Below are 257,931 nucleotides of genomic sequence, written 5' to 3'. Positions count from 1 at the left end.
TTCATTTATTGGAGCAAGAATGGATGCCTGGCCCCTTCAGAAGCCCAAAGCAGTTAAACAGTCCATTATGTGCAGTTGTACAGGTTGTTCATTGTTCAAGACACCCTGCCAAGAGGGAAATGGTGGCTGAAAAATTCATTTCTTGTTTTGCTCTCCAAGCTATGTGCATTGCCACAGGGCTGTGTCCTTTGCCGGGGGGTGGTGGGGGGCGAAAAGGGCTCCTCTTTTCAATTTTTCCAAAGATACCATCCCCTCTGCAGCAGCCTCACTATGAGCATGCTGGGCAATGCCTGCACAGGGGCATCTTTTCCTAATTCTCACAACATGTGCAGGCACCACAGGTTCTGAGTGAGTCAGGAAAGCTAGAGATGCACTTTCTTTTCAACAGTTCTAAGAAATGAGAAGGTTAGATATCAAGGCATCTCAGCACCTCCTCCAAGAGGGAGGTGTGAGCATAAGCTACAGGCTTTTTGTAGAAAGAAAGCTCTTTGATACCCAGCATGAGGGTCAAAGAAATATGAGCCAGAGAAATATTGCAGTTTAGAGTCCCTCACTGTGAAAACTGAGAGGGAACTCCGGGCCATCTTATTTCATCCCCTCTCTTTTAGATGAGACAGCAGAGGACCAGAGAAGTCACATGGCTTCCCTGAATCACACTGCAGTGTTCAGGACAGTGGCAGGGCTCTCTCTCCGCTGCTGCCTCTGCCAGGCCCATCCCAGGAAGTCCTCATGTGAGCCCCTGAGAGCAGGAGTCAAGCAAGCCTGTCCCTTTCAGGACTCCCAACACACACACACACACACACACACACACACACACCCGCAATTCTGGTGCCCTGGTGGCTGCCTTCAGCGCGGACAAGGGCCAGGCTCTATGTTCACCAGACTGTAAAACTTGGAGCCGCTGAGCAGGCTCCGGAATCTTTCCACACCACCCCTCCCAAGGGATTTCCCAAGGGATTTCAATTTCACTTTGCTTTTATCTAAATATATCCCTGCGCCTTATCTCACAGGAAACAGAGTAGCACCTCTCCCAGGAGACTGAGCAGCCCAGGGGCCATGCAGAGCTTCCCAGGCCAATACTGCTGGGCAGTGGTGGTCTCAGGGGATGGGAAAGACAGAGGAGACAGCCTCAGGCTTCTCACAGGCACCCAGCTACCCCCATCACCACCACCACCTTTCCCCAACATGGACCCAGACCCATTCTCATCCAGGGAAGGACTAATTAGGAAGGGACGCACCAGCTTAACTGGAGACCTGTAAATTTCACAGATGGGTTTTTTGTTATTGTTATTATTACTGTTGCTGATGTTTTTAAGCAATGAGTTTGTTTATTTTTTTCCATCATAGGGATGTTTCTCCATTTTCTTTATCTCTTTGTCTCTGTGTTTCAGAGTGTCTTGGAAACTGGAAGAAAGAGACCACTGCCAGTCAGGGTCACCCAACTCTGAGCAGACAAGGGCTGCCAATATACAGGTGCTTGGGGGGTAAGACCAGAATGCCATATTTGTGACTTAGTCTTTTTAACCTTTTATTGTAAAATAACAGAAAACCATACAAAGCAAACATATCATTTAATGAATCACTCTAAGGTGAATACCTTTGTAACCATTCCCAAGGTAAGAAATAAAGCTGTGTCCGTCACCATAGAAGCCCCTCCAGGTGCCTCCTCTCTCTTCTCCAAAAGTAACCACAAATTCTAACTTTTTTTTTTTTTTTAAACGGAGTCTCACTCTGTCACCCAGGCTGGAGTGCAGTGGCATATTCTCTGCTCACTGCAAGCTCCGCCTCCTGAGTTCACGCCATTCTCCTGCCTCAGCCTCCCAAGCAGCTGGGACTACAGGTGCCCACCACCACGGCTGGCCAATTTTTTAGTAGAGACAGGGTTTCACCGTGTTAGCCAGGCTGGTCTTGATCTCCTGACCTTGTGATCCACCCGCCTCGGCCGCCCAAAGTGCTGGGATTACAGGTATGAACCACCGTGCCAATTCTAACTTTTGTAATTACTATTTTCTTGCTTTTCCTTATAATTTGATCACCTAAATGTACATCCCTAGACACTATCATTCAGTCATGTTCATTTCCTATATTTGATGTCTTTTAGGTCTCTTGTAATCCCCAGCCTTCCACTGCCATCCCTTGCTCTACCTGACAGTTTATCCATGGAAGTACCCTGGCTCTTTGACCTAAAGAGTTTCCAGGCCGGGTGCGGTGGCTCACACCTGTAATCCCAGTACTTTGGGTGGCTGAGGCGGGGGGATCACGAGGTCAGGAGATCGAGACCATCCTAGCTAACACGGTGAAACCCCGTCTCTACTAAAAATACAAAAAATTAGCCGGGCGTGGTGGTGGGCGCCTGTAGTCCCAGCTACTCGGGAGGCTGAGGCAGGAGAATGGCGTGAACCCGGGAGGCGGAGCTTGCAGAGAGCCGAGATCGCGCCACTGCACTCCAGCCTGGGTGACAGAGTGAGACTCTGTCTCAAAAAAAAAAAAAAAAAAAAAAAAAGAGTTTCCATAGTCTGGATTTTGCTGCTAGCCGATTCATGATGCCATTCACCATGTGCTTCTGTCCTGTTTTTCCTTCAAATTGGCAGCTGGATCCAGAGAGTAGATCACACTTAGGCTCAAACCCCTTTGGCAAGATGATCGGTGGAGTTGTGCGCTTTCATCGGGAACACACAAGGTCTGGCTGTGTCTCTTTCTGAGATTGTTGGCAGCCATTGATGTTCAGTGTCTAGCTCCATTAATTCTGTGGGTATTGCAAAGTAGTGGGTGATACCAAATTCTGTCTTTTTTTTTTTTCATTCATTAGTTGGAACACTTTTACTATGACCTGTTCTTGATGTCTTAATTTCCATCATTCAAGGCCATGGATTTGGATCGTGGGAGGAGGAGGATGTCTCAGAGTTGGAAGAGGGGCAATGGCAATGCTGCGACATGTTTAATCTCTGAAATCTCTTAGCAGCTTGGAACATGAGTCCTGGAAGTACCTCAAAGTGAAGTCCACTCCAGTTACCCGCCTAGAACAAGAAGCCACTCTGCAGGCTCTCTAATAATTATCTGTTCAGCCCCTGCTTGCATACTTCACAGATCAGGGAGCTCACTACTTTCAAAGTCAACCCATCTCATCTTTGGGAATATCTGATTATGAGAGGACCTTTTTATAGGCTTTAGAGCCTCCTCCTTGTCCCCTCCTTCAGGGACCCTGCAGAACAGATCTGTTTGCTCTGCCAGGGAACAGCCCTTCAAAGACTCCTCTCCCAGGGAGACTTCCAGCTGCCCCTCTCCCTCTTCCTCCTCTTCTGGCTGTAATTTCACATAAAATCCATAGCTGTGGAGCTGTGGCTGATGTTTGCTCAAAATTCCAAAGCAGGCTTCTCTATAATTTTCAAAAGGCAGACAATCATTTGGAGGCAATAAAGTCCAAGTGTCAAACTCTAATGCCTCATTTCCCATCCCAGTCTCACCACAGCTCATGCCAGCCACGGCAAAGGAAAGCCTATGGGCGGGTCTTCCATTGTGCAAACCCCTTTCACGTTCGAACCAAGAAGCCACATTTCACAGACACCAAGATGTAAGACAGCAGAGATGGATGAGGTGCCCAAAACACCCTCTTCTCCAGGCGCCTGGCAGAAGCAGACAATGTGAATCAAAAATAAAATCAACACAACACAAAAAACATGGGTCAAATTGTAATTGAAAGTTGCTTTTGAAAGAGAGGTCTTGAAGCCATTGTCTTTCCTTTTTTCGAAGCCCCCGATGTCTCCCTTGGTTAATGACATCACTTCCACCCAGACTGTCCAACACACAACCTCAGTCATCCCCAAGGCTTCCCTCACCCTCAGCCCCTACATTCAATTACTCACCAAATCCAGCCATTTGGCCTCAGGAGCATCTCTGCAAACACAGCCTGTACTTTTCCACTTGCTGTGTACTAGCTGTCCCATCAGCCTACAATGATCCACCAGTCACCCATCACTATCTCTGTTAACACAGGCATCCCCAGCCTTCAAAGTTCACCCCACGAGCGTCTATCCCAAGCACCTGTCCTGGATCCTGACCCCCTTCAAAAACAACTGTCTATCCAGCAGACTCTCAGAACTGTATTTCTTGAATAAAATAAACAGATTCATTAATTCCATAAACACTTATCAATCCCCTTATGTGCCAGACACTATTCTAGGCACTGAGGACCTAGTCATAAAAGCAATAGACCCAATCTCTGCTTATTATAATCAGCAGAGTCAGACAATGAAAAAGCAAATAAGTAAATTAGATAGTATATTAGGAAAATGCATGGAGAAAATTAAAACAGGTAAAGGGCTTTTCCTGTGGTGGGGGATAGAACAGAGGGCCTCACTATGAATGTGACATTTGAGAAAAAGTCTTAAAAGAGGTGAGGAAGTAGACCTATGTAGGTATCGGAGTAAATGAATGAATGAGAAAATGAATGAGCGAACAAGCAAAAATAATTGAATATAGTGATGAATGAATGAGAGAATCACTGAATGAATAAGTTAAAGAGTGGATGAGAAGATAGGAATTATTTCTAGTATGCTATAGTGAATTGAATTGGTCAAACTACACTGACTGGAAATAAATCACCAGCTATTTCTGTAACTTCTTGGAGCCTGTTTGGGCCTTGAAAATGTGCCTAATAAACTTGCAAAGTGGTTCCAAGGACCTTTCTTCTCTTGACACGTGCCAGCCTCCAAGGGTTCTGCATGCCACACCCAACTTGCTCACAGCCACAGGGGCTTGTGCCAGGTTGGCAGTGTGAGAACAGCCAGTGCCTCCTTGGAGGGCAAGGCTGCAAAACATGGTCCAGTCTGGCTCCAGCTGGGCTCTTTGCCCATCTGTACAATATACCCTGCCTACTCCTCCTTGAAGGGTTGGTGGGCTCCACATGCCTGGTGACCCTGCTCTGGGATGCAGCAAGTGCCAGGAAAGGGAAGGTGCTATGGTGATTGCCTCTTCAGTCCACAGAGGAAGTGCCAGGGGTCCAAAGACAAATGCCTGTAAGTGATGCTCCCAACCCACTGCACAATCTTGAAGCATTATTATTTAGGCTGCGCAGGGGTTAGAATGGAATACTAAGGACTCTGCTTCTGCTCATCCTTGACTGGTCAGAAATCTGTGAGCAAAAACAGAGAGGCAGGCTGGAAACACTGGGGGAAGCACTGCCCTCAGGAAGGACAGTCATCAGGAGGCAGGATAGCACAGAGCTCGAAATCAGGGTCTTTGAAGGCAAACACAGGTGCAAATCCAAGCTTGGTGGCCTTGAGTCAGCTACTTCACTGCTCTGAGACTCACTTTTCTCTAAAATGGATACAAAAATAAATCCCTTTAAAAAAACCAAATGAGACAATATTTATAAAGCACTGTGCATAATGCTGGCACAGAGTAAACACTCAGTAGATGATCATCATCAGCATTAATAGAGCCTAATATATCATTAATAATAATATTGATGATATCGATATAGCATAATAAAATGATACATTGCATATATTGTTAATGAGTACCATAAGCTTAATCTGAGCGAGCAGTGTGTTGGGGCTAATGAAAAATAGCAACAGCAACACACTGCTTGCTCAGACTACAGGCCAAAAGGAGGGGGAAAACACGACCTGCTTTTCTCTGAGCTGGTTGGTTACATGCCATTTGGTGGACTGTGTCAGGTCCTGGGCCTGCCCTTTGGCAGAACAGGGGTGGCTGAGATGGATGCACAGGGGGCAGTCAGGGTATGAGGGGCTGACAATCCCACCCTGTGAGAAGTGGGTGCTGCTCAGCCTGCAGGAGAGGAAGCCACAGCCAGCCACCCTCATTGTCACACAATCGTCAGAGCTGGCCCACAGTAAAGGAAGTTGAAGCACTGGCGGGGGGCCCCAGAGGGCAGAGCCAGGGCTGGGGGAAGGGGCGAAGACACGAAGGAGGCAGGTTTCAGCTCTGTGTGAGAATAAACTTTCCTACGGGTCAACAAGATGCCTCCCCAGTGACTAGCTCTGTGGAGAGGGAGCTCCTAACCACCAAAGGTAAAGTAAAAGAGTCTGGACAAGCTCTGCCATACCAAGAGGGGGTTCTCCCTAGTAAGGAGGTTGATATTCATCAATACCTACCTATTTTCTGTCGGGACAGAGTCTCTGACTCATAGCACATTTGCCCTCATGACTCATCCATCCATCCATCCATCCGTCCATCCATTCACTCATTCTTGTGTTGCTGCTGTGGTTTTCTAGGACATAGAAAACACAAATTCAGCCTTCCTGGGGTTAATGATCTAATGTAGTGAGTCTCAAACTGTACATGCACCACCTATGGAGGGACAACTGGATAGCCATATGCGAAAAAATGAAGTTGAACCCTTACTTCACATTATATACAAAAATTAACTAAAAATGGATGTAAGACCTACATGTAGGAGCCAAAACTATAAAACTCTCCAAAGAAAACATGGATAAGTCTCTGAGACCTTGAATATGGCAATGAGCCCTCAGACATGACCCCAAAAGCACAAACAACAAAAGAAAACAATACATAAATTGGACTTTATCAAAATTTTAAACTTTTGTGCTTCCGAGGATACTATCAAGAAAGAGGAAGGAGAATGCACAGAATGAGAGGAAATATTTGTAAATCATATGTCTGACAAGGGACTTGTACCTAGGACATATAAACAACCCTTGAAACTCAATAATTTTAAAAAGCTAATTTTAAAATGGATGAAGGATCTGAAAAGACATTTCTCTAAATAAGATAGAAAAATGGCTAATAGGCACATAAAAAGATGCTCAATGTTATTAATTATCAGGGAAATACAAATCAAAGCCATAATAAGATATCACTTCACAGTCAGGAGGATGGTTATGATCAAAAAGTCGGAGAAAACAAAGACGTGGAGAAATCAGAACCCTCATACACTGCTGGTGGGAATATAAAATGGTGTAACCACTTTGGGAAAAAGTCTGGCAGTTTCTCAAAAAGTTGAACATAGAGTTACCATTTGACCCAATAATTCCTCTCCTGGTTACATATCCAAGAGAAAAGAAAACATATGTTCACACAGAAACTTGCATACGAATGTTCACAGCAGCATTATTTATAATAGTCAAAGGTGGAAACAACCGAAATCTCCACTACCAGATAAATGGATACAGCAAATTAGGTTTTTCAGCCATAGAAAGAATAAAGTACTGATACATGCAACAACGGGGATGAACCTTCAACTTTGAAAACGTTATGCTAAGTGGAAAATGCCAGTCACAAAAGACCATACATACTGTATGATTCCATTTATATGAAATGTCCAGAATAAGAAACCTGTAGAGACAGAAGGCAGATGAGTGGTCGCTTAGGGTTGGGGAGGTGGAGGAGTAAGTTAGTGAAAGCAAAAGAATATGGTGCTTCTTTTTAAGGTGATGAAATGTTCTTAAATTGATGGTGGTGATGCTTACACAACTCTGAAATACTAAAAGCCATTAAGTTATACACTTTAAAAAGGTGAATTGTATGGTAAGTGAATTATGTCTCAATAAAGCTTTCATTTAAAAAAGATTAAAAAGAAGAAAAGAATCACCCAAGGAGTGCTTTGAAACATCACTGCCAGGGCTGCAGGCCCACAGCTGCAGATTTCATGCTGCCAGGGAGTGGGGTCTGGGGATCATAGATTTTAGAGCTCCTCAGGTGGCTCCAATGTGTAGCCAAGGTGGAGAACCTCCAGTCTGGGGGAACAAATACTTCCCATTTTCTGAAAATCTGCAAGCTGCCTTATGCTCACTCTCTGTTGCTGTCTTCACCACAAGCCCATGGCATAGACTACAGATCCCTAGTCTGTTATCAATTCCAAAATCCAAGAAGATCAGAAAAAGTAGAGCTTTTCCATAAATTTGCAGCAAATTGTTTTCATGTCAAAAATCCCAGCCTGAACCTACATGAAGCTATTTATGATCTTTACTAATTCTACTTAATGTGCGTATTCATCCAATTCACTGCAGAAGTCAGCAAGCGCTTGTTTACAGGCTGCTCCCCTTACCCGGCTGTGGCTGTTTTATAAAGTATGGTATATACAACATTACACCCTAAAAATCTGAAAAGTTCTGACTTCCAAATACATCTGGCTTCAAGCATGTCAGATAAGGGACTGTGGACCCACATTTGTTCCCATTTTACAGATAGAGGAAGCTGCATCTGGAAGAGGAGAAGCAACCTGCCTGAAGTCTTCCAGAGCCTGGATTCAAACCTTGGCCCTTCTCTGCAGACAGGAAGACACTCTCTGCCTTGCTTGCGTACTTCCCTGCTCTTTGCTAACCCAGGGTAACTCAGGGGCTCCTATATGTCCTGGTGGGTGGACGCCTGCTGCTCCAGACCCATTTGGGGCCAGCTCCTTGGCAGTGCCTCGCCCACCACATGAGGGGCCTGCCCTGCCAGAGTGGGAGCTAGAGCCAGAGGCTTCTTTGTAATTTGCTCTGCCAGCCCGACCTCCTTGTCTCTCTCCCAGCTGCAATGGAAAATCTGAGAAGGTGGTCTGCTTTTCTGGCAGACGTCGGCCCCAGCAGGCTGGGATGGTGCAGCTCAGCAGGGACAGGCCCGCTGCAGCCTGGCAAAGGGACCGCTGCTAGGTCGGAAACATATATGGGGGAATTAGCAGGGAGGAAGACTGTTAATTCTGTAACAGCAAGAGTCGTACTAAATATCTTGTCTGCAACAAACAACAAAGATGCTTCTCACCTGCCGGTGACATTTGTTAATATATTTAATAACAATAACAGAAGCTACTATTGAAGGAGACCCTGCTCTGGGCCAAGAGCTGAACTCAGCACTTTTTAGACATTGACATCCCCCAGGGTGTGAAGTATTATTGTCCCATTTTTCAGAACCAAAACTGAAGCTCCAAGAGATGGTGTGAATTGTGTGAGGTCACACAGCAAGAACACAGCTGAGCAGGACTGGATGCAACTCCTCCTGATTCTGAAGATCAGCTCTTTCCTCCCCCCGACACACGGGGTCATTTTAGCCAAATGCCCAGCCTGTGAAGAAGCTGAACCATCCCTCTCTTCAAGTCAGAGTTACTCAAGGGCAAAGAGTAGAACAGTTTTAATTCACTTTGCTTCCTTCCCTCTCCTTTTGAATTGGAAATGTCCCCAAAACCATGTAGCCCTCTGCAACTTTCCTCTCAAGAAGCTCTGGATATGTTACTAGCCCATTTCACAGATGAGGAGACTGAGGCCTGCAGAAAGAAAGTAGCTGCACAACTGCCACGCTCAGTAAGACTCCTCCCCTGTGTGGCTCTCAGATGGATGCCTGTTTCCTGCAGCTCCACAATAGGGTGAACCTGTGCTGAGAGAACCACGAAGCTTTTGCTTTTGTGCTTTATATAGCCTAACACTATAGGAGTCACAGCAGCACACTGCTGTGTATGGGTCTGCCGTTCACTCATTCACTCATTCAAAAACCCTCCATGCAAACCATCTGTGAGCTCTGGCTGGGCACTAGAGACTTCACAAGGGATCAGACACACCTTGACTACCAGGAGCTCAGAATCTACGTGATCAACGTGCACATCCCCAGATCCGACTCGAACATGGAGTGTGAGGAAAGACAGTTCCATCAGATCCAGAGGACACACAGAAGGAGACCCCAGGCTGCCAGGAGTCAGGGAAGGAAACATTTGAGCTGAGAGCTGAAGGAGGAGCTGATTTTGCTCAGGTGGACAAGCTGGGAAAGACACCCCAGGCCAAGAGCACAGTATCTGCCACACCCAGAGGCAGGAAAGACAATAGGGACCCCTAAGCCAATTGGGGTGGCCAAAGCACAGAGCAGCATCCTGGACCCAATACCCCACCAGCATCTTAGGACCATCTCCTCACCTAAGTGGGTCATGACCAGAAGAACCCTACACAGGGGGTGGACTTGAGGATGGCTGTTACTTTTAGGGAAACAACTTCCTAAATAAAGTTCTTACCAAGGAGAAGACCCTACCCTAAGCCCTGAAGTCCAGGCAGCCTCTACGGCTTTGGACCAGCCGGTGACGACTTCTCTTGGTCATTAATCACAGCATGTGCTAATGTTTGATAAATTGCCCAACAGTTGCATTAGCTAATAACTCCCCGAACAAAACCAGAGAGTTCATCTGTTTTTATAAGACGCCCAAGAGCATCCTGGGAACAGGCACGGTGGTCGTGAATAAAAGAGAAACATTCATTTATGGTAATTGGTTTCAGCTCCTCACTTGGCTGCTTGTCCTGACCTAAATGTATCCAGTTGTTCCCTCTGCCTGGCTCTGGTTTGGGGGTCACTCCTAATGGTTTAATTCAACAAAAAATGTCTGCCATTTCCTGTAACCTCTGTCTTTTTTCACCCTCCTCCCAAACGGTTTTCTTGCAAGCAGCATCTCTGCAAGTCGCTCCCAGAGCTGTTTCCTTCTCGGGGAACAAAGTCAAGATTGTTGACAGAGAAAAAAGGTCTTAACCCCAGGCCAAGAAAAAAAGGTGGGGGGAGGGGATAAATGAAGGTAATAATCATTTGTTTGTCTTCCACCCGGACTTCACAAAGCAAGTTTTGTCCAAGACTGGTGGTCAGGGACTCTGACACAGAACATGGCCCTGGTGACCAAGGGCAATTTATGGGGAGGGAAGGAACACAAATCCTCATTCATGGAGCCGGCTGCAGAGGAAGTGACTGGGAGGAACATTTGTGCCCCGCCAGCCGGGCCCTCCCTCTGTCCCTCCCACGGGTCTGAGGCTGTGGAGGGCTAGGGGAGAGGCTCGCTGGGTGCTGTGAGCTTTGGCCACACTTCAAAACCCGAGTGCGGCCCTGCCCCTCCTCGGGCCGGCTTTTTTTCCCCCAGTCATGAGCATAAATGATGCCCCTGCAGGGCAGTGCCTGAGAGGGTCAGAGAAGGGCCGGTCCCTCAGGCCAGCTGGGCTCTCCTATCCCTCAGGTGGATTTATGAGCCTCTGCTGGCATTTAGGCCCAAGAGGGAGTGGGGGCCGCAGGGCGAGGGTGGGGCAGGGGCTGGAGAGGATCTGGAATACATTGCGCCGTCAGCAGGGACAGCTTGTAAACTTTGTTGGGATGCATCTGGTAGAAAGGCGTTGTATAAATATTAGATCATTATCGGCGTATTGTGTTTCCCTCTCAGGCAGAGGAGGGGTTGGCAGGCCCCAGATGCCTTTCGTCAAGAAGACAAGGATGGCTTTGAAGGCTCCTTGGAAGGTTGCCGCTTGCCCACGGACAATCCCGGGAGCTAGGGTGGGTGAAGGGAGTGGGTCAGAAGCTGGGGAGGGCAGTGGGGACCGCCAGCCTAGCCTACCAGCTCTCCTGTGTGAGGATGCTGTCCACCAGGTTGTCAGGGGAGTGGCAGCAGCGGCCTAACCAGATGGATGGGACGGAAAAGGCCAGCAGGAGCAGGCCGGTGGGGATGACTGTGTGACCCTGTCCCTCTCTGAAGGTCCCCCTCACTTCACAGTACTGATGCCACCTTGTGCTAGGTCCAGGGGACATAGTGGTGGATACAGCCCCACGGGGGGAACTCAGCAGCCTCAGGGCCCTCCTGGATGGGCATTCTTGTTGCAGAGCTCTTTCCTATTTACCAAGAGCACTGAGTGCCTCCATTTCCTACTGCCTGTGCACCTCCAACCTATGGGAGCATTTGCGAGCCAACTGCAAGCAGCACTCTTCAGGAAGCGGGGCCTAGACAGTGCTGCCAGCAACAAGTCATTTTCACATCATCATCATCATCATCATCATCATCATCATCATCATCGTCATCAAAACACAGCCCTCCTGTAGGGTCCTTCTGGCTGTGACTCTCCACGGCCACTTGGGTGAGGAGATGGTCCTAAGACCCTAGTGGGGTCTTGGGTGCAGGATGCTACTCTATGCTCCAACCACCCCAATCTGCTTAGGGGTCCCCATTATTTTTCCTGCCTCTGGGTGTGGAAGATGCTGTGCTCTTCGCCTGGGGTGTCTTTCCTAGCTTGTCCACCTGAGCGAAGTCAGCTTCTCCTTCAACTCTCGGCTTAAGTGTTTCCTTCTCTGTGAAGCCTTCCCTGACTGCTGGCAGCCTGGGGTCTCCTGTGTGTCCTCTGGACCTGATAGGATTATCTCCCTTACCCCCCAACCCCAGGAACTTGCACTATATTTGAGTTGGAATTGTGGGTTTGCACACTGATCACTTAGATTCTGAGCTCCTGAGAGTCAGGGAGTGTTTGACCCCTGTGGTGTCTCTAGCGTCCATCAAGAACTCAGAGAATGAATGCATTGTGGGGTTTTTGAATGAATGAGTGAGTGAATAACCGGATGTCATCATTGTCATCACAACAATGGCTCCATTTGTTTATACACATTCTCAATATTAAGCTACTTCATTTTCACAGCATAGTCATGTGGTTGACACTATTAGTGCCCATTTTACAACTGAGAAAACTAAGCCTTCATGAGTGACTCCCCCAAGGTCAAACAGTTAGTAAGGCTTTCAAACCCAAGTTTGTTCATCTCCCCTATGGTGTTGAAAAGCTTTTCTGTCAGCAGGTATCACAAAATTCAAGGAAGCCCGGGAGGAGAAGCCAGCTCTGCTAGTGGCTCAGGAAGGACTGCAGGATGAGTCAGACCTTAACAAGGAGATCCTCTGAAGACAAGACTCCTTCCCTACCCCTTGGGGGTCACCCCTAATGGTTTAATTCAACAAAAAATGTCTGCCATTTCCTGTAACCTCTGTCTTCCCTACCCCAACTCCTTCAAGATGCTCTGCTGCTATCTAGTCCCCTCTACCTTCTTGTCTCTTAGCTCAGGGGCATTTCCAAACTGCCAGCCCCATGCTGCTTCCACAGCCTGATTTCTTAGAGCCTGGCCTCCTCCCACATGCTGTCTCATCCAATCCGCTCTGCAGCTCCCTAAGGGGACATTATAGTGCCCAGATAGGAAAACCAAAGCACAAAGAAGTGACATGACTTGCCCCAACCACACAGCCAGTGACTAGCAAGACTCAAACTGGGGTTCGTCATGATGTGAGACCCCTCAGTACATGAGTGTGCTCCAAGTACAGGACTGTAGACTGAGAAACCAGGATTTAAGGGCTGGGTCGGCCGGTGTTTCATATACGACCTTAAGCAGAACCTTGCTCCCCAGACCTCAGCCTATCCTCCAGAGCAAAGTCAGTGAAGGGGAATTTGGTGGTTTCTGAGGTGCCTGCGAGATGATGTCATCTTGTCCCTACGCAGTTCTGCGAAGCTGGAATGCCTGGCGTTAACATCTCCATTCTGCAGGGGAAACTGATGTCCTGGGGGTTACATAACAAAAGCATTGGAGTATGTCCAGAAGAGGAGGCTCAGGTGTGGTGAAGACTGGACCCATGAACACTGATGGGCAGTGAGGGTGCTGAAGTCCTTTAGTCTCCATCAGTGCAGGGGGCCCTAGGGTAGTGGGTCTGCCCCAGATCTGAGCAGGACACTCCCAAGTCAGATATAATAGGTAGAGTGTAGCCCCCATGGACAGAAGATCAGGTTCTGAGGGTCAGAGGAAGTTCATCAGCATCTAGTCTAAACCATAAATGATATCCCTGCCAGGTATTGTCTGCCTATGTCTTGAATGCCTCCAGTGACAGAAAGTTTGGTACCTGTCAGCACAGCCAGTTCCACGGGGGTGCCATTCTGATTTTAGCTCCAGCAAAGGAAGCGTTTTCTATGAAGAAGCAACAGGAAACATCTAAGAGAATAGGCTGGGAGTGACGGGAAGGCATTGGAAGCTATACCTGGACACTGTAATAAAATCTTCCCTCCCAGGGTGCCTTCCCTTTTTCCGGTGACCACAAATGTATATGCAACACTTCACAGTTTACATTTATCCAAATGCATCTCTCTAACCACCTTGCCAGAAGACCAGGGCAGAAATTATCAAGCAGCTGGGGCAAGGCGAATGGCAGACATCCAGAGAAGGTATGGGCCTTCTCTGCCCAGGTCACTCAGCCAGGGAGAGGCTGTGCCAGGACCAGAGCCCAGACCTTCCCTGTCCCAGTGCGGCTGCCATAATAGTGCTTGCCCAAGTCGTCAAAAAGCCACCCACGTAGGGTGCCCGATACAGAGAACATTACAGGCCACTTCCAAATTTGGAATGGGGCACCCCCAGAATTCCAGGCTCTGCTATTTTTAGGCTGATCAGCTGTTCCACCCCCCACCTCAGACCCCCCACACGGATTTCCCAATCAAATCCATGTGTTGCCAGTTCCAGCCCTGGCGGTCGGCGAGGTGAGCGCTGGATGCTCATAGAGCCACCAAAGGACGCACGGCCCCCCAGACTGGGACAGTCTTGCCTCTTCCCGATGGTCCGGACTCCAGAATCTCCAGCCACATTTCATCTTGGAGCAGACTCTCGACACCTCAAGCCCACCCATATCTCCCAGGAAACTCCAGAGGCCGGGGGAAGAAGGAAGCTACCCCATTTGATGGAGAAGCAGACTGAGAACCAGAGAAAGGTCCAGGGGTGCCCTGATCCCCTGGCCCAAGTTCCTTCCAGGCCTCACAAAGCCCATCTAATTGCTTCCGGTCTAAGCTGGGCTGGGAAGGGCTGGTGGCGGCTCCTGCTCCTGCTGCCTCCTCAGGAAGTGGCCCTGTGTTGAGAGAGTAGCACGGTCCCACACAGACCTGGGGTCAAATAAAATCCCTGCCCTGCTACTTAGCACCATAAGACTTGGAGCCAGAAGCTCTGCCCCAGAGTCTGTTCTCTCATTTCTAAAATGTGAATAATAATAGGACCTCATCCACAGTGTAGTTGTGAGGTTTCAATCACAGCATGCGTCTAAAAGGCTTCATGCAGCACACAGCAAGTAGCAAGCACCCTGTACATCTTTAGCTACTATGACTTCTTAATGATATAAAGAGAGGAGTGGAGGCCTTGTTGAATTATCACAAAAATGGGAGGGAGGCAGCAGGGGTAGGAACATCTATATAACCCCCTTCCCTTTCAGCACCGTCCCTGGGGTTCTCAGCTGGCGCCCCCTCCAGCCCCCTGGCAGTGTCAGTCAGGGGTGCTGGCTGTGCCCACTCCAGTAGCCCTGGCCATCTTGACCACTCCTATAGACACAGGAGACCCCAACCTTGGTGACACTGTCTGTGCCCTTGGACCTGGGCTCCCTGTTCAATGAGGGCAGGAGCCACAGCCCCCACCTAGTCCACAGCGTCACGGGGTTGGGTATACAGCAGGCATTCGAGACCTATAAAACATCAGATTTCAGGAAGGACACAGAGAAGTTAAAAAGCATGGACTTTGTAATATGACAAACTGGTTTCCATCCCAGCTCTGCCATTTTCTGGCCATGTGACTCTGGCCATGTGCCTTGCCCTCTCTGAGACTCCATCTTCCTATCTGTAAGTGGGTCTGAGAGTACCAACTCTGCAGGATTGTTGTGGAGGGTAAAGAGAGTAGATGTGAGCACTTCCTAAACAATGTAGATCCGCATCCCAGATTGTCAGCTCAACAGCTCTTAGCGACCATAGAAGCCCCACAAAGAGATGGAAAGGAAAGGGCTCCCGCAAGGCCACACATCAGCAGATCTTGCTGACCCAGGACCCAAGAGCCAGGCCCCAGGCTGGATCTTTTCCACACAAGATGAGCAGAATCTATAACGAATGCAAACAGAAAAATACTGGAGGCATCTCCCTGGTCCAGAAAGGTCCTGAGGCCAGTTGGGGAGAAAGGCTTTCTGGGAAGGCCCTGCCTACCAAGCCCCCCAGGACGGCGTCCACACAGCCAGGGCCCTCTTCCTGCGGCCAGCACACACACGCAGTGCCAATGTGTTAGGACTTATGCACGCTCCCCACCATGAGAACCAGCCACCTCCCTGGACCAGCCGCCCCCTAATTCTTCCAATGTGGCTGAGAGCTCTGAGACTCTGAGGGAGGGAGGGCAGGAGGGAGGAGAGGGAGGGGCGAGACCACCTCTGCTGACAGCTCGTTTACAGCCCGCCCATCAAGTGCACGTTCCCTAAGGAGACTGGCCTCTGGGAGCAGAGAAGCTGGGGGGCCAGCTCACAGCTACCAATGACACATCACAGGCACCGGGGGAGGCCTGACCCCTGTCACTCAGCGTGGTCCTGGGGACTGCCACAGCTGGACAGAACCAGGAAAGTCTGGGTTGTCCTCACCAGGCAGCAGAGGCCTGGCAGCTCTGGAGCAGGCCTGAGCCCGAAAATAACAAACCCTTAGCCTTCCAATCCCGATCCAGCCCCACGTCTTGCCAGGGCAGCCAGCAGGTCTTGGTACCACAGGGCTGCTTGGGCTGACGGGGCAGGTCCAGGGCCAGCAAGATGGAGAGGAAGATTAGGGATTCAGAGCTGCCTCCCACTCCTGGCAGCTCATGTGGCAGGTCTCCATGGGCAGCATCTGAATGAGTGAGGCTGTGGGGATTGCTCATTAGCATGAGAAGACCGGGCTTCAATTCCAAGTCTCTCACTGGCTTGCTGTGTAAGCCTGACTTGGACTCAGCCTCTCTGGATCTCTGAAGAAAGAGGGTAAGAATGTTTCTCTAAAAACAGTAAGACTAAGGTTCCCAAGAGAAAAGGACATCGAGGCAACTGTTTGCCATCTGACTCCAGGTCCCTCACTCTAATTCACACTATCGTCGAAAGCTGAGCATGAATTAGGATGGGGGCGGTGGGAGGGGCTCAACAGACATGAACTCAGAGAACAGTCATTGATGCTTATATAGGGTGAGGGCTGGACAAGACTGGGGACAGTGAGCTGAATCAACCTCAGTCCTTGCCCTTCAGGACCTCCCAGTCTGTTTAAGGACTGATTGTGACAAAAGGTATCTGGTGAGTGTGACACTGGAGGCACAGACATTTCTTCCAAGAAAAAAGTAGGAATGGGCCTTCAGATTCCACAAGAGAAGCTAGGAAATCACCTTGGGGAGATGGCAGTTACAGCCCTTCTCTTATGGTGCATGGTACAGAGCAGGGACCCAGGGGATGGATGGATGATGGACGCGTGGGTGGATGGATGAGTGGTAGATAGGTGAAAGGGATGGTAAATGAGGCAGTGGGTGGATGATAAGTAGATAGATGATGACATAGATGGGTGGATGGATAAATGAGTGGGTGGGCAGATGAATGGTTGGATAAGTGAGTAGATGGATGAGCAGATGGATGAATGGATGGATGGATGGATGGATGGGTGGATGGATGGATGGATGGACAGATGGATGGATAGATGGCCAGATGTAAGAACAAATATTATTGAACTGATTCTTACAACAATTCTGTCAAATAAAAGAATGAATGTGACAGCCCCCTACCCCAAGTTATCAAGATGAAAAAAGTGACTTGTTAAGGTCATATGGTAAATTAATGGCAAATCCAGGACCAAAAATCAAGGCTTCTGACTCCTGTCCAGTACTCTTCCCACTCTATAACCCCTACGTATTTCATTCTCTTATTCCCCTCCTCCTCCACATAAATAGTTATGGCAAGAGAAAAGGAAAGGAAAATGAGAGGAAAAGAAGAGAAGGAGGGAGAGATGGAGGGAGGGAGGGAAGAAGGAGAGAAGGAGGGAGGGAGGGAGGAAACCCATCATGACTTTGTGGTAAGGGTCCTGGGATCATTTGATTTGTCTTGGCCTCTTTCTCTATTAGTAAAAATAGGCTTAGATCACAGACAGGAAAAGTGCTTTGAAAGGCATGAAAAGCCCCTGCAAATGGGAGGAAGAAGAGAGTCATTTCTGTCATAGCTCCTCACCAACTGAGTGATGCCCCTTGGCTTCCAGGCAGAAATGAATCCGAGGGCCCAGGGCCCAGTCAGGAGAACAACCCCACTGACTCTTCATCCAGGACCCCACTCCAGCATGGAGGCTGGGAGGCAGGGGCAGGGGAGAGGGTGTGGGAACGACAAGCATGGCCCTGGTGCTGCGCTCTAGGTTCCACCCCCGCTGCTCTTCCCCTTCCTTAGTAGGTAAGTGGCTAGAGCATGGATGCTGGAGCCAAGAGCCTGGGTTAGAATTTAGGCTTTGCCCCTTCTTATCTGCGTGGCCTTAAGCAGGTCCCCTAATCTCCCTGTGCCTCAATTTCCTGATGTGTAATGAGGTGCACTTGCCTCACAGAGTTGTCACAAAGATTAAATGATTTAACATACACAAAGGGCTTAGAGCAGCACCCCACACATAAGAAGCACAATTACGTGTTAGCCGTTAATACCATCTGAGGCTTCTCCTTGGTGTTGAGTCCTCCAGGAAGCTTTCCTGACCCCACAGGCTGGGTTACACTCCACTTTGCTCCCACAGGCTACTGTGCTTCCCTCTAGCAATCCCCTTATCTTCCTGTAGTTAAGTCCTATTCTTGAGCCCACTTCACAGAAAAGGAAACTGAAACTCATAGAAATTAGATGACTTGTCTCTTTGCCCTGATCATCCATCCTTGGCTCAAACATCTCCAATTAGAGGAAAATCCCCCCCTTCCAACCACCGCATGTATCCTGGGCAGGCGGTACCATCTGAGCTGAGTTTTGCAGGGTAAGAGTTAACCAGGAGAAAGTGGGGCCTGAGATAGGAGGTATTTCCAGCAGACGCCAAGCAGGATAAAGCAGCCAAGGTGAGAAACTCCCAGTGTGTGAGGTACCTCTAGCAGTTAGGTGGTGCTGGAGCACAAAGTGAGGTAGGGTGCCAGGAGGGGACAAAGATGGAGAGGTGGGCTCTACCACATCACCACGGCCTGGGATGCCAGGCCAGGAGGCTCAGACATGAAGCTGCAGCCACAGGGAGGCCAGCAGACCGTTTTCAGCATCACATGGAAATGGCCAGATTTCCCTTGAGGGCCCTCAGTGAGCAATAAGCACTGTGCAAAGCTTACTATTATGGCTAATAATGGTTTATCACTCTGCACCATAATTGCCATTTACATGTCCATCTTCCACTAATTCATAAAGCCCACTAGGGCAGGTTGTGTGGGTCTCGCTCATCCCTGTGTCCATATGCTTGACACAGAGCAGACACTCAAAAGATGTTCTGTCAAATTATTAATAATTACTTAACAAGAAAAGGTAGCACATGATGCCAACTGTTGTGAGTTGTTTTGCAGAGAAAAAACTCTGGAGTCAGGCAGCCCTCAGTCCAAACACTGAAGCCCCAGTCTCACCGCGGAACGACCTTGGCAAGTCGCATTCCATCTCTGAGTCTCAGCTTCCTCCTCCTCCAAGTGAGTTTAATAATTCCTTCCTCTTGGGGTCAGGGTGGAGCTCCCAGCACAGTGCTTGACACACAAGTAGGTGACTAATACCAACTCAACAAATAGCAACTAAAAGAATGATATGAAGATATCTGGGCCGGGCATGATGGCTCATGCCTGTAATCCCAGCACTTTCGGAGGCTGAAGCAGGCAGATAGCTTGAGCTCGGGAGTTTAAGACCAGCCTGGGCAACATGGCAAAACCCCGTCTATTAAACAAACAAAAAAAAAGTAGCCAGGTGTGGTGGCTTATGCTTGTAGTCCCAGCTACTTGAGAGGCTGAAGTGGGGGGATCACATGAGACTGGGAGGTGGAGGTTACAGTGAGCAGAGATTGCACCACTGCACTCAAGCCTGGGCGACAGAGGGAGACCCTGTCTCAAAAAAAAAAAAAAAATCTCTCTGCACAAAGTTGCAAAACCACTGCCTATTTCAGACATTGGCAAACAGGAGAGAGAGTGTAAAGGGGCAGAATTTTGAATCTGAGAAATATAGATTTGAATCCTGGTGCTGTTCTTTCCTAGCTATGCAACCTTAGCGAAGTAAATGAACCTCTCTGGTTTCCTAATGTGTTCATTCCGGGCATTATCAATAATACCAATCTCAAAGAGTTACTGCATGGACTAAAGGAGATAACGGATGTGAAAGTGCTTTGTATACAAATGTGGGCGATTATTATTATCATGACAGTTCATAAAACCCGGGTGGAGATTTTTGTTACAAACAAGTTCTCTCCCATCCCACCAGCAGTCCAGGGGCTGGCCCAGTGCTTTGTTCCCAGGAAGGGCATAGCTGGAGGGGCCGGCTGGGTTGGGGCAGAGGCCAGGGCGGGCTCCTCACTCCCACCATCTGCACTGCGGGGTCAGCCCATCTGTCCAGCAGTGGGCACACATGTGGCCTCATCTGAGGGTATGAGGTCGTCGGGGTCAAGCAGGAGAAAATTGGGGGCAGATGAGGGGAAGGTTCCAGCTTATTTTTAGAAAAGGGGGAAAGAGAGGAAGACAGGAAGGGCCTTGTTCGTCAGTATTTCCACCATGTGGATGGCAGGCGGGAGGGTGGGCAGGCAGCCAGGCCAAGGCTAGAGACAAAGATGTGTCCACTTCTGCAGCTGCTGCCACAACCACCACAGGATGGCCATCCCCGCCCACCCCACCAGCCTAGGACTGGTCCCAAGCCTGCACCCTGCCCCTTGGGGGACCCCTCTCCTCCCAGAACAAATTGAATTAGAATGGTAAATCAGATTGAATTTTTAAATTAATTGATTTATTTTTAAATTAATTTTAAAGCATCATAAAGAACCAAGATTACAAATTCCATCCTTCAAACATGCATTAAGCACCTATTCCGTGCTATTTCTGTGTCAGGCACTGGGAATGAAATTAATAAATTTAAGAAGGTCCAGTTGGTGGAAGAGCCCCTAATTCCAGTAGCAAAGAAGGATTGGAAGTTCCGTGAAAGTACAGACTATGTCTGTCTTGCTCACAGCTGTATTTCCAGCGCCTAGCACATAGGCAGCACTCAATAAGCACCTACAGAATCAGTTGCAACTATCCAACCCAAGGCAGGCTGAGGGGTTATATAAAGACACAGACACAGAGCAAAAGGGACCTGCAGAGACTGCCAATACCAGCTGTGTGATCTAGGAAGGCTCCCAGAAGAGTTGGCAATTGTGAGCTTTGAAGGCTGGAGGAGGTAATGGAGAGTGTACAGTATAAGCATAATGTAGGAGGTGGGGAAGTTTAAACCATGCATGAGACATGCAAGTGGGAGAAGAAGACCCAGGGCAGGAAAGAATGGGTTTGGGAACTGTGTCCCCCTTTGTACATTCAACCTCAGGTGACTGCACAGCCCAGCCCTGTCAGTGCAGCATTCTCACTTCTAGCCCTAGCTATATCCAGTGGGAACTCTTGTAATACGGACCCTAAAGGAAACTGCATCAGTCCAGAGGTGTTGAGCTAGCAGGACCATATCTGGGCTAGAAGAGGGATCCACTTGTTGCAGTGTAAAGAGCCTGAGGGGTGGAATCTGATGGCGGCAAGGCCAATGGGCCCTCCCAGGACAGGGCATGCACAAAGTAGGGCATGGCACACTTTGTGCCCATAAGATGTACAAATCTCCTCCTCCCAGTCCTCCCTGGGGTCTTGAAGTCCTGGAACCTCTTGGAGTTAACCTGACCTGTGTCCTAACAGGTGGCACTACAGAGTGATTAAGATGGTGACTGTTACCACCCATTAAGAGGGTGAGCTAGATTGCTAAGACGTGAATCCTGGCTATTCTATTTCCTGTGGTTCAGGATCAGTTGCTTTCCCTCTCTGTGCCTCTGTTTCTTTGTCCGCAGGATGGATGTAGCTATAGTCTGTAACACACAGGTTTTTTGTTTTTGTTTTTTGTTTTTGTTTTTGTTTTTGAGACAGAGTCTCGCTCTGTCGCCCAGGCTAGAGTGCAGTGGCGCAGATCGATCTCTGCTCACTGCAACCTCCACCTCCTGGGTTCAAGTGATTATCCTGCCTCAGCCTCCCGAGTAGCTGGGATTACAGGTGCCCGCCACCATGCCCAGCTAATTTTTTGTATTTTTAGTAGAGACAGGATTTCGCCATGTTGGGCAGGCTGGTCTCAGACTCCTAACCTTGTGATCCACCTGCCTCGGCCTCCCAAAGTGCTGGGATTACAGGTGTGAGCCACCGTGCCCGGCCTTGTAACACACAGGTTTGTTGTGACAATGAGCCAATCTATATAAAGCACTCTAAATGGTGCCTGGCTCTCAGCGTTAGCTGCATCATATCAACCTACAGCAGGTTGTGTGCAGCCGGGCAGCCTGGTCTGGGGAAGAGTGGGTTGAGTGTGCACAGCCCTCTCCAGCAGGACTCTCAGTGGAGGGTGGAGCAACCAGAGGGTGGTGGGCTTGGTGTCAATGAAGAGACTAGGCTGGGCCTGAGGAAGCTGGAGGCCTGCTCCTCAGCAGTGAGACCAGCCCAAGGCTGGACATCGGCAGGCCCGGTGCCATGAGCATCTTTATGGCTCCCGTGAGCATCTCTGGGAAGAGCTCAAAATGACAAGAATTTTCTAAATTGCTTGCTTTGCTATCCCATTTGCCGAATGCTTTGCCATTCTCAGCCCCCTCCCTCAGCCCCTGTCCTCAAACTTTTCAGTAGAACTTTGAAATATATCAGGAACAAAAAGGTGAAAGTCTAGAGACCCCAGAGAGAACTGTTAATCTCAAGTCCAAGTGGCAGCACACCTGCCAGAGCTGCCAGTGGAAAAGTGTGAGAGAGTGTGGGGTGTGTGTGTGCATACATGTGCACAAGTGAGCATGTATGTGTCCCTGACAAGAGCATACACGGACAGACACAGTTGCTGATGTGCATGTTAACAAGGGGCTGTACTAATAGTGGTCGTGGCCATGCATCTCTGTGATTGTGTGCACATGTCAGTGTGCATGTGCCTGCATTTACCATGAGTGTGTTCCCACGTGAATAGCAGCCTGGCCACAAAAGGCACAAGAGATGGCTGGCCTATATTATGCATTTAACAGCCTGGTGCTTAGTGGGTGTTCATCAACTGTGATCTCTATGTCCATTCATCTAAGTGTTCACACTTGACATTGTGTGTGGTTTGGCTGTGAGTGACTCCCGCACCAGTGCTCCTTGACGGGTCCAAAGGAATCCCCTACCAGGGGCAGCTGAAGGTTGAGAGGCAAGTTCCCAGCTGCCATCCAAGGATCTTCTTCAGATCTTCCAGAGCCCTGTTGTGGGAGGCCAGAGACCAAGCTTCTAGCTCTAGTCTTGCAGCAATTAACAAGTGTCTGCTCCTTTCTGGGCCTCAGTTTCTTCACCTTTGTCAGAAGAGGCAGCCTAGATCTCTGAGGGGCTTCCCACTCCGAAGACCCCTGGCTCTACAGAGGATGGTAATTGGGAGCAGCTGCCACTCAAGCAAGCATGGAGACATTGGGGAGGGGGGTCGCTGGGCTTCCCCAGCCTCTGGACACTGCCCTGTGGCTTATGTCAAATTGTCAGACCCAATCCTGCTTTCCTCCTGGGCAGAGCTGCCTTCAATGGACGTCAGAGAGGTGGCCTGTCCAGCCACTGTGTTTACAGAGCTCAGACGCCACCGGGAACCTGATCCAGGCATTCCAGGGTGGGCAGCCCCACTGGGCCTGCGCTGTGTCCACACTCATTTCCCGGAGACTGAACACGGCTGGCCCCCCCAGCTTGCTGGGTCCAGCTGCCCAGCTATCCTCCCACCGAAGGCCCAGCTCTTACAGGCAGGCACCTTGGATAGCCACAGATGGCATAAGGGCCCAGGGAGCCAATAGCAGGGCTGGGTGGGGGTGCAGGGTGCAGAGGGAAAAAGGAGGGGGTGTCCTCGCTCCAGACAGGTTCTCACTATTCCTTCAGGTGAGGGTGCTCTCCTGCCCCCTCTGCCAGGCACTAGTGCCCTGCTGCCTTGTTGACCGATGCGCACATTTGCTCACTCACACAGTCCTCTCCATCAGGGTTTCAGCAAACCGTATGGCCCCTGGGCCAGATCTGGCCACTGCCTGTGAGCTAAGACTGCTCTTTACATTTGTAAATGTTTGGGGGGGAAATTAAAAAAAGAAGATTTTGAGACATATGAAAATTATATGAAATTCAAATTTCAGTGTCCATAAACAAAGTTTCACTGGAACACAGCCACACTCATTCATATTTCCGTATTGTCTGTGGCTGCTTTTGCACTACAATGGCAGAGTTGAATAATTGTGACAGAGACCATATGGCCTGCAGAGCTGAGAATATTTACTATATGCCCCTTCACAGAAAATGTTTGCCAACCTCTGATCTAAATTATTCATGAGTGGCAGTATAAATCCCAGGTCTCAATCATGGGAACCCGCATAGGAGCAAGATAGAAACATCACTTTCTTTGTTTCCTGTAACTTAATTTCTTACCCCAAGTTTCTGGGGTCATTCCACATTTCTGGAATCTTACATGATGTTAAGATGTGGGGCCCAGGCAGGGAAGGACACTTAGTCCCTGAGAGTTGACTCACGTTGCTTATACCTGGGAGCCCCCACTTGATCCTGCATATCTGGCTGCCTCTGCCACCAAAATGCAACATCTCCTGGATGCACCCACAGCCCTTCCCCCCAGGGCTCTTGTTACCTCCCCAGCAAAGCTGCCTGGGACACAGAGACCTGGTCCTGTCTCTCTCCTCCTCCCCTTTATGTTTCTGAGAAGTACTCTCATTTATCCTCCTTCTCCCCTTTACTTCCTCTGTAAACACTCTCAATTTTAAAAGCTCAGAGATTTGCAGAACAAAGGCCAGAAAGGCTTGCAGGCTTTCTGTGTCCTGCCTATCACATAACTACCCTAAGGCAATGAGCTCAGAGCCAGGGGCCTGGGAGAAGGAGGAGGGCCTGGGAGGAAGGACAGACAGACCCAATGGAAACTCAAAATCCAGCCAGACATGGATTCATTCACTTTCTACTCCATTATCTCCAAAACTTCATTCCCTCATCCCCCCACTCACTCATTCAGTCATTCCTTGTGGAACACCCAAGACCCCCATCAGACTCAACAGGAAGACAGAGATGAGCAAGGCACAGTCCAGCCCTCATGTTGTCCACAGTCCAAGGCAATGGCTGACAATAATTGTTTAACAACTGGCACTTCCGGAGGAAAATGTTCTTTATCTGTAGGATTTGCTGATTTCCGTGATGTAAATATCCCACCATGGTCAATTTCAAGCTACCTACACATGACCACTGAACAGAAAGAGTTGGGAAAAGATGTGTACCATCAACTCTTACAGCTGGTAGGAGCCAACTCCAGCACACCATTGCTCCCAGGGGATTCAGACACAAAAACAGACATCGCATACACTTGAGTAGCTGTGAAATGAGAAAAGCAAAGGGGCAGTGGGAGCACAGAGGAAGAGCACCAACCCTGGCTTGGAGGGTCCATCCCCAAGGGCTTCTTAGAGGAGGTGGCATTAGAATTGGACCCCAGAGGAAGAGTAGGAGTTTGCTGGGCAAAGATGGGAGGAAAGGTCTTCACAACCAGCTCACTCCACCTGTCTCTGCTTTCTCTGTACTCCTGTGTAACCCCCACAGGCTGAGCAACACTTTTATATACAATTTGGGCATCATTTTTCTCCAGAGGTTCTTAAAGCCAGGAAGCACCTGCCTGGGCCACATGAGGTTGGTGGAGGGAGCTGGCTGGAGCCCACATGATGGTTACTGCCTGTGATTGATGTGCTATTGCTCCTGATTATCCATACCCCAGCTCCCTGCCCCTGTAGGAGGATTTACATTGCCAAGTAGCTTGCAGGGTCTCCTGTGGGCAGAGTTTACATGGGACCCCACCACACCTCTTGCTTTGGCCAGCGAAATGAGTGGAAGGGACATTAAGAGCTATTGTGTGGTTCACCCATTTTGCCTTTTGCTCTCTGCCCTGAGTATGTCATGTCCCAAATAGGGACAGCTGCTTCCTGGAATAAAGAAGACCCATGGAGCAGAGCCACAGTCAACCCACAGCCACCGCAAGCAGAATATCATGTGGGCAGGAAGTAAACTTTTGTTATTGTAAAGCCCCCATTTGGAGCATGCCATGGTGTGTCTATTACCACAGCATAATCTAGAAAAAAACTGACTAATACTCAACCCATCCCCATCCAGAACTGGCACGTGCTCCAGCATCCCCTTGGTGAGCCCACAGAGACACACTGAGTTTCCATGTCTCCTCCAGTCTTGAGCAATGGTTTATGCAACACAGGCTAATGAGGCAAATCTGGAGTCCCTGAAATGTCCACAATTCTCTACAGTTCTAGGATCACCCTATGGTCCTGGGGAAAGCGAAAGGATCCACTTATTAGTGACTTCTCCAGTTCAATTCTCCCCATCTAACAGTAGTGATTTGTACATGTCTCTCTTGGCATCAAAAAAATGCTCTCAGTCTCAGCCCAAAATCATTGCAGATATTGAAAACTCTTCTTTGAGAAACAGACCAAATGCAAAAAACAGGAAGTGGACTCTGTGCTGGGCAATGCCTGGGGCAAAACAGAGTCAGACCCAGCCATCCCTCAGGGAGCTCCCAGGCTGGTGGAGCCAACAGACACAAGTACAAAAAATAAATATATGCAATTGACTGGGGTGCTCATTTGTTTTTCAAAGTGCTGTGAGATCACAGGGGAGGCAGCAAAGAACTCTACCTAGACAGCCAGAAATCCTTATGGGTAAGGCATAAAGAGATGGATGGTGGGTGATGATAGATGGATAAGGGAGGGAAGAAGAAAATAAAATCTACCTGGAAGGGTCAGAGGACCTTTCACAAAGGACATCTGCACCAGACCTGGAAAATGAGAATATCATCAGGTAAAGAATATGCATAAAAGAGATGGTGCTCCAGACAGAAAGAAAAGCCCATGTAAAGACAGGAAGGAAGGAAGGTTCACCGATCTAGGAAAGGAGAAAGGCAAGAAACACAATGGGCCACCATGGCACACTGGAAAGAGAAGTGACTGGGAGTCAGACAGGCTGAGTTCTGACCTCAGCATCAACATTTTCTGGCTGTGTCACTTTGGGCAAGTTACTTAACCTCTCTGTGTTTATACTAGTACTATCAAAACCAAATGCAACATGGGAGTAATAACCCTTTCTTGCAAAGTTATTGAGGCATTTTAGTGAGATAATATAAGCAAAGCATATAGCACACTATTGTGCAATTAATGATGGCTCCCTCTTGCTTCTCCCGGGTTCAGTTCTCCCAGGGTCTGGGCCCTGTGGTTGTAGGGCTCTGCCTCCTGGCTGAGACCACCACTTCCTCCCTGTTCTGGGACTTTGCTTCACAAAACTCTTTCCCCAAGGGCCCTCTCTGTCCTCCTGCTCCTTCAACCACTCCACTCCAGTCTCTGCACTCAATTGCCCCACATGCACCAGCCAGCCCAGGATGCTCCCCAGGCTGTAGAGTGAGGCTGCTGGATCTCATGCCCCAAGGAAGACATGGGCAGCCAAGAAGATAGTGCAAAGGCCAGGTGGAAACACCATAAGGGGCCAGGCCATGCCCTTGGCTGCCACCCTTGCTATCTCTCCTCTCCTGGACTATGATGTCCCTGCTGCTATTCCTGGTCTTGAGGCCAGTTTCCTGGCCCACTCCCTCTAGTAGAGCTATTCCCATGAGATGGGAAAAGCCAAACAGCAATTAACTAAATTTAGAAACAAATCCTCATTACAAATGTTACAGACACTTAGGCCAGGGCCCAGGAAGGGAGATGATTCAGGATTTGGGAATGTCATTCAAGGTCTTTCACAATTAGCATGCACTCAATAAATATTTTTTAGCAAAGGTATACCTGTCCCTGCTCACCTCCCCTGTTGCTCACACAGTCCTGTCCTCCAGTCCACCAAGCTACCTGTGACTCACTCCGCCTCCAACAATTGGGCGTTTGCTTCTGCTGTTCCCTCTGCCTGCAGCATGGACCCTACCCCCTGCTCTTCTTTGCTGAACTCTGCCTCATCCTTCAGAGTCTAGCTCAGACACCACTTTTCCCCGGAAGACTCCCCTGCATTCCCACGGCTTCCCCGCTATCCCAGTCACAGGTCTTACCTACTGTGCAGACTGCATTTGGGTGGTCTCCATGCATTTCTGCCCCCCTCATTGGACTGTGAGCTCCTCCAAGGACAAAGATGGGGTCCCAAGCACCCAGCAAGAGTTCTGGCCTAGAGGAAGGATTCTGAGTATTTGGTGAGTGAATGCATGTGTTTTCGGGTCAGGTCATCCCCAGGAGCTGGGCTCTCCAGGGGGAAAGGGAAGTAAGTCAGGAGCAGCAGTAGCCCCCCAGGCCACCAGGGGTGTCAGACAGAAGTTAGGCAGAAATCCTGCTGAATGCCTCCTTCTCCCACTGGTGGTCCAAGAAAATTGCTGTAGTTTCCCATGGACTCACTCCAAGGAGAAGCTGAGTGTTGGGACAGTCTGGGCTGAATTCTGAGACCACAGAATCCTGGAATATTAGAGCCAGAAGGAATTTTACATCTCAGAGAGCTTGAGCACCATGCCTGTCCCCATTTAACAGATGAACAAATTGAGGTCCAGAGAGAGGACATAGACTACCAAAGGAAAATCCAGCTGGAGCTAGAACCCAGATCTACTGAGAAATATGGAAAAGAGTTTGAGGACAGGACTGCCCAAAGTGATGGGACTTCCAGCCTGCAGTGCCGTGTGATTGGTCCCCAGGTTCTATTTTCTCTCTTCCTCCAGGCTCCAGGCAGCCAGAGCTGGCCACAGGCTATCACTTGTCAGATACTTGGTAATTAATTTGTCCTAAATCTTCTCTTTTAACGCCATTGTATGCTCTGGGAGGTGGGTTTGGGATCCGACTCTGTCTGTGACTGGTAGTGTGACTTCAAACAAGCTGCCTCCCCATCTCTGCTATTGGTTTTCTCAGTTACAACTAGGGGGTGGGCAAGGCCAATAGTAGCAAATAAGTTTCCTTTCAGTGCCAACTTTGATTAGTAGTGGCTACTTCAGAAGATCTGTCGGGCAGGGGCTCTGTGAATGATTAGCCAATGCCTGTCATGGGACCGGGAGCAGCTCTGCACTCTTCAGAGTCACCTAGATTTATAAACGCCAAACACTGACCCGGGTTCCTGAGGCCCTGAGCCCTTTCTAGCTCTCACCATCTAGATTTCTTCTTTCTCCTGTCTCCACGCAACCATCAAAAGTGATATCAACATCCAAGTTGGATACAAAGTTTTCAGAGATAATCTCACAAGATCCCTGTCCTTGACAAGCTCACAGTTTGGTAAAAGATATTTGCCCAAGTTCACACACAAACAAGTGCTGTTTTCTGTCTGAGCAACAGTCTTAGGGAGAAAGGGGCTTTAAAGGTCAGGACTCCGATGCCTCAGCAATTGCAAGAACCCTCTTGACCAGCCATTCATCATCCCTCACTCCCCACCCACTCACAGGCATTTGCTGTGGTGGTGCAGATTTCAGCCTTGGAGCTTTGGTTTATGCACAGGCTCTGCCAGTTCTCAATAATGTGATCTCAGACAAGTTATTTGCCCTCTCTGTCTCTCCATTTCCTTATCTGTAACATGGTCTGGTGGAATTGCCGTGAGGAGTAAGTACAGGTAAATCGCCTGGCATGGAGTAGTCTTCACCAAAGATGAGCTGGCTGGATGGGTGTGGTGGCTCACGCCTGTAATCCCAGCACTTTGGGAGAACCAGGTAGGCAAGTCACTTGAGGCCAGGAGTTCAAAACCAGCCTGGCCAACATGGTGAAACCCCATCTGTACTAAAAATACAACAATTAGCTGGTGTGGTAGCGCATACCTGTAATCCTAGCTGAGGCACACGAATCACCTGAACCTGGGAGGTGGAGGCTGCAATGAGCCAAGATCATGCCACTGCACTCTAGCCTGGGCAACAGAACAAGACTCTGTCTCAAAAAAAAAAAAAAAAAAAAAAAAACAAAAAACAAACAAACAAAAAAAAACCATGAGCTAGCAATATGAGTCTCATTTAAAGTCTCCTCCTTATCATTCCCCTGGCCCTGCACACTAGGGAGACAGATATCTGCCCCCACTGCCCAAGGGCAGCTCTCTAGGGAAGTAGGCCACCAACATAGCCCCACTCAGACTTCTGGGACTGACATGGGGCACCTCCACCTGCTGCTCCTGTGAACATGGACTGGCCATGGTGCCCTGACTCCAAAGCCCATGCCCCAGACCAGCTTTTCCAAGGGAAGGTCCAAATACCTGGAGAAAAGAAAACGAGACTGTTGTGGGGGTGCTCCCTGCCTCCCCAGCCTGGTTGCGTACCCATACTCAGAGGGGCCCAGCCTGGGAGCTGTCCTTTCCCTCCTGGAAGAGCCTACCTCTGTGCAACCAACCTCAACTCTCCCCCGCGTCGGTCTGAATGTTTGCTCTTCCACCTCTCCCGGAATCATTAAACATTCTGCAGTGGAAACACGGCTGGTCACGTGGCAAGCACAGCTCGCCAACCTTGGCACTTCTCCTCTGATCCCGTTTGTTTTTCTAATATAAAACTAATATGACATAATGTATAATCTAATTTGGAAATTACCATTTGCTTGGCTGGCCCACACTGCCAGCCAATACCAACAGCAAGAGAAATTATTTAAGAATGTTTCTTTTCCTTCGGAACACGGCTGATAATTTATTTTTCCGTCAGAAGATTACTTTTCTCTTTACGACATTTCCTGCCCGTGTGATTTGCGTTAACGTTCAATAAAATGGTCTGTGCCTAACGTAAGGAGGTGAGTCAACATGACTTTCTTCCCTTGAATGAAGGGAGGGTGTCAATTGTGGTCAATAATGGGTTCAGATCTGCTGCCCAGGTACAGGTGCCAAGAGGGATTTCAGTGGCAAGGATTGAGCAGATCTCAGGAAGTCACCTGCCCCCTGTCCAGTAAGCCAGCCCTGAAGGTTGCCTATAGGTCCAGGGTACCCCAGGACCCACTGGCCTCTGGGGTAATGAGTAATGCCCATTTGGCATTCCTGGGCAAGAGGGCTTAGCACCAGGGTGGACTGTAAGCTGAGATTGTGCGTTACTGAAATTCAGGCTTCCAACCTGTCTACACCTGTGTCTCCACTGGGATGAAGTACCTCTTCTTTTGCAGCTGCCACACATTCAGACACACACAGGTTCATTATGCAGCATCTCACCTACACCTTCAGTATGATGCAGTTCAGGCCAACTCCTTCCTTCATCCTTTTTTTCAATAAGGATTTCATAGGTACAGCTGGCTCCTTAAGTTAGAGCTGGTTTCAAATCCTGGCTCTGATACTTAACAACTCCATAACCTAAAACAACTTTCTTCATCTTTGTGAGCCTCCATGAATCTCACCTGGAAAATGGGGGAATAACATTGCCAATCTCATTGGGTTTTGTAAAGATAAAATGTGATGTGTGTTAAAGGCTTCTTAGGTCAGTGCCTAGCACACAGTGAGAGCTCACTATGTTACTGTCACTATTAACCTCTGAACAGTCTTGCTCTGCTGGGGACCAGAGCTCCTGGACTTGATGAAGGGAGTTCCTGTCCCAGTGAAAGACTTGGATTTTGGAAGCCAGACTTGTGCTGTGGGATTAGTGCCTTTAGCTCTGAGAAACTAACTCGACACATGGGTCATAGCTCACCACTAACTTGCTGCAGGTTCTGAGCAGCTCACCCCTCAAAGGTCTGGTCATTGGAAGAAAGCATCTCCATCCCAAATATTTTGCAACCAGGGATACCAGAGGAGACTTTTTTCTTCCCCAGTACAGTCTGGGGAGAAGGGATAGAACTAGCTCTTTCAAACCTTCTCCCTGTCTGCCAATGACCATTCTCCCCTGACCTGAGAAACTCAATCTCCAAGTTAGAGTTTATTTACCCAGAGAAGCGAGAGGTCTGATTTCTTCCTGGATGTTGCAAGACTGAACTGATGGATGTTTTGGTGAAAGATAAAGACGTTAACCGCTCACTTTGCTGCATAGACCACCTCTTTTGGTGATGCTCTCCTGAGAATGCCAGACAGAGCAGAGGGCGCATCTCCAAGAACTTAGCCTCATCATTAATTTAACCAAGTTAAGTGGTTGTTTTGGTTTCATAGTATCGAGGCAACTGGCTCTTCATGGAATTGACTGAATGTTTAGACACAGCCTCTCCTGCTTGAGTGGTTGTTTGACAGAACGGAGTGGGTGTTTTGTTACTGCTTGGTGACCAGTTTGACCTGTTGCTTTTGCATAGTTTGATTGGGTTGACTGCTTGTTTAGCTGTGGTGATTGGTGGTTTCACCAAGTAGACCAGTTATTTTGTCACGGTTGGACCCATTTGACTGGCTGTTTAAGTTGGGTAGGTGTTTTGGCATTCATTAACTGTGTTGACTGGGTTTGATGGAAATGACTGGATGTTTGAGTGAATTAATCCAAATATTTTGACATTGTATGAGGCCATCAGTTGGCTGTTTACAACAGCCGGGTGTGTTTCTATCATTTGACCCAGCTGACCCATTGTTCTGGTATGGTTTGACCTAATGGCTAGTTGTTGAGTTGGTTTGGTGTTTTGGCTTTGTTTAATTCTAAAGACAGGTTGTTTGAGAGTTGTTTGATCAAGCTGATTGGTTGTTTGACTAAGTTGAACAATTGCTTTGGTATGACTTGACCACGTTGACTTGTTATTCAAACTAAGTGGAAGTTTTGTTATAGTTTGACCCAATTGTTTTGAAGGTACCCTTTACTTAGGCTAACTTGATAGGTTGTTTTGGCACTGTTCAGACCAGCTGACAGATGTTTGACCAAGTTGACCAGTAGTTTAGGCTGTGCTTGCCCATTTCAGCTGTTGTTTGGCCAACTTGATTTAGTGTCTGACCGAATTAGCCAGGCATTTATATAGGGTTTCCAATGCTGACCAGGTTTTGATCAATTGCCCGGCTGTTTGGTCTCAAACCAACAGGAGCCAGGGTGGCCAGCTCAGACCCACACTTGCCGAGAAGCCACACTGGGAGGCTCCCTCGCGTGGGAGTGAGAAAGAAGGGGGAAGTGAGGGGGGAGTGGATCCCAAGTCTTGCAGGCAGGTGAGAACAGAAAGGCTGGCGGTAAAGCAGCTGCTGCGTGCAAGAGCTCAGGAGCTGTGGTCTCAGAGCCGGGAGACGAATGTATTTGGCAGAACACTTCAAGAATGCAACCTCTGGGTTAAGTGGTTGAAATTAGGCCCAACGGGGCTGTTTTACTGAGAATTTACAGTCACTCGTAGAACTCAGCCCTGATCAAGTAAGAGTCCCTCCTGCCAAAATGGAGATTTGCTCCCCAGCCAAGGGGATTCACTGACAAAAACACACCTCTCCCTGCCTTTGATTAGCCCTCATCTGTGCACCTCCAAGTGGTGACCACACGGATGCTAATGTTTGTTCTCCCGGTGGGTGGGTGCCTCTCCCTGAAATCCACGGCTGGTCGGGGGAGGACTTTTCTCCCCGTCGGCTTCCTGGCGGAGGCTTCAGCAGAGTCAGGGCGGCCTACGCCGCCGTGTGTGATGTGAGTGGCGCCACCAAAACCTCGGTCCCACTGCCGGGTCATGAGAGCGGAAATGCCCACATTATGCACTCAGCACACCAGATATCAGGGCTGGAGAGGGCTTTAGAGAGGAGCCAGACTGGCCCCCTCACTTTACACATGGGGAAACTGAGTCCCAGAGCCAGAAAGAGACTTTCTGAACTGGGCTTTAGGGCACTCCAAGTTATTAACCCTTTGCAGTGTAGATAGGTTGAAATTGGAAAGCCCTAATCAGGGAGCCAAGGGAAAGGGTCATTTCTGGAGGAAGAAGAGAGGAAAGGCTGTAGCCAGGATGGGGCTGAAAGAGGAGCACAGCTCTCTAATTCAGTGTGTGTCTTAATGCAAGTCCCTTCAGGCAAGGACCAATGAGCCATTGCTGAAGCAACATCCAAGGTTAAAAGTTCTGGTCAATGAGGCTTAGAAGTTCATAGTACCTGGGCCTCCCACCTCTGTTTGCACAATAGGAGTGGCATCTCAGGGCAAGGGAGGTGACGGTCTCAGCAGGCTCCACAAGGAGTTCAAGATAAGGGTTAGTGGACGAATAATAAAGTGAGTCACAACCAAGAAGGAAAGGTTCTCCAAGCCATGTCCTGGGAAAAACAGATGAAGGAGGAATGGCTGTCTTTGCTAGAGAAGACAAGGCATGAAAGATGGGGTCACTGTCTAGAAATCACAGACTTTCAGTGGACAGGTGGGGCAGATAAGCTTAATGAGTATCACAGAACGCAGAGAAAAACAGTATGGCATCCAGTATGTACTTGAAAACCTTGCTGAATAAAATTACAAGGAAGCAGAATACAAAGAAGAACTTTCTGACAGAGCTACTTCAAGCAAGCAAAAGAGAACTGTTGGTCACTGGAGGCTTGCAGCCAGAATTCTATGTTGGGTAAAGAGCTCATCAGATGAGTCAGAGACAACAGACTTGCTACCTCCTTGCAAAGCATCATTAAGTCAGCCTCAATTGTGCTTCCTTACTCTGGCATTGTCATCTTGCACTGAGCTTGGGTGCCACTATGACTTCCAGATTTTTTCATGCAAAAACTGTGAAACAGGCCTCACCACCCTATACTCAGGTTGTCATTTTTAAGATCCATGTTTTCAAACACTGAATCTTTGTACCTCCCATTCAGCCAAGCAGCATCTCTACTCTCCCTTCCAGCTCCGTGAAACTGACAACTGGACGTACCGCAGTAGCCCTGTGAGGACAGAGACTTGCAGCATCTCACTGTAGACCTCCCTTGGATACACTGTTTCAGACACTGAAAGGCAAGGGAGTCAGAGGGCCACTCAGCAACAACCTGACAACTGCAAACTGTTAGTTTTTAAATGCTGCCATCCATTTGGTGTGGACCAGCCTGAGTCCCTAGGCTAGTTCTAAGAAGGCCCTGGAATCAGGCAGGAAGGGAAGTCAGCAGGCCAGCCAGAGCATCGAGCCTTCCGCCAGGGACTCCAAGAAAATACTGGGGAGAATGGATATGTGATCAGCCTCCATGATCCCCAGAAGCCCTGGCCAGACAAAGACATATTGTGCCACTGCACAGTGGGTCCCAGGCCTCTGCCTTCTATCCAGGCAGCCTAGGGAGGCAGTGCAAGAACTCGCAGGACACCAGCAGGGCCCTCCTCATACTCCCTCCTGCAGGAAGCCACCTTTCCAAATAGCCAGGGCCTTATCAGACCCACACAGCACCAAGGCCACCCAGGGGCTGAGAACAGAGGATCAGAGAAGGTCAGGCTTGCTGTAGACTCTGCTGGGAGGCATCTCGGGCAAAGGAGCAATCATCATGCAATTGGCGAGACGCTGTTCCTGGGACCACTTCCGATTAACCCTCTGGGTGACCTGGATTGTGCCACCTGACCTTGCTTGGCCTCCTCTTCACAGCTCCTCAAATAGGAAAAGTCAGGGCTGGGAAGGACCCTAGAAATCTTGCAGTCCCACCCCCTCAGTTCACAGGCAGGAAGACTAGCCCAGCAAGTCAGTGGCAGAGCTGGGACTGTCCCCAGCTGCCAGCCCACTCTCTTGCGACCACACTGTGCTGCCTCTCCAAAGCCTGTACATGGTAGGTCATCACCTCTAAAGCTCTAGAAGCCTAAAGCCTAGACATACTTTATTCATTTGCTCGGGCTGCCATAAGAAGTAATACAGACTGGGTGGCTTCACAAACAGAAACAGATTGTCCCACAGTTTTGGAGGCTAGAAGCCCACAATCCAGGTATGGGTATGGTGGGTTCCTTCTGAGGGCTGTGAGGAAGAATCTGTTCCATGCCTCTCCCCTAGCTTCTGGGGACTTGCCGGCAATCTTCTGAGTCCTGGGCTTGTAGAGGCATCACCCCAATCCCTGCCTTCGCCTTCACATGGCATTCTCCCCAGGTGCATGTCTGTGTCAATGTGTTCATTCATTTGTCACACATTTGCCCAATTCATTCATCCATTAATTCAGATGAGTTACTTGCCAATATATACATTCATTCATTCATTTATGCTACTCCCTGGTTTGCATATTGAATCTGTCTCATTTACAAATTCAATAAACATTTATAGTAAGTGCCTACTGTGTGCTAGACAGTGTCCTAGGCTTGGGGGATACAGAAGTAAACAAGACAGATAAAAACCCCGGCTCTTACGGAGCTTGCATTCCAGAGGAGAAAGCCAGACAAACATTGCAAACACTGACAGATACAAGGAAGAAACTAATCTAGGGCTATGGGATTGAGAACAACCAGGGTGAGGGGGACACCTTTGGCTAGAGGTGACCCCTCTCTCTGGGAAAGTCTTTCTGAGAAAACATTAGTCAGGCTGAGACCTTAAAGCTGAAAAGTAGTTGCCCATGTAAAGACCTGAGGGAAGAGCACACCGGGCACTGGGAACAGCAAGTATGGAGGCCCTGAGATGAGGCGTGCAGGTCGGCATCCCAACAGGAAACAGGAGCACACTCCAGATAGGAGAATTCAGGCCAGGCGCGGTGGCTCACGCTTGTAATCCCAGCACTTTGGGAGGCCGAGGCAAGCAAATTGCCTGAGATCAAAAGTTCAAGACCAGCCTAGTCAACGTGGTGAAACCCCGTCTCAACAAAAAATATTAGCCAGGTGTGGTGGTGTGTGCCTGTAATCCCAGCTACTTAGGAGGCTGAGGAGTGAGAATCACTTGAACCCGGGAGGCAGAGGTGACAGTGAGATCATGCCACTGCATTCCATCCTGGGTGATAGAGTGAGACTCTGTCTCAAAAAAAAAGAAAAAAAGAAAAAGAAGAAAGGAAAGAAAGGAAGGAAGGAAGGAAGGAGAATTCAAGGAGAGATTCTTTACAATGAGGCTATTGTGAAAGGAACACAAGGAATAGGGCAGTAGCCTTGGACCAGTAGCAGCAAAACTGTTATCACCCTGAAGGGAAGAGGGGAAGGAGTGATTGCTGGAACTTAGAGTCGGCTTCTTTGGGAGGAGTGATGGCCTCTGATCGAGGAACCAGTCCAAGACATCTATAAGGAGAGAACCGTGGGAATAAAGACCCTGACCCATACTGCTTCTCTCTCTGTGGGTACCTCACAGTGACCAAACCCAGCTGGAGGCCTGACTCCACAGAGCCCACTGATAGGACACACGGGTCAGCCTCAGGCACAGGGCAGGTTGGAGGAAGGTGAGTGTGCCCCTGGAGGGGCCACAGAAGACCTCAGCCCAGGCAGGAACACTTGAGCAGGCCCTTGTGGCTGGAGCACAGTGGGAGATGGGACAGGAGGAGGGATGCAATCATGAGGGCAGAGGTGGAATTGGGATTTTATGCTGCCAGGGCATGGTGGGTGGTGGGGAGAGGCAGACTTCAGCAGCAGAGAGTGCTGTGGACATCCCAGTCACTGCTCAACAAGTTCATTTGTCACCCACTCACTCTTATCTTCCTCGCATTCACCTCTCAGCCCTTCTGAGGTTTGAGCAAGCCTCTCCCTGCTCAGTCTTCCGTGCTGTGCCCATACCAGGCCCCAGTCCATGTACTGAGCTAGATATTTACTGCAGGTACATGTACTCCATGTACTGCAGGTACATTCAACCTGCAGAAGCTCACCCCTGGACCAGGAACCACCAGGTCCCTGGTGAATTCTGACACAAGGTGGAGATTGGTAAGGGCCTTAGGGGAGGGCCAGGCCAGTGGGGGATGCTCAGAGTGGGGTGACCGGGCTGTTTCTAGCTGAAGAAGCACAGGCTCTAGGCCAGGACACATGGTCTCTGACACCAACTCACTATGTGACCTTGGTGGGTGGTGAGGAGAGGCAAGGTGGACAGCCTCTCTGAGCCTTGTTTCTGCATCTGCATCTGCAACATGGGGGTGCTAATTCTGCTGCCCATCCCTCGGGCCTGGTGGAGGTAAAGGAAAAGGCTTTTAAGGCTGCAGCAGGAACAAACTAGCTGTTCACCAAACATATTTGTACTTTATCCTGGGTGCACAGCTACAGTGTATTCCCCAGCCTTCCTTGCAGTTAGGTGTGGCCGTATGACTAGGTTCTATGAAGGGCCACCCTCAATTCCAGGCCAGAAAACCCCCCTTGTGGTCTTCTGTGCTTCTGCTCCCTATGCCTCTGCTCCCTATGCCTCTGTTTCCCATGTCTCTGCTCCCTGCCATCACCTGAGCCAGCTGAGCACAGAGGATCAGCACCCCAGCAGATGGCAGAGCCACCAAATGCAAGGCTTCTGGGTCCCTGAATCACCACACGGAGGAGGAACACTTGCATTTGTTTTATTTTGGAAGCAGAAAAATATTTTATTCCAAGAGATGGAAGAGGTAAGAAGTTCACCTTGAAAAAATAGTTTGGTGTAATTCTGTTGTGACAAAGCTTCTCTCTGAATGCGCCCTCCTACTGACTGCCCCACTGGAATCTTGTTTATCTTGCAGCAGTTTTTAAACGCTTCGCTGATTCCCATGTTAGGAGAAGACAAGAGCCATCTTCAAATCCACAGATTCCAAGGAGAGAATAAAATATTCTCAGAAGAGCATCTTCTCTCAGGAGAGTGCATAAACGCTTTGTGGAGTCAGCACAGTTAGGTTAGGTAGGCACATAGTAAGTCAAAGTGTAAAAAAAGTGAAGGAAGAAATACTGCATTGTAGAATAAGATATTCAGATATGGTGTGAATGTTTAAGGCAGCTGATGTCCGAAACAGGCAAGTCAAGAAAGAAGGTCTCAGTTTGGAGGAGATTTTGCATCTAGAAGGAATTCTCTTCTCATAACGTCAATGACTAGCACTATAGAGCATGTCTTCTTCCTCAAGGCCAATGATGCCTGAGATACCAGCTGGTTTCATTTTTCAACTGTGGTCCAAAGAGAGGACAGAAATGAAAAAGAATTGCAACTAGCCAAAAGAGATAGCAGTAGCTGGGTGCAGTGGCTCATGCCTGTAATCTCAGCACTTTGTGAGGCAGAAGTGGGAGGACTGCTTGAGCCCAGGAGTTCAAGACCAGCCTGGACAACATGGTGAAACACCATCTCTACATAAAATACCAAAAAATTAGCCAGGCATGGTGGCATGCACCTGTCATCCCAGCTACCCAGGAAGCTGAGGAGGGAGAAGGATCCTGGGCCTGGGAGGTTGAGGCTGCAGTGAGCCAAGATCGTGCCACTACACTGCAGCCTGGGCAACAGAGTGAGATCTTGTCTCAAAAAAAAAAAAAAAAAAAAAAAGAGCAGCAAACTGAACAGGTCACCAATATGGTGATGATAACTACTCTGCTAAGACTCTTAGGGATGAACCAGGGAACCAAGAAGCTGAGGAAGCCCCAGAACATGCTTATCACAATGAGAAGCACCATGAGGCTGTGATATGCCCATGATTGCCACTGGAGCAGCCCACTGGACTCTTAATGTGAGCAAGAAACCAACTATCGGGCTAAGCCACAGAAATCTGGGAGTGGTATCAGTTGCAGCAGCTTGGGTCGCCTTCACTAATACGGAAGCTATAAAGGCTGTCTTGATGTGAGGGGATGCTGAGTACCCTGGAGGAGTAGGAGGAAATAAGGTCAGAGGGGAAGCAGGAGCCCAGTCATGTAGGGGCGTGGCAACGAATCTGGAGTGTAGTATAATTAGTGGGGTTTAAAGCAAGAGAATATTGTGTCCCAATCCCTAATCTACTCTACCACCTAGCCTGGCCCACCCACAGCAGCCTAAGAAGTTGATTCAGGTGCTAAATCTTGAGGCTCCATCCCTGCTTGAGGAATGCAGGTTCCATGTGAGCCTCAGTCTCTCTGGGAAGGGAGTTTGGGGGAGAGGCCCAATCCAGGGACAGGTTCTAAGGGTAACCAGCAGGAGGAGCCTCTGCCCAAGGGGCAAAGGTGAGGAGTTATTTAGGGTAAAACAAGAGGTAGTCCCTGTGCATCCCAAATGCCTACCTGAGCCCACTGCAAAGGCGGACTCAGCTACTCAGGCAACCACAGACTATCCACGTAAAGGGACTCTCAGGAACACATGGCCTTCACTGTACACATGAGAAAATCAAGAGTCAGGACCATAGAAATGCTCAGGATCATACAGTGAGACAGGAGTGGGGCTGCCAGGGGCTAGCCTGGGAGTGCAAGAACCTGGTGCCAAAACCAGCTCTTCCACATTCTGCCTGTGACCTTGAGAATAAGAAGAACCACCCTGAATGGAGGTTGTGAGGACCAACTGAGTTAACATAGGATGTACCCAATAAATGTCTGGCATGTAGAAGGCACTCATTACGAGATGCTCAATACGGCACTGCACTTCAGTGGGGATAACCTTGAACCCACCACTGCCCACTGCTATGGTGGGGAAAAACACTTGCCCAGGCCGCCTGAAGTTCATGCTGGGGCCTGGTTATCTCCCTACGCAAAGCACCCTAATAGTTACCCGGGGTTCAACTTGAACAGGAACACTTCTTTCCGTGTTCCAAGGACTACTTTACTAAACTCTATGAAAAGAAGAAAAAGGATGAGGAAGAGGAGGAGGAGGAGGAGGAGGAGGAGGGAAAGTAGAGAAGGTGGAGCAAGAGAATAAAGAGAAGAAAGGGGAGGCAGAGGAAGAAGCAGCCAGCTTATGTTGCTGCTGACAGGCAGCTGTTGGGGACACTGTGTGCCCCTTTCTGAGAAATCACAGGAGACTTTTTTCTCTGGCCTCCAACCAAGGGCACTTCTTCCAAGCAAAGGTCCTGTGTTTATCTTGTGGGCACAATAAATCACATACCTGCTTGGGTCCCCTCCACTGGAAGCCTGGAGTGACACACATGACCTGCCTCCACAGCGTGCAGGGCCTACCTTAGGGCAGGATCCCTGCTTAGAAGCCTCACTCCAGAATCCACCCTACCCTCCTAAACTTTTTAATCTTTGCCTTGAATGCTTACTTCTAACTTTATTTTCCCACGTTTTAGTATATATTTCCATGTAGATTGCTTTCAGTCATTTCTGGGGAAAGCTGTGAAGGAAGGAGAAAGGGGCTTCATTCTCCACTCTGCTTAGACCAGCAGGACTCTCCTCCCTCAACGAGTCGTCTTCCTCCATGAATGCAGCCACTGAGCTGGCCAGCTTCCTGGCATGCGCATCCAGCTGTCGGCTTGCTCTGAACTGAGATCCCCAAAAGATCCCCAGACCATCAGTTGAGCTCACAGAAGATCACCCTCCAGGGGGCCTTTGAGCAAACCTCTGGGGGCAGGGGAAAGGAGAGGGACGTGACTCAGCCAGGAAACTGGAAACCCCCCATATCCCCAACCACCTCCACAACCTCCAAAGCCAGCCCTGTGCTCTCAGCTGATGCCAAGAACTGCCCACTACCAATACCTCCCACCCCCGTTCTGGGCCAAGGACATGGGATCTGGCTGGGCTCCTCTACCCCTCCTTCTTGGGTGGAGAGTTGACATGTTATAGGAAACACTCTCTCTGACCCTTCTCCAAGAGGCCTGAGTAGCCCCCTAGCCAATCCCTTCCCTACTCTGGGATAAAACTCCCATCTTTAACATGCGGGGTGGGTGGGGGATAAGCTCCAAGGGTCACACTAGCTCGGCTCCTCCCCATCCAGCATCCACGAATCATTTCCTGAGTACCAGCTCTGTGCCTGACCCAGGTCTGGGGATCTTTTGGGGACCTCAGTTCAGAGCAAGCTGACAGCTGGACATGCATGCCAGGAAGCTGGCCAGCTCAGCGGCTGCATTCATGGAGGCAGACGACTCACTGAGGGAGGAGAGTCCTGCTGGTCTAAGCAGCACAGAGAATGAAGCCACTTTCTCCTTCCTGTAGAGCTTTCCCCACTGAACAGAAGGAAGAGCCTGTTCACACAGAGAGATGTGGTGATACCATGAGCTGGCGGGGCAATAAGGGACACAAGGATTTTGCACTGTTAGAGCAAAGATGACAGACTGACCAGCTGGTTAGCGGGTCAGAGAAGGCTTCCCAGAGGAGGGGACAGTTGGTCAGGGCCTCAAAGGTTAAGTAAGAATTGGCCAGAATCATAGAAAAAAATAAGAATGTTTCTGTAGCACTTTATTTGTTCACTTCCAGAATCTCTTTTTATCTTTCAGACTCATGACTTAGCAAGCTGGGATTTAGAATATGTAAGCGTTCAGCTCTGGGAGTCTCTTTAGACATTATTCCCATTTTCTGACTGAGATTATTAAGGCTCGGAGAGAGGAAGGGACTACCCCAAGGTCACACAGCAGGAGATTAGTGAGTAGATCCTGAAATCTGAATCACTGGACTTCCAGCCTAATATCCCCACCACAATAACTCATTGACCCCCTTTTCCTTTTCCAACCACCATCTGGCCTGACCAACTGCCCTATCCCTCCCAGCCAGACTCAGGACAAGTTTTATAGGGAGGTAACTGATTGGGGTGGGGGTTAGGGAGTAGAAGGGAGAGTTTAACCCCACAATGTTTTCATACTTGGGATCTGAAAACACGATTTCCCCAGCAAAGAAGCTTAGCGTTAAGCGGAAAATCGGCTTGGAAGGATGTGATATCATTTATAACAGTACATTAAATGCAAGCTGAGAACCTGATATATTTTAGGAACATTCAGCACACTCTAGACTAATAAACATTTTACAGTATTATTGCACATGTTCATTTCACTTTGTGCAAATAATCATTCCCTTCACATCTAATAAGTCTGTTTGACACATAAGTGGTCTTGGGCAAACACCTCAGAGGGCCTTGTTTTTCTGTGCATTGATCATTTATTTGTGTAGCCTGCTGGGACAGTGACTAATGATTTTGAGGGTTTAAACGTCCTCAAACATCGTCTTTGTCTCCCTGCCTGTTATCGTATAAATGTAAAATAATTTCATCTTGGCCCTAGAATGTATTGTTTTTCATGTATGAAAAATGCCTGTCCCTTCCCTGCCTGGCATGGCATCAATCAGTTTAAAACAATATTTAGAGGAGCCCTGGTCTGCAGGTCTTCCAGCAAGCTCTCGAGGTCCCTGGGAGACAGGCCCAGAACACCACTTACTGGGGAATTTCCACACAAACCTGCCATCACCACTGCATCAACTCGGAAGCCTCGTCTCCCTACAAGATAGGCATGAGTCCTGCCCTTCCAAGGCCCAGTGAACAGAGATTCACTACTGATAGCCTTCTCCTTTCAACTCCAAGAACATTTATGGAGGTCTCTGGGGCCTGGCACTGCTATGCTAGGAGCGGTGGGAACAGGGATGAAGCCAACGTGGTCCTGGCCTACAGAAACTTAGAATCAGGGGAAGGCCACCACTGGCTCAGAGAGCCCCTGTGTAGGAAACAGAAAAAGGTGCCCCCTATGGGTGAGCTCAGCCACTTGAGCTCATCACTTGCAGAACAGGTACCTTTGTATGAATTAGAAAAAAAGCACTCTTCCCTCGAGAGGTACAGCCCTCACATTAGGGCACATTCCTCAGCTGGGTGTTCCTGTGCAGTGTACAACCCAAACAACTGTACAAAGAGGCCACCCTGCTGGAGTAGGGTGGAGGTCAGTGGATAACAGACAGACACAAAAACAATGCTATGGAATACATGTCCCATAAAAAGATAAGCCATTCGGAGTGGAAGACCAGAAGGAGGATAGCTGATAAGGCAGGAGGCTTCATGGAGGAAGGGACCTTTGAGTTTGGCCTGGAAGAAAAAGTAGGTGAGTGATAGGAAAAGGAAGGAAGGATCCCACTGCATCCAGTGAACAGAAGGAACAGCCTGTTCACACAAACATGAGGTCAAGGAAGCTGGCCATTTGGAGAGACTGAGCATAAGAAGAAAGAAAAGGAGGAGGAGGGATGAGACAAGAAATGAGTGTTTGTTGAGTGAATAAGGGGGTGAACACAGAGATGAAAGGACAGCCAGCCAGATGGGTGGATGGATGAATAGGAGGTAGAGATTATATTATAAAGTTTCAGATTTCTTGAATGCCTTACTAAGGAATGAGTGCTTTTTCCCGCAAGCAGTGGGTGATGCATTCAGAACCATATTTTGGACACTCTGACCAAAATGAACTGGGGAAAGCAAGTTTGGGTACCAAGGGGATCTCCCTGGGCCTCACCTAGAGTGACCATTCGGAATCATCTAGTAAGGAAAAGGGAAGGGAGAAAAGTAATGTTATCACCAGGCTTCTAGGGTAAATGATACATTCCCAACTGAGCCATGGGAAACTGAGGCTCAAAAAGTGATTTGTCCAAAGTTACCTGTCTACACAGAGCCAAGAATTGACCCCATCTGCCTGACTCTGCAGTTTGTGCCTCATCTGCTCATACACATCTGCTTGAGGAGATGGCCTGAGACTGAGTCACGTAACTCCTCTTGCCCAAGGAACCCCCAGGCCTAGTGAGTACTCACTCGAACCTAGCACCAGTTGCTAAATACAAGCCGCACTGGCTCTGCAGGGCCTCCATCTGCACCTCCTCCCAGCCCACTTCCAGAAGAACCTGGAGCAGATTCACGGGGCAAGAAATCTGGACTAGGCTCTAGCTGTGACCTCTCTCTCACCCCTCAACCATCTCCACCACACATAGTTTGCAACCACTGTAACATGCTCTCTGACCCTTTCTGGGCCTTTGCATATGCTGTACTCTCTGCACAACTCTTTCATGCTTTCCCTGTCTAGCTGATGCCTTCTTGTACTTCAAAGTCAGCTCAAATGTCTCCTCTGCTAGGAAGCCTCCTCTGACCCCCTTGGCTGGGATGGGACATCCTCTATGTTTCCATGGCTTTTGACTTTTCTCAAGATGGCACTTATGTGTTTATATTTTTTGTTGTCTAGTTGCATCATCTTTGTCTATCCCACTGTGAGCCGCTGGAGATCAGAGGGTATATTTAATTCATCTCCAAGATTCTCAGCATGATCACAGGGCCTGGCCCAGAGTAGAGCCAGAGAGCACTGGAAAGATAGATAAGCGAATGGATGGATGGGTGGTTGAACAGATAGATGGGTGAATAGATAGACAAACAGCTTCTTAAGGGAAAAAAACTTTGGACTTGACTCTCCCACCTACAAGAAGAGTCTCCTGATCTGGGAAAAAGTCTTAAAAACTGAGGCTCTTGATGGCACAGAATAACTGAAGATAAAAATTTATAGGTACATAGGCCGAGCGCGGTGGCTCACGCCTGTAATCCCAGCACTTTGAGAGGCAAAGGCGGGTGGATCACCTGACGTCAGGAGTTTGAGACCAGCCTGGCCAGCATGGCAAAACTCCATCTCTACTAAAAATACAAAAATTAGCTGGGCTTGGTGGCAGGCATCTGTAATCCCAGCTACTCGGGAGGCTGAGGTAGGAGAATCACTTGAGCCCAGGAGGCGGAGGTTGCAGTGAGCCAAGATTGCACCACTGCACTCCAGGCTGGGCAACAGAGCAAGACTCTGTCTCAAAAAAAAAAAAAAAAGAAGAAGAAGAAGAAGAAAAATTTATAATGCATAGACCTGCACATCTCATTCATTCAGTTTCACTGAGGTTAAGGCCAAATGATGTGGGACATTATTGTGCTGGCTGGGGTTCAAGGACAAGGTCACAGAGAATCTTGTACACAGATTTAAGGGTCTTGGCTTTTATCACAAGGCTGATAGGGAGCTGGTAGAGGGTTCCTGGAGCATGATAAGGAGCCATCCACATCTCTTGAGTCCTTTAAGTGACGATGAGATTGAGAGTCAGAGTCATTAGCCTTGGGTATTCCTTCTTGTCCATTCTGCAAAGGCTGATTAGACAAACAGATGGTCCCCCAGACTTCAGGATGCCCATTCTGGGGCAGAGATGGTGTATTAGTCCATTTTCATGCTGCTGATAAAGACATACCCAAGACTGAGCAATTTACAAAAGAAAGAAGTTTAATAGACTAACAGTTCCACGTGGCTGGGGAGGCCTCACAATCATGGTGGAAGGTGAAAGGTACGTTTCACATGGTGGAAGATGAGAGAAGAATGAGAGCCAAGCAAAAGGGGTTTCCCCTTATAAAACCATCAGATCTCTTGAGATTTATTCACTATCACAAGAACAGTATGAAGGAAACCGCCTTCATGATACAATTATCTCCCACTGGGTCCCTCCCACAACATGAGGGAATTATGGAAGATACAGTTCAAGATGAGATTTGGGTGGGGACACAGCCAAACCATACCATTCCACCCCTGGCCCCTCCCAAATCTCATGTCCTCACATTTCAAAACCAATCATGCCTTCCCAACAGTCCCCCAAAGTCTTAAGTCATTTCAGCATTAACTCAAAAGTCCACAGTCCAAAGTCTCATCCGAGACAAGGCAAGTCCCTCCCACCTATAAGCCTGTAATACTAAAAGCAAGTTAGTTACTTCCTAGATACAATGGGGATACAAGCAATGGATAAATACAGCTATTCCAAATAGAAGAAATTGGCCAAAACAAAGGGGCTACAGGCCCCATGCAAGTCCAAAATCCAATGGGGCAGTCAAATCTTAAAGCTTCAAAATGATCTCCTTTGACTCCATGTCTCACATCCAGGTCATGCTGATGCAAGAGGTGGGTTCCCATGGTATTGGGCAGCTCTACCCCTGTGGCTTTGCAGAGTACAGCTTTCCTCCTGGCTGCTTTCACAGGCTGGCATTGAGTGTCTGCAGCTTTTCCAGGTACACGGTGCAAGCTGTCGATGGGTCTACCATTCTGGGGTCTGGAGGATGGTGGCTCTCTTCTCACAGCTCCACTAGATAGCACACCAGTGGAGACTCTGTGTGAAGGCGCCCACCCCACATTTCCCTTCCACACTGCCCTAGCAGAGGCTCTCCATGAGCGCCCTACCCCTGCAGCAAACTTCTACCTGAACATCCAGGTGTTTTCATACATCCTCTGACATCTAGGCAGAGGTTCCCAAACCTGAATTCTTGACTTCTGTACACCCACAGGCTCAACACCACATGGAAGCTGCCAAGGCTTGGGGCTTGCACCTCTGAAGCCACAGCCCGAGCTACACCTTGGCATCTTTTAATCACAGCTAGAGTGACTGGGATGCAGGGCACCAAGTCCCTAGACTGCACACAGCAGAGGGACCCTGGGCCAGGACCACAAATCCTCCTAGGGCTCTCAGCTTGCGATGGGAGGGGCTGCCGCAAAGGTCTCTGACATGCCCTGCAGACATTTTCCCTGTTGTCTTGGTGGCTCCTAGTTACTTATGCAAATTTCTGCAGCTGGCTTGAATTTCTCCTCAGAAAATGGGATTTTCTTTCCTGTTGCATTGTCAGGCTGCAAATTTTCCAAACTTTTATGCTCTGTTTTCCTTTTAAAACTGAATGCTTTTAACAGTACCCAAGTCACCTCTTGAATGCTTTGCTGCTTAGAAATTTCTTCCGCCAGATACTCTAAATAATCTCTCTCAAGTTCAAAGTTCCACAAATCTCTAGGGCAGGGGCAAAATGCTGCCAGTTTCTTTGAGAAAACATAACAAGAGTCACCTTTGCTCCAGTTCCCAACAAGTCCCTCATCTCCATCTGAGACCACCTCAGCCTGGATTTCATGGTCCATATCATTGTCGGCATTTTGGTCAAAGCCATTCAACAAATCTCTAGGAAGTTCCAAACTGTCCCACATTTTCCTGTTTTCTTCTGAGCCCTCCAAACTGTTCCAACCTCTGCCGGTTACCCAGTTCCAAAGTCGCTTCCACATTTTCAGGTATCTTTTCAGCAGCACCCCACTTCTGGTACCAATATACTGTATTAGTCTGTTTTCATGCTGCTGATGAAGACATACCAAAGACTGGGCAATTACAAAAGAGAGAGGTTTAATGGACTCAAATTTCCACGTGGCTGGGAGACCTCACAATCATGGTGGAAGGTGAAAGGCCTGTCTCACATGGTGGCAGACAAGAGAAGAATGACAGCCAAGCAAAAGGGGTTTCCCCTTATAAAACCATCAGATCTCATGAGACTAATCCACTACCATGAGAATAGAATGGGGGGAATCACCCCCATGATTCAATTATCTCCCACTGGGTCCCTCCTGAAACATGAGGGAATTATGGGAGCTACAATTCAAGATGAGATTTGGGTGAGGACCCAGCCAAACCATATCAGATGGATATTGTCAGAGTGACTGAGACCTGCATCCAGGCCAACCTAAATATCACCCTAAGTCCCCTCCTTATATTCTCTCTTAGCTCCCTCTAGCTCACGGGCCCCTTCTAACTCTACTTGGACACAGATAGGCATGCTGTGCCAAAAGGGCTGGGAAACATATGGTCTTAGAGTTTGAGCCCAAGTCCTTCTCCCACCTGCATCAGCCTCCAAGCAGACAGAGATAGACATTCATTAGTAGGTACCACATACCAGGGGGCCAATCAAATAAATCATTCCTTAACTCAATTAGTACTTACTGAATACCTATGTATCAATCAGAGAAAGAACCACCAGAAGATACACAGAATAAGAAATTTAGGGTATAGTGGCTCACACATATAATACCAGCCCCTTGAGAGACTAAGGCAGGACAGTTGCTTGAGGCCAGGAGTTTGAGACCAGTCTGGGCAAAAGTGAAACCCCCATCTCAACAAAAAATCAAAAAATTAGAGGGATGTGGTGCCACTCACCTGTAGCCCCAGTTACTCAGGAGGCTGAGGCAGGAGGATGGCTTATGACTGGGAGGTTGAGACTGCAGTGATCCATGAATGCGCCACTGCACTCCAGCCTGGGTGAAAGCAAGACACTGTATCATTAAAAAAAAAAAAGAAAGAAAGAAAAGTATTTATTATAGTGATTGATCTTATGCAAGTGTGGGAGCTGGTTAGATAGTCCACATGCTTCCATATGAGGGCCACAGGGCTGGCAGTGCAGAAGGGAAGATGATATGAAGCAGGAGAAGCAAGGACAAACTGGGACCCACGAGGATCCTCACCACCCTAAGCCTCTAACTTCAATAACAGATGTTCTCTTGGAGAAGCTAGAACTCTTCATCATAGAACTGCACATGCAACCAGCCCAAGATTCAGGGAAGTTGAAGAGGCAGATGGGGTAAGAGCTGGAGGAGCCACAGAACCCTGGCTGCTGCCCCAGGCCAACCAGGCAAGCCAGGAGAGAAGCAATCAAGAGCAAGAACTCAGGTCCCCACACTGACCTTCCCAGCCCAGAAAGAATATGGCTGCTACTTCACTGCCACCTTCTGAATCTCAGGCAAAATATCTCCTGCAGCCCTTGCTAACCTGGAACTATGCAGGAGAAGGATTTCTGGGAAACAGGGCTCCAGCTTAGCTCAGCTGGCACAATAGAGAGCCACTAACCTGCTGGGTGCCTAGCACAGGACTGGTCAGTGGAGACTTAGCAGAGAAAAATCAGAGTCCCTGCCATCACAGAGCTCACTCTCATGACAAAGACAACAAATAATTTTCATAACATTGCAGTCTGGGCGATACTATGGTAGGGCACATTTAGTTATTGAAAGTCTACCATGGAGAGACAACAGTGAATTAGTTAGGATTACATTCATATCCAAAATAACAGAGCCTTTAACAGATCAAAGTTTTTTTCTCTCTGACTTCAAAAACAGGCTGATACAATGGATCCTACATTGTCAGGGACGCAGGTTCCTGCTGCCTGGTTGCTGCACCATGTGTGGCTTCATTATCTTGCTGTCACTTCATGATCTAAGGTGTCTGCTGGCTGGTACTACAGCTATTAGGACACAATCTCAACCATCAGCTACTAGGGAGGCTGAGGCAGGAGAATCACTTGAACCTGGGAGGCATAGGTTGCAGTGAGCCAAGATCATGCTACTGTACTCCAGCCTGGGCGACAGAGTGAGACTCATAGTGGAACTCATGTCTACTCCCTTCAAGGAGACTTCCCAGAGTTTCATACCTAACTTCTGCTATCAGCCAGAACTCAACATCTAGCCAAAAGGGAGGCTGGAAAACATAGTCTTTATTCTAGATGGCCAGGTGCTTAAGTAAAACTTGACAGTTCTATTACTCTGAAATAGGGAGGAAGTGGATGCTGTGGGTTAACCTACCTCAGGTAATAGACAATAGTGGTCAACATCTGAGATTCTGGAGTTAGACAAACCTAAATTCCATTCCCAGCTCTCCCACTTTACACTGAACAAAGCAATTACCTTCTCTGAGCCTTTGTTTCTCTTAAGTACATGAGAGCATTATCATTACGTGCCAGGCACTATTCTAAGTACCTTGCATAGATTGCTATTCTTAATCCTCACAATGAACCTATGAGTTAAGTTGTATTATCATCCCCATTTTACAGATGAGGAAGCTGAGGCTCAGAGAACTGAGATAACTTTCTCAAAATTATTTCATATATATAAACACATACTTAGTGAGTGCCTGTTCAGTCCCAGGTTCTATTCTGGGCTCTAGAGATGCAGCGAAAAGTCAGACATGGTCCCAGCCCTGTCAGGGCTCCCAGCGGCAGGGAGGTAGAGCTCGGCCAGTTCTTTCCCCTCCTCCAGGCTGCCCCCAATTGCACACATGCAATGGATTGGGAACTGGGTGTAAGGAAACAATAGCAAAATATTTCTTTTTTCTTTTTTTAAAATTTAAGTTCTGGGATACCTGTGCAGGATGTGCAGGTTTGTTACATAGGTAAATGTGGTGGTTTGCTGCACCCATCAACCCATCACCTAAGTATTAAGCCCAGTATCCATTAGCTATTTATCCTGATGCTCTCCATCCCCCCAACCCCACCACAGGCCCCAGTGTGTGTTCTTCCCCACCCTGTGTCTACGTGTTCTCATTGTTCAGCTCTCACTTACAAGTGAGAACATGTGGTGTTTGGTTTTCTGTTCCTGTATTAGTTTGCTGAGGATAATGGCTTCTAGCTCCATCCATGTCCCTCCAAGGGACATGATCTCATTCCTTTTTATGGTTGCATAGTACTCCATGATGTACATGTACCACATTTTCTTTATGCAGTCTATCATTGATGGGCATTTAGGTTGATTCCATTTCTTTGCTATTGTGAATAGTGCTACAATGAACATACACATGCATGTATCTTTATAACAGAATGATTTACATTCCTTAGCGTATATTCCCAGCAAAATATTTCTTTGATTTGCTTCTTCCTAGAGTTCCCAGCCTGGCCCACAACAGGTGTTTGAGAGCATCTTCCCAGCCCAAGGTCAGCACAAACAGCTCACAGAGGGGTCTAGTTGGGGCAAAGAGAAGAAGCCAGTCTATCAATGGGTCACTCAACAGAAGCTCCTGGCCAGACTGACAACAGCCCACTGAAAACAGCAACAGTGATAGTAATCCCAAGGTACACCAGCTTGGGCCTTGTGGTCACAAAGCACTTGCACATCTACTATTGCATAAGGTCCTTCTTTTGTAGAGGAGGATACTGGGGCTTGAAGAAGCTAAGTCACTTGCCTAAGGTGACACAGGTAGTATTCCAGGCAGGTATTCCAGGAAGCATTCTAGAAGGTACAGGCAGAGGTGTGGCACTGCCTAGTCCGTGTAAGGACTGACACACAGCTTAAGTGGCCTTGGCACTGATTGGGACAAGGAGGTGAGCACAGAGGCCATTAATGAGTTTGGTATCTCGCAGTAGGCAGCAGAGATCCAATGGCAGGAATGGATAATGCCCAGCGGGAACCCTGCAGTGGGGCTGCACATTAGAGGTCTTTGGAAAAAAGCAAAGTGTTTGAGCCCAATTTCTTAGGCAGCACCTCAGGGACATAGCTCGAGCTCGCCTAGTCACAGGCCTCAGTGTGCCCATCTGTGACCAGAAGGCTCCTCAGTGACTGTGAGAAGGTGGGTGAGAGATAGCCATTCTCTAGACCTCAGTCTCCACTTCTGCAGAGCCCTTGCCTCACCTCGGTCCCACTCCTGGGCACACAATGCAGGCCACACCACACTCTGCACACTCTAGACTTTGTTCTAAATCAGGCCATCCATCCAACCTGGTGTCAGTGCTTTGCCGGGCGTACCGGGAGACAGGGAGGAGGGGGCCAGGTGGACCGTGGGTTCCAGTGCTGGCCCTGGATTCCTCACATATAGGAAGGAATCACAGCAAAGACCATTCAGGGAGGCTGTGCCAAGTAAATGAGACAACCTCCAGACAGTACCAAATGCTGTACCAGGCACACAAAATACCTTCCATGAAGGGGGGTTCCCTGTTTTCCTCATTGCTTTGCCCAAGAGTCCGGATGGGCATGATTCACAGAGAGAGAATGCCAGAGCTGGAGATCAGCCCCTCATGGGTCCATGACGGTGGAGGCCAGAAAGTTGAATGGACTTTTCCAAGCAACAGTGATGGCAACCCCAATGTACACCAGCTTGGGCCTGGCTGGCAACGCAGACCCAGCCAGGTGTGGCACTCAGGTCCTCTGACACCCATCTGAGAGATCACTGCCCCTCAGATCCATAATGCTATGCAGGTTATGGGGAGCTTAGTTATTGATGCTGGGACCTGCAAAGTGGTAGCCAGGGTCTCACTCTGTCCCTGACGAGCATTCAAGAAGCCCAACCCAGCCACGTCCCCATTAACATCTCCACCGCCTATTGCTTTGAGGAGCAACTGTATGATTTGTGATTTCTGACATTTGTGCCCTTCTCTAACCCCTCCCCCCTTTCCTGTTTGGCCTGTGAATTGGAAAGGGCTGTAAACAGGCAGGCGGTCTCCTCGCCCTGGGGCGGGCCTGTCAGCCAGCCAAGGAAAGGTAGGACCCAGGGGACCCCCACCCCCACCCGCCCCACGCAGCCCAGCTGAGGAGCTTGTAAAGATAGGATTTGTTTGTTTTTTTGGATCTGGCTCAGGATCTGGTTGAGGCCAGGCCCTTTGGGGAAAAGCAACTTTTAAATAAATGCTTCAAGATTGCGCAAACATTTCAGTAGTATTGGAGGCCTGGCGTTCTGGGTCAGGGAGGGAAAAAAATACCTGTCAATCAGTCTAGAGATGAAAACCTGATAGCAGAATGGTTGGTGAGGACTAGGGCTTGGGTTGCAAATCTCAGTTGTGGCTGGCTAAGACTGAACTACACTTAAGCCCTCTCTCAAAAAATCATTTGCACGTTAATCAATAGAGCATCCCTGTTTGACCGACACACAGAGCACAAGGCGCTTGCAATCAGATCCATGGGATGTGTGCAAAAAGGACAGACTCTTTTTTTTTGAGATGGAAGTCTCATTCTGTCGCCAGCCTGGAGTGCAGTGGTGCGATCTTGGCTCAGTGCAACCTCTGCCTCCTGGGTTCAAGCAATTCCCCTGCCTCAGCCTCCCAAGTAGCTGGGACTACAGGCGCGCACCACCACGCCCAGCTAATTTTTTGTATTTTAGAAGAGACGGGGTCTCACCATGTTGGCCAGGATGGTCTCGATCTCCTGACCTCATGATCCTCCCACCTCGGACTCCCAAAGTGCTGGGATTACAGGCGTGAGCCACCACGCCCTGCCCAGACTCCTTTTTTGAGGCAGACAGAACTGAATTTTAGTCCTGGCTCTGATACTGATTAGTTCTACAGTCTGGGTAAGTTATTTAGTATCAGTTAGCCTCAGTTTCTTCACTGGTAAAATGGGATTGTAAGTTATTGTAAGAATAAAATGAAATACAGATTGCAACATCAAACCTGACCCAAGCAAAAGCACAGTAATAAATAATGACAATTTTATTACCTGCCACATATCAAGCATTTTCAATGAGTGAGAACTTGCATCCATTTGCAGTGAGCCTCAAAACACATCCTGCCTGGCCAGGCATTCACAAGCATATCCAACATACCTATTCCACACCAGGTCAGGTCTCTGTTGGCCAAGAGTTAAACTCAGCCTCTGACCTCAGAGCTCATGGTCTTGAAACAAGGATGCTCCAAGCTAACACTCTAAGCTGGGCGAGAAAAGTGTATGCAGAGCATGAAACAGGGAAAGAAAGAGATGGTTCTGTGGGCTTCTGTGAAGAGTGGGATCTGTGCTGGGTCTTGAAGGAAGAATAAGACGTCCACAGGCAGGCTTTGGAAAAGAGCATTCCAGATGCAGGGACCAGTTTAAGCAAAGGCTCCAAAGCAGGACCTATATACAGAAAGTTAGGATGCAGTAAAGAGGTTATTTGGGAAACAAAGCTGTCAAAGTTAGGCCGAGGTTGAAGAGCAAAGAATCCTGCACGGAGAGGATCTCACTTGGTTCTCTGGGCCAGAGGAGTGTCTCCTCCTGCTCCACACCCCCCTTCTTTTCCCAGCACCTGTGTAACTAAGGCAACAGCCCAACCTCTCTATGTCTATATATCCCAACCTCAACGGGCTCCTGGAGGTGAGAGGGTTTTGAGCAGGTTAAAGTGCCACCAACACTGAGTACTGAGTACTGAGTTTACATGTACACACACAGACAAGCACATATGCATATGCTCACGCACCTATGCACAGGCTCAGGAATCAGAAAGACTTGGCTTCTGATCCCAGCTTCTCCGTTTACTGCAGCATAATCCCAAGCAACGCATGTATCTAATGCATATAAAGCACCAATGTGATGTGTGCCATGTGGCAGGCACATACGATATGGTCATCATCTAACATGCTGACACACTCAAACTATCTGTTTCTCCTTCAAGAGGAAACTAGCACCTAACCCCATAACTTCATGAGACCATGCAGCCCAGAGATCAGCCCCCAACTCCTTCGTGTTACATATGCGGAAACTGAGGCTCAGAGAAGAAAGAAAGCAAACACAACTCGGAAGCAGAGGAGCACATGGCAAGAAGGCTTCCTGGAATGAGCAGTCATCGTGCTGAGTCTTGGAGATAGAATAGGACTCCCAAGGTGGCTCCATGTGGGAAGAGCATTTTAAGCAGAGCGAACAGCATGAGCAAGTGTCCAGAGATGAACTCAGGGAAAGGCCAGTCACCTAGTCTGGCAGGGCCAGGGATGGGGTGTGATAAAGATGAAGCTGAGGAGCTGGGGGAGGCTCTAAAGTCCAGGCAGGGAGGGCCTGCTAGGGCATGCTAGGGAAGCCAGAGGCCCTTGGGAGCAATGAGGAGCCCGATGCTGAAGGACAGCAGCGTGAGTCAGCATTTCAGAAAGATCCCTTCAGTGTCCGAAGCAGGACCAGAAGCTTGGCCCAGGGCAGTGCCAGGAGGGAGGGCAAGAAGTGAGTGGATTTAAGAGACACTGAGGAGATACAAGACTCCTCAAAGAGCATTTATTTCCTGGAGATGAAGACAGAGTGGACACGAAGCAAGCTGACACTCAGGGACTGTAGCTGTGGGATTTTGAACAGAGGAGCATGCTCAGAACAGGGGGCTTCCTAAGGACTTCTCCCCACAGCCAGCCACTGCCCCTCCTACAAGGAGTCCTGCACCACACCCCATTCCATCCCCGTGTGGAGGGCAAAGGCCTCAGACCCACAGGAGGAGGCCCATAGAGCAAGGTGGAGAAGAAAGCCCAGCTCCCCTCGAGGGGGGTGCCAGGGTGGCCCAGTCAGCGGGCAGTGGACCAACTTCTCCTCCAACTCTATCTCCATCTGGCTACCTGCCTAGGGCTGCCCTCAGCCTCTTCCTGTGTGCCTTGGAGCCAGCCCCTCGCTGCTCTGACCCTCAGTCTCCTCTTGTGTAAAGGGAAGGTAACAATTCTTAGCAAGTGAGGCTGCTGTGATCATTCAGTGAAGTGGCTGGCAGCTGCCATGCCCAGAGGGGATGCTCAAAGGGCGTCAGTTCCTTTCTCTCAGTAAATGATTCCTTTTATGTGTGATGTGTCCTTTCCAATTTACAAACCCTCTTCATTTACCTGCACACAACCCCGTGAGATGAATATTAGCCTCACCCCGGTGGACCGCCTGGGCGGGCAAACGCTCTCTCACGCTGGCGGGCAGGATTTGAACCCGGGTTCCTAGGGCTCTGCAGGCCGCCACTGTCCCCGTCCTCTCTCTGTCTCCGGCTTCTCCCGCCTGGCCTGCCGCGGCCCGCCGCCCCCTCCTTCCTCCCCTCTTCCGCCCGCCCCCTGCCCCCTGCCTCCTCCCTCCGCCTTCTCCCACCCCCTGCCCCTCGCGACTTCCCCCTCCCCCCCGATCCTCCGGCGCCGCCCCCTCCTCCTCCTTGTCCTCGCAGCCCAAATACGCGACACCTGGAGCAATAGCAGCCGCCCGGCGGCCTGGGCCTCATTACAGGCCGGCCCTTATCGCGGCGTGCATCACATTATTTCATTTCAAAGAATCCGCAGAGAAACCCGTCCCGGCCGACAACAGAAAGTAAAAACACAGCTGACTCCCATTAGGGCCCTCTCACAGGCTCCGCGTGAGGTAATGAAATATGGAAGCGGTGAGATATGTAATGCTTTATTAAGCGGTCTCAGCTACAACGGCGTGCATGCCAATTACGCCTGCAGGCTACCGCCCGCCCCCGGCTGCCGGACCACCCAGCGCGCCTCCCCCCGAGTCCCGGACGGGGAGAGGAGGAGCCAGGGGAGGAGGCGGGAGGAAGGGAAGGATGGGGAGGACAATGGGGGAAGAAGAGGGAGGATGGAGGAAGGGGGTGTGAGGGAAGGAGGAGAGAGGAAGAGGAGACAGCGGAGGTGACCAGTGCCAGCTGTGGGTCACAGCCTCATGTGGCCTGAAAGCCAGGCCTATTCTCTCCCCGAGGCCAATAGGCCCCTGGGAATCTCAGAGCTGGAGGACGCCTAGATTCCTGGAAGACCAGAAACGGAATCGCCAAAAATAAGGCTCAGAGAGGGAAGGACACTTACTGAAGTCACACAGATGAATCCTGAACAAGTTTGGAGGGAAATCAGGCCTCCTGTTTCTTAAACTAGATAGCTTCCATTCTATCAGACTACCTCTTCTTTTTCCCCTAATAATGTCTAAATGACAAAGTCCCGGACTTGTGTGGATGAGAGACGTGTTCATTTTTTACATCTGCCCTTCTGATGCCCTGAAATCCTCTGTGCTCCACCCTCCCCACACCCCCACCAACACATACACACTCTAACTGATCCTACATGTTTGCCGGAGAACACCTCATTTATTCAGTAATAAGAACTGAACAGCTACTGTGGCCAGGTGCTGAAGAAACAAAAATGAAACATTCATGCTGTCTGCCCTGGAAGAGCTCACAGTCTGGCAGGTGAAAATAACACCTAAACCAATAAGAGAGAGTGTACGGCCTTAGTGGAGTACCTGTCGCATAAAGAGAATCAGGCAGATCTTCCCATAAGGTCAGGGAAGCCCCAGGACATGTGATGTTGGTACAGTCTTGTGAGGTGAATAGGAGTTAGGAGAATAGGAGGAGAAAGCCCTGAGAAACCTGCCTATGAAAACTTTGGAGCACTGAGTATCCACAACTCATTCAAGGAATGACTAATATTTTTAGGAGGAAGGAATAGGACCAATGTTAGCTAAAGTGTAGAGATGGAGAGCACCAGAGGTTTTGTTAAAGTAAATTATTTAAATCAGTGAAAGGCAGGGTACTCATTCGTTTCTTGATAATTGTTTTCCTTTTAACCTTGCTCCCAATAGAATTTCTGCAAGCTATTCATACTATTTTAGAGTAGAAAGGTTCAGACCTCTGTTTTCATCATACAGGTGACATTACCCCCATTTTACAGATGAGGCTCTGAGAAGTAATTTGTATCACACAGAAAAAAAAAATGGGACTTTCATTTATTGTGAACTTAGTATGTGCCAGGTACTCTACTAAGGATTTTATATACATTTATTATCTCATTTGATCTTCAAAAAAAAAAACAAAAAACAAAATCCTGTGAGAACGTTTCCTAAAACTAACTTCTTTCACTCTTTATGTCTTCGGACAGGCTGTTCCTCCTGCCTTACAAGTCTTCCTTTTCCTTTACCTGGTGCACTATTTAGGCTTCTGGCTAAATAATGGGCTTCAGACAAAAGAGCCAACAATACAGTAGTTCAGATAGGGTAGAAGTTTATGCACTTCTCATGTAATGGCTTGAAGATAGGCATGTGGCCCAAGGTGAATGGGACAGATGTGCTCACCAAGCTCATCTGGGGGCTCAGGTTCGTTCTATTTTGTTGTCCCACCATCTCCTTATGGCCAAAACTTGTTCACTCACATCATGGCCACATTCCAGCCATGGGAAGTGGTGGCAAGCGATTTCACTTCCACTTGCTTTTAGTTAGTATAGAAACTCAGTCCCATGGCTTCACCTAGCTGCAAAGAAGGATGATAATTATCATCTCTAACTAAGTGGCCATGTGTCCTGCTAAATCTGAGAGGAATATTTCTGTTATTTAAAGGAAGAAGAGAAGAACAAAATGGGGAATGAACAACATACGCCACCACCCCTACTTGTCATTTATGGTCCAGTTTGAATGTTTCCTCCTCTGTGAAGCCTTCTTGGATACTTCCCCAATTAATTATCCCATCATCTGTGTTGTTTTTGTTTTTGTTTTTTGAGACCAGTCTCGCTCTGTTTCCCAGCCTGGAGTGCAATGGCGCAATCTCAGCTCACTGCAACCTCTGCCTCCCGGATTCTAGTGATTCTCTTGCCTCAGCCTCCCAAGTAGCTGGGATTACAGGTGCCCACCACCACACCCAGCTAATTTTTGTATTTTCAGTAGAGACAGGGTTTCACCATGTTGGTCAGGCTGGTCTCGAACTCCTGACCTCAGGTGATCCACATGACTTGGCCTCCCAAAGTGCTAAGATTATAGGTGTGAGCCACTGCACCCAACCCGTCTGTGCTTTTATCCAGTCCCTTGTACTTTGCTGCTTTATACTTCTCAGTTTGCAGGCCTGTCTCCCCAGCTGGCCCTTTAAGCTGTTGTTTCCTCATCTGTAATAATACACCCTATAAATAATGATCACTTGCTACATCCTAGGCACTCTGCTAGGCAAGTCTGGTTTTGTTGTTGTTGTTGTTGTTGTTGTTGTTGTTCTTTGTAGAGATGGGATTTCACCATGTTGCCCAGGGTGGTCTCGAACTCCCAAGCTCAAGTGATCTGCCTGCCTTGGCCTCTCAAAGTGCTGGGATTACAGGCATGAGCCACTGCGCCCAGCGAGCTAAGCAAGTCTTATGCATTAACTTATTTAATCTTCCCAGAACCCTGGGGATTTCCGTCTTTGTAAAATGAGAATAGTAATGATATTGACTTCATAGGATTGCTGTAAGGATTGAAACTGGTATTGAAATGGGTATTGAGTACATGCTTAATGCTTAATAAATAAGAGCTACTACTGTTGTCTAAGTATGGATTAATAAATCTACCAACGTAAGGGGTTAGTCCAGTTATAAACTATGCTCCCTGCCCAACACAGCTAACAGCTGACCTATAAACATTAACCTTACACCAGGGTATGTAGGCACCTAGAGGTGCACGGTCAAAGAGGGGCTCTTGGTAAGGTGGGAAGTATTCTATGAATACAAAATACAGTCAGCCCTCATTATATGTGGGTTCCTATTTGCAGATTCAACCAACAGTGGATCAAAAATATTCCAGAAAATAAAAAATAAATAAATACATAACAATATAACAATAAAAATAATACAAATGTGTAAAAACTATTTACATAGCATTTACATTGTATTGGGTATCTAAGTAATCTAGAGATGATTTTAAGTACACTGGAGGTTATATCTGTAGGTTGTAGGCAAACATGATGCCATTTTATATAAGGGACTTGAGCTTCTGTGGATTTTTGTATCAATCTCCCCTCAGATACTGAGGGATGACTATATCACAGTCCTAGAAAGCACTACTGTTATTTTCCTACCCTGAGATAAGAAAGCAAATTTACTCAATCTAGCCAGAACCATGGCTCAAAGCAGACTGAGCACTGTGTTACATTGCTTCCAGAAATGTTGCTTAATATAGTATAATTTGTATTTTAATGGAGGGGAGGGGACAGTAATTGATTAGATACAGTGCATAAATTGCTGGCCACAGAGATTAACTGGCCACAAAAGGAAGATTATAGTTTGGACACATAAGCTATTTTAGACACTATCACTACCTGGTGGCAGCAAGAAGTATTGCAGGCATAGAATCTCATTCAGTCAAATGAGGCAAAAATTCCCAAATACCAGTTTTGAATTGTTTTAATATGCTAGATATAATCAGGACCTTTTCAAAACATTTGGCTTTCTCTCTCTTATCAATAAGCTGCCCCAGGCCATTTCCGTTGTTCTTGGCCACTAGCATTTCCTGTATTTTTTCTTCTTTACACTTTAGAATTTCTGAAAACAGAATGTGTTTTACAATAGTGGGTCAGCCTCCAAGAGGAAGAGTAAGTTGTCAGGTAGTTCTCTCATGTTTATGCAATGTTACTTCAATTGTGTAATCTACAACGATAATAATATACAGATTGACTGTTAAATTTAGATCCCTAATTATTGCTCTAAGTGTACCACAAAAATATTAAATTTGGTGCAAAAATAAATTTGGTGTTTATGCAAGAGATGGACTGTTACCCACCAGTCAGTGCAGTAACTGGCAGTTAAACTTGCCTTGGCTCTCTGAATATATCAGAGAATTTTCTGAGATGGTTCTGTCAAATTGATCCTTCAGGTCCTATAACTTGAGCACTAAACACCTGCCTATCAGAGCGTCCAGCTAACTTTCAATAAAAGCTATTTAACTTCCAGAAATATGCAATGCAGATAATGGAACAGAAAGGGGAACTGTGTGTTTATTCAAAGCAGAAATGCACACAAAATACCAATATTATTCAATATATCTTGAGATCATACTGTTAATTTTAAAGAAATAAAGTTCACATCCATGAGATACAAAAACAGCACCATAGCTATGATATTCTGCATAATTGCTGATGACCTAAAGGAATTCAACAGAATAGAGATGTTCCATTATACCCTCAAACACTGATTGTGATCCTGAAAAAAAAGTGACCAGTTGTAGAAACAACTGCATGTTGTCAGTTATTTTTCTTAAGTGTGTATTTTTAATGTGCAATTCTCCCCGACTCCAAAGTGTAATTAAATCAATAGGGCATCTTACAAGTTGTAGTGCCTTAGTATCAAGAAACTCCAATTTCAGTTGACACTAAGCTGCTCTTCAGAGAAGAGGTGTTCAATATCTCATTAGCCCCTGGGTTCTGACACTCATTCTAGCATTAAGTTCTCCCAACCATGACATAATAATAATAACAATAATGATAATACTACCAATAATACTAATGAACACCTGTATAGTACTTTACTATTTCCAGAGTGCTTGCATGTATTTTCTCATGTCATCCTCACAACAGTTCCTGAAGACAGCTCCTTTTTATAGATGAGGAAATGGGGCTCAGAGAGATGACCTGGCCTAGTTAAGGTCACACAGTGTGACTGACACCCGCCATACCCCTCTCCTCCACACACCGTCATCTTTAGCCTGACTTCCTTTCGCTCTTTCTTCATCCCTTCTCTGTCTGTTTCCCTTATCTCTCCAGGCATCTCTATCTTCCTGTCTCTGTCTCTCTCTATCCCTGTCTTTAGGGCTCATTTTCCTATTTCCTTGCTCTTTTTTCTCTTTATCTCCCCCCTCTCTGTTTTATGATTCTGTATCTCTTTAATTTTCTATGTCTTATTGCTTTCCCTCTATTTTTGCCTTCTTATGCCCGTCTGTTCTCTCTTCTTCTTCTCCCCTCTTCCTCTCCTCCTCCTCCTCCTCGTCCTTCTCTCTCTCCATCCCTCCCTCCTTCCCCTTGTTTCTCAGAGCCTGAAGATGAATGTTTTGTCTCCTGACGGGCAACATCTTTCTCTTCTCTAAGGATAGACCTACGCAAGGAAGGAGGGAAAGGAGCATGGGGTAGCAATGAGGAGTCACCTTGGCCTTTGTCGCCCCCTAGAGTCTGCTCATTCTGCCCAATCTTCCTGCCCCAGGCTGATCCCCTTTAGCCCCAACCAGTGACTGTTGGGGAGAAGCCAGCCAGGGACCAGCCTCCACATATTCTACCTGTGTGTCCGGAAAAATAAAAAGTTAAATGGAGAGTTCTGGGCATCTTGACAAAGAAAATATAACTAACACCACACTCGGAGTCCCCAGAGCTGGATTAGGATCACCTTGTCTTTCTGAGCATCCATTCCTCACCCATGAAGTGGATTACCTTGCAAGGGCTGTTTTTAGGTATTGATTAAGGCCTTGACTGTGAAAACGCCTGCCACGTGACAATTGCTCAATAAATATTTGTTAATTTAGACACAGAGTCTAACAAAAGGAAGACTGTTGAAACAGTAGAGAAGGATGGAGTGTTTAGAGTAATGAGAGATGTTACATCAGCTTCATGTTCTACAGTTGCAGAAGTGACCGCAAATTCTTCCTATTCCATCAAGAGATGGAGGCTATTTTCTCACCTTTGAATCTGGGTTGGCCGTGTGATATGCTTTGGCCAATGGATCGTTAGCAAATGTAATGCAAGCAGAGGCTCTAAAAGTGCCTACACATCGAGTGTTCTCACTTATAAATGGGAGTTAAGCTAGGAGGACGCAAAGGTGTAAGAATGATACAATGGACTTTGGGGACTCGGGATGGGGGGAGTTGTGGGGAGGGATGAAGACTGCATATTGGGTACAGTGTACACACTTCAGGTGATGGGTGCACTAAAATCTCAGAAATGACCGCTAAAGAACTTATCCATGTAACCAAAAACCACTTGTACCCCAAAAACTATTGAAATTTTTAAAAAAAGTTAAGTGCTTATGCATTGAGGTTTACCTACTCTTGCTGCCTTTGGAAGACTGTGACTACCACTATGTGAAGAATCCCAGTGCTGGCCTGCTGGATGATGAGAGATGTGTGGCCCTTGTACCCTTGTCACCCCAGCCATCAGCCAGCCAACTGCCAGGTATGTGGATATGGCCATCACTGTCATCTAATCACACGCATAAGTGTCTTGGTTATTTATAGCTGCATAATAAATTACCCCCAAGGCAGCTTCAAACCATATTTCTTCCCTCAGTTTCTGAGGGTCAGAAATCTGGGAGAAGTTTAGCTGAATGATTCTGGCTCAAAACATCTCAAGGTTGCAGATAATTTGGTTATCTCAAGGCTAAACTGGGACTGGTGAATCTGCTTTCAAGCTCAGTTACCTGATGATTAGCAGGCTTGAATTCCCGTCTGGCTATTGGGCAAGGGCTTTAGTTCCTCACCATGTGGGCCTCTCCATAGAACTGCACACAATCTGGCAGCTAGCTTCCTCCAGAGTAATTGATCTGAGAGAACAAGAAAGCATGAATGAGAGTGACCCACACAGAAGGTGCAGTCTTTTATAACCTAATCTCAGAAGTGACATACCATCATTTCCACTATTTGCTAGTGATCAGAGTGCAACCATGCTACAGTGTGGGAGAGAACCACCCAAGGATGTGAATACCAGTAGACAGAAATCATAAAGGATCATCTTGGAGACTGGCTGCCACAATGCCTAATAAGCCCAACTGAGACTAGCAGAAGAACCAAATGGCTAAGCCCAGCCCTGGTTGCCAACCCACAGCTTTATAAATGGTGTTGTCATAAATTTCAGGGTAGCCAGTTAAGGAGAAATAGATAACTGATGCAAATACCATATGCCCCAGCATCACCTTCTTGTTTATCATTCAATTTAGACTTGTTTACCACTAGTCTAAAAGAATCCCCCACCAGTCACCAGCAGGGTGGATCACGTCTGTATAAGCTGAATAGCTCTGCAGAGTCTGCAGAGGGCTTGACTCTGGCTGCCACTCAGCCCAAGAAAGCTCAGAATGGGCCAGTCTCCTTCTGATTGTGGCTGCTACCCAGACAGAGAGCTCCCAACTCCACTCTACCCAGCCCTCTTCCTTCTCTGGAACCACCTCCTAGGTAAGATGAGTCTTTAGAAGAGAGGCACATGAGACCAAAGGACTTGGGGCTGGCAGGAGCAGGAGAAAACAGTCAACACCTGCCACACTCTGCCTTTACTATGGAGTACAGCCATGACTCAACACACATTGCAAAGCATAGTGCAAGCCTGCTTCAAGGAACTGAACATCAGGACCTGAAAGGTCCTCAGCAGGAAGCTTCCTTAACCCCTTATTAAACAGATGAGGACATTTCCCCAAAGTCACACCATGAACCTGCAGCAGCAACAAGGTTAAACCCAGCACTTCTGTTCTCAGCCCTGGGCTTGTTTCTTTGCCATATGCAAAGAGCACATTGCAACCCTGATAACATTTCTGTTCAGAACAGAATGTATTTTTAAATATTGCCCATCTGGGACTCAGAGAACAGCCCAGGGCAGCAAGGAAGAACCAGCAAGAACAGAAAGGGGAAAGGGGAACTTATTACCTAATTACTTCTCACTAGTGTGACACCCTCCTGCCCCTTCTCCCCACTCCTTGTAACCCAGGACTCCTGCCTGCTCATATAACCAGACCCCATTGAGGCATTTACCCCAACCTGCACTTCCCAAGAGACACATGTCAATAATAGAATATCTGAATCAGAAGCAAAAGTCCTGGAATCTTAGCATCTCAGAAGAGGAAGGGACCCTCTCCTGGACTGTACTCTCTTCATGACAAGTGGCATTTCAATCTCTGCTTACATACTCCCAGGGACCAAGAACTCACCACCTCCTGAGTTGGTTGGAAAGAGTTTTAGAAACAGATCTAACGCAGTTCAAGTCCTAGCTTTGTGACAGACAGCTGTGCAACCTTTGATAAGTCATTGACCTCTCTACGCCTCATAGTCCTCCTCCACAAAATAGCAATAATGCCACAACAGGTTTATTGTGATAATTAAATAAGTTTATCAATGCATGCAAAGTTCCCTGAAAGTAATCAGCACACCACAATTTTTATGATAGGCAGAAGCTAAGAACTGTAGACACAAGGATCCTTTCCATTAGCAGTACCTACTTTCCACCTGAGCACCCCACCCCAAACACACAGAGCTGCAAGACATTTAGGGTGCCCCTGAGGTTCCTCCTTAGACACAAAAAGTCAAGAAAAATTACCTATCATCTCAGGCATGCAGGAAAGGACCGGACAGTAGGGTACCAGAGGGTGAGAAGGAGGGGATTGCTCACGTGGATGTGTCAGGCTTAGAATATCCAAGGATAAGGGAAGGGAGAGAGAGAGAACGATTGCAGATATGCACTAGTGAGGGGTGATGGAAAGGTTTTAGCAGGAAGTCACATGGACAGAGCTAAGATCCCATAGGCCGGGCACTGGTTGAAGGGGGTTAAGAAATACCTCCCACAAGGCGTGGTGACTCACGCCTATAATGTCAGCATTTTGTGAGGCCAAGGCTGGAGGATTAATTGAGCCCAGGAATTCAACACCAGCCTGGGCAACATAGTGAGACCCCGTCTCTACAAAAATTAAAAAATTAGTCAGGCATGGTGGTAAGTGCCTGTGTTCCCAGCCACTTGGGAGGCTGAGGTGGGATCATTACTTGAGCCGAGGCAGTAGAGGCTGCAGTGAGCCATGATTGTTTCACAGCACTCCAACCTGGGTGACATAGCTAAACTCTGTCTAAAAAAAAACAAAAAGAGAGAGAGAGAAAAGAAATAACTCAACTCTGCTTTGAAGGCTAAATAAAGGCCACTCACAGCTTTGTTCCTTCAACAGCAGAAGTTGGCAACTTCGAGATATGAAATCAGAGGCGTGAGCCATTCAGATAGAGAATTTGACACTTGGGGGCAGGGGCGCACCTCTCAGCATCCATATCATCTGCCACAAAGCAAAACAAATTTGCAAGCCAGTCATTGAGTGTGGGAAGTTGCTAGGGAGCAAGGGACAGGAAATGGAAATTGATTACACCTTCCCATTGTCATTCACCCACAATATACAAACTGCCACAGGAGCCTTTTAATTCAGTGTGCTGCCTCTGTGGTTCATTTTCGTGTAATTAAACAGCTCTGAGGCCCTGCTGGGCTTGCTTTTGAGCTCACCATCTTCCACTGCCCCTTCACATCCACCTTCTACCCTTCTTGCTCTCTTCTGTGCCTCCAAGGCTGGCATGTAAGGACTACACTGATAGGACAGTGGAGACTCGGCAGAGTCAGAGGGAGAGCTGGCACACCAGGAATTGGCACATCCCTCTAATTGGAAAGCCACAGCCCCTGGCAGCCAACACCTGCCATAGAACGGTCTCTCCAGTTTTCAGTACCTAGCGGTGGTACTAGCTTCCTGACGTGACCAGCCCCAGAGCACTGCCCCATCCCTTATTGCTTTTTTCAAGCCCTCCCTACACTTTTGTAAATAGTCCCTTCTAGAAACTCACCTCCATACCTAGAATGGGCAAATTCAGAGAGATAGAGAGTAGAACAATGGATACCAGGGGGAGGGGAAGAGAGAATGGGGAGTTCGTGTTTAAAAGGGTACAAAGTTTCGGTTGGGGAAGATAAAACCATTCTGGAGATGGATGATCGTGATGGTTACACAACAGTGCGAATATACTTAATGCCACTGAACTGTATACTTAAAAGTGGTTAAAATGATAAATTTTATGCTATATACATTTTACCAACATAAAAAAAAACTCACCAACATTAGCCAACCTTAGCATGCCATCTGTTTCCTCCTGGCATCCTGCCTGAGATATTTTCCCCCAGTGCTGTTTTCCCCAGCAGGTCCAAAGTCTGTGAATCTTGGACCATGGGAGTTTCAGGACACTGACCTCAAGGTCAGGGCAGCTGGACTCCCACAGGTTATATGCTCGCTGAATGCAATGGAGACCATTGAAACTGAGCTGAATAGAATGGACACTCCTGTGCTACGGACTGAATGTCTGTGTCCTCCTCAAAGTTCATATGTTGAAACCCCAATCTCCAATGTGAGGATATTTGGAGGTGGGGCCTTTGAGAAATTATTAGGGTTAGATTAGGTCATGAGGGTAGAACCTTCATGATGGAATTAATGCGCTTATAAAAAGAAAACATGAGATCCCAATGATTCTCTCACCTCTCTCTCTCTCTCTCCCTCTTATACAGCAAGAAGGCAGCTGTCTACAAGCCAAGAAGAGAGCCCTCACCAGAACCCAACTATGCTGGAAGCTGGCACCTTGGTCTCGGACTTCCAGCCTCCAGAAGTATGAGAAAATTAATTTCTTTTATTAAAGCCACACAATCTATGGTATTTTGTTATAGGAGCCCAAGCAGACTAACATACCTGGGAGGGTGCATAATTCTGGGCTCCCACAGACATACCTGGAAAGGATGGTCACACATGAGGATATTCATGACCTGGTCTGCAAACTTGGTTCCAGACCAATGTTTCTTGTTCTCTGATTGTTTCACATGCCAGTTCCAGCTCCTCACACAGCTGGGGGCCAGGAGATGGATCCTTACTCTGCAAATGTCTATGTGACCTTGGGCAACTCTGTCCCCTCTCTGGGCCTCTGTTTCCCTTTTGTACAATAAAGGAATTAACAGTGATATTCAAACTTTTAACCAGAAGAATCCATTCTTCAAATGAAACCTTAGAGAGAAGCTCAAAGTCAAAGCAAAATAAAATCAGGGCTACTCAGGCTGAGGATGGGGTGGCAGGCCCAGAGCTCCACTTCTTTCCTACATACCCCATCCTGGTAATTTCCAGAAAATACCAGTGTTGTAATTTCTGAACCCTAGGGTTCCATGAGGCACAGTTTGATGATCACTTTCCTAGATGGCCCTGTTTGGCAGGGTGTGGTGGGGACAGTGCTGAGCATGTGTGCTCAGTATAAATGTTTGCCAGTGAATGAAAACAGAACCGGGAAGCACACACAACCCCCTGATCTCTCCTCTCTGCCTCATTTCTCACCCCTCGGAACTGAGCGGAGGGGACTTGGGCCCAGGCCTACAGTTCACTAAACAAGGCTGCTAACTACTCACTCCCTCCTCACCCTGCAAGACTCACTCCCTCCTCACCCTGCAAATAATACTCTGGTGGATGAGGAATTGCCGAGCCCTTGTCTGCCTCCCTCTTGATGGGAAACTTGCAGTTCCCTGGCCGGGGCAGCCTGTTACCTCCGAACACAAGCAAAGGGGCCAGGCTGGGGCCAAGAACAATATTTTGTCAGTGAGTCTATTATAAAAATAATGGAATAAAAGAAGTCACCCTCAATAAGTGATGTGCAAGCTTCCCTTCAATCTGCCACGGCCTGACAAGGGCTAAGATGGCCCTTCCAGAACAGGCATGCAGCCAAGAGCTTTAAATAATCATTAAAAATATGTTTGTGATTTATCACCGGGGACGGGCTGGGCATGAGGCTGTGAGGCAGCAGCTCCTTCAGCACCACACCACAGATCTCACAGCCCCGCCCCTTCCCTCTTCAGCTCTGGCAAGGGGGTAGATGGGCATGGTCACCCTCACCCTCCCAGGTAATCCCTGAGCTGTGACTTCCCAAAGGAGAGGAAATATCCAACTGTAAAAGGTCTATCTCCCTCCCTTCTGGCCAGGGGAGAGCAAATCAAGGTCATGTCGAATGTTTCCCGTGTGTTTAAGGCATTGTTCCAGGAACTGTACACGTATCACCTCATTCAATCCTCCTGACAACCCAATGAGCCCTATGCTAGTATGACTGTGCCATTTTAAGTCTGAGCAAGCTAAGGCATAGAGATTGTAAAGTGCTCCCTGAGAAGTGGACGGGTAGGGATTGGAACCTCATGTGTTTGGCTCCAGAGTGGCCTTAACTGGGTTATGATGCCTCCTAGATGAGGGTGGGGCAGGGCCTTTCTCCTGCCTTCACTCCAGATTCCCAATCACCACCCCCTTTGGTGCCTTCATGGCCTCTGTACAAAGGGAATCCCAGCATCCCTCAGCCCCCAATTCCATTTATCATTTATACCCTGTGAGTAGTAGACATGGAAGCCCCCACTTAGCCCGGCTGTCCTGTACACAACACCTTACCTTCAAGCCCCTTTCTGAGCCTCTGCTGAGGTAAGGCGCAGAGAAAACCCACAAAAATGGAAGATGGCCAACCAAAGTGTGAAGGATTCACCTAAAGGCCCCTGAGTCCAGTAAACCTGATGCTTTGTGGCTGTCCAAGAAGCTGGAGGTGGTCATGCGTGCTTGGCCAAGAAGTCACCTCCTAGGACTACAGAGCAAAGAGGCATGGCTAGGAATCAGGACACGGGCGTCTTGGTCCCAGCTCTGCCCTGGACTTGCCTAGAAACCTGGACAAGGCACTCGTCGTCCTTGGGCTTCAGCTTTATTTTCTGATAAATGATCGTGAAAATACTATTTTATCTTCCAAGGCTTGTAAGAAAGCCAAAGAAGGAAATTTGTTAAGTGGGAGGAGAGGAGGAAGAGAATTTGCAAACTGTAGGGTGCTGGGCCTATGGAAAGACTATTATTATTAGTATTGACTTCCCAGGTGCCAGCAAACTTCTTCCTACATGAACAACTCTCAGGTCAATTAATGCCGGCTTCAAATCCTGGGCCATGCAGTTGGAGCTAGGTTAAAGATGCCTCCTGAGTCAGTGATAGCTCTTCAGCAAGCACAGCTCTTCCTGGAGACAGGGCCCTCCTCAGCAGGCAAGGACAGTGACAGCTCTTCCCCAAAGGCCCACGCTGACCTAAAGAGATAAGTCCTGGCTTATTGTGAGTGACAGACAGGCCAGCCAGGGATGGCCTTGTTCACCAGTGGACGGCTCTGTTTGCTCATGTAGCTCCCTGCACAGATGGACAGAGAGTCTCATGTCACTCCAGTGCTCACCTTCTCCTCTCAGAGGATAGTGTGCCCTTCAGCCAGAGTTCCACAGTCATCAGCAGCCCCAGCCCCACTCCAGGTGCTTATCCTGCTTTGCTGCCCAAAAGCTGCACTCACCGGCCAGTGTCCAGGGCTTTTCTCACATCGAATCTTCAAAGCCACTGTGTGGTCTGTATGGCTGATGCCCATTCTATAGCTAAAGAAACTTAGTTTTAAAAGGATTAACTGCCTTGGGCAGAGTCAAGGCTATACCTCCTCCTGATCCATCATGTCTTCATCCACCCTCCCTCCCTGCCCACACCATCACTGATTCATAACATGATGTATTCAGTCATCCATCAGACATTCTTGGGTGCATCAACCTGTCCTTGGCCCACTGAGTTGGATCAGATAAGGCTCTGGCCTTCAGGGAGCTCACAGTCCAGTAAAACACACTTTGAAATCACAACTCTGAGTAGCACGATGCTGTAGTCAGAGACCTGGGCCCCGGTCCTGACTCCACCCGTTTTTCTATTTTTTTTAGAGACGGAGTCTCAAAACCTTCCCCAGTCAATTCCACCCTCCAGAGGCAAACACTGTTCTGACTTCTAACACACTAGAGATTAGTTTTTTGGTTTTTTGTTTGTTTGGTTTTTGTTTTTTTTTTTGACGAATTCTCGCTCTATCACCCAAGCTGGAGTGCAATGGTGCCGTCTCGGCTCACTGCAACCTCAGCCTCCTGGGTTCAAGCGATTCTCCTCCCTCAGCCTCTGGAGTAGCTTGGATTCCAGGTGTGTGCCACCATGCCAGGCTAATTTTTGTATTTTTATTAGAGATGGGGGTCTCACCATGTTGGCCAGGCTGGTCTTGAACTCCTGACCTCAGGTAATCTGCCCACCTCGACCTTCCAAAGTGCTGGGATTACAGGTATGAGACATCACTCCTGGCCCTGACTCCACTCTTATATAGCCCTCTCTGGCTACCCCCATGCCCTTATTATCATTTCCTATTTATAGGCCAGTTTCTGCCACCAGATCCAGGGACTCTGAAGGATACAGGCACTGAGTCTTATTCATAATAATGATAATAATGCCCTGTGGCCCTTAAGCTGAGGCTTTGCAGTAGCAATCACTAAGCACTGAGTGGCTACAGGCCAAGCTTGGCTAACCACATAATGTGGGTTATCCCTATTCATCTTCACAGCAATCCTCAGAGAAAAGGCCCATGTTTTCCCCCATTTTACCTTGTGGAATCTAAAGCTCAGAGAGGTTAGACAGGTTTTCAAGGTTACACAGTTGGAAAGTGGCAGGGTCAGGAGTCATACTTTGGCCAGGTGAGCAGCTAAGTCACTACTCTTAAGCATGTGCTGTACATCTCCCTTCAGTGTTCTAGTACCACAGTGCCTGAATATGAGCTCCATGAGTGCTTGCTGAGTGAATGAGTGAACAAATGAATGAATGCATAGCTGCCCCACCACTACTAGGATACTGCAGCCATAGCACCCAGACCACCCGTGTCTTAGCTTGCACAGGCTGCTATAACAAATGCCTTAGACCGGGTAATTTATAAACAACAGAAATTTATTCCTTATGGTTCTGGAGACTGGGAAGTCCAAGATCAAGACACTGGCAGATTCAGTATCTGGTAAAGGCTAGCTCTCCGCTTCAAAGATGGTGCCTTGCTATTGCACCCTCACATGGCAGAAGTTCCCTGGACCCTCTTTTATAAGGGCACTAATCCCATTCATGAGGGCTCTGCCCTCATGACCTAGTTACCTCCCAAAGGCCCCACCTCTTAATACTTAATGCCATCACCTTGGAGGTTAGGTTTCAACATATGAATTTGAGGGTGGGAGGGATGCATACATTTAGACCACGGCAATCTGAGTCTCAGGAGGTGACATCTAAACCGAAAGGAGAAGTAAGAGGTAGCTGGGTAGAGAGTGAGGGGAGGGTGTTCCAAGCAGATACATGAGTGTGAGCAGAAGCTAAGAGGTAGCAGGGCCAGTGGAGCAACACTGAGGGGACTGAGAAATGCTCTGTGTTGCCAGAGTAAGATGGGAGGGGGTAAAAGGGAGAGAAGCTGTTGACAGAAAGGCTAGAGAGGAAAGCATGGGCCTGCAAATCTTGTAATCAAAGAATCAAGGAACTATGGGAGCTAACCCAGGTTTCTGGTCCCAAATCCAGGAGACGGACCAGGAGGCAGATGGACAGCCAGTCTACAGCTCTAGAAAGATCTAGAGACAGATTGAGGTTTGTGTTGTTGATACATGGACTGTGGTTGGAACCATAAGAGAACCTGAGATCCCCAGCTGGAGAGACGACATGTGTAAGGATGATAAAGGTGAGATACCACTGTGGGAATGGCCATCATTTTCCAAACTCTCCTGTGGCCCACGTATTCTACCCCACCCCCAAGAAATAGGGGTCTTTATCCCCATTTTACACATAAGAAAACTGAATTTGGAGAGATTATTTGTGTAAAGGAACCTGGTGGTAGGTGGTGAGGCTGGGGTTTGTGCTCTACCTGTCTCATCCCAAAGCTTAGGCTTTTATGTGTACATGTTACACATTTAAGTGAGCTTCAGAACTGTAACCCAGGACTCCCACTATTGGTCAGAAGACAAGGTAATCTGTGACTCTTTGTCCAGCACTGTGCTTATCACGTGGTACCCAGCCAGTCAGCACTGAGGAGCTAATTATCCCCCTCCACATCCAGAATAGTTTCCCTGACCCCCCAGCCCACGCCTACCCCTCTGTCATCTCCAGATGCCTCTACCCAAGGTACTCTTCCAGGAAACACCACAGGATCACCCTCTAGTGAGGTGGTAAGCTCTTTGTCACTGAAAGCAGAGGCAAGAGCCCTGGGAGAGGCCAGGAGAGAGGTCTAGTGAAGTTCCTTCCGGAGCTACCCTGGGAATCTCCCTCACTCTGCCACCAAGACTGCACTGTGGATTGCCCTTGCCTCTCGTGCCTTTCCAGCTGTGGCTCATGTGGCTTATGGCTCCTAATCTTTAGCATTCTGGTGCTCCACTCCAGCTGAACAAGCCTCTCATCCCATCTTCCAGGGGCTAGCTCAGCTCCCATCTTCCAGGAAGCAGTCTTCAGATAGAACAGGGACCAGAAACACCCTGGACACTCACTATCTGGATTCTTCAAAATACTCCACCTTACACAGCCTCAGAGGCCATCATTAATCCAGCTCTCACTAAGCACTTTTGAGCCAGACTCTGGGACAGCTCAATGAGGAAAACAGCAGCCCTGCCATTAAAAGGTTGATGGTAGAGGGCTTGGGGACTGATGTGTAGATGAAAAATAAAAAGGCGGCCAGAAATGGTGGCTCACGCCTATAATCCCAACACTTTGGGAGGCTGAGGTGGGAGGATCACTTGAGGTCAGGAGTTCGAGACCAGCCTGGCCAACACGGTGAAACGCCATCTCTACTAAAAGTACAAAAATTAGCTTGGCATGGTGGAGGGCACCTGTAGTCCCAGCTACTCAGGAAGCTGAGGTGGGAGAACTGCTTGAACCCAGGAGGTGGAGGTTGCAGTGAGCCAAGATCGCACCACTGCACTCCAGCCTAGGTGACAGAGTGAGACTCCATCTCAAAAAAAAAAAAAAGAGGTTTTAATTGACTCACAGTTCTGCATGGCTGGGGAGGCCTCAGGAAACTTACAATCATGGTGGAAGGCACCTCTTCACAGGGTGGCAGGAGAAGGAATGAGTGCCAAGCAAAGGGGGAAGCCCCTTATAAAACCATCAGATCTCATGAGAATTCACTATCATGAGAACAGTATGGGGGAAACCGCCCCCATAATTCGCTTATCTCCACCTGGTCCTGCCCTTGACACATGGGGATTATTACAATTCAAGGTGAGATCTGGATGGAGACACAGAGCCAAATCATATCAATTACTCTGAAGGAGAATATGACATAGAGCAAAAGGAAGGGGCAGATGAAATGCCCTCAGTGCTCCTAGAAGCAGGTGAGAGGACATCAGAAACGGGGAAGGGATGAAGGAAGGCTTCCTGGAGGAGGTAGTATTGGGGCTGTACCTTCCAAGAGAAGTGTTTCTACAGGCAAAGAACAGGGTGGAACTGCATTCCAGGTAGCATGCAAAACATAAGCAAAGGCCCAGAGTTTGGGTTAAGGTCACTAGTTGGTGTAGCTGAAGTACAGGGGTTTGACTGTATTGGGGTCAATTCCAGAGATTTTATTGAACCCCATGTTAAATGTACCATGGCAACAACTCTCTTCCCCTCAGTTTCACCATCTATAGAATGAGGCCACTGGAGTCAGTAACCCCTGGGCCCCCTAGTCCCTCCAGAATATGTCATTCTGCAGTGCCCAATCTCCCAGGCTCCTAAACACTTCCACATGTCAACCCTGACCTGGCTCCTTATCTTTGCCTATACAACACAGCCGGCCAGCCCTGCTTCCGCTTGGATGGCCTCCCTGTGGTCCTGGAGTGTACCGCTATTCTAGGGCCACCAGCCAGGTGGCCCCCTCTCCAACAGAAACACAACACCCAGGGTGGTGGGTCCTATGGAAACATCAGCCATTTCCCACCATCCTTCCCTTTTCTCCTCAGGCCTCAGCAGAGCCTGCGGAAAACGTGGGTTTATTTGGGGTCTGCGGGATACAGAGAATGTTATCATTCTCAGGGAACTCCAAGTCCTGGTTTCACTGCTTATTCTGGCCCCTCTCCGTGGATGCTGCAGGCCTATCAGGCAAGGAGGTCTCCCTCCTGCTTTCATACCACCCAGGGCTCCCAGTTCCAAGAGAGGTTTTGGGTTTCAGATAAATGAAGCAAATGCCTAAAGGGGTAGGCAACATCTTTAACTCCTGGAGCAGAGGGCTGAGCAAGGCCGAGGGCTCAAGCTGAGTCATTCCCCATCATGTCCCCTGACCCCCACCCTCGCAGATGGCAGGAATTTGCTTTTTCAAACTGCAATCTGAGAATTCTAGAAGCTTATGATCTGTGGATTCAAGGATCTTCAAACTGATGGAATCTTAGGCTGCCAGAACCTTAAAAATTGTTGAATCTTAGACTCCTAGAACCATGAAATTCTAGAATCTTAGGATCAGACCATTGTGTCCAGGAAAGAGATGGATTCCATGGCTTCCTAGCTATGTAACTTTAGGTAAGTGATTCAATATCTCTATGCTTCCATTTTCTCATCTGTAAAATTGGGTAATAATTGTACCTACTTCCTAGAGTTATTATGTGGTTTGAACGAGTGAATATGTATAAAGCACTTACAACACTGCCTGGCACATGGAAAGCACCAGAGACGTGACAGCTGTAGTTCTAAGATCACACAGCAGGGTAACAGCAGAGTTTGTGCTACAGTCCAGGTCCCTGGCTTCCCTGTCCAGAATTTTTCTGCCATTCAGCCATGCCACCTCTCAAGATCATTAGGAAAGGACCAACCTAGGGACCAGATAGATTTTCAATCATGGCCCAGTGGAGACCCTGCTTTGGAAATGTCCATGCAGGAGACAGGTTTCCCATCACTGAGAAATACAATGGGCAGAACCATGTTTCCTCCCAGAACAAAAAACTTTTGGCAGATGGAGTCAGTGAAAGCCTCTTGCACAATTTAGTGCACTCTCTCAGTGGGCTGACTGGGCTCAGCTAGGTGGTTCTTCTGCCCTACATGTAAGCTGAGGCTGCAGTCTTCAGGGGACTCAATTGTGCTGGAATACCCAAGATGACTCACTCATATGTCTGGCACCTTGTTGGGGATGGCTGGAAGGCTTGACTCAGCTGGGATACTAGGGCATCTAGGTCTCTCCCTCCCCAAGTATCTCCCTCCCTCCATCCCTCCCCTAGCCTCTCCATATGGTTTCTCCAACAGAGTAGCAGGACTTATTATATCGTAGCTCAGGACTCTCAAAAAGGCAAAAAGAGAAATTGCTGTGTCTTAAAGTTTGGGCCTTTGTGATAAGCAGAATTCTAAGTTCTCCCCCAAGAATCCCACCCACAGTGTACACACCTGAAAACATGTACAAAATCTAAAAATATGATGGAAAAGACACTCCTTTGATTAGGTTACATTATATGGTAAAGTGATGGCATAGATTACATTACACCATGTAAGACTCCATTATAATAGACTGGAGAGAAATTCTCCTGCTGGCTTTGAAGAAGTAAGTGCCATGTTGAGAGAGAACCATGCTGCTAGGACCTTAGGTCAGCTTCCAGGAGCTGAGAGAAATTGCCCAGTTAACAGCCAGCAAGAAAATGAGGGCTTCAGTCCTATAGCCACAAAGAATGGAATCCTGCCAGCAACCTAAACAAGCTTGGAAGAGGACTTATGAGCCTCAGATGAGATTGCAGCCCCAGCCAACACCTGGATTTCAGCCTGGTGAGGCCCTGAGCAGAGAACCTAGGTCTCACTATTGGGAGAACAGCACCAAGCCATTCATGAGAGATCCACCCCCATGACCCAAACACCTCCCTGCCTAGGAGTCATCTCCCAACACCACCACATTTGGGATCAAATTTCAATGTGAGTTTTGGAAAGGACAAACCATATCCAAACCATGGCACACAGCAATCCAGAGACCAGGGCTGGAGGCCAGGTGTCTGGACTCTCAGCCTACGACGACTTCCATTCGGCTCTTGTTTTTAGGTTGAGTGAATAAAATCTGTCTCCTCTGTCCCCAAAGGCAAGGCACTCATTTTGTCTTGGCCTTCTGCCTCTCCTGAGCTCCACCCTATCCTGGTTTTTTGGGGATTCTGAGGCTCACTTTTTACTCCCTGGGTCTGACACGTTAAAAAGAGAAATCAGGAGTCTCCAAGAACTAGACCCCAATACACCTTCACCTCCAGAAAAGGACTGACAGGGTGGAGAAACCTCCCACACACAGCCTACCCAAGACCTGGAGGTTTTGTGGACAGGTGTGCACTAGGAGCTGGAGTCCACCCTGGTGCAGATGTGAGACCTGAATCCCTGACCCACTCTGGGACCTTAGTTAAATTACACCCTGTCTCTTTTCCATTCCTCACCAAAAATGAGGAAAATGCCCTAACAGGTGAGATAAACCAAGTGAATGCCCTTTGTAGACCACAAAGGGCTGATTCCTTGAGCAGAGTTCTTCAAAAGAAAACTTTAGCTCCTGCTTACTGATGTATCGTCCCTCTCTCTCCAATTAAGGACCCAAGCCTCCCACCATTTCAGTCCCCTTGTTCATCTCCTTCCCTTTCTCCAGTGGAAATTCCCAGGAATTCCCAGTCCGAGGAATTCCCAGGAATTCTTATTCTTGACCAAATGTCAACTCCTAAGAAAAACCTTCCTGATCTTCTTGTCTAAAATATCATCTTCCTTCCTGCTGTCTTCTCCTGCTCTTTTTTAATAGCACTTATCAGTGTCTGAAATTATATTAGGCACTTGTTTAGTATTAATTTCCCACACTAGATGATAAGATTAGCAAGGACAAGGATCTGTCTGTTATTCACCACCCAAGAATTTGACAGGTAATAGTGCTCAAAAAGTACTCATTGAACAAATGAATGAATGGAATCAAGACTAAGCACAGTGCAAAACTTCAATGCTGGTCCAGACAGGATTGTGTCTTAAGATACCAGCTGGTTCCATGAGGACTATAATGCAAAGGAAGCCTAACCTGAGCAGCCCACCTCACACTGGCCCCCTCTCCTGATTGCACTTAGAGCCTAAACCTTTCACTGGACACTGATTTACAAATTACTGAGAAAGTTCCTAGATTGTTGACATTTAGGAATAAGTAAGCTCTGTAGGTGTGAGCCTGGTTTATTTCTCTCTCCCAAGTTTACTGAGGGCATATTCACCTTTGTTTCCTTCCCCAGAGTGCCTAACAAGTACTATTTGAATGGTTGTACCTCAATGAATTAATAAATAAGTGAATAAGTGGGTGAAAGAGTAAATGGATGAATGAATGGATAAACAGTGGGTGACTGAATAATTACATGGATGGATGATGGATGGATGGATAGAAAAAAGGAGGGAAGGGTGGATATATTGATGGATGGATGGTTGATGAGTGGATAGTGAGTGAATGACTAGATGCGTGATGGAGAGATGGATCGTTACATGATTAGTGGATGATAGAAGAGTAGATGGATGAAGGGATTGATGGATGGATGGGAAGGATGAATAGATGGATAAAAGTATGGGTGGGAGGGGTATGGTTGGGAGGGAAAGGGTTAGGGTGGGCCAGAATAAGTGAGTAGATAGATTTGATTTACTGTGTCTAAATCTCCAAAGTCACAGAACAGAGGAAGTAGATTTGCTCGTGGACCTACAGGAGAGAGTTAGGATCATTAAGTCAGAGTGACAGGGAGACAGATTTCAGCTTATTATAAGGTAGAAACTCCCTGTCACTAGAGATGTGGAAATAGAAAGTGCCCGCCTCCCCGCCCAGCCATCAGCCCCTGCCCAATCAGGGTACTGGGGAAGGCAAGAATTCAGATCCTGGTTGAGAGGTTGAAGTATACGACTTTTGCCTTCAGACACAGAAACTGTAGGATTCTAAAAGAATCAGAAGCAACCCCCCCCCCCCCGCCATTAATTGGGTTTGGTGAAATCTGGGCCCTTGTTCTCTACCCAGAATCTTGGAGACGCTCTACCTTGATACCCCTCCTGGGGCTGAGGATAGAGGCAATGACAACTGGGCTAATACTGTGAGAAATCATTGGGTGTACTCCGACCACAACCCATGAGGTCAGGACTGCTTCTCACCCATATCTGTCTACTTTTTCCACTGCTTTATAGGCAAGAATTTAAAAATCTCGACTCTTAAACAGCGACTGTGTAGCCTTGAACAAGTTATTACCCTCTCTGATCTTCAATGGTATCTTGTGTAAAATGGAGATAATGCCTCATAGGGTTGTTGGCAGAATTAAATGAAAGAATTATGTAACATGCATAGTGCAGTGCTGAACACATTGAAAGCCCTCAATAAATGATAATATTGGAACTGGCATTGGTTTTAGCATTGATATCAGCATTCAAAGCCATGTTTATATTCATATTTATTAGAAGTATTACAATAGTATACAATGGTATTACATGTATTACATGGCATTGTCATAGAATCATAAATCTAGGGCCACAGATTCATATATGCTTGATAACAGATTTTCTAAACTGACCACCTCAGAAATTTAGAACTTTTGAATTAGAACCAAACTTAGAGCCATCATGGATGGTTGAACTACTCTGAGTAGACAAGACCTTGGAAGTAATGAGTCTAACCACCCCAAGCGGCCTCTCTACCCATGGCAGATGCCTCTGCCCAATGTCCTTCACCCTCCATCTCCAGGCCAGAACATCCTGTGAGGCCGCTCTGGGGGCCCTGACTGGACCCTTTGGCCCTGTGCTCCTGTTCTCAGACAACCCAGAATCCCAAGAATTTGTGGCCACAGGAGTGGAAGCCTTGGATTGGGCCCGGGGGATGATGAAATATGGAAGCTCCCAGAGTTGGGCCTGGTGGGGAAGGCCACATTTTCTGTGTAATGTTCTATTGCATGCCAATCAATTACAGTGTGCCCTATATAAACACATCATGAGGGCTTTGACAGGGGGCCGGGGTGAAGTTGGGTGTCAGGGTAAAACAGGGGATAATAAAATCACTGGAGATTTATTTCTCTAAATTGGAAACTTCATGCTTACACCTGACTAAATCATCAGGCTGAAATCGGAGCCGACTCCCACGGAAAACACATGTAACCTTATCCCATCTTTGTTTAACGGCGACCCATCAAGCCGCCTGATGAATTCTGCAGATGCAGCCAGCGTCTTCCTTGGGCTCCTTGAGTTCTGGGGGTCTCAATCAGACCTAGTTGTTCTTCCAGGGCTGGCCAAAGAAGCCTCTTCTACAGGTGGGTGTCCACCTGGTACCCCATCCCCTAAAATAGCTCCGCTTTGCTCCCATGCCTGAAAGTACACCATTTGTGTACCTAAGATCCCTCTACGTAAGATCCTCCTCTTCATGAAACCATCCTCCCTGAGAAAGGGAACAATGTTGAATAATATGAGAGGCATTTGTGACATCAAGAAAAGTTCTCTAAACTAGAAATTGTCCAGCCTGGCTTCCACCACAGTTCTGTGATAACACCCCTTTATCTCTCTGGGTAAAATGACCTTGCTACTTCTCTTTACCGTCTCTTCTCTCATAGAACTTTTGTGAGAATTTGATGAGCTAATGGGTTAAAAGTGCTTTATAACTTAGTTTATGGTAATATTAGCATATAATTTTCTATTTGAATTATGAAGCACTGTATGTAGAACCAGGAGACAGTGTGAAGTCAGCCACTGCCTGTGTTCAGGGGTTTCTCCTTTACCAGGAGTGACCAGCCAGGGTGGGAGGAAGAATTTGGGAGCAAATCTCATCAGTAAGCCCCGTCTGTGTGCTGGGCACTGGGTTAGTGTATGACACTCACACAGTATTTCATGTGATCCCCACATCATATATAAGATTATGCCCATTCCGAAGATGACAATTCAGGGATCAGAGAGGTTACCTAACTTTCCTGAATTACACAGTAGGAGAGTGACCAGGGGGTCAGTCTAGATTTGTCTGACCCCAAAGTTCATTAAAATACATGACAAGTGCTCTGTGGGGCCTGAGGGAGAAAAGGAGGGCAGTATGTGCCCAGGCTCAATAGAGGCCCTGCCCCTCTCCCAGCTCCTCCCTTCAGGTCCATAAATTCTTATACACACAAACACAGTCACCCCAGCACACACCACAGGTGGTCAGCGGGCAGGGAAGCTGCAGGCTGAGGCTTCCTCCTCAGAACAACGCTCCCTGCCCACACCTCCGCCATGGCCCTTTGGGTGGGGTGAGGTGGGAGGGCGGGGAGGGCAGAAGGAGCCCCCGTGTGTCATTTTCGGCAGCAGTCAGCAGAGCCTTGCAAAGTGCAAGATGGCTTTTTTAGCCCAGCATAAGGATCTAGTTAAAAACCAATAAATCAGGAGTGAAATGTGCATAGCAGCCTGCTCCGTAAAATCAACATGGCTTGTGCCTCTGCAGGGAGCCCTCTGCCTGCCCGCTGAAGACTGCGGCTCAGGCAGAGCCCTCCTCTGTCCCATAGACATCTTCGGAGAGAGAGGTCTCCTCTGTTCCTTGAAAAGACAGAGCCAGGCCACCGGAGCCCCTACTTAGGAGGTGCCTCGCTTATGACATCCCCTTTCTAGATGCAGAAATGCCAAAAAAAAAAAAAAAAATGGGTGAGCAGGGCCCAGACAGCTCTCAGCCTCCACACTGCTCCGCCCTGACATAGAAAATCGAATTAGGAGATGAATAGGCTGAGGAGTGGACGAGAACGGAGAGCCCCAGGGCGTCTCCCCAGCACAGATTACAGAAACCATCTGCAGAAAGGGGCTCGGGACCCTCACTGAGATGACCCCCGGTGGAACGGGCATCCCGGGCCTCGGCGTGCCCAGCGCAGCCCCCCGGCGGGGGCGGGGAGCGAAGGAGCCCCGGCTCAGCCTCGGGTCGGTATTTAATATCTGTAAAACTGCCACTCGGGCAGCCAAGGTAAACAGCGTCCCTGGCAGTTCAAAGGTGAGCGAGTTTAAATGTTTCCCCTCTGCCTGAAAGGAATCCGTGCCGGGCCTGCGGCCGCGGCGGCCCCAGGGAGGGACGGCCCCCCGCGCCGCCCGCCCGCAGCATCTGTGCACAGAGGCTGCGTCTCCCACACAAATACTCAAAATTTCTCATTAAAACTTATGACTGTGTCAACAGTGCGGGCTGGGCCCCTAATCTGGAAAAGCCATTTCGCCACCGCGCCCCGCCCCCCGCGGCCCACGCGCTGTCCCCGCCCGCGCTCTGTCGCCACCCTCTCCACGCCCCACGCCGCGGCGGGCGCCCCGCGGGGCCCGAAGGTGCCACCCGCCCGCCCTGTCTCCGGGGCCGAGTGGAAGCCAGGACGGGTTGGTACGGGGCGGGCGTCCTCAGAGGACCGCGGGCGCACAGGGGACACGGTAGAGGAGCTGGCTTTCCCGCCAGATAAGAGCGCCGGAACCGGCCAGGCGAAGGACGCCCGCGGCGCTTCCACTGAGCTCAGAGAGAGCTTTCTCCTGGCGACAGTCCCCTTCAGAGTCCTCTGAACAACCCCGCCCGGCCGCATCCCTTGCAAACTTGTTCCCAGGAGTCCATTTCTGCTCCCACAGGGGAAGGCCCAGCTCAGCCCCGGCCTGATGCCACAGTCCAGCTGAGACTCGAGGCCCCCAGCCCCTCAGCCCCGCTGAGCGGGAGGGGCCCCGGTGGGGGACAGAGCAAAGCTACTCTGAAGAAGGGGATGAACTTGACTTGCAGTAGACTCCAGGGCAAGAGGGAAATCAGAGAAACATTTGGGAGTAGAAAGAGTCCACCCTGGGTTCAAATCCCAGCTCTGGCACTGACGATATTTCCGTTTCCTCCTCCATAAAATTTAGGGGACAATAAGAGAAAGAAAACAGCTAAGCCCACCTACTCCAGATCCTGGCATACAGTAAGTACTCCATACATGGTAGTCATTCACTCAGTCAACCTATACTTATTTATTAAGGCTCTTTTATGTGGACCCACAGACAGCTAACAGTCTAGAGAGAAACAGACAAGTAAAACAATAGAGGCTGAGTGTTATGAAAGGGGAAGTAGAGGGTCTCAGATGAAAGACTAGATACACTGTGACTAAAAGATGAGGCAGCAGGGGAAGATATTTCAAGAGCAGAACAGCCTATGCAAAGGCCCTGAGGCAAAAGAGGATGTGATCATAGGCAACAGAGGATGTGATCGTGGGCAAAGGCACTGAGACAGAAATGAGGCTGGGGAAACGTGAGTGCCTACACGGTGTGCACCTCTCAATGAGCACTTTTAGATTGATTCTTTGTTGTATGTGAGTATACACTTAATGTATGTGCATTTGAATATGGCCAAAGACATGAACCTACACCTATGCATGTTTAAAATGTGTATGTCTGTTTGGACGTGTGCACATGTGCCTGGGTATTTATGCACGAACATGAGTGTATTTGTGTGTGTGTGTGCGCACCTGTATATGTGGCTATATATCCATACTTGTGAATCCGAATAAGGACTTGTACATTTGTGTTTGCACAAGTATCTGCACTGTTGATGTGTGTCTGTGTGTATGCACTTGTGCTCACACACACTTTAACAAATGCTGACTCCCCACTCCCCACACCTTCTCTGGTGTCCATGGTATAAGAGTGGGCAGCTAGGTCCTGCATGCACCCTTACCTTTCATTGAGGCCAGATATTCCCACTGACAGGCTATGCCTGGAACCAGTACCCATGGGCCTGATGGACCCCCTGACTGCCTTTTATTTGCTCCACCCCAAAGAAACAAGAAAATAAAAGCATGTCAAGATTTCCCTCCAGAAAGCTGAAATCCAGGCACCCATACCTCCCACCCCATTATCCTACCACAGTCAGAAGTTGTGGAGACACTGGTTACATGGCGAGCAGGAATAGCTCAGCACAGAAAGTGGGAAACTGCTGTCCCAACCCCTACCAGTTTCTCTGCAGATGTGCTGTGTGACCCAGGACAAGATGCTTTGCCCTCTGAGCTGGTGAAAACGAAGATGATGCTCCCTTCATGTTAGGCTGAAATAGAACACAAACAGAGACGCGGCAAGATGATGAACATCCTTCCAAATTTTCCATTAGACTGGGTTGGCTACCTTTAAAAATAAGAACAAAACAAAAATAATCCTCAGAAAAGCCTCATGAAGTTCAAAAGCTCCATTGCACATGTTGCCTCCAAAGGGGCAAGAATTTTGCCATTGTCACCCCTGTATTCCCCTCCTAAAACAGAACCTGGCATATAGTAGGTGCTCAATAAATATTGGTTGAATTGATAAATTTGTTCATTGAGCTATTTGCTCGTTCATTCACTTATCATATAATCCCTGTGCCATTGTTTTGTACCAGGCCTTAACTGTCCCCCACCCAAAAAGAAGGGACCCTCTTGCTTAAGCTTCACTAATATCCCAGGTAAATGCATATCACTTTAAATTCATGGCTTCCCACCTCCTTCGAGCCTCAAAACTGCCAGGAAATGCAACTGTTTCCCAGCTCTTTATGCTTCCCACAGTGGTGGTTCAAATTTTCCTCTCTCTCTTCAGATCCTCCAACCTTTCCCTTCCTTCCCCTGCCCTTTCAACAGGTGACCTTCATGGACAAAACAAAAGCCATCAACTTTCAGCCACAAACCTACACATTCACCTGTGCTTCCTCCAAACCTCATCTCCTTCCCTTTTATTGTAATGAAAGCATCTCTCCTCCCATAAGAAGCCAGCTCTTCCCCTCTGGATCCACCCAGGAGAGTTCACCCCATTGACTCACCTCCTCTTTGTCCATATCTTCTACCTCGGAATTTCTCAAGCTGCCCATTTTGAACCATTTTAGGTTCACAAATTCAGTTCAGGGTACTGTGACCAGCAGTATTTAACAATAAAATAGGATGGGGCATGGTGGCTCATGTCTATAATTCCAACACTTTGGGAGCCCGAGGCAGGAGGATCACTTGAGCCCAAGAGCTTGAGACCAGACTGGGCAATATAGCAAGATCCTGTCTCTCCAAAACAAATTTTAAAATTAGCCAGGGGTAGTGGCATGCACCTGTAGTCACAGCTACTTGGGAGGCTGAGGCAAGAGGAACACTTGAGCCCAGGAGTTCGAGGCTGCAGTGAGCTATGATCATGCCACTGCACTCTAGCCTGGGCAACAGAGCAAGATCCTATCTCTTAAAAAAAATTTTTTTAAGTAAAATAGGAAAGAAAATATCAGAGCACATCACACACAGTAAAGATGAGTATATGTCACAAAACTTTTGTTTAAGTTGTGTCAGTGTGTGTAAGTGTCTCAGGTCTGGAAGGACATGTCTGTCTAACTGTGGGTTGTGTCAAGAAAGTGTGAAAGATGTTGTTCTACCTCCCTTTTTCTACTGCCTCCTTCCCATCAGTGGGTAAACTCCTTAAGAATCTCAACCGGTTCTCAACCCAAATGTCCAACAATGATAGACTGGATTAAGAAAATGTGGCACATATACACCATGGAATACTATGCAGCCATAAAAAATGATGAGTTCATGTCCTTTGTAGGGACATGGATGAAGCTGGAAACCATCATTATCAGCAAACTATCGCAAGGACAAAAAACCAAACACCGCATGTTCTCACTCATAGGTGGGAATTGAACAATGAGAACACATGGACACAGGAAGGGGAACATCACACACCGGGGACTGTTGTGGGGTGGGGGGAGGGGGGAGGGATAGCATTAGGAGAGATACCTAATGCTAAATGACGAGTTAATGGGTGCAGCACACCAACATGGCTCATGTATACATATGTAACTAACCTGCACGTTGTGCACATGTACCCTAAAACTTAAAGTATAATAATAATAATAATAAAAAGAAAAGGCAAGCAACAACAACAACAAAAAAAGAACAGAAAGCTGAGTTCAGAGAAGCTAAATATCTTGCAATTCCTTGTAGCTAATAAATAAATGACAAATCCTTATTGTAAAAAAAATAAAAAATAAAAAAAAGAATCTCAACCGGTTCTTCAAGCCCAGTTCTCTTTCAGCTACTGCACCCCCCAAATCTCCTCCCAACCAGTCTTCTTTAAAGAGTCATCTACACTCAGGCTGGGTGTGGTGGCTCACTCCTGTAATCCCAGCACTTTGGGAGGCCAAGGCGGGTGGATCACTTGAGGTCAGGAGTTCGATACCAACCTGACCAATATGGTGAAACCCCATCTCTACTAAAAATACAAAATTAGCCAGGCATGGTGGTGCATGCCTGTAATCTCAGCTACTTGGGAGGCTAAGACAGGAGACTTGCTTGAACCCGGGAAGCGGAGGTTGCAGTGAGCCGAGACTGTGACATTGTGCTTCAGCCTGGGCAACAAGAGTGAGACTCTGTCTCAAAAAAAAAAAAAAAAAAAAGAGTTATCTACACCGAGTATCTACACATCTTCACCTCCCATTCCTCTGCACATCAGCACTGTCCCTGAGACCCACTACCCCGCTGTGGCAAGGCTGCCACCTACCTGCTGCTAAACCCAGCAAGAGTTTCCCTGGCTTGGCTTGCGGGGCTCTCAGAGCCCTCACTGTTCCTTGACTCTCACATCCTCATCTTCTCCTGGTTTTCCTCCTTCCTCTATGGCCTGCCTTCTTAATCTCCTCTGTGGGCCCTCCCGTTTCTGCCTAGCTCTTAGTGTTGGTGTTCCCCAGGGCTCACTCCTCGACCCTCTTCTCTTCTCTTTTCCCCTCAGTAATCGTAGTCTCAAGGTCCATAGGCTGATAATGCCCAACTCGGCATCTCCATCCCAACTCTCTTCCTTGACCCCAGGCTCTCACCTTCCTCTGCATCCCTGCTGGCTGCCCCACAGGCTCCTCCTTCTCAGCATCTTCAAAGGCCAGTCAGCGTCTTCCTGCACCTTCCCTAATGTTCCTTGTCTGTAGCAGCACCTCTGCCCACCACAACACCCCAACCAGACAGCAGGCATCCCTATGACTCCTTAGAGCCCGAGCTGTCCAGACACTACCTCCTGACACCTCTCCGCTCTCTCTCCACTTCTCTCCATCCCACCACCATTCTGAGTCAGAACTTAATCATTCTGCCCAAATAACTTCCAGAGTTATCTCACTAAGGGGTCTCCAATCCATCTTTCTAATAGGACCATGTTCCCCTCTGTTTTAAACCTCCAGTGTCTCTCCTCGGCTGCTGGAATAAAGTCCAGTCTTCAGGAACACACCCTGAAAGATGTGTCCACGGGGACACTCTGCCTTCAGCCACTCTGATTTATGCTCTCACCCTAACTGGTGCTCTTTGGGCTGGGTGGCGTGGGACCGGCTGGCCCCTCAGCTTGCTCAGCTTCCCTAAATACCCTCACTCTCAGGTTCCTCTTGCCAAGACTGGGCTGACCCAGGGTACCCCAAGCTCACGTTCAAAGACTCAGGCCGGGCCCAGCTGCTTGGCTCCATAAATGGGGATTAGGCGCCCCCCTTTGAGGCGGGCGGGTGGGCTGTGAGAAGAGTTGGTTTGGTATAGATTTTATGGCAGGATCACATTTCGTCATCAGACCCCCCCTCTGAAGCCAGCGAAGGGCAGGTCAGGGGCAGGGGAGTGGGAACCTGAGCTGTTCCATCAGCCCAGAGCAGAGAGTTGCTGGCACAGGAGGGGGCCTGGGAATCTGGGGCCCCGAGTTCCAGCCTCCCCTTTGCTGCTCCCACTGCTGTGTGAACTTGGGCACATTCTTTCATTCTCTGGTCTGTGAAATGGGGGCCCTAGACTAGACAGGCTCTCAGGCCAACTCCATTTCCAGACCCCCAATGCCCTCTCCCAGTCTAAATCATAACAAAAGCATCACCCCTCTCAGGAGGCTGCAGAGCTATGATACACTTACACACCCATGGATTAGGGTTGCCACATAAAACACAGGATGCCTAGTTAAATTTGAATTTTAGATAAATTACAAATCATTTTCAGCATAAGTATGCCCCAAATATTGTACAGACATACTTATATTAAAACAATTTGTTATTTATCTGAAATTCAAATTTGACTGGAAGCCCTGTATGTATTTATTAATTATTATTATTATTATTATTTTTTTTTTTTTTTTTGCTGAATTTGGCATCCTTATCCTAGATGCACTGGAGTTTACAGGACTCATGGTCCATCTAAGCAAAATAGGTCAGATTTTAACAGGTTTAAGTGGTCTTGGCAAAATCATCAAGCTGGGCAGAGACCTGTCGTCAAGAGCCAGTAGAGATTTGGTGAAGGATGTTCCAGGCAAAAGGAACAGCATAGGCAGAAACCTAGAGGAAGGATGGTGTTGGCCAAGTTCCAGGAAAGGCAGTAACAGACCAATGTGTAGGCTGTAGACTCGAAGTGGCAGGAAAGGCAGATGGTAAGGTTAGTTGGAATCAAATCATGCCATATTCCATCTATGCTGCTACTGATATTAGAGGAAGGGACCCAGAGGAGGGTTTGAGCTGAAATAGGACCACAGCCAGAGATGAAGTACAGGGAGCAGGATCTAGCTTCCCAAAGATTAGAGGAAAGACAACTGAGATGATCTGGAAGAAGGACCTTTAGGACCTAGCCAGGGAATTTGGGCTCAGATCCTTTCTCTGAGCAGAATAAATAATAAATAGCAGTCGGTAAATGATAGCTGTCATTATGATCAGTGGTCAGTAAGTGCTGTGGTTTGTTACCCACTGACCTCATCCCCAGGCAGTCAGCATGGGGCCAGAGCCATTGCTTAACTGCTGGGAGCTCAGATATGATGGAACAATGACAGTTTACAGATTCGCCATCGAGCTGTGCCACCCTTCCCTTGTTCTGGTGTCCAATATCAATGAGAAATAAACCGCCAGGGAGAATACTATGAATACAAGGGCATTTTAGGGACCAGTGAAAATTATCTAAGGCAGAGGAGCTACTTTATAAGAGTCCCTACAAAATCCACTTACGTGAATCTCTCCTGTCACTCTCACAGCAACTCTAGGTGGTGGGTATTTAAGCTCCATTCTAGAGATGTGAAAACCAAGGCTCAGAGAGAAGTCATTTGTCCAAGGTTCTTAACTAATAATAGAGAGACGTCAGTTTTAAAATCCAATAAGTGGTGCATGCCTGTAGTCCCAGCTACTCGGGAGGCTGGCATGGGAGGATGGCCTGAGCCCAGGAGGTGGAGGTTGCAGCAGCTGAGATCGCACCACTGCACTCCAGCCAGGGTGACAGAGCCAGGCCTTGTCTCAAAAATAAATAAATAAATAAATAAATAAATACATAAATAAATAAATAATAAAATCCAAGAGCTCTTTTCCCTACATAAGGCTGTGTCTATGGATCAAAGCAACGAAACCCAAGTTCAGTGTGTACTTCAGCTACGCAAGCACCTTCACCCCTGATGGGCCCATCAGCTTACTGGATGCCAAACCTTATAACACCTGGCCATGAGGCCTTGGAACTCATCTTGCCCCCAGGTCAAGCACATGCTTCCTTCCATTGGCTGGGAAGAGACTGGAGATTTCAGAAACCTTGGATCCAGTCTCAAATTCTCCAGTTCCTGGCTACATGGTTTCACCTTTCTAAGCTTGTGCTTCCTCATCCAAAAAATGAGGATAATAATGCCTTCTTCCCATGTATGTTGTGAAGGTCCAATGTGATAATGTATAGGAAAGAGCTTTATAAACTGAAAAGCATGGTGCAGACTTGTTTCATTGCCCAAATCACAGACAAACAACACTATCTTATAAACTTAAAAGCTTTTGCTAGTTCATGTCTTCCAGATTTACGGGAAGGCCTTCTGGTCTAACAGCCAAGTCTAGTTCACAGATGATTTGCAAGGCAGGAGTGATTGATGACACTTCATTTATTCATTTGTCACACATTTGCTAGTCTCTTCTGTGCCAGGCTCTGTATTGAGCACTGGTGAATAAAGACATAGTCCTTGTCCTTGGGCAGGTGGTCATTGGGGGAGACAGAAACAGACAATAATGATCCAGTTGTAGTCAATGATAAAGTATAAGCAAGTACAAAAAGAGTATAAACAAGTGAGGTGAACTTCTCTGAGAATTAAAGGAAACTGCCAGGTAAGGTTTCTGAGAAGGGATTATTCGCACAAGGTGTCAAATAATTTTTCTATTTCTTCATTCGACAAATATTTATGGGGCTCTTCTAAAGTACTGAGATACATCACCAAACAAAATAAATAGTCCCTGCCTTCAAGGAGCTTAGTGGAGAAGACAGATAATAAAAAGAAGAACAAATAAATTATTACATGCCATAATCTCATATCATATATATTATATATGTATAATGTGATATATAAATACATTATAGTGATATAAGGTGTTATAAAAAAGCAGAGTAAAGTTGTTATACAAATATAATAAATATTAGGTATTTATTATAATAAATAAGTATTAGGTGCTATAAAAAATAAGGCAGAATAAAAAATAAGACAGAGTAAAGTAAGTAAGGCTGGTAAGGGTAAAGGGGCTATTCTATATGAACTGATAAGGGAAAGACTCTAAGAAACTGATGGTTGACCACAGACATGAATGGAGTAAGGACATGAGCATTGAATTATAATGAAAAAAAAACAACAAAAATTTGTGGAATGTAGCTAAAGTTATTTGTATAGGAAATTTTTAAACTTTAAATGTTTATATTAAAAGATAAGAATAATTTAAAATCCATGATCTAAATTGCCATTTTAAGAATATAAAAAAAGAGGAGTAAAGAAGGGGAAACAAATGTTGACGATGAGTAAAACTTACTGAAATAGAAAATAAATAATAAAGAAAACCAATTAAACCAAAACTGATTCTCTGATGAGATTAATAAAATTGATATGCCTCTAGCTAGACTGATCAAGGAAAAAAAAAGAGAAGACACAAATTGCCAACATCAGAAATAAAAGAAAAGACATCACTACAGACATTAAAGTGATAGAATATTACGTACAATTTTATGCTAGTTAATTCAACAACTTAGGTGCAATGAACACATTTTTTGAAAGACACAAATTGCCAATACTGACACAAGAAGAAATAGAAAATCTGAATTAGCCCTATGTCTTTAAAGAAATTGCATTCATAATTTTTTTAATTCCCACAAATAAAACTCCAGGTGTTTGCAATAGTGAATTCTTTCAAACATTTAATGAATAAATAATACAAAACTTACATAAACTCTTTCAGAAAATATAGGCGGAGGGGGCACTTTCCAATTTATTATATGAGATTAGTGTAATTCTAATAACCAAAACCAGGCCTAATTATTATAAGAAAGAAAATTATACACCAATACCCCTCAAAAACATAAACACAAAAATCTTTTTAAAAGTACTGTCAAATCAAATTTGGTTACATATATTTATATATGATATATAATAGATCAATACATAGATAGATAGATAGATAGATAGATAGATAGATAGATAGATAGATAGACAGACAGATAGAATGACCAAGTGGGGCTTATCTCAAGAATACAGGTGGCTTGTACAATTTTCCAAATTAATACAATGAAGGAGAAAAATCAAATGATCATCTCAATATGGGCTGAAAAATAATTTGATGAAGTTCAATACCCCTCTACAATCCAAATTCTCAGCAATCTAAAAATAGAAGAGGACTTTCTCAATCTGATTTTTTAATGTGAAAAACATACAACTAACATGACAATAACGAAATATTAAGCTCTTTTTTCCCTAAGATCAGGAACTTAAGACTGCTTGATTTCAAGAGTTACCATAAAGCTACAATAATCAAAAAGTTGGAACCGGCATAAGCGTAGACAAACAGGTCAACAGAACAGAGTCCAAAATAGATCCACACATATCAACTGATTTTTGACCAAGTCAATTTAATAGGGAAAAGAAAGTCCCTTCAAAAAATAGTACTAGAACAACTAGATAACTATATGGGGGAAACTGAACCTCAACTACTACCTCAACCCCATACCAAAAATTAATTATTCAAAATTGATTCTAGACCTAAACTTAAAAGTGAAAACTATAAAACTTCTAGAAGAAAACATGGGGGAATATATTTGTGATTTTGGACTAGGCAAAAATTTCTTAGGACACAAGAAAATCACTAGCCATAAGATAAGAAATTATTAAATCAGACCTGATCAAATTTTAAACTTTTATTCATCAAAAAATATGATTAAGCCTCTCGGCCTTAACCTCCATCTTCCAGTAATTCACCAAAACAACATAAAGGGAAAGAGGAGAGGCACCTGATACATATTCTCTAGGCCTTTTAGGAAACATGGAGTTGTTCCTTTGAATACACGTGAATCTGTAAGAAAGGCAATATTGTAGACATCAAGGAAATGGGCACTGTTCAAAAAGCAATACCTCACAAATGTTAACCATGGCAAACTGGAAGAGTCTACAGTGTCACTCAGCATTAGTTAGTTAACTTATTGGGCAAGATTCTTGCCAAGAGAATTAATGTGCATATTGAGCACTCTAAGAGCCAAAATAGCTTCCTGAAATGTGTGAAGGAAAATGATCAGGAAAAGAAGGAACCAAAGAGAAAGGTACCTGGGTTTAGCAGAAGCACCAGCCTGCTCCACCCAGGGAAGCACACTTTGTGAGAACCAATGAAAAGGAACCGGAGCTGCTGGAACCTCTTCCCTATGAATGTATGGCATAACAGGTGTTAAAAATAAGAGACCTCTGGACTGTAAAAAAAGAAAAAAAAGATAAAAGAAAATCAATATGGCCACCTTATATTACATATTATATTTAGAATATGTAAGGAATTCATAATAAAATGACAATCCAATAAAAACTGGGCAAACACTTGAATAATCACTTCACAAAAGATATACAAATAGCCAGTGAGTGCATTAAAAAGTACTCAACGTCATTAATCATCTGTAAATTCAAGTTAAAATGACAAAGAGATGTAACTACACACCCACTAGAATAGCTGAAATGATAAAAGGCTGACAACAGCAAATGTTGGCAAGGATGTGAAGCAATCAAAATGCTCATAATGCTCATATAGGCCAGGAACAGTGGCTCATGCCTATAATCTCAACACTCTGGGAGGCTAAGGCAGGAGGATCGCTTGTGCCCAGGAGTTGAAGACTAACCTGGGTAACATGGTGGGACCCCATCTCTCCAAAAACAAACAAACAAACAAAATTTAAACCAGCCAAGCATGGTGATGCACTCCTGTAATTCCAACTACTTGGGAGGCTGAGGTGAGAGGATCACCTAAAGTCAGGAGTTTGAGACTTCAGTGAGCTGTGATTGTGCCACTGCACTACAGCCTGGACAGCAGAGTGAAACTGTCAAAAAAAAAAAAAAAAAAAAAGGAAGGGAAGAAGGAAGGAAGGAAGGAAGGAGGAAAGGAGGGAGGGAGGGAAGGAAGGAAGGAAAAAAATGCTCATATATTGCTGGTGGGAGTGTAAAATGATACAACCTCTTTGGTAATTTTATATAAAGTTAAAAATACATCTACTCAACCCAGCAATTCCACTGCTGAGTATTTACCCAAGAAATAAAGACATATGTCCATTTCTCTTGTATAAGAAATGTTTATAGCAGCCTTATTCATAATAGTCCAAAACTGTGCATAACCCAAATAAATGAATAAACAAAATGTGGTATATCCATTAAATGCGATACAATTCAGCTGTCACAAAGAACTACCCACTAATCTACCAATAACATGGATGAAGCTCAAAAACATTAAGCAAAAGAAGCCAGACACAAGAGTTTGACAAGCAAAAACTAATCTCAGCCGGGCGTGGTGGCTCATCCATGTAATCTCAGCACTTTGGGAGGCCAAGGTGGGCAGATCACCTGAGGTCAGGAGTTTGAGACCAGCCTGGCCAACATAGTGAAACCACGTCCCTACTAAAAATACAGAAATTAGCCGGGGGTGATGGTGGGTGCCTGTAATCCCAGCTACTGGGGAGGCTGAGGCAGGAGAATCGCTTGAACCCCAGAGGTGGGGGTTGCAGTGAGCTGAGATCGCACCACTGCACTCCAGCCTGGCTGACAGAGTGAGACTCCATCTTAAAAAAAAAAAAAAAACTAATCTCTAGTGTTAGAAGTCAGAACAGTGTTTGCATCTGGAGGGTAGAATTGATTGGGAAAGGTAATGAGGGCACTTACTGGGTGATGAAAATGTCCTGGCTTGATTGAGGTCATGGTTACATAGGTGTGTACATTTGTCAAAGTTCATCAAACCACACTTAAGATCCCTACATTTCACGGTATGTAAAATATACCTTAATTTAAAAAAAAAAGGAGGGGGTGCCAGGCGCAGTGGCTCACACCTATAATCTCAGCACTTTAGGAGGCTGAGGCAGGAGGGCTGCTTGAGCCCAGGAGTTCGAGACTGCAGTGAACTATAAGTGCACCACTGGACTCCAGCCTGGGGCAACAGAGTGACACCCTGTTTCTAAAACATAAAATAAAATCAGTTTTAAAATTTGTGATGAAATCCACAAAAAGGCAGCAAAGAGGACTAGAGAAAGGTGTGGCCGGAAAAGGCTACAGTGAGGAGGCAGTATTTGCACTGAGGCTTGAAGAGCAGGCAGGATCTGGATGGGAGTGTGGTGAGAATCAGAGATGTCAGATGTGAAAGAACTTAGAGAATTGCTAAATATAATGGATTGCTTAGCTGAATCGCTGATGCCACCACAGAGCAAAAGAAGAAAGACCAAAATAAGCATTTGAGGAGAGAGTTGGGGGTGATCACATGGAGCTCCACATCTCAGGAGATTGGTCAGGGACAGATCCTGGAGACTGGAGCATGTGTACCCTGGAAGCACAGCAATGTGTCAGGGGTAGACTCAGCACCTAGCTCACTGCTGGGCACATAGAAAGTACTAAATAAACGTTTTTGAAACGTGAAATATAAATAAAAGTGTTGCTCACAGGTCTGAGCCTGAGTGATCGCTTAGAGCCCCAGAAAGGACATGAGACTGGCTGTGGTTCTCCCTGCAAAGAAGCTGAGTATAGTCGGGGAGTGCTGAACTTAGACACATTCTATCACGCAGCTCAAGCTGCCCTGGGGGTGCCATATAACTTTATTGTAAGCTCGTGCAACAACACAGGCAAATGGAATAACAATGTAAAGTTGGCTTTAATTAAAATGAAGGGTGTTTGCCTCTCCCTTCTTTTCGTCTTAAGCCAGGCAGCCTGCTGAGCTGCACAGAGCAATCAAAGGAATGTTTCTAATGCAGGAGGCAGCCCCCCAACCCCCAACATTCAAGCGTCCCCTCTCACTCCCCAGCCTCCACCACACTCCCTTCTTATATGATCCACATGGCAAAAGGAAAACAGGAGTGGTGATGCCCCTCTAGGAGGCACCAGGAAAGGAGAGAGTGTTGCCAACCAGTGTGGGAAGGGAAAGGGTTCCAGCTGCAGAAATCTCATCCACGGAGCCATTCCACCCATGCCTCCTGGACTATTGAGTGCTAGCTAGACCTTGTGCCCAGTGTTGGTGCCTATTCTGAAAAGAACTCCCTGTCTGGTGGAAATTCATCAATACAAAAGAGGTATCCACCAAGGAAACCATGAAAAGTCCATGAATCCAGGGGTTCATCTATTTTCCCTGACACCTGAAAAATAAAGTTGATCCTAAGAATTTGCTAACTAGAGAGAAGGACCATATTTGAAGGGCCCAAAAGAGATGGCATGGTGCTAGGCACTTTATATACTTCATACCCTGTATCAGCCTGTGATGTGCAGGTAAAGGTTTAACCAGATAAAGTTGCCATTTGTAGGGAGAGGAGAGCCCCAATTTATAGTGTTTGCCAATTTCCCTAGTGTAAATTCCCCCAGAGAGGCAGATTTCAAGCTACCAATATGATATTAACTAGCTCGTGAAATTTCTGAAAAGTTACCAATGGGCTCGCACTGGTGCAGCACACCACTGGTTCTAGCTGTCTGTGATGCTCTCGGCCAGCTAGAGGAATTCTGAACACTAATATCTCAGCCAAGGGTTTTCATTCAACAAACACTTAAAGAGCATCTTCTCCGTGCTAGGCTTTGTGCCAAGAGGTCTCAAATCCATATTAAATAATAATATAAAAATAGAGTTAGCATCTATTGAGGGTTTGCTATATGCCAGGCTCTCTTCTAAAGGCGTTTCACAAATCCGTGCATTTAATCCTCAAAATCCTGTGACATAGATACTACCTATTAGAAAACTCAGGCTCAGAAAGGATAAGTTACTTACCCATGATCACACAGCTAGTAAAAAGAAATAGCACATAGTTGTGGCCATTCAATGCCCTTCCTTTCTCCATTCTGAGTCCAACATTCTCCAGGTAGAAGCCAGAAAATTCTCATCCCCAGACCTCTTTGTGGCTCAGGATCAGACATATGACCCAGGTGCCATGAATCAGACACACCTGGGTGAAACCTAGATTCAGAAGAAGGAGGCAGCCAGGTGGGGCAAATGATCTTATGACCAGGGCAGTTGCAAAGGCATCCAGTTCTTTGGAACAGCAGTGGTGGAACTTCTGGTATCCAGCCCTAAATGCTATAGGGACTGAGTGACCAGGCAGTGGTGTTTTCACTAAAAATGTCCTCATGGTTTGGTCAGGCCTTTTTCCCAGGACCCTCCAGGGATTTCTGTAAGCTGCCCAACATCCTGTAATAAATCCTTGTTCTGCTTAAACTAGCCATAATGGACTCTGTTGTTTGCAATTAGGAACCCCGATAAGATGGGGGATCCACGGTTCAAACTGAGCCTTGCCTCCAGAACTCAAACTTTGACCCATAATGATACACAGCTTTATTTTCTCCTCTCTGCAACTCCGTAAATGAGGCTCTACTCCTCCCATTTCACAGATGAAGAAACTAAGTCTAAAAGACATCAGACCAACTGCCTGAGATTACATATTAAATTGAGCCACATGAAACTTGATATTCAATCATCTTTGGCCTACTTCATACAGTTCAACCTAATGGAAATGGCAACTTCATTATGGTTGAACCTCATAGAAATAGGAGTTTAGTATAGATTTATGTGACTCCCAAACCCTTGCTTTTCCACTGCCTCTGCTTTCTCACAGTCAGGCCTGTTCATGGAATCTAGTGCATGAGAAGTGCACTCAGGTGGTCTTAGTTGGGGAGGTGAGGCAGGGAGAGGTTCACCTTCCAGTGGAACCTAAAAGACCAAGAGAAGTGGAAACAGCAGATTACCATCTTTACTTGCTGCTTCTTGTGCCCAAGCTCGGAGCTCACCCCTTTTGGGGAGGGCACTGAAAAGAAGGCTTGGTCCCTGCCTGCATGGAGCTTAGGTCAAGGATTCTTGCAGGGGCCATATTGGAGGAGAAATAGCACAGGACCACGAGAAGAATGAGAGACACTTAACCTGTTAGTGTGCAGAGGGAAGGCCTCCTGGAGGAGTAGAGGCCATAGAGTTATCTTGAAGGACTGGTAGGTTGTGGGTGAGTGGAGAGAGGTGGCAGGACATCAGGCAGTAGGAACAGCACGAGCAAAGGCAAGGAGACTGGAATGGGCACAGCTGTGTCAAGGGAAATAAGGAAAGCAGTTTAGGAGAACAATAGGGACCAGATGAAAAGAAAGGCTGAGAAGGTGATTTGCTCATTCACCAGCCCTTACGGGGCACCCACTATGTGTCAGATGCTATGCTAGGGATACAGCTCTGGGCCACACAGACTTAGTCTCTGCCCTCATGGGCCTTATGACCCAGCAGGGAAGCCATGGGTCTAACAAGTAAGGGGCAAAGAACTCATTAATTGCAGTTTGGCTATTTTTTGTCAACATTAAGTTCGGGAGCAGTAGGAGAGCCATGAGAGAGGGTGACACCTGAAAAGAAGTCAAAGAAGGCTCCCCTGAGGAAGTGGCATTTAAACTGAAACCTGAAGAATGATGATAAACTAGGCAATGGAGGAGTATCCCAAGGAGAAGACGCAGCGCATAACAGGGCCCTGAGGTTGGGAAGAGCTTGTCACAGTCGAGGAACTGAAAGAAAGACAGTGGGGTTGGCGTGTGCTGAGTGACACAGGACCAGGGACACAGAGGACACAGAAGACAAGCCAGGAAGGCAGACCCAGGAGCCATGCTGCACGGGGACTGGCAGAGCATGTTAAGGAGTTTGGGTTTTAGCCTAAGAACCAAGAGAAGTGACAAAATCAGCTCTGTACTTTTTTTTAACAGTCACTTGATTTGCTCTGGGAGAGAATGGGCTAGAGGGAACAAAAGTGGAGACCTACTAGGCAACTGTCAGAGTCATTTGAAGGAACAGTGACAGCAGCCGGGGTGGAGTCATGGCAGGGAGGAAGGATGGAGGTGCAGTTGTTTCAGGCGGATTCCAAGTTTACTGACTCAGTGAGCCAGGACAGTGCAAGTGTTACGTGATGTAATTTCCCCTTCCTCAGTTTCCTCATCTGTAAATGGGCGGAGCAGGTCCTTACCCACAAGGCTGTTGAAAGTACTGAAGTGAGTTGACACACAAGGAAGAGTGAAATGGTGAAAGTTAGCTATGTTTGGCTGACTCAGGTGGCTTTGTGGAGAGGATGGGAGTCCCATTTTGGATGCATTCAGTTGGAGAAGATTATGGGTCATCCCAGTGGAGACATCAGGTAAACTGTCAGGTGGACTCAGGAGGGCGGTCTGGAGGAAGTTTGGGGACTGCTGGTGTACAGATGGTATCCAACACCACAGGAAAAGAGGAAATGTCCCAGAGAGAGCATGCAGGGTGAGCTCCCAGATGAGCCATGGGGCTTTGCCCGGCTTTGCATGCCAGGCTAGGGCACTGGAGCTTGCTCCTAGACCCCAGGAAGAATAGTGGGAATGACAGTGGCTTTGGCAGTGCCCCTGGGGACATCGAGCAATTCATCCTGACTCTGACCCCTGGCGGTCTTAGCTGGTGGCCTTTCCCTGATTCCCGGGGGAGTCAGGCCTGAGTCAGCTCCTCTGGGCCCTGAACCTGTCTGAGCCTTCAGACCCACGGCTTAGGCTGCTAAGCCCCAGCTCGTGCTGACAAATCCCTTCTAATGGGGAGATCAACCTTTCAATACTATGCGACTCGAGAGACATGTCCCAGGGCTGCAGACAGCTGGCTGGGCACTGGCCCAGAGAGGCCATGGGAGAGTGGGCATCCCAGCACTGTGGGCTCTCACAGGCCTCTCTGGCTGTCACCACCCACTCCAGCAGCTGCAGGGACTCCCAGTGCCCTGGCTTAGCAAAGCCACATGCTGGGTGTCCTGTGGGAGATTCAGAGAACAGATGAGAAAAGAATCTTGTCCCTGTGTGGCTTTGATGACCAAAATCGCATTAAAAGGAGTGCCGTAGCCCTTGGGAAATATGGTGGCTTCTGTATTTCCCACCTTAGGTTTTTGAACTTGCTCTTTTTTTCTGCCTGGAACATTCTTCCTGCAGATATCTGTAAAGCTTGCTCCATCATCTGCTTCTAGTCTTTATCCAAAAGTCATCTTCCCAAGGAGGCAGTCCCTAAAATTACAAGCACAACCCCTCAGTGCTTCCTACCCCTTCCCAGCTTTATTTTCCTCCATAATGTGTTCATAGTCTGCCATCCTATATTTTACTTTTTATTTTTAGTTGTTCATCTCCCCTAACCCCCAACCCCCAATTAAAGAGAAAGCGCTACAAGGACAGAGATTCTGGCTCTGTTGCTCACTGCTGGATCCCCAAAGGCTAGAATAGATCCTGGCACACAGTAGACAGTCAATAAATACTTGTTCATCAATTGATTGAGTGAAAGTATGCCTGGTGTCTCAGGTCACTGGACCCAGAATCAGAGTCCAGGGTTCGAGTTCTAGTTCTCTCCATGTCCTTTGTCAAAACACTGCCTCTCTCAAAGCCTATGTCTCCACATCTGTAAGATGGGAATTCAAAAGCCATAGCAAACTACTGAAGTAGGAACCGAGAGAAAGAGAAGGCAGTAGTAGCTGGGGGCAGAGATTGTGGGGTCAGAGTGTGGGGATGGGGATGGAGGAGACAGGTGTCTGGCATTGTCAGCCAGGAGAGTCAATTGGCCTGTGAGGCTAAATCTGGGAGGGCTTGACAAGGAGTTCCTGGAGGCTCTGTCTGATTCATTTCTGAGGCCCTCACATTCAACACTGGAGAGGTCCCTTCCTGGGCCTGAGCCCACTCTGAACATAGTGTGTGCAAGCAGGCCTGGGTCATCCTCTGGAGAGGCCCCTTCTTTCCCTGAAGGGAAGACTTCTTAGGGAGCTGGAAGAACCCAGATGCCACATCCAAATGGCCCCAAGCACCTTAGAGAAGAGCAGAGCATGAGAGGAGTGGCCCAGCATTCTAAATACATGAGACAATTGCCAGCTCCCTGTACTAAGGCAGCTGTGGGATAAAGCAGGACCCCTGCTTCAGACCTGCCCACTCCCCCGGTCATCTGCCTGGCAAACACCCACTGATCTTTAAGACTCGCCTCCAGCATCATCTCCCTTGGAAAGCCTTCCTTGACAGCTCCTCCCCACCCTACCTCATTGCACCCCAGACAGAACTGACCTGCCAATGACTCCGTTTTTTGGGCCCCTTGTGCCCTGTTCAGTGATTGATTCCTTGAAAAAAACATGTATGGAGTGTCCACCATGCACCAGGCACTGCCCAAGCACTGGAGATACAGCAGCAAAGGAGACAGATGAATGCAATTGCTGGCTCTTACAGAGCTGACAAACACTACCAGAATGATCCGCCAGCCTCTTCAGTCCACGTCTGTTTCTCCCACTGCACTGTGAACTGGTCAAGGCCAGGAGCTCTGCTCAATCCTTCTCCACACCCCATGTGCCCATGGATATTATATAAACGGTACGGAATATTGAGAGGCTTTGCTACTGAGGCCCCACTGGATATCTCCCAACTGCTTGGCCACCTACCCTCTCCCTGAGACCTCTAGACCATCCCCCATCCATCTCTAAACTATTAATGCCCCAGTTAATGCCATAGTTAGCACTTGTGCCTAACCCTGTTGTTAATTATTTTTAATATCATTCATTCCTCTACCTAGAACCACATCTAGCACATAGTAAGCACTTGGTTGGTATTTGTCAAAGGAAAAAAGATAAGAGAGGAAAAAAGGGAAAGAAAAAAAAGGAAGAAATTCTGGCACCAACACCATTTTTCTATGAATACTTAGATGTCACTTAACCTTTCTGAGCTTGAGTATTCTGAGCTACTCATTCTTGTTAAGTGTCATCCATGGATCTACAACATCAGCTTCATCTGGGATCTCCTTAGAAATGCAGAATTTCAGGTCAACCCCAGACCCACTGAATCAGGATCTTCAGCCTAACAAGATCCCCAGGTGATTGATACGCCCATGAACACTTGAGAAACACAGTTCTAAACTGTGTAATGAAGATGGTAACGCCAGCCCTCTTGACCTCCCAGGAGAGTTATGAGTGTCAAATGAGATGACCAATGTGAAAATGTTTTAAATACTGGAACATGCTGGGCAGATGAGACAGATTGCTATGATTATTCTTATGATTAATAATAGTCCTTGCAGAAAAACTACTTTATAGTTCTGTTTTAAAACCTCATTAAATTCTGTTCAAATGTGCTATTAAAAGTTATGTTCTAGTCCACTTAGCTCTGTAAACCCCAAGCCTTTTAAACAGAATGGCGTCTGGGCTTGAGGACAGAAACACAAGCCCTGCTTAGGATGGTTGCCGTGGGCATGATTGAATGCAAATTTCTTTCCCACAACACCCTGCCAACTGATTGATCCTGGGGAAGAAGGAGATGTTGGGAACCCAGTTCCTCAGAGAAAGGAAAAACTAAGTAGAGGCAGAGGGTGGAAAAAGACAACCCTGGGGTTTCACGCTGGCTTGTGGGGTTGTACTGCATGCCTATAATCTTCTGCCTTTCAGCCTCTGCCAAACCACGTAGAAGGAAAAGAAGGGAGCTGAAGAGAAAGGAGCCGACTCTGGTGGAGAATGACCTCAGCCACAGGCTGGGGTAGTGGGCTGCCATGGAGAGAATCCTCCAGCTGAGGCAACCGCAGAGGCAGCTGCTAGTGACTGCAAGGGCTTTTGATGCTAGACTGGTCTGAAGCTCAAGGCCATGCCAGCAGCCCCATCAGCTTTTGGCTCCAATATAAAGGCTACGAGTGAGTTAGGGAGATGTATCTTGGACTCAGGTTTAGGGCAGGGGGCAAGAGGAAGCAAGAACCATGATTAAATGAAGTAGTAGAGATTGGCAACAGCTCAGGACTGGTGATCAAAACACTAACACAGAGTGTCAGAGGCAGCCACACTTCTCTCCACTCTGAGTTACATCTACACACCCAGCCGAGGCTGGGCACCTCACGGTTGGCTCCTCCAACGAGAGATAGCAGACGAAAGCCCCAACGTCGCGGGGAATCTCTCTCTCTAGGTCTCACTCAAGCCTGTGGCTCAGCCATAGACTCTGAATCTAGCTTTCCTGTCTCATGCTCTGCTTTCTCCCTTGCTCTCTTCAGTCATAAATCTCCCAGCCCTCTGCCTGGCTCACCCTGCCCCATGCCAGCATGACCCCTCGGCCCTTCAAAATCACAACACTCATTCTGAGTCATCATCTATCCTCATTTATCTCACCTCATGTTCATTCTCAGTCAGTCACTCCTCAAACATTCCCTGGCCACTTTCACTGGGCCAGGCCCTGTCCCATACTCCAGAGACATGGAGAGGAATTACACCTGGCAGTGACCTCCCCTCTCAGAACCTCATAGTCTAGAGGGGAAGACAGACAATTTTTATAACATGATAGGATGTGTTCTGTCACAATGGGGAGTGCAGGGGATCAGCAGAACAAAGAGGAAGCAGGACACACAGTCAAGAAAGGGCATTCAAGGAAGGCTTCCCAGGGGAGGTGCACCTGTGCTAAGACCTGTAGGACCAGCAGGCCTGAACTCACATAAAAAGGGACAGAGGAAGCCAAAAGGGCAAACAAGCATGTAAGTGACACTCAACCTCCCTGGCAATCAGATATGCAAATTAAAACAATGAGATACCATTTTACACCCATCAGACTATAAACGTAAGAGTTGAATAATACTAAATGCTGGCAAAGACTTAGGGAAACCTGAACCCTTGTGCACTGCTGGGGTAGAGTCAGGCAGGACTAAGGGAGATTAAATCCAGGTATGTCTATGAGCCCTCTGTGCGCACTCACAACAAAGACACTCATGCCCTGATCCCTGAGGAGAAAGATACAAGAATGTTCATTCGGATACTCTTTGTGATGTGGAGTTGGGCGGCACCAGGGAGTGGCTGAGGAAATGCAGTGGATGCCCACGGCACACATGCAGTTAGAGGTGATGAACCAGACTCCACAGGGACATATGATGATATGGACTGATCTTAAAAACATGTGTAAAGTGGAAAAAAATTAGAAACAGAAGGTGCTCTAAAGCAAAATACCATTTATGTAAATGAAAAACATGCATAAAGGAAAGAACACCATATATTTTTCAAAGAAACGTGCATTTCCAAGGTCATACAACAAATATCTTAGAGTGAGGGCCTATAAGGAAGAGGGAAAGAGAAGGGGGGATGGGAAATGAAGGGACAGGAAAATCATAGAATACAACAAAGAAAGACTGGGCCTTGCAGAAAAGATGAGGATAATAATGGCTTGTCATAAGAAGGAGGGCAATTAAGTAAACTTGTGGCACCTACTTGAGATTTTAAAAAGGAAAAGAAAAAGCAGGAAGGAATTGGAGTTTAGACAGAAAAAACCAAAGGTGCAGAGACCCAGAGGCAGCAGAGAAGGAAATAAGGTAGAAGGTAGGAGGGAACACAGGACTACAGGTGGTCCAGCCAGAGCTGGGCACAGAGATCCAGGGAGCAAGTGGGGAGAGAGGAGGCTGCAGTGCATGGGGAGGCTAGACCCATAAGGACCTTGTGTGCCATGGTGAGGGCTTTAGACTTTGTCTTAGATCCACTGAGCATCCCTGGAAAGGTTTAAGAGCATTCTCAGGCCCGGGTCTTAGATATTCTCAGAGAATCACAGATTTTTGGAATGTCATAAACAGAAGTGACCATGGCAGTCACACAGTCTGCCCTCCCTCCTCCTCACTCACACAGCACCAAGGACAAGTAGGTCACCCCAGAACTTGATTGTATACACAGCGCTTTCACACTCACAGTCTAACTCGATCCCCACGACACCCACAAAAGAGGCAAAGCAGGTGTTACTATTCCCATTTTATAGACAAGCTCACTGAGGCTAAGGAAAGTAAAGAAAACCTTGTAGTCTTCAGAGTGTAGGATTGCAGCCTTTTTTTCCAGAGGCTGCAAGATCCAAAAAAGTCTTGTCAGAGTTGAGCTGAATTCAAATGTATTGAGTTTAATTAACCTAATTAGGTTTAATTAGTTTGCATGATGCTGAGCTGAATCCACCCCTTCATTCAAAAAACAGTTTTTAAGTGCCTACTGTATGTCAACATGTGCTAGATGCAAGGAATACAGCTGTGTACTAGACAGTCCCGACCCTCTCAAAGCTAACACAACAGTAGGAGAGATCACCTTTAAATAAGTCTTTTGGTTCTCACACTGTCCTTGCCACACTGGCCTTGGACACATCTGTGTCATGCCTCAGGGCCTTTGCACTTGCTGCGTCCTGTTCCTGGAAAGCACTTGCTCCTGATAACTGAGGGCTGGCTCCTCCAGTTTGTTCAGGTCTCTGCTGAAACATCGTCTCCTCAGGGAGATTTGTTTTTTTGTTTTGTTTTGTTTATTTTGGGGGATAAGATGGGTCTTGCTCTGTTGCCCAGATTGGAGTGCAATGGTACAAGCATAGTTCACTGCAACCTCGAACTCCTGGGCTCAAGCAATTCTCCCACCTCAGCCTCCTGAATAGCTAGGACTACAGCCACATGCCACAATGCCTGGCTAATTTTTGTATATTTTGTAGAGATGAGGTCTTGCTATGTTGCCCAGGCTGGCCTCAATTGATCCTTCTGCCTCAGCCTCCCAAAGTACTGAGATTACAGGCATAAGCCACCATGCATGGCCTACTCAGAGAGATTTTCTATTACTAGAGTACAATGGCACAATCTCACCTCACTGCAACCTCTACCTCGGGGGCTCAAGCAATCCTCCCACTTCAGCCTCCCAGGTAGCTGGGACTACAGGCACTTGCCACCACACCCAGCTAATTTTCTTTGTTTTTTGTAGAGATGGGGTCTCACTATGTTGCCCAGGCTGGTCTCAAACTCCTGGGCTCAAATGATCCTTCCGTCTCGGCCCCACAAAGTGTTGAGATTACAGGCAGTCACCACCACACCAGGCCACCACCATATTTCTTAATAGCCACCAGCACCACTACTTCACCCCCCTCATTGTTCTCTTCCCCTTTATCCTGCTGGATTTGTCTTCACTGCAGTTATCACCATCTAACATTATAGCACACACACACACACAGACACATGCACACATGTATATTGGTTTATTTTTATTATTTTATTTCTGTCTCTCCCTCTTATGTAAGCTCAAGGACAGTAGAGATTTTGTCAACTTTTTACTGAAATACCCCAGCCCCAGAATTCCTGGCACAGAGTTGAATAAATACATGACATTTTTACAAGTTGGATGGTTGATATAAGAAACTGTAGAATTCAATCAAATTAAGATCTATAAGTTGAGTTAAGTAGAGTTGGGTTATGTTGGGTCAGGAAGGGTTCATTCAACAATTCCATTAAGAAACATTTATTGAGTTTCTACTATGCATCAGGCCCTGTTTGATACATTTGGGGTACACAGGTGACTAAAACAAAACTCTTGGCCCTCATAGATTTCATATTCTAAGGAGAGTTACTGAAGGGTTAAGCTAAATTAAATCAAGTCCAGAAAAATTTACCTGAGCTGAATTGAGTCAAACTGGGCTGATTCGAGTTGGACTGAGTTGTTTTGAACTGGGCTGGAATAAACAGGGCAGTACAGGACTAGTCACAGATGACTTGGACCAGGCTAGATAAAACTGGGATAAACTGAGCTAAGGTAGTTGAGTTCTGTTGGGCTGAAATTGGTTGGGTTATACTGATTTAATTCAGGGTGAGTTGAGTTGAAAATGTCCCGTGCACTGTAAAAAGTGTTTTCTTCTGAATGAGTTGAACAGATGTGGGTGAGATTGAGTCAATTGGATTGAGTTTGGTGGGTTGGGATGGATTGTCCAGAGTAAGGTTGAGTTAAACAGGGCTTCATGGAATTGGATTGAAGGGAGAGAGTCTGTGCAGAGTTTCTGATCTGTGTCGAGTTGGGTCATATTGAGTCAAGCTTCCTTGAGTAGAGCTGGGTAGAGGTCAGATGCGAGAAGGTGCATGTAGCCAGGCTGAGTGGAGCTGATCTATTGAGTTGAAAGAATCTGTGCTGAGCTAGGCTGCCTGAACTATAAGGACCTGAAATAATGCAGCCATCCGTATGGCACAGACTCAAGCAGCTTGGAGGAAGAGTCGCCGTTCTTTCCACACGGTGTGCTCTGGGACTGGCCACAGCCTTTGGAGAACCATCTGCCTTCCCGCCAGGCTGGTGGAGCCTAAGTCTTCCTGCTCCTTAGCCTCAGATCATTCTGACAATTTTTTCATACATCCATTTCAGACAAGTCCCCTGGAGGTCCTCACACCCAGATTCGTGGACTACCTCCTCCCGGGATCCTCCCTCTTCCTGGACTTAGACACCCCACAGCTTCCTCTCTCCCCTTCAGCCTCCTGGATGAGATCCATCCCTGGCAGTTGTCTGCTTCCAACCTGGCACTGTAGGGCCACTCAGCTGCATGGGCCATCCTCAGCCTGCTTGGTCATGTGGAACAGCATAGTGAGGCTTCGGTCAACAGCCCCCAGTCCCTCGGGTGCCATTAGGGGCCTACAAGAGTAGTTTTCTCTCAGCGTCCAACTCCAGGGTACAAGCAGTGCCTTGTAACCAGCCAGCTTAAGACAATTCCCTACTCCCCTTCCAGATGAGCCCTGAGGGAAATCATAGCCAGGACTGGCCAAGGAGGACTTAAGGTCAGGAGGGCCTCTCCAAAGCCTTTTCTCCTGCCATCTACATGCTACCTGCAAAGCCAGAGCAGAGCTGAGGGCTAGGTTCTCCAACCTGCAGCCTTCTGATTGTAACCGTCACCACCCCTTCTTGTCACTGCCTTCACCCACCCCAGCCTTTGCCATGTCTCCCTATCAACGCTCAGAACTAAGTAAGATTTCCTTGGGGCCTTATGGAGGCCGTGACTTCATGGAAGACAGCCTCCATATACACACACACTTCATTTTTGCTTTCCAAGGGTTTGGGTGGGGGGGGGTCACCTACACTGAAATAAGGTAGTTTGACACAGATTACAGGCAAAAAAAGTCTTTTTGAACAATTTTTTAAACTAAATTTTTCCCAACATTGCTAAGAAGAAGGGAGGAAGAGCCAGCAGGAGAGGAGAATAAATAAGAAAAACCCAACTATGGCAATACATGTGTCATTATGAGAGTAGGGGAATGGGAGAGAGGACCCAAAATACAAGGAATATACTAATGGGGCTTTAGAAGGGAATAGAACTTCCCTCTGCAGCTTCCTGTCTGTTCCTCCCACTCTCTGGGGCCACAGAGAACAGAGGAAATGAAGGCTGAGTCTGAGCTTCCCATCTGCTGTGAGTCAAATGAGAGCTTCCCATCTTACCGTGAGTCAAATGAGCCAGGGAGGGTATGTCAAGGACCCTCACATGGCAGAGCCTTGTAAATCATTTGGAATCTCTCTGCCCCAGGACACTTATACATACATTTCCTCTGCCTAGAGCTCTCTCCTGCCCTTCCATATACATCCCTTCCTTCCCTTGGCATAACCAACTCCCACATGCCCTTCAGGCCTCGCTCAGGTGTCACATTCTCAAGAATGCCTTCCCTGACAGCCCCCTACCATCACCAGTCAATCTCAGGGCATTCTGCACCTCTCCTTTGCAGCATTCATCACAGTTCTGATTACTAATTGTGTAAATCTCCCATTGAAATGTAAGTTCTATAAGGGTTGGGACCTTGTCTCCACAGTTCATCACTATATCCCAGAATCTAGTACATAGTAGGTGCTCAACTAATATTGATAAATGAATAAATGAATCCAAACACAATCACACATACAATTTACAGATGAGAAAGTAGGCTGGGAAGCAGGGAGTGGCACTATGGTTCACACACACAGTCACTGGTTGAGCCAAGACTAGAATTCAAACCCCCCAGTGACCGAGTTATGGGACCACTTCGTCTCCCACATCTGGACAAGCTCCTGTGGCCTCCAGGCACAGAGTGAGGTAAGCACCAAGGCAGAGGCTGGTGTGAATTAGGGCTCCTTGCCTTCCTGCTCCCACACTGGGCTCTGAAAGTCTCTCCTCCCCCAAGTCACTGCCAAGGGCTGGGCCTGGAAACTCCTCCCAGCCCTAATCCACTACATCCACCATCAAAGCCCCACTTGATTACCTACCGCAGAATGACAGGCTTGGATAGAAACTAACAAGCCTCTGTGTGTCAGAAACAACTGTTCTGACAATTTGCTCCTGAGCCTCCACCTGCCAGCTGGGGCAGTCCAGCATCCCATCCTTTGGAAGCCTCTCCCGCCTCTCCTCACTCCACATGGAGGCATCTGTCTATTATGTGCCAGGCCTTCAAGCGCATTATTACATTTCATCTTCACATTTCTACTTCAAAAGAAGTAGATACTATTATTATCCCTATTTTACAGAGTACAAAACTGAGGCTTAGAGAGGTGAAGTACTTACTCAGAACTATACAGCAGAAATAAACAGGGTAAGATCTATCTGACTACAAAACCAGTGTGCTTTGCCACTGCACTACCCACCCTCAATCCCTTCCCAGTCCTAGCACCAGGCCAGCATGCAGTAAGTCCCGTGGATGTTGGTAGGGTTCAGCTTCTTTGGATCAGTGGGGCCCTAAGAGTTCTTTTTTTTCTTCTTGCTCTGTCGCCCAGGCTGGAGTGCAGTGACTTGATCTCGGCTCACTGCAACATCCACCTCCTGGGTTCAAGCAATTCTCCTGCCTCAGGCTTCTAGTAGCTGGGATTACAGACATGCATCACCATACCCGGCTAATTTTTGTATTTTTAGTAGAGACGGGGTTTCACCATGTTAGTCAGGCTGGTCTTGAACTCCTGACCTCATGATCCACCTGCCTCAGCCTCGCAAAGTGCTGGGATTACAGGCATGAGCCACCGCGCCCCGCCCAAGAGTTCTATGAAAATACCCAAAGGACATGATGAAACAGAGAGGGAACCTGAGAACCCAGAGTTTCAGAACTCAAGCTCAAGAACAAACTTGCCGGTGAACACAAACATGAACACACATATGCATCCACACACACATCCTTCAATAAGAGAAGGGCCAGTCTTCATTGCTTTTCCATGTAAGATGTGTCTGAACAGAAGTTTCTGCTGCCAAAAACCATCTGAAGAGCAAACCATTGCTTCCAGAGTCTCTCCAGATGAAGGACCCCCTCTTATCTTCCCAATGAGCAGGACAGGGCAGCCTCCCCAGCTCCTCCCATTCCAGTCCCTGGGTGCCAGAGCAGGACTTCTTGCCGACCCAGCAGGTGGGGCTGGGCCTCGGTGGAGAAGCCCCGGAAGGATTTAGGAAGCATGGGGCAGCCTGTGGGTGGGATCATCCCAGGGAGAGAGAGGCTGGAGACAGGGAGGAGAGTATTTCCGCCAAAAATGCTTAACCTGAAACTAGTAATGAAGAAACACTCAAAAAGTCTAAATCAAGGGACATTTTGCTAAATAACCAATCTAGACTCTTCAAAAATGTCCATATCATGAAAGATGACCCCAAAAAGAGGCTGAGAAATTGTTTGAGATTAATGGCAGCTAAAGAGACATGACAACTAAAACAAAATGTTCTAGAGGACATTATTTACAAAATTGGGAAAACTTGGAAACAGGCCATGTATTATATAATAGTATATAGCATGAAAGTTAAAATTTTAGGGCAACAATTATATTGTGGTTATAGAGGAGAATGTCCTTTTTTAAAGAGATGCATGCTGAAATTTGAGGGGTGAGGTCTGTTACTCACAAATGAAGAGAGAGAGGTGAGGAGGAAGGAGGGATGCAGGGAAGGAAAGAAGAGAGAGAGGAAATATGTTAATGATTGGTGGATCTAGATGAAGTGCATAGGAGTATTTGTTGTATGATTCTTATTGTTCTGTTCTTCTGATTTGTTCAACATGAAAGGTAGGGGAGGGTTATTTAGCTAGATTGAGAAAATAGGAGATGGCATCCCAAAGTCAGAGGTAGGAATGACTATAGGGTGGATGGGGGAAACAGTGGAGCCAGCCTGCATTGAGAGAGAAGGATGGGGATGGGGAGTCTCCTGAAGCCAGATCACACAGTGCTTTCAAATCCAGGAGGAAGATCAGCTCTGGTCCCACGGAGCAAAGGGCAAAAGAGGATGGAGGGGAGGTCTTAGGGCAATGCATGGGGCAGCAGTGTGGGTGGGATGATCCCGAGACAGAGAGAGAGAAAGAGATAGAGTGAGACAGAGAGACAGAAGCAGACAGAGAGCAATGAATAGAGATAGAGGCAGAGAGAGAGACTTGAAGCAAGGAGAAGCTGAAAGAGAAGAGGCCCGGCCAAAAGCTCTGGGACAAGATCGGCCAAGATGAGTCTGAGCTCATGCATCAGCAAGTCCTGGCAACAGATGGAGAGGCCAAGAGGTGAGGGGTGGTGAAGGTTCACAGGCTTGGACACCAGCTCACCCTATCCTGGCATTTTTGTGGCACACGCGCACCCAGTTTGGGTGCAGCTGGCGAGGCAGGAAGAGGGACTTTGGGTGGCAGTCCAGCCAGGACCAATCCCTACACCATCATCACTGCCTTGGTTTTCTTTGCCCATGTAAGGGTGACCATAGCCAGGCCCACCTTATGGATTGGTTGTTGCGAGCACTGGCAAGCTAGAGTCTGTGAAGTGAATGATAAATAGAAGAAACTCAAAAAGTGAGTAATAAATAAAAGCTGTTACACCATAACCCCTACTAACTCTCACCCACGAAATGGGGATTCACACATCTGCTGCTCTAGGTGTGGACGCAGCCGTGAATGAAGCAGACAAAAAGCCCTGCCCTCCAGAGAAACAGACAGTAAACAAAACACACAATTAAAAGATACAGTGTGAGATGGCAGGAAGTGCTGAGGAGAAGGACAAGGCAGCGGGGGAGAGGGGGTACCCAGGTGATGGGACCAGGCAAGGCGGGTTCCATGCAAAAACTGCTGTCCAAGAAAGGTTCACTGAAAAGGTGACATTTTGGCAGAAACTTTTTTTTTTTTTTGAGACGGAGTCTTGCTTAGTTGCCCAGGCTGGAGTGCAGTGGCACGATCTCGGCTCACTGCAAGCTCCACCTCCCAGGTGCACGCCATTCTCCTGCCTCAGCCTCCCGAGTAGCTGGGACTACAGGCGCCTGCCACCACGTCCGGCTAATTTTTTTTGGTTTTTTTTTAGTAGAGATGGGGTTTCACCATGTTAGCCAGGATGGTCTCGATCTCCTGACCTCGTGATTCACCCGCCTCGGCCTCCCAAAGTGCTGGGATTACACGCGTGAGCCACCACGCCCGGCCAGAGAAACATTTTACTAAGAGGTAAGGGAGGGAATCTACCAGATCTGGGAAGACCGTTCCAGGCAGAGAGAACAGTTTCGTGCAAAGTTTTTCAGGTGGGAGGAAAAACCCTGAGGCCCAAAGGGAGAGAGGAGGAGCAAGAGGAGGGGAGGGGAGCTGGGGGGTCTAAGCCAGGCTAACCAACATGTTCACCCATCCCTCTGGCTCCAAAATTGACAACAGACTGAAGGGAAGTGGGGCAGAATTTAGGAAGTTAACTTAATAATCCAGGAGTCAGATCCAGGAGATGATGGTGTCTGGGACCTGGAGGGTAGCGGTGGAGGCTGAGAAGTGGTTGGATGATGAATAATTGTTTGAGGGTAGAATCAGCAGGGTTTCCTGCCTGGTTATTGAGGAGTCTAGAGAAATGTGTATGAAGGTCTCAGTGCACATGCCACGGGCATAGACCTGACCCTCAAGTAGAGGCTCCATAAGTGGGCTGTTAGGCCCCACGCAGGACCGCGTGGAAAGCAGCTGACAAGGAACAGCATTGCACCAAAAGCCTCTATAGTGCAGCCAAGCAAGAAAGGGGTATCCCCAGAGCCTGTGAGCCCCTCCCCTACCACTCCCTGCCCGAATAGGACCGCAGAGGCCACAGGTTACGGAGAGGGAGCTCACACCCCGGCAAAGATTGATGCCTTTTAAACAGACCCAGAGTGAGAAGGACAGAGAAAGTCAATATTTGTCCGAGCAAGCCAAACAGGCCGGCTCGCCCAGGAATGTGAGGGAGGGAGGGAGGCCCAGTGCCCAGAGAACATTATTTCAACAGACAGATATTTGGAAACCGTCGCTGTCCTGGGGATGGGGGAAGGGGGCAGTTCACCCAGCCCTCATTCCTGCCCAGGGATGGATGGGACCAGGCCTGGCAGCAAGGGGGTGAGAAGGGAGGGGACAAAGGGACAGTGGGGAGGGAAAAAGCAGATCAGGGCAGAGGAGCTGGAAACTGAGGGTCAGAAAGGGGAAGGGATTACCCAGGACATACAGGTGAAATCCTCCAATGGTTTTTCACATCTTTCAATTCAACTGCAAACATTGTAGCCTGCTCTAGGCGGCTTTCCACCATCCAGACCCTGCCTACCTGTCTTGTCTCACCTCCCTGCACCCCCAGCGAATCTGAGCATTTTATGGTACCAAAGCACACCCAGTGCTCAGCTTGCTTTTGCATACACCATTCCTCCACTGGACACACCTTTTTTTAACTCTGATTCATTCTTCAAAACCTAGTTCAAGGTTCACCTGCACCAGCAGTCTTCTTGTTTGAGGTTAAGAGCTGGAGGCTCAAATCCAAAGAGGGCGGGACTTGCCAGTTACTGGCTGTAGAACTTTAGGCAAGTTCCTTGACCTTTGTAAGTCTTAGTTTTCTCATCTGCAAGATGGTGTGGGAGGCCGAATAATGCTCCCCACCCTCAAGATGTCCACATCCTCATCCTCAGAGTCTGTGAATATGTTACCTTACATGGTGAAAGGGACTTTGCAGATGTGATTAAATGAAGGATCTCAGATGGAGAGATTATCATGGATTATCAGGGTGGGCCCAGTGTAATCACAAGGGTCCCTATAAGAGGGAGGCAGGAAGGTCACAGTGAGACCAGGAGATGTGATGATAGAAGCAGAGATTGGAGAGATGCAGGGGCCACAAGCCAAGGAATGCAGGTGGCCCCTAGAAGTTAAACAAGGTAAGAAAATAGATTATTCCTCAGAGTCTCTAGAAGCAACAGCCCAGCTAACACCTTGACCTTAGTCCAGTGAAACTTGTTTTGGACTTCTGAACTCCAAACTGTAAGATGATAAATTTAGGTTGTTTAAAGCCGCTAAGTTTACAGTAATTTGTTACAGCAATAGGAAACTAATTCAGCTAAGTACCACATTCATACCTACCGCCAAGGTTCTTGTAAGTAAGAACTAAATAACTTTATATATAAAGTTATAGTACATATATATACTATATCTATATAGTTTATATATATTTAAAAGTGACTGTATATATACATATATATATATATATATACACTTACAAGAACCCTGGAGGTAGGTATGAAGACCCCTTAGCATTGTACCTGATAGAGAGAAAGGGCTCAGGGGCTGTTGAGTATCCCTGTTGGTGCTACCACGTCTACATCCCGGCCTCTTCACAATCCCTTCCAACTTGGTCTTTAATGTCTGTGTGCATCTCTGCCTGCTTCTCCAGATAGTGAGCAATTTAAGGGCAGGCACACAGTGTTATATTAGTCTTGGTATCGTCAATACCAGGCACTTAGCAAATGCTCAAAAAATGTTGAATGAATAAGTGAATGAATGAATGAATGAATGCTGGCATTTGTCCATGCACAATGTGGCTTTAATCATACAAATTCGACAACCATGGGACCAAGCTTTAGAATCCAAACCCCAGAAGCGATCTCTGGAAATAGTTGGGTCCTGAAGGGCGGACAGGTGGATGGAGGATACCAATCACCCACCTAGGTTTGTCTCGGAATTTCCAAGTAGCTTCTCCTTGCGACACTGCAAGAAGCTGAGGTTTCTTTTTTCTGAGACAGGATCTGGCTCTGTCACACTAGCTGGAGTGCAGTGGCGCAATCTTGGCTCACTGCAACCTCTGCCTCCCAGGCTCAAGCCATCTTCTCACCCCAGCCTCCTGAGTAGCTGGGACCACAGGCGCACAACACCACGCCTGGCTAATTTTTGTATTTTTTGTAGCGACAGGGTTTCACCATGTTGCCCAGGCTGATCTCAAATTCCTGAGCTCAAGCAATCCACCCACCTTGGCCTCTCAAATTTCTGGGATTACGGGCGTGAGCCACAGCGCCTGACTCGAGAAGCTGAGGGTCGTACCCAGAGAGATGGTTGACAACCTCTGGACCCAGGTTCCCACAAGTGGCTGCTGCCTCCAGGTCAGAGGTAGTGCCTGGGAAGGCAGCACATGTGGTCAGCAGATTTGGGCATGCATCACAGTGATGAGGAAGTAGATGGTCAGCATCCAGTGGCCTTTACTATGTGCCAGATATGTGCCTTGTGTAGTGTAAAGTGCTTTACATCATTTTTTCATTTCATGCTCAAGTGTCTGTTATTCTTCCCATTTACCAGGGAAGAAACTGAAGCTTAGATAGGTTATGCAATTTGTCCAAAATCACACAGCTTGCAAATCCCCATGCTGCTTGCCTCAAGAGCCTGTTCTTATCACCACCACCCTCCACTGCCTGTCAAGCTGTCATGTCCTTAGATTTGTGTTGTACCTTCTATAGAAGCTGGATGGGACCTCAGGACAGACAGCTTGGTATATTTATTTTTGCCCCCTCTAAAGTCATTCAGCAAACATTTATCAAGCCTCGTCTGGGTCAGGATCTGCTCTGGGCATTGGATTCGGAGAGGTGACCCAAGCAGAGGGACAGGCCCTGAACAATTGCAGCGCAGTGCTACATCCTGAAATAGTGGGACATATGAGGCCATGGAAGACCAGAGGAAGGCATCGATATCTGTTGGGCTTCAGAAATAAAGCTCCCTCAGGAATAGCCAAACACATGGCAAGGGGTACCCTTTGAAAGAAGGAATTCCAAGCCAAGGGAACATCATATGCAAAGGCCCAGAGGAAAGAAAGTGGGACACTCAGGAAAGCACAGATCACTGAGGGTGGCTGAAAGGTAGAGGTCAGAGAGGAATGAAGCTGGAGCATGAGCAGGGCCATATGTAGACCACAGTACTGAGGATGCATTTGAGCCTGAGGGCAACAGGATGCTACAGAAAGGATTTAAGCAAGAGAAGGGCTTGGTCAAATTGTACAATCTTCTTAAAATAATAACACCAATATCTATCATGTATCCAGTTCTTGTTATGTCTCAGCTACTCTTCTAAGCAACCTACATGGATTAATTAACTTAATCATCACTACAGCATCATTGCTATCATATAACATCTTCAGTTTACAGACGAGAAAACTGCAGCACAGAGAGGTTGAGTAACTTGCCCAACATCACACAGCTAGTAAGTGACAGAAATGAGATTTTGAACCCAGATCATCTGGCTCTAGATCTGAGGTACTCACTCTGGCTGAACTCTTCTCCTGGGACGCAGGGTTTAGATGTGGCTGTGTGATACCAGAACCCAGCATAGGGCAAAGCAAAGAGGAATTGTCCAGGAATTCTGGGCGAGGCTGCCCAGCAAGTGGGCCTGGCTCAAGGAGATGGAATCTGCTCTTCAAGCTGCTCTGGGCCCAAGGCAGCTGGATGACTACTCACAGCCCTGCCTCCCTTGGACTTGAGTCTCCAGGACTGGCTGATGCTTCAGGAGCTCCCCTCTGCCCCAGAGCCCACCCTCCCACAGCGCTGCTGTGAGTTCTTGGGCATTGCCTTATCATCTTCCCAGATTTCTTTGGGGTTTTTCCCAGCTCTAATTTTCTGAAAGCCCTTCCGCTTTGCTGCAGATCCTATCTCCCTGTGTGTTTCCCATTAGCAAAGCGATTAGCACTCATCCATTTACATAAGCACAGAGGCCCCCCAGACCCAAGCGAGCCACGGCCTCTCCTTGGCTAGAAAGGAGTTCCCCTGGCATAATCTGCCCAAATACCTTCTCAGCAGCCACTTGTCTTCTCTAGGTGCCTCAGTTTCTTTATCTATAAAATGAGGATAATGATATCACATACTTCACAGGCTGTTGCGATGGATACCTGTATGATAAGCATAAGCAATGTGTATTCAATGTAGTACTATACATAGGGGTTATAACTATTATTGAAGTTATTACTGCCATCCGATCATCTTAGTTAAAGAAAGACAGGTAAACTGAACATCCAATTCTGTCATAACCATTCTCTTTTTTAAAGAAATTAATAACGCTTTTTTGACAAATAGAAGTACGTATATTTAGGGTTTATGACATGGTGTTTTGATGTACATTGTACATTGTAAAATGATTATCACAATCCAGCTAACTAACATATCTATCCCTCACATAGTTACCATGTTTTTGTTGTGTGTGCTGAGCACTTTAAGATCTACTCTCTTAGCAAACTTCAAGTAGCCAATACAGCATTATTAACTATAGTTATCATGTTGTACAATAAATCTCTTGAACTTATTCTTCCTATCAAACTGAAATGTTGTGCCCTTTGATCAACATCTCCCCAACATCCCCTCCCGCCCACCCTAGGCGCTGGTAACCACCATTCTACTCTCTGCTTCTATGAGTTCAACTTTTTTAGATTCTATGTATGAGTGAGATCATACAGTGTCTGCCTTTCTGTGCCTGGTTTATTTCATTTAGCATAATGTCCTCCAGGTTCATCCTCATTGTCAGAACGGCAAGATTTCCTTTTTAAAGGCTGAATAGTATTTTGTTGTATGTGCACGTTTGTGTGTACGCGTGTGTGTATACACATCTTCTTGATCCATTAATCTGTTCACAGACACTTGGATTATTTCCACATCTTGGCTATTGTGAACAATGCTGCCGTGAACATGGACGTGCAAAGGTTTCTTCAACCTTAGACCCAAAAGTTAGATTGCTGGGTCTGTCACAGACATTCTGAACAGCAAAAAGGAACAAACCCACATCAAGAATCATTAACTCCTGGCAGGCAGTGAGGGAGGAGCTTTCATGACATTTCATGATGCTCTGTCATCTAATTCTCTCAACTTCTCTATGAGGTAAGAATTGTCCCCATCTTACAGATGAGAAAACTGAAGCGTGGTGATGTGAGGTCAGCTGACCAAGGTCATCTACCTTGTAAGTGGCTTTGAACCCAGGTCTACTTGGCTGCACAAGCCTGGGCTCACTCTGCTGGACCATGCTCCCCGCACCCACCAGGCCACCTCTGAAATGAGGCAAAAGCCGTGTGCCCTTGTGGAGCTGCCACTGACCCCAGTCATAAGACTCAGAAGACAGACTGGCAGGAAGTATTCTTGTGCAAAATAACACAAATAAGAGCCAGCATTTCTTCTACTAATACTAGATGTCAGCATTCTCATGAATTTAATCCTCACAACAACCCTATAAGGTAGGTTATCCCCATTTTATGGATGAGAAAACGGAGGCACAGAGAAGTAGAGTGACTTGCTTAAGGTCCTACAACTAGTAAATGGCAGAGGCAGGATTTGAACCTGAGTAGTCTGGTTCTGGACCTTATGCCCTTAACCTTAACATCTACACACAATACTGGAGATGCTGAGAGGCGAGACGTGCCCCTAACATACTCACACACACATACACACACACACACACACACACACCCCACAACCTCAGTGTCCCCACTGTACCTGTTCTGGCCCAGCCCCACCTTCTACTATAGTGTATCCGTGATGTCCCTGGATAGAGTACCTGGGGGAAAGGTACATGCCCTACATGCCCAGGTTCCCATGCACCAGGTTCCAAGGCACCCACTTTGGAGTGAGCCACCCCGCGATGCATAGGAGGTCAGCAGCCTCAGGCCCCACTTCCCTACCAGACCTTGCTGTCATTTTAATGTCACAGGCCTCTGATTGTGCTCACAATATGAGGACTTGCAACTGTTTCCCTGGGCCCTCACCATGATCCACAGGTTACCTTTAGCAGGGGCTCAGTGGTCCTGGCTGAGGGGCTGGGGAAGTGGCTCCGTGTATATGAGCATAACCCTCTCTGCCACCCAGCAATCTTGCATCCCCAGCTTCTCAGTGGGCTTCGAGGAGAGAGAAGCACTCCAGCCCTCTCCACATCCTTGTTTCCCCCATGGTTCCTGGGTGTCTAGGCCCTGCTTCTCTTCTAGAGATAACCTGGGGGAGATGCTGCCAACCCTCCTGGTGACCCAGCAGGCCCAGGAAATGCCCAGCACTTTAATCATCAAGCGTCCAAACCTCAGAGGCATTCACTCCCATCCTCAGCATCCCAGGATCCAACTCGTCCCCAACTCTGGGGATCACCTGGGAACAGCAACAACAGAGGCCTTTGCAGATAACAAAGCCTTTCAAAGACTCTACTCCCAGTGGCTTGACTGACAGAAACAAACAACCGACTGACCTATAGACAAAGGCTATATCTACACAAGCAGCTCAATTTTGGAGGAAAGGGAATGAGTCTGCTGGTGTGAACACAACCGCCTGCCAGGAAAAGAACCTACTGAGTGCCGAGCACATTGGCCCAGGCCTCCATCATCTAATTTGTTCCCTGGGTCAATGCCTACTGGACAAAGAAGCCAATGAACTAAACTCAACACGAGACCAGAATCTTGGTGTAGGCATTCTGTCACTGGCTTTCTACATGACCTTAAGAGAAGACTTCTTTCCCTGAGCCCCTATAAAATGAGGCTTTGGCCTCTGCACCCTCCTAGAACTGAATGATATTGATTTCAAGGGCTCTGGTCCAGCACGATTCTGCTCTTATCAACTCCAGATTCTTGGTAAAACACTCACTAATGACCAGATACGATCACAGAAGGTGTTTCCACTCACCCCCCCTTGCCTTATTCCAGTTTGCCCACACCTTGTGCCTTTTGGTAAGAGAAAACAAAGAGGCCTGACGCTGGGATACGCTTAGAGAAGATTCGCAGGACATCTTGGATCTGCCAGAGGGCGGACCTCTTGGCTGGAAGCCCCAGCCCTTGAGCCAAGCAATTGTCCCCTTAATTAAAGACATACCCCGGACTATGGAGAGAGCCAGTGGGGACTGACTCATTTACACTTGGACCATGAGCCAGGCTGTGCTAAGGAGTCTGCTCTGTGGCTCAGAGGAGGAGGTGGACCTTTTTATGGAAATGACTTGAGATTTTCCTCTTTCAGGAAAAACAATCTTTTTTTTTTCTTGGAGTAAATAAAATATCTCAGCCAAGATAGAGGTTCTGCCATAAACTCCAAACCAAGAAGTCCAAGTCTCATTTCAGGAACCTTCCCTGGGGGTTTCCCTCCTCTGTGGGGATATTGGCTATGGGACAACGGGACATAAAGGAACAGAATTGCTCAGGTAAGACTGTAGCTCCCAAAACCTAAAGTCCATGAGATGCTCCAGAAAATGGTGGGTCCAGATGGATAGGAACCACCCCTTCTTGTTTTTTGTTTGTTTGTTTGTTTTTGTTAGGTTTTGTTTTGTTTGGTTTTTGAGACCGAGTCTCGCACTGTCACCCGGGCTGGAGTGTGATGGCGCAATCTCTGCTCACTGCAACCTCTGCCTCCAACATTCAAGCAGTTCTCCTGCCTCAGCCTCCCAAGTAGCTGGGATTACAGTTGCCCGCCAACACGCCTGGCTAATTTTTTTGTATTTTTAGTAGAGACGGGGTTTCACTATGTTGGCCAGGCTGGTCTCGAACTCCTGACCTCGTGATCTGCTCGCCTCGGCCTCCCAAAGTGCTGGGATTACAGGCATGAGCCACCGGGCCCGGCCCAGAGCCACCCCTTCTTAAGGTCCACCTGACTCAGACACCCCCCACTGCTTCAGCTACATGGTGTCCTGCTCCCTGCCAAATCTCCATCTCTAGTCTAGAGAGGCTCAGAGATAGCTTCAAACTCCAGCCTCCCAGGATGCACCCCTGTCCCCACCTCCCCTGCCACCTATTGTTCCACAATCATGGACCTCTTCAGGCTTCCTTACTGCCCTATCCATCACCCCAGCCAGAAACCCAACTCCTTCCTCTCTCTTACGCCCCGCACCAATTGGTCCACCAATCCTGTCAGTGCAAATTCCAATGAGCTGCCAAGTCCATCCATGCCCTCACCTCTGTAGCACTGCCTTGCCTGGTCACTACAATCCGCCCTTCACAGGGCAGCCAGGATCCAAGCCCAAGTCTGACCATCTCTCCCTTCTTTAGTCACCCGTGCCTCCTCCCCACAGCCCACAGAAAGGAGAGGAAGTTGGCTCTGTGGCTGGACTGGCCGCTGGGGGCAGTCCACATCTCCGATACACACCATGTGTCCCCTGATAACGCCTTCTGCTCTGTGTCTACCCCATTCTCTGCCGATCCCCGGCTTTGTGCCTCTCCATATGTTATTCCCTCAGCCAGGAATGCCTTGCCCCAACTGCCTTTCAAGATTCAACTCAGGACATTGCCTCCTTCAGGAGAACATCCTGATGCCCAGATTGGGGCAGACCTTGCCCAACGTGTTCCAGCACAGCCCAGGGTGACTCTGTTGGGGCCCTCATCTTGCCCTCATCTCACTATGTATCTTGCCATGTGTCTGATCCCTCAGGGTCTCCCCAGAGCTTAGTAAGAGCCTGGCACATAGTGGGTACTCAGAAAAGATGGGTTTAACCAAGCTGAACATTTTCAGGGAAAAATAAGGAAAAGCTGAAGGAGTTGGTAGGTTTATATGTTGAGTCAAGAAATGCCCAGTAAGCTCTGTGTGCCAGGCTCTGCACCATGAATATAGAAATCAGTCACTTCTACAGAATTATGGAGTAGAAGCAAGAGTGATGAAATGACCTAGTACCTGGCAAAGTGCCAGAAACAGACTAAGTATTCAAAAACAACCTGAATGAATTAATAAGTGGAGTACTAGAGGTAAACTCCAGCTGCCTTTACCCCGATGAACCGCTAACCATCTAAGAGTGGCCAATTTTTAATTTCTTTATTAAAAAGTCATGATTGGAAACTCCACCACCCACCATTCTTCTTGACTATAATTTATTCTCTTGACATGAAACATAGCCTTTCTGTGTAACCAGAATCCCTCCTGCCCTCTTGGATGCTCAATTCATCTTGTTCTTTCCGGGGACGGGACATTCCTCCCTGTCCAGCTGCCTGCTCTCTCACCTCCCTGCTCCACACAGCTGGATTCCTGTACTTGCTGGGAGGGCCATGAAGAAGGATTGGCTGCCATCTCTTCCTGTAGATATCCTCATGGGACTCAGTTAGGGTAGCAATGAGCCTATCTCAGCTTTCCTGGCCCACTTTCCCACAGGGAGCCCCCATTCTGACAGGAGAGACACAAGCCAGCCCCACCCCTAAGAAGGGGGTGGTAGGAAACCCCAGTCCCTCCCACTCACTGCAGAAGCAAGGGCTGTAGCTGCAGTCACAAATAGAGATGATGGGCCTTGCAGGAGGAGGGAGGGTGAGATGGGTGGGGGAGGGCCCCTGCTCATTGTGTTCCGAATGACCCAGGCAAGAGGCTTGCCAAGGGCCCCTTCCCACTGAAAGAAGCAATCAGGAGAACCACATGCATATTTGCATAACATTTGCATTCAATTTGCTTCTGATTTACATATGTCGCTAGCCAAGGCCCATCTTCTTGGGCAGTTCTCTAGGTAAACATGTACCTCCTGTCCCAGAAAGCACCAGCCTTGTCTCAGCACTTCTCAAGGCTCCTCTCTTAGCCTGCCTAGGTCATCGAGGGCATGGGGTGGGGGCTGGATTCCCAAACAGCAAGCATGCCAGGCTGGCCAGGTCCTGCAGGACACACAGCTATGGAGACAGCCCAGGAAGAGATGGGAGCAGAAGAGAGGTACCTGTCAGTCTCTACATGCTACCTGTTCCCACTCTCCCTCACCATCTGCCCTTCAGCAAAGCACAGGAACAATTAGAACAGGAAGCGGGAAACTCTGACTGAGGTGGAGAAAGCAAGGAAGATTTTATGAAGCAAGTACTTGAGCAAAGTTTTCAAGAAGGAATGGGATGTGAATAGGTAAATGGGGACCACAGTGTTGAGAAAGAGGTCATTCATCCACAGCATGATTTAACTATTTATTCAATAAATTAGGTAGGTAGGTAGATAGATGATTGATAGATAGATAGATAGATAGATAGATAGATAGATAGATAGATAGATGCCAGGTGTCATGGCTCACACCTGTAATCCCAACACTTTGGGAGCCTGAGGTGGGAGGATCAATTCAGGTCAGGAGTTCAAGACCAACCTAGGCAACACAGCGAGACCCCATTTCTACAAAAAAATAAAATAAAATAAATAAAAAATTTAAAAGATAGAGACAGATAATAAGTGATTGATAGATAATAGATACATAGGTTACACTGACAGATGATAAATAATTGATAGATAATAGATACATAGATTACATAGATAGATAGATGACAGATGATAAATAATTGAGAGAGAGAGAGAGAGATGGATAGATGCTACTGCTAGCCCAGCTCTGTGCTGGGTGCCAGAGATGCAGTGATGGGTTAAGTGTGCTCCCTTCAGCCAATAAGATGGACGAGCAGCAATTAATTAAAATTCAGCGTGGCGAGTGCTATGCAAGAGAGAGGTACATATTGTTGTGGGAGCCCAGAGGAGGGAACTATTAATTCAGCTGGGAAAGGGGACACAGAAAGATGTGAAAGAGACAGTGTCACGAGAGTGGCATGTGAACTGAGTGTCCTGAAGAATAAAAAGAAGGTTGGTGAACAGGAGAAAGTACAAGGAAGAGCGCTCCAGATAGAGGAAATGGTCTGAGACGAGGCATAGAGGTATGGGTGAAATACAAAAGGGCCAGGCAGAAAGGGAGAACTCAAGACTGAGACAATAAGACTAAAGCAAACCAAGCCAAGGGAGACTCTAGTAGAAGGACAATTGCAGAGTCTGGAAAACCCTCTGAGCTTTAAAAAAAAAAAAAAATTAAGTGGTTATAGATGCTTTGTCGAAGGTACCTACAGTGTCAAACGGATGGTTATAAATTGGAAGGTAAGGAGATTGGGAAGGCCACTCAGAGAAATTGGGTAGCTGAGATAAAGAAATGCCATGAATGATTCCTTGTCTGATATTGGGGAAAAAGAAAAAAAAAAGAAATGCGATGAAAAGGAAATCATGAAGGATGGATGGATGGATGGATGGATGGATGGATGAAAAATTAGGTTCATTATCTGGTTTATCATTGTTATAAATATTGGGTGAATTGAATCGGTGAGTGGGTGATTGCTGGTGGGTGGATTAGCATATGCAATGGAAGAAAGGAAGAAAGGGAGGGAGGAAAGGAGGCAAGCAGGCAGGAAGGCAGGTACACTGACTGAGAAGCTGAATGTACATGAATGATGACCTTGGTGTGGGAGAGGAACCTGCTCATCTATAAGGAGATCCAGGAAAAGACCTCCAGATTGAAAAGAAGACAATTTCTCACCTTGAGGGAGATATGGAGATGCTATTAATAGTAGTAATAGTAATGATGAACATTTACTTTTGAAGATAACTCTTAAATGTACAAAAAAATGACTATATACTTGTTTTATTTCAGTGAAAATTGTTATTGTTATTGTTTTGGTTTTTTTTGAGACGGAGTTTCACTCCTGTTGCCCAGGCTGGAGTGTAATGGCACTGTCTCAGCTCACTGCAACCTCCACCTCCCAGGTTGAAGCAATTCTCCTGACTCAGCCTTCCAAGTAGCTGAGATTACAGGCACCCACCACCACACCTGGCTAATTTTTGTATTTTTAGTAGAGATGGGGTTTCACCATGTTGGCCAGGCTGGTCTCTAACTCCTGACCTCAGGTGATCCGCCTGCCTCGGCCTCCCAAAGTGCTGGGATTACAGGCGTGAGCCACCACACCCAGCCATTTCAGTGAAAATTTTTAAAGATGTGAAACTCAGGTTTGACACTCTATACCCACCTGAGTTGGAAATCGTACATATGTAGTGACAAGATTTTCCTACCTGACATTCAGCACACCTGCTAACTCCCGCTCTGGGGAATAGAGTGACAGCAGAGTGGAGCATATGACAGAGGTATTGTCCTGAAGAACCTGGGAGCTGTGGTGGCTGTCAGCATGACTCCAGTCACCACCAACAATGATGGCAGAGGTCTAATCCACAGGCACCCACTGGGTCAGGAGGTAAGCAGGGAGAGGAAGGAGTGTGGTGAGTGGTAAGGGTATATGAAAGGAAAAGTGTGGGCACACATGCACACTACACCAAGGCCACACAGAGGTGCCAATCCAGGAAAGCTTGACATGACCAGAGCTTGGCAGAGAGAATCAGGGAAGCTTCCTGGAGGAGATGAGAACTAGGCTTAGGTGAAGGATAGTGTCTTTGCTAAGACAGAGATACCAGAGGAGGAGTGGTTTGGTGGATGGGAGAAGTAGAAGAGGCCAAAGGGACACAGAGTTGGGAAATAGTGGATTCAGTTAGCCCCCTTCTTTTCATTTATTACTCCATCTCTCTAAAAACCTCCCCATCCTTGGAGTTTTAAGGGGCAACTCTGGAAAAACAAGCCCACAGCTCCACCCACATGTCTCCTGCTAGAGCTCAAATATCTTTCTGCCTGTCCTGGGCCAGCTCAGCCACCTTCCCCCTCCCCTCTTTCCGCGTTCCCCAGCTGTCATAACTGGAAAGGATTTCTGCCTCCTCTATCCAGAATAAACAAAGTTAGCTGTGTGACCTTAGTCAAGTCAGAAACTTCTCCGGTATTCAATTCCTTTGCCTATAAAACAAATTTAATAATCCCAGAGGTTTTAATGAGAATGAAATAAAATGCAAACTGTCACCTGTTGTACATTCATTAAAGGTAAACCAACACCATGACATTAAGCTGATTTTTTATGCCCTTCTTTTTGCTCATAGTCACTTTTAATGTTTTTACAATGAATAAGAATTACTTATTTAATAAGGTGAGAAAGCAAAAATTTGAAAATATAAATTATACTTAGGGATTGAGAAAAGTTAGCATTTTAAAATTATAAGGGACATTTCCTGTATTGTTATTTCTTGTGAGGATTCTTAACTATAGGTATTGTTATCATCACTAATTATGGATTATTAGTCTCATCTTACAGATGAGGAAATTGAGGCTCAGGAATACTAAGTAACTTGCCCAAACAGGTGTACCCAGTAACTGATGCTGTCAGCACTTAAATCTTTTGTCTCCAACTCTAGTGGCCTTTACATTATAGGACAAACCTGCTTTTGTGTGAAATCTTCCCAATGTTGACTGTGCTTCCATTTAATTTTTTAATTATCATATGTGTCCAATTGTCACAGATCTAAATATATATACAGTAAAACTTCAGCTATCTAGAATGTTTGATTAATGTAATATTCCAAATACCTAAGCTTTTAGATGACTACAGACTTAAGTATCAATTTTAATCATTCTTGGCTGGGCACGGTGGCTCACGCCTGTAATCTCAGCACTTTGGGAGGCCGAGGCAGGTGGATCACGAGGTCAGGAGATCGAGACCATCCTGGCTAACACGGTGAAACCCCCGTCTCTACTAAAAAATACAAAAAATTAGCCGGGCGTGGTGGTGGGCGCCTGTAGTCCTAGCTACTCAGGAGGCTGAGGCAGGAGAATGGCATGAACCTGGGAGGTGGAGCTTGCAGTGAGCCGAGATCGAGCCGCTGCACTCCAGCCTGGGCGACAGAGCGAGACTCCGTCAAAAAAAAAAAAAAAAATTTAATCATTCTTAGAAATTGTTCTTTAAAAATATGATGCTCTTTCTCTAACTTTTTAATCAGGATATAGAGAAAGCAGTTTACCCATTTCTTAATGCCTAGGGGCACCCATTCTAGTCCCAGCTCAGCCTGAGTGCACGCAGCCTCATCATATCCCTTCTTTCTCAAACTTCCATTTTCTCAATAATAATAATTAATAATAATACCTTTTATTGTGCAGTTACCACATGCGTTGTTCTAAGCAAGTATTACTTCCATTTTCTCAATAATAATAATTAATAATAATAATAACTTTTATTACACAGTTACCACGTGCATTGTTCCAAGCAAGCATTAGCTCATGTAACTGTCCTAACCCCTGGCAGGTAGATGTTGTTACTCTGGCTTTGTAGACAAAGCAAGGGAGGCACTGAGAGGTTAAATGGCTTGCTCAAGATCACAGAGCTGGCAGGCTGTGGAGCCAGGACTTGAACCCAGGCTGTGCAGCTCTGGCAGTGGGACCAGGTGCTTCTAGCTCTGGCATCCAGGGCCTCATCTTCCAACCCTGAAGAGGAGTCTAGTGGGCACAGATCCCTACCCCCAGAGTAGCCAAGACTCTGCAGAAAGAAAGCACACACCCTCCTCCAGAAACTCCATAGAGCCTTCCACAGGCCATAGCAGATGCTTCGTGGAAATTCTTCTTTCTTTTTTTCCCCAGCTTCTAATGGTTGCCACAGCTTAGAAAACTCAAAGATCCTCAACCCTTCCCTGTCTGCCCTCCAGCCCTGCCAGTTCTGAACTTTATACCTTCAGCTTTTTTCTGGCTCTTGACAAGTGGAAAAAAAATCATTCTTAGGATTGGTGTGCGTGTGTGTGTGTGTCCCTATTCATAGAAAAAAAATGACATTTGAGGCCCCTCCCCCAACTCCCAGTTTCATAACACCAGAAGAGACAAGGAGCTGGACAGAAACTCCAGGAGGTGGCCACAGACTCCTGCCCACTTACCCCCATCCCACCATGGGCCACACAGCAAATCCTCTGTGGCCCAATCCTTTCCCTTTCCTTTCTGCAGTGAATTACTGTTGTGGCCTCAACTCCAACCTGGAAAATGTTGCATTCCTGCCCACCTTCCAACCTCATCGCCCACAACTCCCTGGCACAAACCCTTTTTTCCAGACAAACCAGGCTCCTCATTGATCTCAACACATGTTTCATGCTTTCCTACCTCTGTGCTTTTGCCCACATGACTTCTTCTCCAGGAATGCCCTCCCTTCTCCTCTTCCTTTCTCCAAATCCTACCATCCTTCAAGGCTCTGCTGGAGACAAGCACCTGACTGAGAACTTACTATGTGGTTGTAGATTCTGGAGATACAGGGGTGAGTGGATAGGGTCCCTGCTCTCAAAATAGTAATTAAAAAGTAATTACCCAATTGCAAGGAGTTCGAAGCCTTCCCTGTTACCCCTTTGCTCACTTTCCCTCTGCCTGAGTGCCTGCTCCATCACTTCCTACAATGCCTGCACAGAGCGGCGCTCAATAACCATCCATCTCTCCCTTCCACTACCGTCTCCACTTGGGAAATTCTCTTAAATCTTTAAGTCCTTCAACCAATGCCCATCTCCTTCAGAGAACCTTCCATAATCCCCTTGTCCTCTAAACTACCCCTCATTGGGCTAGGTGGGCTTCTCTGTGGGCAGCCCTGTGCTGAATCTCATTATTTCACTTTCCACAGTGGGTGTCATCACCAACCCCACAGCCTCAGGGCCTCTGACCTGCAATTTTCCTTCCACTTGTCCCAGTGTGCCATACAAGGATCATCATGTCTGACACGTGCCATGCCACAGCAAATCTGGGGGCACTTCAGTGGACCGCCATGATGTGTACAGGGTACTTCTGACATTGTAAAAGGCTACTGGTCTGGAAAGTCTCAGTGTTAACTGCACAGATCTAGATGTTTGTGTTGAGCAGTGTCATTCTTATGGTTAGAGCCAGATCATTTTTAACTTTATTTTGCTCAAAATTACTATATTGGATGGTCTTTTGATATTGTTTTAGTAGTTGTTGAATGGGTTGCTTGACAGACAAAACATGGCATGGCAAACAGGTACAGCTTCAACCAGCAAAATTCATCTCTCCATCTACTGCCCCAAAAATTGTTCAGGAATTGGAACAATGAAAAGTCTTCATTAATGACTATTGGTCAAAAATAATCTGGTAAGATACAGAAACTCAGTGTGGAAAGGGGCCAAATCAGTGTAAGACGGTGTTCTTTGTAGAGTACGTTTAAAAGGAAGTGAGAGCTAAATCAAACTCTGTAATTTCAACAAGCACATTATCACAAAGATAATGAGAAGCCAGTCAAAGATGCAATCATGTCTCAAAACTCTTGGACAAATGATTGGAATTTCCTGAGGTGTTAGCTCCTTCGGTGAGGTTACTGCTTGCCCTAATAGGATGGGCAGGTCTCAGTGCTGATGGGGAGTAGGAAAGCCTTTGCTATTGAGCAGAGTAGAGGTATAGTTTAGAAGACGTAATGTGATCTTGCTCCAGCTCACCACACTCTCATATGATGATCCCATGACAGGCAGCTCCAGGGGCAGCCATCTGCCATGCTGAGGATGATCTCCACTCAGCCAATTGCTTTAGAAGCCACTGTCCCAGGTGGCCCAGCACTTGGTCCCACATCAGAAAGACAGGCATCATGGTGTGAGGACTTACCTGTCTGTAGAGGGTCCTCACACCTCTCTGGGGTGTGCTTAGAGCTACATGCAGAATGTTCAAGGCTTATCCAACAGACCTGAAACCATTGTCTCAGATGTCATGAAGGAGTAGAAAGTACCTGAAAGTCACAGCTTACTCTAAGATGGAAGAACTCCCTCCTGCTGCTTCCAGGCACACACCTGTCCAAGGAACCATCACTACAGGCAGGACTTTACATGAGTGAATTCAACATCCAAAAGCTAATCATTGGAATAGAAGCAGGACCACTCACTAGTGCATTAAGAAAGAGATCCTTGTGGAGAATGGAAAGCTGCAGAGGATCACAATTATTAGTAGTAACTATTATCAACATTATTAACTTGAGGAGGAGCAGAAAGATTCACTGCATCTTTACAAAAGAAAGTAACTACTCTAGTGACAATTAAATGACTCAAACCATAGGGATTGGGGCCACTGGAGAACTTGGTCACCTCTGCTTGATAGGAAACTCCTTCCTCATGTGGGTCTGATTAGGAACACTGAATGTGGTGCATGAGGGAGTTAGCATAACCTAGCCAGACCTAGAAGGGTCTTGCAATAACTTACCGGAGAAAGGTAGAAAAAGAAAAGACATCTGCTTACAGTATATAATATAACAAGTTCTTCTGCAGAAAAACAAACACCTCCATGGATACAGTTCACTGGATGATCATAATACCAGTGCAAATGATGCAGCTATCCCTATCTTACGAAATTAAAACGGGATCTCTAAAAAGGTAGAAGACAGATGAAGCAAAATCTTGATAACTGTTGCATCTAAGTGGTGGGTATACACGGGGCTCATTGTACTGCTCTTTCTACTTCTACATAGGTTTGAAAATGTTCCTAGGAAACAAACGTTCATTCTGTCGCCCAGGCTGGACTGCGTAGTATGATCACAGCTCACTCCATCTTTGAACTCCTGAGCTCAAGCAATCCTCCCACTTCAGCCTTCCAAGTAGCTGAGACTATAGGTGTGCACCACCATGCCCAGTTAACTTATTTTATTTTTGTAGAGAGGAGGTCTCACTATGTTGCCCAGGCTGGTCTCCCACTCCTGGGCTCAAATGATCCTCCTGTCTCAGCCTCCCAAAGTTCTAGGAGTACAGGCTTGAGCCAGGGCACCTGGTCAAGAAATAAATTTCTAAAAAGTGGCCTCAAAAATTCAGAGATACTGCTCCTACTTTTTAAAAACTGTTGAAGCTTTTGTTTGTGATTTAGGTGACTCTTGATTATACCAGACTTGAAACTACCCTCTTTGTGGTATATGCAAAATAAAGATTCTTGTGTGGTTGCAGAAAAGAGAAGGTGGGGGTGAGGTGAGAGGGGAAGAGGGCATGACAAAGTGAGGGAGCACAGCAGAAAGAGATGAGCTTTCATATGAGCTGGACAGGTTCCCATCCCAGCTCCATCACACTCTAGCTGTGTGATGCTGTGGAGGTGTGTGCTACTCTCTGTGCATCTATTTCTTCTGGAAAGTTAAAATATTGCCCCCCATAGGCTTGTTATGAGGCTATAATTAAGTAATAGATGTTGAATATTCGGCACACAATAAGCACTCAAGAAATCCTGACTATTACTACTTTATAAATATCAGTACTTTAAAAAATGGATACATTCAGGAGATTCTTTGCTTTACAAAAGAATTCACCACAGGGTGCCTTTAAGCCCTCAGCCCTGCCAGTGCATTTTAAATGGGATTGAGTTTGCAAACATCCATTTCTCATGACTTTTTCAGAACGCAGCCAAAGTACTAATGAAGGCAGGCGGATCTACAGCAAGAGCTCCCCGGGCACACTCTCTCAGTCTCAGATCCTGTCCAGCAGGATTCTCTGAAAGATTGGAGACTAAAAACGTTTTCTCTGAAAATCCACAAAAACCCACTGGCTGCCCTCTGGGAAGCCTTTTTTCCATGCATATTTGGAAGGGCTGTGGTATCTCCAGCTATGGGTCCAGGCTTATGAGGACAATAGCAATAGCAATAGGCTAACAACGTTACCTAACATTTATTGAGGGCTTCCTATGTGAGAGGTGCTGTGTTAATTCCCATGCATTATCCTGCACAAGGCAATAAAAGCTAATGTCTGCATAACCACAACAAGTGCTTTCAGGTGAAAGAAGTTCTGGTTATTCCTCACAAAAGTCTCACAGGGTATTATGATTAATGTTGTTGTTGTTTCACATCGAGAAACTGAGGCACAGAGTAGAAAAGTCATTTGCCGAAGGTTACCCCCTGTAAATGATGGGTTATTTAGAACCCGTCTGGCTCTGAAGCCCACCCTGTTACAGACTCCCTGCTCCCCATCGCATACCCCCTCCCCAGCAGCACTAGATCCAGCAGAGACAGGACTATAGGGCAGAGGGTCCCTGCAGGAGGCGCTACCCCTCCCTCTATACCCTCCCCATCTCACTTAGCCCTCCACAAGCTGTTGTCAATTGCACTGAAGTATTTACAGCAACCAGCAACCGCTGACACCTCTGCCCACGTGGGCTATAATTTGATGCTCAAGTTGTTAAACAGCCGCTTTCGAGCGCTGAGCTCTTCATACATGAGTGTCTCTCCCAAGAGCCAGGCTAGCTGCCTCTCTACTGCTCCTGAAGGCTTGCACACTTCTGCTGGCTCCAGGCATGCACACATGTGCACACATGCCAAATGCACCATCACACACAGACATCTTCACACACACCATCACCATCACGCAACAATCCCAATTTGCTATTGAGGACACAGCCACCAACACACATGCTATGTATCACAGACTCCCAGACTCACCTAGTTCACACCCCTCTTGTCGTCAGCACGTGAGACACTACAGAGATAATGGCCGTAGATACTCTGTGTAGAGCAGTATTCACGAGTGAGTGATTGCTAGTAATGCCCATCCCAAACAGAGTCCCAGGAAGTATACTCTTCCCGCATAATTATCTATCAGAAAATTACCCACACGCTCAACTCTGCATTAGGGTAACCAGATAAACACTACATATATTTTTTCATTTCCTTGTGCTAAATGTAGCTTTCACTTGGATGCATTGCATTTGTATGTGGCTTCCATCCTGGTATACCTACCTAAACCCCTGACTCCTTATCTATTTGCCAGGGCCTGTACGTGTTGTGGGATGGGGGTCGGGGATTGTGGTGTACATGTGCTCAAACACCAATACATGCCTCTGTGTGTCTGTTTGCACAAAGCAGATCCAGCAATTTGTTGATGGTCCTCTCCCCAGGGAGTCTCTGCGGAGTAAAACTGCCCTCTGCATAACTATCCAAGAGCAAACACATCCCTAAACCAGATTCCAGCCACACACCCCCACCCCATATATAGCAATGGGGGGTCAGAAAGAAGAGAGAAAGCAGAGGATAAGGAAGGAGAATGAGAGGGGGTAAGGGCCATGTGGGCAGAGGAAGAAACTGGGGTCCATCCACCCAGGAGAGAACAAGTTCAGGAACATGTGCAGTCACTGTGAAGATGGCCCAGAGGCTGGGCCCAGAGGCTGTAATCCCCAGCACTTTGGGAGGCCGAGGTGGGCGGATCACCTGAGATCAGGAGTTCAAGTCAGGCCTGGCCAAAATGGTGAAACCCCATCTTTACTAAAAATACAAATATTAGCTGGGCGTGGTGGCAGATGCCTGTAATCCCAGCTACTCGGGAGGCTGAGGCAGGAGAATCGCTTGAACCCAGGAGGCAGAGGTTGCAGTGAGCCGAGATCGCACCACTGCACTCCAGCCCAGGCAACAGAGCAAGACTCCATGTCAGTCTTAAAAAAAAAAAAAAAAATGGCCCAGAGTTGACCAGCTGACAGTCTGAGGAGGATGCAGGTTTCCAGCCCCTCTGGGACCCTCCTGGATCCCCTGCTCTGTGAGGTGCTTTGGAAATGGTGCCTAGGAGGCTCCATGGGGTGCAGGCAACAGAGTGAGCCCCAGCTGAAGAAGCCCTGCACATCCGCTTTCCTATGGAGGTTTGGGACTGTGCAAGACAAGGAGATTCAGACTAGGCACAGAGATAGGCTAGAAAGATAAATGGGGAAAGAAAGAGCAGGAATAGCAAAGGAGGGGAAAAGAATGTCTGAATAGGATGGATGGGAAGACTCAAGCCCAAGGCAGATTCAGAGCTACGCTCAGAGATAAACGACAGTAACTGTTTCTCACTGCAAGAGCCATCGATGAAAGGACTCAGGGCAGAGGGATCTCTGCTGCAGCTTTAGCAGGCCACTGATAAAAGGCAGGTCCAGCCGGGCGCGGTGGCTCACGCCTGTAATCCTAGCACTTTGGGAGGCCGAGACGGGCGGATCACGAGGTCAGGAGATCGAGACCATCTTGGCTAACACGGTGAAACCCCATTTCTACTAAAAATACAAAAAATTAGCCGGGCATGTTGGCAGACGCCTGTAGTCCCAGCTACTCGGGAGGCTGAGGCAGGAGAATGGCGTGAACCTGGGAGGCGGAGCTTGCAGTGAGCCGAGATGGCGCCACTGCACTCCAACCTGGGGGACACAGCGAGACTCCGTCACAAAAAAAAAAAAAGGCAGGTCCTGCCCTGTGACCCTCTCAGCAGTTCGGGACAGGAACCATCCCAGGGGCCTACAGCAGCAGAGCAGGAGAGGAGTGAGCATACCTCCCAGAAGACCTGCAAAAGGATCTGACTGGGCTCCCCAGGACAAGCAGGAAGCCAAGGGTAGAGAATAAAAAGCAAACCTCTGAGTGGGGATTGGGGAGCACCTGGACCCATGGATTCAGAAGTTCAAGTTCTGATGCTATTTATGGTGCAAACCCACAGCAGCCACAGAACTTCACCAAGTCTCATCTGGAAAATAGTGGCTACAAGTGCCCATCTCAAGGCACTGTGAGGACTCAATAAGGCAATAAGGGTAGAAATGCTTTCTAGCAATTTCTGTGAATCTCCTTGTTAATCAAGATTGCCAGGAGGGGCCGTGTGCAGTGGCTCATGCCTGTAATCCCAGCACTTTGGGGGCCAACGTGGGTCAATTGCATGAGCCCAGGAGTTCAAGACCAGCCTGGGCAACATGGTGAATCCCCATCTCTACAAAAAAATACAAAAATTAGCTGGGTGTGGTAGTACATACCTGTGATCTCAGCTACCCGGGAGGCTGAGGTGGTAGGATCACCTGAACCTGAGGAGGTTGAGGCTGCAGTGAGCTATGAATGCACCACTACACTCTAGCCTGGGTGACAGAGTAAGACAGACCCTGTCTCAAGAAAAAAAAGATTGCCACCCAGGAGGGGAGAAGTCACAAGTCACAGGGTGGAAATGACAGTGAGTAGCTCTCCATCAACATGGAGATTCTATTATTATTAATACTCATGTATGCTTATGTGTCCTGCCTAATTCCACAAATAAGTTCATTCCAGATATAAATGTGATCAGGCAGTATTTGAGTATTTGTCTTTCTGTGTCCAGCTTATTTCCCTTAACATAGTATTCTCCAGATTCATCCATGTTGTCGCAAATGACAGGATTTCACTCTTTTTCATGACTGAATAGTATTCCATTCTGTATTTATACCATATTTTCTGTGTACGTGTGTGTGTGTGTGTGTGTGTGTGTGTTTTGAGACAGTCTTACTCTGTTGCCTAGGCTGGAGTGCAGTGGTGTGATCTTGGCTCACTGCAACCTCCACCTCCCAGGTTCAAATGATTCTCGTGCCTCAGTCTCCCAAGTAGTTTGGACTACAGGTGCACGCCACCATGCCTGGCTACTTTTGTATTTTTAGTAGAGAAGGGTTTCACCATGTTGGCCAGGCTGATCTCGAATCCCTGACCTCAGGTGATCTGCCTGCCTCGGCCTCCGAAAGTGCTGGGATTGCAGGCATGAGCCACCGTGCCCAGCCAATACCATATTTTCTTTATCCATTCATTCATTGTTGGACACTTAGATTGATTCCATATCTTGACTATTGTGAATAATGCTGCAATAAACATGGGGATGCAGATATCTCTTCAGCATATTGATTTCATTTCCTTTGGATGTATACCCAGTAGTAGGATTGCTGTATCATATGATAGCTGGATTTTTAATTTTTTGAGGAACCTCCATGCTGTTTTCCGTAATGTTGTACTCCACAAAGGATTTGAGTTGGCTGAGAGGTAAAGATTATTGACAGACTGGCCAGGCGCGATGGATCACACCTATAATCCCAGCACTTTGGGAGGCCAAGGCAGGTGGATGATGAGGTCAGGAGATCGAGACCATCCTGGCTAACATGGTGAAACCCAGTCTCTACTAAAAAAAATACAAAAAATTAGCTAGACATGGTGGTGGGTGCCTGTAGTCCCAGCTACTTGGGAGCCTGAGGCAGAAGAATGGCATGAACCCAGGAGGCGGAGCTTACAGTGAGCCGAGATTGCGCCACTGCACTCCAGCCTGGGGGACAGAGCCAGACTCCGTCTCAAAAAAAAAAAAAAGATTACTGACAGACTCTCTGAAGGACAGATGGATAGACAGAGGAATGAGGACAGAGGCAACAAGAGGGAAAGAGATATCCAGGGAAAGATCATCATTCATTCAGATGTTCAATGCAACATTTATTTAATGAGCACCTATTATGTGTCAGGTACTGTTTAAGTCCTGGTTATGATCAGGGAATTCAGGTGACTTTACCCAGATTAAAGCTATGGCAAATGTGACTTGATTCCTCTACCTTCCACACACACTCATGTGAACCTCTTTCATGCACCCATGTGCTACCATTCTCAAAGAGGATCATTTCTAATGGAATCTGGTGACGAGAATGAGGTGGAGATGGAAAAGCGTTGTCTATGGAGCAGGTCTCCATCTGGGGATCCCACAGCCTGCTGGGAAGGCTGTTCTGAGTAACCTCTCTTCATAGGGTAGTACATGGGGTGTGTAGGAGCCAGAGAGGGGAGAGGTGTACTTGGCTCTTGGCTCTAGGAGCCACTCAGCACAAATCAGAGCCCAGACATCTGTGTGCCACTTGAACTGGACTTACTAGACTTGAAATATCTCTGTCTTCCTCTCTCCTTTTCAAGACATCATGATGTCCTCTGTGTTTGTCAACAAAGCTAATCAGTCTCTCACCTGGATCTTTTTTTTAATCTTTTTTTTTTTTTTTCTTGAGACGGAGTCTCACTCTGTCACCCAGGCTGGAGTGTAGTGGCGTGGTCTTGGCTCACTGCAACCTCCGCCTCCTGGGTTCAAGCGATTCTCCGGCCTCAGCCTCCTAAGTAGCTGGGACTACAGGAGTGTGCCACCACACCCGGCTAATTTTTGTATTTTTAGTAGAGACGGGGTTTCACTATATTGGCCAGGCTGGCCTCAAACTCCTGACACTGTGATCCACCCACCTTGGCCTCCCAAAGTGCTGGGATTACAGGTGTGAGCCACCATGCCCGGCCTATCTGGATCTTTAAAACACTGAATGGGGCCAGGCGCAGTGGCTCACACCGGTAATCTCAGCACTTTGGGAGGCCAAGGCAGGTAGATTACCTAAGGTCAGGAGTTCAAGACCAGCCTGGCCAACATGGCAAAACCCTGTCTCTACTAAAAATACAAAAATTTGCCAGGTGTGGTGACATGCACCTGTGACCTCAGCTACTCAGGAGGCTGAGGCATGAGGATTGCTTGAACTCGGAAGATGAAGGTTCCAGTGAGCTGAGATCGCGCCACTGCACTCCCACTTGGGTGACAGAGCAAGACTCCATCTCAGAAAAAAACAAAACAAAAACAACAACAATAAAAAAAAACACTGAATGGAACAGAAGACTCAAGGAGACTCTACATGGCAGTCAACGTTGTGCAGTCATCAAACCCCATTTCCCTTTCCTCCTGCACATACAGCAAGACTTCAATTCTTACTCTACCTTACAGTTAGGTGGAGCCAAATGACTGGGTTCTGGCCAAGGAATGTGGTCAGAAGTGACACTTGCCACCTGCACCAATTTTTTTTTTTTTTGAGACAGAGTTTCACTCTTGTTGTCCAGGCTGGAGTGCAATGGTGCAATCTCAGCTCACTGAAACCTCCACCTCCCAGGTTCAAGCAATTCTCCTGTCTCAGCCTCCCGAATAGCTGGAATTACAGGTGCATGCCACCATACCTGGCTAATTTTTGTATTTTTAGTAGGGACAGGGTTTCATCATATTGGCCAGGCTGGCCTCGAACTCCTGACCTCAGGCGATCTGCCCGCCTCAGCCTCCCAAAGTACTCGGATTATAGGCATGAGCCATCACGCCTGGCCATCACAAAAGTTTTAAACGATTTTGATAATTTAATCTCAATATAATTGGCTTATTTCATAGTCCTGTAAATTTGATTTCATGCATTAAAAAATATTTATTTTTAGGTATCCATAAGCTGATCATTAATCTACCTAAGGGGGTCCATGGTACAAAAAATAATAATAATAATAAGAGCGCTTCCCCTACAGAATGATGGAACCCCTAGATGGAAGGCCATTTGGTCTCTGAGTGACTATGTAGAACAAAGCTTCCCCCCATCTCACTACCACCACCAGTGATCCAATATTTAGACTACGAGATGAGTGAAAAATAACCTTTATTTGTTCAACAACTGAGAACTTGAGGACCATTTATAATGCAGAGGGATTCTATTATGTGACTACAGGAAGAGTACAGGGAAGACCTCTCAGCTTAAATTAACTTTGAACTCACTCAGCTCTCCCAAATGCCCTCGCTCATAAAGGATGAAATGCCCTAGATGTCTTCCCCTCACACCCAACCTTCTATGGTCCAAATTCTCCCCAACTTTCAAGGCCCAATTCAAATGCCACTTCCTCCAGGAAGTCTCCTGTGCCTGTTCTCCACTCACAAAATGTATCGCCCCTGAATTGAAGCACCAAGAGCTATTAACTTCAGACTATGAGCTTTCCCAGGGAAGAAAGTTGCATAAATTCCCTTCCTGTCCCCAAACCTACACCCCACACCCACAGTGGGCCTCTTCCAGGGATACCCAGCCATAGTAGGATCAGTAAATGTTGCATGGGAGGCAAGAGGGTAGTCAGAAAATGGTTTGATTCAGCTCTATCCCCCAACGGCCTGGCCCAGGTCCCCACAGATTATGTGTGTTTAAGGAGAATGTATGATACAAGTGGGGCTGGGGAAGTACTAGTGTTTTCCCACATTAGGGCCTCAATCTCCCTTCTCTAAAACTACCTCCACCCAAGCTGGATTTTCAACCAATGTATATCATCCTCCAAGTCTTTGTAGTTTTGGTAGCCAGACAAGGCCAGAAGTCATGAAGGGGTTAAAAGAAACATGGGTCCTCTCCAACCCTGGAGAATGATACCTCCTCAGGGGTCCCAGGCAGAGTCAGCCTCTTTGTCCCACACCCTTGAAAGCCACTCCCTCTGCTCAACCCCTCCCTTCTTCTCCCGCCTCTGCCCTATCCCCAACAAGCACTTGGAGCCTCTGTCCTTGGGCTGGGAGCACTCATCTTCTCTGTGCAGCTCTAGAGAGCTGGGGCCTGCTCCCTGGACAGCTGCTGCACCATGGGAGTGCAGGGATGGTGGGGAGACAGCTCTCTAGCCCCCTCCCTCAAGGTATGACTCCTCCAGTCCAAGCTCCTTTTGTCTTGAGAACGGAGGTGCCCTGAGCTTGAGTACAGGCTGCCTCTCTCCCTTTGGGTTATCTTGCAACACTGGGGCTCAGGGGCCCCCAGCCACTGCTGTCCTGGACACTGTTCCCCCACTCCCCCTTCCCCACCACACCAGGCACCAGAGATCATTATTGCTCTATGAAGGGACATATTTCTGAATCACATTAACTCCACTTGTCTTTGGGCAATGCAACACATTTTTGGGGCCCTTCTACACATGCAGTTGATTCATTCTTTCATGTTCCAGGCCTTGTGCTGTGTACTGGAAAAGATGAGGGAGGGGGAACAGCAAGCAGAAAATAATACATCACAGTAAGTTCTTTAAAAGTATGAAAAGTCTTAGGATTGGGAGGCTGATGTGTGAGGATTGCTTGAGCCCAGGTGTTTGAAACCATCTTGGGCAACATAAGGAGACCCCCATTTCTACAAATAAATAATTAGCCATGCGTGGTGGCTAGCCTGTAGTCCTGGCTACTCAGGAGGCTGAGATGGGAGGACCGCTTGAGCCCGAGAAATCAAGGCTGTAGTGAGCCATAATCATGCCACTGCACTCTAGCCTGGGTGACACAGCAAGACCCGGTCTCCAAAAAAAGAAAAAAAAAAAATTCTGTGGGAGTGGGGAGATGCTAGTGAAGGCTTGGTGGGGGAGGTGACCCTGAGTAGGGAGTGAACCAGGTAGAAAGTGGAAGAAGGAACAATCAGATAATCAGACCCATGAACCACAGAATCACTCTGGCTGTTGGGCTCATTAAAGAGTAGTCTCCTAGAATTATTCTTTTAATCAATGACTATTTATTGCACCAGACAGCATGCTGGATAGAGATCTCAGTGTGACTGTGGCCTTCAGTGAAAAAGAAAGAGAGGGGGAGAGAGAGAGAGATCTCAGAACTGAAGCCATCTCATATCCCAAAGCCAGCCTGACTTCCACATCGTGTTCTTGAGGGGCAGACTGCCTCTTCCAAATCCAAGGACCTGGGGAGAGGAAGTTGCTCTGGGTGCTGGAATGAAGGGTGAATCCCTTCTGGTGACATTGGAGGAGGGCTGCTCAAATGGAAATCTGTGATGGATGATGACACACTGGGAGGGGCTCCTGGCTCCCTATAGCTGCCATGACCAGCAAGTCCAGCGGCCAGAGGTCTGTTGACTGAAATCGGAGTCAAACAGGATCAAGTATGGGGTGATGAGTTCTCCCCACAGCAGGCTCCAGAGCTGGGGAGGAATCCCCACCCCATGACATCCTTCAGCTATTCTCTCTCAAGGCCGTCGGCATTCTTCCCTCTGCGCCCATATTACAGCTTTAATTCCACATGCATTTGTGTTTCTTTCTGTCCTCCACTAGATTGTCACCATCCTGAGGACAGGAACCACATCGGTTTTGTTCACCACTGTATCCCCAGTGCAGAGGAGAGGACCAGGCACAAAGTGAGTAATAAAAGAATGGTGAAATGAATTGAGACTGACAAGGACATTCCAGCAGATGAGGGCAGTCTGGTGATAAGTTCATTTCATTTTACAGAGAGGGAGAGTAGGCCCAGGAAGATGGAGTGGTGCAAAAATAAAGCCGCCTACATATGTGGAGAGGGTGTGGGGGTGGCAAGGCCGGGCTCTGGGGTCAGGAGCACAGACAACAGAAAAGTACTCACAGTCCTGGCCCCCAAGATGCCCCAGCCTCCATAAAATCAGTTCCCTCCCCACAACTCAGCCACCTCCTCCTTGAGGTTGTGAACTCCTCCTCCCAGAGGTGCAGGGTGTGCCCAGCCACGGCAGGCTTCTCTCCAACCAGGTGTCCCAGAACTGCCCCCAAAGGGCTACGGGGAGAGGAATAAAGCAGCTACCAGTTTGGGGGTGGAATAGGGCATCCCTGCTGCGGCGCAAGAGCTACAGGGACCATAACAAGGACTGCAAGCCTTAGCACCTAATCTATGCAGGATAAGCCTTAAGAGGGAGCGCACAAAGCCAATCTTGGTAGCGCAAGCACATCCCGGTTAGCACAGGATCTGCCTCTGTCAGTTTAAGGTCATCTCTGTTAGCACAGGGTCAGACCCACTCAAAGCAGGGTCACCCCCGGTGGTATAGGGTCATCCCTTTTTAGCGCTGGGTCGTCCCGCATAGGAGCAAGATCGTCCTAGTTTGGAGAGTCAGCCTCTAACGGAGGGTCAGCGCAGAGCGGGGCGGGGTGGCCGGGTGAGCGGAGCGTAGGGTAGTCTCTGCCAGCCAGGGTGAATCCTGGTCAGCGGAGGGTAAGCTCCCGGTACTTTGGGGCCAGCGGCGCCCCCAAGTGGCTGGGCCCGTCCTGCGCTCAGGATCCGGTGTCAGGGAGGCTTTCAGGAATCTCGGTCCGGAGCCCTCCACCCTGGCTTCGCTCACTCGAACTGGGAGTCTCGCCAACTCAGTCCCGGGCCTCGCTCTTCAGAAATTGCTTCTGCTTCTGAATATTCTTTGTACGCATGTTTGAGACTTTTTCTGTTCACAGGATGCAATTTGGGTGCGCGATTGCATCTGAGACCCAGAATCCGAGATGTAGGCAGAGAGGAGAACTTCGACTGGAAAACTGGAGCCCCAGCTCCAGGGTAAGCGGCAACAGAGCCCGCCCCTCCCCATTCCCTTCGCGTCTCCATCCTCAGACACTCACTCGGCGGACTTGTCTCTGAGAGCTCTGGTCCCGGCCCCCAGTCTTCGAGTACTTCCAGCTACAACCCCACAAAAGCAAGTTCTTTAGTTTGGCCTGGGCGGGGACTTTTAGGGAGGGAGCCAAGCCACAGCCCCCTCCCCACTCAGGCTTTGGGAACGTTCTGACCCACTCCCCCACATTGATAGGTTACAGCCCTCCAGCTCCTGTGGGGTGCCCTGCCTCTCCCCACTACCCAGCCCTCATCCGGGCAAGGCTTCCCGGAAAGAAGGCTGGGTGGCTCAGGGTGAACAGAGAGGAGTAAAAAGGAGCTGGGTTAGAGGCTCCCTTTTCCATTTTGTGCCACCCTATCTCAGTGCCCCGGGAGACACAATGGGATGGGCTGAGCTCTGCCAGCTTCAGGCAGCGACTCACCTTCAACCTCATCCACATTCCCCCTTCTCCCCAAAGGAGGTACATTTATGCAAACCGGCAACCAAAACATACACAGAGATTTGGCCACCCCTCCATGGCCCTGCCAGGGAAGGAAAAAGCCCTGGGTCCCACGTGGAAGCCTCTTAGATCCAGAAAGGAAGTGAGCCAAGCTCCCAGTAAGTAGGCAGCTATGGTAGAAGTCCTGAGGCTGCTCCTGAGATGTCTCCAAAGTCCAGCACTGTCCCATCCAGCACCCTTGCTGCAGAGCGACAGCTGAGGGAGGGGCATGAGCTGTTCAGTAGACTAGAGGGAGGAGCTGGGAAGCAGCCACTGACCACAGACCCAGGAGGTGAGTCCAGGCTAACTTTCCCCAGCTCCATTTCTGAGACAGAGAAATGGAGGCCCAGTGGGGATAGGGGGAGTACTTGCCAAAGGACACAGAGAGTCAGCACCCCAGCAAGAATCAGGAATCTTCTCACCTCCTCCCCTTCTCTACTCCCAATATTAGATAAGTATCTTCAGGGTAGGTGCTAAGGTAAAGATCCAGGAGGAGTGGAAAGAGGCACCAAAAAGCCCTGGTAGCTTCCAGAGGTAAGTGTAATTCAGAATTCCTAATGCTACACTTGAGCCTACACACGCACACACATACACACACACACACACACACACACACACACACCCCAAAGCCCTGAAGCTTGGTCAGCATATCTGACCAAGGAAGGAACGGCTCCAACCAAAGCTGCCTGGGACCTGAGTGGCCCAGATTTTCTTTGTTTATTCTTCACTTTATAAAAGGCCTAGAGTCAGGTGGGGTGAGGGAAGCAAGGCTTGGAGCACTCCAGTGGGCCAACTGACAGATAGATTCTCCAACAGACTCACGAAAGCAAAAGAGGCAGGGAAGCCACCACACTGGAAGATCCGAAAACTAGAGACATTCACTGGCAAACTCTGACCATTCCCCTACCCCTTCCTCTCCTCCAAGGGGGTCACTGGCGCTGGACCTTCTGCTCTGCCTAGGGCTAGGAGGAGAATTCGGCCACCTCTCCCAGCCCAGGAACCCTGGGGAAAGTGGAGTGCCAGACGCTCTTGCTAACCTACACTTCTCCCTAAAGCCACGAGCACCTCTCTCACCTAAAGGTGATCTATTCCATGCCTGATTTATCTGGATAATTGTCTGCTATCCTTCACCTTGATCTTGACCTTACTCCTATCCTGCCTTTAGGAAGGAAGGGGCATTCAGAAGCATTGACAGCCCAGGTGACATTTGAGATTTCCCTAGAGACAAGAGGAGATGCTAAGTTTTTAGTTTCCTCAAAATAGCTATACCTTAATGAAAACAAAATTGCAGCAAGGTAGGAGAAACAAGTTCTAGTGTTCCATAGCACTGTAGGGTAGATATAGTTAACAATAATTTATTATATATCTTCAAAAACCTAGAAGAGGATTTCTAACGTTCACAACAAAAAGAAATGATAAGTGTTTGAGGTGAGAGTTATGCTAATTACCCTTATTTGATTGTTACATATTGTATGCATGTATCAAATATCATTCTGCATCCCACAAATATGGGATTTACATACAATTAAATCCCATATTTGTGGGGTTGTAATAATTGTAGTAAATTATTTACTACAATTATTATGCATCAACTAAAAATAAAAGGAAAAGATCTGGACCAGTGTCTATAGTCTATGTTATTTGTCTATGTTAATTATCTATGTTAATTGTCTATGTTAGTGCATAGATGCTGCAGGGTCCAACTTTATATCTAGGATCCTGCTGAGCAACTCTGGGCAAATGCCACCGCTCACCCCCTCTAGACCAGTTTCCCATACAATGTTAGCCTTGGAGACCCTGCAAGCTCTGGCATTTCAGGCTCTACAGCCTGCACCTGCCTCCTTGATGTAAGCCAGTTTTCTGGCAATGGAAGAGAAGACTCCACAGTCACCTAGGACCAGTAGCCAAGACCCTCTGTGTGGTCTAGAGGGGAGGGGGCTAGCAGCACCAGGCCAGAGAACAGGTCCAAGGCCACACAATGGAGCCTCTCAGCTGCTCTGCAATAACCTGGATCCTGACCCCCAGGCAGGCTGCAGGGGCTGGACATAGCGGGAAAGGTAAGAGGTAAGAATCTTGGGAGGAGGGCTGACTGCTCCACTGCTGCCCTCACTGCACTCCATTAGCACCTTCACTTTGTGCTCCATGTTCCCATCCTTGTCTGCAGTAGGGAAGGAAATTGGAAGAAGGATACGTCCTAATTTTTGTTAAGGAACAGAGGAATAGGCTGGGAACTCAGGCAGGGACTCATTCCTAACCCTTCCACTCCAATCCTCTTCACTCACATTTCTCCAGCCTCTGCCCAAGACAGCCAGGGAGACTTACTGTACTCACAGACTCACACTGATACATCACAAGTATACCTTAGCACACACATAGTCATTCATCAATCTTCACCCCTAAGCACATTCTCCTGCACACACTGATGCATATCCATACCCTCTCACACACAAGCATAAACACAGTCACAGTCCCCAAACACCCAGAAGGCACACATCTATGGGCTGTGATACCTGCAGCCATCATGATAAAGTGAAAAGCTACAAACTTAACCCTTAAAACACCAAAGTTCTTTTTTTTTTTTTTTACTTCAAATATGGTGATAGTCGATCGTTATATCTTTCTTTGTTTTCTCAACTACCAAGTTAGATTGCTTGTAATGATGCCAGGCAGAAGTTCACTGCTTGTACCTCCAGGACAATGCCCAGCACACAGTAGGTGCTCACTAAATATTTAAGGAAGGAAAGAAGGAGCCAGACAGGAAAAAGATCTCCAGAGTTGGGGACAAATTAACTCGCCTGTGTTTGAGCATTATCAGGTAACTCCTCAAACAGGAAAACTGTTCTTGGTCACACACTGAGCCCTGACGCTGGGCTTACACATTTTAGATGGTCAGCAGATGGACCAAGGTGAGGGGTGCTCAGATCAGGGGCCGGAGAGGTCGTGTGGCTCATCGGAATCCGGAACCCGCTTCGTAGTTTGTCTGCCCTCGCATTGCAAGACCCACGGGCTTCCAAACAGACACTAGGAACGATCCTCAGTCCTTGCAGATCTTCGATCTGCGATCCTCCTGCCTGCCTTCGGGCTCTGCAGACCATAGCTGGCTGGGGCAGCCGGCACCCAGTGAACTGGGACCAAAGCTGGCCTTAGGATACATATCCTCATACCGTTCGGGTCCAGGGCTCATCTTCCCAGCTGCACAAACTATCTGCTGTGTGACCCCCGCCAGGTAGGTTCCACTCCAAAGTGGAAAGTAGAGCCGTGCTGTCCTCAGAACCCCCAAGCTCCTGCAGTCTGGGTCGAAGGCTAATTCACGCAATAGCCTCACTAGTTGCCCTCTTTGACTATGATGACTGTTGAGGAGGCGAGACCTATCTCAAAAAGATGTATAGGCAACTCAAAGTTGAGACAGGAACCCAAAAGGCCCAGAAGGGGCGTCGGGGAAGGAAGGCGTGGGCCGGGGTGGGGGTGGGGAGGTGGATTCCTCACACTCAACCCGAACCCAGCACATTTGCATCTGAACGGGATGGGGCATCTAAGCCCAGGAGTCCGAACTGCACAGACACCTGCTGGGGGAGGGGGTCGCGAATCGAGGGTCCTCTGTAAGCACCGGTGAGTTAATGTGAACAATAAAGTCCACTCCTGTACCCTCGGCCCTTACCCCACCCTCCGCCACCACACACACACCGGCAGTGTCTACACAGATAACTCGAAATGCACTTTTCAGGTCTGCAGTGATTTTTAGGAATCAAAAGGACGGATTTGAATTTTTTGTTCCCCCAATGATTCGCCCTTTCCAGAACTAAGATCCATGCAACTGCAATTCCAAAGATCCTTCTGCCTGCGTAGACAGAAATGCCCCAGAGATGAAAGCAGCCTGAGGCAACTTTCCAACACCTAGAGAACTGAGCACAGATCTCCAATGCCCGGGCTTCCCGCGGTGAAACGCGCGGAACCCCTGTAGCGGCATCGGAGCGCATCCTTCCCAGCCGAGCGCACTTGCGGGGTCTGATGAAAACCCCTCGGAAGCCGCGTATCTCTTAAATAACCCAGCAGGGAGTGGAGTGGCAGTAAAGCCTGGGACTCGGTTACCGACTCCGGGACGACGAAATTTCGGCGAGGAGGCTAGCGTGCCGGGAGGAAGGCACCGGGTAGAGACCCCTGCTGCAGGAGAAATGCAAAGTCGCGGACAGCGAGCGACTTCCGCTCAGAGTCCGCGTGGAGCGAAAAGACAGCGCTCCGCAGGGACCCAGGACTCGAGGCTGAGAGCAGAGGGAGCGCCAGAAACAACCCAGAAGGTGACGGTGCGGAGTGCAGCACCGGGGCGCTGCGGAGGAAACCGCCTTCCTTCCCCACTAGTCCAGCAGTCCGAAGCCTCCAGGCCTCCGGAGCGGCCTCAGCCTCGAGCGGCAGCTCTCGCTCCGCTACGGAAGGAGGCGGTGCCCGCTCCGCCCTGCGCCGCGCCGCGCCCACTAGCCCGCGGAAAAATCCGTTCCCGAAACTAGAGCTGGAAACCTCTGTCCTGTCTACAGGTTCTCTGCTGGTACGTGTCTGCGCCGACCTTAAAGAACAGAGTAATTCCGCTCCAAAAAACCCAATCAACATTTGTTTTGCTCACAAACGCTTTAGGAGGATGAGTTATCCTGCCCGACCACTGCCCATCTTTAGTTTTCTTTCAACGTTTCTCCAGAGCGCCAAACCTCAGAGCGTCAGCCACAGAGACAAATGTGGGCTGGATGTCATCTTCCTGGTTGGCCCTCCTGAACGCCTCCCCAGGCCCCAGCCTACACAACATTTTGACGCGCGTATCGGAATTAAGTTAGGCGCAAACCCAAACTGGCCCCGCTTTTCTTTGGCTTGATGCATAGTGTTCGAAATAAACTCCGAATTCGGTCCGTAAAGACTCTAGGCGAGCTGCCTCCTCCCAACTTCTCCTAAGCACGAAACCTTACGAGGCACGCTCCACACACAAAATCTTTTCTCCCTTTCTCTTACAAGGTCCTTCGTTTAAACAGCGTCGGCGCCTTTATTCGCCTGACCCTGTGCGCAGGAAAACCCGCCTGGTCGGTCATTGTCTGGTCCGCGACTGCCCCCGCCCCCGCCCCAATCAGTGTCACAAAACGCCCCTTTCAACAGATTCCAAACCCTCTTCACCCGGGCTCACCGAGCCTTCAACTTCATTAAGTGCGCGCTGCGGCGGCGCTGGAGGAGGCGAAGTTTAAATAAACCGGAGCGGAGAGGGAGGAGGGGTGGGCCTGGGGAGGGTTGCTAGTTGAAGGGGGGAGAAAGAAGTGTTTTTGAAAAGGGGAAAAAAGTCATCAGGGAAAAAGCGCTTTGTAACCACGAAGACGCGCCCGCTGTGGCAAGAGCAAATTGGATATGGAGGGGAAGTGTCCGCCCCCACCTCAACTCCGGCTCCTGGGTGGTCCGAGGAGCCCCAGGAGAAAGAAAGAAAGATGGGGAGGAATAAGCGGTGAAAAGAATTAACCGCTTTAATTGGGCTGCAAGAGAGAAGTGCGGAGAGTCTCACCGATGTGCTTCGATCACCCAAACCAAATACCCTTCAATAAAATAAAATGTCTGCTCTTAGCGGCGGCTGAAAAACGTACGTCAAAGTTTCAGAATCAAGGCTGTTCTTCACAGCCCTAGAGAGTAAATCTACAAGATGAGGGAAATTCGCCCGGAAAGACCCCCTCCCCTTCCTTGTGGCCTCGGGCCTCCCGGCGCTGGATGAAAAGGAATGAAATTGAACGAAATTGAACGAAATGAAGTGAAATTGACCAGTGAAATTCGCCAATTTTCTTTCCCTTTAAACTGCCCGCTCTCAGCAGCACTCTCTGAACCCCAGGCCGATTTCCTACCTTCTTTTTTTTCTCACCTTAGAGAGATGAAGGTATGCCCTGAATATTTTCTTATTATTGTCACTGATTGTTGGGGCCTGCAGGGCAGCAGAACCTCAGTTCCCTCCACCCAAGCACAGACGGAACCTACAGGAGCCCCTCCAGATGGGATAGCCTGTTTCTCCTCCCAGGATGCCTAGTGAGCCTCCTTAAACTGAACACCCACCCTATGCACCCATAGTTTGGGAGGAGTCACCCATTAGGCCCTTCCAGTCAGGAGGAATTAAAAAACATCCAGGAGGATTCTACCATACAAATCCTGAAACTCCCTCATCCTTTGCCTTGAAGTCCAGATCCCAAATGGGCCCTTCCCAGCTCCTAACAGGTTCCCCACAAAGACAACCTAAAGGAGCCCCAAACTCTAAATACCCTCCCTTCTTCTCTGCCTTCAGCATCTGGAGCCTTGGGAGCTCCCGCAGCAATTCCCTTTCTGGGTATTTTTCAAGGCCAGCTGGGCATCAGTGGCTTCTCTCTGACTCCCGGTCCTCAGACCGCAATCTTCTCTGGCTCAGGTCTACCCTTCTTGGCCCACTGAGAAACTGGGGTCTGAGTCATGGGTCTGGAGCTCCAAGATCCCTAGAAGCCCCTATAAGGGTACATCTCGCTCTTGTTCCCCAGCCCTCTTTTTTCTACCTTTTCCTGATATGGATCCTCCAACACACAGACACCAAGCAATATGCTCAGATAAATTCACACACACACACACACACACACACACACACACACACACACACACACAAGGGTCTGCTGCTTCTCCTATAAATAGCAGTTGTGGAAGTATCTCATCCAACTATCCACCATCAGACATAATTCTTGCTGACTTAATTTTCTCCTCTAAAGAGGAAAAACCAATTAATAAATCTTTTACGTAAACCTCCGATCTAATATCTGGGAGTGACATATTCATTGTAAATGAGATCACATAGCTACAAAGTGCTTTACTGACAGCGCACACACACACACACACACACACACACACACATGCTCACTTGTGTGGGTGCATGTTCCTTCAGTCACAGTCACCCTTCCTCAAGTGAAAATAAACAAAATTAAACTCAGAGACATTTAAGTAGACGAAGCAACCAGCCAGAGACCTTCATCCCAGTATCAGCAGAGGTTTCTCCCTTTATACCATCCAACCTAACCTTACTTTGCCTGGACCATTTGATAAAATGGTGGGAAGGTGGCCCACTCCGTTTGACCTCCCTCCACTTCCACAGTCTCTCAACAAGGAGAGGGTTGCCTTGCCTCTGGCAGAGGGACTGCGTGTACTCTTTGCACCTTGAGCCTCATCTCTTCTCCACTGGTGAAGGCGATGAGAGACTTGGGAACCCCAAACAACCCTTCCCCAGCTCTGGTGTGTTCTTCCCACCCTAATCCTGATTTTGACACCCTTTCTACAGTGGTCTCAGTCCTCCACCTCTTCCTTCTTTTCTACTATTGCCAGCTGCAGGGATCCTAGCTGAAGAGGCCTGTGTGGCTCACCTCTCTCAAGTTCCCTGCATCTGGGTCTCTGACCGTGTCTTCTTCCTTCTCTGTCTGTCACTTCATCTCCCAACCCTTGCCCTCAACATGTGTCTGTTTTCTGTGAAGTCTACACTGCCTCTTCTTGCACCTCTGTTTCTCCTCTCCTATAATCTCACTGGAATATATAGAGAAAAGAGCTAAGCAATCATCTCTGCTTCACCCAAAGATCACCTCTCACTCAACACACTGGCAAGTCTGGCCACTGGGAGTCCCAGGCATAGGCAGAGAGCTGGGAGACTCAATGGGTTTATGGAAGACTCCAACCAGACCAATGGATTTGTACTCAGGCAGTAGCTTCCAGCTATGAGTCTTGCTCACGGGATGGGAAGTTTTACCTTGAGTGTTACTCCACTGACTCTTTCATTCAGCTCATAGTGCCCCTCTAACCCTCTTGGGCTGGAGGAAAGAAAGGTTTCACAGTCCCCAGTCCAAGCCTTTTACTCTGTTACATGTGTTAGGGGGTGGCGGGGGGGGGAGAGGGGATTCCAGACAAGGCCCTAAAGCCGCCAGGGAGAAACCTGTCTCCTCTCAGAGACAGAAAGACAGCAACTGAGAATCACAAACACACACAAAGACATGTTCACCAACATACATAGAAATAATAATGCAGATATTCTGAAATACAATTCACACACACACACACACAAAAAAAAAAGCAAGGAGCTGTGCCGACCCAGACAAACACAAAAACAAATCATAAGTTCCATAAAAGCCCTTCACTCAGAAACAGAGGCATACAGAGTACACATCACCAGATATATTCACCTTAAATTGTACTTAGTGGGTAGAGTGTTCATGAACCCTTAGCACCCAGATCTGCCCAGGCCATGCCAACATCCAAACTAGAAGGACATGAGAATCCTCAGGTGCAGTGGAAACACAACCCCAGGCAAAACTCCAGGCAACAACCTTCTTAGGACTAGAACGAAAATGAAAGTGCTGGAGAGGCCACAGGCTTCCCAGAGATTCGGCCTCATTAACAGCTGAAGGCCAAGACCAAAGTGCCCCTTGCATCCTCTAAGCTCAAACCCCTCTCTGCCTGCTTGGGCTGCCCAGGGGCCTTTCCTCACTCCCCCTCTGTTGGGGAGCTAAGCTCTTCTGGGAGAGCCCCATCAGGGGCAAGGGAGTGCAGGCAAGCAGACAGAGCTGGTGACTGCTGAAGTTCACATACATTTATTCAATCGACACCAATGGGAAATAGGCGGCAGACAGATTTTTCTTTTCTTCCACACAGACCATCAGACGATTTCACAGAGCTTCCCCACAGTGGAGAAGTTTAAATCAATGCACACCCAGTGGACAGAGAACGCCGAGAGCAGCGCGCTGTACAGATATTTACACAAAATTATAGGACCCCCTGCCACAGGGTGTGCCCTTGCCCACTCCACCCCCACCTCTCCAGTCCCTGGCCCAGACCCTTCTCTTCCACCCAATCTCATTGCCTTTAGCCACAATAAATATCACAGGGCCTGGGACAGGGTGGAACACTGACAGGGTTGCTGGCCGGAGATGGCTGGACCCAGCCAGCCAAGGGAAAGGAAAGAAATTCCTTTAAAAGCACCCAAACACAAAAGAGAAAGGATTTTCCTCAGTGGAGTGGGATCCAGGGTTTCTGCAGGGAATATAAAGACCCCCTGCTTCACCTCTCCGTTCAGCTCCGCCTGCGTAGACACTGGTTTAGGCTTCAGAGGAAACGAACTTCCTTGGAGAACAGCAAAAAAAAAAAAAAAAAAAAAAAGGTTGAATTTTTCTTTTAAGCACAAAGCAGATAATAGATGTCTTTAAATTATAATATTGGACAAGCAGGGTCTCAACGTTGGGGAAGAAGTGAGAGGGGAAAGGCAGAAAGGGAGACCCTCTGTTGGTGTTTCTGGCGGGATCCGTGGAGCCTGGCCAGGCATCTCTCCCGGAATGTGTTCCCCGAGAGGCGCAGAGGCAGGGAAAAAAACGAAGCCCCCACCCCCCTGCTTTTATTTCTCAAACTGTAAAGAATCTTGGCCTGCGACTTCTTCGCGTAGCCCCGGGCCTGTCGCCCTGAGCGATAGAGCCCGCTTAGTCCCAACTATCTGCGAGATTCTGTGCGTGGAGCCTGAAGTGCCGTGTCACGCGTGCCGGCCCAAGGTCTGGAGACTTCATAAATAGACTCCCTGAGTTCCGCTGGGACCGCAGGAACTCCCGGGAGAGGCTGAGGAGTGCGGACCTAACCGGCCCTGGGCCTGCTGCGGTCAGAAGTGGCAGCCACTAAGGCCGGCGACTTTGCTGGCAAACCGGGACCCTGAGGACAGCAGCGCGTCCCCGGGATGCGAGAGGCGAATGTGGCCAGCAACGGGAGCCAGGGCCGGAGCAGTCAGCATGGCCAAGACCTGGGCTTGGCCCCCAGGACCCGCGGCTGCCGCGAATGGCGGTCCCGGAGAGCCCTCGCCGGCGCCCGGGGGTGCTGCCCCGCCGCCACCGTGGCCCATGATGTGGTCTATAGAGAAGGAAGGCCTCTGCCCTGCCCCGGCGCCCCCGCCGCCTGCACCACCGCCCGCGTCCGTCTTGAGGCCCTGGCGCAGAAGTGCGGTGGGCAGACCCGCCGCGGTGCCGGCTGCGGGAGGACTCAGGGACGCCGCGTAGAAGGCTTTGGCGCAGCCCAGCTCCGCGCCCAGGAAGGCGGGCAGGCCTGCGGGGCCCGGGCCCGGGCCCGAGCCTGAGGCAGGCGCAGGAGCTGGGGCCGATCCCGCGCCTGCGAACACCGAGGCCGTCGGAGGTCCGGGTGGAGGCGCGGCGGCGCGGCCTGGGGGTACCGACAGCTGGCAAGGAGCGGCGGCGGCTGCCGCGGCGAAAGCGAAGGCGTGCGGGTGCGGGTGCGGATGCGGGGCCGGCCCCGGCGGGGGTGCGCCGTAGGCCGGGAGAGCCAGCCCGTAGCCGTAGCCGTAGGCGCCGTAGGCAGCGAAGCCGGGCAGGAAAGCGCCGGGATCCCCCGCCGCCGCGGCCCCGCCACGCAGCAGCAGCTCCGGGTGAGGGTGCGGGTGTGGGTGCGGCGGCGGCAGGGGCTGCCGCTTGAAGCGCTTGCGACGCCGCAGGAAGCTGCCGTTGTCGAACATGTCGGCCGACTCCGGGTCCAGCGTCCAGTAGTTGCCCTTGCCCGGGTTGCCCGGCTCGCGGGGGATCTTGACGAAGCAGTCGTTGAGAGAGAGGTTGTGGCGGATGCTGTTCTGCCAGGCGGGGAACTTCTCCCGGTAGTAGGGGAAGCGGCCGCTGATGAACTCGCAGATCTCGCTCAACGTCAGCCGCTTCTTGGGGCTCTGCAGGATGGCCATGGTGATGAGCGCGATGTACGAGTAGGGCGGCTTCACCAGCGGGCTCCGCGTCGCCGCGCCCCCCGACGGCGGTCCCGGCCCGGGCCCCGCTGCGCCGCGGGCCGCCGCGGCGCCTGGCCCCGGGCTCCCCGCTGCGGCCGCCGCCCCCCGGGACGCCAGAGCGCGGGGCTCGCCGTCCGAGCAGCCACCAGACTCCTCCTCGTCCTCGGCTAAGTCTGCCTCGGCTTCCTCCGCGGGAGGCTCGTGGCCGTGGGGGAGCACGTCCCGGGGGGCGCGGGGCCCGGAGCGAGCTGGGAGCTCCCCCCCGCCGCTGCCGCCGCCCACCACGTCTATGTCTGCGTCGGCCTCGGACAGCGCGGCCGGGGAGCTCTCGGAGGACATGATCTCGCAGCAGCAGCTGCCCAGGGTCATGGTGCCGCTGCCGCCGCCGCCGCCACTCTCCGGCTCCGCTCCGGCAGCGGCTCGGGCTCGGCCGCGCTGCCTCTGGGGCGAGTGCGTTTTGCGCGCGGGCGGGGAGGGGGCGGGGGACTGAGGCAGGCAGGGAGGGGTGTCCCCCGGCTCCGCAGCGCCCCCTGGCGGCCCAGCTCGGCCGCGCTCACCTTCCAGGGCACGACCCGCCGGCGGCCCCCGCCACTACCCCGGGAATCCGAGCTGGGACCCGCCGCTGGGGCGCAACGGAAGGAGCTGAGGCTTTCCCTTACCTGGGCGGGCCTCAGCCCCTAGTCCCCTCGGGGTGGCAGTGGTTGGTGGTGGGGGATTGTCCCTCCCGCCTAGCGGCTGCCTAAGGCGGAAGAGCTGCGGGCTAGGGCGGAGCTCCCTGGGCGGGGTGGGGCGAGGCGACAGGGGCGGGCGTAGCGCCTCCGCTGAGGGACCCGGCGGGAACAAACCGCCGCCGCGGCGGGAGCTGGGCTCGAGTGGCCGGAGGCGGGCCCTTGTCTTCGCCGCCGCTCCTGCACCCTGTGCTCCCTGAAGCCGCCGCCTTCAGAACGCTCAGCCCCTGGATGTTAAGGCTCACTCGGGCGCCAGCCGCAGCCAGGGAAGTGGCGGCGGTCCCCACCCGTCCTCTCCCCAAGGCGGCGCCCGGGCCACCGGGCCGAAGCGCAGTGGGAGCGCGAGGCTGAGACGCCGGGACCCACGCCGCCCCAGCGCGGCCCGCCGGCGCCCACCCGAGCCCGCACGGCTTCCAGCCCGAGGGGAGACGCATTCGAGTGATCACCAGGAGCGAACTTGGCGCCCGCAGCCTTGGGCCTGGGAGAGGTGAGATTGCGGCGGCGCCCTCTCCTCCCTCCGCTGTCGGGCCCGCCACCCCTCTCCGCGCGGAGAGGCCGGGCAGAGCGCCGGCCGCTGTGGCCGCGTTCCCGGGGCGCGGGCCGGTCTACTGCTCCGAGTTTGCCTGTTCTCCGACCCTCTGGATCTCGGCATCCGTTTGTCTCAGTCTCTGTGACTATCTCACTCTCCGTGAGTCTCTGTGGAAACGGCATTTGTCTGGATGTCTGTTCATGGGTCTGGGAATCCGCTTAATTTCTCCCTCCCCTCTCCCTGGCCCCAGTTGCCCTGAGGACTGGACACCCCCCACCTTCCTGGCTCCCAGGGTTCTGGGCCCCACCGACAGGCGGCAGGACCTCCTCCGCCCCCTGCCCGACACCCCCTCAGTGAACCCTGACCTCCACCAAGTGTTGCCTTCATCTCTCAAAAGTCTTGTGCAACTAAGGTTGGCCCTGTGCCTTGTTTCTCGCTAGCCGGGTTCCTGCCCATCCTATTAGACCTCTTTCTCCCCCGGCCTCCCTCCAGGACCCAGAAACAAGCAGCTTCAACACAGATTGGGCCCATTTCAGCCTCTGGGGCACGGAAGGGGAGATGGGCGCTGGACGTGAGCAGGAACTGAGCGGATGCCTGGGCTGCTGCCCCGACAGCGCCGCACAGTGGCTAAAGCTCGGGCGTGCGAGGCCGGAATCCCAGCTGCCTCCGCTGTAGCAAGGCTGTGTGACCCTCATTAGGTGACTTCCCCGCTTCGGAGCCTCAGTTTCCTGGTCTGCATAGTAGTTAAGAGCAGCGACCTTAAGTCAGGCTCCTGGGGTTCCAATCCTGCCTTCACTACTTACCCTATCTGTCACCTTGGGCAAGGTTCTTTGCGCTTTGTTTCTGCCTTTGTAAAAATGAGGCTAGTAACACCTACCTCAGAACTGATGTATAAGTGTAGCCATATTCTAGGCCATTTAGGAAAGGGTACTGAGAACACTTTGCAGTTTCATCTAACAGCAGCCTCCAATCTACGGGATAGCCTGGTGTTAATCCAACTCTCCCATTCCACAGATGGAGCTACAGAGGCCCAGGATAGGGAGAAAGAACTCACCCAGGCTCCTGCAAAGAAATAGAACAGAGTTGGGTTGCAACCCTTTTCACAGAATCCTCAAAATAGAGTTCTTCATCCCCCCAAGGTAAGGGCAGAAAAAAATGGAAGGCAGGTCTGACTACTCATGTCCTTTGAGAGGAAGTCGCCTGGGCCCCCTCTGGGACCTCTGACCAAGGGGATCCATTTAATGTGCTGTTCCAGCATAAACTGTCATTGGAAAAAAGAGAAATCTCGTCCTCAAACCATGGACAGCAAATTGGACAGGGACTAGTAGCCCTGGAATTGGAATTTCCTGGGTGACAGACTGTCCGGGGAAAAAGGTCTTGGAGAGAAGCTTCTTGCATGAGTCCAAGGAAACTCACATACCTAGGGTTGCTAGATTTAGCAGATTTATTTTATCTGGCAACCCTACACATACCTCAAGCTTGCTCTTGACTACATGGATATCTGTCTCACACTCCCAGAACCCCACTCACAGATACCCCACACCATGGACCACACACCAACTCCAACCCAGCTCAACTCTGCTAGTATCTAAACAAGTGGAGAGAAAAACAGTGTTGGCGTCATCCTACTCCATTTCACCTTCTGAATGTCCTCATTTCTTTTTTTTCTTTTCTTTTTTTTTTTTTTTTTTTTTTTTGACTGAGTTTCGCTCTTGTTGCCCCCCTGCTGGAGTAAAATGGCCTGATCTCAGCAGCTCACCACAACCTCAGCCTCCCAGGTTCAAATGATTCTCCTGCCTCAGCCTCCCAAATAGCTGGGATTACAGGCAGGCACCAACATGCCCGGCTAATTTTGTGTTTTTAGTAGAGAGGAGGTTTCTCCATGTTGGTCAGGCTGGTCTCAAACTCCCTACCTCAGGTGATCCACCCGCCTCGGCCTCCCAAAGTGCTGGGACTACAGGCGTGAGCCACCCTGCCCGGCCTGAATGTCCTCGTTTCTAAAACAGCAAATGGGAACCAGTAGCTTCCTTCCTTGCCAGCACTCCCCTGGCTCCCCAGGCTTTGGTCAGGGTGAGACTAGCCAGGGCACTTGCTGCCCAAATTTCCTGCTTCAGAGAAGTTCTACCAAGCAGCTACAGCAGCCAGCCCTTGCCTCTGCCTGGCCTTGCTGCACGTTCACTGCTACTGAGACCTACACTGGGGAAGGGGAGTACAGAATCCCCAGCTTCTGCTCTGCAGGGTTGGGGAGGGAGAATCCAGACCCTTCACATACATACTTTTTACAGGAGCGGAAACTGAGGTCCAGGAGATCATGTTACTTGTCAGGCTTTTGAGGGGCGCTAAGCTGGGTTGGACCTACGTGTCCGGGTTCCTAGCCCAGAACCCCTCTGTTTATCCAAATAGCTGTTTCTCTAACCGAGCTCCTCTCTGTATAGAGGGATTTCTAGTAGCCTCTCCTCCCTTCCAAGGTTCTGGGCCAGTTTGTTTTCAACAGTGTCAGGAGTAAGTGCACTGGGGACTGGGAGAAGGGCCACCGCGGGATTCGGAATTTATTTCGTTTTCTTTGCTTCTTCTGTGACCCTTACTTCTTTCGCCTACCGGCTCAGCCTGTTCGGCGTCTTGCAGCAGTGCCTGCGATCCCGCGTGAGTCCGTCGCTCCCTCCGCGAAAACCTGGACTCTTTCCCAGAAGCCTTGGGCTCCAGCACCATGCCTGCTGCAGCCGCCAAAGAGCGGGAAGCCACAGGCTCTGCGGGTCTTGGTTACAGCGTCTCTGGTCGTGCCGGGCCTCCTTCTGCATCTGTTCCACGGCCCGGCCATCTCCCTCGTGCAGCCCAGAACAATTGGGAGGAAGCGTTGGCGGGCGGAGGGGGATGCCTGTTGGGCTTTTCCACTAGTTACTGAGTGTTTTTTGCGAAGAGTACGTTGCTATCAGTGGCGTCCGGGTCGTCTCTCCCTCTCTTCCTTTTGGTCCCCATAAATGAGCTGTTCTCGGCTCTGGGAAAGAAAAGCCCTCCAGCGATTATGCGGATCTAATTAAGTCAATCAGGAAACTGCCGGAGAGCGGCACTGGCTTGAAGCGGAGTTTGTCCTGAGGCACAGCGGAACGATTGCACGCGGCCCTTTTCAGCGGTTCGAGCTCGGCCAGCGCCGGGCTGCAAACGGAAGCCTGAGCTGGGCTTGGGGAACTACGCCCGCAGATTTCTCTAATTTTATTCACAAAACTGGACACCCTCAGGGAAAGCGGCAAAGCCGGCGCGAGCCTCCTTCCCACTCTGGACCTAGCTGCAGCTCCAAAGCGAGATAGCTGTCTAGCCTCAGCCGGTACAGCTCCCGGCCCCTTTCTCCACCCGGATCTTCGGCTGCTCAGAAGCGATCAGCTCCCTTAGCCCAGGTGGGAGGCGGGAGACTCCAGATCCTGTGACCCGCGGAGGCAGACCTCAGACATGTTCCCCATGCACAGAAATGACTGGGGCTCCAGTGTGTGCACCTTCAACTCTGAAGCCCACCTGCCCACTTCAGGCGCTGGCGCGGAGATAACCACCACGCGTCTGCCGGGCAAAGTTCGAGAGTGAATTTACATCTTCTCTTTCCGCTACTCCTGGCCACTGTCCCCTCCCAGCCCCATCTCCCCCGCCCCCAACCCTGGACTATGTGGTAGGGGACTCGCTTAAGCACCCAAGTACTGCGCGGTTGTTGAGACCAAGGCGAGCTGCGGAGCCTGTGGGCTGTTGTTCGTGGGAAGAGGGTTGCGACCTCAGGAGAGACCGAAAACAGCGCCACTTGAAACCCGCCGGTCCTGAAGATCACAGAGTTCCCGGAGTGGTAGGGAAGGCTCCACGCTCTTGAGAGCAGAGGCGGCCAGGGGCAGTGGGGGACGCTTCCAGGTATGTGGGAAGGAGAACTTCATGTCTAAGTGCGCTCTTGTGGGTTTCTCGGCCAGCTGGGCCGAGCCTCTCTTTCTCTGTCCTCATGTGTCTGTCCTCTGGACAACAGTGGCTCTGTATGGCGGATTGCGACCCTGAGTGACGGGCGCCTGTCTTGCATCCTGTGTCCTGTGTCCTCCCCTCCAGACCTCATGCTTGGTGTCCACAGAGTGGACCCAGGACTGCCTGGAAGGCTTATCATCCAGGCCCGCGACTTCCCCCCAGAGTCTGAAGCCTTGCGACCTGGTCGGGGACGACAAACCTGCTCGGGGTCAACAGCGAGACCCTAGTGGGGAATGAGGATGGGTGAGGGTGCGCCTGGGTTGAGGGTCTGTGACTGTAGCATGGAAAAGGAGTTCATGCAGGGATCGCACTGAGGGACAGCCAAGAATACTCCAGCGGCAGCCTCCCTCCTACCAATTACACGCCGCCTGCTGGCACAGTGGCACCTCGGGAACAGGACGCCCTTCCGGGCCCTGAATTGGGGCAGCGCAGGAGGGAGGGTGCAGAGCCATAGCGACCTGTGTGTACCATAGACATGCACATGCGCTCACCTTCACGTGTAACCCTTCTGAGTCCCAGACAGGGTAACTGGCGAGGCCGTAAGTACCCTCGTGGGGGCGGAAATATTGCCGCGTCCCTGAGTCCTCTGGGCAGATGCAGAGCCGCGTAAGCCTCATAGAAGCAAAGCCAGGGGAACAGTGGGAGCTCTGGCCTCGCGGTGCGGACGCTAGTAATGGATTCCTGGGGAACAGCGACCTCTGGAGGAGCCTCTCATCCACACAGAGTCAGGAACTAAAGGACTGGTTCTGAGACAAAGCACCCTTTCCTCACCCTACTCCCATTCCACCCGCTTGGAAAAGTTATCCAGAGACTTTTAACCTCCGGACTCCACTCTTCGCTTATGTTTGCTTTTTTTTCCAACCTGTACCCACGCTTCAAAATCCCTGCTCCAGTCCTGCCTCTTCCAGAAAGAAGCCTTCTGGCCAGCCCAGTTCCTCTTCCCCTCTTCCTGTTCTGAGCTCATTCTCAGGCCACACTGCACAGCCAACCTGCTTCCTGCCTGCTCTTCTCCAAAAAGACTGTGAATCCACTCCACCCACGCCTTGTGTTGCATGCTGGGCATGCCGTTCCCTGCCCCAACCCACCCCACCCCCCAGTGAATAAAGACTGAAGTTATTCATTCCAAAATTGGACTGTTGATTTTTCAAAGTTAATTTCACCGATGGGGAAATTGAGACCCAGAGAGAGGGATGACTTGCCCAAAATCACACAGCAAACTGGTAGCAGAGGTGGAACTAGAACCCTACACCATTTCCCAGGCCAGGGTGCTCTTCATCTCACCTGGATGGGGAGCAGGTAATTTGGGGAGAACTCACTTTGATGGGTGAGACCTGAATTGAGGTTTCACACTGGAGCGGGGAATGCAGGAGGAAACTGAGAGAGTGGTCATTGCTCCAGGATGAGGCAGGGAGGGCAATGCTGTGCTGGGAGGCCAGACCCTTCTTTCTCCCATCCTCAGCCCAGATCAAGCTACTTGGAAGGACTTCACATTTCAGGGGTTGGCTGCATTTCTTACATCAGCAAGTGGGCAGGGCTAAGGTCTGGGAACAGACTCAACTCTGGAAAATACCACCCTCCCCCATCCACCACCACCACCCAAGGGAAGGAGGAGCTGAGAAACCTCTCCTGCTCATACACTCAGAGGGCACTGCAGAGACCCCAGATCAACAGGAGGCCTTCTGGTGCTTGCAATTCAGTTAGTGAAAAGGTGGAAGTGTGATTTGCATGAGGCTCTAGTGATACCTGCTCAGTAGCCTGAGGCCTTCTCAGAGCTGCATCACTTTCTGTGTATAGAGTCCTTGTCTGCACAGGATACCTGGCAGCCTGGCCCCTACCTGCTTGCCCAGCCCCTACCTCCAACTCCTGTTCTCTACTCACACCTGATTTCCTCTTTCTTCCCTCTTCACCTTTGCAGGTGGCTCACTCTTGCCTGGCTCACTTCTAATCCTTCCTAGTTAATTTCACACATCAAGTTTGTGAGATGCTTTCCCTGACAACACTCCTGCGCTCACCTGACTCCCACCTCTGTGTTCCTGAAGCTCTTAGCTCCATCTGTTTTTGTTACTTGTTTTTCAGTCTGTAGATTTTATTATAGACCAGGAGTCCTCAACCTTTTTGGCACCAGGGTCTGGTTTCATGGAAGACAGTTTTTTCCACAGACCAAGGTGGTGGTGGGCAAATGGTTTTGGGATGAAACTGTTCTACCTCATATCATCAGGCATTAGTTACATTATCATAAGGACCACGCAACAGGCGGGGCATGGTGGCTCACACCTTGTAATCCCAGCACTCTGGGAGGCTGAGGTGGGTGAATCATTTGAGGTCAGGAGTTTGAGACCAACCTGGCCAACATGGTGAAATCCCGCCTCTAGTAAAAATACAAAAATTAGCTGGGCGTTGTAGTGGGTGCCTTTAGTCCCAGCTACCTGGGAGGCTGAGGCAGGAGAATTCCTTGAACCCAGGAGGCAGAGGTTGCAGTGAGCCGAGATTGCACCACTGCACTCCAGCCTGGGCAACAGAGTGAGACTCCAGTCTCAAAAATAAATAAATAAATAAAAAATAAGGAGCACGCAACCTAGATCCCTCACATGCGCAGTTCACAATAGGGTTTGTGCTCCTATGAGAATCTAATGTCGCCACTGATCTGACAGGAGGCGGAGCTCGGGTGGTAATACTTGCTCACCCGCAGCTGACCTCCTGCTGTGTGGCCAGGTTCTTAACAGGTCACCGGTTAGGAACCAGTTAGTGGCCAGGGGGTTAGGGATCCCTGCTTTAGACTGTGAGCTCCTTGAGAACAGGGCTCATTTTGTGTTCATCTTTATCTTTCCTCTTCTGCAAAATGGGGATAATAATTGTACCTACCTCATTGGATTGCTGTAAGGATTAAAAGAGATGATGCACATATAAAGCACTTAGCCTACTACCTGAAACTTTGAAAGATCTCAATAAAGGCCGGGCGTGGTGGCTCACGCCTGTAATCCCAGCACTTTGGGAAGCTGAGGCAGGCAGATCACCTGAGATCAGGAGTTGGAAACCAGCCTGGCTAACATGATGAAACCCCATCTCTATTAAAAATACTAAAATTAGGCCGGGCACGGTGACTCATGCCTGTTATCCCAGTACTTTGGGAGGCTGAGGCGGGCAGATCACGAGTTCAGCAGATCGAGACTATCCTGGCCAACATGGTGAAACCCAGTCTCTACTAAAAATACAAAAATTAGCTGGGCGTGGTGGTGCATGCCTGTAATCCCAGCTACTCGGGTGGCTGAGGCAGGAGAATAGCTTGAACCAGGGAGTCGGAGGTTGGAGTGATCCAAGATCGTGCCACCGCACTCCAGTCTGGCAACAGAGTGAGACTCCGTCTCAAAAACAAAACAAAATACAAAAATTAGCCAGGTGCAGTGGTGGGCACCTGTAATCCCAGCTACTTGGGAGGCTGAGGCAGGAGAATTGCTTGAACCCGGGAGGTGGAGGTTAAAGTGAGCCGAGATCATGCTACTGCACTCCAGCCTGGGCAACAGAGTGAGACTCTGTCTCAAAAAAACAAAACAAAAACAAACCAAAAAAAAACCTCAATAAATGTTTTGCATCATCATTATTAATCACTCTACCTCCTGCCAGGCACAAAGCCTGACACACAGTAGGTGCTCAATTAATGTTAGATATGTGGATATATTAATGAAAGAAAAGAGGAAGGAAGAAAGGAAGGTATGGCATATCTCTCTCTCTGGGACTCCCTATAGAACTCTAGGGAGTTCATCAGTAAATCATCAATGGAATTCTGTATTCACTGGGAACAGAGGTTGTAGCTCAGATCATCAATAGAACTACGTGTTCACTAAGAACAGAGGTTGCTTCTCTCCCATCAGTCCCCATCTTTGAGGGGAGGAGAACATGTCTCCCTCTCAGACAGAGTTTATCCGTGGTTTCTGGCTGTAGCAGTCATTGGATTTGTCTGTTGTTCTCTCTGCCTCAGTTTCCTCCTTTTAAAATGGTTGTGACAAATCAAACCAGCTTCCAGACTGAGCCCTGCCAAAGTCTTCCAGGGGCTCCACATTGCTTGTAAGACAAAATGCAGTTTCCCTGGCATGATGAGCTGAACATGCTTACAGTTTTTGCATGTCTCGGCCCTCTGTTGAAGGAAACCTTCCCTCCTGTGTTCCATGTGGTCCTGACGGGGCTATCCAATTTGTTCCCCTCACAATTACTCCCCAGGAGCAGACAGGCAACCAACTGGGTCATACATACCATTGCAAGTTCAAGGCCCAGTGATTGGTCCAGGCAGTGGTAAGTGACCTAAGTAGCCAGTCACCCCTTCTACATGATTTGACATATGGACTCTGAGATTTGGGACTATGTAGACCATGGGACTGGCACTCTGGGACTCTGGGAGGAGCACCTCTCCTTTTGGATCAGAAGACAAGCACACAGGCTTAGCTGTCAGAAGCCATCTCCCTGCCACATGGAGAGTGCTGTTTGACATCAAAGCCCACACACAGAGGAAAACAGCCTAAAGAGAGAAAGAGACTTAAAAATAGTGTTTGAGTCCCTGGATCCAGCTCTGCCTGAAACTGGAACCCCTAGACTTTCCAGACATTCAAAAAGAAAGAAATCTCCCCTTTTGCTAAGCTAGGTTGAGGTGGATTTCTGCTAGTTGAGTTGAATTTCACAAATAGCCTAGCCACAAAAGAGAAGAATCCTGGGTCTCTGAGACCACTGAACTGCCATACCACCCTGAACTGCCTGCACTGACTGTTATGTAAAAGAGAAATAAACTTTGGTCTTGTTTAGACCACTGATGTGGGATTGGGGGGGCCAGTCTGTCATTCACAACTGAACCTAACCCTGCTTAATGCACGAAAGTTTGAGAAAATGTCCTATAAACACGAAAGAAAGGTCTGAGGTAATTAGCCTGGAGAATAAAGGCTTAACACAGCCAGCATCTCCCAATCTCCACAGGGCTCATCTGGGGCAGAGACACCAAGGCAAAAGAGAGCCAGAAAGGGGTAAAAAGCCTCACTTTCTGTGTCTCCATGCAAGGAGAACATTCTAACAGGGCTGTCTCTGAGATGTAGTAGATTACCTCGGTGGCTCTGAGTTCCTTGTCACTGGAAGTGCTAGAGTGGAGGCTGGGTAATCACTGAGTATGAATCATAGAGGCACCCAGGTGTAGCAAGAAGAGTTCAGGTCTTAGAGCTGGGTTCAAATTACGCTCTTACCACTTATTAGTCTCAGACAAATAATCTCTGTAAGCCTGCATTTCCTCATTTGTAAAGCATCCAGATAGCTGGGTTGGAAACGGACTAGGGAAATTTCTTATCCTGCTACCTCATGGGGACTCCTGAGACCTAGTGCTCTAGCTGGAGCCCGTCATGGATCAGGATGTCTCAGTGAGGTGCCTTGCCCTCCTCTCCAACCTTGACATGTTCAGGGACACCTCCATCCTGCCATGAAAATGCATTACCCACTGGTTTGTTCCTGCAACTGCAGAGGAACAGTGGGGCCTGAGCCAAGAGGCCTGGGCCCTACTCTCTGTCTTCTCCCTGACTTCCTATGTGACCTCAAGCATGCCCCCGCCTCTTCCAAGGCCTCAGTTTCCTCATCCAACATATGAGAAGTGTATCTCCATCACAGACAATCTGGGTCTAGAATCAGGGCTCTTAACTACTGTGCCATACCTATCACAACAATAATCATCATGTTACTGCCTGGCCTTGCCCTGCCCAGCCCCCTCAAGGTCTGCTGGAACAGGCTACTCCTCATCCTCTGCCTAGGTCAGCCCAAAATGGTGACAACTGCTACATGAGCTGACATCACAGGCCTGGGCAACCCAGAGGTTCCCAGTCTGCCAAGGGCCTCATTTCCAGCCTTGAAATTTGACTCCCCATTAGTTACATGAACACCTCTCACAGGGGCTCTGTGTGATCTTTCCTCATCCACACCTTCCTTCAAAGTTGGGGCCACTCATATCTGGGGGACTAGAGGCAATGAAATGGGAAATCTGAAACAGTAGTGGAGCAGATCTTACAGCATTATCCTATGGTCAGAAGAAAGGAGTCACAACTGGGGACCCAGATGGGGAGACAGCACCATTTGGCAGGAAGCCTGGAGGCCTGAATGGTGGAGGTCCAAAAAGCTGGTTCCCTATACCTGCCATGGATGCCCAGGATTTGGGGGCTAAAAAGGAAAAGGAGCCACCACCCTGAATGGATTGACAGCCACGGCACAGCACACCCCAGGGTGGGCATGGCAAGTACCCATGCTTCCCAAATCCAGAGGCCAGGATACCTTGTGAAGGGACTGGTGGCAGACTGATGGAAAGGCCCTGGAGAAGAAGGCAGTCGGGTTTGAGAAGGTGAAAATCTGACTGTGGTCATCAAGGGTCCCTTTGAGAAATAAAAGAGGACTGCTGTTGAAAGGAGCCAGTGTGACCACACAGGGGACGTAGTGCCTTGACAAAGGCTGCATGGAAATCCACTTCCAGGGATTTCTCCTGCTGGTATACCTGCACACATATGGTATGACATATGTACAAAGTCACATTGTGGTGCTGTTCGGAATGTCAAAAGGTTGGAAACAACATAAATGTCTATCAAGGACAGGTTAAGCAAATAATGAAACATCTGAAAAAGGGACCAGTATACTGTAAAAGTAGAATATAGAAGTTCTTTATGTACTCAGCTGGAGAAAGCACCAAGATACGTTGTTTGTTTGTTGTTTGTTTTTGTTTTTGAGACGGAGTCTCGCTCTGTCTCCCAGGATGGAGTGCAGTGATGTGATCTTGGCTCACTACAACCTCCACCTCCCGGGTTCAAGCGATTCTTCTGCCTCAGCCTCCCGAGTAATGGGATTACAGGCAAGTGCCACCACACCTGGCTAATTTTGTATTTTTTGCAGAGACAGGGTTTCACCATGTTGGCCAGTCTGGTTTCGAACTCCTGACCTCAAGTGATCCACCCACCTTGGCCTCCCAAAGTGCTGGGATTGCATGCATGAGCCACTGCACCCAGCCAAGATACATTGTTGAGTGAAAAAAAAATTTCAAGATATATAGAACAGTGTAAACATGCATCCAATTGTGTTTTTCAAGGAGAAAATAATGTATACTTGTATTGGTTTACGTATGAAACAAAAATATCTAGAAGGATGAATAAAAATCTAGTAACTGATTATACACTAGGGCAAATTGGAAACAAATGGGAGACTTCATGGATGACTTTTTTATATTTGTAAAGTGAAGTGAATGTATTACTTATTCAACAATTAAAAACTTTAAAAGAAACAGTTGGATTATTTCAATAACTAAGACTGAGTGTGCAGAACATAAGAATAAAAACCATTACTATGAGCTGAACACTTTTTATGGGCTCCAACTTGAAAATATGGTTGGTGGCTATGAATGTTGAAAGCAAGGGACGTGAAGCCAGACATGTGAGGTGCCTGTGAGTATCATCTGCCTGCCCATCAGACAGGGAAGCAGTTGAGTCTGCTAGCTAGGACCCCAGATTTTCTGCCTTTCCTCCTTCCTGTTCTGTTCCCATCCCTCTGTCTTTGGCTCCCTCCCTCTGTTCGTCCCATCTAAATTACTTTGAAAGTCTGCCAGCTGGACAGGGGTTAGGATGGATAGAGGAAGAAGGGATTTCACAGGAACAGGAGCAGCAGGCCCTCCCCTCCCTCCTTTCAGAACTCCAACCCACCACCTTCAGGAAGCATTCCTTTGTGAAGCTCACAAAACCCCAGCCCCTTCATAACTCAAGGGAGACAGACTGATGCCCAGGGTGGGACCTGTGTCTCCCTCAAGCAGGGTCCAGGCCTCTTGTCTCTAAGTCTCATCAACTCCCTAAACCCCAAGTCCAGCCTCCAGATAAGGGCAGTTCAAACCAAAGCTGCAGTATGCCCAGCTCTGGCCAGGCTGCCCAGTGAGGGACATAGTGGAACAGAGAAGACACAGGCGCTGTCTGGGAAGCCCCAGTCAGGCAGGGTAGAAAATCCTCACCCATCATCACAATGCTTTAGCAGTCACAAAGGCCATCCCTACCCAGACAGAGAGGATCGGGCACATTCTCTATTTCGAGGTAGACTGAGGCTGAGTCAGGATAGAGGCTGGAATTGGTGAGTGACCAAGGAGACCTAGCAACCCCTCATCTCATAAAGCATTCTACATACTATATTGTCATCTGCCAATATTTGAGCTCTCTGAGCGGGGACAGTGTCTGATACATCTCTGAGTCCTCAGCTGGGAAAGAGCACAGGACCTGGCACAATCAAGGGACTTGGGGAGAGGCAGTAATTGCTATGAAGTGCAGAGAAAGTAAAGGACTTGCCTAAGTGTTTGACCTGAGACTAGACCCCAGGTTTTCTGCCTCCAGCCCAGCCCCCTTTCCTCTGTCTCCCTCTTACAGAGTAGATAAATTGTCTGCACCTAGGGCCACCAACCTCACACCCATTCCAATTCCATTTGCAGTGGAGCAACTACCAAAGCCTGTCAAGAGGAAGTGGGGAGGGTGAAAGATCTGGGAGGGTTTTCTAGAGGAGGTGGGAACTGCAGCTAGTTTTCCTCTTCTGCACCAAACAATTGGTTTCCCTGCTGGAGCAAGTGCCTTTCAGCCACCAGGGGCTCCTGCCAGCCCAAAATAGCATCCAAATGGATCCTGACTTCATTCCAGTGATTTCCTGCTCAAATCAGGTGCACACGAGGTGGCCAATAGGTGGCGCTTTTATCTCCAAAAATTGATGGGAGAAAGGAGATTAGAAAGAGGGAAAGGGGAGAGAGGAGTATTCGGGTGTGAAAAGGGTGTGGGGAGTGGAAGACAGACAAAAAAAGAGGAAACCAAAGACCTGTCATCACGGCTGGAAAGGCTCTTTTCAAGATCGGGACAGTGGGTGCGGGTGTAGGGGAGGAGGATATTAGGGTGAACTGAATAATTTTATTGGTGCCTGGGGCTTTTCATCCAAGTTTCCACCTCCACTTGTTTCTTCCTGAGAGAAAGGAGAATGACTTTGAAGCCAGGCAGACCTGGAAGCAAGTCCTGGGTCAGTCACTTTGCAGCTTGACCTGGGTAAGTCACTTAACCTTTCTGAGCCTGATTTTCATCATCTATAAAGGTGATGATGCACAGTTCCTACAATGGGGAGCAAATAATTCTAAGAATGCCATCTTTGCATTCCAGGAATAAACTGCACGATTGCATATTTTTTTTGTAATACATTACTAAGTTTAATTTGCTGATATATTGCTGACAAGTTTTGCATCATCTTTCATATGTGAGATTAGGCTATATTTTGTGTATTCCTTTATCAGGTTTTGATAACATAATTAGATAACATAGTCCGTAGAATTGGGATGACTTCCATTTTTTCTGTGTTCTGGAGCAATTTATGTAACTAGAGAAATAGGTTCCTCAATGGTTTGACAGAATTCACAGGAAAAAAACAGCTAACCTAGGTGCCCTCTGGTGGGAGCAGTGGAGGAACCATCTCTGACAATGTTGTCTGTTCCTTCTGGGCTAATAGGTATATTGAAATTAGTTACTCTTTAAATTAGGCAAGCCAGATCAGCGGTGACTACCAGCAAAATGACCACTCCAAGCTTTCAGGGTTGGCCTGAGGCTATGATTAAATGGGAAAGCGTTTGGCCTTGGTAGATTAGGATGGTAGATTAGGATGATGTTAGCCAATGGCTGATTCTTTCTATATAGCTTTGCATATCTACTTTTTTCCACTTGCACCTCCACCTCTACCAAACCACCACCCTTTCCTGCCTGGATGCTGCAGTAGCCTTGTAACTGGTCTCCCTACCCCACCCCAGGGCCCCTCTAACTCTGTGTCCGTGACATATTTAGGGCTATGAAATTTCCTCTGAGCACAAGTTTGACTACATTCTTTAGATTTTAATATGTACTGTTCTTACCTTTATTAATTTATAAATAGTCTGTAATGACAACTTTCTTCTAACCAAAGAGTTATTTATTTAGATAAATGTTTTAAAATGTTTAATTGCTTAGTTTGAAGTATGGTCCAAGAATATATACTTTTTTTTTTTTTTTGAGACAGAATTTTATTCTTGCTGCCCAGACTGGAGTGCAATGGTGCAATCTTGGCTCACCGCAACCTCCGCCTCCTGGGTTCAAGCGATTCTCCTGCCTCAAGCTCCCGAGTAGCTGGGATTACAGGCATGCACCACTATGCCCGGCTAATTCGTATTTTTAGTTGAGATGGGGTTTCTCCATGTTGGTTAGGCTGGTCTTGAACTCCTGACCTCAGGTGATCCGCCCGCCTCGGCCAAAGTGCTGGGATTACAGGTGTGAGCCACCGCACCTGGCCCAAGAATATATTCTTATTCATGTGGGAATTTATAAAACTTTTTGAATGTTGGTTTTTTTCGCTATAATAAGCACATTCATATAAGCATATTCTGGATCACTTAGATGACTTCCTTGTAAGAGATACCTAATACTTGAAGTCTTTATTTCCATTTATTATCAGGTAATGCTACTTTAATCTTGAGATGAGGCAAAAAAACAATGTAGATTTTATACATATATGCTGTATTTGGGCCCATTGGTATCATGGCCTGCTACATGAAGGAATGCCTGCAGTTCATTCAAAAGGAAAAAATGGTGTTAGCCAGGCATGGTGGTGCAAGCCTGTAGTCTCAGCTACTCGAGAGGCTGAGGCGGGAGGATCGATTGAACCCAGGAGGTCAAGGCTGCAGTGTGGTATGACTGCACCACTGCACTCCACCCTGGGTGACAGAGTGAGACCCTGTGTTAATCAATCAATCAATAAAATTAAAAATGGTGACTTTAGTCATCACATGGCCCGAGGAATGACAAACCCAGAAAACCTGCTATGGAGAAGTCAGAGCCACATTCACGGAGCAAGTGATGTAGTCTCAGCAAAACTATATATATATATATATATAGTTTTTGTTTAGTTTTGTTTTGTTTTGTAGATGGAGTCTCACTCTGTCGCCAGGCTGGAGGGCAGTGGCATGATCTAGGCTCACTGCAACCTTCGCCTCCTGGGTTCAAGCGATTCCTCCGCCTCAGCCTCCCGAGTAGCTAGGACTACAGGCAGGTGCCACCACGCCTGGCTAATTTTTTGTATTTTTAGTAGAGATGGGGTTTCACCATGTTAGCCAGGATGGTCTCGATCTCCTGACCTCATGATGCGCCCACCTCAGCCTCCCAAAGTGCTGGGGATTACAGGCGTCAGCTACCGCGCCCAGCCACAATATATTCTTTTACATTTGACTAATGTTATGCACTTGAATTTTTATTTCATTGTTTGAATTTAATTTATAAACAATTTTAACAATCACATAAGAAATACAAGTCTAAAGAATTTATACCTGCAAATACTGACATTATAATAAAAAAATTAAAGTCAGTACTGGAAGTCCACAGAATTCTTTCCCTTTAAAAGTAAACCACAATAACCTGTATCGTGCAAAATCCCCTCACCCCCATACTTCTAGGATCTCCCAGAGAGGTAATACACTTGGGCTCAAAACCAATCCAGTCACTACAGTGGAGGGCTCTCTTGAAGGAGCCTCTCTGTTACCATGTTTGCCAGTGTCACTGCCAAGGGTGTCACTTTCCTATGTACTCAATTTTCCATGTGCCAGGGTAATGTTGGCTTCCTTCTTAAATGGATCCAGGAGGCCCTCAAACCAGCTCAGCACCATCCTGGGCCCAAAGCTACCCTCCCTGTGTTCCAATTCCCTCTAAGTCAGGAAGTCACCCCTCTCAGGGCTTCTCCTCTCAGGTTTCCTTCTCCTGTAAGGAAATCTCCAGAGTTCTCCTGCCCTGTCCTCCTGCCAAAACTCTTAACCCCTCATTTCCATAATACTCCACCACCTTCCCTGCTTCCCTACAGGTAAAGCATACTAAGCTGAGAAAATATCTCCCATTCTCTGATTCCCTCCAAAAAAAAAGGTCTACAGAGAAGCATAGCATTGACGCAAATATTTCATTGTCAAATGCCTGCTTAGCTTCTCATGCTAAAACAATTTCAGATGTGCAAAGTTTCCAAAAAATTTTACCTCGACTGAAAAAAGGGAATAAACTAAGAAAAAAGGGAAGATAGGGATATCAGGAAGTAGAAGATCCAAAACAGGACACAGAATTACCAAGGTAATGGTGAAGGGAATTTCCAGATCCAGCTCTGTTCAGCCGACCTGGAGCACCATCAGTCCAGATGAGCAGAAGGTTGGAGGGTTCTGGGAGAGATGCCCCAGGAAGGGAAAAGCACAACCACCAAAAGCAATTATAGGTTTCCTGGTAAGTTTGACCTCATCTCATGAAAAGCTGTACCACAGTGTTACTGGAAGGTATGGGAAGATTTAGCTTCCCATAGATTTAGCTTTGTACCTTTGTAGGTGCAAAGGAAGTTGAACAAATGAAAAAATAAGGCAGTATTAAGTCCAGGTAAAATAAAAGGTTGCACACACACACAAAAGGAATTATAATTGTAGTACACTAGTAGCTTATCACAGAACAATATTTACATAGTAACGATGTAAATGCTAAAACTTTATTTAAACGAAAGTTGGTAATTTGAGGGGGAATGGAAGGAGATAAGAGATTTTAGAGGTAAATGTTCATCTATCATAATAGGAAGTTAATCGTTACTGTTTCAAGAGAGATGAGTAGAAGCATGGAAATATGGAAGTATATTTCAAGAGAAAGAAATATGAATTGAAAGCGGATTTTTGTATGGAACAAAGCAGAGATCCTGAGAGTGGTGCAAGATACCACTATAAGCCTATGATTGCTACTTGACTTGTCAAATTATGTGCTGCTTTCGATTTTTTTTTTTTTTTTGAGACAGTCTCGTTGTGTCGCCCAGGCTGGAGTGCAGTGGCATGATCTTGGCTCACTGCAACCTCCGCCTCCCAGGTTCAAGCAATTCTCCCGCTTCAGCCTCCCAAGTAGCTGGGATTACAGGCATGCGCCACCACACCCAGCTACTTTTTGTATTTTTAGTTGAGACAGGGTTTTACCATGTATTTTACCAGGCTGGTCTCAAACTCCTGACTTAAGGTGATCCACCCACCTCGGCCTACCAAAGTGCTGGGATCACAGGCATGAGCCACCATGCCCAGCCTGAATAAAGGAAAATTAAGGAAGCATTTAAAAAATAAAAATCTGATTTTCCAGTTCAAGGGTGACCCTCCTAGTATTTCCCTACAGATATTTTCTACCTGTCCTCGAAGTGTTCCAAGATCCTGGGACCGAGACCTGCAGGGTAGTAGCAAGAATTGAATTCAGAGCTCAGGAAGCAGTTCCTGGCTTCAGGAGAGCGAGAAGAGTCCTTTCCTTCCCTGGGATTTCTTAGACTAGGAAAGAATTTATCAACAGAGGCTCTGAGGCAGGAGGAGGGGCTATAATACCGTTTGGAGCAAAAGCAAGTTCGCATTTTGATCTTTACGGAGCTCGACTTCCTAGAGAACCGAGGGCCGGATCTTTTGCTACCTGCTGGGGCTAGGGAGGGGCAGTTTACTAAACTTAGAAGTTGGGAAATAGCCTCCACCTTCACCTCTTTCACCCTTTCTATAGGTCACTATGAGGATTGCCAGTGGATAAGAAGGTGCCAAAGTCAAAGTACTGTCCACTCAGTCATTATTCTGTAAGTCAGGCACAGTATCAGACAGCAGGGATTCATGCCCTCGAGCAGTCAAAATATGTTAAGTGAAGGACTGCTGTGCATCAGGCAAATCAGATCTGACCCTTGCTCAAAGGGGCTAATAGCTGGTGGAGGGGGTCTATCCAGGTCACTTCCTACCATACTGTGTAAACCTACTGCCCTCCCCTCAAAGAGGGCCTTCCTGGCCTTCTCAGATTTTCATACTTTCTCCTCTATGGGCGGCCCATTGTCCACCCTCATCTTCCATCACCACCCCAGAGCTTCAAACTCTGGTATCCAAGAGAGGCACATCCTGCACGTCCTGCACGCAAATCACACTCACCCTGGGTTCAAGATGGGGGACTACCTCCCCCATCTTCTCCTACCCCTAATTCAGGCTCAACTAGACTGGGAGCCCTGGGGTGGGGGAGCTTGAAAAAGCCTGATGCTTAGCATTTGGGTCAGCACCAGACAGCAGGACAGGGTCAAAGGCCAACTCCCTCCCTCACACCTCAGAGTCTCTGCTCAGTGCTACCCTGTCCTTGGTGCTGGGGACAGTCAGGAATCAGCTCAGATCCCTTCTGCCCTATCTTACAATCCAGCAGGGGAGGTAAGACAGGGGGCATAGCCAATGGTGCAGTGCCTGGAAGTTCAGAGTGGGTGGGGTGTGGTTCTGTGACCTGGCCTCAATCTTTATAGTAGAGAGCGTAATCTTTTAGGCTGAGCCCCTTGCCTGAGGCCAGCGCCTTTCCTCCAGAATACTATGCATACTAGTCACCTGGGAATTTTGCTAAAATGCAGAATCTGATGATTCAGTGAGTCTGAGTGGGGCCAAGATCCTGCATTTCTATTTATTTACTTAAATGAGGTCTCACTACGTTAGGCCAGGCTGATCCCAAACTCCTGGCCTCAACCGATCCTCCTGCCTTGGCCTCCCAAAATGCTGGGACTACAGGCATGAGCCAGCACGTCCTGCCAGATTCTGCATTTCTAACAAGCTCCCAGGTGATGTTGTAGGTCTGTGGACCACACTTTGAGTGCAAGGCTGTAGAGCACTTATCTTATTTCTCTGAGCGTTGATGGTTGGATTAATGACTCTTCCCACTGGCCCACAACCTCCATGAGGCAGGGATTTTGCCCATTCATTCAGTAATATTTCCCCAGTGTCTAGCACAGGCTCAGCACATTAACTAACTGGAGGAGTGAATCAACGGCCAGTGCTCCTTTATCCATGGGAGCTGGGAATAATCCCAGAGAGCAGACAACCTGCTGCTCAGATACATTCACACAAGTGTGTACACACACATGCCCAGCCCATCTCGTCTCTACCAGGCTGAGATGCAGGAGATGGCATTTGACTAGGCCTACTATGTGCACAGCTATGGCTGAATCACTTCCTTTTTAAAACAAAATTGTGTTAGCCACTAATCCTGCTGGAGAATCACTTCCTAATCCCATTTCATGAACTTCTGATTGATGTCTCACAAGGAGGTTCACCCCATGTGGCAACCCAAGATCTAGAATAAAGCTCACCCGTCTCCCCAGACCACTCCCCCAAGTCACCAGCCAGCACACCAAGTCCAGAAAAAAGTTTCTTTCTTTTTAATTAAACCAGCTTTAATTAAAAATAATAATAACCCAATAAGTCCTAAGTTTTCCAGGGGATGGGGCAGACCTAAAGGCCCACCAACTCCCCTTTCAGTCAGGAGCCCTGGTGCTGCCTGTCTGAAATCTCCAAGAAGTGTCCTCAGGGCGTGAAGAAGGCAGCCAGGTGTGTCTACGTGAAAGGGGGGCTCTCTCCCAGGAAGAAGCTGAGGGCAGACAGGTAAGTGGAGGTGGGGGGCAAACTTGTGGGAAAATGAAGGGACGCTAGCAAGTAAGTCATGAACCCAGGAGTCTGACCCAGGAGTGTCGGAAAAACATGAGAGAAGGTTGATGAAGTACAGTCGGTGGAGGAGGCGGCTTGGGATCACAGATCTGGCTTCCAAAGGCTTGGAACTCACCAGGAAACCTGGGGTATGGACTCACTGGAGGCGAGTCAGCTCCGGGGCAAGGGACCCACAGACAGCGCTGGGGTGGGGGGCGCCGCAAAGCTGGGGGCGCTCACAAGTGGAGGGAGAAGAAATGAGAGGCTGGCAGGTCAAAGGGGACGCTTCTGTCCAGTGGCGAGATGGTGGGAGCCTCCCCAGGGATGGGGGACGGAGAAGGATGTAGCAGGAGTTTGAGTCCAGGAGGCCACGACGAGAGGCGCAGGGTGTGCTCCAAGCCAGGGTGGGGGGTAGAGATGGGGCGCTCGAGGGCGGCGCCGCAGGTCCGGGGCACAGGTCGCACAGGTGCCTGCCCGCGCGGCGCAGGCTCACAGGTAGCGCTCCAGCCCCGACGCGAAGCCCGGCTGCCTCAGGTAGGCCTCCCCAGGGCTGAGCGGGCCGAGAGCGGCTGCCGGCCCGGCCAAGGCCAGGAGGGGCTCAGCGGGCAGCGGGCCGGGGCCGGGGCGCGTCGCGGGCAGTACCAGGCGGTCGGGGACCTGCGAGTAGAGTGGCGGGGAGGCGGCGGCAGCGCAGGGCGGGAAGGCTGCGGCTGCGGCGTCGGGCGCGGCGCAGCAGGGCGGCTCGGGGGCGCCCAGCCCCGCTAGCTCCGGCTGCAGGTTCACCAGGCTGTCGACGCTGAACAGACGCGCGGGCGGCGAGGGGCCCGGTCCGGCAGAAGGCGGCGGCACCAGCAGCGCGGGGCCGGGCGCGGGCGCGTAGGGCGCGTAGGGGAAGGGGAGCGGCGGCCCTGGCGCCGCGGCCGCGTGCGCGGGCAGCTCGGCGCGCTTGAAGCGCTTGCGGCGCCGCAGGAAGCTGCCGTTGTCGAACATGTCTGCGGCCGCGGGGTCCAGCGTCCAGTAGTTGCCCTTGCCCGGGTTGCCCGGCTCGCGGGGCACCTTGACGAAGCAGTCGTTGAGCGTGAGATTGTGGCGGATGCTGTTCTGCCACTTGCGCGGGCTGTCGCGGTAGAAGGCAAAGCGTTCGGTGATGAAGCGGTAGATGGCGGCCAGCGTGAGGCGGCGGCCCGGGGCGTGCGCCAGAGCCATGGCGATGAGCGCGATGTACGAGTAGGGCGGCTTCCCGCGCTGCAGGGGCCGCCGCCGCCGCCGCCCCGGGCCGGGCGCGGGCGTGGGGGCCGCCTCTCCGCGGCCAGCCGCCGCCTCCTCTGGCTCCCGCCCTGGCTCGGCTCCTGCGAGCGGCGACGGCGGCGGCCCCGACGGCGCGACCGCTGGCAGGGCAGGGAAGCCAGAGAACGCGGCGGGCGGATCCATGTCGCTGCGCCCCGCCATCGGCTGCGGCAGCCCCTGCCCGCGCGGCTCCGGGACCGCAGGGGCCGCCGACCCGCTTTATATGGACACGGCCCCCCCCCAACCACCGCCGGGGGAGAGGGCTCAGGCCTTGCCTGCTGGCCAGCGCCTCCCCTCTAATTTCCTCTCCCAGCCCCCTTACTCTGTTCACGGTACCCTCCTCCATTTCGCCCCTCCCTTTCTGCCTTTGGATCAGTTTTTCCCAGACCCAGACTCACCCCTTCCCCATCTCGGTTATATCAGCCCCTGGCCCCATCCCACTGTATTTGGTCAGTCCCCTTCCCTTTCCACCCCTCCTTCTACCCCCTCTCCTTTGGATCATTCCCAATCACAAATCCACCCATTCACTCTCCCAGCCCCCTCCCCATTTTGCTCCTCCCCATTTTGCTCCTCCCAGTAGTCGGTCCCCCCATCCTTCTCCTGGCCTTCCATCCCCAGCTGGAACAGAGATGAAGGCCGCCTTGCCAGCCCTCAGTATCCTGATGGGGAGGTGTCAGGCCCACTCACAGACATTAGGGAACCTGGGCCAAGGTAATGAAGCAGCGGGGCAGGGCAGAGCCAGGCCGGTTTTGTCTCTGGGAGAATGTTTGACTGCTCCAGATCAGGGTCACCATCTTGCCTCTCTGCCACCCCCCTCCCCCATACCCCTGTCATGCCCTCCCTCCAGGCCTTGAGAGCATTCTCTGAAAAAACAGAATTGTGGAAAGTGGTGCGGCCGCTTTAAATGAAGAGCCCCCAGGAAATCCACAACTTGGAGCTGCCTTTCTGGCTGCCTCCTCTCCACACCCCCCTGTTAAAGAAAACAGCTTTTCTTCACATACACACACACACACATACACCCACACACACAGTACAAAATGTAGGCTTCCACAGACTGGGGGTCTGAAAAAGCCGCCTTCTGACCCAGAAACACCACACTCACATCTCACTGGGGATGGGGGGTCTTTGGCAGTGTTTGTTAAAAACTCAGTCTGAGAAGTTCCACCCACAACTGGCATCCAGGGGGATGCAGCACCCAGCCTATTTTGGGAAACTTCTTCTCCCAAGAGACAGGAGACCCATCCCCAGCTCCAAGGGAACTACAGGGTGAAGGAGCCTTGTCTTAAAGTGGGTTGTCCTGGGGACAGGCAGATCAAGGGACTTGGACATGGAGCAGGGCTGGAAGGACAGTGAGCCCACTGAGGTGCCTGAGGTGCTGAGTTTAAGGGGAGCTCAGTCTCAGGGCCTTGCAAGTGCAGTCAGCACTTGAGAGCCAGGGCCTCCTTACATTTGGGGCATCTCACTTGCCCCATCCTAGTCCCCCAGCCATGCTATAGAGTGTCCCTAGGTATAGGTGACCAAAGCTAGTTACAGCAGGCCTGTAAACTCCAAACTCAAAATCCAGTTCAAAATCCAAACTCAAAGCATGGAGCTCAAGGGCCCCTCTCTCAGCTCCAGTCTCAGCTGATGACATCACAGCCACCATTACTGAGCATTTTGTATTTGGTAAACACTTTATGTACATTATTGCACTTAAGTTTGGGCACCCCGTGAAGTGAGTACTGTTATTATTCCTGTTTTGCAAATGAGGAAACTAAGGTTCTGAGAGGTTAAGTGGTTTCCCTGACTTCACACAGCTAGTAGTAAGTGGTAGAGCTGGAATTAAATGTGAAGTTCAAAGCTCTAGCACCCCACTCTTCTAAGAATGCCATCCTTTAAGGCTGAGCTGAGACATTAGAAATAATCAGAGTATTTCCAGCTCCCACAACTTCAGCTGCCAAAGTAGATTCTTAGCTTCTCTCCTCACCTCCTGGTCAGCATATCTAGGTGCCCATTGGGCATAACCACATGGATATTTCAAGGTATCTCAAACCCAAATGTCCTAAATGAAATGCATCTCTTCCTCTACCCGGTACATCCTCCAGCCTTGGCCGGCTCTCCTTGCAGCATTCCATATCTCAGCAAATGGACCTCTCCCCTTTCCTTCCCACCACCACCAGATGAAAGTGTGGTTATCATCATCTTGGGCTCCTTCCTCCCCACTCACTCTCCACATTCAGGCAAGTGCCAAGTCCCGTCAATTCCACATGGGTCCCAGATCCATCCCTCCTTCAGTTCTCCTGGCCTCAGTTCAGGCTTCATTGCTCACCGAGTACTTCTGGGCCAGTCCCTTAGCAAGTGCTCCAGGCAAGACAGAAATGAAGACTCGAAATCTGGTGGAGAGACAGACAACTGCCAGTTATGATAGAGGTGGCCAGAGGGGCTACAGAAGCAGAGAGGAAGGAGATGACACTTGGAGATCTACAGACAATCCCTAACCCACAACAATGAAGAGTCAGCTCAGTTTATATTCTAGCAGGTCCTGCCTCAGAACCCTCTTCAACCTCCCCACCCTGCATTCTTTTTTTTTTTTTCTTGAGACATAGTCTTGCTGTGTCACCCAGGTTGGAGTGCAGTGGGGCTATCTTGGCTCACTGCAACCTCCAACTCCCAGGTTCAAGTGATTCTTCTGCCTCAGCCTCCAAGTAGCTAGGACTACAGGTGCCCGCCACCACGCCCAGCTAATTTTTGTATTTTTAGTAGAGACGGAGTTGCATCATGTTGGCCAGGCTGCTCTTGAACTCGTGACCTCGGGTGATCCACCTGCCTCGGCCTCCCAAAGTGCTGGGATTACAGGCAAGAGCCACTGCACCCGGCCCCACCCTGCATTCTACCGCCTGAAGGTAGACCATATGGAACACAAGACAGTGCAGTCACAATGCCCAGCTCACCAAAGAAGAAGGCAAGACAAGCCACTGCAGCATGAGGAAATCTAGCTTCAAGAGCAGAGTGACCTGGGGCCAGTTCTCATTTGAGCCTCAGTGAGCCTCAGTTTCCTCAAACGGAATAATGGAAGCCCCCTCTCAGCATTTTGAGAGCCAAATGAGATCAGGTATGAAAGTGCCAGGCCCACAATGGCACTTAGCAAGAGGTGCTTTCTTTTCCTACTACACAATTGGCATAATCAGTATTAAACCAGGGGAAGGAGAGAGGCAGAGCCAGAGAAGTTATTTCAGCACCTGCATATTTTCAAGCAGGTGCAACATAATCCTGCAGCTAGACTCAAGTGCAGACCAGAGCTGACAAGGTCTCATACACTGCCTTTCCCACCTTCCCTTAGTGATGGAGCCCCTCCAAAGCACCCACCACAGCTTCCATCTCACACCTCCAGGCAGTGAGGGGGTTGAGGGAAAAGTGGCTTTTATTACCACCCGTAGCTACGTGCAGTTTCCTTGTACTTTCAGTTTTCTGGTCAATGTGTACAGCCTAGGACATAGTACATGTTCAATAAATGAAACTGAATGTGTGGTTGGCTATGCTAATCCTGGGAAGGGTGGGGGTGGGGAACTAGGCCAAAGGGGTGAGGACCCAGACTTTTCCAGTTCTTTATGCCTGTCTGGCCCCCTCCATTGGGCCTGCTTCCCGGAGCTGGAGCCGAGCAGGCCAGTGTCAGGGGGCGGCCCAAGGGCTAATCCGTGTTTTCAGCGTGGCTGGGCCCTCTTTTCACAGGCCCTGGGCCGGACGTGATGCGGCTGAGCATCCGGGCATAAGATGGCCAGTGAAGGCGGCCCCTTTCTCATGGGCCTGGATTCCAGGCGGCCCAGCGTCTGAGTGGAGCCCCTGGGGCGGGAGGAACACAGTGGCTGGGCTGGGCAGTCCTTTGTCTGACCACACTGGGTGGATATTCGGGCTGGCAGGAGGGATTAATGGCCAGGGATTGGCCCTGGGGCCGGCCTTCCCACTGCCCTTTGGAGGCCAAAGGCCCAGGTCAGGGCACACAGCGTTGATGACTCTCTAGATAGGAGTGGAAATTCCCACCCTTGTCCAAAGCTGTTAGCACTAGCCCGCAAGACTCCCTGCCCCCAGCCCCAGCTCTGCAAAGGCACCACTAGCCAAGACAGGCCTTGAGGCAAGGAACATGGGGTAGGGGCCAGGGCTTCCCAACTACTCTGCCTAGGAGAGAGGGCTGAGGCAGAAAGCCCTTTCAGGTCCTTGGCCCAAGATACCCATCCTCATGATTGCCCTTCAGAGCTCTGAGAAGAAAGAGCCATGTTAACTCTGTGAGTGCCCAAGGGACCAGCCTGAGGCTCCTGAAGGCTTCCTGGAATGTTCCTCAAACACCTCTAGTTTGAGGCCATCCCAGAGTCATTTATTTCTAAAGCCCTCCATCACAGCTTCCACCAATCTCAGAGCCCAGAGGCTGCAGAAGGGGCTCTGGAGCCAAGGAAATCTCAGATTCCCCAACACCATCTCTTGCCACTCAGAGGTCCTGAAGGCTGCCGCAGGGCTTCCTCCCTCTTAGGCCCAAAACTAGAGCTGCCCAGGATACTGCTTGTTTCTCAGAAGCCCGAGGCAGGCAGTTGCCCGCTGGCTGGGCTCTGGCAAGGCCTTTTCTGACCAGGCTGCTCCTGAACTAGGGATGACAGCCACAGCCCCATCCTTACCAGCAGGGTCTGACTCCAGAGGGCCTGAGCCAGGCTCAGGAAAGGTAGCAAGTACAGTCCTGACTCTGGAGAGAGCATCAGGGAATAACCCAGGAGGAGGATGCCCCCTTTGTGATTCTTTATTCCTCATGCTCTTTTCATTCAGCAAATTCCAGTCATCTGTGTCCAGGCTGCCCTGGGTGCTGGATCCTATGGTGAGTCAGACTGTTCTCTGCCTTCACTGTGCTCAGGAGGAAGCAGCCCCTGAACTTCCCCCATAAAAGGTCGTTGGTGTATGGTGTGGGTAGAGCAGGGACTGCAGGAAGAAGAGACCTCACCCTGTCTGGCTAAGTGGGGAATGCATCCCAGAAGGGGTAAAGCTCCAGACGGCCAAGTGAGGAAGGCCCCAGACTGGATTAGGGGCTCAATCTCTGTGGCTCCATAACATCTCCATCACTGCGTTTACCTTATCATGTTATAAGTGTTCCTTCGTGTGTCTGTCTGCCCCATTTGACTTTGTATGCACTGAGGGCACATACCATGTCTCACGCAACTTTGGATCCCTGGTACTTAGTATAGTGACTGGGAGAAGTTGATGAGTAATAAATATGTATCAGATGGGTGGAAGGTTGATGGCCGAATACCAGGTGGAGACAACCTTGGGTGCAAGATCTGAAGGCAAGTGTGTATTGTCCATTCTGGGATGTGCAAGACTTTTTAGGAAGTGTTTTTCTTAGAGTTACGCAAGTTATATGTGTGAAGTTCTTAGAACACTGCCTGGTACATATCAGTGCTGTGTAACTGTTAGCTGTTGTCGTTGCTACTATTATTCACTGTGGCTGGTGTAGACTGCCAAGGGACTGAGACAGGAATGTAAATGGGCTCAGATTGGAGATGACTTTGTGTGCTGGACCAAGTAGGACCTTTCTAGAGACAGGGAGTCTGAAATTTTTCCAGCCGGGGAGTGACATGATCAGATGTCTCATTTAGGTCACTCAGTCTATCAGGGGATGGGCTAGAGAGGGAAGAGGCTAGAGGCTAAGAGACCAGATAGAAGGCTGACCATGTGATGAGATGTGAACTAAGGCTGTGGCTCTGGGCCACATCGGACACTTCACTCCCCTTCACTCAAGACAGGGATGGAGAGAGAACATTCAGCCGTCCATCTCAGATGGTGGCTTAAACATTGACCTGTCACACCGTCCAGAAACTGGCCATCATCCTTTCCTTTCTCTCCCTCTCCAACCACCTCCAGTCACCAAGACCTGTTGGTTCTCAGAAAGTTCTGTTGAATCCATTCTCTTCACTGAAGACTGCAGCAGCCTCCTGGCTGGTCTCCCTGCCTCCTCCTCGGATTCCTTCACTCAGCAGCTAGAGCAACGCTTCATCTGTGGCCCCTGCTAAAACACCTCCAGTGGCTCCCTGTCACTCTCAGGGCTCAGGCCCCATCATCAGCATGGCTGGCAGGCACCACAGGACTGGCCAGTGAACCCCTCCTTCCTCATTTCTCACCGCCCTCCCTGTTCCCTGATTCCCTGCAACACACACATTCTATACTGAGCCAAGTAAGTGCCAAGTCTCCTCCCACTCTGCGTTTTTGCTAATCAAAATTACAACAACCCGACTGGCCAGCTTTAGATACAAATACTGTCTCATGTATTTGTCTAACTAGCCCTTCCATCTCCAAGACCTTTATAGCAATAAGTCTCATCTTTCCCTCTGAAAAACTCCATTTCCACATTGTCAAACAAATAAGCAAATGAAAACCCAGAGAGTTTTCCCATCCAAAGGTAGAGAGGGAACCAGTTACTTCTCCCACTGCACCCTCTGCCAGCAGGGCCCTTTCTTCCCTGATCTGCCTGGTGTAATCCTGCTTGTCCCTTGAGAACCACTCACAGAAGATAACCATTTCATCTGCTAGAAAACATTTCCCAATTTCTTGCTCCTTCTCCAGGCAAAAGGCCTGCTGGCACCTCTGGCCTGACCGTACCCAGAGACTGGATCACATGCTCCTGCTCCATGCCTGCCTCCCCAGCGGAATGGAAGCAATTCCTCCTTGGACCCTATGATAGGCTGCAGAGGGGCACGGCTCAGTGAGCATTTGTTGAGTGCCTGACTGACTACCCTGCTGAATGAATAAGTGAATGAATGAATGACCACACCTGTCTGGAAAGGTAAAAGGTCCATGTGCTGGCTTCCAGCTAGGAATCTGCCTCCTGCCCTCACTGCCGCTGCTCAGCTCTGTGGCCCTGGGCCAAGACCCCCCATGCGGGCCTTGCTTCAGCAGGGTCCAGGCTCAGCTCTGGCTCCAACAATGCTGGCTCAGCCCTGAGGGTGTAATTCCAGCCGCTCCTAAACCACACACAAGGCATCTGAAGTATGTTCCGTGTCATTTCGAACTGTCAGCGTTCTGACATCCACCTCGCCCCCGCACCCTAGGCAATCTCAGTGCTCTCAGGCCTTCCTGCTTCTCATTTCCAGGGAAGCCGAAGGGGAGTGGTGCTGTCAGCAGGCTGCCAGAGCCAAGGGAACCCAAGCTGGAGAAGAATGAGTTTGAATCCACCATTCATGTGCTATGTGACCCAATGCAAGTTACACACCTCCTGTGGCCCATGTTAGGGACATAAGCCCCTCATACTTGAAGGACTCTGAGATGATCTGGGCCGCTTAGCTAAAGGTATCTGGAAACCATGTGGCACCCAGTGCTGTCTGTAAACTACATGCACAGTGTGTCTCTCACATACAGTCTGAATGTTTTTCAAATGGATGTAGATGCTGCTGTGATTGATAAATACAACCACATTTAAAAGTTTGGCAGTTATTTTTTTGTCATGATTTTTGGTCCATCAGTGGATACTAAAAGCACAACTGCTATCACATGAGGTAACTGGGAGGTGTTTTTTTAATCCCCATTCTTAAACTATTGCTAGAATCCAATATCTCTTCTTTACAGTTTTGGACATGCAGGTCCAGAAAGGGGAGAGGCTTGTCTAAAGTCCTGAAGCAAGTCAGTGCAAAGCCTAGGACTGTAACCACACTGCACTCACCCCTTCCTCCAGCCCCCACCCAGCTCTTTCTTCTCTGCATTTATTCAACAATATTTATTCAGCACCTGATTTGTGGCAGACTATGCTAGGCACCAGGGAGCCAAAAATGAAGACCAAGGATTCTTACTCTCAGGAGCTGACATCTGGGGGAGGGTGGTGGTTATGCAGGGAGGGACACATTAAACAGATTTTTCCTAAGTGTTAAGAGAAGCCATTGAAGAACCTCAGTGAGAAAGTGGTATAAAGCTCCTGTTGATTGAAGAACTTGAGTGAGAAAGTGGTAATAACTCGGCAAGCTGCTCATATGTGTCTGGCCTCTCCACTTGCTCTTAGCTCCTGAGGGCAAAGCCTGGGCCTCATCCTCTTGTGGATCCAGGAGAGCAGTCGCTGAAGAGAAAGAGGAAGAAAAGGAGTGGCTAGAAAAGAAAGTTTATTTCCACTGCAGGAAGCACTGCCTCCCATCTGAGAAATGTCCCAAGCAGGAATCAGGTAATAAGACTCTGAAAAATCATCTGGCTGGGTGACCGGGGGCAATCATCTTGACCATCAGGAGCATCAGTTTCTCCTTTAGAGAACTGGGAGAGGATGTTTTTGTTCTTTAGCAACATTCACCTCCCACAAAATGTTAAGTCTCTATCACCTCAGAAAAGCCCCAGCGTGGGGGCTAAATGGGGAGGGGTTAAGAAGAGAGAGGGAGGAAAGGGAGATATGGGTAGCTAGAAAGACAAGGACTGGTGATTTGGAGCCAGTTCCAACTGGCTTGTGAGACTATGCATCTCATCCCAACACTGCTTTTGGTGACATCATGGTCGTAGTTTGAAATTGGCCACAGTGGGAGTATTTACACCACAGAAATTGACAAATGCTACCAATCAGAGTGCCCCCCACCAGCCAGAAATCTAGCTGTTAAACATTCACCAGCCCGCCACTTGGCAAGACGGCAATGATTAAAATAATAAAGATCAGACAAGACTGAGACTCCCATCTGGCTCAGTGAGCAAGCTCCAGGAAGGGAAGGTCTAGCAGGTGGAGCCACCAGGGAGAGGGGGCATACACATTTACTTCTCCTCTCCCTGGGACTCCTTAGGCTCACACTCACGGACCTCAGTGTCTGTGCCAAGCACTAGGCCAGAGTCTTACATAATTTATGTAATCCTTTAAGCAGCTCTGTGAATCAGGCCTGACTCTCCCTATTATATCCTGACTTCTAAAGGAGACATATGATTTGATTCAGTAATTCCCCTTCTAGGAATTCATCCTGAAGGGATGTGCCGAGTAATGTATGTTCAAAGATGCTCATCACTGTGTTATTTATCATAGAGGAAAAATTGAACCTAATATCCCTAGGTAAGTTTGGATCTATTCCTTGGAACATTAGGAGAACGTTAAAAGAGCTATTTTTGAGGAATTTTTAATGAAGCAAGAAAATGTTCATGATATAATATTAACTATAAAAAGGGTATAAGTTATACAGCATGATTCCAATGTTCATACACATATATATTCACACATACACACATACATGTACATCAAAAAAGAAAATACACTAAAATATCAACAGTTTTATCTCTGGGTGATGGATTTGGGGTGATTTTTATTGTTTATCTTCTTAGGAATTTAAACTATGAACATTATTCACCATGTTGTGCTCTTGTGACACATGCACTTTGCTATATATATGTTAATACTTCAACAGATTTTTAAAATATATCCATAGTTAATATACAAAAAGCCAATAACAATGCTTGCTTCGGGCCGGGCACGGTGGCTCATGCCTGTGATCTCAGCACTTTGGGAGGCCGAGGCGGATGGATCACAAGGTCAGGAGTTCAAGACCAGCCTGGCCAACATAGTGAAACCTCGTCTCTACTAAAAATACAAAAATAAGCTGGGCATGGTGGCGCACACCTGCAGTCCCAGCTACTCGGGAGGCTGAGGCAGGAGAATCACTTGAACCCGGGAGGCACAGGTTGCAGTGAGTCGAGATCGCACCACTGCACTCCAGCTTGGGCGACAGAGCAAGACTTTGTCCCAAAAAAAAACAAAAAACAAAAAACAATGGTTGCTTCATGAGGAGAGAACTGTGTGGCTATGAAACAGGAAGGAGAGGGAGACTTTAACTCTTTACTATTTGCATCTTTTGAATTTGGAATCATGTGAATTACGTAACCTACTCAAAAATTATTTAATTACAATTTCAAAAAAAAAAAACTACAAGAATGCATACATCCTCTAACTAGGAAAAAATGTTAATTTCAAAAACCATCCCCAATTTACAGATGAGAGAACAGAAGGTCACAGCTGTGGAAGGAGCCCAGAGTTACCCAGCTAGAAGATGGCTCCAATGCAGTACATATCCAGATATAGCAATTCCTGAGTGTGTTTGAAGAATTAAGTTTGCAAATTACTGCCTCCCTACAGACACATTACCATTTCATAGATGCAAAAACTGAGAACACCCAAATTTAGAACGCACCTCCCTCACCACTTTCCCCACTCCGAGCCTAGCACCTCTTCTCTCACCACCCCACCAGGCCAACAGGCATAGTCTCTACAACAGTCTGTTAAGGCAAGGATCACCTAGACTGTCCCTGTGAGGCCCAGGGAGGACAGTCACTCACCCCAAGCCCCTCAGCGGTGCATATATCTCTCAAAAGACTGTAATTCAAGAAAGAGTCCAGAACCTCGGGCGGGAGGAAGGAAGGGCCCTCCCAGAGGCAGGGAGCAACATCTGGAACGGTTTGTGCCTTTGGAGCAGGCGTGCAGTCATTAGTAGGGCTTTGGCATGTTAGGGGCAATAACTGCATATTTTCTCTAGGGTGCATTGTGAGCCTCCTTTGCTCAAAATGTAATGAGTATGTCTCCTATCAGGGGAGGAGGGATGTTTGCACTCCTCCCTGGCCTGCCTGGGCTGCTCTCCTGCCTTCTGGTTGGCCTTAGGCTCACCCGCCTTCCTGTTTTTAGAAGCGTCAGACAGCCCTAGACCAGCCGCTAGATGTCACAGCCAGTTTGGCTTCCCTGATAGGACCTGGGACCAGTGGGGCACCCTGATGGAGAAAGAATCATTTGCTCCAGTGTTCCTCTGTGGTCAAGAGCCACTTCTTTTCATCTATCTGCACTCAAAGACTCCACCCAGGGGATTTTCCAAGCTTAAAAAATGGAGAAGTATTTTGTTGTTGTTGTTCCCTGGAAGTTTCATGGGGGAAAAATACAAATAAGTTCAAGAAGAGTAGAGATGAACCTGCAGCTTCCTCTCTTGTGTCCCTTCCCCTCCCACCCAGGCTGTTGCTTTCTGTCATTCTCCTTTGGGCCCTTACAAAGGTAGGTTCTTCCGCTTGTAATACCTTTCCTTTTCTCTCTGTGCTCACCCCTGTCTGAAAAACTCAGCCATCTTCTCCAGGAAGCCTTCCAAGCAGGGATAAGTCCTCTGATTTCCCCACAGTGCCTGTGCTTCTCTCTGTCACAGCCATCATCACCCACGGTACTGAATCCTTTCTTACCTTTCTCCCCAACCTAACTATATGAGTCTTGAGAACTGGAGAAGTGATTGTTTCTCTAGCAAGATTGCCAGTGTCCAGCATAGGGCCAGGGACAGAATAACATGCACAGTAAATGCCAAGTAACTGATTGACTAATTGACTGAATGAATAAATGAACAAATACGGTAATAAAGTGTCAGAGATGAAAGAGGACAGGATGGGACCCCATCATCTTACAGCTAAGGAAACCGAGGCTTAGAGAAAGGGAGAAGGTATCATCAGGAAGGAATTGACAGAATACCAACTCAAACTAACTTAAGAAAAATGTTGGCCGGGCACAGTGGCTCACACCTGTAATCCCAGCACTTTGGGAGGCGAAGGTGGGCGGATCACCTGAGGTCAGGAGTTCAAGACTAGCCTGACCAACATGGAGAAACCCCATCTGTACTAAAAATACAAAATTAGCCGAGCGTGGCGGCATGCACCTGTAATCCCAGCTACTCAGGAGGCTGAGGCAGGAGAATCGCTTGAACCCAGGAGGCGGAGGTTGCGGTGAGCCAAGATCGTGCCGTTGCACTCCAGCCTGGGTGACAGAGCAAAACTCCGTCTCAAAAAAAAAAAAAAAAGAAAAAAAGAAAAGAAAAAGAAAGAAAAGAAAAATGTAGTGAGGAAATGTATTGGCTCATAAATCAGGGCAAGGATGAAACTGGACTTCAAAATGTGTGAAACCCAGTGTTTGAAAGTCCTCTTCATGTCATCTTCACTCTCAGAGGCCACTTTCTTTACAAGGTTGGGGTCTGGCTGTTGGCAGTAACAAGCCCCTCTCCTTAGAGTTCTGCAAATGAAGATACAAGAGCTGCGGTTGAAACAAGGCCCCAGAGAAGGATTCTGAGTGGCCCAATGTGGACCCATGCTCACCCCTTGACAAAACACTGTGGAGTATGGCAGCTCCCAACTAGAGGAGGAGCAATTCTCCCAAACACGTGGGAATCATAGCTATGACCCTTGGGGAAACCACTGTGAGCGGGACAGCCACCCAATTTAAATCTACTAGGGTCACCAGCATTTCTTGAATAACTCTGTACTCAACCCATGTTAGATATTTTCATACCCATTGTCTTACAATAACTCTGTGAGTTAGATATCATTACTCCCATTTTACAGATGAGAAAACTGAAGTTCAGAGGCGGTAAGTAATTGGGCCAAAGTCCTGGAGAGTTATGGAACCCAACAGGACACTTAGTCCCATCCTCCTCTGTGTACAGATGAAGAAACTGCAGCCCCAAGATGGTAGAGACTTGCCTGAAGTCGCAGAGTAGGTCAGTAGGATAGTCTAGGAATTAGAAGTCGTATGAGCATTTTGTCACACTATATTATACGTGTGTAATGGGCATCTTTGGGATATCTGCTCTGCTCCTATTTCCCTTCTTTCAGAACAGCCCACTCACCAATCCACATGACTATGAGAAATGACCCCCAGAGGTGTAGCCTAGCAGCCATGTTTGTTTTATGTGACCCCATGCCACTACCCAAAGCTGATTGGGCCAGGGTTGGACATGTGGTTCCGTTACACCAGTCGCCTCCTCTCTTGGGAATTTGGAGATTGTTTTTACATGGCTGGACCTGTCAGGTGCTGTCAGCAGTCATGTTTTCCTCCATGTGATCTGATTGGTGGAGAAGGTCAGTCCGGGAAGAGAAAAGAGCACAGAGGCAGGGAGAAACTCCCATTTCCTGGGCTCCTGAGAGCTTTCCCAAGTCTGGGCCAAGTCCTTTTATGTGTTTGGTTCCTTTAGACTTCCAGTTCCCTTGTAATCACTTCCCCTTTCTTTGTCTGAATTGATTCTAGTGGATTTCTTATGAAAATAGCATCCTAAGATAGCATGTAGCAAAGTACCTTTACTAGAAAGGGTGCTGTTGTGTGAAACCATATCGGTACTTCAGCCATCTGAGATGATCAGATGAGGAGGCCAGTGTGGGCCAGAGTGGTTGGGAAGGCTTCTCTGTAGCAAGCAGGACCGCTGTGTCCTTGAGGTGATGCAAGGGAGGCTGACTTGAAGGAGCTGAATGTGCGGCCAGGCAGGGAGGTGAAGCAGTAAACAAGAAAGAGTTCTTCTGGTCAAAGCCATCCAAGGTGTCAAGTGTGTATAGGGAGGGACTGGGAGGCATTAACTCATGGAGGGGTGTCCCAGGGGTGGTTACAAACCAAATCATTACAGTGAAAGCAGTTATGTCCCCACCATATGCTCTAGCCTGACCCTGACATCAGAGGCTTTGCCATTTCCTGAACTTGTACCACACTATCCCACCTTTGTGCCTTTCTTCATGCAGTTCTATCTGCCTAGGAGCCCTTCCATCCTACCTCAGCCCAGATCAAAGTCTGCCTAATCCCTAAAGCCTTGCCCTAGCCCAAAGGGAAAATAAGCTCTCTTCTTTCAGGTTCCCACTATCGCGTAGTTTATATTATAATTACCTGTGCACGTACCTGTTTCCCCCACTAGAATGTGAGCCCTGAGGCCAGAACTCTGATCTGATTCATCTGCTTCTCTATTGCCTAAAGCTAGGGCTGGCCCCTGCATAGGTGAAAATTTGCTCAATGCCTGAGTGTGTCCACTGTCCATGCTAACCATGGGAAAAAGTAATATACTTGCTGCCTCCTTATCAACCTCCTACCCCACCTATCAATAAGTAAAGAGAGAAAGATTTGAGGAGCCGGGAGTCCATCCTCCCATGGTGGGGGGTGGAGTTGGGAGCTGTGTGTGGCTCTGCATGTGTGTTACATGTGTGTATGTGTATGTATGGGTATGTGCAGGAGCTCTCTCTAGGTTGTAGTCAAGGAGGGCTTCCCCCAGAGGGAGGCCATGGGCAGAACCACAGGGCCTAGCTGTGTCTGCCACCCCCTGCTCCAACTCTTCATTCTAGTGGCATGGTCTTATATGCCAACAGGCATCAGGCCTGGAGGCTGATGGGAGATTTAGTTAATTGCAACAAAGCCAAGCGTCCTGGGGCACAGTAGAGATCAGTCTAATCTGTCAAATTATGCCCCTTAAAGATCCTGTTAACCTTTGTTAACCTGCAGTTGTACATTTAGGATGATTAGATGCTTCCCTTTCTCATACAGCTCTTCATGCTTACACAGGGCCAGGAGAGAGAACGGAGTGGCCAGGTAAAAGGAGGCTGGATGTTAAAAGGTTTGACGAAGAAGAAGGGAGCAGAAAATGAGCTGGCACTTATTGAATATCTGCAGGTTCCAGCTCTGACAAACATTTCACTTGTACCTCCCAACCAGCCTAGGAGCTAGTTATCGCTTCTTTATCTTAGAGATAAGGAAGCAAGTACTCCAGCGCCAAGGTGGCTTGCTCCAGAGCACATATCTTGAACATGGCACAGTGGGCACTTGACCCCGTTTGCAGATGGTTGCCCTCTGCCTGGAGTCCCATCACCTTTAAAGGGCCTAGAAGTCACAATCTGAGCTTCTCCAGCATCTTTTCCTCCCAGAGCTTTGTGGCTCCAAACCCTCATCACCCTAAACTCCAATCCTCTCACAAGCAGCTCTTCAGAGTAACTCACAACAGTGTTCCTGGCTACAGTCAGACCACTGTCATTACACCTGCTACTTCCCTACCTAGCATTTATCAACATGCATCATTCAGTTGCTCAGTCCTGTGGGTGACTGTCTGATGTCTGCTTCTACTGTCAGACCACAAGTTCCTTGAGGGCGTGGGCTTTATATTTTTCATTGCTCTATCCTCATTAGTTCATTCACTGAACAAACATTTATTGCCCACTATGTGACAGACATTGTACTAGGTGTTTGGGATACAACAGAGAGAGAGACGACAGAAAATCCCTGCCCTCTGGAGTTTGACCCCTAGAAGAGAGAAATAGACATTAAGCAAGATAAATAAGCAAATTTTGCAGTGTATTGTTTTGGATGGTCATAAGCAATATGGACAGAAATAAAGTAGGAGAGTATACTAGAGAAGGAGGGGGTCCAATTTTATGTAGGAAAGTCAGAAAGGGCTTTGGAAGAGGTTAGAGAGGGAGCCATGTAGATACACACAAAAAGCATTCCAGGCAGTGGGAATACAGTGGGATAGTACTAAGGTGTGGAGGCGGGAGAGGATCTGGTGTTTTCCAGGAACAGCAAGGAGACCCGTGTGGCTTGAGCAGAGTGAGCGAAGGGCAGGACATGAGAGTCCTGCGGAGCACTGTAAGGGTTATGCCTTTACTCTGATTTGGGAAGGCACTGGAGAGTGACAGAGGAGTAACATGATCTGGTTTAGGTTTTCAAAGGATCATTCTGCCTACTGTGTTAAGAATTGATAGTCAAGCTGGGTACAGTGGCTCACGCCTGTAATCCCAGCACTTTGGGAGGCTGATGCTGGAGAAGTGCTTGAGCTTAGGAACAGCCTGGGCAACATAGTGAAACCCCATCTCTACAAAGAATTTAAAAATTAGCTGGGCATGAGAGACTGAGGCAGGAGGATCGCTTGAGCCTAGGGGTTCAAGGCTGCAGTGAACTATGATCATGCCACTGCACTCAGCCTCGGTGACAGAGTGAGACCCCATCTCTTTTAAAAAATGGAAAAAAATATAATTGATAGTCTCTGATGCACATTAGGTATTTAATAGTTTTGAATAAATGAATGAATTGCACGTAGGAGAGTGACAGGAAAGAAAGAAAGAAATTGCTATGGAGGGAAGATAAACCCAGAGGACACTTATAACCTTGATGCCCAGTGATCTGAGTCTAGTTTTAAGGAGCTGAAAGAGGACAGATTTCTGCTGAGCAGAGCGTGAATCTTCTAGCTGTCCTTGTATCTCAGTAAATGTCCCAGGAGATCTAAACTCCTCGTCATGGAAGATGTACAAGTCAGGACAGGATGGCCTCAGGAAAACCTATAAGCTATGGCTTTCTACAGCTAGGAATAGCCTGTGTCCCCCAACCTCCCCTCCAGTCTTTTACCTCAGATTTTGTAAGTGATAGGACTCAGAGATGTTTCTGTCTCCTGCTAAAGGACCTCCACCTGACCTTCAGAGTTGTGAGTCTTCTTGGTACATGACAGAGGAGACCCAGGAAGCAGGCCTGCAAGGACACCTTGGCTGTGGAGCATTAGGAACAATATTTGGCTGGGACCGGGAGGCTATCCAGGGTAGCGGGCACTCTGTGGCCAGAGTTCTGGATTACAGGGAGCCAAGGCCAAGGCAGACCAGAAATTCCCTGCCTTGATTTTTGCCTCTAATTCCTCCCAGAAATGAGGCGTGTCCGTCTTCAAACTCTCGGGTTTTTATGAGGCGATTATGGTGATTACTGTAAATCTCCTGTGTGTTGTTTTCAAAGGGGTAATTAAGTGGAGGAATCAGCCACCATTTTCATTTCTCATTAAGTGATTAGGGTTTGTTTGGCAAATCCTAGCATCTGTGGCTAGAGGCAGGCTCTGCTGAGCTTGACTTGGACCATTCACTGCCTACACACAAGCTAAGCATCCAGCACCTCCCTTCTGCCCTGGCTTCTCCTAACCTGAATGAATTAGAAGGAATCCTTTCATTGTGCAGATGAGGAAACTGAGGCACAGAATGCGAAACTGACTCAGCAATATTATACCACACTAGAGCCAGGTTCTGCCTCCCAGAGCAGAACTCTAGTCAGCACACCATGCTGTCTATCTAAAGAAGGAGCTTTCAATAGACTTGTTGCCACTGAGGCAGCTTTGCTTCTGGAAGTAGGGAAGGCTCCTTCTTGAGCCTTGGATCATTTTCTCACCTAACTCTTTTTTCTCCTAGAGCCACCACATCAACAAGTATGGCAGACACTGTTGGTTGTCCACCCAACAATCATTTCCCTCTTCCTTTTCCTTTGCCCATTTCTCTTGGTTAGGAGAGGGTACAACCCAATTCTGGCCAATGAGATATGCAGAGATAATACTGGGGGACTTCTGGGTTAAGATTTTCCTCCCTCTTAAAGTCACTCAAGGAGAAAGCCTTTGCTCTGTACTCACTTCTGCTTTTAGATATGGTTGTTTGAAGTGATGCTTGGAGGCCAGGTGCAGTGGCTTATGCTTGTAATCCCAGCACTTTGGGAGGCCGAGGTGGGTGCATCACCTGAGGTCAGGCGTTCAAGACCAGCCTGATCAACATGGTGAAACCCCATCTCTACTAAAAATACAAAATTAGCCGGGTGTGGTGGCAGGTGCCTATAGTCCCAGCTACTCGGGAAGCTGAGATAGGAGAATCACTTGAACCTGGGAGGCGGAGGTTGCAGTGAGCTGAGATTGTGCCACTGCACTCCAGCCTGGGCAACAGAGTGAGACTCTGTCTCAAAAAAAAAAAAAAAAAAGAAAGAAAGAAAAAAAAAGAAATGATGCTTGGAGCTGAAGCAGCCATCTTGTAACTTGAGGCAACAGGCTAGAAGAAGAAAGCCAATTGTTTTAATTATCTATTACTGCTTTACAAATCACCCCCAAAATTTGGTACCTTAAAACAATTTATTATTATCTTTCACTGTTCTGTGGGTTGACTGGGCTCAACTGGACGGGTCCTACATGAGGGCTGTCATGTTCTTGCAGCCTGACCAAGACTTATTTAAAGACTCTGCTGGGCTGGATGTCCAAGATGGCTCACGCACATTGCTGGCAGTTGATGCTGGATATCCCCTAGGAGTTCATCCAGAGCTCTTGACCAGGGCACCGCCTTATGGCTCAGGTGTCTCACAGCATGGCAGCTGGTTTTCAAGGGCAAGTGTTTTCAGACTGAGACTTTTAAGAAGCCCAGACAGTTGCTGCAAGACTTATGACCTAACCTTGAAAGTTCGAAATGTCATTTCCTCCACCTTCTATTGGTTAAGCTAGTCACTAAGGCTAGCCCAGATTCAAAGGAAAGAGAATTAGACTGTACCTGTTGATGAGGGAATGGCAAGGTCACACTGCGGAAGAGCAAGTGGCGTGGGAGATATTGTTGTGTCCAAGTATTACATTGGGTAAGTACAATCTGCCATGCCTATATCCTTGGGATAATGATATAGTAAGATGGAAAGAGCTGTTACCTCTAAGTTACTGCACCATCTCTAGAAGGACTTCTTGTTAAGTAAACAAATAATATCCTAAAGGTTTAAGCCAGCCGGGGGTGGTGGCTCATGCCTGGAATCCCAGCACTTTGGGAGGCCGAGGCGAGCAGATCACGAGGTCAGGAGATCAAGACCATCCTGGCTAACATGATGGAACCCCATCTCTACTAAAAATACAAAAAATTAGCCAGGCGTGGTGGCAGGCGCCTGTAGTCCCAGCTACTTGGGAGGCTGAGGCAGGAGAATGGCGGGAACCCGGGAGGCAGAGCTTGCAGTGAACCAAGATCGCACCACTGCACTCCAGCCCGGGCGACAGAGCGAGACTCTGTCTCAAAAATAAAAAAAAAATGTTTAAGCCATTGGAGTTCGGTTTTCTGTGAAAGTTTGGTGCGGGAGCCAAACATGATTGGAGAAGGCCTTCTGGAGGAGGCAGGACTTAAACTGCACATTTCAAGACCGTTTCACATTCTTAGACTTGGACATCAGATACTCCTAGGTTTGAGCTCTATTTCTGCAATTATGACTATCTGTGTGGCTCTGAGTAAGTTAGCCTCTCTGAGCTTCAGTTTCCTCATTTGTAAAATAAGGATAATAGTACCTGCCTGTGATGTCATTCAGATGATTAAATGAGGTGATACATAGTAAAAGCTTAGCATGAGGTCTGACATATAAGTGATCTGCAAATGTCATTTATCATTATTTTATCACGTTATTAATTGAGATGAGGAAGAGGAGTCCAATGAGGTCATTGTTGGAATATTGAGGGGAGGTGTCAGGAAAGCACTTTGTGAGGGACACAGCAACCCCAGCTCCCATTTATGGGGCTACAGGCAGAGCTGGGGGACCGGTGAGGGAGGCTGTAGAAGGGCTTCTGCCCTGGGAGAAGCTGGACTGTCCTTTACAGCTCAGTGATGGGGAAGAGGTGGGAGTGAGTCTATAATTTGGGGGTGGGGCAGAGGGGTCTAGTTGGGACCCTGGCAAGTTAGCTTAGAGCAGCCAACAAGGCCCCAAACCTTTCTCTATGGAAACCAGCCTGAAGTTGAAGGGAGGGAAAGGCCAGCAGAGAAGCCCTCTGCAGGTAGGTTGACCAACTCATCCCCATATGCCTACAACTTTCTGGGTTTAGCATTGAAGATCTTATGTTCTGGGAAACCCCTCAGTCCTGCGCAAACCAGGCTGGTTGGTTAGGTTCTGTCGGCTGGAGATCCTCTAGGTAGGGACCTCTAGGAGGCCTGGTGTCCCAGTCTTGGGGATATCACATAGGCCCATGGGTCTGCCCCATGGAGCTATCTCCAGGGCAACCAGGCTTTACATCTCATAGGTCAGGGGCCGCAAAAGCCCCTCAGTGACCACAGACTGCATGTCAGGGTCTGGGGACAGAGTGTAGTGCTGAGTAAAACAGCTTCTCTCCAGAAACTGTCTCAGCCCTTTGGGAGAGTCAGTCTTGTGTTATCACCAGCAAGTAACATGGTACCAATTTAGAGGCTCAAAACATATAAGAACTGCATTCATGCCTGAGATCTGTCTTCACCAAACCAAGCCTAGTACTGAAATCGCACCGTTCACACTTCATTTGTTAGGTTTGAACCAATTCGGACTGTGTTCCCAGAAGCTTTCACCTGTCATGCATCCTCAGGGTAAAGGAGTCCACAGTGCTTTCCTGAGGAGGAGAGAACCTTGGAAACCCCCTAACCCTGGGGTTAAGGGTGGAGGGAGCCATAATGAGAGGCCTGAGACACTTTGAGGACCTCACAACTGGGTCAGTGTGGTACTGACTGGGGGCAAGAGTGAGCTTGAGTTGGCATGTCATGACCAGAGGTGATAAACTGATCACTTGTTTTATACCCTTGTCTCTTAAGGGCCTTCTAAAATGACTGTTAAGGAATAAAAAGAATATAAACCCACAACAATAAAGATAATGGGTGAGGTAACCTCAGTAGACAAGATATTTCAACAAATTTCAGGACAATAAAAAGCAAATGGGCCAGGTGCAGTGGCTCACACCTGTAATCCCAACACTTTGGGAGGCTGAGGTGGGAGGATCGCTTGAGCCTAGGAGTTCAAGACCAGCCTGGGCAATATGGTGAGACCTCATCTCTACCAAAAAATAAAAATACAAAATACAAAAATTAGCCTGGCATGGTGGTGCACACCGGTAGTCCTCGGTACTCAGGAGGCTGAGGTGGGAGGATCGCTTGAGTCCAGAAGGCAGAGGCTGCAGTGAGCCAAGACTGTGCCACTAAACCCCAGCCAGACCCTATCTCAAAAAAAAAAAAAGAAAAAAAAAGCAAATGGAGGAGGGATGGTAACTGATGCAGCAGGGCAGAGAAAGCCTCAGTAGAGTGTGTGCAGAGAGGATGATACAGGCCAGGAAGGAGGCAGCACCTGGGCAGAACCAGCAAGACAGAGCTTAAAGAGGGGATTGATTGGAAGTCTGTACATTGGACAGTCTCTCCCCACCCCTGTGCACAAAGCACTGGGAAAGCTGGCATCTATGCTCCAGGTGGGAGATCAGGGGGTTTTTGGAGAAATCTAATGTCCCCAGAAGACATGCTCTGGCATTGGGGCGGGAGTGGAGAGAGGAAGTCCTCTGCTCTAGTGATTGACTGACTGGTTGCCACTGGCAACCTAAGACATACCAGCTAGTCAATGGGCTTTTTATTTCTTCATTCCTAAATATGAATGGACAATCAAAGATAACCACACATTTGAGGAAAGCCTCCAAACTCAGAGAAAGATGAACAAATAAAATGGCCTCAGGGGAAATAGGAATAACGCAAGAAACAAAAAAGAACGAAAAAATAGTTTTTTATACTCTATTTATACCTTCCCAGGGATTCAAGGGGGCATTGGATGCATCAAATACAACTGGATGGTATGAGGAAAAAAGAAACAGAGACCCAGAGAGAGCTCTTGAAAATTCAAGAAATATATATGCTTTTAAATTTAATAGAATTGTTGGCCGGGCACGGTGGCTCTTGCCTGTAATCCTGGCACTCTGGGAGGCCAAAGCGGGCGGATCACCTGAGGTCAGGAGTTCAAGACTAGCCTGGCCAACATAGTGAAACCCCATCTCTACTAAAAATACAAAAATTAGCCAGGTGTGGTGGCACACGCCTGTAATCCCAGCTACTCAGGAGGCTGAGGCAGGAGAATCACTTGAACCCAGGAGGCGGAGGTTGCAGTGAGCTGAGATTGTGCCACTGTACTCCAGCCTAGGTGACAGAGCAAGACTCCATCTCAAAACAAACAAAAAATTTTAATAGACTTTTAAAATTAAGGAAATTTCTCAGAGTGAAATAAAAATATAAGGAGGTAGAAAACATAAGACATAAAGAATCAATCCAAGAAATAAAAAATCCAACAAATGGGAATTCCTGCAAAAACAAATAAAAATGGAAAAGATGAATTATTTAAAGTTACAATAAAACATTTCTCATAAAGTTCAAAATTTTCCATATTGAAAGAGCTATGTACCCAGAAAATGAATGAAAAAATTATCTACACTCAGGTACAGCATCCTAACATTTTTGAACACAGGGATAAAGAGATCTAAAGCTTTCAGATGGGAGCAAAATGAAAATAAAGAAAAAAAGGTCAAAAAGGAATGAGAATCAGAATGACTTCAGAATTCTCAGCAATACTAGATGCTAGAGGACAATGGAGAAATGCTTCAACTGCTCAGAGAACTGAACTTTCCATCTAGAATTCTATATAGGCTGAACTATCACTTTTAAGGATATAATAAAGACATATGGAGATACATAGGAGTCAGAATACCTTCATCATCTGCACTGTTCCTTAGGTAGTTACCTGGAGAGTGTGCCCCAGAAAAACAAGGAAATACACCATTAAAGAGGACTTTCAAAGAGACTGGACTTCATGCAGAAAGCCGTGAAAGGAAGTCAGACGACAGATGTCCAGCAGGCTTGCACACTAGCAGACCACACTGAAGTAGGATAATAGAGGGCCTTGAAAGGAAGTCTCTGGGGAAAGGAGGAGACCAGGTGAAAGAGAGACTAGATAAATATTAGGGAAGGATAAAGGCAGTTAGAAACTGAGGAAAAGAAAAGGTGTGGCTGGGAGTGGTGGCTCACACCTGTAATCCCAGCACTTTGGGAGGCCACGGCGGGCGGATCACCTGAGGTCAGGAGATCGAGACCAGCCTGGGCAACATGGTAAAACCCTGTCTCTACTAAAAATACAAAAATTAGCCAGGTGTGGTGGCGTGCACCTGTAATCCCAGCTACTCGGGAGGCTGAGACAGGAGAATCGCTTGAACTTGGGAATCAGACGTTGTAGTGAGCCAAGATCGCGCCACTGCACTCCAGCCTGGGCGACAGAGTGAGACCCTGTCTCAAAAAAAAAAAAAAAAGAGGGAGTCCATATGTGTTACCATTGTGCAAAAAGCAAAGGAGCTATGCTGCTCTGCCTATGGAGTAGCCTTTCTTTTGTTTCTTTACTTTCTTAATAAACTTGCTTTCACTTTACTCTATGGATTCATCCCAAATTCTTGCTTGTGCAAGATCCAAGAACCTTCTCTGGGGGTCTGGATTGGGACCGCTTTCTGGTAACATCTTCCTGGCAAACCATGAAGGGACTATACTGAAGAGACCCCCAATTCAAAGGAAAATTGTCTATCAGCACCAATTGTCTGACTTTGGGACACAGTTGGAGATGCTGGTTATTTTACCAAGGCTTTGACTGGAATGGCATGGTTTCAAATATAAACACACTGCTTTAAGGAATCAAAGTTGACTTATAGAGCAATTAAAGCCCCTCAGGAGAGCTGGCCTCATACCTTGTCTACACAGTCACAGTACAGGATTCCTAACATGTCAGATTGCCACTGCCTTCCTCCTCTGTAACTAAAGACCCTGTACTCGACAGATCAGCTGGCCCTACCCAGAATGATAAACTAGCTCATCTGGTCTTGTGGCTTCTGCCCAGAAACTGACTCATGGCAAGAGGACAGCTTCGACTCCCTAGATTTTATATCCAACCGGATCAATCAGCACTCCCCACTTTCCGACCACCTGCCCATCATTTTATCCTTAAAAACCGCAGTCCCCAAGTTTTGGGGGAGACTGGTTTGAGTAATAATAAAACTCTGGTCTCCTGTTAAAAAAAAAAAAGGAAGGAAGGAGAGAGAGAAAGAAAGAAAAGAAGAAAAAGAAAGAAAGAAAGGAGAAAGAAGCTATGTATATATGTATAGAATATGCTTATTTTATGCATTGAGTACCTAGGGGAAAAATATACAGGAAACCTGGCATTGCTTTTTTGAGGGGGGCTTGTGGACAGAGATAATGGGGGTTGGATGAAGACATAATTTTCACTGTTTGAAATCTTTACCATTTATTCTGCCTACATTAAGAAAAAAAAGGCAAGAGAAGCATAATAAATATATAGAGGCAAGTCTTAGAAGAAACGGCTGAGTCTGAAGTCTTTTACGTCATAGAAGGTGTCAGGGAGATGGAGGCTGTTGCTTTTTAACCACGATATGCATTACTTTGATGAGACTATTTTAAAAATTGTTTTTATTGTGCTAAAATAAACGTAACACAAAATTCACCATTTAACTTTTTTTTTTCCGAGACGAAGTCTTGCTCTGTTGCCCAGGCTGGAGTGCAATGGCACCATTTCAGCTCCCTACAATCTCACCCTCCCAGGTTCAAGTGATCCTCCTGCCTCACCCTCCCAAGTAGCTGGGATTACAAGCATGTGCCACCACACCTGGATAATTTTTGTATTTTTAGTAGAGACGGGGTTTCACCATGTTGACCAGGTTGGTCTTGAACTCCTGACACCAAGTGATCCACCCACCTTGGCCTCCCAAAGTGTTGGTATTACAGGCGTGAGCCACCACACCCAGCCCATTTAACCATTTTTAATTGTACAATTCAATGGCATTAAGTACCTTCATGTTGTTATGCAAGCGTTACCACCATTCATCTCCAGAACCTTTTTCATCTTCCCAAACTGAAACTCCAGACCCATTAAACAATACTCCCATTCCCCAATCCTCCCAGCCCCTGGCAACCACCATTCTGCTTTCTGTCTCTATGAATCTGATTACTCATATATTTGGAATCATACAGTATTTGTATTTTTGTGACTGGCTTAGCTTATTTTATGTAGCATAATGTCTTCAAGGTTCATCTGTGTTGTAGCATGTGTCAGAATCAGCCTTTTTGTGGACGAGTCATATTCAGATGAAACTATTTTTTAAATAGAGGAATAGGAGGAGGAGGAAAAAAGGAGGATGTAGGTAGATAATAAGAGATGGCCTAGGTCAGGCAAATGATGTGCTGTTTGCCCGGCATATTAGTTTTCTATTGCTGCATAACAAATTACCACAAAGAGCAGCTTAAAGCAATCCCGTTTATTACCTCACAGTCCTCTGGTTCATATATCTGGGCAGTGCAACTGACTGGGATCTCTGCTCACAGTATTACAACGTCTGAATCAAGATGTCAGTGGGGGCTGGGCGCAGTGGCTCACATCTGTAATCCCAGGACTTTGGGAGGCCGAGGCTGGCGGATCACTTGAGGTCAGGAGTTCAAGACCAGCCTGGCCAACATGGTGAAACCCTGTCTCTACTAAAAGTACAAAAATGAGGCAAGCATGGTGGCGTGCACCTGTAATCCCAGCTACTCGGGAGGCTGAGGCAGGAGAATCGCCTGAACCCGGGAGGGGGAGGTTGCAGTGAGCCGAGATCGTGCCAGTGCACTCCAGCCTGGGTGACAGAGCGAGACTCCGTCTAAAAAAAAAAAAAAAAGATGTCAGCAGGGCTGGGCTGTCATCTAGAAGTTCTTTCAGCCTCATTCACACTGTTGGCAGAATGTTCCTTCCAGCTGTGGAACCGAGGTCCTCATTTCCTTGCTGTCGGCCAGGGGTGAGGGGAGCTCCTAGAAGCCATTCTCCCTTCCTTGCACATGCCCCCACTACCTTCAAAGCCAGTAACGGCAGGTCAAGTACTTCTCATGCCTTGATTCTCACTTCCTTCTCTCTTACCAGCCAGAGAAAACTCACTTTTAATGAACCCATGGGATTTGATTGGGCCCACCCAGTTAATCTACCTTTTGCCACATAGCATAACATAACCTTACAGGTTCAACACACACTCAAAGGGGAGGGCACTGTACAAGGGTGAGGGTCACCGGGGACATCATAGAACTCTGCCTGCCCCAATGACCTTCACCCTTGGATAATTAGCTCTTCTGTGGAATGTGTTACATTACATGGCAAGAATTTTGCAGAAGCAATTAAGGTTACTAACCAGTTGACTTAAGATAGGGAGATTAACCAGGTAGGCCTAAGATAATCACGTGAGCCCTTTAAAAGCAGAATTTTGTCCAGCTGGTGACAGAAAAGAAGTCAGTAGTTCAAAGCATGAGGAGGGCTCTATCTTGAAAGTGGAGAGTGCACGTGGAAGGGACCCTAGAGCAGCCTCTAGTACCAAGGCCACCCCATGGCCAGCAGTGACCATGGTAATGAGGACTTGCTAGGAAATGGATTCTGCCAACAATGTGAATGAGCTTGGAAGTGATTCTTTCCCAGGGCCTCTGAATGAGAGCCAGGCCCAGCTGAAGCCTTGATTTCAGACTTGTGATACTGTGGGCAGAAAACCCAGTCAAGCCTGCACAGACTTCTGACCTACAGAACTGTGAGGTAATAAAATGGATGGTGGTTTTTTTTGTTTGTTTGTTTGTTTTGAGACAGTCTTGCTCTGTCGCCCAGGCTGGAGTGCAGTGCCACGACCTCGGCTCACTGCAACCTCCACCTCCTTGGTTCAAGCGATTCTCCTCCCTCAGCCTCCCAAGTAGCTGGGACTACAGACACGTGCCACCGTGCCCAGCTAATTTTTTTGTATTTTTAGCAGAGACGGGATTTCACCATGTTAGCCAGGATGGTCTCACTCTCCTGACCTTGTGATTCACCTGCCTCAGCCTCCCAACGTGCTGGGATAACAGGCGTGAGCCACCGCACCCAGGGATGGATGTTGTTTTAAGTCACTAAGTTAATGGTGATTTATTATGTAGCAAAAGAAAATTAATACACCTGGCTGTCCCCCTACCCATCTGCTCCCAAAACTCTTATTTTGTTTATGTTCCAAGAGGTGTTTTAGACTAGACTGCAGACAGGCAGACCTGGATTCGAGCTTGCCCTCTATAAGGATTTGCAGTCATGAGCACAGTAAACATTCACTAAACAGCAGCTGTAATGATAGTTTTTATACTCATACTCCCTCTGTAATTGATCCCAATTCCCTGCCCCACTTCTCTGGAAAGTTTGCACACCCTCCCCTGCACTTTGCACTTATTCTCCTACTGCATTATCAGACGTTGCTTCAGCCCCTGTCATGATGAAAGAGCTCTGAGAATGTGGAAGAACACAGTGGAACTTTCTGGAAGTCTGAAGTATCCAGTGAAGAGGGCTGCTCAGGGAGGGGTGAGTTATCTGTTGCTAGGGTAGCTACCTGTCAGGGATGCTGGAAGGGGTTGACTTCATGACATCTTGAGTCTGCCTCTAGCTTGTGTTTTCAAGCTGGCATTTTGTGGGGGGGGCGGCGTGGTGGGGGGAATTTTTTTTTTTTTTTCAGATAGTCTCTCTCTGTTGCCCAGGCTGGAGTGCAGTGGTGCGATCTCAGCTCACTGCAACCTCCACCTCCCAGGTTCAAGAGATTCTCCTTCCTCAGCCTCCCAAGTAACTGGGATTACAGGCGTGAGCCACTGCACCCAGCCTGGCACTTGTTTTATTGAAATATATATACACACACACACACACACATAAGCCAGGAGGCAGGTGCTAGAAGGTGAGAGACCTCTCCAGCTGGGGTTAATGGGGAAGGCAGAGTCAGGTATTAGAGTGAGGCATTAATTCATTCACTGAATTACTTGAACATGTATTCTTGACTCTGGCAGTCTTGCACTGGGAGATTCTGACATAGACTGAAAAATAGGTGAGATTTTGACAGCTTCTCCTGTGGAAAAAGTTCCAGGTAGAAGTCACATCATGATCAAGACCTGACAGATCCAGTTCTCCATGGAGCAGCCACAGGACAAGCAGGGAGTGCTGAAGCATGCGTTCTGCTAGGAGGGAGGAGGGATGGGACTTGTGGTTGTTTTGGTGGTGTGGGACAGGGAAAGGATGAGAATGAGCACAGTGGATCCTGGAAGGTTGGGGCTGGGATCAAGGAGTCTCCTAGTTCTGTGCAGGGATCCAGAACAGGGAGATGCAGGCTTGTGGGTACAGAAACAATTGACCAGCTGGCAGAAGCCATGAAAGGTGGATGCAGGATGGATCCTGGGCGCCTCTTGGTGGCCATACTGATAACTACACCTGGTAACACCCGGACAGCCAGTGCCCAGCTGATGGACTGCTTCACTTAACTCTGCACTGGGAGGACACCCACACCTACCCCGGACTATCTCTCATTGCAGTAAGAATGATTTGTGTAAATGCATCTGTGCCTGAGGCTGTGTGTCTTGTTGCCCAAATGCGTTGGTGTATACTTGTGTATGAGTGTATGCACGTTCATTTGTGTGTCTGAGAATGTGTATTGGTGCTGGTGACTGCGCACATGTGCAAGTTGTGCATGCATGTATGTACTAGGTGCTAGCATGTAAGTATGCATTTGCATGCACTAATGCCAAAACATGCATCTGTATGTGTGTATGTTTGTGCAGATGTGATCTCTTGTGTGCTTGTGTCTGAGTGCATGTGTGGTAATTTAAGTGTATGGGGCTTGGCTTTCTGTTACACATTGAAATAGTTAAGCTCCATAATCTTATTGTTTGTTTAAAGTTTGCTCTTGGATGCAGGCCTGTTCCAGAATAACTAGCAGATGCGAAAAGCATCCATTATGTATTTTTGCAATTAGCCGAAAACCCAGAAACTTTTCTTAAATGACAGACACAATTCTGTGGGTTGCTTATTGCTGGGAGCCACCTCCTCTCCCGGCTCGTCTAGTGCCCAGCCCCAACCCTGGCCAAGCCAGAGAGGGTTTGCCAACTGTCCCTAGTGAGATGGAAAAACCATTCAGGGTTTCAGAATACAGCTCAAGGGACAGCTTACAGTGAAGAGGAGGAGGAGGAAAACGGAGCAGCCTCCTAAATCTAAAAAGCCCTTGTCAAACTGACTCATGCAGCCCAGCTTCCTAGTCTGGACTCAGCTAAACAGACACTGGATAAAATTCACCTTCCTTTACCTGTTATGAAAGGTTTATCGCTTTATCTTTGCATACTCCTATCTCCCATTATTTGGTGCATGGACCCTCACCCCCTCCAGCTAAGTGGGTCTCTCCTGTCCCTCACTGCTATCTTTTTGCTACTGCTGTTTCTCTCTTTTCCAATGCAAACTGGGCACCTCCTGCCCACCAACAGCATTAATGCCAGTAAACTTTGTTAAGCACTTATCCCAGGCACTGGGGAGGACACCCAGGGAGGGGGTGGGAGGCAGAAACAGAGGCTTAGGGAAACTTCTCAGCATTTGGGTTCTTATGGTAAGGCACAGATCCTCATGATGCCCCTTAGCCTTTCCTCCCCACTTGTATATACAGGGAACTCTTATGTGTCAGAGAGTATGTCTGGAATTCCAGGTGGACTTCAGACTTAGATACCTACTTGAAGAAGATGATCCCCAAACCACAGAATCTCCAGAGTGAAAGACTAAAGCATTCTGCCAAATAAGCATCCAGGGCCTGCGTGCACACTTCCAGGGACGGTGATCATGTCCTCAGGCGCTCCAATTCAGTGTTGGGTGGCTCTGACCTTAGACGGTCTTCCTTATGTTGTTTCCACTGCCCTAGTTCTGCCCTCAAGCCCACATTGAATACATGTACTCCATCTCCCTTCAGAGGATTGTAGACAGTGGTGGTAGTCCCCTGGCCTCTCCTCACCATTTTGTTTTTGGTTTTGATATGGAGTCTCACTCTGTCACCAGGCTGGAGTACAGTGGTGTAATCTTGGCTCACTGCAGCTTCCACCTCCTGGGTTCAAGCAATTCTCCTGCCTCAGCCTCCTAAGTAGCTGGGACTACAAGCACTAGTCACCATGCCTGGTTAATGTTTTGTATTTTTAGTAGAGACGGGGTTTCACCATGTTGGCCAGGTTGGTCTGGAACACCTGACCTCAAGTGATCCACCTGCCTCGGCCTCCCAAAGTGCTGGGATTACAGATATGAGCCACCGTGCCCAGCCTCTCCTCACCTTTTAAGACAGTGGCAGCTGCTAAGTAAGATTATAGAAAGCCCACTATGCCAAGCTGCCATCCATGTGACAACTCCCTTAGTGGGAGAGCATTTGTGATACTGTTGCATGCAGTACTTCCCTCTCACTCTGTGAGCTCAGGAATGGCAGCAGACTAAGCAGCTGTTTAATTTGTGAGCTTTCACTATGGTTTGTCACCAACTGTCAATTCATCAACACTAAGTACCTACTCTGTGCTAGACACTGTGGATAAAAAGACCAAGACTTTTTTTTTTTCAACTTTTATTTTAAATTCAGGGAATACATGTGCAGGTCTCTTAATGGTTATATTGCATGATGCTGAGGTATGGGGTACAATTGATCTTGTCACCCAGGTAGTGAGCATAATTCCCAATAGGTAGTTTTTCCTTGCCTCTCACTCTTTTGCAGCCCCCAGTGTCTATTGTTCCCATCTTTGTGTCCATGCGTACCCAATGCTTAGCTCCCACTTTTAAGTGAGAACATATATTTACTTTTGTTCCTGTATTAATTCGCTTAGGATAATGGCCTCCAGCTTTATCCATGTTGCTGCAAAGGGCATACTTTTGGGTTTTCTTTATGGCTGCATAGTATTCCAGGGTGTATATGTACCACATTTTCTTTATCCAGTCCACCGCTGAAGGGCACCTGACTTGATTCCATGTCTTTGCTATTGTGTATAGTGCTGCGATGAACTTATGAGTGAATGCATCAAAAAGACCAAGTTGAACTTATGAGCGAATGCATCAAAAAGACCAAGACTTGATCCCTTGCCCACAAAGATACAAGGCTGTGAGTTTTCATTATCTGCTCTGATCACTTTGTTTACTGTGGTGGTTCTCAAAGTATCAATATCAGTATCACTTTACACATAAAAGAAATGCAGGGCTGGGAGCGTGGCTCACGCCTATAATCCCAGCACTTTGGGAGGCCGAGGCAGGCGGATCATGAGGTCAAGAGATCGAGACCATCCTGGCCAACATGGTGAAGCCCGTCTCTACTAAAAATACAAAAATTAGCTGGGCGTGGGGCCACATGCCTGTAGTCGCAGCTACTCGGGAGGCTGAGGCAGGAGAATCGCTCGAACCCGGGAGGCAGAGGTTGCAGTGAGCCAAGATCGCGCCACTGCACTCCAGCCTGGCAACAGAGCGAGACTCTGGCTCTAAATAAATAAATAAATAAATAAGAGGCCAGGCGCGGTGGTTCATGCCTTCAATCCCAGCACTTTGGGAGGCAAAGGCAGGGGGATCACTTGAAGTCAGGAGTTCGAGACCAGCCTGGCCAACATGGTGAAACCCCACCTCTACTAAAAATACAAAAATTATCCAGGTGTGGTGGCATGTGCCTGTAGTCCCAGCTACTTGGGAGGCTGAGGCAGAATCACTTAAACCTGGGAGGCAGAGGTTGCAGTGAACCAAGACTGCACCACTGTACTCCAGCCCGAATGACAGAGTGAGACTCTGTCTCAAAAATAAAATAAAATAAAATAAAAGTAATTAAATTAGAATTTCTGGGGGCAGGGCCTGAGGCATTGGTTCTTGTTTTAAATATGGTTAAAAAGACATTCAACAAATGCTCAGCATACTGAATGAAATCCTGCTACATAGTAACATAGTGGTTCTGGAGTATCACAGGATACTACTTTGCTTTTCCAAGTGTTTGTTAGGAATGACTGAGGTAAATGCATGTTAGTGGCCGGGCACGGTGGCTCAGTGGCTCACACCTGTAATCCCAACATTTTGGGAGGCCAAGGCAGGCAGATCACTTGAGGTCAGGAGTTCGAGACCAGTCTGGGCAACATGTCTCTATAAAGTTTTTTTAAAAATTAGGTGGGCGTGGTGGTACATGCATGTGGTCCCAGCTACTCGGAAAGCTGAGGTGGGAGGGTCGTTTGAGCCTGATCAAGGGCAGAGGTTGCAGTTGGGCAACAGAGCCAGACCCTGTCCTTTTTAAAAAAAAAAAAAAAAAAAAAAAACATGTTGGTGTTGAGGAGTAAGAGCTGGGAGAAAGGAGAACTGGGTTCTAGGCCTAGTTCTGCTCCTAACTGTCTGGAGGGCTTTGAAGAGGACACTTTCCTTCTTTCAATATACAAACATTTATTTATCTACTCTGTGTCAGGCTATTAAGACAATAGAGAAATCCAACTAAGACCTCTGAAATCTCTTTCCCATTCAAAGACTCCATTGATTAAGAACCACAACACACAGCTATAGAGGAGAAGGCAGGCTAAAAGCATCTAACTTTATTCTTTTTGAATTTAATAAATAGATACTAAAGTGCTTAGGATGTACTATAATCTTATAAGGCTTCAAGTAGAAATTTATATTAAGTCGTTTCAAATCTGTGGCGTGAACAAAAACTGTCAAAAGCCTTCAGAAAGCAGAGATTTCCCATGTCCTAACATATAGTGAAACAGAGGTACAATAGGTAAAACAAATCTATCAACATAGATTGAACTATGGATGAGTGGGTGAGATTTTTCGCCCAAACATTGTTTTCTTATCCCTTTCTTTTTTTTTCTCCAAGATAGTCACATTGTAAGTCTTTTCATGAGTTGTGTACTGAAAACAGAGGGAAGCTGATGGGGTCCCAGTACTTTACGATTATCAGCTCCCAATCTTCAGGGGGAACGAAAATAGAATCCTAAGAGGTCACAAGCAGACTCTACTGGGATCCAAAATTCAGTGATATAACTTGTAGCTACAGCTACTGCCAAAAATATTTTTCCATTTCAGTTTATTTTTTCAACAAATATTGAGTGCCTACTATGTGCAGGCACTGGTCTAGGTATTGGAAAACAGGAATAAACAAGGTAAGTGCTCTTCTGGCACTTAAAATCTAGAGGGGAAATCAACAATAAGTAAAAGTAACTTCACATGGTGATATATGCACTGAGAAAATAAACAAGGGTAATAGACTAGTGATGGGAAGCACGGGGGGTATATTAGAGGTCACATTGCCTTATTACAGATAGGCAGCAGGGGCTACTGGACAGGAGGCAGATCTTTTTTTTTTTTTTGATACAGAGTCTCCATCTCAGGTAGGAGTGCAGTGGCGCAATCTTGGCTCACTGCAACCTCCACCTCCCAGGTTCAACCAATTCTCCTGCCTCAGCCTCCCAAGTAGCTAAGATTACAGGCGCACGCCACCATGCCCAGCTAATTTTTCTATTTTTAGTAGAGATGGGGTTTCACCATGTTGGCCAGGCTGGTCTCAAACTCCTGACCTCAGGTGATCTGCTCTCTTCAGCCTCCCAAAGTGCTGGGATTACAGGCATGAGACACCGCACCCAACCTGGGAGGCAGATCTTTAAGGCCCAGAGGTCTGGGTTCTAGTTCCAAACCCACCACTCTCTAGCATAAAGATTGTGGCAATTGACTTGAACTCTTTGGGCCTCAGTTTAATCATCCTTGAAACAGGAAAATCACCATTCCAACCTGCCTCAGAATTGCTGGGAAAAGAAAACAAAATCACAGAGGTAAAAAAGTTTGCCAGCAATGAAAGCACTACACAGAAACACAATCAGCTAAGAAACCACTGGATTTGAGCTTATCTAGTAAGCCTGTTGAGGGTAGTGGTTGTACATTAACTGACTGTTGTATCCGCAATGTCTCAAACATATTTTGAATGAATGGCCAGCCAAATTTTGTAATGTGATTATTTTGGTGCTATTGTCATCCCTTGGTCCAGTGACAGTCACGTGGCCTAAGGCAGATGTGGACTACCTGCAACAAATCTGATTCCAGTCACAGGGGTCAGCATCTCTGAAAATTGGCTTGCTAGTGACCAGTTAGCTAAATTAAAATGACAGACCCTTGCATGAATGTGATTACAGACTGTGGTAATACCTCCTATGTGTACCTAGCTATTATTTCACCAACTAGCCATAATCTGTGTCATATAAAACAATGATTTGGCTGCTGACTATAAACAGCTACTTTCTTAAGTCAAATACATAAACAAAACTCAGAAATAGCCACAAAATTACTGAAACCACAAGTTAAAGATAAATGAAGATAGATGGTGTTAAGGAAATCACATTCCTTAATCCCATTTTCATCAACAAAATACTCGTGGAGAGAAGTGCGAGTGTGGCCTGTGAACCTGAAGACTTTTGAACAGATTAAGACACAGTGTTTTGTGGGAGTGATTATTGATAGAATAAAAAAGTTCCAGCAAGAACCATCATGTCCCCTGTGGCTGGTGGCTGAGCTGTGTGTCTCCTCCTCTGCTGCTACCATTTAAAAAAAAAAAAAAAGAAAAGAAAAGAAAAGAACAATAAAAAAGAAACATCACGTATAAAGTAGAACTAGATGGAACAAAATCCTGCTTCTCTATACAAATGGTTTTACTCTCATCCCATCACATCCCCTGCATTTCAGAATTTCCATTTGCACACAGTAGCAGCAGTGCAAGTCCAGGAGTTATCTTCTTTCCCCAGACAGCACTTATCCAGACCTAAGTAAAGGCCTTAAACAGAGAAAGGAAGGAAGGAATATAGATACAGTCTCTGCTCAATCATCTTTGATACTGAATATGACATAGACATTCTGACAGTTATTTTGGAACCAGGGGGATTTTGATGTAGCTGTTTCAACTTGTTCATTTTAATGTTTAAAGACTAATAAAAAATTAGTCTTTATTTATTTATTTATTTAGAGGCGGAGTCTTGATCTGTCGCCCAAGCTGGAGTGCAGTGGCATGATCTCGGCTCACTGCAACCTCCACCTCCCAGGCTCAAGTGATTCTCCTGCCTCAGCCTCCTGAGTAGCTGGGACTACAGGTGCACGCCACCATGCCCGGCTAATTTTATGTATTTTTAGTAGAGACGGGGTTTCACCATGTTGGCCAGGCTGGTCTCAAACTCCTGACCTCAAGTGATCTGCGGGCCTCAGCCTCCCAAAGTGCTGGGATTACAGGCGTGAGCCACCACACCCAGCCCCTAAAAAATGAGTCTTTATACTTCAGCATTTTCCCCTCCAAATCATGTAAATAATGTATCATTTGACTATTATCCCAGCTGAGGATAGAACAATGGTAGTGCTTATTGTGCACCTGGTTAATTAAAAAGAAAACAGTGTGACATTTTGTCAAGGACGTTTTGATGCAGTCTCTTCACAATCATACCTACTAGACTGGCCAAGTGTTGGCAGCTGTTTTGGAGCCATTTGTGAAAATCCTTCTTGATAAAACTAATAAACAACTTAGGTTTAGCCATGCACACAGCTTTGTCCTTTTAAGTACCAACTAATGAACCTATTCATTGTCTTTCCCTCCTGGAAGTTCTTGGAGCCAAGCAGCTATAAGAAGGCCAGTTCAACCCACAGTCCTCAAAGGGCTGCAAAGTCTTAGACATTAGCAAGGAAACTTACTCAGTTCAGGGTTTTTCTTGGAAGCTCATCTTGAGACTACATATCATTTTTTTTTTCTAATGTCATAGAAATAGCTACTGAGAGTACATATCTTCCAGAAAGCCTTCAAAATAGTAGTGTAAGAACATACCCAAAGCTCACATTCATGGCTTTTTTAAAATCTTACTTTCTCTTTTAATATGTGGTTCTTCAATTAAAGGAGGATGCATATGTGGTATGCTGCTTAACTGCTTGATTTCATTGTGTGGAAGGCAATTCTTAGAGTGTATCTGTGCTTTTCTAACATTAGGGCTGGGATGTGGGAAAGTATCTGGTAACCTGTCTCTGCAGATCTTTTACTTTGGATGGTGTGAAAGGCCAGTGTTCACAAGTCGCATACAGTTACTTCGAAATGTATCATAAATAAAAAATTATATTCTGTAGCTGAAAGAACCTCACCTAGAGAAATGTTCTGATGTATTACCCATGTCTCCCTAAATAAGACAAAATAATTAAAACCTCTTCTCTTACCCTCTTTATTTCAGGAGGACAAAGCCATGAAGGAAAAGCCTCACTGAAGAAGAGGAACCTAAGAGAAGCAGGTTCTGCTCTGATGAACTCCCATAAAGGCATTCCCATAAAGGTGTGGGCCTGAGTGATAATCTAGATATGGTACAGTTGACATCAGGTATATGGCGGCAGCCAGAAATTCAACTTTGTCCATCAGCTCTCTGCACAACAGGAAAGATGGTGACCTTCCAGGCTTATCTGAGGTCCAAGAGTAACATCACAAACACAGTAACTACACCCAGCCAAAGAAAAGCATACCTGAATCCAAGAGAGTATTTACACTGGCTTCAGGGATGAGGAAATAAAGGAGTAAGTGATTAGGATCATTGTTTTCCTTTCTCTTTGGTACAAAATAAATGAGCTTCCTTTCTTTCATTAAAAATAAATGTTTAGGCCGGGCGCGGTGGCTCACGCCTGTAATCCCAGCACTTTGGGAAGCCGAGGCGGACGGATCACGAGGTCAGGAGATCGAGACCATCCTGGCTAACACGGTGAAACCCTGACTCTACTAAAAATACAAAAAATTAGCCGGGCGTGGTGGCGGGCGCCTGTAGTCCCAGCTAGTCGGGGGGCTGAGGCAGGAGAATGGCGTGAACCCGGGAGGCGGAGGTTGCAATGAGCCGAAATCGCGCCACTGCCCTCCAGCCTGGGCGACAGAGCGAGACTCCGTCTCAAAAAAAATAAAAAATAAGAAATAAATAAATGTGTATAATTAACGAATACTTAATTTAGCTGAAGTATGCAGGTGGGCTAGGGAGAACTGAAATAGAAAACATAAGAATGATTAAAGTTAACCAACAGAAGACACTGGAAGGTCGGTCTATATCAGAATGTTTTCGGAAAAAAAAAAAAAAAAAAAAAAAAAAAACACCTCCTGGAAGGCAGAAAATATATTTTTTTGTTTTGTTTTTTTTGTTTGTTTGAGACGGAGTCTCGCTCTGTCGCCCAGGCTGGTGTGCAGTGGCGCAGTCTCAGCTCACTGCAAGCTCCGCCCACGGGTTCACGCCATTCTCCTGCCTCAGCCTCCTGAGTAGCTGGGACTACAGGCGCCCACCACCATGCCCAGCTACTTTTTTGTAATTTTAGTAGAGACAGGGTTTCACCATGTTGGTCAGGCTGGTCTCAAACTCCTGACCTCATGATCCACCCGCCTCGGCCTCCCAAAGTGCTGGGGATTACAGGCATGAGCCACCGCGCCCGGCCAGAAAAAGTGTTTGTAGCACTATTTGCTTGTGCAATTAGTATGTGTTTGAAGATGACAACCAAACCTCCGGGGAGAAGATGCTGACCTCATCTGGCCAGTACTTTCAGCCACTATTATCTCCAGGGACCACTGGAATGTTTGTGAACCACTTAAATTACAAGAGTAAAGCCAAAAGTCCACAAAAAGCCCACATCCTGATATACATTGCTTACTGTCATCTTCCCCCAAAAGAGATAAGTGATTGATGCTGCTGGTAGGTAATGAAATAGACTGCTTTTGTCTCAGTGGAGATTACTTCTTGAAGGAACGGGATAAAATCATGCTTTCTGCTTAAGCCAAAACACAAAAACAGGATGAAAAATTTTCCTCAATCCTGTAAAGCAAAAATAAAATTCTAAGCGCCCCCACAACCATCTGAATGGACCCTTCCTCTAGGCCAAGGGCATTCCAGAGTTCATCTGAAAAACCAGTTTCAGGCCATCATGGGGAAGGGAGAGCCAGACATGCCTCATTATACTTCTCCTCCCTTTTGAAATTACTGATAGAACACACTCTTAATAAGAAGCATTTACAGTCTATTTTCTCTGAAGCCTGCTACCTGAAGGCTTCATCTGCATGATAAAACCTTGGTCTCCAACAAACCTTGTATCAACCTAGACGTTCCTTTCTATTTATAGTAACTCTTTCAACCAATTGCCAATCAGAAAATCTTTAAATCTGCCTAAGGCTTGGAAGCTTTCCCCACACCTGCTTCCAGTTGTCCCACCTTTCTGGACTGAACCATGTATACATCTTACATGTATTGTCTGATGTCTCATGTCTCCCTAAAATGTATAAAAACAAGCTGCACACCGACCACTGTATGCACTTGTTCTCAGGATCTCCTAAGGGCTGTGTCACAAGCCACTCATCACTCATATTTGGCTTAGAATAAATCTCTTCAAATATTTTACAGAGTTTGACTCTTTGCATCGACAGTCCTGAACTCTGCTTTTGTAGTGTGAGGACCCACATGTTAAATAGGATACTTCTTGATCTTCAATATGCTTAGAGAACAGAAATCTAAACCAACAAATAGCAAAGGCCACAGCACAAAATTTATTGAGATTATTTACTAAATAACTGATATACATCCAACATCACTGAATGGAAATAATTTAAAAATAAGCAAGGCTTAAATTGGGGTCTTTCAAAAAACTCAAAACATTCTTGGTGACTGTATCTTTAACAAATGGAATGACAAAACTAGTTAAGTCATATTATCTCAATCAACTCCAAAACTCAATGTTGCCAACATGTTTTTCTACTTAAAAGCAAACAAAAAGCAAAGCCTCATAATTTAGTAATTACCATGTTTCTTGGTTTCTGTTCTCAAATGCCACAGAAAGATACCTGATGAAAGGAAGCAAAGCACCTAGTCTCATCAGTCTTCTTCAAAACTTTAAGGTTGCTTTCACAATCTCACTATAAATATTTAGATTCCTATCTGACAGATTTCTTCACTTATGTGAGTAGGAATGCTCTCGAAACCTTAGTCTTTACTCTTGCTTCATACTAGAGCTGTTTGATTAAACCACCTCTGTATTTGCTGGCCTGCAACACTAGATAAGAACTCATTCCTATCTCTTCCAAGAAACCAAGATAATCTCAATATGAATTTTAGTGGCCAATATGTTATAGTACTTAGCAATACTTTGTTTTCTAATGGCAAGTATGTTGAAAAATTTATCATTAAGTGAATTTCATAACACATAGAAATAAATGATTCTATTAAAATATAAAAACATCCATTAACTTGTCCTATTTCCAGTGACTTTAAATATCAAATCTATTATACAAAGACAAAATTATTTGCCCTATTTGACCCTGTGTACCAAATGATGTAAGTGCTGAAAATAAGAAACATTTTAAGATTTTAAATCTCATATTAAGAACCTCGGATACCACTTAGCATTGTGACAGAAGAAAAAAAAGTAAGGCGAAAACAAATTCCTCAGAGATTTTTAAAGGAAGAATTGGTGTAAAAGAATATTCCTTTGGACTCTATAGCCTTTTAAAAATCATTTATCTTTCGGTGCTTCAACATGATGCCAAACAAAAATCTACTGAATAAAAATAGCAAGGAAGGGAATCAAACATTTATAAGATATATTTATTATTTTTCTGACCAAAGTGCAATGATTTTTAAATCTTTTTAAACAAATAACTATGAAAAAAGTATTCAAGAAAATAAAATACAAATGGGAAATTTAACTAGATTGCTTCTTCTAATTAATCCTAAGCTTTTATTAAGTCTAGAAAACAAACAAAAAAAAACCTTTGAAGTGTTACTAAAATGCTAACTGAGAATCATTTTAGCATAAATCTAGCCACATGCATTTCAAGGTTCCACTGCTACGAATTTTGTTAAGATCAGCTGAATCATGAATAACACTATATAATAGAGTATAAGGAACACAAGCATTAGATGTGATCCTTGCCCCATACCCTTAGATTATGTCAGACTAAAGCTGACAATTCTGCCAGGCTCTGAACCCCTAGTGCCCCCAACCCAAATCTTGGAAGCAAAGAATATGCCCTGTCATACAACTTTGTACAAGTTGTAGTAAAACAAAGCTTAAGTTTTCTCATCTTTCTACAGCAAATGGTCAGTTATTTAATAAACACTAAAATGCTCCTAAGAATCCATTTTGAGTTTGTTTACCAAACACATTGTGCAAGAACTGACTACACAAAAAGTTCCTTTGAAATTTGGTCCACAAATTCACTTAAGGTTGGAAATTTAAAACTTGCAAGAAAAAGAGGAAGCGGGTATCCCTAAATCCTAAAATGTTGTGATTACTAGAGGGATATATACGCGTACTAAAAAGTTTTGCTCACAGAAGGCACAAACTATAAAAGGGATATTCTTTTTGAATTTTAAAAAAAATAGCTGATACCCTTCGTTTGGTGAGCACCATAACTAAGGTGAAGTTAAACCTGAATTCACTGTCTACTCCTGTGACCAAAAAAAAGAACATAAAAAAATTTACTTTGTTTTACCATGTACTTTCCAGCCACTAATTGAGATGTAGTTATGAAAGATTAGAATTGCCTTAAAAAGGGGTCATGATAGCAGCTATCAAAGCAATATTCAAGCATGATTTCAAGGATGCCTTCAGGTTTAGAATTAGCCTTCCTTGTCAAAAATCTGCACAACTTCATCAAAAACCTGTAAAGGAAAAAGATGATAATAATTTTAAAAGCAGGTACTGTTAAAATACCATACAGCTAAGTTCTTATTAAAAATAATCAAATTTGGCGGGGCGCGGTGGCTCACATCTGTAATCCCAGCACTTTGGGAGGTCGAGGCGGGCAGATCACTTGAGTTCAGGAGTTCAAGACCAGCCTGGCCAACATGGCAAAACCCCGTCTCTACTAAAAATACAAAAATCAGCCAGGCGTGGTGGCGGGCACCTGTAATCCCAGCTACCCAGGAGGCTGAGGCAGGAGAATTACTTGAACCCAGGAGACGGAGGTTGCAGTGAGCTGAGATCACACCATTGCACTCCAGCCTGGGCAACAGAGTGAGACACTGTCTCAAAAAATATATATAAATAAAATAATATAAAAAATAAAGACTCCATCTCCAAACAGGGTCACACACAAAAAAATCAAATTTACATTAATTTTCAAAATGAATCATTTTTTTGAATCACATACTTAGTTTCATCTATTTTACTTTAGACAGTAATATTATATAAATAATACATATAAAATTATGACTATATTACATTCGATTAGTGCTTTTAGGACAAAATATTCTTGAGAGGCTACCAATAATTTGATAAAATATAAACTGTAAATAAAATGTAAAATAAAATATAAAATATAACTGAAGTGGCTTATCTTCTTAGTTCTGATTCTAAAACACAGTTTTCTCATGTATTACCTCACCTCTATACAAAGTGTCAATGGATTAAAAAAAGATTCCCTGAATCTTCTTCCCCTGGGCCTTTCTTTTTTATCTTATGACTATAAGAGGATGAAGATTCAGGGAATCGGGGAAAGGGAGGTTAGGTTCCTTAAGAGACACTAGAAATTTTGTTGCGCTTGCAAACCACAATTTAGAGATCGCTATTTATGAAAAAGAAAGAGAAGTGATAAGTCATGGAAACCTTCACCTGTGGTGCTACTTGTTCTGTGGCAGAAGAAAGAAGCCTGGAGCTCTTGAGCTAGATGACTTGCCATTCATGTGATCCAACTCACATTTCTTAAAATACCAGTTTTCTAGTGCTTGGGAGCAAATTTAGAATTCATAAACCACCCATTTCTCATGAAGAACAAGTTTGAAGTTATAAACCTCATTTTAGGTTTTACTCAGAAAGGAAAAAAACCCTAATTTTTCATTTAGTCCCCAGTGTCTTCTTTTTTTTTTAAGAGACAGAGTCCCAGTATGTTGCCCAGGCTGGTCTTGAACACTTGTGCTGGGATTACAAGCATGAGCCACCATGACTGGCTTCCAGTGTCTTGAAAAACTAACTAATCTGTGATAGTATTTCTTTTTTTCCTGCTTACCCCAAAACAAATAATCACATTTTTATTTGACATATTTTTTTAAAGACAGGCTAGGAACACTTACTTCATCAACAGATTTAGAAGCATCTATTTTCTTGACTTTCCCCATTTCTTCATATAAGTCAATAATTGGCTTTGTTGACTGAAGGTAGGTCTGAATTCTGCAAAAGAAGTAAATATTGCAAGGTTCTAGGTATCTATCCTTTCTTCTACATGTTATAGGAGAGCTCACAGAACACTGGATCTGCCCCGACTGATTGACCTAACATCTTAAACAAGCCATTTTACATGTTTAAATGTGACTCTTTTATTCCTGTACCAAATAAGGCAGGTCTGGGATTGAAGTGGTTGTATGTAAAAACTGCCAAGTACCTCTTTTCCAAGCTCTCTCTGTTGTCATCACTCCTACCACTACTCTTTCCCCTCTCAAGACATCGTTCAATACAAATCTAAAAAGAGATACAAAGTTATTAAAAATATAGATATGAATTTGCCATTCTTTTAACCTGCAAAGAAAACAAGAGTTTAAAGAGATGACCAAAAAAACCCTGCAATAAACCCAATGTGTCTAATTCATTAATCAACATGCAAAGTCCTTTTAAACGTAAACATGTGGTTCAATTTATATAAACTAGGTTAAATAAGTACAGAGCATAATAAGAATTCATTCATGACTCAGTTTTTCCTGCTTATTTTTTTTCAAACTGTAATAAAAAGATCTGTATGTGTATGATTCCATCTCAGATATATTATTAACTTATTAGGTATGAATTACATGCCTCAAACTTTGTTTCATTTTTGGCTGCTTTTTGATAATTCCATAAATTTGAAAATATTTGAGTCAACATATTTGCATTTGAATAAAGCATCCTTTGTTAATTGTGAATAAACATTCCTTGTTATAAAGCTGTGGTAACATTCTAAAGTTAACTTTGAAGGGTAAATGAAAACATATTTTGGGGGGTTGGAAGAAGAGAGTTACGTTTTAAAACAATGCAAAAGGCCAGGCATGGTGGCTCAGGCCTGCAATTCCAACACTCTGGAAGGCTAAGGCGGGTGGATCACCTGAGGTCAGGAGTTCGAGACCAGCCTGGCCAACATGGCAAAACCCCGTCTCTACTAAAAATACAAAAATTAACTAGGCATGGTGCACATGCCTGTAATCCCAGCTACTTGGGAGGCTGAGGCAGGAGAACTGCTTGAACCTGGGAGGTTGCAGTGAGCTAAGATCGTGCCACTGTACTCCAGCCTGGGCAACAGAGTGAGACTCTGTCTCAAAAAAATAAAATAAAATAAAACAACACAAAGGCTGCAGCAAGATTCTCCACCAGGGGCACATTTACAATTCAACCTAAGAACAGCCAACTTCTTTCAAGGTACTAACTACTTCAGGCTTTTTAATTAAATGATTCTGAGAAATGTATTTAGTTATTCAAAAGTATGTCTGGCTTCATTATTAGAACTACCAGAAAGAAAAGTACATTTTTTTACTTTTTTCAAGATCATTTCACTCTTAAGACAAATCAGGCTATCCTGTATGTTTCTTTTTTTTTTTCTTTTTTTTGAGACAGTCTTGCTCTGTCGCCCAGGCTGGAGTGCAGTGGTGCCATCTTGGCTCACTGCAACCTCTGCCTCCCAGGTTCAAGCAATTCTCCTGCCTCAGCCTCCCAAGTAGCTGGGATTACAGGCATATGCCACCATGCCAGGCTAATTTTTGTATTTTTAGTAGAGAAGGGGTTTCACCATGTTGGCCAGGCCGGTCTTGAACTCCTGACATAAGGTGATCGCCCACCTTGGCTTCCCAAACTGCTAGGATTACAAGCGTGAGCCACCGCACCCAGCCCTGTATGTTTCTTTAAAACAGAAAGTTTTCCCAACTTCTCAGAAACGTGTTTCTCTTCCAGTAAACAACACCCTAAGGCAAAATACTCTTTGATAATAATGTCTACCTAAGAAAGTAGTTCAGCTTCATTACCTAATATTATTATGTATGTCAATTCTTATTTTTTAAAAATCAAAACTGATTCTTGTTATTTTGAAAATAAAGGAAAATTTAGCTCCACAAGGCTGCTAATGCCAAATAGTTTTTAATACTCCAACAGCAAGACAGTGCTGTTCCGTCCATCCAATCTACCAATTCAAAAAACACTGCTGCCAATATAAAATATAAGTTAAAAAATCCTTTGTTTTTTCTAATAGTTGACTAACAGTTGCTTAAAGCCTATGTGGGCAGATGAAGATTTTCATTACCTCATTATTACAGTCAAAAAAGAGAACGAAAGATACATCTGCCTTCCCATCCATGGTCTTGTTCCATCCTTGAAGGTTGTCTTGATTTCTTGGAAACCCATCAATCAAGAATTTATTCTTCTGAGCATTGGCAGCCATTGTCTGATCCATTTCCTAAAGGAAAAAGAAGATTTAGGTTCAATACAACATTAACAAAATGAAATTTCTCAAGCATGGTAGTGTATACATGGGTGTTTTATTATTATTATTTAAACCATAAGTAAAGGGTGGAGGGTACATAGCAAAAAAAAAAAAGAAAAGAAAAAAAGAAAGAAAGAAAAAAGACTAGAAGGAAATCTATCAATGTATTAAGATGGTTGCCTCAAGTTGGTGTGGTTATGGGTATATGCCCCTCTCAAAACCACCTCATTTTATACACACAATTTTTTTCTGTGGTTTCCAAATTTTCTACAGTTAAGTATATGTTACTTTCACATACACATTCACAAAGTTATAAATAAACAATAAGAGCGGCAATAAGAGGAAAATAACCATTAACCATTATCTTTGCTCCAGCAACTGGAGACCCTCTCTTTATTCCCTTTGCTCTTCCCAAGTCGTTTTGCTATAGTGGAAAGTATATTACTTCTACAGGTGCTCAACTCTGCTATTCATATAATTCAAGTCCAACAACACAAAGCTTTGGACAAATATAAAAGACCATTAGCATTAATTATTAATGTAGGATAAAATACTTTTTAACGGAAGCTAATTAAACCCAAATGTCACTGGCTGCCCCAAAACAAAGGCAACAAAAGAACCAGCCCGGCCAAGATGGTGAAACCCCGTCTCTACTAAAAATACAAAAATTAGCTGGGCGTGGTGGCTGGCACCTGTAATCCCAGCTACTGGGGAGGCTGAGGCAGAGAAATGCTTGAACCCAGGAGGTGGAGGTTTCAGTAAGCCGAGATCGTGCCACAGCACTCCAGCCTGGCGGACAGAGTGAGAGACTCTGTCTCAAAAAAAAAAAAAAATAGGAAAAAAGAGGATGTGAACTAAGGTGATGACAGAGAAGAGACTAACAGAAGAGGATTAAAAGAAAAATAACTGGAAAGATATGCTCACTGAATGGATTTGGGAAAGTGAGGAAGAGGCAGGAGAATATAGGATGATTCCCAGATTTATGCCTTGAGTAGCTAGGTAGATGGCAGAACCATTAACCAAGACAGGAAGTAAAGGAAGATCACATTTTAGACAATACACTCAGCCTCTGACATGTTGATTTTGAGACACTTGTGAGACATTCAAATAAAGGCCTAGTAGTTAGGTAGTTAAAAATATATGTCTGGAATTCAAAACAAACATTTTGTTTTAGAGCTATAGACTTTAGCAGCATGAGCATAGTGAAAGCTTTGGGTATGGCTAAAACCATCCAGAAAGAAACATATGAAATGAGAGCTGAATAAGACCAAGTATAAAACCCTGAGAAGCATCATGGTTTTGGAAACTTGCAAAAGAATAACTATTAAAGAGGATAGAGAAATAGCAGTCACTCAGTAGGGAGAGAAGAAAAAGAGACGCTGTCATAAAGAACAAAGGAGGAATGATTTTCAAACAGACTGATTAAAGTTAAATACTACAAGAAAAATAATGACAAAAGTATTATTTGATAGAGATCATCATTGGTAACATGCAAGAGCAGCTGCAATGGAGATGGAAACAGAATCTGACTGCAAAGGGTTGAAAAGTAGAGAGTGGAAAAGTAGAGAGTGAAAAAGTAAAAACCATATGCTCTTTCATAATACTTTCTCTGCTTTATAGAGCAGAGAAAGGACATTAGAAAGAGTGAATAGGGAGAGAGATTTGTTTATTTTGGAATGGAAGCAGGTTACTCCAACCTCTGAGACAAGAGGTAAGAATGTGTGTACAAGCCACTTTTCATCCCCAATGTCTTTAGTTCCAACCAGATGCTTACATAGCTCTTTTCCATCAGGCTTCAGCCATTTCTTGTTGTTCCCAATATTGCATTTCTTTTTCTCCCTCACTGTTCTTCTATGTGAAAATACCTGTTAATGATTATAGTTCTAGGAATCTAGAATGAAGAGTTACCTAGTAAATACAGGGTGTCTGTTTTTCAGATGTGACATTTATTTATTTATTTATTTATTTTTTGAGGCGGAATCTCACCCTGTTGCCCAGGCTGGAGTACAATGGTGCGATCCTGGCTCACTGCAACCTCCGCCTCTGCCTCCTTGGTTCAAGCAATTCTCCTGCCTCAGCCTCCCGAGCAGCTGGGATTACAGGTGCCTGCCACCACGGCCGACTAATTTTTTTTTTTTTTTTTTTGTATTTTTAGTAGAGATGGGGTTTCACCATGTTGGCCATGTTGGTCTTGAACTCCTGACCTCGTAATTCACCCACCTTGGCCTCTTAAAGTTCTGGGATTACAGGCGTGAGCCACCACACCCGGACATTTTTTTTTTTTTAAGAAACAGAGTTTCACTCTGTCACCCAACCTGGAGTGCAGTAGCATGATCTTGGCTCACCAAAACCTCTGCCTCCCAGGTTCATGCGATTCTTCTGCCTCAGCCTCCCAAGTAACTGGGATTACAGGTGTGTGCCACCACACTTGGCTAATTTTTTATATTTTTTGGTAGAGACGGGGTTTCACCATGTTGGCCAGACTGGTCTCGAACTCCTGACCTCAAGTGATCCCCCTGCCTCGGCCTCCCAAAGTGCTGGGATTACAGGCGTGAGCCACTGCGCCCAGCCTCAGATGTGACATATTTTAGTTTTAAAAGTTCTTAAGTCTTAGCATTTCACATTGAAGATGGTGATACACCAGAAAAGTAGACACCATGGCTGAGCGAACATCAATGATGAGAGGGACGTGGGTTAAAAAACAGAGAAAGGGCTGGGCATGGTGTCTCACGCCTGTAATCCCAGCACTTTGGGAGGCCCAAGCGGGTGGATCGTGAGGTCAGGAGATGGAGACCATCCTGGCTAACACGGTGAAACCCCGTCTCTACTAAAAAATACACAAAAAATTATCCAGGCTTGATGGCGGGCGCCTGTACTCCCAGCTACTCGGAAGGCTGAGACAGGAGAATGGCGTGAACCCAGGAGGCGGAGCTTGCAGTGAGCCGAGTTCACGCCACTGCACTCCAGCCTGGGCGACAGAGCGAAACTCCGTCTCCCCGCCAAAAAAAAAAAAAAAAAGAGAGAGAAAGAAGAAAGAAAGAGGTTTATTTAAAAAAAAAAAAATTGGGGGCCGGGCACGGTGGCTCACACCTCTAATCCCAGCACTTTGGGAGGCTGAGGCAGGCAGATCATGAGGTCAAGAGATCGAGACCATCATGGCCAACATGGTGAAACCCTATCTCTATTAAAAATACAAAAATTAGCTGGGCATGGTGGTGCACGCCTGTAGTCCCAGCTACTCGGGAGGCTGAGACAGGAGAATCTCTTGAACCCGGGAGGCAGAGGTTGCAGTGAGCCGAGATCGCGCCACTACACTCCAGCCTGGCGACAGAGCGAGACTCTATCTCAAAAAAAAAAGAAAGCAAGCAAAAAAGAAAAAAGGAAAGGGAGCAGGAGAGGGAGGAAAAAAGATGAAACAGAAATGGAAGAGAATAACTGTCTGAATGTTGGGAAGAAAGGACCAAGTGCACATAAATGGATGTTAAGTTGAGCTATAGGTGATCCTAAATCAAAGCAGAGAATCCTTGCCACTGTCCGCTTTCTTCCCAGGTGAAAGCAAAGTTTCCAGTTCTGCCATTCTCAAGCATAACCACCTTCCACAAGCAAGAAATTCAATACTCTGAGCTAGGTGTGGTGGCTCTCTCCTGTAATCCCAGCACTTTGGGAGGCCGAGGTGAGAGGATCACTTGAGCCCAGGAGTTCCAGCCTAGCCTACACAACATAGTGAGACCCTGTCTCCACAAAAAATAGAAAAAAATTAGCTAGGTGTGGTGGCATGCACCTGTAGTCCCAGCTATTCAGGAGGCTGAGGTGGGAAGATGGCTTAAGCCTGGAAGGTTGAGGCTGCAGCAAGCTGTGATCAGGACACTGCACACCAGCGTGGGTGACAAAGACACTGTCTCAAAACAAAACAAAACAAAAAATCTTTGATATTTTTCATTACACATATGAAAGGTGGATTTATTTTTATTATTATTGTTGTTTATTTATTTATTTTTGAGAGGAGGTCTCACTATGTTTCCCAGGCTGGACTTGAACTTCTGGGGTCAAGCAATCCTTCTGCCTCTGTCTCACAAGCAGCTGGGACTACAGGCATATGCCACCACGCATGGCTTTTTAAAAAATTTTTTTGTAGAGATGGGGTTTCACTAGGTTGTCCAGGCTGGTCTTGAATTCCTGGCCTCAAGTGATCCTCTTGCTTTGGCTTCCCAAAATGCTGGGATCACAAGCATGAGCAACTGCCTGGCCAAAAGGTGAATTTAATTTCTTCTTTCCTCGCTGGTTTGAACTGGTTGGCATTCACACTCCTTACCCTCTTTAATAAACTGATGGTTATCTCAACTGGTACAATCTTTCCTTCTTTAATGTACTTTTCAATAAGTTCACCATACTGTGAATCTGGGTTCTTCCTTTCATCACGAAGCAGCTCTCCTGCAGAAAGGTGTGTGTAGCCATATTTCTGAAAGAAGCACACATAGGAAAAATATCAGAATTCATTCAACCCAGTGGTAGGACTATACTTTTTTTCCTTTGTGTTAATTTCTATATTCTAATTTTTCTACAATAAAGAAGTTTTGCTTGTATATTAAATAATAAAGAAAAATTTAAGATATTTCCCATAATCCAGTTTGCTTAATGGATATCTTTATTCTTCATAGCTATAATGTTCAGATAAATATATCCTGGCTGGGCGTAGTGGCTCACACCTGTAATCCCAACAATTTGGGAGGCTGAGGTGGGTGGATCATGAGGTCAGGAGTTTGAGACCAGCCTGAACATGGTGAAACCCCATCTCTCTAAAAACACAAAAATTAGCCAGGCATGGTGGTGCATGCCTGTAATCCCAGCTACTCAGGAGGCTGAGGCAGGAGAATCGCTTGAACCCGGGAGGCGGAGGTTGCAGTGAGCTGAGATCGTGCCACCGCACTCCAGCCTGGGCGACAGCGAGACTCCATCTCAAATAAAAATAAAAAATAAAAAATAAATTTAAAAATTAGCTGGGTATGGTGATTCATGCCTGTAGTCCTAGCTACTTGTAAGGCTGATGCAAAAGGACTGTTTGAGTCTGGGAGTTTAAGGTTGCAGTGAACCGTGATTGCACCACTGCCCTCCAGCCTGGGTGACAGAGCAAGACATTGTCTCAAAAAGTGAAAAAAGAAAAACAAAAAGAAAAGCTTCTTCTTCCACATAAACTTGCAAGTTCCTTTTTATTAAAAGAATCATACAATTGATTTTAAAAATGCTTTTACTCTCAAATATTAAAGACACCAAGATAACTATATTTATCGCTCAGTTACAACAACCATATCATCCCAAATTCTTAAGACTCCCTCAATGGAGTTTTCATTTTATCCAAGTATACAATAAATATGTGATAAATTAAATGTTATCTTTAGCTTCGATGTTAAGATTTGAGGCAGCCCACACTCCCAACCCCCTTTTTAAAGAGTATTTCAACGGCACATTTTACAAAAGCAACTCTTTCAATTACCCAGGTTATGGTGAGTTTTCTGTTTTCGGATTACAGAAGCCATATATATTCTTTACTCCTTTTCTCATTCCCGAAATTGCTGGTTAAATTTGTTCTTGCTTACTAAATAATAAGTTAACGGTAAGGTAGTCAGCAAATGAAAAGAAAACTCTAAATAGTTTATTTGCTGACTATAATTGAGTATAAAGTTTGATGAGAATAAACAAGATCCTAATATCATCCATGTCTCTCTGTCATATAGGACCTTCCATTAGAAGAAATGGTCAGGCTGGGCAAGGTAGATCATGCTTGTAATCCTAGCACTTTGGGAGGCTGATGCAGAAGGATGGCTTGAGCCCAGGAGTTCAAGACCAGCCTAAGCAACACAGACCTCATCTCTATTAAACTTTTTTTTTAAAAGAAAGAAAAAAAGGCTGGGTGCGGTGGCTCACACCTATAATCCCAGCACTTTGGGAGGCCAAGGCGGGTGGATCACCTGAGGTCAGGAGTTTGAGACCAGCCTGGCCAACATGGCGAAACCCTGTCTCTACTAAAAATACAAAAAATTAGCCAGGTGTGGTTGCAGGTGCCTGTAATCCCAGCTACTCAGGAGGCTGAGGCAGGAGAATCACTTGAACTCAGGCAGCAGAAGTTGCAGTGAGCCAAGATCACACCACTGCACTCCAGCCTGGGTGACAGAGTGAGACTCCATCTCAAATAAAAATAATTATTATTATTATACAGTTTGTCAAAAAGAAAAAACAACCTTACCTGCAAAGTCCAAGGAAACAAAGAATTCAAATGAATATAAAGATGTCAAACCTATACACATGTGTCTCATGTTCTCACCCACATTCCATTTTTGTAAATTCTCTATTTACCAGTTTTTTATACTATATTTTTCTTAAGGATTTTGCTAATAATGCTTTCCTCTTACCACAGTTGCAGCAACAACAAAAAAGCAACTATCACTTACATATAAGTTATTATGGTATTTTAGTAACAGCTAGACTTTAAAGAGCATATTTTCAAAGCATTCTGCTGTCATTAAGTAATCACTGAAGCCAGTTTTGAGGAAAGCAAGAATAGATATTTTCCAGTCTTAACCAAAACTTTTTCACATTCTCTGAAATTTCCTTGCAATTAAAACTTAGTGGGTAACTAACAACAGTCTTAAAAGCAACACTCAAAACCATAGCAACTTACAAATACTATAACTACAATTACAAGCTACTATTGAACTAAAAATCGTGGCTTTTTGTTGTTGTTGTTCAGACAGGGTCTTGCTCTGTCGCCTAGGCTGGAGCACCATCTCTGCTCACTGCAACCTCTGCTTCCCAGGTTCAAGCAATTCGCGTGCCTCAGCCTCCCAAGCAGCTGGGATTACAGGCGTGCACCACCATGCCTGGCTAATTTCTGTATTTTCAGTAGAGATGGGGTTTTACCATGTTGGCCAGGCTGGTCTCGAACTCCTAACCTCAGGTGATCTACCCACCTCGGCCTCCCAAAGTGCTGGGATTACAGGCATGAGCCACCATGCCTGACCTAAAGATAGTAATTTTCTAGTGACAAATATATAAACTCAATTCATTTAGAATAAGTGCCTAAAATTTTAACTGAAATTTTTCCTTTAAGAAGTTGAAAAACAATTCAATAACCTTTACGGATCATGCACTAAGATTTGGAGGGAGAAAAAAGCACCATGTTCACAACAAGTACAAAATGGTACTCTATTTTACTACAACTAGGCAAATGTTGACAACTTTATGGGGTCAAATATCAAACCATCTTGTTCAATTTCTCTCACTTTTTTTTTTTTTTTTTGAGACAGGGTCTCACTCTGTCACCCAGATTGGAGTGCAGTGGCACGATCTCAGCTCACTATAACCTCCACCTCCTAGGCTTAAGCAATTCTCCCACCTCAGCCTCCCGAGTAGCTGGGACTAGTGGTACATGCCACTGCATCCAGCTAATTTTTGTACTTTTTGTAGAGATGGGGTTTTGCCATGTTACCCAGGCTGGTCTCAAACTCCTGGGCTCAAGCAATCCACCTGCCTCAGCTTCTCAAAGTGCTGAGATTACAGGCATGAGCCATCCCAACTGGCCTAACTTATCTCATTTCTTAGCAACTGCATCTCTCCTAAATTCAGAAAACAACGAAAACACAAGACAAAAAAAAAAAAAAAGATCTTCAGGGTACAAATGATGCACAAATGGCAAGTCTTTGAAGGCAGGAAGAGATCCAGATGCCAGGCACTTCCTCCCATTAATGTGGCAATTAGAAATTGCCACTGAACTGCTACTGAGCTTCTCTTGCATTATAGAGGGAACATAGCAGAGATATTAAATACAAATGTATTTTTAAAGCAACTGAAGTGAATTAAAACTATTGGGTACGGCCAGGTACAGTGGCTCACACCTGTAATTCTAGCACTTTGGGAAGCCAAGGTGAGAGGATTGCTTGAGGTCAGACGCTCAAGACCAGCATGCGCAACACAGTGAACATGTTTCTACAAAAAATAAAAACATTTGCTGGGCAAGGCTATGTGCACCTGTAGTCCCAGCTACTTAGGAGTTTGAGGCAGGAGGAAAACTTGAGCCCAGGATGTAGTGAGCTATGATCATGCCACTGCCCTCCAGCCTGGGAGACAGAGCAAGACTCTGTCTCTAAAAAACAAAACAAAACATATATAAATTCACATAATGTATAATATATAAATTACATTTTCATATATTATATATTATACAATTTATATCATAACTTATGGCATATAATATATAAAATTTATATGTAATATAGTATATAATTTATATTATTATATATTAAAAATATAAATATATGGCTGGGCATGGTGGCTCACACCTATAATCCCAGCACTTTGGGAGGCTGAGGCGGGTGGATCACCAGGTCAGGAGATCAAGACCATCCTGGCTAACATGGTGAAACCCCCGTCTCTACTAAAAATACAAAAAATTAGCCAGGCGTGGTGGCAGGCGCCTGTAGTCCTGCTACTTGGGAGGCTGAGGCAGGAGAATGGCGTGAACCCGGGAGGCGGAGCTTGCAGTGAGCTGAGATTGCGCCACTGCACGCCAGCCTGGGTGACAGAGCAAGACTGTCTCAAACAAACAAACAAAAAAACCAAACCAAAACAAAACAAACAAACAAAAAATATATATATAAAACTATTAGGCGTCCTTTAGATTTACATCTATGAAGCATCGAAGACTAAGGTTATGTTGCATTCTCCATAAGACTACTAAACCTTAGAATCTTTTTTTTTCTTTTGGCCATGAACCCATATCTAAAGGCAGATCCTTAAAATCTAAATGCTGGTTATGTGCTGTCAACAATCCACCTTCACCCAAACACCCCAAAATGCTGCAGGTACTATGGGGGGAGGTCATCCAGATGCACCAGTCTGGTACCTGCTGCAAACAACAGCTTTAGAGCCCACAACATCCCAGCAACACTTTATGTAAGTCTATTATCTGTTTCAAAACATTTTTTTTCCTTTTAGACGGAATCTCGGTCGATCACCTAGCCTGGAGTGCAGTGGCGCAATCCTGGCTCACTGCAACCTCTGCCTCCCAGGTTCAAGCGATTCTCCTGCCTCAACGTCCCGAGGAGCTGGGACTATAGGTGCCCGCCACCACACCTGGCTAATATTTGTATTTTTAGCAGAGATGGGGTTTCACCATGTTGTCCAGGCTGGTCTTGAACTCCTGATCTCATGATCCGTCAGCCTCGGCCTTCCAAAGTGTTGGGATTACAAGCGTGAGCCACCGTGCCTGTTTTTTGTTTGTTTGTTTATTTGTTTTTGAGGCGGAGTCTCACTCTGTTGCCCAGGCTGGAGTGCAGTGGTACAATCTCGGCTCACTGCAACCTCCACCTCCAGGGTTCAAGCGATTCTCCTGCCTCAGCCTCCCAAGTAGCTGGTACTACAGGCGCCCACCACTGCAGCCGCCACCATGCGCAGCAAATTTTTTTGTATGTTTAGTAGACAGTTTCACCATGTTGGTCAGGCTGGTCTTGAACTCCTGACCTCAAATGATCCACCCGCCTCGGCCTCCCAAAGTGCTGGGATTACAGGCCTGAGGCACCACACCCAACCTCAAAACAGTTCTAATAGTACTTTTACCAGTTACAGACAATCTCTAACTTCGGATGGTTCAATTTAGGATTTTTCGACTTTACAATGGTGTGAAAGCATACACATTCAGTACACTCCTCATTTATGATGGGGGTTACCTCCAAATCCATCGTAAACTGAAAATACTGTATTGTAAGTTTAAAGCACACTTTGACTTACTACATTTTCAACTTACAATGGGTTTTCTGGGACACAACCACATTTTAAGTTGAGGAACATCTGTAATATAAATAAGACATATGATAAGGATTTTCCAGAAAAAATACTTGCCATCCCTGGGGAACTTACTTTCCTTTGACTGTAAGAATACACTGCCCAGATATTTACTGGCCAACTTTTTAGAATTCCTTCCAGTCCCACCCATAGAGGTTGGAAAAAAGGGTTTTTCCTATAATCACTCTTAAAGGAAGCTTATCATTAAGAAAAAAATATCTAGTGGGAGAAAGCTGAGTATAATATCTGACTTAAATTGCTAGTGGATTCCTAATCTCATTTTTAGTTTGCTCTCACAGTATTTGTAAATGTGTGCATTGCATTTGACCATGCATATTTCATCGCAAATCCACATATTAAAGTATGGAAGTTCTCAACGAAGCTAAATATTTTCTTAAGTAGAAAGCTTTTGCAGATAACCTCCAAATTAGCATGAAGCATGTTTCTTTTTCTAATAAAGAGTAATATTTTAAATTAGCCAGGCGTGGTGGCATGTGCCTGTAATCCCAGCTACTCAGGAGGCTGAGGCAGGAGAATTGCTTGAACCCGGGAGGCGGAGGTTGCAGTGAGCCGAGATCGTGCCACTGCACTCCAGCTTGAGCAACAAGAGTGAAACTCCATCTCCAGGCTGGGCGTGGTGGTTTATGCCTGTGATCCCAACACTCTGGGAGGCCAAGTCGGGCGGATCACCTGAGGTCAGGAGTTCAAGACCAGCCTGGCCATGGTGAAACCCTGTCTCTACTAAAAATACAAAAAATTAGCCGGGCGTGGTGGTGTGTGCCTGTAATCCCAGCTACTGGGGAGGCTGAGGCAGGAGAATCGCTTGAACCCAGAAGGCGGAGGTTGCAGTGAGCCAAGATCGTGCCACTGCCGTCCAGCCTAGGCAACAAGAGCCAAACTCCGTCTCGAAAAAAAAAAAAAAAAGGCCGGGTGCTGTGGCTCACGCCTATAATCCCAACAATTTGGGAGGCCAAGGCAGGCGAATCACCTGAGGTCAGGAGTTCAAGACCAGCCTGACCAACATGGAGAAACCCCATTTCTACTAAAAATACAAAATTAGCCAGGCATAGTGGCGCATGCCTGTAATCCCAGGTATTCAGGAGGCTGAGACAGGAAAATTGCTTGAACCTGGGAGGCGGAGGTTGTGGTGAGCCAAGATCGCGCCATTGCACTCCAGCCTGGGCAATAAGAGCAAAACTCCGTCAAAAAAAAAAAAAAAAAAGAGTAGTATTTTAAAAGCTTATATCCTAGAAAGGAGAAAAAGGAAGGATATAATCCATTCAATTGCAGACAATTACAACATTTTCCTCAATGTTTTTCCCTTGTGATCTGAAAGACCAAAATAGACATCCCTTTATCAACTAAGATGGACCCTAAGGTTAAGGAAACAAAAGTTGCTTACAGGTCCGGGGCTCAGGGCCTGGCTGACATGGCAAATTTCTAAATTCCTACGGCTACAAGAAAAAATCACACTCTTGCAAATTATCAGACCCCTCCTAACTCTGATTTACAACCCAGACCACTGTAACTGTGATTGGACAGAGGACCAGCCTCAGAAACATTCTTTTCTGATATGCAGTTGCAGATCTTAAGCCAGTTTCAGCCACTTTATAGAGGTTGCACACAAACTTGTCTTTGTGTCCTATAGTTCGCCTTTGACCTAAAGAGCCAAATTCCACCTTATTTTATTTATGTATTTATTTTTGAGATAGAGTCTTGCTCTGTCGCCCAGGCTGGAGTGCAGTGGCGCGATCTCGGCTCACTGCAACCTCCGCCTCCTGGGTTCAAGTGATTCTCCTGTCTCAGCCTCCAGAGTAGCTGGGATTACAGGTGCGCACCACCATGCCCAGCTAAGTTTTGTATTTTTAGTAAAGACAGGGTTTCACCATATTGGCCTGGATGGTCTTGATCACTTGACCTCATGATCCACTGGCCTCGGCCTCCCAAAGTGCTGGGATTACAGGTGTGAGCCACCACGCCCAACAAGTCCACCTTATTTTAATGCTAAAAGCCCACCCCAAAATGAACATGGGATGTATGTTACATATGTTTACCCATTGCACATGTGCCCAATTCCCCTCATAAATATGTATAGCTTTTCTCCCAAACCAGCTTCATATTTAAGACTACTATATAATATTAAGCCCTGTGAAGCATAAAACCCAACCTGCCCATCTCCTCCTCAAAGATGGAGCACAATCTATGCCAGGGACTCTCTCCCCAGTATGCAAACTGATATCACCAATAAAGCTCTTCTTTCTACTATGTAGCCATCCTGGTGGTCTTTTGGATGACAATATTCATGTAACAAAACCTTAATTCAGGCAACACTTCGACTTACTGTAAATCCATAAATATTTGCTGTCTACAAAGTGCCAAGCAATGTGCTGACACAGAGGAAGGAAAAGGGTTATATTAACAAAGGATGCAATAGTGACTTGCATCTATAAAATGACTTGAGCCTCACTACTAATTAATAAAAGTAATTCTCCATATTTGCATAACTTAAAGTCTTTATGACTTTAATGACTTGATGATTGTCTGCTTGGGGAAGCTGATTCTTCAGAAGCAATGGCAAGAAAATAGAATAAATAAAACTTAAGAGTGAGTTAGAAGCCACTAAACAGATTGTTTCCTCATCTATGTAAGGCCTGGATGTCCCTCTAACATTTTACGGATGGCTTCTCAGATAATAGAGGATTATAGCATCTGATTTATATGCCAAATGGACCCTATAGGAAACGTAAACTGGAATTTTCACACTTTAATTTTATTCTGTAATTGGTCAATTCCAGTATTTTTATTTCTTTTAATTCATCTCAGCCATTTTGAATCAATTTGCATTCCCTACATTAGAAGGAATGGAAAATGGTCAAAGATGGAGACCAGGCTTAGACACCTTCAGGGAGTCCAGGAGCTCAGAGGCAATAATTTGAAAACTTCCAGCATTAATGGATAGGCACAGGGGTCTTGTTACTCTTAGGAAACGCTCACTTAGTCTTGTTAATTAAATGATAAATTCTTATTGTCACTGTAGAACATACAAGTTACATACTCATCTTATTTCTAGGAAGAAGCAATATCTTAAGAAGTCTCTCATGTATCACTACAACCTAGATATTGTTGCAGGTGGTCTAAAAGCCTAGGAATCAGTTAATTCAGTTCTTAAGAGAATACCTGGAGAAAGGCACACAGCAAAGGTAACATGGATCTTTGTATACATCAAATCACTCAGATGAAGGCCTAGCCTCTCCTACTTCTCCTTATAAGATAAAGGTTTCAGGCTGGGTGTGGTGGCTCACACCTGTAATCTCAGCCCTTTGGGAGGCTGAGGCAGGTGGAACACTTGAGGTCAGGAGTTCAAGACCAGCCTCTCCTATTTCTCCTTATAAAAGAAAGGTTTCAGGCCAGGTGTGGGGGCTCAGGTCTGTAATCCCAGCACTTTGGGAGGCTGAGACGGGTGGATCACTTGAGGTCAGGAGTTCGACACCAGCCTGGCCAACATGGTGAAACCCCATCTTTACAAAAATACAAAAAAATTAGCCAGGCGTGGTGGCGGGCACCTGTAATCCCAGCTACTCAGGAGGCTGAAACAGGAGAATCACTTGAACCCAGGAGGCAGAGGTTGCAGTGAGCTGAGATCATGCCTTTGCACTCCAGCCTGGGTGACAGAGCAAGACTTTATCTCAAAAAAAAAAAAAAAAAAAGAAAAAAGGTTTCTTAACAACCACTAAACAGGCCACACTGTACTTCTTTCTTATTTTTTATTTTTTTTTAGAGATGGAGTCTCCCTCTGTTGCCCAGGCTGGAGTGCGGTGGCGCGATCTTGGCTCACTGCAAGCTCTGCCTCCCAGGTTCACGCCATTCTCCTGCCTCAGCCTCCCGAGTAGCTGGGACTACAGGCGCCCGCCAACATGCCAGGCTAATTTTTGTATTTTTAGTACAGGCAGGGTCTCACCATGTTAGCCAGGATGGTCTCGATCTCCTGACCTCGTGATCCGCCCACCTCGGCCTCCCAAAGTGCACGGATTACAGGTGTGAGCCACCGCGCCTGGCCTGTACTTCTTTCTTATTATAAAAAGGTAAATAACATTAAAATGAGAATATCATTTGCCTAAGGAATTTCAAAAGCAAGAAAGTTGGCCCAAAAGATTCAACTGCTTGAAAATGCAACATGTAAAGATCCTCTTCATGAAATAATCACATTTTAGTATCTCAGGTGCTCTTTAGGAACTAGAATTTATTTGAATTTAAGAATCAACACCAGAAAAATGTACAAAGGAGACAGAATCCTAAATAATAATATTAAGCAAACATAACATTTGAGCATTTGCAAAATTATCAAACTAATGGGGAAATAAATTTGGAGAAACACAAAGAACTCAGCAAAGATCACAAGAACCTGAACCTTACATGAAATCACACACTCAGAACACTGAACTAGAGTGCTTAAGGTTTTATAACTAAAACTAAAGTTTTATAACTCTGTCACAACCCAGTGTGACAGTGGGTAATTTGTTTAATCTTTCTTAGATCTGTTTATTTATAAAACAGAAATAATATGTATGCTACCAAAAATGACATCTACACATACTATACTATACTAACAGCCACAGCAAAATATCATTATTAGATGTTACAACTAGAAGAATCTCTTGAAGAACAAACTTCTAAAAACAGGGACTACGCACTGTGGCTCATGCCTGTAATCTCAGCACTTTGGAAGGTCAAGACGAGAGGGTTGCTCGAGGCCAGGAGTTTGAGATCAGCCTATGCACCATAGCAAGATGTCATCCCTACAAAAAATGGAAAAATTAGCCTGTCATGGTGACGTGCACCTGTAGTCCTGGCTACTCGGAAGGCTCAGCCAAGTGGGTAGCTTGAGCCCCAGGAGTTAGAGGCGGCAGTAAGCTATAACTGTACCACTGCACTCTAGCCTAGGAAACAGAATGAGACTCTGTCCCTTAAAAAAAAAAAAAAAAAAAAAAAGACCTACTATGACAGCACTCAAGATAGGTCAGAGAAGAGATAGACAAACTCATACAGGTTACTCCTAGACCAAAGTCCAAAATAATCAGTGGCTTAACTACAAATTACACGCCGATAGAGGAACAGAAATACCAAACTGGCTCAATATCAATATTATGTGCTATGGTTTGAACGTGCCCCAAGTTCCTGTGTTGGAAACTTGATCCCTAATGTGGCAGTGTTGGGACGTGGGGCCTAATGAGAGGTGTTTGGATCATGGAAGCCCCACCCTCAAGAATGGATTTCTGCTTGGATTGTATTTGACATAAAAAACAACAGATTGGCCGGTGCAGTGGCTCACATCTTTAACCCCAGCACTTTGGGAGGCTGAGGCAGGTGGATCACCTGAGGTTAGGTGTTGAAAATCAGCCTGACCAACATGGCGAAACCCTGTCTCTACTAAAAACACAAAAATCAGCCACGCATGACGGCGGGTGCCTGTAATCCCAGCTACTCAGGAGACTGAGGCAGAAGAATCGCTTGAACCCGGGAGGCAGAGGTTGCAGTGAGCTGAGATCACACCACCGCACTTCAGCCAAGGCAATAGAGCGAAACTCCGTCTCAAAAGAAAAAAAAAAAAAAAGAATCCATTAATGCCATTATCACGTTATCACAGAGTGGTTTCCTTGTAAAAGGATGAGTTTGGCTCCCATCATGGGATGATACAGTGAGAAGGCCCTCACCAGATGCTGGTGACATTTAGGAATAAATGTAAAACTAAATGTGTAAGAATTATATGAAGAAATTAAAAACACTTTAGTGTAAGACAAATAAAATCAATATCATAAAAAGAAGGCAGGGCTGGGCGCGGTGGCTCACGCCTGTAATCTCAGCACTTTGTTTGGGAGGCCGAGGCAGGCAGATCACCAGGTCAGAAGATCGAGACCATCCTGGCTAACACGGTGAAACCCCATCTCCACTAAAAATACAAAAAATTAGCCAGGTGTGGTGGCGGGTGCCTGTAGTCCCAGCTACTCAGGAGGCTGAGGCAGGAGAATGGCGTGAACCCAGGAGGCGGAGCTTATAGTGAGCCGAGATCGTGCCACTGCACTCCAGCCTGGGCGACAGGGCAAGACTCGGTCTCAAAAAAAAAAAAAAAAAGGCAGACCAGGTGCGGTGGCTCATGCCTGTAATCCCAGCACTTTGGGAGATGAAGGCATGCGGATCACTTGAGGCCAAGAGTTCAAGACCAGCCTGGCTAACATGGTGAAATCCCATCTCTACTAAAAATACAAAAATTAGCCTGGCGTGGTGGCACACATCTCAGATCCCAGCTAGTTAGGAGGCTGAGGCACAAGAATTGCTTGAACCTGGGAGGTGGAGGCTGCCGTGAGCCTTGATTGCACCACTGCACTTCAGCCTGGGTGACAGAGCAAGACCCTGTCTCAAATAAATAAATAGAAGGCATTCTGTATTACTAGATAGAAAAATTCATACTGTAATTATTCAGTTTTCCACAAATTAATCTATAAACTTATGGCAACTTTAAGCAAACTTTGATTGGCATTTGTCTTTTTGGTTTGTTTTAAATGAAACTTGGTAAGTTGACTCTCAAACTTATCAGAAAGAGTAAATGTGAGTGAATGGCCAAAACTGAAATAATATTAATAACTACAAATGAGGACTTGTCCCTTTTGTGACATAAGATTTTATAAAACTACAGCAAGTAAAACAGGGTGGTACTGGTATAAAAATAGACAAATAGAACAATGAAACTCAAGGGACTCCAGAAATAGACCCAAGTATAAATAAGAATTCAACAAGTAATAAAAGCACCTAAAATAGGTGCTTTTATTTATTTCTATTTAGTAAATGATACTTGTGCAACTGGCTATCCATCTGGGAAAAAATAAAATTAGATCTCTGCATTACACTACAACAAAACTAAACGCCAGGTGAATTAAAGTTCTAAAACACAAAACAAGTAAAAACCCTATGACAGTACTAGAGGAAAATAAACTGAGATAGGAAAAGACATCTTGCTTGGCACTAAACAAGAACCAAAACAGCTAGGATTTATGTTTGACCACATTAATAATAAAAACTTTTGAACAAAGAAAGGCATCATAAGTATAATCAGATAATAAGTAACAGCCTGGAGGAAAATATTTTCACTATACAAAGGTGATGGGATACTATATATTGCATATAAAGAGATTCTGGCTGGGCGCGGTGGCTCACACCTGTAATCCCAGCACTTTGGGAGGCTGAGGTGGGCTAATCACCCGAGGTCAAATTCAAGACCAGCCTGGCCAACATAGTGAAACCCTGTCTCTACTAAAAATACAAAAATTAGCCAGGTGTGGTGGTACATGCCTGTAGTCCCAGCTACTTGCGGGGCTGAGGCATGAGAATCATTTGAACTCGGGAAGCAGAGATTGCAGTGAGCCAAGATTGCACCACTGCACTCCAGCCTGGGCAACAGAGCGAGACTCTGTCCCCCCAGAAAAAAAGGCCGGGCATGATGGCTCACACCTGTAATCCCAGCACTTTGGGAAGCTGAAGCGGGTGGATTACGAGGTCAGGAGTTTCAGACCAGCCTGGCCGATATGCTAAAACCCCGTCTCTACTAAAAATACAAAAATTAGCTGGGCATAGTGGTGCATGCCTGTAGTCCCAGCTGCTTGGGAGGCTGAGGCAGAAGTGAGCAGAGATCACATCACTGACTCCAGCCTGGGTGACAGAGTGAGACTCTGTCTCAAAAAAAAAAAAAAAAAAAAGACTGGGCATGGTGGCTCATGCTTGTAATCTCAGCACTTTGGGAGGCCAAGGCAGGCGGATCACCTGAGGTCAGGAGTTCAAGACCAGCCTGGCCAACATAGCGAAACCCTGTCTCCACAAAAATACAAAAATTAGCTGGGCATGACAGTGTGTGTCTGTAATCCCAGCTACTTGGGAGGCTGAGGCGGGAGAATTGCTTGAACCCAGCAGGCAGAGGTTGCAGTGAGCTGAGATCATGCCATTGCACTCCAACCTGAGCGACAAAGATTCCATCTCAAAAAAAAAAGACAATGTGATTCCATTTTCCACTGGATTAAAAGTAAAAATTTTATAAAACTAATGTTCATAAAATTAATATAAAATAAAATGTTATATTCAGCAATGGTAAGAATATGGAGAAACCAGTATCTTCATACTTCATAGAAGTATAAATCAGTTCAGTCTTGGGCAAATTATTTAAGTTTATTCAATCCAAGTTTAAGTTTGCTCAAACTTTGACTCAGTAATTCCATTTCTAGGAGTTATGGCACTGTTGCACATGTGCACAAAGACATATGTACATGAATGTTTACAGCAGTGTCTTTTGTAAACAAATGTCTATGTCCACCAAAACAAATCTAAACTTCCACCAATATAGGAATGGCTAAGTAAACTATTGTGCATATTATGAAGTAGAACTATCTGTATGTTCCGATATGGAACGCTCTCCAAGATACACTGCTAAGCAAAAAAAAAAAAAAAAAAAGCAAGTCACAAAACAATAAGCACTATGTGTATGTGCATACACATGTGCATTATATCTGAGTACAAATACATCCAGAAAGGCACGCACGCAAAAACCTGACAAGTGATTACATAAGGAGGGTAGGATGAGATTAAAGAGAACTTTCATTTTTTACTTTGTGTACTTCCAAAATTGTTTGAATTTTTTTTACAATATACACATATACATATAAACTTTAAAAATTTTAGTTTTAAAAAAGTATGCACTATCCATACATCTTTATCTATCTATTGAGGCAGTGTCTTGCTCTGCTGCCCAGGCTGGAATACAGTGGCACAATCACAGCTCACTGCAGCCTTTACCTCCTGGGCTCAAGTGATCCTGCCGCCTTAGCCTCCCGAGTAGCTGGGACTACGAGCATGCCATCATGCCTGGCTAATTTTTTCATTTTTTTATTTTTTGTAGAGATGGGGTTCACTATGTTGTCTAAACTGGTCTCAAACTCCGGGCTCAAGCAATCCTTCCACCTTAGCCTCCCAAAGTGCTGGGTTTACAAGACTGAGCCACCATGCCCAACCTATACATCTTTAAAAAGTAAATATCAGGCGAGGCGCAGTGGCTCACGCCTGTAATCCCAGCACTTTAGGAGGCCAAGGGAGGAGGATCACCCGAGGTCAGGAATTCGAGCCCAGCCTGGACAACATGGTGAAACGCCATCTCTACTAAAAATACAAAAATTAGCCAGGCATGGGGGCGGGTGCCTGTAATCCCAGCTACTCAGGAGGCTGAGGCAGGAGAATTGCTTGAACCTGGGAGACCGAAGTTGAAGTGAGCCAAGATCACGCCACTGCACTCCAGCCTGGGTGACAGAGTGAGACTCCATCTCAAAACAAAAGGTAAATATCACAAGGAAAGACTGATGATTTAAATGTTTTATTAACATCAAATCCTAAGAGCACAGCAAAATAAAATTCAGTTGTCTCACATGAAGTAAGGATAAGAATCCCAATATAAAAACCACCATATGGTATTAAAAAAAAGGGAAACAGTACCTGCACAATCAAAAACTTATCTAAAATTTAAAACTAAATCATGATAGAGAATAGCAGCTCTGGAGACATATTGGTGAACTGCTCTAAATACAAAAATCAATTCAAGTGTTTAGATAAAAATTTTTCTGGAAAGTGATCCACTCCTTAAACAAAGGAGAAACAAAAGTATAATATAGTAACACAGAAACACACTGCATGGGCATGAAGAGTTACAGGGGACAGAAAACAGTCCAGTTTTATAGCCTAGAAACAGAAGGAAATTTAGAGACATACTCAGTTGAGAGGATCCATAAGGTACAGCAGCAAAAGTTTAAAAGGAAACATATTTCAATGAAGCTCTACTCCAGACATTTGAGTTTAAAATTATAAGCAAGATATTCTAGAAATGCCACTTCTATGGCATAGACAATATAAGCATACTACTCTTAGTCTCCAAAATAACCCATTGGAGCACTTTCATAACTTTATTGTGCCAAGTAACCTCTCTTAATTGACTTTTTAGAAAAACATCAATCACTGCTTAGATAACAAAGAATCACCTTCATTGTTACTCCAATAACCTGTGCTAATAGAAGTGTGAGAGAAATCATCATTTGGCTTGAAAAGTAGTAATTTTTTTTAAATTTTGGTATAAAATTTACCTTCATAAGTATATTTTGCTCAATCTAAAATTAAAGTCAGTTTAGTGATAATACATTTTTAAACAATATCGCAATCAAACCACAGCCCAGCATGGGATTTAATGATGACCATAAATAACTGTACCCATTTCTATAATGTACAGCAGACTACATGGGCCTCTTGGTTCTTGATTAGAGCCTAACTTCATCAAGGAAAATGACCTAAGAAGTGGTAATCTTATGGAAAATTTTTCCATATTTTTTTCCTGTCATGACTACACAATAGAAAAAGCACTGAAAACCATTTACAAAATAGGTGACTTTTTGCTTAATGGGCATCCCACTAATCTGATTTAATTAACTTGAACTCAATTATGCCCTTGAACTGGTCAAAGAAGTAATGAGAATCTGTGACCCCCTATCCCTCCCCACCTTCCTTTCCATTTACCACTACCCCGTCTCTTTCCCACTCCCAACTCGTGGCACTATATAGATACCAGTTACATCTTTATTTTTGTAGTTTTGGACTAGCTTATCAGCCTTTTTAATCTCTGCACCATAGGCAATAGAAAGCATACTGGATGTTCTATTGTACAAGATGTAAGATCTCCTCAAAATTTAAAACATTTTACTTTAAAGAAATACCACTACCAAGAAAATAAAAGACAGCCCACAGGATGGGAGAAAATGTTTATAAATCATACATCTGGATTAGGGGCTTATCTTTGAAATATATAAACTCTTACAGCTCGATAAGAAGATATATAACCCAATTAAAAGACATCTTTTTATTTTTATTTATTTACTTTTTTGAGATGAAATCTCACTCTGTTGCCCAGGCTGGAGTGCAGTGGCGCAATCTCAGCTCACTGCAACCTCCGCCTCCTGGGTTCAAGCAATTCTCCTGCCTCAGCCTCCCTAGTAGCTGGGATTACGGATGTGCAACACCATGCCCAGCTCATTTTTTGTATTTTTAGTAGAGACAGGGTTTCACTACGTTGGTCAGGCTGGTCATCAACTCCTGACCTCAAATGATCCACCTGCCTTAGCCTCCCAAAGTGCTGGGATTACAGGTGTAAGCCATTACACCCGGCCAAAGACAATTTTTTAAATGCACTATTCTGAGGAGAAAAAAAAACAAAAAACCCTTCACACCTACTAGAATGGCTATAATTTTAAAAACAACAACAAAAACAAAAAAAATAAACATTGGTGAAGATGTGGAGAAACTGGAACCTTTGTATACTGCTGGTGGATATGTAAAATGGTGCAGCTCCTGTGGAAAATAGTTTAGTGGTTCCTTAACAAGTTAAACACAAAATTACCATGTGACTCAGCAATTCCATTTCTATGTATATACCCCAAAGAACTGAAAACAGACTCAAACAGATACTTGAACACCAATCACTGCAGTATTATTCACAGTAACCAAAGGTGGAAACAACCTAAGTGTCCATCAACAGATGAATGACTAAGCACAATGTGCTGCATACATATAATGGAACATTATTGAGCCATAAAAAGGAAGTTCTGATACATGCTAACATGGAGGAAGCTTAAAAACATTATGGGCCAGGCGCAGTGGCTCACACCTGTAATCCCAGCACTTTGGGAGCTCGAGGCAGGTGGATCACAAGGTCAGGAGATCGAGACCACCCTGGCTAACACAGTGAAACCCCATCTCTAATAAAAATACAAAAATTTAGCCAGGCGTGGTGGCATGTGCTTGTAGTCCCAGCTACTTGGGAGGCTGAGGCAGAATCATTGAATCTGGGAGGCGGAGGTTGCAGTGAGCTGAGATCGTGCCACTGAACTCCACCCTGGGCAACAAAGCGAGACTCCGTCACAAACAAACAAACAAACAAACAAAAATTATGTTAAGTAAAATAAGCCAGACACAAAATGACAAGTATCATATAATTCTACTTATATGAGGTACCTAAAATAGGCAAACTCGTAGAGACAGTAGATTAGAACTTACCAGGAGCTAGGGAAGGGTGGGGGATCTGTATTTTCCAATTTTTCTTTTCTTTTTTTTTTTTTGAGACAGTCTCACTTTGTCGCCCAGGCTGGAGTGCAGTGGCGTGATCTCGGCTCAATGCAACCTCTGCCCTCCCGGGTTCAGGCAATTCTCCTGCCTCAGCCTCCTGAGTAGCTAGGATTACAGGTGCGTGCCACCACGCCTGGCTAATTTTTTCTTTTCTTTTTTTGCATTTTTAGTAGAGACGGTGTTTCACCATGTTGATCAGGCTGGTCTCGAACTCCTGACCTCGTGATTCGCCCACCTCAGCCTCCCAAAGTGCTGGGATTACGGGCATAAGCCACGGCACCTGGCCTGTATTTTCCAATTTTTCTATAATGTACGCACACTCTACTTTAAATAAGAGCAACCAAAATAGCTGGGCACAGTGGCTCATGCCTGTAATCTCAGCACTTTGAGAGGCTAAGACAGGCAGATCACTTGAGCCCAAGAGTTCAAGACCAGCCTAGGTAACATGGTGAAACCCCACCTCTACCAAAACAACACCCCCTCCCCAACCTCAACCCATAAATTGGCCCCAAGTAGCTGGGACTACAAGCTTGTGCCTGTAGGCTGAGGTGGGAGAATCACCTGAGCCCGAAAAGTAGAGGCTTCAATGAGCCATGATCATGTCACTGCACTCCAGCCTGGTGACAGCGCAAGGTCCTGTCTCAAGAAAAAAAAACAGTAGGTGGAGCATGGTGGCTCACACCTGTAATTCCAGCACTTTGGGAGGCTGAGGCAGGCAGACTGTTTGAACCCAGTAGTTCGAGACCATCCCGGGCAAGACAGTGAGACCCTGTTTCTATATAAATAATAATAAGGCTGAGCAAGATGGCTCATGCCTATAATCCCAGCACTTTGGGAGGCCGAGGTGGGCGGATCACTTGAGGTCAGGAGTTTTAGACCAGCCTGGCCAACATGGCGAAACTCCATCTATACTAAAAATACAAAAAATTAGCTGGGCGTGGTGGCGCGTGCCTGTAATCCCAGCTACTTAGGAAGCTGAGACAGGAGAATCACTTGAACCGGGAGGCGGAGATTGCAGTGAGCCGAGATTGCGCCACTGCACTCCAGCCTGGTCAACAGAGCGAGACCCTGTCTCAAAAAAAGAAAAATTAGAAAGTTGGGCAACAGAACAAGACCCTGTCTCCAAAACAAACAAACAAACAAACAAACAAGAACATTTAGAAAGTTGGCCCTAATAGCACATTTCTTAAAATTTTTTAATTAAAAATACACACAAGCAACTGTTACATTTCAAAAAGCTTTCCTTTTCTCAACTTTATAGGTGCAATGTTACCACTGTGAAGTTCTAGATGAACATGAAATAAAGGAATTTATTAAACATAATTCCTTGGTGCTCCAACTCGTACGCTACAGAATAGCAAAGAAGGCACACATATTCATAGTAACTGGATATTTTGCCTTTTGGGTGTGACTATATTGGGTTATATGCTATCTAACACAGAAGTTTTGAGGTACAGATCTGTTTTGGAGCTGGTAAGACCATCTACTCCTCTATACGCTTCGTTTTACAAAAGGGGAAATTGAGATAAGCTGACTTGCCAGTTACTGGAAAGAAATCTGGCACTTGAATCCAGGTCTCCTCACTCTCAATAACTCTATTATTCCACAACAGGCCTCTGAGGTAATTCCTAGGTGACCCATATGGAGATGCAGTCTTTCGTCTTCAAGCTACTATGGCCATTGAATAACAGAATCTACTGGTGGGAGTTAAAGAAGAAACTCAAAGTTGATCATTTTGTTATGTCCTGGCTTGCAGATGAGATCAGAAACTTTATCCACACACAGAAAGCTAGGCATATTTGACCCACCTTGATTCAGCCTGATTCTGACCATCCTTCTTGCTTCCTTTGCTTCCTCCTTGCCTTTCCCCACTTCTGAAACATTACCATTTCCACTTTTCACTTCCCTTGCCCTTCAAATGATACATAGCAAGGAAAAACTCTATTTGAAAACCTAAATTAACCATTAAGTCAACACCCAATTATACAATCAAAACATCTTTGCTGTCTCTATACTCCCAGTAGGCACCAAGAAAATGAAAATTCATGTTATTACCTAACTAAATCATACATAATTATACAGGTAAAGCTTGTGGGTTAAATTAAACATGTAACATTTTCCAATACCAATCAATGACTAACACATTCTGGAAGCTCCAAACACAAAGTGGGTATGGAAACAGACTTTTGTGTAGCCCCAAATTAGGCATATTCAATTGCTTGTTGACATAGGATACATTCCAACGGGGAATGGAACCAGCTTATGGGTCTTCTGGAGAAGACTGATGGAAACCAGGCATGGAAGAACATGTTTCATAGGACCCAGTCCCTCAAAGTGAAGGCCTCTGAGACTAGTAAGTAACAACTGGTGCTTTTTCCTTTACCAAAGTGATGGTTTGTTAACTTTACGCACCAGGCAGCATAAAACTGTCAGCAAACAGTATGTCTGTCACACCTGTTCCCTATTAAAGTTCTAAATGCTCTTATCACATGTTTAGTCTGTAAAAATGTTCTTAATTTGTCAGATTAAAGCAACTAAAATGTAAGAGCAAACACATTTTCATATGGCAATTGGGCTAAAAGTATTAGCTTTAAGGTAGTAAGAATCAGTGTGACTAGGCCAACATGAAACAAAAAAATAAGACATCAAAATATATGTGCTGTCTCTATACTCCCAGCAGAGTCCCCATCCTTTCTCTCTCTTACCTGGACAAAAAGTCCCACTACTAGATTGATTTCTCTAATCCTCTGGATTTCAATTCAGAAAGCTACCCGTTAAAATACTGTACTCCTACGTGACTTTTGGAGGTCTTCAGTGATTACAATCCTTTTGCATTAGCATCTAAACTGGAATGTGGTACAGCAAATTCACAATAGTGCCCTGGGTTTAATTTTTTAAAGGAAACACAGCAATAGTCAATGTGACACTAAGTGAACACAAGATAGTTAATTTTCAACTTAAGATCATGGACCGGGCACGATGGCTCACACCTGTAATCCCAGCACTGTGGGAGACTGAGACAGGCAGATCACTTGAAGTCAGATGCTCGAGACCACCCTGGCCAACATGGTGAAATGCCGTCTCTACTAATAATAAACAAAAATTAGCCAGGCATGGTAACGGCGCATGCCTGTAGTCCTAGCTACTCGGGAGGCTGAGGCAGGAGATTCGCTTGAACCTGGGAGACACAGGTTGCAGTGAGCTGAGATTGCACCACTGCACTCCAGCCTGGATGACAGAGTGACACTCTGTCTCAACAACAACAAAAACCAAAAACAACAACAACAAAAAGATCATGGCACATTCCTTTCAATTACATCATATCTTTGTGAGGCTGATTTTATGGGCTATTGCTGTGATAAAAACAAGTATCACATGAAAATTAATGTGGGACAGGCACAGCAGCTCATGCCCGTAATCTCGGCATTTGGGGAGGCCGAGGCAGGAGGATGGCTTGAGGCCAGGAGTTCAAGACCAGCCTGGGCAACATAATGAAACCTCTCTCTACAAGAATTTTAAACATTAGAGAGGTATGGTGTGATGTGCCTGTAGTCCCAGCTACTCATGAGGCTGAGGTGGGAGGATGGCCTGAGTCCAGGAGTTGGAGGCTGCAATGAGCTATGATTGTGCCACTGCACTCCAGCCTGGGCAACAAAGTGAATGAATGAGAGAATGAATGAATAGAAGGAAGGAAAAAAGGAAAGAAGGAAGGAAGGAAAGAAGAAAGGAAGGAAGAAAGGGAGGGAGGGAGGGAAGGAGGGAAGAAAGGAGGAACAGAAGGAGGAAGGGAAAGAAAGAAAATAAAAAAATAAAATAGGCCGGGCACAATGGCTCATGCCTATAATCCCAAGACTTTGGGAGGCCGAGGCGGGTGGATCATCTGAGGTTAGGAGTTCAAGACCAGCCTGGCCAACGCGGTGAAACCCGTCTCTACTAAAAATACAAAAATTAGCCGGGTATGGTGGCGGGCGCCTGTAATCCCAGTTATTTGGGAGGCTAAGGCAGGAGAATCACTTGGGGAAGGGAAGGGAAGGGGAGGAGAGGGGAGAGGAGTGAGGAGGAGAGATGGGGAGGGGGAGAGGAAGGCAAACAAACGGGCCGGGCACGGTGGCTCATGCCTGTAATCCCAGCATTTTGGGAGGCCAAGGCAGGCAATCACCTGAGGTCTGAGGTTCGAGACCAGCCTGGCCAACATGGTGAAACCCCGTCTCTACTAAAAATATAAAAAGTAGCCAGGCATGGTGGCGCACACCTGTAGTGCCAGTTACTTGGGAGGATGAGGCAGGACAATTGCTTGAACCCAGGAGGCCGAGGTTGCAGTGAGTTGAGATCGCACCATTGCACTCAAGCCTGGGCGCCAGAGTGAAACTCCGACTCAAAAAAGAAAAAAAAAAGAGAGAGAGAAAGAAAAGAGACAGGGAGATAAAATTAATAAGAAATGCAGGTGGAAGTGTCCAATATGATTCCAGCGTATGAGAAACAGTACACAACAGGCATATACATTTCATTAGTAAGTGTGGTTACTTAAGAATGAAATTAGGCTGGGCGCAGTAGCTCATGCCTGGGAGCCACTTTGGGAGGCCAGCACTTTGGGAGGCTGAGGCTGGCGGATCACGAGGTCATGAGTTCGAGACCAGCCTGGCCAACATGGTAAAACCCCGTCTCTACTAACAAAACAAAAATTAGCCGGGCGTGGTGGCGGGCACCTGTAGTCCCAGCTACTCAGGAGGCTGAGGCAGGAGAATCTCTTGAACCCGGGAGGCAGAGGTTGCAGTGAGCCAAGATGGAGCCACTGCACTCCAGCCTGGGTGACAGAGTGAGACTCTGTCTCAAAAACAAAACAAAACAAAAAAAAGGCCAGGCATTGTGGCTCACACCTCTAATCCCAGCACTTTAGTAGGCCAAGGTGGGTGGATCACCTGAGGTCAGGAGTCCAACCAACATGGTGAATCCCCATCTCTACCAAAAATACAAAATTAGCTGGGCATGGTGGCACATGCCTGTAATCCCAACTGCTTAGGAGGCTGAGGCAGGAGAATTGCTTGAACCTGGGAGGTGGAGGTTGCAGTGAGCCAAGATCAAGCCATTGCACTCCAGCCTGGACAACAAGAGGGAAACTCCATCTCAAAAGAAAAAAAAAAAGGCCAGGTGCAGTGGCTCATGCCTATAATCCCAGCACTTTGGGAGGCCGAGGTGGGGGGATCACGAGGTCAGGAGATTGACTAAAAATACAAAAAATTAGCCGGGCGTGGTGGTGGGCACCTGTAGTCCCAGCTACTTAGGAGGCTGAGGCAGGAGAACGGTGTGAACCCAGGAGGTGGAGCTTGCAGTGAGCCAAGATCGTGCCACTGCACTCCAGCCTGGGCAACAGAGTGAGACTCTGTCTCAAAAAAAAAAAAAAAGAAATTAAATTGCTACTTTTTTTCTCCTAATTTTTTATCCTAATTTCTATGTATCATTTCTTCAAACAGCTACTAACTTGTTAGAAAATACTTCTTAAGTATTGTTTAGACCTAATTACTTACTTAATATAGCTGTTAGGTATTTCTTTTGCACTAGAGTTTCTATGAAAAAAAAAAACTGAGACACTAAGGGCATCATAAACTGAGAACGTTTGAGAGTCTTTAAGCTAAGATCTGAAGGATGACTAAGGCATTTCAAAAACCATGTAGTAGAATGAAGGCCAGGCGTGGTGGCTCACGCCTGTAATCCCAGCACTTTGGGAGGCTGAAGCAGGCGGATCACCTGAGGTCAGGAGTTTGAGACCAGCCTGAGCAACATGGTGAAACCCCATCTCTGCTAAAAATATAATAAATTAGCCGGGCATGGTGGTGCACGCTTGTAATCCCAGCTACTCAGGAGGCTGAGGCAGGAGAATCGCGTGAACCCAGGAGGCAAAGGTTGCAATGTGCCAATATCGCACCACTGCACTCCAGCCTGAGCAACAGAGCCAGAGTCCTTGTAAAAATAAATAAATAAATAAATGAAAAACGTGTAGTGAAATGAGAGGGAAAAGACAGGGTCCCCACCCTTAAAGACATTACACTCTAGTTAGGGAGGCAAAACTAAAAGATAAACAATTTTGAAATAATTTACAGTTAGGCCGGGCATGGTGGTTCACACCTGTAATCCCAGCACTGTGGAAGGTGAGGCAGGCAGATCACCTGAGGTCAGGAGTTCGAGACCAGCCTGGCCAACATGGTAAAACCCCATCTCTACTAAAAATACAAAAATTAGCCAGGTATGGTGGTGTGTGCCTGTAATCCCAGCTACTTGGGAGGCTGAGGCAGGAGAATCGCTTGAACCCGGGAAGTGGAGGTTGCAGTGAGCCAAGACTGTGCTACTGCATTCCAGCCTGGGTGACAGAGTGAGACTCCATCTCAAAAAAAAAAAAAGAAAAAATAATAATAATTTACAGTTGAACTTTAATACCTGCAAAGTTCTTTCATATCTGTTTGCATTCAAGGGAGTGTTTTTTGAGTCAGCCTCACGTATGTCGGTTTACCCTCTCACACTTTACTCAGAATTGAATCCTTCAGTAACCCTATACAAGGATAACTGCTCTAAGCGTTTTTCCATCTCCCAACTGCTTCTTTCCCACTGTCCTTCAAAATTGAGCTCATACACATCACCTCCTCTGGGAAGCCCTCCCTGACTCATTAAATTGACATTTAGATGTCCCTTCCCTAAACGTCCCTAAATGGGATATTTGGTATATTTATATCATAGGATTTATCATTCTATCCTGTAGTCATCACCAATTAATTTCCTTGTTTCCTCACTACATTGTAAACTTTTGGCAGCAGGGTCTGTCGTCTTTTTTTTTTTTTTAAGACATGGTCTTGCTCTGTTGCACAGGCTGAAGCGCAGTGGCGTGATCATGTCTTATTGCAGCCTTGAATTCTCTTTCTCAGGTGATTCTCTCACCTCAGCCTCTCAAGTAACTGGGACCACAGGCACGCACCACCAGGCCCAGCTAATTTTTTGTAGAGATGGGCTTTTTTTTTTTTTTGAGACGGAGTCTCTCTCTGTCATCCAGGCTGGAGTGCAGTGGCGCGATCTCGGCTCACCGCAAGCTCCGCCTCCTGGGTTCACGCCATGCTCCTGCCTCAGCCTCCTGAGTAGCTGGACTACAGGCGCCCGCCACCATGCAGGGATGGGCTTTTGATGTTTCCCAGGCTGGTCTTGAACTCCTTGGCTCAAGTAATTCTTGCACCCTGGCTTCCCAAAGTGCTGGGATTACAGGCATGAGCCACTGCAACTGGCCAATCTGCGTCTTCTGACTCAACTCAACAACCAATATCACAGTGCCTGGCTCTCAAAAAATGTTTTCTGAATAAATGACAAGTACAGGGAAGTTTTGTGGGTTTTTTTGAGACTTTTTTTTTTTTGAGACGGAGTCTCACTCTGTTGCCCAGGCTGGAGTGCAATGGTGTGGTCTTGGCTCACTACGACGTCCTCCTCCCAGGTTCAAGCGATTCTCCTACCTCAGCCTCCGGAGTAGCTGGGATTACAGCCTCCTGATCCACCCGCCTTGGCTCCCAAAATGCTGGGATTACAGGTGTGAGCCACTGCGCCCGGCCAGGAAAATATTTTTTAAAAATACACAGAGGGCCGGGCATTGTGGCTCATGCCTGTAATCCCAGCACTTTGGGAGGCCAAGGCAGGTGGATCACTTGAGGTCTGGAGTTCAAGACCAGCCTGACCAACATGGTGAAACCTCATCTCTACTAAAAATACAAAAATTAACTGGGTGTGGTGGCATGTGCCTGTATTCTCAGCTACTCGGGAAGTGGAGGCACAAGAATTGCTTGAATCCGGGAGGCGGAGGTTGCAGTGAGCAGAGATCACGCCATTGCACTCTAGCCTGGGCGACAGAGCAAGATTCCGTTTCAAAAAAAAAAAAAAAATACAAATGGTTAATTATGCCATTTCACTTTAAAAAAAGAATTGCCGGGCGCAGTGGCTTATGCCTGTAATCCTAGCACTTTGGGAGGCTGAGGCGGGTGAATCACAAAGCCAGGAGTTTGAGACCAACCTGGCCAACATGGTGAAACCCCATCTCTACTAAAAATACAAAAATTAGCTGGGCATGGTGGCAAGTGCCTGTAATCCCAGCTACTTGGGAGGCTGAGGCAGGAGAATTTCTTGAACCCGGGAGGCAGAAGCTGCAGTGAGCTGAGATGGCACCATTGCACTCCAGGCTGGGCAACAGAGTGAGACCCTGTCTCAAAAAAAAAAAAAAAAAAGAAAAAAGAGAAAAAGGAAAAGATTCTCAAAAATCTCAGAAAATAGATTAACAAATTTGTAAAAATTAAAATAATCTTCCAAGATGATATTCATATACTTTTGATAGAAATATAATAATGTTTGTGATGGTTAATTTTTGGTGTCAACTTGACTGGATTAAGGGATACCCAGATAGCTGGTAAACATTATCATCTGTGAGGGTATTTCCGGAAGAGATTAGCATTTGAAGCAGTCGAGTGAGTACCAGCCTGGGCAACACAGTGAGACCTTGTCTTTACAAAAAATAATTAGCCAGGCCTGGCTAATTGGGAGGCCGAGGCGGGCAGATCACCTGAGGTCAAGAATTCAAGACCAGCCTGGCCAACATGGTGAAACCCTGTCTCTACTAAAAATACAAAAATTAGCCAGGTGTGGTGGCAGGCACCTGTAATCCCAGCTACTCGGGAGGCTGAGGCAAGAGAATTGCCTGAACCCAGGAGGCGGAGGTTGCAGTGAGCCGAGATCACCCCACTGCACTCTAGCCTGGGTGGCAGAGCAAGACTCCATCTCAAAAAAATAAAATAAAAAATAATTAGCCAGGCCTGGTGGTGTGAGCCTGTAGTCCCAGCTACTCTGAAGGATAAGGCAGGAGGATCGCTTGAGCCAAGTGGCTGCAGTGAGCAGTGATAGAGCCACTATACTCCAGCCTGGGGGACTGAGCAAGACCCTGTCCCCAAAAAATAAAAATTGGCCAGGATCAGTGGTTCACACCTGTAATCCCAGCACTTTGGGAGACTGAGGTGGGTGGATCATGAGGTCAGGAGAGCGAGACCATCCTGGCTAACACGGTGAAACTGTCTCTACTAAAAATACTAAAAAATTAGCTGGGCGTAATCCCAGCTACTCGGGAGGCTGAGACATGAGAATCGCTTGAACCTGGGAGGCAAAGGTTGCAGTGAGCCGAGATCACACCATTGCACTCCAACCTGGGCGACAGAGCAAGACTCTGTCCAAATAAATAAATAAATAATAAAAAATAAAAATAAAAATCTTAAAGTAGACTCTATTAGTCCATTCTCACACTGCTATAAAGAAATACCTAATGAAACACTGTCTCTGCTAAAAACACAAAAATTAGCCAGGCGTGGTAGCACACACCTGTAATCTCAGCTACTTGGGAGGCTGAGGCAGGAGAATCTCTTGAACCTGGAAGGCAGAGGCTGCAGTGAGACAAGAGAGTGCCAAGGTTCTCTAGCCTGGGGGTGACAGACTGAGTGAGTCTCTGTCTCAAAACAAACAAACAAACAAAAAAACACAAATGAATTAAATCTATAGGTAAAGAACTGAAAGGATATCTATGATACAGTCAGCAAAAAATACACTAATCTCACTTGAAGGTAAAAAATATAAATATTTGCATTTTTGTTCACAAGAACATTGAGAAAGAGATGGGAAAGCAGTTCATAACAAGCAGTTACTACTGGTGATCTCAGGATTAGAAAAGATGTAACATTTTCCCTATGGGCATGTGTTACTCTTATAACTTAAAATGGAAAGGCAAAAAATGAAAGTTTTCAAAATTAAGGGCAGTAAATAATCTGAAGATCTCCCCTCCTCCAAGTTCTTAACAAAAATCCCATGTCATAAGCACCCTTAATCAAACAGTGGTGCTTCTGAAGAGTCAAGTATCCTGTGGACCAGATAATGTAAACTTTCTTAAAAAAGAAAAAATTTGCCAGGCATGGTAGATCATACCTGTAATCCCAACACTTTGGGAGGCTGAGGCGGGCGGATCACCTGAGGTCAGGAGTCCGAGACCAGCCTGACCAACATGGAGAAACCCCGTCTCTACTAAAAATACAAAATTAGCCGGGCATGGTGGCGCATGCCTGTAATCCCAACTACTCAGGAGGCTGAGGCAGGAGAATCGCTTGAACCCAGGAGGCAGAGGTTGTGGTGAGCCAAGATCGTGCCACTGCACTCTAGCCTGGGCAACTCAAACTCTGCCTCGAAAAAAAAAAAATTATTATTCCACCAGAAGGAAAGAAGCATATTCTTAAACACTGGACCTTAATATCCAGTGGATTTTCCTATCTAGTTTCTTCTGAATGCTGCTCTGTTTGAGAATTTGTAATGAGGAGCTTGGAAATCTGCTCAGCAGATTTTCACAACCATATCATTGATTCATTCATTGAGAGTAAACAAAAGTGTTACATGAGAAATCTGAGGAAGACAGGCTGGGTACGCTGGCTTACGATGCAATCCCAGCACTTTGGAGACTGAGGTGGGAGGATCGTTTGAATCCAGGAGTTTGAGACTAGCCTGTGCAACATAGGGAGACCCCATTTCTCTTTTTTTTTTTTTTGAGACGGAGTCTTGCTCTGGGGAGACCCCATTTCTACAAAATAAAAAAAATTAGCTGGGCATGGTGGCATGCACCTGTAGACCTAGCAACTTGGGAGGCTGAGGTGGAAAGATCAGTTGAGCCTGGGAGGTGGAGGCTGCAGTGAGAATGAGCCACGATTGTGCCACTGCACTGCAGCCTGGGCAACAGAGGGAGAGCTCATCTCAAATAAATAAATAAATAAATAGGAAAGAAAGGGAAAGGGGAGGGGAGGGGAGGGGAGGGGAGGGAAGGGAAGGGGAGGGGAGGGAAGAGGGCAGCCGGATGCGGTGGCTCACGCTTGTAATTCCAGCACTTTGGGAGGCTGAGGCAGGCGGATCACCTGAAGTCAGGAGTTTGAGACCAGCCTGGCCATTATGGTGAAACCCCATCTCTACTAAAAATACAAAAATTAGCCACGCGTTGTGGTGGGTGCCTGTAATTGCAGCTACTCAGGAGGCTGAGGGAGGAGAATCGCTTGAACCCGGGAAGCGGAGGCTGCGGTGAGCCGAGATCATGCCACTGCACTCCCGTCTGGGCGACAGAGTAAGGCTCTGTCTTAAAAAAAAAAAAAAAAAAAAAAAAGGAAAGGAAGAAAGAAAAAGAAATCAGAGGAAGACATTCAAACACTTCTGGTCCTTAAAATGGGAGAGCCAACTGCCACTGGAGCGCCCTCTGGGGATCGAATTTTTAAAAATTTTACATCTTCAGGACAAACAATAAACTCTATGAATCCAACGTATTCAACTTATAATTCAATAAGTGCTTAATAAGCAGTTACTATGTGTCAGGCACAATGTTCAACACTGGGGACACAAAGATAAATGAAATCAAGTTTCTGATTTATATATGCTTAAAGTCAATTATCATCCAAAACTTTTTCTAAGTGCAGTAAGTAGGATGGCCAGGCAAAGTAAGAGTTACCCACACAGGCCCTGGAGGAAGTTGACACAGATGATAAAATGCTTCTTGGGTGAGGCCAGGCGCAAAGGCTCATGCCTGTAATCTCAGTACTTTAGGAAGCTGAGGCAGGTGGATCACCTGAGGTCAGAAGTTCGAGACCAGCCTGGCCAACATGGCATTCATGGTGGCATGTGTCTGTAGTCCCAGCTACTTGGGAGGCTGAGGCAGGAGAATCTCTTGAACCCAGGAGGCGGAGGTTGCAGTGAGCTGAGGTCACACCACTGTACTTCAGCCTGGGCAACAGAGTGAGACCCTCTCTCAAAAAAAAAAAAAAAAGTTTTCTGGGTGCTACAGAAAGCAATTTGGCATGGTTATAAGCTTTAGTCATAATTTGTTTATGTAAGCAAAATGTTCACAATCTTTAAAAGAGAGGTTTAAATATTTCTTCCAACTAATGCATGTAAAATGGTGGTTATTTTCAAATATAAATTTAGGTTACATTGACATAATTTCATTTGGGCCAAAACAACAAATATAAATAAAGCTTAATTTTAAAAATTCAAGAATGACACAGTATTCCCATCATGATTTTATAACTAAATTATTGCACAATAATTCCATTCTGGAAACTTAACTCTAAGTATCACACTGATTTAGAAAATAGCTCATTTTCAAAAACAAATTCAGTATTAGAGGATACAGATTTACAAACAATTAGAAAATAAAACAAATTCTCCAAGTCTGGGTATTTGGTAAAAAAAAAAGAAAAGAAGAAAAAGAAAGAACAGGAAGGAGGGAGGGAGGGAAGGAGAGAGGGAGGGAGGGAAGGAGAGAGGGAGGGAGGGAAGGAGAGAGGGAGGGAGGGAGGGAAGGAAGGAAGGAAGGAGAAAAGCAAACAAAACTGAAAAACATCAGTACAAATAAATGTGCAAAATCAATCCCAAAACCTCCCTCCAATCTTTCCTTCCCAGTACAGAACACTCTCAGAAGACACTGTATCAGATTTGCCTTTACCTTCTCTAGGTCTCCAGGAGCAATTTGCAGAGCAGAATTCACCTCCAGAGAAAAAATACCAGCTTCCCTCTAACAATACCCACTTCACTAATTTCAGTGCCTTAGAGAGCAAGATATCCCTAAGGGTTTTTGGTTTTCTCTTTTTCTTCTCTTCCTGTCAACTGAAGATTCTGTAGCTAGGACTCAAATATGTACTTCTGGCAGCCTGAGTTGGAAATCAACATACTAAAGTAACAATTTCAGGTGCCCTGTGAGCTGCATTAGCTTCAGCCAGATTAATTGGAGAATTTACCGTGGATTTATGTAATTTTTTTCCTACAGGAAAAAAACCTCCAAAACTTACATTATTTTGGAATTTAGTTTATAATTGCCTGTATAAAAAAATATTGAGTCAAAATAAAGAGATTCACAAAGGAAAAAAACAACATACCGCTGACTTCACTAACAATAGATATTCCAGGCCGGGCACAGTGGCTCACACCTGTAATCCCAGCACTTTGGGAGGCCAAGGTGGGTGGATCACGAGGTCAGGAGTTCGAGACCAGCCTGGCCAACATAGTGAAACCCCGTCTCTACTAAAAATACAAAAATTAGCCGGGCATGGTGGCGCGCACCTGTAGTCCAAGCTACTCGGGAGGCTGAGGCAGAGAATCGCTTGAATCCAGAAGATGGAGGCTGCAGCGAGCCAAGATTGCCCCACTGCACACCAGCCTGGCCGACAGCGTGACACTTCGTCTCAAAAAAAAAAAAAAAATAGATATTCCAGTGTCTGTCTAGCCAGCTAGGGAATAGCAATTGCTAAATTATAAACTATTTGGAATTAGTTGATTGACAGCTTAATAAAGTTTATGGCAACTAGACTCAAGAGAATACTTTTCATTAAAGAAGATAACAGTTTAAGGTCAAATAATTGTTGAAATCTTAATAATATAATACATTACAGAACATATCTCATCATGGAATCTTGTAACTGATAATTAACAAGTTTAAAATATTATTTGCCATTACTGAACAGAATAAAGAATAATTGCAGAATGTGTAGATTATTTCATTTATGTATTTATTTATTTATTTATTTTATTTTTTTGAGATGGAATCTCGCTATGTCACCCAGGCTGCACTGCAGTGGCGTGATCTTGGCTCACTGCAAGCTCCGCCTCCCCGGTTCATGCCATTCTCCTGCCTCAGCCTCCCAAGTAGCTGGGACTACAGGCGCCTGCCACCACGCCCGGCTAATTTTTGTATTTTTAGTAGAGATGGGGTTTCACCTTGTTAGCCAGGATGGTCTCAATCTCCTGACCTCGTGATCCACCCGCCTGGGCCTCCCAAACTGCTGGGATTACAGGCGTGAGCTACTGCGCCCAGCCCTGAATGTGTAGATTATTTTTTAACCAGTGTAGTAGTATGGGTATTATTAATTTAGGTACAGATATTTTAAAGGCATATTATGATTCAGAAACAGCATACTGTATTTAAATGCATTCAAATATAACACGCATAAAGTAATTTAAAAGAAAAATACTATTTTGCAATAAAAATAACCAGGCCAGGCATGGCGGCTCATGCCTGTAATGCCAACACTTTGAGAAGCCAAGGCAGTAAGATCCCTTGAGTCTGGGAGTTCGAGACCAGCCTGGGCAATATAGTGAGCCCTGGTTTCTACAAAAACCTGAAAAAAAGTTAGCAGAGAGTGGCAGTGCACACCTGTCATCCCAGCTACTTGGGAGACTGAGGTGAGAGGATGGCTTGAGCCCAGGAGGCAGAGGTTGGAGTGGGCCAAGATGGTACCACAGCACTCCAGCCTGGGTGACACAGAGAGACTCGATCTCAAAACAAACAACAACAACAAAACCCACCAATAAAAATAACCAATATAATAAGATCAGGAAGTTTAAAGTAGAGGTAATAAGATCAGAAGTTTAAAGTGGAGAAAAAAACTATCTGCATCTGTCTCTGTGTGCCAGATATTTTACCTCATTTAATATTCACAAATACCATACAAAACAGCCATTTCTATGTTTTCCCTTTTCACAGGGAACTAAAGGCAACAACATCTCTGGGCCTAGAGAAACAGTAAATGGCAGAGTCAGGGTTTGAACCTATATCTCTTTGACTCTAAAGTCTTTGCCCCTTCCCCCATCATGCTATTTAAGAAAGATCACATATACTAAACAAAAATTTGAAATCACTCCCACTTTTCACTTGCCATTTATTTATTTATTTATTTATTTCTGAGACGGAGTCTCGCTCTGTCGCCCAGGCTGGAGTGCAGCAGCCAGTCTCTTTACTTTTTAAAAGACAAGTGACAAGGCCAGGCACGGTGGCTCATGCCTATAATCCCAGCACTTTGGGAGGCTGAGGCGGGCAGATCACGAGGTCAAGAGTTCGAGATCAGCCTGGCCAACATGGTGAAACCCTGTCTCTACCAAAAATACAAAAATTAGCCAGGCGTGGTGGCGCACGCCTGTAATCCCAGCTATGCAGAGGCTGAGGCAGGAAAATCGCTTGAACCTGGGAGGCGGAGGTTGCAGTGTGCTGAGATCGCACCACCGCACTCCAGCCTGGTGACGGAGTGAGACTGTCACAAAAACAAAAACAAAAACAAAAAAACAACAAAAGAAAGAGAACCAACAAAAAAAAATTTTTTTAAGAGGATGTAAATGTTATGTATTTTTTTAGTTGGACTAGTTCCACTTTGACACCTAAAATGATTTTTTTTTTTTTTTTTTTTTTGAGACGGAGTTTCACTCTTTCGCCCAGGCTAGTGTGCAGTGGCGCGATATGGGCTCACCGCAACCTCCGCCTTCCGGTTTCAAGCGATTCTCCTGCCTCAGCCTTCGGAGTAGCTGGGATTACAGGCGCCCGCCACCACGCCAGGCTAATTTTTGTATTTTTAGTAAAGACAACGTTTCGCCATGTTAGCCAGGCTGGTCTCGAACTCCTGACCTCGTGATCCGCCAGCCTCGGCCTCCCAAAGTGCTGGGATTACAGGAGTGAGCCACAGCGCCTGGCAAAATGATCAATATTTATAAATACATCTGTCCAACACATAATGACTTGTTGAACTCATCTAACTTTCTCTGGATGCTATTTAGGGAATAAAATACAGGACAGGAGTTGATTGTTATGAACATATAAGGAGAGAAGCAAAAGCCCCATGCTAATATTGGCCATATCCTAGAAGAGGAGGAAATTATAAGTTCTAGGTCAAAAAAACTTTTGTTGGTTACAGGGTTTCAGAGTGATTTCACTAGAGGCCACCAATGGTCGCCTCTTCTGTTTCTAGATATCCTGTTTTCCTTCTTTCCCAAGCATTCCCCAGATTGTCCATGAAGCCTTTTTTTCCCACAGTGTCAATGCAGCTAACCAACCATACATCTAGCTCAAAAATTGTTAAAAGAATTGAACTGGTAACCTGTCTCAAAGCAAAAGAAAAAAAAGTAACAGCATTTTACATTTGGGAGGTGTTTTATATCCTGAGAAAATCTGGGTTCAGAGACTCTTTTTACTGTATTACAAGGGCTAACTGAGGCTGGGAGACAGGAAGTGACCGAGGGCCGAGCGTGAGTTGGCAGCAGGGCCAAAGGTTGAAGCTTGATCTCAGAACAGCACTCCCGGCTTTCCCCATCCCCGACCCGGGCCGAGCCTCAGGGCTGGCTCCGCCCTAAAGCTTGCGGGGACGGGGCTCGAGAGTGCCAGCGGCAGCCCACAGCACGCCTAAAATAACACCCCGCCCCACGGGCCTCCTTTCTAGAGTAAAGACACGTTCGGTGACAGTGCGGAGTTTAGGGAACCAGAGGGAAGGCGCGGAGAAGAAAAATAGGTCTCTCCTTCAGACAACTGTGGGCGCACACGGCCTCTAACCCAAATCCGCGCTCCTGCTGCCTTCACCTGCCACACGATCAGCGACACGCTAACCTCTGCGCGCTGGGGGACCCCCAAAGGTTGGCCTCCGGGATCCCTCTCCCAGCCCACTCTAGAGACGAATCTGGTCCCCAAAATGTAAGAAAAGAAGGGGCGCAGGAACAAAGCGACCTCAAGCGGTGGCCCCCAAGGCGGGCGGGCGCGGACTACAAGTCCCGGCACGCCGCGCGCCGGCGGCCCTCGGCCACTGCCACGCGGGCGGCGCGGTGGCCGCCGGGACTCGTAGTCTGCGGCTCGGCGACTCCGCGGGGCGCGGACTAGGGGCGGCGGGACAGGCCGGCCCGCATCCCGTCAAGCCCCAAGGAGCCCGCCTGCTGCCCGGGCCTCACCTCGACGATGCGGGCGCACTGGGTCCCCTTGCCGGCGCCGGGGCCGCCGAGGACGAACACGACCAGCGGCTTCATGAGACGTGGAGAGCAGAGGAGAATCGGCCGGCGGGTCTGCAGCAGGAAGCTAAGGCCCAGGACGTGGAGCAGCCCGCTGCGGCAGCGGCTCAGCATACACCGCGCCTCGGCCGGACGCTGAGGGAGCTGACAGCGGCCGGCGCGGCGCGGGGCGGGGCGGGGAGGCGGCGGGAGAAAGGGGCGGGCTGAGCCGGCGCCCGCCGCGGCCCCGCCGCCGTGGCTGCCCGGGCGTCCGCGGCCCTGTCGGAAGGGGAGGAGCTTCGCACGGCGGCGGCGTCTCGGCGACACTCGTGCGGTCCGCGCCAGCTTTCCTCCAACCCTTGGGTGGTTATTAGTGCTTTCTGACTGCAGATATTTTATCCTGCGCCCTCAAGTGTCTGGTGCTGAGCTGGAGGCTGGGACGTGATCCGCGGGAGAGCAAAACCTATTGTCTCTGCTCGCAATGAGTTTCCATTCCAGCCAGTGAGGTATGGGGAGGTAGCCAGTGTGAATGAGTAAACACCAGTACATACAAAAGGCAGTACGATTTTGAAGAAATAACAAGTAGGACATAAGATGGCCAGGGTCGCCAGAGAAGGCTTCAGAAGAGGTGACATTCAAGCCAAGACAAAAGGATAGAAAAGAGCGAAACCAGGCAAACACCAGGATAGAGTGTCCCACAGAGAAAAGCATGTGCAAAAAATCTAAGTTGGTTTGGCATGTTAAAGCAATTGAAGGAAGGCCTGGCTGGGCGCGGTGGCTCACGCCTGTAATCCCAGCATTTTGGGAGGCTGAGGCAGGAGGATGGCTTGAGCCCAGGAGTTCGAGACCAGCCTGGACAACATGACGAGACCCCGTCTCGACCAAAAATTTAAAAGCCGGGCACCGTGACCCGTGCCTGTGATCCCAGCTACTGGGATGTTCACTTGAGCCTAGGAGCCGTAATAGCACCACTGCACTCCTGCCTAGGTGACAATGAGACTGCTTCAAAAAAAAAAAAGGAAAAAAGGCCAGTGACAGTGAGACCAGGGCTGAGTCAAATGAGGGGAGAATGGAAGGTGAAAAGTTGAGAAAGTGAGGTCGGTGGCAGATCAGGACTTTTGATTATGGAAAGGAATTTGGGCTGTATTCTAACAGCAATGGAAGCCCTTTAACTCCGTTCGCCTGCCCCCTTCATTAGGGAAGAATCTTAAGGGAGAAGAAAAGGAGACGTTCAAGAACTGAGCCTTGGTGCATACAGGCCTTTAAAAGGCCTTCTGGCCAACGTTAAGAGCTCATTTGATATTTGAGGTAACGGATTCAAAATAATTGAAGATGTTTGGCCATTCAGGCACAGGCAGAGAAGGCAGCTTGTTGCATTTACTGAGGGTTGGGATTTTGCCTGGCAAGTACAACAGAGAGAGGGGGCCAAGTGATGAGAGTGTTTGGAAGAGAATGTTCATGATGCTGTGTGTAGAATCAAAACCATACAGGAAAGCAAATAATGGCACATGAAGCCTGGTAGTGGAGGGGTTGGAGGGTGGTGGGGAAAGGGACCAATGTCTTAGAGCATTGGCCCAAGAAAGATTGCAGTGGGGTATATGAGCAAGTGCTCTGGCAGTATGGATGCTGCTGGTCTGAGTGGGATATTTGGAATTGAAATGTCCCAGCTTCTGAGTTTCTGATGATGCCAAGGTCCAGGGTGAGACCATGGGAATGGAAGACTGAGGCAGAATGCATGTCCTGTTTTTAGAACTAAGAGTCCAGGGTGTTAGATTTGTCGTACAGGTACAAGTTCAAGTCAGATAGTGCTGGAGTGAACAAAGACTATGGGAAAGGAACTAAGCTGTTTAGGGCAGAGTGACCAGGACGTTAGTAAACGAAAGCAAACAGGAGAGGAAGATAGTGGTATAGCCCTCTGTCTGACCACCCCCATTCTCCTTTTTCTTTTGGTGGTCCTTTCTTAGCTCACTCAGCATTTTCTGGCTCTTCCCCATCTCTACTCTCTCTCCTTGCTTTCTTTTTGTTGTTGTTGTTTTTACTTATTCCCATCCTTCCTACCCTTCTTTTCCCATTTATAAGTCCCTCCCTTCTCCCTGTCTCTTTTCCTGTCCTTCTCCTCACCTACTTGCCTTTGTTTGCCCTTCTTTTCCATTCTCCCTTTAATTTCTACCTCTTTCCTCTCCACAACTTCTACCTTTTCCTTCCCACCATAGAAAGGAGAATGGGATATTTTTTATTATCACAGCTGGAAAAAAATTTTTTTGGGGGGGATAGAGTCTCACTCTGTCACCCACGCTGGAATGCAGTGGTGCCATCTTGGCTCACTGCAACCTCCACCTCCCAGGTTCAAGCGATTCTTCTGCCTCAGCCTCCCAAGTAGCTGGGATTACAGGCACCTGCCACCACCCCTGGTTAATTTTTGTATTTTTAGTAGAGAGGGGGTTTCACCATGTTGTCCAGGCTGGTCTTGAACTCCTGGGCTCAAGTGATCCTCCTGCCTTGGCCTCCCAAAGTGCTGGGATTGCAGGCATGAGCCACCGCGCCCAGCCAGGCCTACACTACACTACAGGTGGTGGTGTGCACCTGTAGTCCCAGATGCTCGGAAGGCTGAGATGGGAGGCTGAGGTGGGAGGATCCCTTGAGCCCAGGAGGTGGAGGCTGAGGTGGGAGCAGCCCTTGAGCCTAGGAGGTGCAAACTCCAGTGAGCCAAGATCGTGCTACTACATTCTAACCTGGGCAACAGAGCCAGACCCTGTCTCAAAACAAAAACAAAACATTTTTCTAT

At 47.1% G+C, this 257,931-nt stretch overlaps 3 protein-coding genes, 3 long non-coding RNA genes and 2 pseudogenes across 11 annotated transcripts, besides 19 other annotated features; 4 read left to right on the top strand and 4 right to left on the bottom strand.

Moving 5' to 3' along the window:
- Positions 21,610 to 22,110: an enhancer, noted in NCBI's record as "H3K4me1 hESC enhancer chr1:48032789-48033289 (GRCh37/hg19 assembly coordinates)". NCBI's record gives its function as "activates a minimal SCP1, AML or CMV promoter by ChIP-STARR-seq in naive H9 embryonic stem cells {active_cell/tissue: H9 hESC(naive)}" and the evidence as "EXISTENCE:reporter gene assay evidence [ECO:0000049][PMID:30033119]".
- Positions 24,187 to 24,765: an enhancer, noted in NCBI's record as "OCT4-NANOG hESC enhancer chr1:48030134-48030712 (GRCh37/hg19 assembly coordinates)". NCBI's record gives its function as "activates a minimal SCP1, AML or CMV promoter by ChIP-STARR-seq in naive H9 embryonic stem cells {active_cell/tissue: H9 hESC(naive)}" and the evidence as "EXISTENCE:reporter gene assay evidence [ECO:0000049][PMID:30033119]".
- Positions 38,477 to 39,031, bottom strand: ATP6V0E1P4 (ATPase H+ transporting V0 subunit e1 pseudogene 4; annotated as a pseudogene).
- Positions 51,753 to 52,253: an enhancer, noted in NCBI's record as "H3K4me1 hESC enhancer chr1:48002646-48003146 (GRCh37/hg19 assembly coordinates)". NCBI's record gives its function as "activates a minimal SCP1, AML or CMV promoter by ChIP-STARR-seq in naive H9 embryonic stem cells {active_cell/tissue: H9 hESC(naive)}" and the evidence as "EXISTENCE:reporter gene assay evidence [ECO:0000049][PMID:30033119]".
- Positions 80,738 to 81,017: a silencer, noted in NCBI's record as "silent region_859". NCBI's record gives its function as "represses an Ori minimal core promoter by ATAC-STARR-seq in GM12878 lymphoblastoid cells {active_cell/tissue: GM12878}" and the evidence as "EXISTENCE:reporter gene assay evidence [ECO:0000049][PMID:35858748]".
- Positions 81,360 to 83,003, top strand: LOC124904173 (uncharacterized). 2 transcript variants are annotated; one of them, XR_007066066.1, is made up of 2 exons: positions 81,360 to 81,631; positions 82,672 to 83,003. It is a non-coding gene; the product is annotated as an uncharacterized LOC124904173 (long non-coding RNA). The 2 variants fall into 2 exon arrangements; XR_007066065.1 differs by having other exon boundaries at positions 82,661 to 83,003.
- Positions 85,969 to 86,139: a silencer, noted in NCBI's record as "fragment chr1:47968760-47968930 (GRCh37/hg19 assembly coordinates)". NCBI's record gives its function as "represses an EF-1alpha promoter that drives an FKBP-Casp9 reporter gene in an ReSE screen in HepG2 liver carcinoma cells {active_cell/tissue: HepG2}" and the evidence as "EXISTENCE:reporter gene assay evidence [ECO:0000049][PMID:32094911]".
- RPL21P24 (ribosomal protein L21 pseudogene 24) lies at positions 90,846 to 91,365 on the top strand (annotated as a pseudogene).
- Positions 142,532 to 143,032: an enhancer, noted in NCBI's record as "H3K4me1 hESC enhancer chr1:47911867-47912367 (GRCh37/hg19 assembly coordinates)". NCBI's record gives its function as "activates a minimal SCP1, AML or CMV promoter by ChIP-STARR-seq in naive H9 embryonic stem cells {active_cell/tissue: H9 hESC(naive)}" and the evidence as "EXISTENCE:reporter gene assay evidence [ECO:0000049][PMID:30033119]".
- Positions 148,536 to 151,183, bottom strand: FOXD2 (forkhead box D2). Its single transcript, NM_004474.4, has one exon. The coding sequence runs from the start codon at positions 151,089 to 151,091 to the stop codon at positions 149,604 to 149,606; it is 1,488 nt and encodes a 495-aa protein (NP_004465.3). The 5' UTR covers positions 151,092 to 151,183; the 3' UTR covers positions 148,536 to 149,603.
- Positions 148,996 to 149,765: an enhancer, noted in NCBI's record as "H3K27ac-H3K4me1 hESC enhancer chr1:47905134-47905903 (GRCh37/hg19 assembly coordinates)". NCBI's record gives its function as "activates a minimal SCP1, AML or CMV promoter by ChIP-STARR-seq in naive H9 embryonic stem cells {active_cell/tissue: H9 hESC(naive)}" and the evidence as "EXISTENCE:reporter gene assay evidence [ECO:0000049][PMID:30033119]".
- Positions 150,954 to 151,133: a silencer, noted in NCBI's record as "silent region_858". NCBI's record gives its function as "represses an Ori minimal core promoter by ATAC-STARR-seq in GM12878 lymphoblastoid cells {active_cell/tissue: GM12878}" and the evidence as "EXISTENCE:reporter gene assay evidence [ECO:0000049][PMID:35858748]".
- Positions 151,164 to 152,063: a silencer, noted in NCBI's record as "silent region_857". NCBI's record gives its function as "represses an Ori minimal core promoter by ATAC-STARR-seq in GM12878 lymphoblastoid cells {active_cell/tissue: GM12878}" and the evidence as "EXISTENCE:reporter gene assay evidence [ECO:0000049][PMID:35858748]".
- On the top strand, positions 151,910 to 208,431 carry LINC01389 (long intergenic non-protein coding RNA 1389). Its single transcript, NR_126355.1, has 5 exons — positions 151,910 to 151,937; positions 179,326 to 179,545; positions 180,752 to 180,907; positions 202,871 to 202,979; positions 208,084 to 208,431. It is a non-coding gene; the product is annotated as a long intergenic non-protein coding RNA 1389 (long non-coding RNA).
- Positions 152,544 to 152,703: a silencer, noted in NCBI's record as "silent region_856". NCBI's record gives its function as "represses an Ori minimal core promoter by ATAC-STARR-seq in GM12878 lymphoblastoid cells {active_cell/tissue: GM12878}" and the evidence as "EXISTENCE:reporter gene assay evidence [ECO:0000049][PMID:35858748]".
- Positions 154,586 to 155,101: an enhancer, noted in NCBI's record as "H3K4me1 hESC enhancer chr1:47899798-47900313 (GRCh37/hg19 assembly coordinates)". NCBI's record gives its function as "activates a minimal SCP1, AML or CMV promoter by ChIP-STARR-seq in naive and primed H9 embryonic stem cells {active_cell/tissue: H9 hESC(naive and primed)}" and the evidence as "EXISTENCE:reporter gene assay evidence [ECO:0000049][PMID:30033119]".
- Positions 154,586 to 157,094, top strand: FOXD2-AS1 (FOXD2 adjacent opposite strand RNA 1). Its single transcript, NR_026878.1, has one exon. It is a non-coding gene; the product is annotated as an FOXD2 adjacent opposite strand RNA 1 (long non-coding RNA).
- Positions 157,503 to 157,612: a silencer, noted in NCBI's record as "silent region_855". NCBI's record gives its function as "represses an Ori minimal core promoter by ATAC-STARR-seq in GM12878 lymphoblastoid cells {active_cell/tissue: GM12878}" and the evidence as "EXISTENCE:reporter gene assay evidence [ECO:0000049][PMID:35858748]".
- Positions 169,584 to 169,753: an enhancer, noted in NCBI's record as "experimental_8190 CRE fragment used in MPRA reporter constructs". NCBI's record gives its function as "activates a minimal promoter by MPRAs in K562 erythroleukemia cells, with activity observed for both the introgressed and non-introgressed 1:47885231 variant alleles {active_cell/tissue: K562}" and the evidence as "EXISTENCE:reporter gene assay evidence [ECO:0000049][PMID:34662402]".
- On the bottom strand, positions 171,175 to 172,942 carry FOXE3 (forkhead box E3). The gene has a single exon (NM_012186.3). The coding sequence runs from the start codon at positions 172,909 to 172,911 to the stop codon at positions 171,952 to 171,954; it is 960 nt and encodes a 319-aa protein (NP_036318.1). The 5' UTR covers positions 172,912 to 172,942; the 3' UTR covers positions 171,175 to 171,951.
- Positions 200,976 to 201,270: a silencer, noted in NCBI's record as "tiled region #7712; HepG2 Repressive non-DNase unmatched - State 7:EnhWF". NCBI's record gives its function as "represses a minimal TATA promoter and a strong SV40 promoter by Sharpr-MPRA in HepG2 cells {active_cell/tissue: HepG2}" and the evidence as "EXISTENCE:reporter gene assay evidence [ECO:0000049][PMID:27701403]".
- Positions 208,432 to 210,387: 1,956 nt separating the features above from the next.
- CMPK1 (cytidine/uridine monophosphate kinase 1) lies at positions 210,388 to 255,437 on the bottom strand. 5 transcript variants are annotated; one of them, NM_016308.3, is made up of 6 exons: positions 255,111 to 255,437; positions 220,612 to 220,758; positions 216,120 to 216,272; positions 214,242 to 214,318; positions 213,934 to 214,030; positions 210,388 to 212,523 (listed from the first exon to the last, which is right to left on the bottom strand). In NM_016308.3, exons 1-6 carry the CDS (start codon positions 255,279 to 255,281, stop codon positions 212,482 to 212,484), a joined length of 687 nt encoding a protein of 228 aa, NP_057392.1. In that variant the 5' UTR covers positions 255,282 to 255,437; the 3' UTR covers positions 210,388 to 212,481. The 5 variants fall into 4 exon arrangements, 3 of the variants coding, with proteins under 3 accessions (NP_057392.1, NP_001353064.1, NP_001129612.1); NR_046394.2 differs by lacking the exon at positions 214,242 to 214,318; NM_001136140.2 differs by lacking the exon at positions 220,612 to 220,758.
- Positions 253,891 to 254,694: an enhancer, noted in NCBI's record as "H3K27ac-H3K4me1 hESC enhancer chr1:47800205-47801008 (GRCh37/hg19 assembly coordinates)". NCBI's record gives its function as "activates a minimal SCP1, AML or CMV promoter by ChIP-STARR-seq in naive H9 embryonic stem cells {active_cell/tissue: H9 hESC(naive)}" and the evidence as "EXISTENCE:reporter gene assay evidence [ECO:0000049][PMID:30033119]".
- Positions 254,315 to 254,374: an enhancer, noted in NCBI's record as "active region_1008". NCBI's record gives its function as "activates an Ori minimal core promoter by ATAC-STARR-seq in GM12878 lymphoblastoid cells {active_cell/tissue: GM12878}" and the evidence as "EXISTENCE:reporter gene assay evidence [ECO:0000049][PMID:35858748]".
- Positions 254,695 to 255,498: an enhancer, noted in NCBI's record as "H3K27ac hESC enhancer chr1:47799401-47800204 (GRCh37/hg19 assembly coordinates)". NCBI's record gives its function as "activates a minimal SCP1, AML or CMV promoter by ChIP-STARR-seq in primed H9 embryonic stem cells {active_cell/tissue: H9 hESC(primed)}" and the evidence as "EXISTENCE:reporter gene assay evidence [ECO:0000049][PMID:30033119]".
- Positions 254,695 to 255,524: a biological region, named in NCBI's record as "H3K27ac hESC enhancer GRCh37_chr1:47799401-47800204".
- Positions 254,885 to 255,524: a silencer, noted in NCBI's record as "silent region_854". NCBI's record gives its function as "represses an Ori minimal core promoter by ATAC-STARR-seq in GM12878 lymphoblastoid cells {active_cell/tissue: GM12878}" and the evidence as "EXISTENCE:reporter gene assay evidence [ECO:0000049][PMID:35858748]".

This window comes from Homo sapiens, chromosome 1 (genome assembly GCF_000001405.40).
Source record: "Homo sapiens chromosome 1, GRCh38.p14 Primary Assembly".
Lineage (NCBI taxonomy): Eukaryota > Metazoa > Chordata > Mammalia > Primates > Hominidae > Homo > Homo sapiens.
This window is presented reverse-complemented; position numbering and strand designations above follow the sequence as displayed.

Coding starts and splice junctions, on each gene's coding strand:
- FOXD2 (NM_004474.4), bottom strand. CDS start 151,091: ATGACCCTGGGCAGCTGCTGCTGCGAGATCATGTCCTCCGAGAGCTCC.
- FOXE3 (NM_012186.3), bottom strand. CDS start 172,911: ATGGCGGGGCGCAGCGACATGGATCCGCCCGCCGCGTTCTCTGGCTTC.
- CMPK1 (NM_016308.3), bottom strand. CDS start 255,281: ATGCTGAGCCGCTGCCGCAGCGGGCTGCTCCACGTCCTGGGCCTTAGC. Junction 220,759..255,110: donor AGTGCGCCCGCATCGTCGAG/GTGAGGCCCGGG, acceptor TGCTTCTTTCAG/AAATATGGCTACACACACCT. Junction 214,319..216,119: donor TTTTTGACTGTAATAATGAG/GTAATGAAAATC, acceptor ATCTCTTTTTAG/ATTTGTATTGAACGATGTCT.